At 41.4% G+C, this 288,358-nt stretch overlaps 10 protein-coding genes and 1 long non-coding RNA gene across 19 annotated transcripts; 10 read left to right on the top strand and 1 right to left on the bottom strand.

Annotated features, from left to right (window-relative positions):
• Window positions 1-4,750: 4,750 nt before the first annotated feature.
• On the bottom strand, window positions 4,751-10,477 carry LOC114570215 (homeobox even-skipped homolog protein 1). Its single transcript, XM_075447452.1, is given in 4 exon segments — window positions 4,751-5,236; window positions 8,582-8,799; window positions 8,802-8,823; window positions 10,268-10,477. Coding segments are annotated over 4 exon segments (936 nt in total).
• Window positions 10,478-51,150: 40,673 nt separating this feature from the next.
• hoxb13a (homeobox B13a) lies at window positions 51,151-53,216 on the top strand. The gene is made up of 2 exons (XM_028600170.1): window positions 51,151-51,865; window positions 52,857-53,216. The coding sequence occupies exons 1-2, from the start codon at window positions 51,151-51,153 to the stop codon at window positions 53,102-53,104; spliced, it is 963 nt and encodes a 320-aa protein (XP_028455971.1). The 3' UTR covers window positions 53,105-53,216.
• A 41,395-nt stretch (window positions 53,217-94,611) lies between these two features.
• Window positions 94,612-99,014, top strand: LOC114570010 (uncharacterized). Its single transcript, XR_003694449.1, has 3 exons — window positions 94,612-94,912; window positions 95,230-95,262; window positions 98,635-99,014. It is a non-coding gene; the product is annotated as an uncharacterized LOC114570010 (long non-coding RNA).
• Window positions 99,015-115,796: 16,782 nt separating this feature from the next.
• hoxb9a (homeobox B9a) lies at window positions 115,797-128,888 on the top strand. The gene is made up of 2 exons (XM_028599973.1): window positions 115,797-116,698; window positions 127,276-128,888. Exons 1-2 carry the CDS (start codon window positions 116,089-116,091, stop codon window positions 127,509-127,511), a joined length of 846 nt encoding a protein of 281 aa, XP_028455774.1. The 5' UTR covers window positions 115,797-116,088; the 3' UTR covers window positions 127,512-128,888.
• A 12,120-nt stretch (window positions 128,889-141,008) lies between these two features.
• Window positions 141,009-147,996, top strand: hoxb8a (homeobox B8a). Its single transcript, XM_028598643.1, has 2 exons — window positions 141,009-141,992; window positions 147,574-147,996. The coding sequence occupies exons 1-2, from the start codon at window positions 141,560-141,562 to the stop codon at window positions 147,978-147,980; spliced, it is 840 nt and encodes a 279-aa protein (XP_028454444.1). The 5' UTR covers window positions 141,009-141,559; the 3' UTR covers window positions 147,981-147,996.
• Window positions 147,997-150,932: 2,936 nt separating this feature from the next.
• On the top strand, window positions 150,933-161,370 carry hoxb7a (homeobox B7a). 3 transcript variants are annotated; one of them, XM_028598646.1, is made up of 4 exons: window positions 150,933-151,148; window positions 151,283-151,416; window positions 152,696-152,952; window positions 159,869-161,370. In XM_028598646.1, the coding sequence occupies exons 2-4, from the start codon at window positions 151,292-151,294 to the stop codon at window positions 160,138-160,140; spliced, it is 654 nt and encodes a 217-aa protein (XP_028454447.1). In that variant the 5' UTR covers window positions 150,933-151,148; window positions 151,283-151,291; the 3' UTR covers window positions 160,141-161,370. The 3 variants fall into 3 exon arrangements, with proteins under 3 accessions (XP_028454447.1, XP_028454446.1, XP_028454445.1); XM_028598645.1 differs by lacking the exon at window positions 150,933-151,148 and having other exon boundaries at window positions 151,163-151,416; XM_028598644.1 differs by lacking the exons at window positions 150,933-151,148; window positions 151,283-151,416 and having other exon boundaries at window positions 152,127-152,952.
• Window positions 161,371-166,174: 4,804 nt separating this feature from the next.
• On the top strand, window positions 166,175-260,556 carry hoxb3a (homeobox B3a). 7 transcript variants are annotated; one of them, XM_028598635.1, is made up of 5 exons: window positions 166,175-166,237; window positions 214,280-214,666; window positions 242,746-242,812; window positions 250,692-251,401; window positions 257,345-260,556. In XM_028598635.1, the coding sequence occupies exons 4-5, from the start codon at window positions 250,813-250,815 to the stop codon at window positions 258,214-258,216; spliced, it is 1,461 nt and encodes a 486-aa protein (XP_028454436.1). In that variant the 5' UTR covers window positions 166,175-166,237; window positions 214,280-214,666; window positions 242,746-242,812; window positions 250,692-250,812; the 3' UTR covers window positions 258,217-260,556. The 7 variants fall into 7 exon arrangements, with proteins under 7 accessions (XP_028454436.1, XP_028454435.1, XP_028454434.1 ...); XM_028598634.1 differs by lacking the exon at window positions 166,175-166,237 and adding an exon at window positions 190,415-190,474; XM_028598633.1 differs by lacking the exon at window positions 166,175-166,237 and adding an exon at window positions 200,529-200,598.
• Window positions 177,115-180,357, top strand: hoxb6a (homeobox B6a). The gene is made up of 2 exons (XM_028598641.1): window positions 177,115-177,673; window positions 179,681-180,357. The coding sequence occupies exons 1-2, from the start codon at window positions 177,115-177,117 to the stop codon at window positions 179,959-179,961; spliced, it is 840 nt and encodes a 279-aa protein (XP_028454442.1). The 3' UTR covers window positions 179,962-180,357.
• hoxb5a (homeobox B5a) lies at window positions 185,268-188,861 on the top strand. Its single transcript, XM_028598640.1, has 2 exons — window positions 185,268-186,109; window positions 187,509-188,861. Exons 1-2 carry the CDS (start codon window positions 185,422-185,424, stop codon window positions 187,754-187,756), a joined length of 936 nt encoding a protein of 311 aa, XP_028454441.1. The 5' UTR covers window positions 185,268-185,421; the 3' UTR covers window positions 187,757-188,861.
• On the top strand, window positions 205,789-212,336 carry hoxb4a (homeobox B4a). The gene is made up of 2 exons (XM_028598647.1): window positions 205,789-208,443; window positions 210,165-212,336. The coding sequence occupies exons 1-2, from the start codon at window positions 207,990-207,992 to the stop codon at window positions 210,461-210,463; spliced, it is 753 nt and encodes a 250-aa protein (XP_028454448.1). The 5' UTR covers window positions 205,789-207,989; the 3' UTR covers window positions 210,464-212,336.
• Window positions 260,557-266,576: 6,020 nt separating the features above from the next.
• Window positions 266,577-270,199, top strand: hoxb2a (homeobox B2a). The gene is made up of 2 exons (XM_028599513.1): window positions 266,577-267,134; window positions 268,725-270,199. Exons 1-2 carry the CDS (start codon window positions 266,651-266,653, stop codon window positions 269,561-269,563), a joined length of 1,323 nt encoding a protein of 440 aa, XP_028455314.1. The 5' UTR covers window positions 266,577-266,650; the 3' UTR covers window positions 269,564-270,199.
• The last annotated feature ends 18,159 nt before the right edge of the window (window positions 270,200-288,358 follow it).

Raw genomic sequence — 288,358 nt, 5'->3', positions numbered from 1 at the left:
GTGGAGACCGTGTCTGAATGCCGTTATGAGGGCAGTCTCGTTCCAACCACTAGCAGCCGCTAAAGTACAAAACTGGAGAGCATATGTACTCACAGACAATCCTCCCTGGCAAAGCCGGTAAAGTTGATCATGCACGGTAAGGTCTGCCGCCACCTGCCCGAAAACTTCCTTGAAGTGTTGAATGAAAGCCGACAAAGATGTCACCAACCGGGAGTTAGAGTTCCATAACAACTGGGCCCACTGGAGAGCACGGCCTGACAGCAGGGAGATCACAAAGGCCACTCCGGCCGTGTCATTGTTAAACAGGTGGGCTTGCATCTGGAAATACAGCGACACCTGGAGCAGAAATCCACTGCAGTCCTCCGCCTCTCCAGTGAATGTCGCTGGTTGGGCGATGGGACTCGAAGCTGCGGCAGCAGCTGTAGCCGAAGAAGCCGGTGTTTGCGGAAGCAAATGTCTCTGTGCTGAGCGGAGGATCTCTTCAGGCACGGTGGGCGGATTAACAGGCGGAGAAGGCAGGAGAGATTGACGAACCGCCTGTACGAGCTCCGTGAATGGATCGTGATCAGAATCCACCACGGGCTCTGTTGGATCTCGCATCTTGGTCTAGTCTTCTGTCACGGACGACCAGGAGACAGACTGGAGTAGTGAAGGAGATCTTTATTTAACAATGAGCCAACAAAGAGCAGGAAGCAACAGGCAGGAATCTGGTAGCCGAGTAGGCAGGTTCAGAGCAGCAGCAGACAACAGGATACAAAGTACTGGTAAGGTAAACTTGGATCGACTAGGCTTAACGTGAGTGAGTCAGAGCGTTGTGTGGAAACGAGACTAGACAAGGAGTGTGTGTGTCTGTGCTGCTTATGTAGGTGGTAGTTGATTAGCTGCAGGTGGTGAACTGAGGATGTGGCTTGATGAGGTGCAGGTGTGTGTAATTAGTACTAAGGGGACTGGGAGCGTCTGATCGGCGTGAGTGACGAGGAGTATGAATCAGTGGGAGGAGTGAGTGCTGGAGAATGAGAGGGAGGAGTGAATGCAGGTGACGGTGGGACCCTGACAGTGACATAAAATGGCCATTGCAGTCGACAATTTCTTACATATGGACAACTGCTTTAGATGCAAGGTATTTATTGTACCTCGGAAAGAAATGTGACTTTCGGAAGAAAATCATTTTAAAGACCATTTTGGAATAAAACCCTTCAATTCAAACATCAATCGACCAAATCACTGTCAGGTCGGTTTAAATTGCGGAGATGTGAATCGGCAAAGTTGTATATTTCTGTTTTAATTTTCAGCCGTAACTGTAACTTTTAAAGTTATACGAACACCGTGGTCCAACCTATCTGAAGTTTCTGCTGTGCTTGTTTTATAAAAGCGACATCTCACCGCTTGTCGGACTGACTGCTACTTTGGGTAGTGTCATTTTCTTTAGTCTGTGGCCCAACACATAAATTAGGTTTCTAACCTGATATTAGTGAATGTGTTGACATATGAAAGCATCAAACATGTATTTTAAATTAAAGACATGAGAGTATATCCAGTTTCTCCTTGTCCCCATTTGCTTAGATAAATTGTATGTACGGGACGCAGGAGTTTTTTACCCGGACGTTATTGTAAACAAACATTGGGATTGGTTCTATTAGATAGCTATATAGACGTGAAAACCATCTAATGTTTTAAATAGCCATGTGTCCTTTCAACACAATGTTATCTTTTTTTGCATTGTCTCCGTGGTGCAACCTGGCAAAACATACAAGTTCTGTGTTTGTATCTGTGGCTCTGGCAAGATAAAACCTGTCTTTGTTCTGAAGTTCTATGGCTGTGTAACTTCACCAGGGATCCATTAATATCAGAGTAAAGGTCAGACATTTTTTATTTTTTCATACCTTCTAGTAATTGTTCTTAAAAATGGTCACATATCAGGATTATTTTAAAATACAAGCAATGACACAGAGTCAAGAGACATCAGGGGCATTTCCCTATGATACAGAACATCTTCCATTTCATTATCTCTAATTAAGAACCAGAGAGTGTACAGGGAAACATTTAGGGACATTTTATCCACTACAATTCTGTGAGTGCGATGAAAAGATAAATCTCATGTCTTTGTGTTAAGTACAGAGCTGGAGTCAGGATGTGGTTAGCCTAGCTTAGCATAATGACTGGAAACAGGGGGGCATAGCTAGCCTGCCTCCGTCCAAAGTTCAAAAATATTCTCACCAGCAACTGGTTCAATCCAAAGATGAACAGAAATGTAACATATGTCATTTGTGGATTTAGGAGGAGTTATGTGCTGGGAAGACTAAAACCAAAACCTGTGCTTTATGATATAGCTGGAAAGGATATCCTGTGGAGTGGATGGATAAACGTATTTTCTTCTAAAATTTTAGTTTTTACATTTCTGATAGTATACATATTAAACAAACGAGAGCTTAAGAAAGCAGCTGTTTCACCCTGCTTCCAGTCTTTATGCTAAGATAAGCTAACCACATCCTGCCTTCAGCTCTGTACTGTCCACACACACCTTATTTATATGAAGGATCTCACTCTCACAGGGATAAATAAGCATACCTCTACAGTTACACATCTCCATAGGATTGTATGATAATATATTTAACCCTGATGTTGTCCTTGGGTCAAATTTGACCAATTTCAAAGTTTTTTTTATATCAGAAATATAGGTTTCTTTCAACCAACTTGCCAAAAAATAACAATGATGCATGGATGTACATTGTATGTTTGCCATACATTCTTCCCAGATAAAATTAATGATTCCTTCCATTGAATTTTGGGTGTTTTATTCTATTTAATAGCATTTACATTTTATTTTAAATGGTTTTAAAACAGTATCCTGACTAAACTTTGACATAAACCCTTCTGTGATTCACTCAACATCCTCCTATCTTAACTATTAGTCACAATAATTTTTGAGTTTAAACAAAGCAGATATTATATCTGCTTTGTTTAAACTCAAAAATTATTAGGTTTATTGACCATGGTCGGCGGGAAGACAACACAAGGGTTAAATACACTCTGTGCACTCAGTTCTGTCAATAAATGCATTCTATCATGATCATACAATGCCTGAAACTCTGATGCTCACAACCACTCAGCCTCTAGTTTCCTAGGAATTGAATTAGTTGTCTCTACTTGCCATGAAGTTGCCAAATGTGTCAGTTGTACAAATAAATAAAAGCAGTAGTCATTAAGTGTTACAGCAGTGAAAATAATGAAAACCAACTCCAACACCATATTATGTACATTAAGGTCTTCACTCGGTGCAATTGTGCTTTTAGAGACATTGACTTCAAAATGTCCCGTTGAGTTTCTTTTTTCTTCATCTTCTTTCTTCTTCACCTAATCTGAATCCAGTCAAACAGACACACTGCCACAGACTGCTATGTGCACACTTATTATGGCTATGCACAATTTGTGTCTTTGCACTCCATGCCAGTGGAAAACATTACTGGTTGGTCAACAAATGTCAGAAAACAACAATGCCTGTAGAGAAAAGTGACAAATCTGAGGATTTAGAAGGTGTTTGGTTTACATTAAAGTGCAGAAATGCTCTAACAGCCCATCATTCTAAAGAGCTGACCACCAGGTGTCAGTATGGAAATGGAATCAAAGGCAGTGAGTCAGAAGATGAATGGAAGACAGTTTTCCTTCAAGGCAACACTACTACACCACTAAATGGTAACAATTTGCAGACAGTTGAAAGATCCTGGGATTTACCGGCATTTCTCACTAACATCTACTCCCTTTTCTTGGATAAATAACTGCAGGAATGTTTGCATGTTCTGAAGACTATCAAATTTACTGAAACAAAGCTATCTTCTCCAAGTGGTAACATACGTGGTGAGAGCATATGCCAAAACAGAAGCTCAAACAAAAAATTCTACAGAAAAAGAGTATTTTTAAATCATGGAAAAACCTTTAACCATAGTTTACAATGAATGCTTTTGTACAACGCTGATTATATTGATGTTTGCAGTTAAGTATACTGTAGGCTAAAATTGTAACCTAACACGAGTAAATAGTTTGCAGCAAGGTGAGAAGTTAAACCATTGGAGGTCAGCAAAAACAAGATTTTTAGTATTAAGGAGTGGTCAGACTGATGCACAGCTTTTCAATGGAAAAGGCGACACAAACTGAATTAAAGTGGCGTCCATGGGAGTTGAAAACATTTCAACTGGAGTGAAAACTTTGCTCTTGAAACCTAGGTTGTCTCCCTGTATGAATACACACAAAAGTCTGAGCTGCTAACATTTGCACAGTTGATAAGATTTGTTGTTTGGGGTAAATAAACACGGACTGTAGCTACAGTCTAGTGGTCAAAGTCTTCAAAATAAAGCAAGACACACATTTGCTCGGTGTTGAATCTGAATGCATCCTTGGGCTGCCGTGTGCTTAAAATTAAATTGAATTTGGCATGCTGGGCATGCTTCTGAAAAAGCTTGTTTTCAGGCTGACCAACTGAATTTGTTGAAATAATTGCACAGCAATTTTGTGTCACCTAATAAACATTTGGTTAATACAGTTAATCAGCAGTGTGACTGGCATGTTTAAGATAAGACTTATGAATTCTGTTTCTAGTGTGTGAAACTCTTTAGTGTATTGTTGTTGCGGCAAGCCATTGAAGTCACAGTGAGTATAAAGTTATTTGCTTGCAGCAGCCATGTGACAGCAGTTTGACAGCCTTGGAGAGTGTGAAAAACTAGATTTAGTTTGATTTATTTTCTGCCTGGTTTGTTTACACCATCTCTTCTCTCCGCTCCAGACCTGCAGGCGGTATGTTGCCCTTGGGACTAAGTGGCTGGCCCAGTCCCAGTGCCTGCCCCCTGGCTTTTAGCAGTTGTTCTGGTCCCCAGTGCAGGCAGAGGGGGCAGGGACATGAGGCGGGATGGTGCACAATGCTGGTGGAGGGGTAGAGGGCTGCTGTGGTTGGAGGTAGCCCCCCTGCTCTGTTGTGGTACTGGGAGAGGCGGAGTGCATCCAGGGTCCTCATGGGTGCACTGTAGCAGCGGTGAGCTGAGGATGCGGGTGAGGAGAGAGCCAGGGGGTAGTGGTGGTGGAGGGGGAGGTGTGGAAGGTGCGGCGGGATGAAGGTGTACGGCAGGGTGGAGGAAGGAGGCGCCCGGCCCATCAGGAGCGCTCCCAGGGGGTCTACAAGAGGGTGAGGCCACGGCAAGGAGTGTCTCTGTCGTTTGTCCTTCATCCTCCTGTTCTGGAACCACACCTGGAGAGAGGGAAGGAAGAAAGCAAGGAAGAAGGAAAGTAACAGAAAAAGGAGCAGAATAAGGAAAGAAGGAATGAGGGTAACAAAGTTGAGCAAATTTGGACAAAAGCAGAAAAAAGAAGGTCAGGATAAGGTGCGAGAAGACAGGATTGGTTGAAACAAGAAAATATAAAACGTAAGAGAGAGTGGTAAAGAGATGCAGTAGAAAAAGACATGGAAGGAAGAGAAAATAAAAACAAGACAAGATTAGATTAGGTGGAGTCCCAATAGGCCTTCAATAGGTATTTAAGCATACACAGCCTCACACCGCCATCTCTGGATTAACCGCTTCAGGTATAGTTGTTTTTATTAGGACAATATGACCTTAAATTTATACCATAAAAGTTGAAAGCAATGACATTAACATGCTAATATCTACTAATTAGCACCCAACACAAAGTACAGCTGAGGCTGATGGGAATGTCAATCATTTTCCAGGTAGTTGGTCATGAAAAAAGAATCGGACAAATGTAGACCTGACGATGGTGCATAGATGCAAAGTCTGGGCATCGTCAATGTTATTTTGCTTCATCCCACGTATACTGCAGCAAATTTAACAACAATCCAGTTGTTGAGATACTGCAAATCAAGCAATCTGATTGGTTGCTGGGATATAATAACCATGTATAACGGCTATGATCCCTAATTACTTTGCACAAAAAGTATCACTCTGGGTCTGAGAAAAAAAAAAATCACCCTAACTGACAGCTGGTGCCACGGACGTTCATCTGCACACACTGCCATGACACAGAGCTGGTTTAAATTCTTTAGGTGGCCGCTATATGTAGAATATTTTCACCGCTTTACCTTGCTGTCAGACAGCCCTTCGACAGGGAACTAAAGCTGTTGTCTCTTAAAGCCACCAGGCCCCTTTGCCAAAAACAAAAATGTTACCTTGCAGAACAGGGGAGTTGCTGTTCTTTCGCTGCCTCGATCGGTTAGTTTGTTTGTGTTATTGTGCTTTCTTTAGTGTTAAGCAAAATAAATAATCTGTGCTAGCTGCTAGTGTAGGCTAACATTACCTGTGCTGCGTTCCTTAGTAACTACCTCGATTTGTGCAGGTAGCCAGCCCAGGAGGGCCCTATTTTATTGTGAACATAATGATTTATTAATAAAAATCTATTTAAAATTAAATGTGACCAAAACTTTACAGTGCCATACTTGATGACCACTTTATAAAAGCAATAACTCACTTCAGTCTGTCGGGCCAAATAACGCCCCTTAGCTGTGTACCACAGACTGAAGTGAGCCATGGCTTAAATATAAGGGATCTGACTGCAGATGTACAAACTATTCTAATAATTGTACTAAATGCATATAACTATTTTAATTGCAATGCTCTCCACCATATTACATTGCCTACATGTTTCACTTGATTTTTTTCTCTAGTTAACTAGAGCACATCTCCATCTTCTTAAAGCTTTAAACCTGAGACCGACAAGTTGTCTGTGTGTCCATCTGTCTAGTCCTCAACTATTTTACCAGCTCATAGAATCTCGTTGGAAGACTGTGCTTCTAAAACGTCAGGTGGCTGCGTTTACAAGGCCTTGCCTCACATTCCTGCTCTTTCATAAAAGACCCTGCAATAGTTGGCAGAAAGGTGGGTGCATTTACTGCACATTAAAGCTGCTGCACTGGGCCAGTGGGCCTCTGCGTCAAATGTTAGACATTGCAAACCTGTCAGTACTCAATCTACCATGCTGATTGAAATGACAAGTTAGATGATTAAAACCTCACATTCATGGGAAATGTCAAAGAGGTGTTGTCGTTTAGTTGTCGCAGATTTTCTGCTTCCTGTTTCTTTTGACCTACTTGGTTTTATTTTTTGGTTGTGTCTATAAGCAGAGACTGAGAACAGATGAGGTAAATCAGTGAAGGGGGAATATTATTGACCAAAGAAACTGTTGTTCTTAAAGCTCAGTGTCAGTGCGCTAAGCACTTAGCTTAGCTCAAAATAAAAACTAGAAGCAGAAAAAAATACACCTTCCAACCCCTCTCAGGCTCATTGATTAACACGTCCTTGACAGTACAGTCAAGAACCTGTTCCAGCACATAACGTCCCCTAAAATTACAGACTGCTGTTTTTCACTGTTCTATTTGATACAACATATTTAAAGAATAGTTGGACATTTTGAAAAATATGCTTATTCGCTTTCTGGCTGAGAGTTAGATGAGAAGATGATACCACTCTCACGTCTGTATGCTAAGGATGTAGCTGGAGCCAGCAGCTGGTTAGCTTAGCTTAGCACAATGATTAGAAACAGGGGGAAATAGCTAGCCTGCCTCTGTCCAAAAGAAGGAAAGCCCAACTACCAATAGACTACATTTAAAACTCATGATATATCTTGTTTGTTCATCTGTCCAAACTCTATATGTAAAATGACAATTAGCAGATTTACGGGCCATTATGACTATTTTATTTATTTATGATAAGCTTACTGGTTAGCCGGACTTGCTATATCAATGATGTAATATTGCTTGACAATATTTGTATCTGAAGGGGTGCCCTTCAGAAAAGGTTTGGGAAGCATATGTCTATATTCCATCTTGCGAATGGCTCATTGCAAAAATAATCCAGGGCACACTGTAGGGTTTGTGAAAAAACATTAAATTGCCTTTATTTTACATGGCAATACGCATTTAAAATGACCAAAGAGTTGCGACCACACAGGTCTTCGATGTCTAATTGGAATAATTTCTAGTAAATCTCAGTGAAGTTACACTATTTAAGGGACCACAATGGAAATAAGCCTCAGGGCTTTATTGTGTTATCCTGACTTTGTTTTGTTTTTAATGTATGGTGCATAGTTGTATGTATTTTATAATGAAATGTGCAAATAAAATCAATCAATCAATCAATATTTCTTAGTCAAGCCTTGATTAACTTGCATAGGGTCTTGGGGCAAACATGAGCTGCTGGGCCCCTATTGACCCCCCAGTTCCTCTCACTCTCTGTGCACATGTAGCTAGAATATTAGCTAAACGGAGCCTAGATAGGTTTTCTGTTTGGTGGGGGCTAACACACTGGTAGTCAGTTGCAAACATCTCCATGTTGTTGCATGATAAAAACAGCTTCCTGTTTCTATGAAAACATGTCCTGTAAGTGCTTTCTCATAGGCTGATCAGATAGGTCTGAATGCTCTTAACTGGATTTCACTTAGCCTACTTGGTGGCGCTTTAGATCCATCTATGAAATAATTAAGCCTAGCCCAACTGTAGCCTTTAATATAGGTTATGCTATATAAAATGTGACCGGACCTTTCCCTCATAGACTGCAGGGTTGGTTAAGGCACAGCGGTAGCCTACCTTGATCGTTGTCTCCGGTAAGTTTAGAGCTGTGGCCAGTTCGCAGCGCCGGGGTCTAGAGACGTAGCTCTCCTTGCCATATTCCTGCTCCAACCGGGACAGCTGCTCGCGCGTGAACGCTGTCCGATGCCGCCGGCTTTGGTCGAGCAGAGCGCTGCGCGGGCACGGCTCCGTCTGCTCCTGTCCGCCGGAACCGTGTTCAACGGCGGCGGCCGCCACAGGCGCCTGTCTGCCCTCCGCCACTGAAATGACGCAAATAGAAGAACGAGCTTTCAGTGAGCACTCGGCACTAAATAAGGTTCTACCTGGAAATGGATGCGCTGTTATTAATTCTGCCCAAATGTGTCAGAGCAGGAAAACAGACTACAGATAGGTTTTTATTTGAGAAGTATCACAAGCGATAACAGTGCTGTAGCTAATACACACTGTAAATGCAATATTGTCACAAAGTTGATCAAGTAAAGGCCTAGTGTTTGGGGTCCTGGAGACCCTCTTTAATATTGTCTGCTCAACATTGTTTTATCAGCATGATACTTAATAACTTCCTAATGTTATGAGAGTGACTTGTAACTTGATTTTGAATTGATGACATGTTGATGTTTCAGTTCCTTCTGTTTGGGGTGTAAGAGACTCCAGCTGTAAAATCTGGTTAGGGTTTCATAATGCTCTATATCATTGCTGTTGACAGTACTGTTTAAACAGCAGTCCTACTACTCCTCCAAAATCCCAAATAATCAGATTAAGACTTTTAGAACAGTTTGTTCAGGAGCTTTAACAGGGGTTTCCACCTCTCTGGGATCTAATGGACCCAAACATAAGTAACTGTGTTATATACTGTAGGCTACATCTTCGTGAAGGACTTTTTGGGAAACAAAAGGAACACATATTTTTCATGTAAAACTAACATATACAACACTTCCTTATTTTGTGTATTATGCTCATTTCTGTACCCTATTTGTCACTTCATCAAATGTCGAAGTCCAGTTTGTGACAAAGGGTAGAGTTACCCAGCCAATACTTTAGACATAGCCTACTGGGTTTTAATAACTTTAGTAAAGTAAACTATTAAAAGGAACCTTTGGTTGATTTCGCAGTTATTAGCCTATAGTAATAGGCTACATTACATATGTAATGTTGACATAACACAAATTGTTTAACCATATGGACATTTTGTGTTCAGGACATTAGTTAGGCTACTTTTATTTTGGAATGAATTCTTTGTAAATGTGTCTGTAAAAGAAACGCAGACGGTGATTTTTCAGCAATTTCTGTTCCTGTTTGTAACTTTTTGGAAGCACTTTAAAAAGAAACAAGAACTAGGGTGGTCGTGATGAAGAAAAGATTGCTCAAAAGAAAGTTTAACATGTAGGCTACTTACGCATCAGGCTGTTTCTTTATTAGACGTGTAAAAATGAAGAAGAAGAAAAAATCCCTCCTTTGTGTGTTTTCTCGGTAGTTCTGTAGGTTGAATAAGCTGCTCCGCTTCAGTAAGGCCGGTGAAGATGATGGCTGCTGTCTGACAAAAACTTATCTCCCTGACACTCACACACACTTCATCCAGGTCTGTTCAGACAGTCAGGGAGAAGATGAGGTGTTTTTGTCCCAACACCCCCCTCCTCCTCCCCCTCCTCCACTACTGTCTGTGTTCCCCGGGGCTGCTCTCCTCTCCTCTGCTGCCCCTATCACAGGCGCTCCAGACGGGCCGTCGTATGCGCGTCGGCCCGGCGCGGCGCCGCGGCCCGGAGAGGTGTTAAGGTGTTTAGGGATAAAGCCTTTGGTCTCCGTCTCGGCCTTTGTACTTTTGTTATGGAGAATTAAAGACGCACAGGCAGAGACAGCATCCAGACTCGCATTGTTCTCCGCCGTTTGATGTTTGCGGGGTTGGAAGTAAATCATTACAGGCCTAATGGCTCCAAAGTGGCCGAGGTGAAGCACGGGGGAGAGTAATTAATAATTAGAATGATAGTTGTCGGCTTTATAGCCAATACGTATTTTTTAATAATGTATTAGGCTATATCAGTCTAACACCGACTTTTACAGATTTTCTAACAACATTTTCTTCTTTTCCGCTTCAATATTCTAAGTCCTTTTTGAGTTTTAAATTGTGTTCTGTTCCAAGGTGATGGTACGACGAATATAATTACTTGATGTATTTTCATCTTAAAACAATTAGGCTACTTTCCATTTTTTTGTCTGGGATATAGGCCTAATTTAAGTAGGCTAAACTAAATATGTTATACTTTTAAACTAATACTTGCAACAGATTTTTTTCCCTAGGTGATTTAAGGAACTTTGTTCGGATCACGCGTTTGAATAATAACCGGTTATGACAGTAAGACATGACAGGGCATATTAATTGAGCTTCATATCGCGTAATAGCAGGGCAGTATCAATCAAAACGCGATCCTTTAAGTGTATAGCCTCGCCTCCAGTGTAGAGGCTGACCCTTGAACCTGTGTTTTGGAGTTTATTATGGCTATAATCTGCGTTGATTGTTAATCCAGCGGCCAAATGATGATAAAGAGGACAGGCAGAGGGCAGAGACAGACAGACGCCAGGTAGGGTGGAGTCACTTACATGCAGGACATTTATTATTATAAAAACACTCAGGTAGATAGAAGAAGAGTCATTGACATTACTTCTTCAATGTTGGGAGTGCAGGGCTCAACATTGCGTATGTGTAAAAATGATAATCATAAAATTGTATTTTTCTTTCCTTTTTTCTTTTATTAAAATCCAACATATAGACAAGTATTATGGGGTAATCCTGCACAAATTGGGCTGCACATTTGAAGGTGACAAAATATCAAATATGACGTAAAGAAATATGAAAATACAAAAATGAATATGAAATGACCATAAATCATTATTACACCATATAAGGAAATATTTCATGTTTTATATGGTCTGTGCATGGCCATATACGTGTGTCAAAACGTCATTTCACAGGTAGAACTGTAAGTGAACCTGACGTTAATGTTTGCAAGGCTAAACTGTTAGACCTCTTATGAAAAAGCTTTTTGTAAAAGTCCACTAATAGAAATCCAGAACCAACGTTTTTTGGAATTTGCTATTGTGTGTAATAAGTCCTGTCAACATAATCACAGATATACAGCAAATGTAGTTAGCCAGGTTTTACAGCTGAGGAGCTGGCTACAGGGCACTGCCAGGGGCAGGGCTAGAAGGGAGGCACGGGGTGCCCCCCACATCCATTGGACTAGAGTGCTGAAAATTCTGATACCATGGAACCAGCACTGGAATTGTTTTCTAAAAAATTGGCAGTCTGAGCCTACAGAAAATGTGTGTTGTATTCTGATATACATTTTTTTCAAAATGAAAACAAGTGAAACTAATAAAGAATGTTATATGTTTTATTTAGCAAAATTACATTGTGTTGTTCCCACCCCCCCTGTCTAATTATTGGTCACCCCCTGTGACATCCCACTTAAAAAGATCCTGGAATCACCCCTGGGCATTGCGAAATGACGGTCACGTTAGAGGCGCCGTGGCAGTTGAGTTTAGCTGACAAAATACCCAAATTCCAAATATTAGAATGTGAAAATTAGAAAAATGCTCTGACCTCAGTTTGAGGTCATGGGAATAAAGGTTGGGAGGCGATCATTTAGAGTGATGAAGTGTCCTGTTCTGTGTGAGAGATCAAACACTCACACTGTTTCTTCTTCACTGTATCCACATTTGAGGAACAATGCACATGTTGCATTACTTCTCTATGCAACATGTGTTAAACATATGTAACTGCACATGGTGCTGAATGTTTTGAAAACTTAAGGAAAAAAGTGTGTTGTCCCTATGAACACCCACATACTGAATTTGTTAAAACGAAGCGTCAACTTCCGGGCCTGAAAAGTGAAGCCAAAACTGAAGTGCCTTAAACCTGCAATTCTAGGGGCGGCCTCTAGCTCACCCAGTGGGGGCGTTCACCCCATGTTACAGGTTCGAATCCGAACTGTTGCCCTTTGCTGTGTGTCGTCCTCCTTTCCAGTCTATCCACTGTCACTGTATATTAAAGGGAAAATATACCCCAAAAAATAATCTTTAAAACCTGCAATTCTATCTAATTTCCAACAGGGGGTGACTCCCCCAGTTTATGATGGTCTGTAATTAACTGACAATAGTGGCAAAAAGAAGTCAATTTCTATAGAAGTCTATGTCTACCCTACTTCTCACTTGATGTCTTACCCTAGTAAACATTTTCATAACAACTTTATGGTATCAATCGCTAGTTTCAAGTCTTCCTCAATACAGCATGGTGTTCATTTTGTAAATTATGGTCCCATTTATTTTAAAATTGACGATAAAGCAGGAGATGCCTAAGGGGGAGTGGCTATCAGGACAGAAGCTTAGCAATGCTTATCCGTGGCACTGTGTGCATTAAAATAGCTGTGGACTTGTGTTTGGGTGTTGTCCATGTATTTTTCTTAAACTTTGACCCTTTCACTGTGTTTTTACTTCATCAACGATTATTTGAACATTTGCGTTGCCTTAATATGTCTTTTTAGCATTCTGCCAACCATAGCCCTTTTGTCCAAATATGGTCAAATGCAAACTCCCTGTTTCAAAATGGCAGTCCACAATGGGTGACGTCAGTGATGCTACATCCATAGTTAAAGTTATAGTCTATAGGTAAAACAAAGAGGTTGTAATAATAAGAGGCAACACATGGTTTTTTGCGCAACCGCCACAAGAGGAGCCATGCGGAGCATTCAGTCCAAAATGTGACTCACAGTCAATATAAAATACTGTAAAAAACTGACTGGCTCAGATTATTATTCTAAGTGTCTGACAAGATTATGGAAAGGATCCCTACAGAGATAAACCTTTTTGTTAAAGAGTAAAATCTTTGTTTAAGCAGAAACAGCTCCGAGATCGCTGTCACTAAACCCACCAGACTGCATTTTAATAATCAATACTTTTAGCGTGTACAGAGCCAACATATTTTCACGTGTAAATTGGTAAATTAGTAAGTAATGCGTGATGACTGGCATCCTTTAGTAGCAGTGACAATTTGATTTTTTGACATTTTGAATGTTAATGTTGGATGATTCTGCAAAAGCCCAGATCACGATTCATGACAAGGCAATTCAAGACAAATATCTGTGCATGGAAACTACAGTATGGTTAAGATTAGGCAAATAAACTATGGTTTAGGCATGGTTAAGGTTAGGCGACTAAAACACAGGTGACATGTATATACTACAGGAATTTAACAACCTATAACCTGGAGCTTCTCATAACCTGAACTTTCACCTTTCATTCAGATTTGCATTTTTAAGGCAAAACCAGGACATACATGATCATTTCAATACACTGTATGGCAGACACATGCATCCGTGGAATAGACAACAACAACGACAAACAACAAAATTTGACAGAATGGAGCAGAGGTTGAACAAAACCAGCCAGCTTCTGCTCCTACATTGCTGACCAGCTCCAGAGAGCCGTAAGCTTTGTTGAGCAACCATTTACCTAGACCTCTGTCCTTCCCCGAAAAACACTTGTGTAGTTTGTTTGTTCAAGCAGCAATTATGACTCATATTTACATTTATAGTGGCGGCATTTATAGTATAAAAGCGGCAAGGAGGGCTGGATCAAACACAGGACTAATCCATTTGTACTCGGAACTCGGATTTTCCGAGGTCGAAGTCAGAAACACGCCCCAAAATCAAGTTCAAAAGCCAACATGCCTGCCCCCTGTATCAACAGTTGTGAAAGCTGTAGTAACATAAAGTTATAAGCACTTCTGTCTTATTTGTGTCTCACTAAATCAGTGTTTCACACAGGCATGTTTAACTTCTATCTGTGGACATGTTACGCTGTTTGTATGCACAAAAAACGTAATACATTGTTATTAACTAGTATTGCTAACAATGGCTAACCGTAACTACTTTTGGTACCTAAACATAACCAAACTGCAAACATTTCACAATGTTAACAACATGTTTAAAACAACGACCGTTACGTTCAAAACCGCAACGTTTACGTACTCTTGTTAAGATATGAGGACCGAAAATGCTCATGTGGGTCATATTAGAGGATATAAACAACCTATATTGTCATATGGTTTGGAGGTCTTGTCGCCCTAAAGTCCCATTGCGGTGTTGAACACTGTTAGCTACCTACACCCTTCATTCTGACAGCCATGAGCAACTACAGGTCCTGGTGAGGTAAACATAAGTGGTTTTAGGCCAATGACAAATACCTGACCTGCATTTGTAGTTCTCCAGGCTTGACTGGGTATAAAATAGTAGATGGAAAGTTGACTTGCTTGGGGCAGTTGGGGACCACTTTGTTTCTCATTGACATTGATCATCCATATTTCATCCAGATCAGATCCCCACCAGCTGTTTTAGTTTCAGCAGCCATAAGCTAACACCTCGCCCCAAAATCAAAGTTTATGATGGTCTGTAATTAACTGACAATAGTGGCAAGTATTCTTTTTGCAAATGTGACAGATCTATTGAGCACACATTTCTACCAAATGAAGAATTAACTTCATTTGTGACTGTGCATACTGATGAGATTTCCTTCCTGGCTTTGATTTCGGCCTCAGCAACAGGACATTTTAGAGCTGTAATGCTTTCCATTGTTTGCTCACTCACTCTGCCAAACCCTGTTATTCCAAAGGATTGTCAGTTTTGATCAAAGTACGTATCTGTATAACATATGGCTGTTGAATTTGCTGCATCACCACACTCTGATATTTTACCCTCCACACTTGTGCTGAGTAACCCAGATTTTGTTCTGTCGCAGTTTTGCCTTGGTGTTGTAAAAGTGTGCACTTTCTATCCTACAGCTCTGTCTGCTTTTCCTAAATGATTGATATCCTTTATTGAAGAGAATGTTCTTCCACAACCCCTAACGTGAGGCATACTTAGAATTTTAACTTTAACTTCAACTTAAATGACATCCCATGGCAAAAAAAAGGCACATGAATGTGTTGGTGTGTTGCTACATGCATAGATGTAACTTTCGGGGGGGACGCAGGGGACATGTCAAAATCAATGGTTGCAATCTTCCATAAAACAGAAAGACGAAGCAGAGAGCGCAGGGAGAGCTTCTGTTGCTGCAGATTTGGGGAATTAGTTCATAATATCAAAAGAAAAAGGCTGTGATATTTTGAGAATTAAGTCATAATAAAATACGTTGCTTTGAGACATATCTGCATGTTTTAGCATTTCTGTCTGCTGTAGCCTACAGTTATTTTGACTTTCTTGTGAACGGTAGTTCTGTGTCGCTGTCTCTTCGTCCCCCTTGCTTATAGACACCTTTGCTCTTTTTGGGACTGTCTACCTACTCCATGATTCTTCCAGCAAGTCCTACAAACCTTAAAACCACATTGGCTATTTGTTACTCTAATAAGACCAAGCGGCAACTTCCTGTGCCTGAAAAGTGAAGCCAATGCAGAAGTGCCTTAAACCTGCATTCTATCTCATTTCTAGCAGTGGGCGACTCTGGCTCCAGAAATAAGTCTGTTTCTACAGAAGTATATGTCTATGGTATCAATCGCTAGATTCAAATTTTCTTCAATACAGCACGATGTTCATTTCTGTAAATTCTGGTCCCATTTATTTTAAAATAGACAATAAAGCAGGGGATGCTTTAGGGGCGTGACTACACTCCAATGTGTCAGTTATGATAGAGGCTTAGAAATGCATACCATGGCACTGTGTACATTAAAATAGCCGTGAACTTGTTTTTGGGTGTTGTCCATGTTTTCAATTTAAACTTTGACCCTCTCACTTTTAGTCGCTGGCTGACAGTGCAGGACCTTTAAAACCATACATAACACTTAGTAATTCTCCCCAGCTCCGCCCTTTTGTCCAAATATGGTCTCTTCTGGCTCCAAAATACCAAGATGGCGGATAAAATGCAAACTCCTGGCTTTAAAACAGCAGCGCACAAACCAATGGGTGAAGTCACTGATGCTACGCCAATTCTTTATATACAGTCTATTAATACAACCCATAGGAGCGTTTCATATATTAGCAATATATTAGATCATCGTTTGGGGTAAAATGTACATTTGCTACGTTACTTTCCAGTTACCCACATGGGACATCACGTGACATAGTTCCATGATGTATAGTTCCGTGATGTAGTTCCATGACATTGTTTTGTGACAAAGATCCGTGGCAAAGTTCAATTTGTTCCGTTAAGTTAAAAAATGTACTGTTTCCTTTTATTTTCAGGACACAAAACCCGGTCTCCTGGGTGAAAGTCCTGTTTCTTTGTAGATTTTTTCATGAAATATTATGACTTTATTCTCATTAAATTACAACTTTTTTTCTCAAAATATTCTGACTTTATTCTCAAAATCTCAGAAAACACAGATATACAGGACATGTGTTGAATGTACAGAGTTTTTAACATGAGCAGAAATCTTGCTGAAACACATATGAGCTCAGTCCAGGGATTTATAAATGAATAAAAATGAATTGATATGTTTGCCACAAACAAAAGACCTAAAAGAAGAGGAAGAGTAAATAATGCCGACTCAGTAGAACTAACATTAAATGAGAAAAGTTCATCAGCACCTTACGGAAGAGGATTAGGGCCACCGGTGAAAAAAATATTTGAGTTATGACTTTATTCTCAGAATTCTGACTTTATTCTCAGAATTCTGACTTTAATCTCAGAATTCTGACTTTATTCTCAGAATTCTGACTTTATTCTCAGAATTCTTGAGTTCTGACTTTATTCTCAGCATTCTGACTTTAATCTCAGAATTCTGACTTTAATCTCAGAATTCTGACTTTATTCTCAGAATTCTGACTTTAATCTCAGAATTCTGACTTTATTCTCAGAATTCTGACTTTAATCTCAGAATTCTGACTTTAATCTCAGAATTCTGACTTTATTCTCAGAATTCTGACTTTAATCTCAGAATTCTGACTTTATTCTCAGAATTCTGACTTTATTCTCAGAATTCTTGAGTTCTGACTTTATTCTCAGAATTCTGACTTTATTCTCAGAATTCTGACTTTAATCTCAGAATTCTGACTTTAATCTCAGAATTCTGATTTTATTCTCAGAATTCTGACTTTAATCTCAGAATTCTGACTTTATTCTCAGAATTCTGACTTTAATCTCAGAATTCTGACTTTATTCTCAGAATTCTGACTTTAATCTCAGAATTCTGACTTTATTCTCAGAATTCTGACTTTATTCTCAGAAATCTGACTTTATTCTCAGAATTCTGACTTTAATCTCAGAATTCTGACTTTATTCTCAGAATTCTGACTTTAATCTCAGAATTCTGACTTTATTCTCAGAATTCTGACTTTATTCTCAGAATTATTGAGTTCTGACTTTATTCTCAGAATTCTGAGAATAAAGTCAGAATTCTGAGAATAAAGTCAGAATTCTTGAGTTCTGACTTTATTCTCAGAATTCTGAGAATAAAGTCAGAATTCTGAGAATAAAGTCAGAATTCTGAGATTAAAGTCAGAATTCTGAGATTAAAGTCAGAACTCAAGAATTCTGAGATTAAAGTCAGAATTCTGAGAATAAAGTCAGAATTCTGAGATTAAAGTCAGAATTCTGAGAATAAAGTCAGAATTCTGAGAATAAAGTCAGAACTCAAGAATTCTGAGAATAAAGTCAGAATTCTGAGATTAAAGTCAGAATTCTGAGAATAAAGTCAGATTTCTGAGAATAAAGTCATAATTCTGACTTTAATCTCAGAATTCTGACTTTAATCTCAGAATTCTGACTTTATTCTCAGAATTCTGACTTTATTCTCAGAATTCTTGAGTTCTGACTTTATTCTCAGAATTTGAGAATAAAGTCAGAATTTGAGAATAAAGTCAGAATTCTGAGATTAAAGTCAGAATTTGAGATTAAAGTCAGAACTCAAGAATTCTGAGATTAAAGTCAGAATTCTGAGAATAAAGTCAGAATTCTGAGATTAAAGTCAGAATTCTGAGAATAAAGTCAGAATTCTGAGAATAAAGTCAGAACTCAAATATTTTTTTCACCAGTGGCCCTAATCCTCTTCCGTAGCACCTGGCTAAACATTTGCCAGTACAATTCTTTCTTGTGCGTTTTCAGCCTGCTAAGTGTAGACAGTCTCTGCATCTCTAGCTGAAAGAATGGTGTCTGTTTTCAGGCTGTTCTCATTAACCATTCATACATATCTCTACGAAAAGTAATGAGTGGATGGATGAGTCATAAAGCACAGGGCTTTCAAATGGGTGAGTGGAGACTTTTACCCAGTCTTGTGTTTTATTCCGTGGTGTTTTAGTTCTTTTTTTTGCTAGTGCAAATGTAATTCGCTGTATTACGACTACAAATGAGACTAACATGCAACTTAAATTGCATTCAATCAGCTTTCGTGTTATTTGTGCAAGTTTCTTCTGGATTGGAGCCTAAACGGATTTTATTCTTCAGGTATGTGGACATTTTTTCAATCTCATGCGGCTCCAGTCCTGGCAGTACCTCCACACTGCCTAGGTGAGACAGCTTGCAACTCCATAAGCGACCTCCATGTTTGGAACAGAGCGGAGGTGCTCTGGGTTGGGTACCGAAACCCATATATGTATCTACCAGGCTGAATAGCAATACGGATTTTGGATCCTCAGAAATACCTGCTCTGAAACAGACATCAGAGGCAACAGAAAGTGTGGCAGTATTTCACTGGAAATGATTCCAACACTGGAACATCCAACAGTCTGCAGTTAAAGACTGGAGAAACAACACACACACACACAACTTGATGGTATGTTCAATTACATTTGGTAAGTTGGTGGTGCATTCAATGTTTTTGTAAAATACCCCTTTGTCATCTAGTGGTTCTTCTTTTTGTCGTATAACTACAATTGACTGGTAGAATAAGTTGTTAAAAATAATATGTTGTATAGTAATTGTTATTACATTCTAAATAAAAAAAAAACGTGACCATATGGCCTTAGCAATACACAAGCCAAACGCTTCTTTATTTTAAAGTATCAATTCATTCACCCTTTAGGCACCGACATTTTAAAAGTATTGTTTTAAGACCGGTATCAGAAAAAACCCAAACGATACCCAACCCTACTCTGGGTCCTCTACAGGATGACTGGACACCAGTCCTATAATGCGAATGAGGAAATCAGAGAATTGTTTCAGGTGATGTTTCTTAACTCTGACGTTTATTGTTTTGTTTTGTTTGTTATTAATGTCGTGATATAGGTCTTAAGTTTCATTCATAATGGTCTTAAAAAGGTCTTACAAAGTCTTAAGTTTGACTTAGTAAACCGTTAACCGTTAACACCAAAGGGAATGCAGTTAACAGCCTGCTTGCATAGCAGTTCTAGCTGTTGCTTTTCTTTTGCTAAAGCTATCATGGAATTGTAATCCATCAAGAACATGTTATGACACAGATGACTGTGAGTAACCCCTTAACCCATCCTCACTGATCTGCTCCAGTATTTACAGAAGAAAAGATAAGGTGCCTGATTAGGCCTTTAATGCTAATTACATCAGTCAAATCACTGCAGTAACACTGGCTAAATTCAATACAACAATGGAACTCATGACCTCTCTCAAGTTGTCTCGTAGAAAACGATCTTCACACAGAAGTGAAGATAGCAGCTGCCTCTCACTCAACACTGTGCTTCTCATTGCACGCATCAGTAAAGATGAGAAGCTGTTCATCTTTCATCTGCTACAGCTGGCTGCTGCAGAATAAACTGCTGCCCAGATGTTATGTACTGTTTGCTCAATAAATCTCTGGGCTTTGTGTTAAGAGTCAGTGAAAGCAGCTGCTGCTAAGAACAACAGCAGGGAATACAGAACTCATTATCTCTCAAAAATGTGAGACTATCACGTAGCAGCATTTTACAACATGTTGGAAATATTTATATCATCACCACCACAACTTTGCTCTGCTCAGCAGGTTGAAAGATGTAGATGTTTAGAGAGGTTCTAACAAAAGACGCTATTAATTGTTGCATTATGGAAAATTTGCTTTGAAACATTAAGGCTATCTTTTCACAGAGATACAAAGCAGTATGCAGCCTCTCTTAAATATGTAGCTCTGTGTGTCAGAATGGACATTTAAGTTTTGCAATGGCCACCGTAATACTCAGAGGACATTTGCATAAAGTTGAGCTTTTTTTCTTAACTTTTACATGTTGTGTCGCTGGACGCCTTTCAAATATCTTTAGCTCTGCAAGCGGTGCGGGCTGCAACACCAGGCAGGGACAGACTGGTGATGAAAAATGGCCCCAGACGTTTTGACTCAGACTGGACCACCTAAAATACTTAAATAACAACAACCAAGAGCAGTTTTTTCTCCTATCCTGGAATTCATGTGTGGAGGGGCCAGACCTTACTCTGCAGCACTGTGGAGATAGGTCTGACAATGCAATACCAATTGGTATATAACCCAAGGAATCATGAGAGGGATGTGCAGGGCTGCCTCTAAGGAGGAAGTTAGGCAATGTAGTATAAAGATCGACAAAGTCTGCGTAGGGAGGAGGTTGGGTTGGATTGATGGGTAAAAAAACACAGGACTTTCACCCAGGGGAACGCTATTTGTGTCCATAAATTTATGTAAGATATACAAACTATTGTAGGAGAATACATTGCCCCTTCTAGCCAGCGTCCTCCTTAGAGCAACAGGTTTCTCTTATTCTATTTTACTTAAACCAATCACAATCGTCTTGGGCGATGCTAAGCCCGGGATACAGCAACAGTGGTTCGGCAAAAGTCTCGGGAAGGAACATTTGCACCTTGCAAAAGGAAACGCCACATACAAAATTAAATGAAGCTAAATGTTCACACAATACAGTAACGTGAGCTATTTATATTAGCCGAGTACATGGTTATACGTAATTTGCTCTTACCAGTGTATCACCGTGTGTACTTTATCCACAGCAATCCCACTAATTGGTCACAAAACGTCTCAGACAGAGAGTTAATGCCGTAAACATATTCTTTGTAAATCTTTACAATCATTCCCCGAAAGAACCAAGCAGGCCTGCTTCGTCGCATGATCCAAATTGTCTTCAAAATTTGCTAGCTCGAAGTTTGTTGTTGTTTCCCAAAATGAATGGAGTTTGAGAACGCAACACACAGAGAGCGAAAGGTGAAATTAAATGGTGTATTACTTTTTGTATAAGTACGAATAGTGAATAAGAACAGCCTGGGAGCACATATGGGCACAGTGGCACTGGCAGCAGTCTCTAGAACCAGCTAACCTGTAAAATAAATAATACTAGAAGCAATTTGTTGGTGTTGGTGGTATTTTCTACCTCAATAAATTAGCAATTTCTGCAGAAGCTTACTTCTCTCAGCATTGCCATCTACAACCAGGGCCATTAAAACAACTTTCTCAATTAGTTATTAGTATAATATTATAACATTAAATAAAATGTATAATGTCAAAGTAGCTACGGAGAACTTTTAAATGTTTGTGAAACTGTGTAATTTTCCATCTGATGATCATAAATGACCTGTAGCAGCAACCGAGACTAACAGTGAAAAGAACGCCATTTTTAAATAGTTTTTATAAATGCCTTTGCCCGGGTCCGATTTTTCCGGAGAAGTCACAGAATGACTTTACGGCAGGCAGACATCCTCTACAGTAACACATTCTGATGGGTCACAGATTTCGGTAACACCGGAAAAGCCTGTGTTTGACTATCCAGCCAGGTTAGCAGGAGATTTCTTTATATAGGCCTAATTGTATTTTTATTTTATTTTAAAAGGTATCTGTTGTAGTTATGGCTGATACTGGGGCAGGGCCATCACAGAAAAAAGGAAATTAAACGAAAAACAACTAAAAGCTAGAAGGGAGAGTGACAGATATCGGTAAAGCTGTCAACAGATGAAGACAATTACGGGATTGGAAAGGATTCGAAACTGACCCTGAATTGGCTCTCTTCCTCCAAGACTGGTATGTAATTCATGAAATAACTTTACAATGCGAGACATGGTTGTACGTCAGTAGCCTAACGTTACATGAAATTACGTCACCCTTCGTTTAGAGCCCAGTTTTTTTTTTCTTTTCAGTCCGTGTTTGTGTTAGCCTACTATTTTCAACATTCCAACCAGTTCTCACTTAGAACTAGTAAAATACGGACACTTGGGCAGTGGATGTCAGCGTCAGATACAACGCAAAAAGCACCCTTCAGCTTGTGTGTAGAATGCACCAGGCTGAGCAGCAGCTACACAGTGCTTTAAGATGACGTAGTCCCCGTGTCACTTTTCCTAAACCCAACTGTGGCTTTCTTCTTTTCCTAAACCTGATATCGGGTGATGATTCAGAAATGATGTTGGGAGACCTCAAAGATGACCAGTCTGATGATTACAAATCAAGTGCAGCTTTATTCAAACAGTGAACAAACTTTCATGACACTGGAACAACCATGAGCATACAGACACGTCTGCCCAAGGATGAACCACATGTACATCATAGTGAATACCTTTTAAACACTTTCTGTGCTTACACAGCATGAGACATCTATTTCGGATGGAACAATTTACTCTTAAACTACACCTTTTATGGCACGTGCTCCTAATAGATTCCCACATTCCTGGCTCCAATTCCTCTGTGTGAAAGTTGTGCCCATTCTAAGCTAGGTTTTACTGTGAGACCATATCATCTTAAACTGACTGGTCTCTAGAAAGTCCTTAGAATAGATAAGATACATTCAAAAGTCTGCATGCACCCATACCAAACCTATCAAAACCAAACTGTGGCTTTCTTCTTTTCCTAAACCCAACCGTCCCATTCTTATTTTCTTAACCCCAACTGTCCCGTTCTTGTACCGCGTGTCACAGAAACGTGCCGTTGATAAGCCCACCCGCGACCTTTTCCTTAACCTAACTGCGTTAAAAGTGACGCCAATACTCCCAACCAAGCTGTTGAACATTCTGATGTTTTAGGGATGTTGTTGAGGTAACAGATTATAGAATGTTATTTTATAAAACATTTCCACAATGTTACATAATGACAAAGGAAGAACATTGTCAATAAAATATTCAAAAAATGTTTTGAGGATGTTATTGAGGCCTTAGGACCGAACATTAATTATAAAACTTTACTGTAATGTGACATGTTAACAAAAGGTAGAACGTTCTACCTGCAACATTCTGATTATGTTTTGGGGCTGATTGTTGAGGTAACAGATTACAAAATTTTCTTTTATAAAACATTCTTACAATTTTATATGAATACAAAGGAAGAACATATTCAATGAAACATTCTGAAATGGTTTAAGCATGTCATTGAGGCCTTAGGACCGAACGCTTTTCATAAAAACATTCCTTTAATGTGACATGTTAACAAAGGTAGAACATTCTACCTGCAACATTCTGCAATCCCTAGAAAATCAGTGTTGGAGAGGCAACAGATCATTTTGTGAAAGACAATAGAATTCTATTTCAAATACTGCCATCAAGCCATATCTTCTGGCCACAGGGACTTTAAATTTGTTTTTATTATGAAATATGGCATTAACATTTTAAGAAGGTTATCACCAAACATGCACCTACCCCTGGAGTCGCGCACCGCTTGGATTTGTTGCTTTGCGCTGTGCTCAAAGTTCAAATTATTTTGACATAGTTGCCACTGACCTTTCAAAAGAGCAACCAATGAGATTACAGCTGTACGTGATGTAGCCAGAAGCGACACATATTTGACCGGCAAAACAGTGAAAGAAAAGCTCATCCTCTGTGTCTTGGAGTTCCCTGAACTGTACAACACCTTTTTCAAGACGTATCACGATCTCGGCAGGACAACTGATGCATGGTGTAATGTCAGCAGTCAGATGGGATTACCAGACTTGTGAATAGGCATAACGTATATTAACAAACTTGTCGTTACCTAGCAACGAGAAATAGCTTCCTTGCCACTCTATATGACGTATACCTGTACTGCACTTTGCTCTGCACCCTACCTAGCGGTGCGCAGAGAGCAAATCTCTTATCATGTATAGGTGGCTTTACGTTAAATGCACCCATGCAGGAGAGGAGACAATATATGTTATCGGTTAGGCCGGTTAGCCTTTAGTAGCTATGTCCATATTAATTAAATAATGTCAGTATATTCATATATACAATAGTATATACTATATCACTAGTATAATATTATTTCCATTTGGACAATACAGCAGTTTAGGAAATACACAACCAACATTTAAAATTTGTGTAGATTTTGTTCCTTCATTAAATCCTTGTGCAAGAAAAACGCTTTACATTGGGAATTAGACTCTAATTTGCTAATGCTAAGTACTAATTTATCAATAATCATAAACTCACGCATAACAAATAGTTCAACATTTCTAAGGTTTGCTGTATCAATGTTTTATTAAAATCCCATTTCTCACAGTCTTTTTGAATATGTGACATCAACAAAGAAGTACTAATTTGATAAAGCTGAAAAAGAAATTGAGGCATTGTAACACATTCATATTGTCCTAGAAAACCCAGGATTTTTTTTATAACAGGTCTAATATGATGAAATTATATATTTGTTACAATGCATTCTTTAGGATTTTTTTATTTTGGGATGGGTATTATAGTGGATTTTTTCCACTATGTAGGTATCTGTCCACTATCTGCACACATTTGAAATAAAGTTGAGAAGACCTTACTGAGCTGATCAGCACCGTTTTGTAACGTATGTCCAGAAATGACATTAGGGCAGCAGCCTTGCCTATTTTTAATGTCTTAGAGTACCATTCTCGAAAGGTACCCTGAACGAGCCTTTTCTCTTAGCTAAACTCTGCACCAGGCTTTTGTGACTGTTGTGATTCTGTCTCGTCTGCATCAGCACCGTTGCACGGTTAGCCACGTAGCGTTAGCATTCACTCTAACCAATGTGACACAAACATCCTGCTAGCCACTGAGGCAGAATCTGATATAAACTTAGCTGATGAAGTGGAGGCTGAGGAAGAGCGGACAGCACGCACTACTTTCCCCTTATTCACCTCACCCTGGGAGGAAAGGGCCGAACTTCCCGTACGACCCGAGTGCGGCATCTCATATTGCTAAAAAAACATGGCTAACAATGCTAACATCTAAACCAACCTGAGCAGTTGTTAGCAAGATGGAAAATGGAAAACTTGATAAGGACATACTGTATATAGTCAACCATATGAAAAACAATGAATTATTTACAATATGGCTTCATATCTGGACAGTTCAGCTACTCACAGTTCTTGATAAATGGTCACAAGCTTTGGATAGAGCAGTCAGTTGACTGCGTCTATATGGACTTTCAAAAAGCCTTTGATAGAGTTCCTCATAGAAGACTGCTATCAAAGTTAAAATCCTATTGTTTAAGCCCAGTTCAGACCAAGGATTCACGACGGGACAAAACCGTTTTAGAATGTTGCAGGGAAAAGTTGCAGCGATTCAAGCCAGCTGATGGTTTCGCTGCGACTCAGCTGTTCTAGTCGCAGAGGCTGGTTTTAGAACATAAGGGACGTTACCTGTTTCAACAGCCAATAGAAAAAAAAAAAAGTAAGCTACAAACTATAGAAATAAAATTATCCATAATACATTTTATTTTTATGTTACAAACAGCTGGTCGAAATGGCAGAGTTTTAGATGGACCCCGAAAGCACGGTAATCACTGGAAATGCAACTGTAGCAGCATCTCAATACTACTAACGTTATCCACATTCATATTTACACAAAACAAATGATATATCCAGCTACAAAAAAAGCCTAAAAGTTGGAACTTCGGACGGAAGTGCAACTTCCGCTTGCTATGGAGACGATACACCGTTTCGCCTCATTGGTGTGAAATGACGCTGCAGACCACTCGTTGCAAGAAGTTGCAAGTTTCAACTTGTGTAGTCGCAAATCTTTGGTCTGAACTGGGCTTTGGACAACAGAGTTATTTGTTAAAAACCAGATTTTTTGCACCACAGGAAACGGTAGGTGGTGGTGAATGGTGTCACCTCAGATTGGAAGCAGGTGATGTCAGGAGTCCCACAAGTATCAGTTTTGGGCCCTGTTCTCTTTGTTATGATCTGCCAGGTATGATGCAGTCTGACGTATACCTTTTTGCTGACAACACTAAATTGGTTAGAATAATAACCAGCAACACAGACCGACATTAGCATGAGCAAATGGTGTGGTCAGTGGCTATTAACGTTAAATCCCGAAAAGTGTAAACATTTACATATTGGTAGAAACAATGACATTATAGTTAATTATGCAGTTGGTGATTTTGTGGTTCAGCAAGTACAAGAGGAAAAGGATATAGGTGTTGTGGTGGATGGTTCACTTTAATTCACTTGAAGCAATAGGTATGATTTACGAGGGAATTTTTTAAAACTTTACCCCAGAACATGCATATCTGAAAAGAGAAAGAATTTCTTCACACTTTGTGCGGTAAAAGCATGGAACGCCGGTCCAAGTCCCCGTACAGACAAAAGTACGGAGTGTGGACTGGTAGCTGAAAAGGTGCCAGTTGACCTACTGGGCACTGCCAAGGTGCTCTTGAGCAAGGCACCATGTAACTAGTGTAAATTGTAATTTCCCCACTGGGATCACTAAAAAGTATAAAATATTATTATTAGAACAAACATCAGAGATTTGCCCACAATGTAGATTAAGCTCCCTGCGTGGGAGCAGAGCTGCAACATAATTAAACTCAATATCCGATCTCCTGGAAAATATCAAGGGGAACACCCCCAACACCTGCTGTGAGTGACTTGGCTTTTTTGGAGTTAACTTTAAATTCTGGACGCATTGAGCAACATTAACCAGAGCCTCTGAGCAACGTTAGCTAAAAAATAGAAAGTTTCAAGGAAAATTTGGATTGTGCAATAAGGCAGGCCTGCTTGCTTCGTTCAGGGAATGATTGTTAAGATTTACAAAGAATATGTTTACACTGTAACTGGGACGTTTTGGGACCTATTGGCGGGGATTTGTTTTGCAGTATGGTAAAAACATAAATTAAGTAACCTAAAATATGGCACATGACAGCCTTGAGTCCTTTGTTGTACAGTATGAAGGCATTCTGAGTCTTTGGTGGCTTTTTTAACATTTCCTTCTACTCCCCCATCTTGCTGATGTACTTCTCCACGTCTGCGGGTGTATTGTAGACAGCTATGCGCTCCCCGAAGAGAATTTTTGGTGTTTTAGGAGTCCTCTGTCACACAGTTTTTTTCTCACGCCACAATAAACATCTGCTAATAAGTCCAGGAGAAATCTCAGATCTGGATATGCGCCTCTCAGCCTCAGCAATGCGGCCGCTGCATTCTTTAACATTGGTTTGAACATTTTGAATTGCTGTCAGTACACTCTCCATCTCAGAGTGAACATCTTGTTTAAGCCTTTATGATGTCCATTGTGGACGGGTTGTCCACGACTTCATTGTTGCCGACACCCTACTCCACATCGCGTGCAGCCCGTTCCTCGCCAGAGTCAGGTCCCGCCGGCTTGCCCTTTTCATTAGCGAGACCTCCAGCTGTTTAATGTTGGTCACTTTTCTCAGCATATTAACTTGTATTAGAACCACTGTCTCAAGTTGTGATATTTTTACTCCAATTGGGAGAGCTGCGTTCGCTCAGCACGCCGCCATAACTGAAATTCAAACAGTGATACAGTGGTAAGAGCAAATTATGATTAACCATGTATCAAGCTAATTTATATAGCTCACATTACTGTGTGTGAACAGTTAACTTCATTTAGTATTGTATGTGGCGTTGTCTTTTGTTAGGTGCAAATGTTCCACCTAAACAAGTTCCTTGCCGAGACTATTTTGCAGAGCCGCGCTTAGCTCTGCCCGGAGCTTAGCTCCGCCCAAGACGATTGTAATTGGTTTCAAGAAATGCAAACAACCCCTGACCGTTTATTCTCCTATCCAGGAATGTTGTGTGGACTAGCCAGACCTTCCTTTGCAGTGCTGTGGAGATAGGTCTAGCAATGCGAAACTAGCCATGGGGTGACAGTGGTCATTATTATGTTAAACAGATGGCCCCCATTCTCTGGACATTTATTCCACATAAACAAAAATTGGCTTAATGTAAAGTACTAATATGTACCAAAATGATACAACTCAAAACAAACATTCGCTTTACTCTCATACCTACAGTCACTCCCATAATAACACAAACAGTCCTGCTAACACTCAGCATAATATACACAAAACCTTTCTACAACATTTGGACAAACCTACTCTCTCACAAACTTGCAGGGCTCAACAGTATAGTACAGGAAATGTTAAACTTGTTTGAATATGGTATCTTTCTCATCACCATTTACTAACTGCCTGAGCTGCCCATTAACAATATTTAGAACACATTTTCTTATTCTACAGAATGCTGATGTCAGTTACAAAACTGTTGTGTAAAACTTAAGTTTGTGGAAAGATGATGTGTGAGATTTTCAATGTTAATTAATTTGATCTGATAAGTATAAATGTTTGTTTATTAACTGGCCTTCTGTCATTTTGCAAAAGTCGGCAAAGCTAGTTGAGTATCCCTGCTATGACAACCCAGTCTCACGTCAGCTCGTGATGGCATTACGAAATTAAATCTATTAGAACGTGATACCATTACGTAATTGTGAAGATTTACGTGTTGGGGTCACGTTTTTTATACTAATGTATTTCAATGAGAAGCATCCTTTCTGCAACTCGGCTGCAGCAGAGAAGCTGGATACAGCTTTGATATTATTGGTATTTTTAGCCCAATAACCGCTGTTTGAATCAACATTTATTCACCAGATCTTATCACGGTTTATATGTATTTCTTTTAATGTTATTATTTCGGTCTATTTCGGCCAGGGAAGCTGGATTGCTTTGTTGTTTATTGATATTTTTAAAACTATAACGCTTTCAACATGTATTTAGCTGTTATCATGGTATGCATTTCTTTATTTTGATAATATTATTTTTTTTTTTTCTAACGTTGTATTTGAGGAGTTAAACAATAAAGATAGCATCAATAATAAAATACAGTTTAATGTATGTGTCTCATGTATTGTGTGCTCGGCCGGCCGGCGGGCGGCATCAATCTGAAACGGAATGAAGCCCAGTCACGGCAGACAGCAGAAAGAGGAGCCGAACACATCCTCCCACCCACCCCGGAAGAACTACAAGTGCTCAAGCTTTGTAACAGATTCTGGGACGTGTCTATAGTGGCAGTTGTTGTTTTTAAATATATTGGTATATTTCTCATAAGTAGAAGTTGGAAGTGTAGAATTTTGGATACACCCTGGGGTTATTCTGGGATGGGGAACACACTGGTGTCATCAGATTTTAAAAATAGAATCGTTAAATAGGTGAAAATAGCTTATTACCATATTTGACAGTGCTTACAGTGGATAAACTTTGGTGACCATATCTACATGATAGCTGAGGTCCAGAGCTTTTCATAACAGCTGGTTTTATGTGTGTAGCACCTTCTGTTGCTAAATGACAAGCCTTCAAACATGTACTGGGTTCAAGGTTCAGAGGTCAATATTTCAAAGCAGGAGTAATGTATGCTCTCCAGACTGACATATGTTACTCTCCAGGTTGAGACCTTTCCAACGATGTGTTTGCTATAGTCCTATGACAAGGTTTTAATTTTCACATAGGGACCATTTTGCAAGCTATACTTTATTCTCCCCAGAGGGATATTTGCCTTGAGTTCAAATGCTTCACAAATAATACTTGACATATTGTTTTATCATACAGATGACATACTTACGATAAAACAAATAAACAAAGTGATATGTAGTCAGATTGAAGCACATCACACAGCCACAATCTATTGCTCATCTTTCACAAACAGTGAGCACACAACCCTATATGCATCATATCATGAAGCTATTCCCTGCGGCCTCAAGCAACATTATTTAAAGTTTTAATTGAGTTAGGTCCAAATTAGGGCTATAGTTTAGAATTATTTAGTTTACATTAGGATACCCATTTCTTCTGCCAGAGGATAAGAGCTTGGCATGGAGAATAAAGATTGATCAGAGCATATTATCTGTGCTCCCTGAATAGTAAGCTTTAAATGAGATGTTTTTAGATATTGCTGACATATTAAAATGCTCTGTAATGCAGCCTTGTATAACATAAACCCTCTGATTCACTGTGAGTGTCTGCTCTAAATGATAAGACACACTTTCAACACGGGCCTTCCAGCCAAAGGTGTTGTATATACACACCAAGCTGCCTGTAGGAGCAGAGCCGATTGATTGGTTCATCATTTATGACGTCTGATACCCTCTGACCCATGTCACGACCAACTCCACGAGCAACTATAATCTGTCCCAGCCACGCTCGCGTCAAGAGGAGACCGTGCCTTCGCTGTTGTTGGTCCTAGGCTGTGGAATAGCCTCCCCGTCTCCTTGAGATCGCTGTCCTCTTTATATGAGTTTAAACTCAAACTAAAGTTTTATCTCTTGGAGCATGCATTTCTCTAAATTCTTATTTTTATTTATGTTTTCTGCTGTCTGAAGGATGTTTTATTCTATTATCTTTCCTGACTCTTATGTGAAGCACAGTGGTCAACTTCTGTTGTGTTTACTTGTGCTATACAAATAAATGAAATGAATGAATGAATAAATGAAACTCCTCATTTTGTGAAATGGTTGAATGAGATTGTTGGTATGGCACCACATTCTGATCTCTATGTTAGCTGAATATGCAAAAGTACTTGTGTCTGTGTGCAGTAGGCTGAGGTAGAAGTGTACCAAAAATGCCAAAACACATGTTTATGTACACATACCCATACAAAGCTATACATCTCTGTGAACAAAAACCTCATCAAAAATCTGCTTAAAAGTATGTCATCTGCAACTTTACATCAGAAATGTTTGAAGACTCTATTTGTCCGTTGTTTAGTTCCAAAGAAACACGACAATGTATAAAAGGCTTCATTACCTTGTACCTCACGTTATGGCTCCGTAGCAGACGATTTTGTAAATATAAGCTAACGATTGTGTCATAACCAAGTGACTTACTGTCGCATAGTAGAGGAATTACCGTGTAGTACAGGAGAAGCTCGCAGGCAGTTTCGACTTACATGAGCTGTTTAGGTTTAATTACTAATGTTAACTAGCATGTTAGTTAGCAATAATTAGCCTGTGCCCATGTTATCTCCTTACATCCACCTACAGTCTCCGTCTCTGTAAGATTGGGAATGATTGATTTCTCTTGGCACAGCTACCAGAAGAGTTCCAACTTTCAGACACGTTGCTCACGTCACATTCTCTCAGTAAGAGGCTGCGCAGTAAAGCTGGCCATCACCGGAAAAGTGCTTCTAATAGCCTTCACTGGTCTCCGTCCAGAGCAACGGGGTCTATTGGTCCATTGTATATATGTCAATGTTGAGAATACGATCTCGTATTTTACAAAAATAGTTCACCGAAATGTGTTTCTGAAAACATTTTAAGCGAGAAATAGGCCATGCAGTTGCTGAATGTCTTCATTTCAGATCAACAAAGGTCAGTTTGAAAGATTTTCGTCTACTTCTACTGGATAGTCGCGTCGCGTTCAACGCAATTCATTTGCATAAAGCTGGGCATCAGCCAGCTTCTTGACGCGCAGCATTTTTTCAAATGTAGCGCTTCCCGGAATGCTTTGCAGGAGCGTTGAAGTCGCTTGACGTCACCCATAGGAATAGAGCGGGGTGCGATGCGACAGAAGCGTCTCACGGACAAGTGGATCTGCACCGTAACATGTTAACATGGGAGCCGAAATATAAACGGACACGCCACGCGGCTGACACGCTCGCGCGACTGGTGCAGTGTGTAACCGGCCTGAAGCAGGGTGCCAGGGGGGGCAGGGTGCCAGGGGGGGCGGGTTCCGTGCGGGGAAGCCAGCTGACTGGAGATGAAGGTGCACTTTATATATTGCCCTTAGTAAATGACTTCATTTAAAACACATTTGGCAACTTTATCAGCCTTTTCTAATTATCTCAACAACTGCCGTAATACACCAAACTTCTAACAATATGAACAGCAGTCTTTATAGTAAGTAATATAACAGTAGCAATGACAACAAAAAATCACAACTTTAAATAACAGTAATTAAATGAACGGCAATGCGCATGTTGTATTTGAATGCAGGTTGATAACAATAAGGTAATAACCAGTGCTGAGTGAACAGAAAAGGCTCCAGGATTAGACCAGGTTAGCTGTACAGAATAAATCTCCATGGTAACTTAGGTGCCTCTGCTTTTGTGAAACCGAGTCAAGACTAAACTTAGCCACGATAACTGGGAAATCCCGGCTTAATCCCTTATCTTGGTTTTGTGAAATAGCCCTCTGAAACTATTTCTGCTTCCCCTGTGAAGCAGTGTAAATATGATTCAATTCAATTTTATTTATAGTATCAAATCATAACAAGAGTTATCTGAGGACACTTTACAGATAGAGTAAGTCTAGACCACACTCTATAAAGACCCAACAATTTCAGTAATTCCCACAAGAGAGAAAAACTCCTTTTAGGAAGAAACCTCAGTGATGAGGAAAAACGTCCTTTTAGGGAAAAACCTTGGACAGACCCTGGCTCTTGGTAGGCGGCATCTGACGGGGCCGGTTGGGGGTGTGATGAACAGTGGTAATAATAGTCACAATAAAGATAATGGAACTATGACTAGAAATAGTTGTAGTTCATGGCTAGCAGGGCTACAGGACGTAGCAGGGCACTGCAAAGCGTAGCAGAGTGTAACCGGGCATACCAGGGCGTGGAGCCGGACCACCGGGACAGCTGCAACCATTAAGTGCCACCCTAATCCAAGGAAACATGCTGGGTGCGAAAAAAACAAAAACATAAGGACTCCAGGGAATAAGCTCCCCAGAGCTAGGTTAGTAACAAGCATTTCTGGGACAAGGATGCACACAGAAGCTCAGTGTGTCACAGGACGTCCCCCGGCAGTCTAAAACTAACTTTCATCTTTTCTTAGACATAAGTAGGAGGGGTGCCAAGGAAAAAAGTTTGGGAACCACTGTATTAAAACACGACATTGAGTTAAATGCTATTGGAATATCTTCCTTAAATTTAGCTATAGCACTGTCAGATAGGCATCTAGTGTAGAAGCTTTTATCTAATTTCGTATAGTTGGGTAGTAAGAATTCAAAAGTTATTAAAAAATGTTCTGATAATAAAGGATTCTGCGGAAATACTACTAAATCTTCAATTTCCAATTGAATCTAGTAGTGAGTTGAAAGCAATACTAAAGCTATCGTTGTCAACGTCCACATGGATATTAAAATCGCCTACAATAAGTACTTTGTCTGATTTAAGGACTAAACATAGGATTAATTAACAGACTTGAATCAAAGATGGCTGCAACTCCCCCTCCTCGGCCTGAGCCTCAAGGAATTTGAGTATTAATATGACTGGGAGGAGTGGATTCATTTAGACATAACACATTCTTCATGGCAGAGCTATGTTTTGGTGAGACAGAATAGATCAATTTGATTATCTGATGTCAAATTGTTTACTAATACTGCTTTAGAAGACAGAAATCTAATATTTAATAGTCCACATCTAATTCTGAAAGTCTGACGGTCTCCGACTGAACCTGCTCAGGTTGAATCATTTCCATGTGACATTTTTATTATTGGTTGAACCGACGAGGACAAAATAAGCATTTGGGGGGCTATTGCCCCTGCCTAGAACCAGGGCTGCCAACACCACCTGCCTCTATATTTCAACTAAATGTAGTTTTGTACTTTTTTTAAAAAGTTACATGACCATATATTTATGCTGGCCATTTGGACATGCCAACTTAATGTCTCCTCTATTCAAATAACCTACACTTTTAGAAGAGATTCTGTCACTTTTAAACATATTCAAACGTGATTCAAAAAGTGCCACGTGTGCGTTTTGTTCGTGCATTGCTGAATAAAAATGAAAGTCAATCACATTATATTATTTTTGATTGTTTATTTTTTTATAATCAACCATATTTCTAGAATGTGGAAGGAAACCAGATCACCCAGAGTACACCCAAACATGGCAAGAACATGGAATGCCACACAGAAAGGTCTGGATCAACCAGAACCTGGCTGTTAGGCATCAGTGCTCACCACTAATGAAAGAAAAAATAGAAAAGAATAAGAAGACATTTAAATGAAGAGAGAGGAAAGAGGAAAAGGAGGAAATGTAGAGGATTGATTTGTGAAACAAGAATGTTGTAGCTGGCCATTTAAGGCCTCCTGGGCAGTAGATTATTGCGCTCCTGGCGTTGTTTAATGTACCTAATTTGCGCAGTGGCATATCTGGGCAATGATTCACCCGTCTCAATACATACCGTATTGAGACGGGTGAATCACCTCTTCTCACCCCTAGGGAGACAGTGTTTCTCTGCAGGTGTTTTGTAGAAATAGGTGGGAAGCGGGTCTGCTGCAGGTCAACCATACTGTCCTCTTTGTAAATTAGCTGCAGCTTGTATACCGTTATATTATTTTTTATTGTTTATTTTTTAATAATCAACCATATTTCTAGAATGGGGAAGGAAACCTAATCACCCAGAGTACACCCTCCAGTCTCCGTCCAGAGCAACGGGGTCTATTGGTCCATTATATACTGTCTATGAGTATAACACACCGTTGCCATGCATAGCAGAGCGTTGCCATGGACGCAGTTCTGTTCCCTCCAGAGGAGAGCTATCAATAAATCCGCTAGATGAAGATTGGCGTCGGGGTCCTGATCACCCCGTCGTTGTTGTATTAGCTATATCAACGCTCTACATTACGTACATTGAAGCGATACTGGCGTTATAGACCCGCTGATCGCCGTCTGATTATCTGAGAATGAATGCCCGCATTGCATCGTGGGACATCGGCTTTGAATGCGCCCAGCTCGGCTCATATCGTAGCTTACTGTTCTGTCTTATTTACTGTAATATTTCACCGGTAATAAGACCGAAATAATATTATTAAAATAAAGAAATGCATACCATGATAATAGCTAAATACATGTTGAAAGATGTAGCGTTATAGTTTTAAAAATATCAATAAACAATAAAGCAATCCAGCTTCCCTGTCCGAAATAGACCGAAATAATAACATTAAAAGAAATACATACAAACCGTGATAAGATCTGTTGAATAAATGTTGATTAAAACAGCGATTGTTGGGCTAAAAATACCAATAATATCAAAGCTGTATCCAGCTTCTCTGCTGCAGCCGAGTTGCAGAAAGGATGCTTCTCATTGAAATACATTAGTATAAAAAACGTGACCCCAACACGTAAATCTTCACAATTACGTAATGGTATCACGTTCTAATAGATTTAATTTCGTAATGCCATCACGAACTGAAGTGAGAGTGGGTTGGCTATTATTATTAGGGCGCACTGTTGCTTAGAAGGTCGTTGGTTCGATCCCTGGCCCCTGAAGTCTACATGTCCAAGTGTCCTTGGGCAAGATACTGAACCCCAACTTTCTGAGTGTAAGTGTGAATGTTTATCAATCCTGATGAGCAGGTGGTACCTTGTTAAGTGTTTTGAGTGGTTCCTAAGACTAGAAAAGCGCTATATACATGCATTCCATTTTACCATTTCAAATAGTTCAATCATAGTTAAAAAAATGTCTGTTTAAATAAAAAATAAAAATATAGCAAGTCCAACCTACATGTGCATGTGTAGTCTCCCAGGTGAAAAAGAATTCTATTAAAAATATACTTTAATAAAGTGTACTAAGTATATTTTCTACATTTTGTACTATTTTCGTCAAATCCAAGTATAGTTATCTATTTGACTACACTTCAAGTGTAAATAGTATACTAAAATGGAACAACTTTTTTTAAACTTCAAGTGCACTAAAATACACTAATGAAAAATAATTTGATTACTGTCAAATTAGTATACTTACTTTTTGGACTCTGAAGTTGAACTTAATTACATCTATTTTGAATTATACTTTTAAAAAGTACATGTTAAATACTCTTTAAATAAAGCACAACAAGTTGAAGTATACTTGTTTTATACTTCATGTACTTCATTCATATTTCTAATACACTAAAGTATACTACTTTTTTAACAAGCCGTTCTCAATCGGAACGAGTAAAATATGGATGCTTGGGCAGCGGCTCTCAGCGTCAGATACGACGCAAAAAGCACCCTTCAGCGTGTGTGTAGAACACACCGGGCAGAGCAGCAGCTACGTGGCGCGTGAAGATGACGTAGTATTAAGAGCTACAACAGTAGTGAGTAGTATGAACGGCCAAAATTAGGGTCTCAAACAACGCAGGATTTTCACCCCGGAAACCGGGGTTCGTGTCCTGCGTGTCACGTTTCCTAAACCCGACTTTCGCATTCTTCTCTTTCTAAAACCAACTGTCCCATTCTTGTTCCGCATGTCACGGAAACATAGCTTTTATAAGCCCAGCCACAATCTTTTCCTTAAAGAGTATTTAACATGTACTTTTTAAAAGTATACTTCAAAATAATAATAAAAAAATAATTAAGTTCAACTTCAGAGTCCAAAAAGTAAGTATACTAATTTGACAGTAATCAAATTATTTTTCATTAGTGTATTTTAGTGCACTTGAAGTTTGAAAAAAGTTGTTCCATTTTAGTATACTATTTACACTTGAAGTGTAGTCAAATAGATAACTATACTTGGATTTGACTAAAATAGTACAAAATGTAGAAAATATACTTAGTACACTTTATTAACCTAACTATGTCAAAAATGACGGCAATAATCCCGACTGAGATAGTTACATAAAGCGTGTTTAGATATGGCACTAAAAGAGACTTTTAGCGTCAATAACAACGCCAAAGGCACCCGACCAAGCGATGGGAGTGAGAATATGTTGGCTGTAAACAACCTACACACTAATCAATTAAACAAACTTACATCTCTATTTTATATATTTCCAGGCTTTCCAGGTAATATGGTCATTTAGTTTCTCCATATTGTAACTTTAATGTTATTTCTGCCCACTCTACACAATGCCCTTATTACATGACAGTCCACCCTCTGTTGATCTTCCAGAAGTTTCATCCTTTTTATTACCCTTCAAAGTTTAATTTAATTATTTTGTTATTATATTAATTGAATTGGTGTCTGAAGCCTCCTCAAAGAAAGAGTGGAGATTTCAACAGTCTAGTGTCGCATTGCCAGATCTATCTCCACACAGTGCTGTGGAATAAGTTCTGGCTACACCACAGATACATTCTGGGACAGGAGAAAAAACGCTCTGGGTTGTTTGCACGTCTTCAAACCGATCACAATCGTCTTGGGCGACGTTGCCTCTGCAAAATAGTCTCGCGAAGGAACTTGTTTTGGAGGAGCATTTGTATCCTGAAAAGAAAACACCACACTATTAAATGAAGTTACTGTTCACTCAATAAAGTTAACACTATTTAAATTAGCTGGATACATGGTTAAACGTAATGTGTTCTTACCAGTGGATAGCCATGTGTACTTCTTCCACAGCAATCCCACCAATCAGTCCCAAAACATCCCAGTTAGTAAATGCCGTAAACATAATCTTTGTGCTTTACAAGCATCCCCCGAAAGAACCAAGCAGGCCTGCCTTGTTGCTCGATTGAAAACTTACCATTTTCAGCGTGTATCTTTCTAGCTCGAAGTTTATTGTTGTTTCCTGAAGCAATGTATAGTTTGAGAACGCCAACACACAGAGAGCAGAAGGTGAGGGACATTCGCCGTGTGAGCCACGTGCGGGTTGTCAGGCAATTATCATGGAAATGTACTTCCATTGATCCAGACCATCAGCAGTGAAATAACTTAAGTAAGTTAGTTAAACAAAAATAGTGCATTACAATGTTGGTTGTTTTAGGTGTTTTAGGTCAATCAAACATATTGTGCTCTCAGAATCCACCACAACTGCTGCAAATTAGTAGGTATTCACAGTAAGAAAAAACATATATGTACACCAGACTTCCTAATGGAGACAGATATGCAATCTCTGACAGTTTTTTCATGACAGTGGGTGAATATTTGCATTCTCATGTACAGCATGTCTGTGTTATATCTGTGTAATATCTCAGTGTCTTTGTCCAAACCAGCAGTGAAAGATGCCACCAACAAAGAGCCTGGGTCTGTCTGAGGTTTCTGCCTAAAAGGAAGTTTTTCCCCCACTGTTACACCAAATGCTTGCTCATGGGAACTTTTTGGGTCTTTATAAATTATAGAGTGGGGTCTAGACCTACTGTATCTGTAAAGTGTCTTGAGATAACTCTTCTTAGGATTTGATACTATGAATAAACTTGAATTTAATTGAATAGAATGTCTACACATACAAAGGGTATTCTGATACCTCCATTGGAGTTCTTACATGTGTTTGTGTGATCACCTGAGTTGCAGACTGAGGTACAAGGCTCCCTCCTATTGGCCGCTGAGGGAACAGAACATCACACAGAGAGACCTGCCATCCCAGTCCTCATGAACATCATGTCCATCCTGTCAGCAGAAAAAGCTGTCTCTTACAATGTTAGTGTCCTCACAATAACTGGATCCTGATTGGCTGACAGCAGCAGCTCTTAATTTAATTGCAAGAGTGGAGGCTTAATGCTGCAAACTGACCTGCTAGTAGGGTTTATTGTTAATTTGTAGGAAAGGGAGCAAAACCGATGTATAACTAAAATGATGTTATTTCTGAGCATCTAAAAACCTGTGTGGGAAAAAGGGTAAACATTTTTAATATATGTTGTATCAGAAACAACAGAATTTTAAACGTTGATAAAAACGTGTTTCTTTTGAGATGTGAGCCAAATAAACAAGTGAAATGTGAGTATTTTGTCCTCAACTGGGAAATTTGAGATGTGCTTCACCTTTTTTTGGAACATGCTCAATATAATTTAAGAATAATGGGAATTCTTAAACTTTGGTAGGCTGTAGCCTAATTTCATATCTTCCCAGCTGATCTCTCTTCCTGCACTCCAAATCAAACAGCATAATGTAGCTATTAATGAATTCTGTACATTTAAACTTACTGTTGAACCATGGGAAGAAAATAAACAGTCTACAGACAGACTACTATCTCATTTGCATTAGAAAAGCTCACTGAGCTCATGTAAATCAGTTGTGTAGTTGCTGAAACATTTGCCTCTGCTAGTTATAACGTTGATTTAAAATTTTAATTAAATTAAATTAAAAATACTAACATAAAAATATAGGTTTGGATGAACTCTGCTTTACTGTTCAGTTTCTGCTGCCCTGTGACAGGGACTGTCGAGAGTCTGTACAAAGTCTTAATCAGCCTATGTTATGTGGACAGTGCATAGCGTGTAGGCTGCTGTGTCTGAGAAACAAAAGACAATATACTATGACTATCTGTATAATAAAGACCAATTTCTATAGAAAACATAGGAACAAGATAGCCTATAATGCGCCTTGTAGGCTACAGTAGGGTGTAAGCTACACATTACAGGGCTAAAGTAACGCGCAAACATTGGTTTCTAAATATAAAAACTGGTTTCGGTCTGGACTTTCATAAAGTCACACCGAGTCTGATCATTTCGGTCATACAGTCAGCAACGTGATGGCCTAGCTTTATTTCTATATAGGCCTACACTATATAGGTTGCTTGCAAGACCACTCTATCAAAACTGGACACTCTTTACCACTCCGCTATCCGGTTTGCAACAAATACCGCCTTCAATAAACACCACTGCACCCTGTATCCCTTCACATTCGCCGTAAGCTTCACTGGTTCACTTTCATTTACAAGACCCTTACTTATGTCACCTGCTGCAGCCAAAGTCTGTCACATACAATACCCGGTCCTCACTTCATCTTCAATTAAGCATTCCCCAAACCAAGTCTGCCTCTGGTCTCGCATCTTTTCAATCTGCGCCGCTCGCGAGTGGAATGCTCTGCAAAAGATTCTCAAACTGGACAAATTAATTTCCATTTCATCCTTCAAAACCATCATATCATCCTTGTTCACTTCTCTACATCATAATTTTCCAGCTAAATATTCTTATGGTTTCTCCCTCTCTTACTCACCCATGTACCTGTGCACTTATCTCGTTATAAGTATTTACTGTTGTCCGTGTAGTATTTCAAATTGTATTTTAGGTCATTTCTAAACTGCATGTTTTTCTAATGTATTTATTGTATAGCCCTCTTTCCCTTTTCCTAAGTGGCTTTGCCCCACTAGCCTGTAAAAATAAAGGTGAAATTAAAAAATTTAAATTCGCTGTGAACATCTTCCAGCAAACGGACAGTGGTAGCCTGTTTCATACATTTCTTTGAGTGTTGATTCGGTAAACTGTGGAATCTGTTTCCTATTAGTTATTCCATTTCCAGCTACATCCATCAATTCATCCATCCATTCTACGGCGCTCAGGCCTATACAATTTTTTTTTCATAATTCTACGTCCTTCTCCAAAATTACTAATTCCTAAATAAGATTGAAAAAAAAATATAGGTCTCGAAAAAAATTCATTTTGTGAATTTGGTCTTGCCTCATTAGCTGTGTAATTTCCACCTTGCCATAACGAGCGCAGTCGGCTCAAATCGATCAGATCGTTTCATCTTCACATTAAGGCGATCCACATATTCTGATACTGATCTGTCATTTGAATCTACATGATGACCGGCCAGAGGTCTTTACTTTACTTTACTGTAATAACTCCTCACACTGATCTGAAAGCATTTTAGCAGATTAGTTCATTCAAGTCATTAAGAGTTCATTGCCTGGATCTATATTTCTGTTATCAACATGTTCTCTATTTCAGTTGAACTCTGTTGTATTTCTCAACACATTTATCATTTCACTATTTCATCTCTGCTATCAACTAGGGCTGCCACAAACAATTATTTTAATTATCGATCAATTAATCATTTGTCAAGTCAATTTAATTTAGTCCAAAATCACAAATTTGCCTCAAAGGGCTTTACAATCGAAGAATATGACACCTTCTTTCCTCTGACTAGAAAAGAAAAAATAAGAAGACATCTCAGCAAAATCTTCCTATGTCTTATTTTTTTTTACAGTCCAAAACCCAAAGATATTCAGTTTCCTAGAAGTCGAGGAAAACCAGGACACTGGAGGAGCTGGAAAAAGTGAATATTTGACTTTTTTTTTTTTTTTTTTTTTTAAATACTCAAACTGTTAAGCAATTATCAAAATTGCTGCAGATTAATTTCCTGTCTATTGACCACTTGATTGATTAATTGACTAATCGGTTCACGGCGTTGAGGACATTACTATTGTGGCTCTCACTATTGATCTTGGATCACTACTGCTCTATTTTTGCTGAATTAATAATCAGCACTTTCATATTTTGCAGCAGCAGGACAATAAATATATAATAATAAATATTCTTCAACAGCCCAGCAGACTCTGGCTCACTGTGGGCGAACAGCTGAGTTTTTACATGATGAAATGGTGTATCAGTATTTTGAACAACAGCAGGGACAAATTTTATTTTAATATCAGAGCCATAAGCAAAATCCTAAATGAGGACACTGCCGTAGGACGCAACGTGACAAATAATTTGATTGATTGATAATAACAAATATTTTAAAATAATTATAATAACAACGTCCAACTGTGAACTAATAATTGGTTCAGTTAAATACAAGTTAGTTCAAATAGGCTTAATAGTTAGTGACTTTACTCTTTATTAGAAGGGACACACACATGCGCGCATGCGCATGCACACACACACACTCACACACACACACACACACCGCTCTCCTCTTGTTAAATGCTGCAACTCGGTCAAGTTCAAGGACACAAGACACAATGAATGCTGGGTAAAAGCCTGCCCTCTAACCATAACAATTGCCTATATTTGAGTAAGAGCCGGGTGATTTGGTTGAAATGAATGTTGATATAGACTATACTGTTTCATGGTATGACAAAAATGTGGAACAGGATTATTTTCCCCTGCAGTGGCCAACATCAAACAAAAGTTCATAAAGAAAAAAAAACTGTAGTTCATAATTACAGTTTAAATGATCATTCTGTGTGGATGTATCGTGTGTCTTTAAAGGCTGCATTAACAAATGTGATTTAGTCAGCGGATTTTTTGCTGTTGAACCTGTGAAGTTCTGTCCTCATGCTGCGGGTGTCCTCTAAGGCTCATTTACTGAGTCTCCACAGAGAAAGACTCACAAAACAGAAGCTAACTATTCAGTGTTCAGCTGTTATATCATCATCAGAGGCAGCCACCAGTGGTGTAGTGGAGTGTATATGAGGGTATATGGTGTATCCCTATCAGCCAAAAAAAGAATTGGAATATATAACCTACTCCTAGTGCACTTCATCAACTACCACTGGTCCACTGACAACAACCGTCCACATGCACAAAACTGTCGGCGCGGGCTGAGTCAGACTTTCTTCTTTAAAGAGGCATACTGTCCTGGAAAAATGCACATTTATCTGTTGCCCTGGCCCATTGAGATGTCTTAAAGCTGGTCTTCATGTACACCGCCATCAAACACAGAACATGTAGACTGGTCATGTTCTGATTTACAGTATATGAGTCTAACAATGTCTGTGCTGTTAAGCATATGGCACATATTGTATATTATGTGTTCTGTCTCTGCTCGGTTAAAAGATGTTGTATGGGGGTAATGGTGTCAGTGATGATGATGGTGATGACGTTTTTTAATTTTGTGTCATACATCCAAAGCTTAGAAGGCCCCATAGCCCAAGTATAGCCCAGGGATCCTGGCCCCAAAAGCCCCAGAATCACTTTGTGTCCGTGGATTTGGATGTTTGTTCTCCAAATTTTGCAATATGCACCACTAAACTGCAATATCAACTGAGACTCTGTTATTATTATTATTATTATTATTATTATTATTATTATTATTATTATTATTAGTAGTAGTAGTATTATTAGTAGTATTATTATACAGTAAACAGTATTAATTAAGGAGGTATGGGTGTCAATATGGAGGCAGCAGACAGTTGTCTTAATCCTGCCATACTGCCCTTGTCTCTACTGGTGAACATCAAGGAGACCAGAAACAAACAGGCTGCCAAGCTTCAATTTCTTCAGTTTCATGACCTGATTTCACACAGGCGTCAGGTACGGCTGCAAGAAGTTTAATGAGCCGCAGTAATAATAAAGTATGGAGCTGGATGAGAGGCTGGAAGGCTGCTGTGTGCTGCATGGAGGCGGAGCGACAACCATGCTTGCACAATGGCTGCAGGCACAACACACAGGTTTACATGGTGGCGTTTTTACCCATATGTTCCCTCAAAGCTGAGCAAGGTTCAAACGTTATACTGGAACTTGCAAAAGAAACTTAAGTACAGATAAAGCTGAAAAACCCCTGCGACTGAATACACTTCTTTCCTATATGGAGCTCAGGTCTGTGGAGAACACTGAAGTGAAACCACACACATGTTAAAACTCAATATATTATATGTTTATTACATTTTTACGTAGTGTTGTGTGTTGAATGTTATAAATTGTGTAAAAAACTGTGGAACCTTTCAACAAAAAGACTTAATTCAAGGTCCGCTTGCTAGCCGTTTCGGGTTCTTTCAATCACAGCTCATTGTCTTCCTAAGTGGATGGAGTTTGCTCAGTTGTTATGGAGATGTCTCAGTCATCATCACATGACCTAAGTATGAGGAAAAAAACAGACTGTTGCTGGGATAATATGCTATGGAAGACCATGACATGCTGTTGAAGGCTTGAGAAAAAGCTAGGGAGAGGACCTTAGATTTAATTGTATTCAATTGTATATTGTTTCTAAAGATGAAAATATTCTGCACATGAGGCTTAGGTTTGGGGGAAATGTGTGTAAATGACCCATTCAGAAAGCTAGAAGAGTTCACTTTTAAGTAAAAACAGCAGCTTAAATTCATCAGACTAATGGGGTCAAAGGTCACTTTAGCCTCAGCTCAGTCTGATCAGCACGTACACAGAGACCAATTACAGTTATTGAAAAACGTGTTTAAATACTGTCTTAATGTTTGACATGATCAATGTTTCATACCAATATAATTTTATTAATTTTTGTAACATTAAAGGAAAATTCACTGCTTAACTTTCACCTCAGCCATCTGAAAGATGAAGAAGAAGCTGTAAAAAAAGACTGAGGATTAAAGGAGAAACCTGGAGTTTGTCTAAAATAGAAATGCTGGAAATCTGGGAAGTTCACATCCAACATGACAAAATAAAATACCTCTGCCTCATTTGCTGTGTTTGCACATCATAACTATTTCACAACAAATTACAAAAATTTATTTTCTTAATTTTATTTTCATATGAACGTTCCCGCTCCAAATTAGTAGTGAAAGGTCCCCGCTGAAGTACAAGGGTAAGACCTTCAGTCAGATAACAATGTTTTGTAAATGTTTGGTGAGGTGACAACGAATTGCTATGTTCGTCCAATAACTGTGTCGTTAACACAGCTCCTCTATTTGGTTTAGTGCATTTGGTTGAGGTGAGGTGAAAGTTTTGGTCAATGTTTTCCTAAAAAAGGATGCACAGTTTTTCACAACTGGCATTGCTTTTCATTAAATTAAGTATAATTTCCCCTTTTGCTAACTCTTGTAAGTGAAAGACGTTGTTACAAAACACCCTTGTGGGCCTTTAGCTTTCTCCCTTTCACTAATATACCACTGGTTTACACTTTGAAATAATTCAGATCACACTAGGGAAAGAAGATGCTCTCTAATGTTCCTTTGCAAGTCTTTACAAAGAAAGCATTCTCTAAAATATTAAACAGTTATTTGACCACATAGCCCTTGAATAATTTTGTTTCCCACCTTGTTAAGTCATTGTTGATAGTCATTGTGACAAATCATTAACTTGATCAGTGTCTTTTGAGCATATTTGTTAGGCTATTTCAGAAGAGTGTGTCAAACTGGTAGCCCTTCATATGACTCAATACCCATGAAGTAGCTCTCAGTTTCAAAAAGGTTGGTGACCCCTGCTCTAAAATATTAAACAGTTATTTGTCACATCTTGTAATTTGTTAATTTTTAAGTAGTTAGATAACTTCCAGCAGTTCCAATGGTGTTTGCTTAGAGAACACTTTTCAGTAAGGTTTTGACATCAGTCCCTCAGAAATCAATCAAGTAGGCACAGAGGCAAATGTCAAGACCTACAGTATGCAGGAAATAGACCAGAATGCAATGCGGTGGCAGGATGAGTTCGAAACAAGAATAAAGAAGTATATACAAGCTAAATGTTGACAAAGCCTGACAGATTGACAGAACAAAAAGGACAGTTGCTGCACTTCACTTACTGAACGTCATACCACATAGTTCTGGAGCGATGGGGAGCACGGCTCTGCTGCTGAGCCAGCATTTCACCTGTGCTGATGTGTTCAGTGTTGCTGTTTAAAATACCCCCAGCACACAAGACGCTCCCGATAGACTGCAACCTCTGACAGGATCCCCCATAACAAATCTTGAGATTGTGATGATGACGTTAACTTCACACAGAATACTGACTGTAGTTTTAAGAAAGACACACATCTATTTAGGAAGTGAAATTATGTTGGAGTTAGGAGGTAAACCCTGGAAATGTATTAAATCTGGTGGTAACATTTGATGTTTAGGAATGAATTGAAATGGCAGAACATTGTAAATACAGCTGATACATTCATAGGAAAGTAGATGCAACCAGACGAGAAATGTTCTTTAAAGGAAACATTTTCCTTTGAACAGCAGTGATGAGTGGCATTTTATGGAAGAATGGATGGATAAGAATAATATTAATAACCCAGACAAGTCAAACTAAAGCAAGGCAGAGGATGAGATGAAGCCTGAACTCATACTTTAATTAATTAATGCATAATGCATATTAATATGAATATGCGGGAAGATATTTTATTTTAAGTGTGCAGCACTTGCTGAAATTTCCACACATTACAGTTTTTTTTCTAGCCCTGGAATGCATTTTTATTCATTTATTGGAGTCAGATTTTCTTGTTATCCGGCTGGTTTATTTAAAACAAGTCTATGTTAACTTATGAAATAAAATCGCATACAATTCTCGTCTTTTAATTATTTCCGTCGGCTTTCTGGTCCTGGTACAGTACGCGCGTATAGCACCCGCGTGCCGCTGGCATATTGCCGCTTTTTCAGCCACATTAAGCAGGTTAACCTGTAACGTGCTGCCTCGGTATTTTGTTAACGCTGTCGATGAAAAGAGGCCGTCTATCCCCAAAGCTTCCTGCCACAGCACCTCCCACCTGACACTCTCCACAAATATTATGCTGAATATTACAGGACTAAATGCTGAGGTGCAGGTTATATTCCTTATAGTCTAAGGCCTATATTTAATATGCTTCACTGATTTACTATGCCTATAATAAAATAACATATCAGATCAGACTTTGTATGGGCAGATGCTCAATATCAAAGGATAAGTGACTTTCCAACAATAAATGTTAAAAACAGTTACATCAGAGGTTTTGGTGGTATAGGGCCCGGATCGTGGGGCCCCTGGGCCCGGTAGGTCCGGTACTGGGATTAATCACTTAATCACCAGGACTGTGTAGCTATCTTGTGTCTTGGTGTCTCAACATTAGGGTTTAAAAAAAAAGAAGAAGAAAAAAACAGCTTTTCAGTGGACACGTTCTTGGGTTTTGTAACGCTCATTCGTGGTCGTATTTGCATTGCCTCTTTCATTGAGCCTTTCATCATTTTGCTTTTAGATTGTGTTGATGTGTGTGAATGAATTGTGTGTATTTGTGTTTGCCCTGTATTTGCCCTGGAATTTTGAATTGAATTGGACGTGCGATACTTAATAATAATAGAAATACAATCAACCTAAATCATTAAAAATAAATATGTGCAAATGGCTGCACGAGCGTCAGTGTTAGCTGATTCTGATCAGGGGTAGATATTTATTTAAACATGTCAGAACGGCTGCGACAAGTTTGTAAGAATAAAATGATAAGCCGGAATTATTTTAATGCAAAGTGCTGTCAGAATTATAGGCCACAGATACAAAGTAGACTAAGTAAAAATGAGGTCAAACGAATAAGGGAACAATATTACCAGCACTGCGGTTTAACATTGCGATATTCAATCAGTGCGGTTATTATGATACTGCATGTATGAGCAGTTATTATTATATTAATCATTTGTCTCGATTGGTAACCACGGGTTTTGTAGATAGCCAACTTATAATACTCTTCTTCTATAAACACATTGGTGGGCTACTATTAGGCGATATGTGTAGCCTACATCTCGGCCTGTAATGTAATTAACGGGCCACTAGTGCTTAAACCAATGTAAAACTATGGGAGAAAATGCCCAAATATTGCTTTTTAATTATCAGTGAGATGACGTGAGGTAAAACACATAATCGCGGCTCATTACTATTCTTATGTGAAGGCGGGAATGAAGTGTTTTTGGACCGTGGTTCAGTTCCCGTAAATCTGTACTGAGGCGGATATCTTTTGGTTAATGATTTATGGAGTGGGCAGCAGAGTGAGTCGGGGTGTTTGTCTTTATGCCGGTTAGACTGGTTATATTGGACTGTCCTGGTGCCCATCACTGAGACAGCATGGCGTCTTCCGTGTCATCTGCGCAGTAGCACGCACGTACTCTCTCTCTCTCGCGCGCACACACACACACACACACACACACACACACGCGCGCGCACAGAAAGAGAAGAAGCTTCAAGGTGTGCGGTGGCCTTGAACTTGAGATCATTACATCTGTCTCTCTTTCTGTCTGCCCCCCCCACCTTTCCCTCTCCCTCTTCCCGTGTTAAACTTGACCTTGACCTCCAGGGGCCAGTCTGCCCCCCCCACCACACACACCCAACCGACCACACTATGGGAGAGAGAGACTGACTGTCTGGGTGGTTTGTGTGTGCGCGATGTTTGTCCACTGTCGCCCACGCTGCAGGCCCACAGAACACTGCAGAGACAATCAATGCAAAGCTTCTTAAACCAGTCAGTTTGGTCTTCAGTGGACGTATGTCCAGGTGGGATTGGGATGGGATGAAGGAATAGAACACACGGACAGTCACAGCCTGCAATTCCCATGTGGAACTCTTCCGTAGCTTCACAGTATGGCCACTGTTCATGTGTATCTGTTATCAACAAAGGGACTCCATGTGGCTACGAAGCTATTAAGCCTAATATTATTTCATTTGTATTTTACTTGGATTTAAAAATGAATGATTGACAGAACAGTAAGCTAGTTTGACAAAAACAAATCAAGACCAAAACATCCCGTGAGGGTTGCAGCTTTCAAGCGCATCTTGCGGTGCTCATCAGCGAGTTGAGTCAGCAAAGGTTATTTCAAAAAGTGGAGATTCAGGTTAAGTTTTTTTTTTTTTTTTTTACTACTATATGTCTTATGTTTTTCTTTAATTTCTTTTTAAACGCTTACATGTGTCCTTAATTGTCAAACGTTAGACCGGAAAAATAGCCTATAAAAGAAGTTCAAATTAATTTATCATTACAGTTATAGTGTATCCTAACTTAAAACTTTAAATTAAAGTTGTGCTGCTTTTTCTGAATGCCAAAGTATTTCGGGTATAGGGTACGTTGTACAATTATTAATTCAGTGTCCACTGATCTCAAACAAGCAGTGCATTTAATTCCTGCTGTATGCTCCGGATTGACAAGCTAAATGCGCAGAGGAAGCAACACGGGCGAAAAGATCCCCATCTGTGTGTTTACTGTGCCGCTCTCATCCTCAGCAGCTTCCGCCTCCGTCACCTGGAGGACTTCACACCTGCTCCTGTCCTCTGCCTCTGCTGCCTGCCATAGCACAGGGGGCTAAGCTGGGCCTGCTTTGTAAAATGAGATCTAATGCAAAAATGCATTTATTTTACGGAATCAATTCTACACAAAGCAGCATGGACTTCATTAGTCCCCTGATCCCTGAAAAGGAACATAAAGTAGGGTAGTCACTGCAATAGTTAGTTGCGGATTCCAACCAAAATAAAATAGGCTAAAGAAAAAGTAAAACAAGAGAAAATACTTGCCCACCTTTGGTAGTCATAAGCTCAGCTCTGCTGCACTCACTTTACCGTACGTTTCAGCATTAAGCTCACGATGCTGTGCGATTACTGGAGATCTCATGGTTTCCACCGATACCACGTAACGTGTAGGCCTATATCTAAAAATAATAAAATAAAGTAGCATGCTTCCATTTAAAGCAAAATGCAACAACATGACGACATATACGCATCACAGACGCTCAATGGAGACTTTCTTTTCCTTAGCCTATTGAAGGGATAGGCTATTTGATGAAATCATGGTTCAATAGTTGCCAACACTAACATAATACTATTACGACAACACTGAGTCATGTTACTTATCTGAAAACTCGGTTATTCTTTCCATAATTTTTTCTTCATATAGAAAATGACACTTGTCGTTGTAATAGGCTTCATGTAGAAAGTGACAGTGAGTCCATGAAGGCGAGTGTGGGTGCACGAAGAGGTTCGTTCACCTTAAAGCTCTTTGTGCAAGAAAAGCGTCAGAAGAATTCCTTCCAAACAGCACCAGGCGCAGTTAGTGACCCCGTCTCACATAAATTCAAACCAGTAAGCAGCCAGTGAAATGATTGCGCAAATAACGCGGCTCAGAAGTGCCATGAAAACCTTTCTGAAGCGCTTTGAACCAAAGCCATATTTCTCAAATCTTAAAACCTCCAAATCCCTTCCATAAATCCCCTTTACGCTTCCTTCAGTGAGATGGTGTGAGAGCGGACGGACTAAAAGCATCATAAATCCAGGCTGAGAAATATCCAAGCGGGTACAATTATTTTAATAATTAAATGTTTCTTTTGAAACTCTGGAAATACTCCTGCTATGTTATTATTTTTTAATAATTTTATGACAACGATAAACTTGTTTCATGCATTTGGCACCGCCGGTTATAAGTCTTTAAATGTGTGTTGGAATATCTATAGGTAATATCCGGCACAATTAGCATTAATCAAATTTTTTTTTCAATGTCAGAAGACTTTTACTTTACTTAATATTTTCATCATTGTGTCTACTGCACACGTACTGTCAACTAAAGACAATATTTACCTAACATGAAAACATGAAATTTCAGGTTCTGGCAATTCCGTTAGTTTAAGCGCGCGCTCCCCATGCGTCTTTACTCACGACACTAAACACGTCTGTTCAAAGTGATTTATTTTTCTGTCACAATGATAATATCACTCTTCCTGGCAGCCGCAGATCAGAGACTTGAGTTTGACATGATGCAGCTGCACGAGAAGCGGCACATTCGGGGAGCTGAACCGCTTCACAAAGCTCATGGTCTTCTCGTGCCACAGCTCGAGCCTCATAAAAATATTTTCTTTGACTGACAATCCCCAACAAGTCTCTTCTTCTCCTTTTTTTTCTATTGCCCCATCACGTGATCATCTGGTCTCATCCAATGGACACGCGCCCTCCCTCATTTCCTAGTCCCGGGGGCTTGTTGCGTCAAGGCTGCGGCTGGGATGTAACCGGAGGTCCGGCCGGTTACCGGGACTCTTTGCCTCCGAGCGAGCACCATCACTAACCGGTGCAAGGCAGCGCACGCGTGCTATGACAGTGCGCGTGACGGTACATGTGTATTACCTGAGCTGTGTGTCAGCAGGATAGCCAGCAATCAGAGAAGAATAACTGTGCACCAGTTCACCTCATTCAGCCAATGTAGCAGCTTAGCGCACCGGACCGGACAGAGTCTGAGAGGAAACGGCGACGAGCGGAGGCCAGACCGGGAAAAGGAGCGCCTATGACAGCCTCCTTGGTTCTAAACCCTCGCTGGCCAGCGGAAACGGTAATGTTTGTGTATGACAACAACCTGGACGACCTGAACAAGAACATGGAGGGGCTGGTGGGCAGCGGCAACTTCGCTGCAAGCCAGTGCCGCAACATTATGGCGCACTCGGCGGCCGCCGCTGCACTGGGCGGCCACCCGTCCAGCCTGGTGCACTCTTCGGCTGGCTACTCCACAGTGGACGTGTCCGCTTCAGGCTCCAGCGAAACCGGTGCGTCTTCAGGGAAGCAGTGCACTGCCGGGCCGTGCCCGGCGGCCGCAGTGCCGCACCAGAGCTCCTCGGCCGCCACCGCGTTACCATACGGCTACTTTGGTAACGGCTACTATCCGTGCAGGATGGGGCGGGGTTCTCTGAAGTCGTGCACCCAGGCGGCGGGAGCCGCGCTCAGCTCGCAGTATATGGACACGACGGTGAACTCTGACGAATACCCGAACCACCGGGCCAAAGAGTTCGCCTTTTACCACGGCTACCCGAGCCCCTACCAGTCCATGGCCAGCTACCTGGACGTGTCTGTGGTCCAAACGCTGGGCACCGGGGAACCGCGCCATGACACCCTGCTCCCCATGGACAGCTACCAGCCCTGGGCTCTAACCAATGGCTGGGGGGGACAGATGTACTGCTCCAAGGACCAGGGACAGGCCGGACACCTCTGGAAGTCTGCTCTGGCGGGTAATGCACTTTTTTTATTCTCATTTAAAATATGATGTGTGACATGTCATTATGAAGGAAATTGTAGATTTTCAGCCAATTTGGTGACATTGTTAATATGCTCTGATAATCAATCATATGCGTTATGTCTACAATATATATATATATATATATATATATATATATATATATATATATATATATATATATATATATATATATTTATATATATATGAAGCATGCTTCAAGCAGAGACATGTGGCTGTTAATCAAAGCTCTAACAATCCCATCTGGTCTGACAGCGTTTTGTGGTTTTGTGCAACTGATGCGCACTTGTCCATTGACTTGTCAGAGGTGAATTGTGTCTAATTATCTATTACTGTAGAGGACAGTAGCAATATTTAGATTTCGTCTGCCTCATCATGCTCTTTAAGGAAAAGACATTTATGAATCAAAAGGTCATGTGTTGCCTTGTACTGGAGAGTGATCTGTTAACCTGATAACTAGCCAATTATTGGTTGATTGATGCTCACATTGTGGACATACATAACATTAAGCATAATAACAATTCGATAGAACGATCTGCACAATAATTGATTAATGGAAAATAAGCTCTCTTCAGATATAGCTTTTACTTATATTTCACAAAGGAAACTGAAAGTATGCAATGAAATAAAAGCCAATAAAAATAAAGCAATGCAACACACACATGCACACTATATTTGAGGACAGTAGTTGCAGCATGTCAGCTTGAACCTGCAGCCGCATGGTCGTGCTGATGTAGAGAGCAGACATCCACCATGTTGTCTGTCTGTGTGGTAGGTTGGATGTCCAATCAGCTCCAGGCATAACGTCGCTGTCCTCATTTAAACCGCAATCTAAATGCTACAGCACACATTTGCCTGTATTTTTTGTATGTATCCTGTATCACAATTTGCTAGAAACCGAAAAGTGTATCCCGGTGTGTAGCCTACAGCCTCAGACAGCCTTCTCTTTGTCCGCTTTTTAACAGATGTGGTGGCGCACCAGCACGACGGCTCGCCTTTCCGCCGGGGTAGGAAGAAGCGGATACCGTACACCAAGCTCCAGCTCAAAGAACTGGAGAAAGAGTACGCCGCTAACAAATTCATTACCAAGGACAAGAGGAGGAAGATCTCAGCCGCGACCAACCTGTCGGAGCGGCAGATCACCATCTGGTTCCAGAACAGGAGGGTGAAGGAGAAGAAGTTTGTCGCCAAAGTGAAAACCAGCGCTCCGTAACATGCAGGTTCCGGCGCTTTTGGACGATGTAGTGAAGGAACGTGGTGTATTTGCGTGTTATACTTTACAAATGAACTGAGAGAAATTGCAAAAAAAATGTGGAAAATAACGACGTGGTACTCCTGACGGACTTTGCGTACTCGTGTGCGTCAACAAATTGAAGAAAAATACGAATAAAAAGGACATAAAGGACAAAATAAGATTAAAGAAAAGAACCAAAGCCCTCTGATAAACCTTCTCCTCAGAGGCATTCTGTAAATACAGCACCTTCCTGCCTGCTTTGATGTAACTGTCCTGTCTACTGTCTGTGTTTTACTATTTGTCGGTGTTGTCTGTGCCCTGTAGCCTATAGCCCCAAAATACACTATTATTCTGCCCATATTGTTTATAACGCCTGTAAACCAGTAATCAAAGTGTAGTGCAAACACGTAATAAACCCTTTTAATCCTGATGCAGTTCTTCACATCTTCAAATTCATCAAGAAGTTAACTGGCAACTTTGGATTCGTGCGCGTAATTTGTTTCTGGATGTCTCTCAGCCAGACTATGCCCGTAAAATGTGCAAACAAATCCGCATGTAGGTCATATCAAAGGCGGAAAGTTGATACCCGCAAACTTGACAAACAGGAGGATTCAGACTTGTCATGCAGATTAGACGTGTTTATGAGACTGTGAATTCATATGTGGATCAGGCCACCCTCTGGAACATCACCACAGCAATGCTATATATTTCCTTCCATCATTTCACAGGCATGTATAGACCCGTGTGAGCAAACCCTCCAACTAACTAAATTGGACAAAGTATTAAACCTTTTATTCTTTGAGTATTTTACTCAAAAGTGTTTCCATGCATTTGAAGTATACTATAAGGCATCACAGCATGAGCATTAAATTGTATTTCAGTATGAGCCGGGGGGATTACTTTTTCTTCCTCAGGTTTACTTTATATATATATATCGTTATAGTATCTTCCTCCAGCTGCTTAGCCTCCATACCTCAGAATAATTCAGGACATTGTTCTGTATTGCGATCATGATGCAAGACACCGCAGAAAAGTAGACTTTAAAAGTTAGTTTTGGAAGGCCGTGGAGTACAATTTAACACCATGAAATTAATTCCACTTGTTATACTAATTGTACGTATTACGTAGTTGCTGTCCGTTCGTACTAATTCCAGGGTTTAATTTATGCGAAAAAGGCGGACAGGATTTTAATGTTTTTGTTTGAAGCTGCATTGAATTAGAGTATGCCAAATTGATCGTGGATTTGTTCTTGAAAATGTATTGTCAAAAACACAAAATACAATCAAAGCCAAATATTTCAGAAGGAAAATTGAGAAGAATAATTTTATACACGCGAAATGGGAAAGTGACAAAGAGCAGGGACTTAACGGGGAAATAGAATAATTGCATTGAAACTATAGTTTTAAATGTCTCCATAAGGACGTGCTCATCTTTAAACAATTTAAACAGTAGTAGGCACAATCGGGAATAGAATAGATACTTTCATTTGCGCTATTGTGTGTCTTATGTGCATATTCTTGTAGCCTGCATTGTGTGTCTGTCTGTGTGTTTGTGTGTGTGTCTGTGTTTGAGAGAGTGAAGCCCTTGACCTTGAGAATCACGTGACCATCTAAGGGCTGCGAACATTTTACGACAACAGAGCGTGTTGTCTGGTCTGATAGACACCCCCTCCCCTTCACCACACACACACACACACACACACACACACACACACACACACACACACACACACACACACACACACACACGCACACATACACTGCGGCAGCTTTAGGCATGAACACTCCTCATCGATCCGCTCCTGCGGCGCGTTCACGGCGACAAGAGAGTGACGGTGAGCAGCGGGTACACAATTTGTGTGTCTGCATCAGCTTTGTTGAGTGATGGTAGGTCTAGGTCATCGGCAGCAGCAGCAGACAGCCTTATAAATATTATGTTGACGTCCAAACACAAAGTGAATGTAACAGAAAGCCGTGCGTAATGTTTGGCGCATCACGGTTTTTATAGAATCCTGAGGTTTTAAGCCCGTGTGCTGGCGTTATAGAACTAGTTTATTAATTGTAATAATTCCTTGCATGTGGGTGATGTCCAAGTCATGGAGCTCATGCTCGTCATAAGGTCTCCCTGGGTCCCGGCTTGTGTTCACTGATTCTGGTGTCATGTGGAACACTTGTCAGCTGAACAAAAATGCGTCCATCTAACTCCTCCGTCAGCTCTAACACCAGAGCAGATTCAAAGTTTGGGTTAAATGCAAAATTATTAAAAACGCTCAGAACTTTGTGTAGCTTCAGCTGAATTCTGGTGTCCACATTCGGCCAACACAGCATTCATAGTGGGGATCACTCCCCTAAAAAAAAAAAAAGCAGTTTCCTTTTCGTTGTTTGGATACATCCACTAGTGACGTCGTTCAAATGGTAACAAATCAGAACCTTGTTTCCGCTCTGACAGAATCTTACATGTTCAGCACTGCATCACGAAGTCAAATGATTTCTAATTTGAACTGTGTATTAAACCTCTCATTACAAGTTGTTTTGATGCAGTTTTAGGCTTCCTTCTTATTTCTATTTCGCATTAGTGAATGCAAATATTTTAAAAATGTGTCTAATAATTAAATAAATGGTGCATTGAGTGCTATTTGGACCCATGGTACAGGCCGTCCGCTTTCTCTCCAAAAGGGACAAACAGACCTGAAAGGCTGCGCCAAAGCAATGCGCAAACTGACATACTGTAGCCTACATTTTACTGTTCATGCTACGGTTTACTTCAAATAGGCTACTTTATAATCAGGAAATGATCAGTTAAGTAAACCACTGTAAGACTTCATTAGCAGTGTCGTGGTGATATTTCCCAGGGCTAACCCAAATATGAATGTATAGTGTCAGGGGACATTTTGCTCTGCATAAGGCTAAATTATCACGTTTGTCCAAAAATGAAAATAAAATTTAAAAGTGCAAATTTTTTTAACACTGAATGTCTTCATAGCCCTGCTTTAAGGTCGTTGGTTTTCAGATGAGAACACAGTTCGGTTTCCAAACGTTGCTTGCCTTTTTGCGCATGCATGTTACTTTGTTTACCTTTGGTGTTACATTTTCCCAGACGTCGGCACACGGCAAATTTGATCTTTGTCATTTTATGTTGTTCCCGGCCTTCTGAACTTTGATGGAAACAGTAAAATGCCCTTTGGAAACAGTAAATAAGACGGTACATGCATGTATGAGAGACAGAAGAGAGAGAGAGAGAGAGAGAGAGAGAGAGAGAGAGAGAGAGAGAGAGAGAGAGAGAGAGAGAGAGAGAGGAGACTTACTGTAAATGTTCAGTTAGTAGGCTACTCATTTATGTGGCTGAGAATATAATTTGCTGAAAATATAAATGTAGTCTGTTGGCCGTGCTGCGCTGGTTAAAAGGCGTTGACTAAGTAACGTTCAGGTCCTTTTTAGAAGTGAAATCAAACGTTTAAACAGACGCTGGGTAGCAGTTGCTTCAAGCAGGCCGGGCGGAGCAACCAGAACACATGAACACACCACTACAGATAAATGGAATAGAGGAGCTGCATAAATGACAAAACTGATTTATTGTTTCCATCAGAGAAATATTAATTTAATTTGAACCGATATATAATTCAAAAAAGAAGCTGGGTTCTGCTAATTTCAAAATCGACTTTCATTTCCTCTGTGTGTGTGTGTGTGTGTGTGTGTGTGTGTGTGTGTGTGTGTGTGAGAGAGAGTCGGACGTTAAACATTAACATTGAACTTGACAAACGGCGGTGTGCTCTGCTGGCTTGTTGACTTTCTTTACTGCTCCGATTCTGTCCTCCTTTAAAACCAACAATACTGACGGAAGCCCTGAAGCTCATAAAGCTCTTTCTCCCCTTTAGTCCAAATACCAGAGAGAGGAGGAGGAGGAGGAGGAGGAGGAAGAAGAAGAAGAGGACCACCCGACTAATGATTTACTTTATTCTAACACAACTCAACAAAACCATACGCCAATTCAATCCACAAATATAATTCTGTCATCCTATATGTTTACTTAATATAATATAATATACATTTACATTACTAAAGGAAAAACTGATTAATTTGATTTATAATAATATTTTTGTTTTTACACATTAGGTTTTGTCACGCTTATATTATATATATTTTTTTCCGAATAGAAATGAACACATTTACATGTGAAAATAAAGTGTCCATGAAACACTTCACTTTGAAATGATTTAAATAAATTGGCATGTAGGTTATTACATGCTACAGGAGGTAAATCATGGGGAAAATATCTATAATCAAGCTTCTCATCGCACTATTAAATACAAACAAAATTATAAAATGTATTTTAGTATAAATAATAAAAAAAAACTATAGTAACTAAATAAATAAATTGTAGCCTACTTGTTTAAAGTATATTTTAAAATTTGAATTTCTAGGCTTTGGGCAGTGGTAGAGTGCAAGTACATACAGTATACTCAAGTACTGTACTTTAGTACAACTTTGAGGTAGGCCTATTTGTAGCCTATAATACTTAGTGTTTCTGTTATACTTTTACTCCAATTCTGAAATATTAAAAATACGTTGTACTGCAATACATTTATCCAACATGTAGGTGTTTTGTTTTAAGATTTTAAATACAAAATATATGACCGGCAAAAAAAAAAAAAAAAAAAAGATACATTGTTATTGATAAAAACAAATATATGAAGACCTTAAATGATCTTTGGCCATCTACAACATACACAATGCTGCATACACATAAAGGCATCAGTAATAATGATCCAATATTATATTACATAGGCTAATTTAATCTCAAAGGGGTCATTCACCATGAGGAATACTTTTGATAATTTTGTCCTGGAAATATGTAATTTTATTGAAGTATACATTCTGAATACTTCTTCCAGCAGTTAAAATATCAACAATTTCAAGATAATTTTAGCATCCACAGCTACTATTATATTGTAGTCACAATGTGCAAAAAAGGTAAAAATGCTACAAATTGTAGCATTTTTACCTTTTTTTTACCATTGCCACCAAATTGGTGGCAATGAAGAGGTTTATTGGGTGTCAGAGAGGAAATCAGAGAGAAATATAAAAGAGGTTTTATAATTAGAATCCAGTTATAGAAAGACAACGTTTTTGAGTTGTTCATCAGAGACACTAATAAACATATGCTTAAGTATGATATTATATTTAAAGAACATTTTGTTCATGAGTGAAATGAGTCCCATACAGACTCTACTGAGGACAGCTGCAGCACAATCAGCTACCAATTGCAGTTAGGCTGCACAGACAGCACCAAGCTACACTAAAAAGGATCAAAGAGGGCCAAAGGTCAGGCCTCACTGCGCCCTGATAATCCATGGGACAGATATTCACATGACACTGAATATAAGATGGTAGAGAAAGGAAATAATGATAAAAAAAAAATCAATCAGTAGATGTTTCTTTTTTCCCTCTTCAAATGTTGAGTTATTTTTTCACTGTTGAAAAAAAAGACCATTCCCAGATTTGTCTTTTATTTCAGTAGAATGGAGCAGAAATGTTGGTGTAAGTGATGCATGGTCTGACCTGCTGTGGTAGTAAAAATGAAATGAATAGACACAGAGCACTTTACATTCCTGCCTCCAGACAGCTGCACTCTCAGAGGGGAACTGTGGAGAGTCAGTTGAGCTGGAAGAGTGAGATCTAATGTCACATTTTAGGTAAGTTTGTGGTTTTTGCAGTAACCTGTAGTGGAGAAAGTTTTCAGATCCTTTAGCGAAGTAGACGTATCAACATTTCATTGTATTAAAATGTTTCATCAATTCACAGTAAGTAGTCAAATTCACAGAAATGGTCCTTGTGAGTGTTATACTACATGATATCGTTGGATTATTATGACGCTATGATGCGTTAATGTGTAAGCAGAATTTTACTGTTGCAGTTGGTCAAGGTGTGGCTAGTTTGAACTATTATATATACTGTGTGATCTACAACAGTGCATCATATTTTATAAGCTCATGTGCTTTGTATGTAAAATATTATTATATTTGCAGCTGTCATATAAATGTAGTGTAGTAAAAAGTGGAATATATAGAAGTATAAAATAGGACATGAGTAAATGTATCACTGACTGAAATACACAATGCTTTCTCAAGGAAAAGGACAGGAACTTTATGTTCCAGTCCCTCATATATTTCTTTAATGTCATGATGAAGTTAAGGAAGACTGGTCGTAGGAAAAGGGACATCAGCCTATTTGGATGCAGCCCTTGTTTTCCCTGAAGCAGCCAGTGCTTCCTGTCTGTCAAAGCTGCAGGGTCTGCCCAGCCAGGAGCAGCTGGGAGGCGTTCACGCTCTTTGGGATCAGGGTCACAATAATGACCATCATGACGTTTTGCAGGTAAATGTAGTTAAAAGTTGAATAAATATGCAGCACACATGCTCACGCAGGGCAGTGATTGGCTGACATCTCAGTTGGATGGTTTTCAGTCATCCACCCAGCTGAGATGACAGTTAGCATGAAAGTGCCTGGAAAAAGGACGGAGTTTGGAAAACAATACAAGTACAATCATTTTATACCATCGTTGAAGTATTTTGAGCATTTTATTATTTATTTTTTTGACATGTTGTGACTGTAGTTATACAAGGCAAAAATGAATTATTCACATACAACTATTCTGTTCTTTTTAGTTTTCCTTTATATATTTAAATCAAATCTTATATCTGTCCCCAACATCATTCTTTAATAAGGTTCCATTTGCAAAGCACCAATCAGTGTTCAGAATATACACAGGAGAACCAATCAAGTTCTGCCCCTGTGTTGCCTTGCTGCTCCTTGACTGGGGTTAAAGGAGCTAAAAAGATCATGAAATTGTGAAGTTGGAAGTTTTGAAATCTACAAATGATTTGGAAGATATTGTGAACGACACATTACAAACGATTGATGAAAATTATGATAAAAAGTAACTTTTTTAGCTTGTTTGAACTGGGTGAAAAGCTGATTTTCATGCTATGTATGAATCTGAGATACAGGTTTCACGTTGGCTTCCTGAGGTTTTGGTTTTGTTTTAGCCATCTGATGCTAACTGAAAGTATATGTGTTTTATGCAGCAGACATGCCGTAATGGCAGTGAAGGCAGTCCAGGCTCTACACTAATGTAATGACCTGGTTGAACTTGTCCAGTTAAAATAAAAGCAAATTTGGATGCAGAAAAGAGACCGGAACTCTGAAAAAAAACAGCAGACAGAGGGATACAACCAGAAAAATGAAAGGAAGTACAATCATAAACTCGTTGAAAAACAGCATTGTTGTTTGTTTTTTTGCATTGTTTTGAATTGCATTGAAAATAAAACCATATCTTCGTCAGTAAAATATGTGATATGACTATAGCATGTTGCTAAATTGCTCACACATCTCCCTTTAATTATGAACACATGCATTCTATTGGAGCAAACTATTTCTGTTCTGTCATGCTTTAGCAGATCAAACCTTATAATTCCAAACAGAACATGAGTTCTCACAGTCAGAAGGTTCCATCAAAAAATCCACCTGTTATACAAAACCCCATTTAACTTGATAGGATTTGGATTTTATATTTAGAGAACTTGTTGACTTTAAAAACTTGGTCCCCAGTTTTTCTAAACCATATAATTTCAAGGTGACAATATATGAAGGAAAGCTTTATTCCCAGAGTAGACAACTTTGCATGATATCTGTTTTTAGGAACTGTAATAGGGCAGAAAGCCTGTCTCCTCCATGTTGGTGTAAAACATAAAAGAGGATCCGGCTGTCATCTGTCAGTGAACAGATAGACAGAGGGCTGCAGTGATAGTTCCACCTTAAATCCTATTTCCCTCCTGTCCAACATTATCACTATTCTATCCTTTGTTTTAACACTGTTATGTTCTATAGTTGATCTATTCTATACTATACTATTCAATTCTATTCTATTCTACATTGGTTTATGGGTCAGCGGGAGAGGAGTTGAGGACCCACCCCCTGACACACACACACACACACACACACACACACACACACACACACACACACACACACACACACACACACACACACACACACACACACACACACACACACACACACACACACACACACAACTCCCAAGAGTATACTTTATGCTTAAGACCAGGAATGCAGGACTAAGGCTCGTTTTTCTTCCTCAAGTTCATGTCCAACAGACCCCCCTCACACACACACACACACACACACACACACACACACACACACACACACACACACACACACGCACGCACGCACGCACGCACGCACGCACGCACGCACACACACACACACACACACATTTCCTTCCCACCTTCTCTCTCTACCCCTCCACCTCCTCCTCTGTCTGCGTTGGGGATTGTCTTTTTGTTTCCCAGGTTGGACTTTGCAGTTGAACTTGAGACAGACAGACAGCTTGTAAACAGTTAGTAGTCTGGCCCCTGTCTGGTCTGGAATGGCCTGGAATGGCCTGGGGGGGGGGGTGGGGGGGGGGGGGGGGCAGAGAAATGGACACAAGACTGAACAATCTTGTTTCAACACAAACACCTTCAAATGAATTTCAGAGAGATCTTTGCATCTTTAAACACGTCCAATTAAACAATTGGAACGACGTGCTGACGTTTACGGTAAGTGTATTGTCTCACTTCCGGTGCTCCTGTGTCACGGACGCTAGTTTGCTGCTCCAGCAAAAACCTACTCAACTCTGCGCTATTGTTTAATTTAGCGGCTAATTACCTGGATTGCATTTAAACTACACTAGTTATACTCAAGAATTTATAGTTCTCATCTCTTACAGTGACTGCCTCACTGATCTCACAATTGTTAAAACGCTGTTAGCTACTTTTGCTTAGCCATTAGCAATGGCTAATTCCTCTCCCTCTCCTGCTCTCCCTTGCTCGGTGTGTCAAATGTTTACCTATTCCTCTTCCTCCTTTAGTGATAAAGATACATGTAATAAATGTAGATTATTCGCTGCTCTGGAGGTGAGAGTTAGTGAGTTTGAGGCAAGGATTCGCATGTCGGCCTCAGTAGATTTCTCTGGACCCCTGCCATCCTGTGGGCTACGTGGATAACTGGAGGGCGTTCTGGGGAAAGCCTGGTCTGATTAGGAGAGACGGCATTCATCCCACTTTGGACGGAGCCGCTCTCATATCAAGACATCTGACCGAAACAATTATCTGTCATAAACCATGACAATCCAAGGTTGAAATCAGTAATCAGAGGTGCAGTGCTACACGCTTCTCTGTGCTTCCGTTGGAGCAGCTACCCACTCATAGTTCCATAACCACGGTGTCTGTCCCCCAACTCAGATCAGTTAAATCAAAGGTAAACAAAAGAGGAGCTATACTTAAGAACCTAATTGGAATTAAAACTACCACTGCAAAGATAGAACAGAATAGGAAAATGAGATGTCTTCTAAAGGAGTAGTTACACGGTTTGATATCAGATAATCAAATTGATCTATTCTGTCTTACCGAAACATGGCTGTGCCATGAAGAATGTGTTAGTCTAAATGAATCCACTCCTCCCAGTCATATTAATACTCAAATTCCTTGAGGCTCAGGCCGAGGAGGGGGAGTTGCAGCCATCTTTGATTCAAGCCTCTTAATTAATCCTAAACCTAAACTAAATTATAACTTGTTTGAAAGCCTTGTTCTTAGTCTTATACATCCAACATGGAAAACATTACAGCCAATTATATTTGTTGTTGTTTACTGAGCTCCCGGACCATTTTCTGAATTTTTTTGTCATGTGTAGTCCTTAAATCAGACAAAGTACTTATTGTAGGGGATTTTAATATCCATGTGGACGTTGACAACGATAGCTATAGTATTGCTTTCAAGTCACTACTAGATTCAATTGGTTTCAGTCAGTGTGCATAAGGCCACTCACTGTTTTAACCACACCCTCGACCTTGTGCTGGTATATGGCATCAAAATTGAAGATTTAATAGTATTTCCACAGAATCCTTTATTATCAGACCATTCTTTAATAACTTTCAAATTCCTACTACATGATTATACAAAATTAGATAAAAGCTATATATATATATATATATATATATATATATATATATATATAGCTTTTATCTAATATATATATATATATATATATATATATATATATATATATATATATATATATATATATATAGCTACATTTAAGGAAGATTTTCCAACAGCATTTAATTCAATGGCGTGCCTTAATATAACAGAGGACTCTTATGTTATGCTTTAGTCCCTCCCAAATTGATAATTATGTAGACTGTGCTACAGCCACGACTTTAGACTCTGTTGCTCCTCAAACTCCCAAACTCGCCAATTAAAACAAACCTCGCGAAAACTTGAAAGTGAATGGCGTTCCACCAATCTGGAAGAATCTCGTTTAGATTGGCAAGACAGTCTGAAAACATATATGAAGGCCATCAGAAATGCCAGATCAGACTATTACTCATCACTAATAGAAGAAAATAAGAAAAACCCAAGGTTTCTTTTCAGCACTGACAGAGAGTCACAGCTCTATTGAGCCATCTATTCCTATAGCTCTGAGTAGTGATGACTTTATGAGCTTCTTTAATGATAAAATTATAACAATTAGAGATAAAATTCATTACCTTTTGACCTCAACTTCTAACAGTTCACCTTTAAACGCAGGACCGCTAGAAAGAACGACAAGACCTGACATATACTTACTCTTATCCTATAGACCTTCAAAAATTAATGATAAAGGTCTCTTCAGCTAAGCCATCTACCTCTTAGACCCCATCCCAACGAGGCTAATTAAAGAAGCGTTACCCGTGGTTAACACTTCATTACTAGATATGATCAATATGTCAGGTTATGTACCAAAGTCATTTAAAGTAGCTGTGATAAAACCTCTTTTTAAAAAAAACATCCTTGATCCTGAGGTCTAGCCAACTATAGACTTATATCTACTCTCTCCTTGCTCTCCAAGATCCTTGAGAAGGTAGTCGCTAATAAGTTATGTGATTTTCTACATAGCAATAGTTTATTTGAGGACTTTCAGTCAGGATTTAGAATGCACAGACGGCACTGGTGAAAATTACGACCTTCTAACTGCTTCAGACAAAGGACTTGTCTCCGTACTTGTCTTACTAGATCTTAGTGCTGCATTCGACACTATTGACGAACCATCTTGTTACAGAGACTGGGACATTTAGTTGGCATTAAAGGAATCTCACTAAGCTGGTTTAAGACCTATTTATCTGATCAATCTCAATTTGTTGATGTTAACAATGAATCCTCCAGGCCTGCGAAAGTTAGCCATGGCGTTCCAGAAGGCTGAGTGTTTGGACCAATTCTATTCACCTTATATATCCTTCCGCTAGGCCATATCACTAGGAAACACTCAATTAATTTGTACTGTTACGCAGATGACACCCAATTATACCTATCGATCAAGCCAGAGGAAACCAGTCAGTTAGCTAAACTTTAAGCATGCATTAAAGATATAAAATCATGGATGACCTTCAATTTTAGTTGTTATTTTGCTGGGCCCTAAACACCTCCAAACCTCATTATCTAAAGAATAGCTACTCTGGATGGCATTGTCCTGGCGTCCTGCACTACTGCCAGAAAGCTTATAGTACCTTATTGTCCCATTAGAGCACTGCGCTCCCAGAATGCAGTTACTTGTGGTTTCTAGAGTAGAATGGGAGCCAGAGCCTTCAGCTATCAGGCTCCTCTCCTGTGGAACCAGCTACCAGTCTGGGTTTGGGAGGAAGACACTGTCACCACATTTAAGAGTAAACTTAAATCTCTCCTCTTTGATAAAGCTTATAGTTAGGGAGTGAAGAGTTGCAGCGTTCACCTAGACTGGCGGGGGAGAGTGTATTGCTCGAGACACGGCACCCTTTCTCTTCTCTGCTTCTCTTCATAGTCATCAGATTCATCTACCAACCCTTATAGAACTGGCTCAGGTTTGCCTCGCACCAGCTCTTAATTATGCTGTTATAGTTTTATACCTGGGGAGCTTATTCCCCGGAGTCCTTATGTTTTTTCGCCCAGAAGTTTTCTTTGGATTAGGGTGGCACCTAAATCATGGTTGCAGCTGTCGCCGTGGTCCTGCTCCGTGCCCTGCTACGCCCTGCTACACCCTGCTACACTCTGCAGTGCTCTGCTACACCCTGCTACGTCCTGCTACGCCCTGCTACACCCTGCTACACTCTGCAGTGCCCTGCTACACCCTGCTACGTCCTGCTACGCCCTGCAGTGCCCTGCTACGTCCTGCTATGCCCTGCAGTGCCCTGCTACGCCATGAACTACTACAACTTCTATTTCTGGTCATAGTTCCATTATCTTTATTGTGGCTATTATTGCCACTGTTCATCACACCCCCAACCGGCACCGTCAGACACCGCCTACCAAGAGCCTGGGTCTGTCCGAGGTTTTCTTCACCACCCGAGGTTTCTTCGTTAAAGGGAGTTTTTCCTCACCACTAAATGCTTGCTCATGGTGGAATTACTGGAATTATTGGTCTTTGTAAATTATAGAGTGTGGTCTTGACCTACTCCATCTGTCAAGTTTCTTGAGATAACTCTTGTTCTGATTTGATACTATAAATCAAATTGAATTGAATTGAAACTCAGAATGAGATACTTCACATTTTGTTTCCATGCACTTTAAAGGAAAGATAAACTAATGATAAATAATAATAATAAAAATAATTGCTGGGAATGGCAAGGGGATGCTGGACACACTGATAAGGAACTTCCTAAGTTTGACATTTCTCACTGAGACAGTTACTGTATTTACATATCATAAACCTAGATTGTAAATGAAAATAAAAGTTTCAGCCTCCATTGCTAATTGAACAAAGTCTACACAAAGTGACACAAGCTGTTGTTACTGTACTGCAATTGTGTCATTTTGCAAAATTTAATTGAATTTAAACAGAGATATGCATTAAAATAAAAACACCCCAACCACAGATCAGCAGGCTGTGTGTTTCTGTGTGTGTGTGTGTGTGTGTGTGTGTGTGTGTGTGTGTGTGTGTGTGTGTGTGTGTGTGTGTGTGTGTGTGTGTGTGTTTGTATGTGTGCATTTTTACAGCTCAGGAAGAAAAGGAAATGACTGTAAACACACTATACAGCCGGACAGGCCTCCAACAAAGCCTGTGTGTGGTTATTGAGAGGGTGTGTGTGTGTGTGTGTGTTTGTGTGTATGTGGGGGGGCACTGCAGTGCTAGGCAGGCTCCAAATGCATCAAATACTACTGGAACAAGAACGCTCCATTCTTGAGAAACATATAGAAGGCATGCTTTTGATTACTTACACACCTGAAACTGCATGTAACCTATATTTCATTAGTTGAAGAGAGTTGACAAGGCAGATGAGTAGTCAAGTCATTTTACATAAGCCCGAAACCGGTGCAGCACGTTGGAGGGAAGCATATTTGCTTTTATTGAAAAGATTTGGTGAATACTTCCTGTTTCCAATGAGCATCTTCTTCTTTTTAGTCATCAAACACAAACACAAGAGTTCATATTTCTAAGAGGAGTGAGAGCTTTAGCTGGATGTGTCCACACTCTGAAATACAAAACCTCTTCAGTGACGATACTTGGATACATCTCTGCACTGACATGGCGATAATCCACAAGGCTCAGATCCTGCTGGGTGTCTTTTATTTTTTTTTTAGTTAAGATTGAAGAAAGAGAAAATCCCGCACACTGCTCTTGATAGCATCACCATTTAAGAAAACTCACGTTTCGGTCCCTCGGGACCTTCTTCAAGAGTATTTAAGATAAAAAAAAACATGTATATACTTTTTTAACCTTTAAATCCCCTTTAAAATGTAGTCTAAATGTAGGTCTCAATTATACAAGAAAATAATACAGATCTGTCATTAGGTGTTAGATTTTCAGAGGACACGCGTCAGACACGCAAGTACATCTTAACATTTTATCGGCTTCAGTGCAGCTGCTGTTAATAGTTGAACAGAGGAACAATGGAGACGATGCAGGAGGCTTTCCTAAACAAAGGGCCATGTTTGGATAAATGGATTGGAAATGGGCTGCACAGCAATCTGTATCCAAAACATATTATAGGCATTATTAGACTATAACTGTCTACACTAAGTAGTTTCTTTCCACGGTATGCAGGTGGTAGTTAACAGCAGCAACTGTGAGCCTGAATTTGAGCATGACACTGGTAGCACCAGCAGACCATTGTGCACAGCCATGTTGACAATGATTTGGGATTACAGTACACTGTGGTGACTACTTTTCGTTATTGAGCAGTTACAGTAGTGTGTAACTGTGTGTGTAACACAGTACAACATGCATCTAAAAATATTAATTGCTCTAAAAAAAAACAATTAAAGATGGGGGAGAGACAGCAACCAGCATTTGGCAACAAGACTGTCATCATCAACACTAGGAAGCAGATCCCCAGCTGCCTCTACATCCTCCATTACCCAACAGCCTCTAATCAGAGGCAAGACGTACAGCTCTACAACCACAGTATACAGTTGTACTACATTTTCTTATGAAACAAATGTTACATAGAGTATCATGTGAGGCATTATTTACTCATTTGTTAAAAAACTCAGACAATTGTTTTAAAAATGCTGGTATAGTTCTGATTTCAATGCTTAATGAATAAAAACTTTGAAATACAACATATGCAGAAGAAAAAGTGTGAGCATGGATTGGAAGGATATTTTTAGGATATTTTTGGACTGCACTCAGAAACCTTTGGGCGAAGGACTAGAACTTCTGAAATGATAAATCATATAAATTAAATTGATCAAATCATCACACATGAAGCACAGACTTTGCAAAATAATTATTATGAACCAAATTAACTTTCCATGAGATATTCCCACATAAATCATAAAATAAATTATGCAGGAGTAATTATTTATATAGAGAACCAAATGTTTATTTAATTAGCCAAAAGAGGGGAAACCTCATATCTGGAAGAACCGTATTAGATGACTTCTTAATAACTCCAGAGAATGGGGATGTGGGGGATAGAAAGTAAGAACTGGCAAAGATTAGATCAGACACAATAATTATGTATTTCAGTATTGCCATCTGTATTACACACGTCAATATCAAAGTTATGGTAATATAATAAATACAGCATTCAACATTTGGACAGTCCTGTTACTGTACTTTCAAAGAACTTATTTAGACAAACAATACTTTAAATATGTCATAAATAATAAAAAAGCAGTGTCAAGTACTGCAACATTAAAAAAGGAGACAGCTAAGATGATGATGACTATTGAGGAGAAACAAGACAAATCTTATACAGAACTATATATAGATATATCTTTTATATATATAATTTTTTTGAGGTAATGTCTGTGTGATTTGTAATATTTGGACAAAAACAGAACAGCATTCTGGTTATAAAGCAGTGGACTCAACAAACCAACCAACCCTCTTGTGTAATATTGCTTAATACCTGTCTTCCTCCACAGATCAAGAAAACTAGAATGAATTAAAAAAAAAAGACATCTTCATCAATCATTAGACCTTCTCAATATCTCTGAATATCCCAACACAACATTTAAAATACAATACTATATTTCTATGGAGTACGTTTGGTCATAATGGTTTCCTTTCTGCCATCCTAAAGGTTTTAGCAATGTGTTCCTGGTCCTCTTCCGTGTTCCTTTTGGCAGAGATCTGTGTGCAAGATGGCGTAGCAAGAGCAGTACTACATGATAAGAGAAAGGCTCTGTCCAGCCAGGTGTTCTGGTATCCAAAAACTCTGCCTCTTTGGCTTTACCTCATGTGTGACATCAAACACATTCTGATTCTCATTTTCATTAATTGCTAAGGACAAAGCAACCCTATAACCAAAAAAAACGACAATTCTGCAAAACCACAGATTGTGATGAAAAGATGTAATGACATTTTTTGTTGTTGACATACATTTTTGCTTCCTACTTTACCTGTGCACAGCAACTACAGCAAGGTTTAGGGTAAGAGATGATGGTTAGGATTAGAGTTTGGTTAGGCTGGATTTTAATGTATTTCCTAAAATACTGGGAATGCAGGATTAGAGTTAGATTAGTTAGATGTTGAATATACACATGCAAACATAAACACTCACAGACACACACTGACATCTTTAATGAGCTGCAGTCCAACATGCAGCGGGCAACAGAAAAGAGAGTTTTCCTCGTCGATCGAAGCCGTGGTAAGTTTAAGACTGCATGCAGCTGTTAAACAACCAAATGTACTGTCAGACAATGCACTACTCATCTGTGGAATTGTACAGCCATCTACAATGATTTTGACCTTATGAATGTGTAGCCTGTGTGTTTAGCTGAGATGTGAATGTTTAGCAGCATGTTGCTTTTTGAGGTGTTTCGCTGTGAGATCCGCTCCAGGCTGATTTTTTCCCTCATTTACTTTGACTCATGTTGGACATAATTAGTTTTATCATGAAACAAGTGAGCCGGTAATTATTACCAAGCAAGCCTTAATTACGATGAACAAAGTATTTTTAGTCAGTCAATTTGCACAGAACCACAACATAAAAAACAATTATACAAAACAGCTGCGCAGAAACACAGGTGGGCTTAGTTCGAGTGTCCTCCCCAAACAGCACTGAAAGCCAAAAGCTAGCAAGAAAGCAGAAACCAAACTGACAAAACAGGAAATTAAAGGAAATGAATGTGTAATGAATGTTAGTATGGTGGGGAAGAGAGTAGGATAAGAGACACTGTAAACTCCCTCAGACACTTCACTATAGTGAGTATATGCTCTTTATACTGTATGCTCAAACCTGAAAAGTGCCATTGCCTACTGGTAGATTAGATTTATAATTATTCCAAAACTAAATGTTTCTGTGCATAAGTCAAAACTCACATTGGGGAGTGGAAAATATTAGGATGATGTCAGATCTGTTGTCATATGAATGAGCAAACAACGAATGTCACTAAAAGTGTTGGAGATAATGCAATCACTAAACATATATATGTATATTTGTGTGAACATAGATTTTATATTTATCAAGGGGAATTAGTCACTTCAAACTCTTTCCTCCAAATATTAGGTATATATATACCAATTTATTACGCTAAAAACATTTGGACATTTTTAGACTTTTAGGCTGTTTTGTTTGTTTCACTGATAAAGGAAAATACATGCATGAGTGGCCATATTAAATTTGTAACATTTGCTAAGAAAATTAGGTATTGAGTTACGTAACAACAATATGATTTATACAGTATAAATAAGAAATAAGACTGTACCTAGAATGGAGCCTTGTGGAACTTGTGGATTTTAGAGAAAATAAATGAGTTTCACAGCAGATAGCTGTATGACTTATCCACATCCCCATATTCTACTGTGAAGGGAGTTCTAATAACATCTGTTAATAACTGTTAATAATTAATATTGACCTGTGGTTGCCCACATTCTAGTGCAACAGAAGAATCATTCACTAATTTAATTTCTTTATTATATAACTTAATTTTCTACAACAGACACTCACCGTTAAACAATTAACATATTTAAACAGCCTAACAGCTTTATAATAATATAGGCTTTATTATAATATAAATGGGCAAAAATACAAATTTCAATCAATGAATATCCATATTACTTCCTGGATTTATGATATTACCATTTGCTAATCTACTCCCCTTGACATATTCACCATTCCCTCTACAGACTAACATAACTCACAAAGACTATCACCATGTTTTGTACTGTAGGTAACCTTCAGAATATCTTTTAGACAATGTAAGAGGTGTGGAACATGTACAACAATGAAACAACTGTAGACTACATGGTCTTCAAATCCTTGCACATAGCTACATCTTTATTTCACAAACTTCTTATTAAATTCATTATAAAGGCTACATATTTTAGAAGTACATTGTATATACAACATACAGGTCAGAGATTTAAACTTTCCAGATATAGATAGAGTCATAACCCACAGTATATCAATATAACAGTGTTAATATTGTTTTGGCTTTTTTAGGTAGAGGTCATTTTTACTCTCCTGCACATTATCCTCCATTCTTATTACGTCTATGTCTTTTTTATTTTTAACATAAGTAAATAAATAAACTGAATCTCGGTGTTCTTGTTAAATGTTGAACGTTTTACTGTACGATACCCATTTGCCTTTTCTTTAAACTAGTATTCTTTTTCCACAGTCTTGTGTATGTCAAGCATTTACCTGTGTGGAATATTTATGCATAATGGTGAACACAGCCCTACATATATAAACCTATACTCTATCAGATAGTTAACAGAGAAGACTGTCACAAGTATTTTAACTGTATAATAATAAGTCACACTCACACTGTTATAAGTTCATGTCCAACAGACTGTGCTACCTGACACACACACACACACACACACACACACACACACACACACACACACACACACACTTGGCATGGTGATAAGAACCAGATGTGTGTGGGATCAGCTGACCTCTGAGAGTCACTTCCTGCTCTGACCGCCATGTTGTTGCTCCTGTAAAACTGCGCTAAAGGAAGAGAGATTTCCACCTGGGTGGTTTATCAACACCTGAACAGACGTGTGTGTGTGTGTGTGTGTGTGTGTGTGTGTGTGTGTGTGTGTGTGTGTGTGTGTGTGCGCGTGTGTCAGAGAGTCTTTTTACAGCTCCTGTCTGACTCTCTTTCTACGTCCATCGGTAGCTTTTGAAAGATGTTGTTTCAAAACGTTGGTGAACACATTTAAAGAAATGAAAATGTAAGAATTGAAGCAATCTCATGTTATCATTTGATAAAGGTTTTATTTGGAGGGAAGTACCTTTCAGCCAAGGCCTCCTACCACATGTACACATAAAGGTTTCTTTGTAGAATAACTACTAGATTAACTTCAGCATCTTTGAATGAGAACAAATAATAACTTTGAACTATAGGCCTTCCTATTTTCTTCTCTTTGTCTTCCAAAATACAATATTACTGTATATATATTAGTAAGTTATGTAGTCCATAATGTAGGCCCATTTCAGTTCATTTTGTCTTGGTTTCTTTAGGATACAAAATGCTCAGCACAGTGTAGTCATTATTTAAAGTATAACCAATAAAGAGAAACCCAAGATCCAAAATAGATCAGCCCTCACCTATGTATGTACTAAAGTATTCATATTTATGTTAAATTGTGAGACAATAAAAAAGTTGTAAAGAAGTTGAGTATCATTTGCAGTCGGAATATTGATTGTTGTCTCTCAGAAGCAAGAGACAGAGTTAGTGGGACGTTGTCACAGCACTGCCAACCCTCTGCTGTGAGCGTGAATGGCTGGGCGTACAAAGGGCCGACTTTGACACAGTGGAGAGGGGTGTTCATTCTTCCAACAGTCAAAGTTGTTTTCTTTTAATCACAAACATAATCCTTCCCAAACTACCAAGTAACGGTAGTTTTGGTTGTCTACAGAGGATCAAATGCAAGCGTTCTGACTGGCCACATTGTAAACTGGCATAGAGTGTGCATGGCCCAGTATTTGAAGGCTCTGAATTAACTTCACTGGTACCCATCTACCCGGCATCAATGACATGTGGTGGTGATGCTACGGAAGGACGGCACCCTGCTGACACGGTATCTGCTGCTTTGAGACCACTCAACTCCACCTCGTCCTCCTCACACTCCTCTCACCTGCCTCTACATGTTATTATTGCGCTACAGATATCACATCTGTAAATTCTATTTTTGTTTGTTTCTTCTACACACCAACATGTTACCCCCTTTTTGCACTACCTACCCCACTCTTCCCACTACTACTACTACCTCATTTTTTCTCTTTATCAAAAAGCATTTATTAATAATAAATTACGGTACAGTGAATTATATATATATATATATATATATATATATAATAAATTCAGATAATAGAACAAAAATGAATCAACCTTTGTGAAGAATATCCAGCTATTTGTATACTATGTGCAATCAAATGTGTATTACGAATTACCTGTCAACATTCCACTATGACGACTAGCTAAAGAATCCCACAGCCCCATACATAATACACTTTGTAAGGTTATTAAGTATTGATGGTATAATACAATGTAGTCATTAATAGCTCAAGTTGTGCTGTGCGTTTCTGGAGGTTATGAGCCTCTCTGTGTGGTAGCTTTAGCACACCATTAGTTGGCTAACATATTTGTCTATGTGGTTTAATCTGTAGAAATTTGCATTGTGTCACTAAGCAGCCAAATCTATCTATCTAAATTTGTAAGTAAATTTGCCTATGGCCATAATCTATAATGATCTGAGTTTTTGATTAATACATATTATCGTCACCTGACTTATTCTTTTTATTAGTAAAATAATTCTCAGTTCATCCTTTTTAGCAGTATTGGTATCAATATCGAAGGTCTTAGCATTGTGTCAATAGATGTAACACCTGAGAAAGAAATGGTTTATTTTTAATACTGAAGGATTAGAGACAATGAATGTTAATATTACAGAGGGTATTTCTTTAAGAAATATATTAGACGAACACAGGATTTTATCTGATTTAACAGATTTTTATTTATTAATTTATATGTGCAATGTCTCTATCCAATTTACAGAGAACATTTTCTGTTGTAGTGCAGAAGGACATCTGTATAAGTTAATTATTTGTAAAAGAAGTGCATCAATGAATAGGACTGGTGCAACACTTATATAATATAAAATAAATTAAATATGACAAGATTCTCTACTGGGAGGCAGGAATTCAATAGAACAAAAGTTTTAACACCACAAATAACATGAAGAACATGTTCATCAATCTCAGTGTTAAAAACCAATCGTTGTGTCTATCAGCCTATCGGTACTATAACTGAATGACATACTACTCTGCTATACATTTGACTGAAACGGCAGGCTGTACTGGAGAACAAGGCAGGGCACAGTTTGTTAAAATATGAGTCTGATTGATATGGATTCATATTCACTGTCGGGAAGAAAGAGAGAGAATTTGAGTTTTTAGCTCTCTTTCTCCATCTAGTGTTCTTTTCATGAACTGCATTTCAAAGAGACATGAAAAAGAACAGCAGAAAGGTTTCTCTCATTTTGTCTGGGGAATGTACAGAGAGTGGAGGCACCAACATGAACACCAGTACAATCAAACACAATATATTACAACAGCAACCTGCAATAAAATATTACCATGTGAAGATAAAAATTATCGCTTTCATTTTGCCATGTACAGAAACATACAGTAAAGGGGTGGCAATGCCAGTCTGTCTCTCGGTTGGTCGGTGTACCACTTTGGTCCAGACTGAAATATCTCAACTATCTTTGATCATGAAATATGGTTTAGGCATTCATGGTCCCCAGAGAATGAGTCCTAGTAACTTTGGTGATCCTCTGACTTTGCATCTTGTGTTAACCAGCAGCTGATGTATCCAGTGAAATACGGATTGGCTCAAACCTTGGCAGAGACATTTGTTCATGGACAGACTTGTCCCCCTCAGGATAAATTATAGACCAAGAATACTTTTCTTTCTCTTGCATCTGTTATGTTTAAGCGTAAGGGTGACACAAATCTTTGTGGGAAACATTAAAGTATAAGGCTGAAAAACATCCCATGAAAAGACCAAAACCAACAATGTGTTAGTCCATCTCTCAATACTTTCTGACTTCTCCACCCTGTCTGTGGCTCTCAGTCCCAATCATATTGGTTCCTATGAAGTAAGTAGTGAGTAAATCTTTGAAAATTGCTCATGGATTTATTGTTTAATGTTTTAAAAAGCCAAATAATGTCCTCAAACAGCTGGTCACTTGCTAGTCACTTGCTAGTTTCTAGCAAACTTTACTTAAACAGGACAAAATAGTGTATTTGTTGGGGAGTATTTTCAACAGTGGATTTATCCACATTTGGTGCTCTATTTGTGGCAGCAGGACGCTGTATTTGGGATTGAGTCAAAATAAACTACAATTCAATTCAATTTTCAATTCAATTTTATTATCTCGAGACACTTTACAGATAGAGTAGGTCTAGACCACACTCTATAATTTACAAAGCCCCAACAATTACAGTAATTCCCTCAAGAGCAAGCAGTGCGACAGTGGCGAGGAAAAACTCCCTCTTGGGAAGAAACCTCGGACAGACCCAGGCTCTTGGTAGGCGGTGTCTGACGGGCCGGTTGGGGGTGTGATGAACAGTGGCAATAATAGTCACATTAATAATGGAACAGTGACTGGATGTAGCGGGAAGCTGCAGGGTTCAGCAGGAAGCAGCATGACATTGCAGGGCACCGCTGAGCTCAGCAGGGTGTGCAGCAGGACCACGGCGACAGCTGGAACCAGGATCTTGGTGTCAACGTTCTCCAAGGAAATACGCTGGGGGAAAAAAAACATAAGGACTCCGGGGAGTAAACTCCCTAGAAGCTAGGATTAGTAACAAGCATTTCTGGGACGGGATACACACAAATAGTAATAGTAATAGTAATAGAAAGGGAGAGGAGAGAGCAGCTCAGTGTGTCAAAGGAAGGAAGGAAGTCCCCCGGCAGTCTAGAACTATAACAGCGTAACTATAACAGCGTAACTAAGAGAGACAGGTCATAAGGAGAGGTAGCTTTTTCGGGCTTAGAACTCTCCCCCTGCCGGATCGGGCTTGGCTGGCCTGCCTCCCTCTACTTTGTTATGTATTATTAATCTAACAATTATGAAGAGAAGCAGGTGGGCCAGTTAGGTGGACACTGCAACTCCTCACTCCCTAACTATAAGCTTTATCAAATAGAAGAGTTTTAAGTTCATTCTTGAAAGCGATTACAGTTTCTGCCCCCCGAACCCAGATCGGGAGCTGGTTCCATAGGAGAGGAGCCTGATAACTGAAGGCTCTTGCTCCCATTCTACTTTTAGAGACTCTAGGTACCACCAGTAACTCTGCATTCTGGGAGCGAAGCGCCCTAGTGGGACAATAGGGTATTAGGAGCTCTTCTAGATATGATGGTGCTAGACCATTTAGAGCTTTGTAGGTCAAGAGAAGGATTTTAAACTCAATCCTGGATTCAACAGGAAGCCAGTGCAGAGAAGCTAATACAGGAGAAATATGATCTCTTTTCTTAGTTCTTGTGAGAACAAGCGCTGCAGCATTCTGGATCAGCTGGAGAGTCTTAAGGGACTTATTTGAGCAACCTGACAGTAGGGAATTACAATAGTCCAGCCTGGACGTAACAAATGCATGGACTAGTTTTTCAGCGTCGTTTTGAGACAGGATATTCCTAATTTTGGCAATGTTACGAAGATGAAAAAAGGCTGTTCTTGAGGTTTGTTTTAGATTGGCATTAAAGGATATATCCTGATCAAAAATAACTCCTACATTTCTGACAGTAGTGCTGGAGGCCAGGGCAATACCATCCAGAGTAGCTATGTCTTTAGATAATGAGGTTCGGAGGTGTGCACTACAATGTGTGTGTTCAAGGTAATTGAAGGAACATGCCACCCAATGTGGCTCATTTGTGTGTTTTTATAGCACCGATGAAAAAGATATAACAGGCTGTGGTACACACACTACTTATTAGTCGATACATTCAATTTGGTAGTAAGAAAAGTATAGAACATCATCATGCTAATCCTTTTAACTGAACCAAAGAGTCCTGTAGCATCTAAAGGCAGCACCCAACATGGTCCTGTGTACACACATAGGACAAAACAAAAAAAGACTGAAGGCAACACTAAATAGAATGATAACTGTAATACACTCAGCACCAAAAGCAGCATTATGTCATAAACATATGCTGATACTATATGTAGGATGTAACACTAGTGCTGCTCCAGGTTCAGCTTTCTGTATAGGCTCTAAAGTACAAAGTACATTGCATACAACATGAGATATAGTAAACAATGTTGTGGCTTTAAGATATAATGCTGAACAGTATTTTCCAGCAAAAGCAGCATCACCAAGACTGGTACGAGTACATGTACACCATGAGTAAGAATACTGCATCTCTTAAATGCAGTGGCTGATGATAGAATAACATAGATAGACAGATAGATAGATAGATAGATAGATAGATAGATAGATAGATAGATAGATAGATAGATAGATAGATAGATAACTTTGTTTTCTGTCCTAAAGCAGTGACAGAAATTCTCCTTCAACTCATTAAACGCAAATATTTAAAGATAGAAAAGAGCAGCTGTACAGTGGCTATTCATGCACCAAGAGCAACAGCATCTGCTATAATAATGTAGGCTTACATGTAGAGACATTTTTAATTATTTCCTAACAATGATGGAACAGTAACATACACTTTAGTTCACTCATTTAATTCTTACATTGAAGTGTCACAACAGCAGAAGTATGCATAGTACCATTTAAGTACCCTTTAGAAAAGAGTGTAATATATACAGCATGAACATCTACAAACTATAATGTGTACTGAAACACATATCATCACAAATAACAGAGGGAAGGAAGATGTGGCAATTAATGATTACATATAAAAAATGGAGTCTTATGGGTAACTGAAGTGTAGTGTAGTACTGCATCTTCTGAGCATGCTGAGCAGAGGTTGGGTTCCATTCCCACACTACTAATATAAGGACACATTGGGTATTTCAGTGGCTATATCTTTATACTTGTATAAAGTGATATTCAGCCATGCTAGCAGCAGGACTCTCAGGATACTGATGGTCAGCTGGTCCACCAGTTTGGTCCAGACTGAAATATCTCAACAACTGTAGAATGGATGTAATCTGGTGCAGATACAGGGGAGATTCTAGGATCAGACCTTTAGGGGGGCTCAGCCCCTAATGAGAATGTGACACAGATACAGTGCCTTGCAAAAGTGTTATCACAGATTAGCAAAAGCCAAAGGCTTAGTCTCTATCTATGTTTCTGTTAATGGTAATTGTTTGCCCTCTGTCACTAACAGACAAGTTCAAAAACTCTCACTTAAGCTCTAAAATTGATTAAAAATAAATAAATAAAAACAAATATATATATATATATATATATATATATATATATATATATATATATATATATATATATATATATATAATTATAATTTTAAGGGGGGCTGAGATGAAATTTAGGGGTAGATGCAGCTTATTACACAGGCCAAGAAAAAGAAAGACAAAAAAATTGCTGCTTTTCAGTTCTCCATTGTATACAGATCACACGAAACAGGAATTGGCAACGAAAGATGGGGTAAAGATGGTTAGAGCAAATTAGGTTGAACCATGTTTCCAGCTAATGCTAACCAAAACAAGTTCCCCCCCAAGACTATTTTGCAGAGCCAATGTCGCTACATCCGGAGCTTAGCCCAAGGTGATTGTGATTGGTTTAAATGAATGCAAACACCCTTGAGCCTTTTTTTTTTTCTTCTATCTCAGAACCTATGTGTGGTGTAGCCAGACCTTACTACAACGCTGACAGTGCTGAGGAGTAAGGCCTGGCAATGTGAGACTGGGATTCTTTCTGACCTTTGGTGATCCTTATAGCACCACCATTGAGACAAAATTGAAATACAGTATGTCTATAATACTCAAAATGACTTACATTCCAGCAACATTCAAATCCCTCTCTGTTTGCCACAGGCTGGAAACTATCCTCTCCGGATGGATTTTGGTGAATTTCTTTCCTTGAGAGCATATTTTAGGGGAAATCACATTCTAGCGCAACTCCTCCACTGGCTGTCATGGTGTCTCAGCTCAGGTGTGATGCAGGAGAAAACAACAAAGACAGAAGCGCCAGGCTGCACTTTGGTTCAGCCTCAAGGTCAAATGAGACCTATTTGGGTTGGGGTGCTGTGTTGTCCATGTTTTTTTATAGAGCTGAGAATTAAACCCTGATTGCTGTGGGTTTTCTATCTGCTTCCACTTTCACTCCCTGTGAAGGCACGGATGCTCGTCTTTCACAGAAAGACGCTTTTATGGAGCTGCAGCCTGCTGACGGGCAGCAAGCGTGTGTTCAGCAGACTTTAATTGTCTGTCGGTGGCAATAAAAGAGCCGGTGAAATACACAACCGTAAAAGAGATGCAGGCCGGAGCCCGGTGCATCCTGGGAGACGGAAATGAAGAAAACACCAGAGTAGGGGCTGATAGAGATGAGATCAGACAAAGAGCCTTTCACCTTTAAATTTAAATTACCGGATGCATTTCAGTTTGGAAATGACTCTACGTGAAACCCATCAATCAGTTTGGGGATGCCATCGTCATAACGCCCTTATACACATTAATACATTTATAAAAAAAATGGCCTGAGTAGGTTAAAACGTAATGAAATCTGCCACCTTATTACATTTTTAAATGAACTGGTAATGATGACTTCAATGCACATGAAACATGATCTTAAATATGCATTCAAAATAACGTTCAACATTGATTACTGTAACAGTTTGACTCATTATATTATCATTGCATCAGTAGTTATATTACACTGCATGAAGTTTTCCAACTGTTGTAAATTGTCATATTTCATGTCTTTGTACCACAGTGCCACCTCCTGGTCCTAATCAGGCACTACAGGAGCATTTCATTACAGACAGCAAAAATTAGATTACACAAAAGAAGTAAGTATATGTAACTGAAGTAACTGAAGTGCACAGTGAGTTTCAGATCAGTAACACATTAATGTCTGCAGCTGCATTTAAAAATGAATCAGAGTGCACCCTGTGGCTCAGAAGTGCTGAAACAACAAACCCCTTGTCTGAACCCACTGTGTGGGGGACGCCTTTATAGAGCTGTTGACTGATGCAGAACTTTTCCTCCTCACGTTTCTTAAAGTGTTTAAATAATCGAAGACGACAAATATTTGGCAGTGCAGCAAATATCTCTGCTGTTGTGACTCTGCTATTTCAGACAAGCCAGATGTCCAGAAGCAGACATCTGGCTTTGGTAGAAAAAGGCTTTGAACAGCTTCCCAACATGTGATGAAGAAAGGAGGAACAGGATGAACTTTGTTTTCTGAAGAAGAATGTTGCATGGTTTTCTATGTTCTCATTAAACATCTGGAACTGGAGATTAATAAGATAATGGATAGTATTTAAGTACTTTTACTTAAGTAACAATTGATTTAATAGATTTTTGATCTCATAACTTAAGTTTTCCCATTTTATGTTAATTTAGGTACATTTTTTACTTGACTACGTTCATTTCACATCTCACAGATTGAGTTCACATGCAAAGGGAATGATGCATTCTCATCTAGAGTTAAAATGATCTCCATCTGTAGTGCTGCTTATTACATGAATGCATCAGTTATGATACATAAAACAACACATCTATATAGGACTTACATGTGGAGCTCAGAACATATGTGGCATTTTTTGCATGAAAAATGTAAAATGTTCCCCTTTACCTGAAAGCACTGTCTTTTGCTACCACAAAGTTTTGCAAAAACAAAGCATTCAAGAATAATATAGACGATAATAGACTTGTTGCTTGTTACTAACTTAGCCCTTATGTTTTCTCATCCCGCAGTTTTCCCTGGATTAGGGTGGCACCTAAATCATGGTTGTAGCTGTTGCCGTGGTCCTGCTAGGCACCCTGCTACACCCTGCTATGCCCTGCAGTGCCTTGCTACACCCGGCTATGCCCTGCTACACCCTGCCACGCCCTGCAGAGCCCTGCTACGCCCTGCTACACCCTGCCACGCCGTGTAGTGCCATGCTGCACCATGAACTACTACAACTACTATTTCTAGTCACTGTTCCATTATCTTTATTGTGACTATAATTGCCACTGTTCATCACACCCCCAACCGGCACCGTCAGACACCGCCTACCAAGAGCCTGGGTCTGTCCCAGGTTTCTCCCTAAAAGGGAGTTTTCCTCACCACTGTCGCACTAAATGCTTGCTCTTGGGGGAATTTCTGGAATTGTTGGGTCTTTGTAAATTATAGAGTGTGGTCTGGACCTACTCTATGTTAAGTGTCTTGAGATAACTCTTGTTATGATTTGATATTATAAATAAAATTGAATTGAAATTGAATTCTTATTTTGAACTGTAATGAAAGACTCTGTGGCTTAATCAATGTCAGCAATAGCGTGTACCTTACGTGTTTTAAGGTTCAATTTATTTGCCATTCCACTTTCCCTGGGGACATGCAATAACAGTCTCTCTTCGAATTTCAACCATGCGCACAACTATAAGGTAACATAAATATAAATAACATGGCTTCTGCCCAATCAAAAAGCAAAACAAGATTGACTGATGAGTGATTAGGGTACTGTAAATGTACAAAGAGAAAGTACAAATATACAATAGGTTCATCAAACAATACACAAAATCAATGCTGCAGACTGAGGAAAATATAATTTATTTCTCTCCATATACCCAAATCAGTCAACATGTCAACATGGAGAATCAACAACAAAACAAGTCCCAGTTTTCATGCTACTACAGTAGTGTGCATAACACTGTTAGCACCGCAAACAACAGACAAACATAATATACTGTATCCAGTACAGGTTACAATCACAGAAAAAACAACAACAAACACAAAAATGATCTGAAAAAGTACAGAAAATACTAGACATTATCTCTTTGCCTAGCTGGATCTGGCCAGAAAATGTCATCAACATCACGGGCAATATCCTCACTGGCAAGACAGCCGTCTTGAATGTCAAACCCATCCTTGCGCAGCTGGGGCATCGACTTGGTCACAGGCGTCCTCCATGGCCTCAATGAGGGGTACCTGAGCCTGGGGCCGGAGATCGTAAACCCTTGCATGAATATGGGCCCCCTTCCTCCTTGTCCTTCTCGACCCTCAATCCTCAAATGTCACAGGGATGGGTTTCAAAAGTGCTGATATGGTGCATGCAATGAGCAGCTGATTACTGTAACTGTAGACAGATTTTCCTTTACCTGTTTCCTTGTCGAAATATCCTTACGACAGATGCCACTGTATATCTACTAAGATTTGTCTGAACTCTTAGTCCAGCCTCCCTCAGTGTCAATCCGTGGTTCACAACATGGTCCACTAGTGTTGCGCGACTTTCATTTGATAAATTTGGTCCTCTTCTTCTTTGAGCATATTTTCCGTCTTCAGGGCTCCCTCTCCCTCTCCCTCTCCCTCTCCCTCTACCTCCGCCTCGGCCTCTTCCTCTTCCTCTTCCTCTTCCTCTACCTCTACCTCTACCTCCTTCTCCTCCTGACTCCTTCCATTTTGGTTGAAGGCAGGTGAACTTACCTGCTGCATTTTATATAGTGCCTAAACCTGATTGGTGTGTCTACAATTAAGCAATCATGTGTTTGCATACCTGGTGGCTGTGTTTAACCAATTGGTTCAGGGGTGTGTTCATTTGAAAGCCTTTGCTTTGAAATTGCAAGGAAATTACATCATGATTAATGTCTGTGTCAAATGCATACAAGTTTGTTTAGTGTTTTGCAAATCACTTTGTGTAATGTTTAGCAAAACGTGTGAAGCTGACAATGTGCAAATCTAGGCCAGTGTTTTGCTCCTTGAGTGTAAGGTTTTGCTAACTGTGGGAAAGTTTTAATTTTAGTGTGTAAGCAATTGAAAAAAAAAAAAAACGTTACGTTATAGTGCCTGTCTCTTTAAGCCCTCTTCATGACAAAGCCCGGTCTGCTCTGATTGGTCAACCTTTCTTCTGCATTGGCACTCTCAGAGTCTCTGCACCATCATTGCAGCCGGGGAATGACTGCAACGGCACTGTAGCAGTACTTTCTACATATATATATATATATATATATATATATATATATATATATATATATATATATATATATATATATATATATGTATATATATATATATATATATATATATATATATATATATATATATATATATATATATATATATATATATATATATATACAATCTATATAATAAAGTGGACAGTAGACATCACAACCAGAAGTCCTGACGGCTCATTTAATGGCACAGTTTCTTTCATACTGCCTGTGTCCATTTGGATTGAGCATTTTGATACTTTCACAGTATTTATATAGCACCTTGACCAGTATGTATGAACTAATTATTGGCAAATGTGTCTCGTAACTCACCACTAGTCCTTAATTCAAATTTAGTGTACCATATTGTCAAGTGTTACCAATAATGATTCCATCAGTGTCATACAGAGGCGCTAAAGGAGACTTTTTGCATCAGTAACCAGCTTCGCTTTTTGATGTGCTGGGAGTGAGAATGTGTTTTATTATGTGGCTCCCTTTAGTGACCATAGTAATTATTTGTTTGTTTGATTCATTTATTTGATGATTCAAAAATTACATAACAGCACATAGGCCATTAAAAATCCATGAGGATAAAAGACGTGCTTGGTCGGGACTCTTGGCGGCAATTTTTGATTCTCTGGGGCGAGAGGTATGTTTAACTGACATGAGGCACAAGAAAGGGACAGGTTTAGGAAAAGATGGTGGGTGGGATTACAAAATGTATGTTTCAGTGACACGCAGGACAAGAACAGGACATGAACCCCGTTCCCCTTGGTGAAAGTCCTGTGTTTGTTTCAGATTCGTGGGCAGATTATTCCACTGTACCGCTGCGCTGTATACAAATGTTTTTGTGCCCATTAGACTTTTGAATCGAAAAGGAAAAAAACTGCCAAGCTACCTCTTGTAAAGCGGCTATGATTTTCTCTTCGCAGTGAAAAATAGTTGAGATCATGTTTTGATGATGGGAGCAAAGCAGGAATTCATGTAACGTAATATTACTGTAAGACATACGGATAAAGTCCATTAAGGGTGGGTGGATCAAACAAACACAGGACTTTCACCCAGGAGACTGGTGTTCGTGTCCCGTTTGAAAAGAAAAGTAAACGCTGAGTCATTTAAATTTGACGTTGCAAAACGGAACTACGTCAAAGTCTCGATCACATGCGTAATTATGTCATGTAGGCTACATATGCACGGTAATGGAGTAAAATAACAAATGTAAAGATTTGAACCCAAACCACAATGTTTTTGTAAACCTAAGTTCATAGTTTTGTTGCCTAAACTTAATCAAGTAGTTTTTGTTTAGATTAGTCTCGCTTTGCCAGATCCTTCCTCCAGAACGCGCTGGAGGAGAGTCTGGCTACCCCCACATAGCATTGGGGATGGGAGGAAAAAGTGCTCTGGTTTATTGGCATTTCTTTAAACCAATCACAATCTCTGGTGGTACTAATGGTGCGTTCTTTTTGTCCACCGAAGTCGATTTACGAGTTGTTTTCCGGAGTTACGAACCGGAAGTTGCAAAAAGAACGCCACCGAGGTCGTATATACAACTTGTCAAGTCGTCTGAACTCAGAGGACCCCGAGTTCACTTTCAAAGATGGCTACGTCGTGCATCACACGTAGTAAACATTGTGGTTTTCTACCATTTTAAGCACTTTTGTCTTTGTTGTAACCAAATGAAGAAGTGGTACACGTAGCACTGTATACTGCTACCTATAGGCATGTTGCTACAGTCTTATTAGGAGTTAAATACCGCCTAATTAGTTATTTTGTAACTTGTGCAGCTGAAATTGGCTAGAGACGCTCGGTTGCTATATGACAACAACGGCTTAAGCCGAGCCTTGAGCAGAAAGCAGAGCAGTAGCCGAACGTTAACATTAATCAAAACGTAATTTTCATGTATCAAACTGTGAAATATATGTGTGTAATATGTCAATAACTGGGTGAATAGAATCCTAAATGTCACTAAAAATGTTTAAAAAATCCATCTTTTCTCTGACTCGTAGTATTGTGTGGCAAAAAGAACGCTACAACCCAAGGTTACTCGTTTTTCGACATGGATGTGACGTCACACTCGAGCTACTAGTCGCGATTACAAGACAAAAAGAACGCACCATAAGCACCGAGAAAAAAAAAATAAAAAAAAGGCTATATAAAAAAATAGCCTCGGGAAGGAACTTGTTTTGGTGGAACATGTGTACGTTTAAAAGTTGTTTTTAGTCATCTATCAGAAAACTCAGATAGGACAGATAGTCTAGCTAGCTGTCTGGATTTACACTGCAGAGATCTGAGAAAAGGTTAACCATACTCCTCATAAATCGACCAGAGTTTAAAATGCCAACACAAAGGAAGCCCAAGTCAATGGATATCTGGCCTAAATGAGTCTAATACGGAGCAATCCCTGAAGTGGAACGTCAAGGATATAGACTATATTTAGATAAAAGGATGGAAAACGCTCCTGTGGGGAGTATTTCCTGCTACCGCTAAGGGGCGTTAATTTATAAAATGCTTCTATGGGCGTATTAGAGGGTAGGAACAAACGGCCGATGTAGTTGTATGATTTGGAGGACTTACTGAATTATTTATAAGACATTGGTTGAAATGAGGCTAAATGGGGGTTGATTGTGCGACAATGTGTTTCAGGAATTCTGGGTTTGACCAGTATGGAGTGTCACTGTCACTAATCAGGCTGTTAGATGCATGAAGAGCAGGTTCTTTTTTTCTTTTCCTTCATTTTGTGCACAATACAAATACAAAGAGAGCATTAGATCTTTCACTGTGACATTTGCAGCACCAGTGTGTGGCTGTGGAGACCCTGCAGCTGGAGCAGGTCACACTATTGATGTGCTCGGTGAAACACGGGGAACAGTGAAACTACATTAATCCAAATCGACCTCGACCTTCAGATATGCAAGGTCACCGAGGGCCGCGTGCGTCTGCGCCTGTAAGAAATGCATATCCAGCTCCATAAATATGTTTTAATTTTCCTAATGTGCTCACTGGACCGATTTAATGAAAAATGCCTCAATTCCCCCGTGACTCATTTTATGGAAAACAACTCCTGAAGGCATGACAGAGAGAGAAAGAGAGGGATTACAATCTGTTTTGACATAGATTCCGTTTCTTCTTTACCAATCCTCCCAGTGACACACATACACACACACACACACACACACACACACACACACACACACACACACACACACACACAAAGGAAAAGAAAGGCAGAGTGGGAGTTTTGGGCCTCTTTCTGTGCTGTAAAACTTTATAGTGATCTGGGGCCCAGTTGTCATGGTACCCAGTTATACGAGCTTGACAGTGGATATGGGGGGGCACCATTTGCAGAACTGTGTGTGTGTGTGTGTGTGTGTGTGTGTGTGTGTGTGTGTGTGTGTGTGTGTGTGTGTGTGTGTGTGTGTGTGTGTGTGTGTGTGTGTGTGTGTGTGTGCGCGTGTGTGTTGGCAAGTCTTCTGTTTATAATTATGGAGAAAGTGGGAAGAGAGAGAATGTGTGTGAGAGAGATCATTGGAATGTCATTTTTGAAAGCAGAAGGCTCCTCACACACACACACACACACACACACACACACACACACACACACACACACACACACACACGCGCGCGCGTGCAGTTTTACAGCAGGGGCCAGTAAACCAGGGCCCTCAATCCAGGAACTTCAACGTAAAAACTGGCCAAGAAAACCGGCACAGGCCGACTAACACGGAGAAACAGTACAACCACACCGTGGGGGAGACAGAAAGAAAATGTGAAAAATCACTCTCCATCCCGGAATTTGATCATCGCCGTGCGTCCTGCGTCATCCCGCCGTCAAGCATGGTGAGTCTCTGCTGACAGCAGGCACCAGGGGATCTCCTGTTGAACCAAAGATTACTATCCCATCCTATTCGACGTGTAGCGGACCTGCTAACTTATCAGTGAGGCAGTGTAAAGTGGTCGTTTACAGACAGATTTGACTCATTATCGTGAGGTTACAGCGGTAGACCAGCCATGCTGACAGAGATATGAGATTAGTATTTTAAAGGCCTATCTGGACACCATGTGCGCTCTCATCATCCACAGAGCGCAGATCTGTACAGCCTATTTTTACCCAACATCAATCTGGGCTTAATATGCACCTAAAACCTCACTTAGCTGTATCATCCCAAAACATGTTGGTTATTTTGGCAAAACATCAAATAAAGTAAAGTTTGATCACGGACTCTATAAATGTAATAATCAGTTACCGTTTAAATAATCACATTGATAAGAGACAGGAAACTGTCATTGTAGAACTAACTTAACGCTGATGTGACTTTTGTCATATTAATTAGACTTTCTTATGATTGATGACACATTTCAGAAGCACAACAGAAAGTGACACATTGCACTGTAAATGCATGGTTATATTCAATGGATTTCCATTTGCTCTGGTCTGTGATTGGTGTTGACAGAACTTTTTACACAGCATTAACCCTCCTAACTCCTGTTATCCTGATATCTGATTCGGAAATTCAATTTATTATTATATCTGTTATGGGAGCATTACACATTGTTTATAAGAGTTCTAATGTATGCAGGGTTTAATAAGGTTTAAATGGAAATCATAAAAAATATATGAAGGAAAACATATTTACTTTGCAATTATCATTATGAGTATATAATTATTTGCAATTATCATTATACAGTATATCAAATTACCATCTTTCTAAATTAGCATTGTATGGAACCCTTATTGCGAACTTGGTATCAAGTTTTGTAGATTTATAGTAGTTAGAGCAGCAATATAAATTATGATTGCATTTTTCCTTCCAACTAGAGACCATATTTCCCTTTATTTCTCTCCAAAGCCTTCGGTCCCACTTTTAAGCCAGCTGAAAGTGAATATTGGTTAAACTTCTCAGTAATAATCATACACAGCACATGCTTAAGCAGTGCGTAATAATTCAATTCAATTTTATTTATAGTGTCAAATCATCACAGAAGTTATTTCAGGACACTTTACAGATAGGTCTAGACCCCACTATATTTTATGAAGACCCAGCAATTCCCTCCAAGAGCGAGCATTTGGTGCAACAGTGGTGAGGAAAAACGTCCTTTAAACAGACAGAAACCACAGACAGACCCAGGCTCTTGGTGGGCGGCCATCTGCCGCTGCTGGTTGGGACACAGAGACACTGATACAGATGTACAGAAATCTGATTCATAATAATTATAGCAGTTGGTATGATGAAAAGTGGCAATTATAGTAACAATAAGGATAATGGAACATAAGAAGGCATGTTTTATTTACTCCTTTAAATGCAGGATGTATCATGAATTCATGTTGCGCACTGCTAAGAAAGATCAAGACACTAACACTTAATGGCTCAGCAATGAATAGCCTACATGTTAACTCATATGCATTACGCCACCAAATTAGTTGGAATCCAGTTACGCATCATAGTGATCAGCCTCTCTGAAAGCAGAACAGTTCTATAGAAATATGTATACTATTTTATTTATCTTTTTAAATCCCTCAGTCAGATGCAAATGTGGCTGCACGACTCCAATGGTTCTTGTTTATGTCACATTTACAAGCGAAGGGGGTGGAACAAATGTGGAACAAATATTTATTTTGATATTCCTGTGGTTTTTGTTGAAACATTAGAGTGTAGCATGGAATGGACAATGGTGCACTAAAAGCTAAACATCTGGCAGGTGCCGGCTGACAAATGTTTGACATCAACAGTTTACATTGTAAGGAAGCGAGCAAGAATAACTGGGTATTAATGTTGTGACAGGAATCTGATTATGACTTGTCCTTACAAGAGGTTGTTTCCACTTTGAGAAATGGTTCTGTTCTGCTTTCAGAGGCTGATCCGAGGCCAAGTTGGTGGCATATAAATGAATGTATTGAGTGTGATTTAATCTTTTCCTTCATGATCCATTAAGCGATAACTAATCACATGATAGCTAGAATATTATTTTTTAACAGAACGCAGCAATTTATGACATCCTGCAGTCATTCATGCATAAAATCCTCATGGGTCATGCATTAGTTATGCATTACTTGTGTAATGTACCCTTATTATAAACTATTTTCAGCTTTTCTACTGTGGAGCTCATGCGTTTTTTGGGAGCGTACAGACACTCCAAATCCATTTCTCATCACACACATATGTTCTGTCCATGTCTCGTTTTGGTTTCACACTGATTCAGCCACGGACATGGAGCAGCGGTTTACATCGACGCCACATCTTTAATTCTGCACTTGTTGACAACTGATGCTGCTTCTGTGTTTAGAGTTGAATGGGGAGGTGTGTCAGAGAAAAACAGCGACACATGGAGGCAATGTGATGCTCTGCATCCGGCCAATAACATTCCCAGTCCAGTCAGTGAGCAACACAAGTCTTTATAAGGTCATCCTTCTCTTTCTCTTTTCCTTCTATACTATTTTAAATGCAACTACGCAGTTCCACTGCAGGCCCGCACAACAACCTGCATGTGTTAATTTAATCTTTATGACAGACAGCTTAGATCAATGGTGGGATAAATAGGCCTATATTCAAATACCGTATGAAATCTCATTCTGTAATTCTCGTGTTAGTATTTCAGTGGGACACGTATTATTATAACAACCAGTAGAGCAGAGCTCTGTTAGAGGAAACACGACATAGGCCTATTCCTCTTTTTGTGCTTATACATTTTCCGATTTTGAACAATAAGTCCTCAGTGATATTCAACTTATGTTAATGTGAATGTTTCTGCAAACTAATGTGTATTGATACTTTCATATAGCCCATAAGGCTATAAGGATAATGCTAAAAATACCATCCTTTCATATTGGCTAAAATGTCAGTATGTAAAAGCAAACAGTAGCCTACATTTTGCACTCCGTTTCTTTGTGCTACTATTATTTTCACAATTTTGAAAGAGTGACCTAAATAGTTAATTAATGAATAATTTATGAGTTATTGTGTACAATTAATTAATTTAATGTTTATTTAATAGGTACAAATACAGTAGACTATACATATACTTGCAACAATTATCCAATGCAATGTAGGTACAGCATGTATACTGCTTACTTCCAATGCCCATCCCTACTGTAAGGGCCTTTAAAATAGCCAATATGATATGCGCATCGTTTGTTCATATCCAGAATTAAATATTCATATAGGCTACATTTGTATTTTATTTTCTTCTATGGTAATGTTTTAGGCATGAGAGGCTGCATGCGCTTTCAACCTGGGGACTAAACACAAGCAGCCGTTTGTTCAAACACACAATTTGAGTAAAAACTGAATGTAAACCCATAATTTGCTCAGATTTTAATACATTTAAATGTGTGAAAAATATGCAAACAGCCTTGTCAAATTTCTAATGCTCGAGAGTGTGAGTGCAAGCAATTCACAAATGCGCTTTTGGTCAGTAACAAAACTTGGGGGGAAATTTAGCATATTTTCATGCTAATTCAATTTTAGCAGCTATGTTTAAATCAGTTTCTCATGTTTCCTTCTGTGATCAGTGTGTCAACGTTTCCACATGCATTCCCCGAAACATTAGAGTAGCCTACTTGATAAAGCAGCCGCTATCTTAGAGCGATGTAAAGGCCTAATTTGAGGGGAAATTCCACAGTGGGCTGCTGCATTGAACTGGACTGTAATTGGATGCAGCATGGAAGTCAGGCCGCCTCTGTCTCAGCTTCGGCTTCCTGCCCGCTTTCAGGCTCTGAAGCAGCGTGGTTCTCATTAGAAACTGCGGTGAAATATGGACGGAGCGCGTTCTAATGGCGCCTGTAGTCGATTTCCCGTTATAAATAAAAGAAGAAAAGAAGAAAGAAAGAAAAAATGAAAGAAAGAAAGCAACCGTCAGAGCCCGGGGCGTGGCCTGCCCGTGAACCTCAGACTGTCATTGGCCGCCCAACAGGAAGCGTTTCCAGCCAAAGTCTGTCTCCGCCAGCATCAGCCCAAACTGTGGCCCCCTGCTCCTCGCAAATGTTTCCACAACAATGTCAGAGCGCAACACACACACACACACACACACACACACACACACACACACACACACACACACACACACACACACACACACACACACACACACACACACAGTGAAGGTGCATCTCCATTAACTCCTTCGCCCCACGCATCCTCCCTGCGACTCAAAAATAACGGGGTTAATATCTCAGAGGTGTACGCACAAGGATGCACCAGGAGCAGCAGCACGAGCCATATCCCCCGATGTCAGTGACAGCCACCGTCAGGCATCAGCACCGAATGGAGCAAGGCGCACCAAAACACGTTCCCGGTTGTGAATGAACGTATACGCACGTTTTTATGCTACTGTTCGCAGCATTCCAACAAGAAGGACTCTCTCTCTCCCTGGCCACATCCTCCTCCTTCTCTAACCACGTCACTCAGAGACCGAACCGGCAGCTCGGGTCCAGACAGCCGCCTGTTAGCAGCCTGACCGCCGTGCCACACGCGTCATCATCACAACGGTCGTCATGGATGCTTCTCCCTGCAGGATGAGTCCTGTCCGGGCTCGGATTCGTGACTGGAGTCAGCTCTCCGTCACATCTGAGACGAACCTCCTCCGTTTAAAGTCCACGAGGGCGGCTTAGCGCATCTGTGGCGGCAGAGATAATAGCCAAGGAAGTCCTCGTCTCACGCATTGGGCACCTCGCGCCAGCTGCAGACCTCACATAAGCTACTTTGAGCTTCCTCGTGGATGAGAGCGACCCGTGACAGGAGGCAAGAGGAAATAACGGGAGCAACGAAGAATGTCATTCGGTTCCGGTCCAGTTCCAACAGTCGCAGGTACAGCTGCAGCAGCTTCGGCAGCACGGAGGAGGGCGGCATGAGCGGCGGAGAGCGGACAGTAGGCTACCGGGGCCACACAAAAAAAAACACAAGGTAGGCTATGGAAGAGAGAACGAGGAGAAGTAGAGAGAATGAGAGGATAGGCTTCCCAGAGAAGGAAAACAAATTCAAAGAAAGGGAACATTTAAAGAAGAAGAGTGAGGAGGGGAAATAAATGATTAAGGCTGATCAAAGCAGAGGGGAAGATAAGAAAACACAGTAAGAAAAGGTGGATGAAAGACAGAAAGCGGTGGATGTGTGTGAGGAGATATAGCCTAGGCGGGGTAGCTGGGTAGAAGAAGAAAGGATTGAAGAAAACAAAGGGGAGGAGACTCATAAAACAACAGATGGAGATGGACTGTGTAGCATATACAGGAAAGAAGAAGAAGAAGAAGAAGAGTAGACAGAGGGAAGTTAGGCCTATCAGAGAGCTCTGCCAAGGCAGTAACGCGTGCGTGTGTGTGTGTGTGTGTGTGTGGGGGGTCTGATGGCAAGACAAGGTGACTCCCATGTCTCTCCATCCTGTCTGACTTCTCTTTATTTCGTTTTATGGCGGGCTCTTAAAGACAAAGAGAGTCATTTTTTCACCTCTCTCTGAAATGAATTTATTGCTCCAGGAGGGTTCAATTGCCCTCTTCCCGTGTCCCGCTGCCGGACAGGAAAGGCCGAGCAAGACAAACTTAAGTATCCCCTCTGGACATAGACCAAACTCTTATTCTCGCCTGTTTGGCATGCAAAGTGAAGGGAAAACTGCATGTAGGCTTTCAGGACGCTTCTTCTTCAAAATGCGCTGAAACTCAAGTACTATTTAGTAGCAAGTATGTAAATAAATAAAGGTGTATTTCATCATATAGGACTGGACAAATGAATAAAATGCAGTTAAACCAATCGCAGCTACTTCCGATTGCATCTAAATCCACAACCATGAACTGTAAAAAAATTACGCTATAGGCCTACACATATGTCCACACAATATATGTCCACTACAAAACAAAGACCAACGCGCGCGCACACACACACACGGACGCACACACACACACACACACACTTTTATTTATTCCCAATATATCGTTTTAGACGAAAAATAAACATATGTTTCTAACTGAAAAAAGAAGCATGTTTTACTAAGTATTACTTGTATTCTATTTTTTGTAGTGTAAAACAAATAAAAATAAATATGTATATAAATATATATATATATATATATATATATATATATATATATATATATATATATATATATATATATATATATATATATATATATATATATATTTAATACCCACATAGGGAACCATGTTGAAATCATATCTACTTAAATCCATTTTAAACCATAGCTTTCGGCCCCAAAACACCAGTTTGTCAAAATACAAAGACACGTACATTGAGCTTTAATATTGGAATTTTAGCTGTGTGCTTGCTGCTCCTCTCAGCTGCGAGCCTGCTCGGCCCTGTAGGAGTATTTTTGTGGAAGAAAAAGAGGCCGAGCGACTTACTGGCTATAAATAGGGAGACGCGTTGTTGCTTTTCGAGGCAAAGTGATTCAGATAAAGAGTGAAGCATCTCTCTGCTCAATAGAGACAACACCGCAGAGACAAACAGTAACAGTTTAAGAATGATTAGTGTGTGGAAATATCTTAGTGGATGACGTCACAAAAAAAGCAGTGGGGCTGTTTTCTGATGCAAAGTTTTAATATTATCACAACGTGAATTTTACCCCCTACTAGTTGACTTTCAAGATGCCCAAATTACAAGATGTGGGCCTACAACATTTATCTCGCTTCTTCCGTGTGCTCTTCCTCTTCAACTGTCTGAAATGAGACACTTTATTCATTATTCCACGACTTCGATATTTTGTGCGTTTGTTGCAAGTGCTGCTATCTATATTGAAATGTATAAATATTCCACCGGAGTAAGTTATTGATCTGCCAGATCGGATTGGAGAGCAGCCGTGACGGCCTAGCTGCAACCGCATACAATAATAGGCATAAACAAATAAAATGAAAATGAATAATATAAACGCAGGATTAACACATTTAGCGTCAACGCTGCTTTTAAATATTGTTAATTAGTTAGATAGGCATAAACAAATAAAATGAAAATGAATAATATAAACGCAGGATTAACACATTTAGCGTCAACGCTGCTTTTAAATATTGTTAATTAGTTAGATAGGCTAGTGGTAATTCATTCTACAAGATAATAATCAAAATAGCATTAGCTGATTTACAGTAAAAATGAAGCCTGATCGTTTTTTCAGTGTGAACTGAGATAGGTAGGCCTACTCTAAAAAAACTCTGTCTATGTCTTCCAGTGTTGTTTCTTAGTCTTTACTATTTTCATCTATTATGCTGATGCGTCAGTTTGAAGAAGCAGTGTTGTGTGCATGTATGCTTTACCCGCCCCCAACTTGTACAGTTCAAAATGAAGAAGTAATTTCCGAAATAACAATAGGATGAATAAAATGTAACTATAACAGCCTACATAATATAGGCTATGTAGTCTAATATACGTTTAAAATACAACACACACACACACACGGATAAATTATAGTAAATAGCCTACTTAAGCGGAGATAACAATAATAACAACCACAATAATAATAATAATAGTAATAAAGTGTAATAATAAAACAATAATAATATTTTATTATTACTACGGCATATTTCCTCTCTTACTGTGTGTGTGTGTGTGTGTGTGTGTGTGTGAGATAACAACAAACAAAGTTGAGATTTCATGATTTTACTTAAATGTTGTAATTCTGTTGTTATTTAAACGGATTTTGGTCTTATATATTACTTTTTATTTATATATATAATTTTTTTTGCTACAATTCTTGAAAAAGTTGAATGCATGATTTTGTTTGGTCAGCGATGTTAATAGCGTTGCAGGAGACAGTTTACTTTACACATTGTTTATTTTCTTTTTAAACCCTTCATTTTCATTAGGCCTGGTTGTTAGGCTACATGGCATATGGATACATGTATCAAATGTGACCGTTGTCTGTTTGCCTTTCATCCTCTCTAGATGAGCCCGTAAGAGGCGCCCGGTCCCGGCTGCGCACTTTCCGGCCGTCGGGGCCTGCTTGTCGGCCAGAGCCGACAGGAAGAAGCGCCAAGCCGCAGACCCTGGAGCTGGAGCTCCTCCTCAGCCTGCACCAGAGCCGACAGCGCCACCTGGAGACCAGCAGGAGCGTAGACCTTACTGACCGGCAGGTAAAGATTTGAAGATGAAAAAGCGGCTGCAACCAACCAGAGTTACCTCAACAATAAATGGACTAATGAAGAAGAAGAGGACGTTCCGGTGGCTCGGACTATATGGAGCTGGAACACAGAGAGGGAAAGCAGGGTGTGAGTTGCTGCCCTTTGCTGCAGTTTAACATTTCACACACACACACACACACACACACACACACACACACACACACACACACACACACACACACACACACACACACACATGTGCTTGGTGGATTTTTCTCTTTTTATTATGAAGATAAAACAGAGTTAAGTCCGAGCAAGCGAACCGCACACAGGAAGAGGAGACGACAGGATGCAGCCATATAGGCTGATATGTTAGGGCTGACGCAAAATTTAATATAAATCTGAAGCGCTGTATAGCTACTTAATTAGGCCTAAATTTGATTTTATTTTCATTTCCCATCCAGGCAACTTGGACTCAGTCTGCCTGTCTTCGTCTGGTGAGTGTGTGTCTTTTTCTGTGCATAATGACAGGAGGTTGTTGAGTGAAAGGTCACAGACTATGTAAACATAGAAATTTCAGAAAAGTTGTAATACAAAAATACTTAAAGTGCTCATATTATGCTTTTTTTTGGCTTTTTCCCTTTCCTTTATTGTGTTATATATCTTTTTTGTGCATGTTATAGGTTTACAAAGTGAAAAAGCCCAAAGTCCACCCCAAAGGGACTTACCATCTCCAACAGAAAACATTGTTCACAAACTGCTCCAAACAGCTCTATTGTAGTCAGAGACGAACGTGGTCACTTTGTAACACACGTTATAATGCTCGCCTAGCTGCTAGCGTGGCATGCCCTCATACTCTGCTTCTGACTGGCTAGTAGTCCTTACCTAGGTACTGTACACGTGCGACTCCCAACAAAGATGAAACAGAAGTGAGATGCCTCACTCTGTAGCTAAAACATAGAGCTCAACACACAGAGTGAAAAGAGGAGCTGCATCAATGTGCAGGATGACAAAAATATGGTGTTTTTTGAAAATTAAACGTAAACCTAATTAAATAAAGTAAATGTAAACCTATTCTGATATAACTTCTAAATACAATTATGAACCTGAAAATGAGCATAATATGAACACTTTAATGCAAGTAATCACCTGGGGAAGTTTCATGTTGACATCTGTTAGTTAAAAGTGTTTACCCTATTCATCTGTAATGTCTTGCAAAATGTATTTAATATCTTTAAAGGCTGTTTTCTCAAAATGGGTTTTGCTCAGATTCTGAGCCAGAAATCTCCACTTCAGTATCACTTACATATACCACACTTTCATTTCATTCCACAGTTTTCATTCCTATCTATATTCTGAAGGTTGTACAGAGGCATTTGTTCAGATATAATTCATAGCTGGATTTATGTAACATTTTATTCCTAAAAACATGGCAAAAAAGGATTTTTAATGGCTGTTGACACCATGGTCTTAATTTATGAAGTGATAAAAAGAGATATCCAAAATTCCGTCTGTAAAAAATGTTTGTCCCTAATATGTCAACAAAATAATAGATAATGCACAATTTGCATATCTAGACATACAGTAACATTTCAGAAAACTTGTCTTAATGTCAGTAATCAACTGGGGAAGTTTCATGGTGATATCTATTAGTTAATCCACCCCCCCACCTTATTCACCTGGGGAGTCAACATATATTGGAATCAGCTTTTAAAACACCCACCATGTGTAAGTTTTTAATTGTAGAATGTAGAGTCCCCCTGTTGCTAAAACTCACACATTCCCAAACAAAGGACATACTCTCAGCATCCTCAGCGATAGAATTATCTTCGCTTTTAAGTGAAGATCTTAAGTGTCGGTATTTGTAATTATTGTTTGCAACAAACACTTCCTTTTGTGTACACTCTGTGAGGCTGCTATCCTGTCTGCATGACTGACACGTCTACTTGCTTTTTTACCATGACCCATTCACTTAATAAAGTGCTTTAATTTCTCCTGCTGTAGAAGCCTGTGTTTGAAACAGCAAGTTTAAGAAAAAGTTCCATAAATGATGATAATTTAATTTTTGGTGGTGCTGAATTCTTTTTTTTTTTCAAATACAACATGGGCTGTTTGACAGTGAAAGCAGAAAGTGTTTCCTTTTCTAAACAGTGGAATTCCATGAGTACCTATGATTATGCATTTCGTTTGCCTTCATGTTTTCCATCTCCTCTCTTTCCTAAGTCAAAATCAGCAGCTGTAATTTTACCTGAAATCAACCAGTCTGCATGTCAGGGATGGTCCAACTGTGATACACAAGCAGACTAAACAGTACATTTAGGTTTAGATTTCATCAGATACTTTGTACTGTTTTTTTTAATTTACATACTGTAAATAATACATGAAATATGTAGAATAATAAGCTGCATATGTTTACCTTCTCTGCTAAAGGAATCAATAAATATACAACAAACAGAAATGACATTGCAGTACGTACTGTAAACTTTCACATTAGTACTGCCACTGTTGTTGTGGTAATACCAGTGGTCAGTAGTATTCATCACAGTGGAACTAGTATCTTGTTGAACCAGTAGTATAATTAGCAGTAGCTACCAGCTGAAGAATAGCATCCTTTCATATCATATTCATGCCAATGGGAATCACAACTCTTAAAGGAACACGCCGACTTATTGGGAATTTAGCTTATTCACCGTAACCCCCAGAGTAAGACAAGTCCATACATACCCTTCTCATCTCCGTGTGTGCTGTAATGCTGTCTGACGGCTCCAGCGGCATCAGGCCAGCACAGAACATGCAGGTGAATGGTTCCAGTAATCCTACTGCTCCGAATAAGTGACAAAATAACACCAACATGTTCCTATTTACATGTTGAGATTTATACAGTCACAGCGTGTACAAAAAACAACGTAACATGAGACATAGCCGTCTTCTAACTGTAAACAAACCAGGAACTATATTCTCAGGCGGAAGAATATAGTACTTGGGCGGAGTGATATGCTCGCAGCAAGCCTGTCTGAGAATATAGTTCCCGGTTTGTTTACTGTTAGAAGATGGCTGTGTCTCATGTTACGTGGTTTTTTGTACACGCTGTGACTATACAAATCACAAAATGTAAATAGGAACATGTTGGCATTATTTTGTCACTTTTGTCACAATTGGGAGCAGTAGGCTAGTTGGAACCAGTTACCTGCAGGATCTGTGCTGGGCTAAGCTAATGCTGGAGCCGTCAGGCAGCGTTACTGCACGCACAGAGATGAGAAGGGTATGCATCGACTTGTCTTACTCTGGGGGTTACGGTGAATAAGCTAAATTCCCAATAAGTCGGCGTGTTCCTTTAACACTTCAGCTGTTCTAGTTGGTTCCAGTCTGTGGGAAATATGTTGGTTCTCCTGATGTAATGTTTCCCGTGAGAGCTTTCTAACTTCTATTTCTGAACTTTGACGAGTTCCACTTCCTGTTAATTTAAGTGAAAAGGCAAGAGATACAGATGGTGCTAGGCACATGATTTATACAAAGAAAGGCAGTGATAAAATACTAATATATTCCATTGTCTTTTAATTAGTAATGCATATATGGACCTACAGTATGTTTTTACCCAATCATTTTTTAAAGAACTATTCTTGAAGAGATCGCAGAAGTAGTAATCATTGCAATAGTACTAGACTGTAGTATTTATAATGTCAGTAGTATTTATAATGTAAAAAAACTGCTTGGTTGCATCTATCAGTCTGCATTTAAGTCCTGCCTAAACATACCTGGGTGTAGTAAAAATCCACCATGACATCAAGCTCTCTCAGTATCATCAGTAACACATACACTGATAGAGCTGCAATAAATGACCCCTGTTGTCTCTGTATTTCTCTTTACAGATACAAGTTGCACACTAAAGCTCCTTTCAGGAATGCACTGCAAACCTGAACTTATCCAGACATTACCTGGCAGAGCTGTATGTGAGAATACAAATGTCTGAATCAGTTGGAACGGACATTAAACGGTCTTTACCCTGAATGCGCCCTTATACAAAGTCTGTGTAATCTCTGATTGCACCGAAAGTGTGAGAATTCACAGAAAGCGAGTGGGTGTGTTGCTGACGTTTGATGCCGCTTGTGCAAAACCAGCAGAAAAAAAAACAACTTCTGGGGGTGATGAAAGATGGTGATTTACATGAAGAGGAAAACAACAATGTCTAACTGGACAGACAACGAGATTCGGGAACTTTTGTTGGTAAGGGCCAACGCAAAAATCAAAAGACTTGATGGTTTATGATCAAATTATGAACAACTCAGTGACGCAGTGTAATCTGAAACATATCCGGTCTGCTGCACGCTCAGCGTCAGCCAAAATTAAACCAAACTGCAACTCCCAGGCCTGAAATTGAAGCCAATGCGAAAGGGCCTTAAACCTGCATTCTATCTAATTTCCAGCATGTGGCAACTCCACTGGTTGCAAAAAGAAGTCTCTTTCTATAGAAGTCCACGGGAAAATGAGTCTGACCTTACTTCTCACTTGATTTATTACCTCAGTAAACATTTTCATAATGACATTATGGCCTCAATCGCTAGTTTCAAGTCTTCATCAATACATCATGTTTCATTTTGTAAATCCTGTTCCCATTTATTTTAAAATTGACAATCTAGGGCGTGGCTACACACCGACCTGTCAATCAGGATAGAGGCTTAGCAATACAAACTCCCGGCTTCAGAAAAGTAGTCCACAAACCAATGGGTGACGTCACTAATGCTACGTCCATTATTTTTACCTATAATGGCGGACCTAATTCCTTGGACATTGTCAGACGTAGGCCTATCTAGTTTTCTGTTACCTGCAGCTTAGCTAAGTTGCGATGGTTTATTGGGTTCACACGTGCATATGATAGGGTAAGGTTATAAAATTGTGCTGCAGTTGGAAATCTCGGACAGGATACAACAATAGACCCATGTGGAGCTTTGATCAGGAACATATGGCTGAACTTCCTCTGCTGCTGCACTAGCCAGCTGCTGTCCGTTTGTTAAGAGAAGAGAGGAGGAAAAGAAACTGAAGTAAAGGAAACAATGCTGACTGTAATTCAGTGGAGAGAATGCTGAGTGGGGCACGCAGGAGAAAACAGAAGGAAATAAACAAGGAGAGGAAATGAAAGAAGAGAAAGATAGAGAGAATACTTATAAAGGAAGGAGGACAGCCTCAGTTTCCGGGCTGCAGGTCTAAAGGCGCCATGTTGAGACAGCAACATTTGTGCAGCGCCACACTGTCTCCTGCCTCATCTCTGTCCTGTCTGCCTCCATGTCCGTCTGAATGCTTCTTTCCTTATCCCATCTGTCTCTCTCTCCCACCTTTACTTTTTACCACAGGGGTAATTGACCAATTAGTTTATTGGTGGTTGGAGGAAGTGGAGGAGGCAGTTGTGCCAGTGGTGGATGTTACTGTATAGTGTGGTTTTACGGCTGCCTTATTGCCCCTTATTGCCTATTGGTGGTCAACAAAAGACACTCCAAAGGACGTTTTTTGCCTCCTGGAAAGTCCGCTTTCATTGACATCTTTCCTTAGCCTGACAAGCCAGACCCACATCAGGATGATGGGTCTGGGAACTCACCACTGGCAGGGCTCAATCCAAGGGCGTGATAAACGGTTGTCTTTCAAATTTCCTCTGCACTCACAGCCAACCAGAGCAACGCTAGTTGATAGATTAAACTCCGAACACATCTTCCTTTTTTAAGAATGACTTCAGTCTTAACTCCAAATCTTCCAAAGAAGACCAAAGCCAAAGCCGATTCGAAAGACCGCTGTTTGCCAGCAGCAGCAGCCATCTTCTTTGGTTTTATTTAGCAGGGAATTCACACGGAACCGTCGCAACTCTGCCGTCATTATGTTAAACCCGCACACCAACTCTATACACGATGTGATTGGCCTGACCAGAATTAGTTTTTTCCAGCTCACAAGCTAACGGAGAGTTGCTAGACTGACCCTGGCTGCAAATTACATTTGCTGCCGCTATGGTGCGTCTAGATTTCTAAGCTAGTCTGTCTCATTCTCTTTTTGTGATCAGCTTTGTCTCTCATATGCACATTCTAAATACACGCTGATTCTCAGAGTCTGAAAAGATATTACTGTTGTCTCCATCCCCATCCACTGACATGATTCCTAAATGCAATTCTTGTATTTACTGACCCATATGCTCTGTTAACTCGTTGCGTTGATTATCTGCTTCAGATGATGGCATGACAGCTCCAGAGGTTTTCCAAACTTCTTTTCACATCAGGGTCACACAGTTGTATATTCATTAAGCCAAGCAGAAACCTGGTGCTGAAGGGATTTTACTTGTTAGATATGATTTACTGCAGCAGTCTGACCTTCTACTGCTGCATTCAGTCACATTTGATTATAACCAGAGCAAAGCAATACTGCAAGTCTGAGTTATTGTACTTGCATGACCATTCAACTGTAATTCACTTTAACATTGATTTGCATTTGTCAATCTTTCAGATGACTCTTGGCATACATAAAACACAGCCAGCTTTCTTTAGGTGTTTTGATTCTGTGCCACAAATGTGAACTTCAGATGCGAAACAATAGAGCAATAGAGTTTGTGTTAATGTGTTATGTAAAGTCATAAACATAGAAACAATAAAAAAAGCAACTACATTCATTCCTTCCCTTCGCCATGATCTTGTGTTCTGTAGTCTGAAGACTGCACACCCTTAGAAATATTAAAGGGCAAACTCTGGTTTAGCACAACTTGGATTTTTTTGTTACATAAGTACATCACTAAACAGAAATTCTCTATGATCTGTGTCAGTGGTTGGGTGCACAAAGCATGTTAATTTAGGAGATCACTGTTGGTGTCCCGTTTCATACTAACGTCAACGTTAGTGTATTTTAATCATGACTACAATCTTTCCCTAAACTTACAAGAATAGTTCAACATTTTGGGAAAGATGCTCATTTGCTTTCTTGGTGAGAGTTGAAACGATCAGTACCACTCTCATATCTTTGTGGTAAATATGAAGCCAGTGCCAGGAGCTGCTAATTCAACAGAAAGCCTGGAAGCAGCTAGCTAGTTTCCAAAGTTATTCAAATCTGCCTACCAGCACCTCTGAAGCTCACTAATTAACATATATCGTTATCGTTAATTTATTCTGTACAAAAACTGATAGCTTAAAATTCCGTCAACTCCGTTCATTTCTGTAAAAAACTAAAACGGAAATGATTTTAGCTCATTTTTTATTAGTGTTTTAACCTGGCAATATACATTTAATTTTTCTTGAAGGTTTTACTTTCAGTTTTCAAAAAATATTTTTCACTGCTTATATCCCCTGGTCTGGGGTAGAAATAGTCCGGCAGTCCCTTATATATTTACCAGATACGAGAGTGCTATCGATCATCTTATCTAACTCTCAGCAGCAAAGTAAATTGAGATTTTCTGTTCCTGTAACCAAGTAGTGATTTTCCCTAAACTTCCAAATGTTAACCATAACGGACAGGAACGTAATTTGTAAATGAAAGACACTGACAATCTCATCATGACCCAGCCGCCAGTTTTACGTATCACTTTCTACAAAACAATTAATAGTACGGAAGATTGTAGTTATGTAAAACAAAGGATTGTTAACAATTAAGGTTAGGCAACTAAAACAAAGATTGTTGTTATGGTTAGTAAAAAGGAGAAAATTAATTGAAAGTCGGGCACGGAAGTCTCCTGCACAAAGGTCAAATGTGCTGAATTTACTTTCACACTTCACTTCACTTTTAACCTGACTCCGCCAGATGGATTGCTTCGCATTTGCTCTGGAGCTCGCGAGATCAGGATGGTCTCACGAGGCTACTTCACTTTTACATACATACACATTTCTTCCTGCATTGGCAATTAATGCTGATATTGGATGTGAATCAAGAGGTGCAATCAAGAATCGTGAATCAATAGGTTAATCATCCAAGTCATCCAATAGGGATGCTAGTTAGTCCTAGACATACTGGGCTGTGATCATAGTGGTGTCTGATCAGAAATCACTCACATATATCCTCTGGGAAGGAAAATGACATACAATGTATTTTGAAGCCCCATTGGTTTCAATATAACATCTAAACCTACTGTAATCTATTTCCTAACCGTTTTAATGGAGATTGTTGTCCTGTGCTCTTGTGTGAAATTTCCAAAACCAGCCGTGTGTAGAGTCCCTGGATTCATACAGGAGCTGTGTGATGTAGGTAGTTTCAAGTTGTTGGGCTGGATGCTTAAGATCACAGGAACTTGAAACTGCCTGAATCACACCTGCCTCAACTGCACACAGCTGCAAGCCAACAGACAGCAGAGGAGGAAACCAGGCATCAGCGGGAAGCATGGTGGCCCAATGGTTAGCACTGTGGCCTCACAGCAAGAAGGTTCTGGGTTTGAATCCAGGTCGTTACAGGGCCTTTCTGTGTGGAGTTTGCATGTTCTCCCCATGTTTGTGTGGGTTTCCCCCACCATCAAAAAATATATACTAGGTTCTAGGTTCTCCAGTCAGTGCCCTGCCCTTGATCAAGGCACTGGCTCAGATCTGAAGTTGGTCCCTGGGTGCTGTGATTGGCTGCCCACTGCTCCCTTGAGGGATGGGTTAAATGCAGAGAATTAATTTTGCTGTATGTGACAATAAAGTACTTTTACCTTTGACTCGACCCTAACCCTCACATGCCAAACACATGTTTTTTGAAAATGAAAATGGATACATGTTGGTTTTAACATGTGATGATGCATCAGAAACCACAATTAATATATAATTTCTTTGTCTACAGCAAGGTGCTTCCAAATGTCTTTATATTGTTCTCTCTGGTGTCTGTGGAAGCTCTTATCACTGGCTGTATTTGACATGGATCTCATGTAAACTTTATATCTTTTATGTGTGTTGTCAAAATGTCAAATGTGGAAACATGATTGCTATTCAGAAAGGACAGGTAAAAATGTAGACAAGCAATATAACATGAAATAGACAAAGTCATGTCTAAACAAATCATTTAAGCTGAAATTATTAAAATTTAAGTTTTTAAAAAAGACATCAGTAAGCTATACTGTATATCCTTGGTGTTTGTTTTCACATGTGTACTTATTTGGTCAATGCTAGCAAGCTAGGTTAACTAGCTTCCACTTTTTTGAGTGCTTCAACTTTTTTAGTAAAACAAACTTAAGAGCATGTTGGGTCCTCCCAAATGTTGCATGTTGTAAAGGGACAGCTGTCAAAAAAGCGCTTGACGTAGGTGGTGTTTTTCAGAAAAGTTTTTTCAACTTCAAAAAGAGCGGCAGAAAAAGAAGTCGGTGGTGGCGTTTAAATAAGCGCTCAGGACTTTTTTGAAAACACAGTTTACTCCATTGAATTATCACGTAAAACCGACACTGGCAGCTTAAATAAAGATGCCAAATGTGAACATATATCCTTAACAGTACATAACCAATGTTATGTGGACTTTTTGAAAAAGAGAAAACAAAAAAGCCTTGTATCAGAGTCCAGTCAGAAGCGCACCACAGAAGTTAACAGCGCTTCTCCTAGCAATGGCAACCCCCAAAGATCCACTGCGGCAATGGCAAAATATGCACAATAGCTGCAGCATAACTGAAGTGTACATTTCTTTATACCCAAAGTGAGGACAATTATAATTCCAAAAGTTTGACTTCAATGACAACACTGTCTGCTACTCCAGCATTTGAAGACTGTGTCCACCCACCCAGGTGTTTTCAGTTATTCTGGCTGATTAAGCCTCTGCTCAGGTTAAAGTGAGCCATGGCTCTGCTGAGTCTTTCTATTCTCATAGCATTAACAGGCAACACAACTAACAGGAGAGTTAGGGGGATGTCAATCAAGCACAGTCCTGAGTCAAATAAGTAAAAACATCTGTGTACATGTGCAGAGCCTGGACTTACACACAATAGGGTGCATACCATTTGTTTGTAGAATAGTCAAATGAAAATTATTTTTAGCTATTTCTTATAATGAATTGCTGTGCATATTTCTCTTCAATTGATCTGTGCCACTGTTTAACAGATATTTACTCTTACATTTTGAAGTGTGTGGCCTGGATTTATTATTGTCTATGAGAACAGACTTTTGATAGTCCACTTCCACATAAATGCCTATTGAAAAGGTGATTTGAAAGGAATAGTTCCACATTTTGGAAATGCACTTATTTGCATTCATTCTGAAGGTGAGATGACAAGATCAGTATCAGTTTCATGTCAGCATAAAGACTACATTTCTGTTTATTTACGGTTTAAACAAACTAGATGTGTGTGTGTGTGTGTGTGTGTGTGTGTGTGTGTGTGTGTGTGTGTGTGTGTGTGTGAGTGAGTGAGTGAGTGAGCGTGTCAGAAGGGGCCAGAGGTCTCATGGAATTGGCCTTCCCTGTTCCACCTCGTGCGCCCTCTGTAGTGCTGTGATGATGAACGCTGGCTGTGTTCATTTTAAAACATGTTTTATGAAGTTCAGCGTGCCGCCATGAAGCTATAAATATGTTCCCTCTCTTCCCCTCCTGTGTCAGTGGCGCAGGGTTTCTGTATAATTTGCAGCGCGTTTAATAGCACATTAACATTTTGCTGCTACACTCTGGCTGCGTTCTGGCGCCCGTACAGCACGCTGTACAAGTGCCCCATTCTCTCAACATTACATCAAAGATTGTTGTTGACACGGATTGTAAATGAAGCAGTTCACTGTAAAAACTCATGGTGCATTTTATTAAAATCCACTTATGTTTAATCATTACTTTAGAACTTATTAACTTATTAACATTTAGAAATATTGTAAGCTCATTAGCATACATCCTAGGGTTATGGATTAGTTTTATTTTCGAAAGTTTAGTTTAGTTGCATACATAGGAAAAAAGAGTATAGCACAATGGCATAGGAAATGATTCATATTATACACATTGGATGTAGCAGTAAATATGACCTGGGGGATTATTGTTTGAGGATGCAGTGATTTTCAGCTTTAATTCAATTACATCGACACGTTATGCAATGATTGTAGCCCTTTCTGTACATAGTTCAATACAGTAGGGGGCAGAGATTGGACATAAGCTTTCAGGGACACTCCGACAATCTTGTGTAGAGTCACACTCAGCCTGTCACAAGACTATAATATCTTCTGTGGCTCTGGAGGAGCTTTCTAAAGTCTGAGAAAGTAACCCAGATGATGTCACGGTGATGTCATTAGGGTTGTACATCATACCTGCATTAGGTCATCGCTAGAGCCGCACCCATTTTTGGGGGAAAGTAACATACATATGGAGAGAAATGGGAAAATACACTGAAATCTGAAGCTCCTAAGATGTGTGAATATTTTCTGTCAGTGTGGTAAATTACTAAATGATGCTGGTGACAGTTACTACTGATGGATGGCTAATGTTAGCTTGAGTGGGAGGCTGCTGCAGTCCAGTCATAAAGACTGTCGTCTCCAACTAAACCTAAGCATAAAAATCAAACAGCTGGCTATTACCAGACAACACTTAGCCTAATGATACCTGGGGATTCTTTCAAATGTGTGGAGATGCCCGGATAAGAACTATCCGGCCATTGTGTTGGGTCATTGATCCACTTAGATGGAGGAAGACTGAAGGGACATGAAGGCGATCTACCTTAATTATGGTATAGTATAATATAAAAACATAAAAAACAAAACGTTGGTTCAACAAGAAATAAATCCATATAAACTTGTCAAAATTATGATCCAAACTAAAGCTCACCAAATGTATTGTATGCCAAAACTGAATATGTAGAGTAAGTGTGGCTCCAGCGGAACCAGAACACAGAAATACTTAAGTTAACTACAAATACCTCTAAATTGTACTTAAATTCTGCAGGTAAATGCACTTAGTAACATCACAACACTCAGAGGATACCTGAACTCTATGACCGACAGACCTCAGGACACTTGGTCTGGTCTTCAGCGAACATGTGATCAGTCAATGCATTCTCCTCATAAGAAAACGTATGAACAACAATTCGTATGATATTCTATGAAATTACGGCAACTGCTGGCCCATAACGTGATGACCGGTCACATGACGGTTAAATTTAATGGTCTTTACAGTTAAATTTAGCAGAGAAAATGTTAATATGAGCCGGGTGCAGGGTAAGTTATGGTCGTTTCAATTCAATTCAATTCAATTTTTATTTATAGTATCAAATCATAACAAGAGTTATCTCGAGACACTTTACAGATAGAGTAGGTCTAGACCACACTATATAATTTACAAAGCCCCAACAATTCCAACAATTACAGTAATTCCTTCAAGAGCAAGCAGTGCTACAGTGGCGAGGAAAAACTCCTTCTTGGGAAGAAACCTCGGACAGACCCAGGCTCTTGTTTCAGAGGCCGTTGCAGTTAAGTTTAGCTGACAAAAGGTGACTGTCTTGCAGCGATGACAATTAAAGGAGAATTACAGCCAATTTGTATGTTAATCTTGATCGCTATAAATATGCGAGTACAGTCGATAGAAAAAAAAAATGACCCAAAATGATGCGGTCAACACGGAGTAGCTGCAGCTACATCTACAAGCTTCCACTTAGCTAAAACGGCAGTTGTTGGGGCAAGTTTTAGAGTGCCTTTGTGCCTCTTAACAGACACAAAATGCAATTGAAATGTCTGTGCAACATGAACAGGGCCCTTAAGTCACAACAAGATGCCTTTTCAACTCAAAATAAAGTTGAAAGTTGAAGTCAACCTTCCCATCCTTGTTGTACTATCGGCCTCGTGGCAACCATTAAAGCTTTGCTCAGTAGTAGATAGGTGTATAAAACATTCACAACCCATCTCGCATCATATCACTGACAATAGTACGCAACCATGACAAGGATGTTTCTCTAACATTAAGCACATGGTTTTTGTTGTTATCACAAACAGGCTAACATATTTTCTTATTCCTTTTTTAACAATAGCTTTATACAGTATCTCAAATATACTGTACAAGTGATGTATTGTGTGTAGAAACCATGTTGTGTTTTTGAGCTACTGAGATAACCAGAGAGATATCAGGAGATTGACTAAAAAATACCCTGTATATGTAAATTGTACTTTGTGAAATTTTAAGGATTATTAGCTGTGAAAACTGGAAACGTTCCTTGAAATCCAAAACCTTCCTTATTGCTTCCATACCAAAAGTCGAGGTTCATTGCATGTCAGTAGGTTTGGGTAATTTAAGTAATTGGACATTTGTTTTGGAATTTGCACCACTAATGTACTATATGAACTGAGGGGATCCTGCACTTCTAACTAATATTGTTGCCATGTCTTGTTGAGGGGCCTTTTCCTAAAATCTAGTTCCAGGAGATTTATTATTTCAGTTTATATTGTGCTCACATGGTGCATATTCCTAAATATATTGTGTTTTTTTTTAATCAAATTAAGAACTACATAACAGACAGAAACCTTCAGCCCAGATAATGTTTTCTCAGCATGAGAATATTGTTTGGTTTCTGCGTCTGTCTCCACAGAATGAAGCTGCTGTATAGTCTGTGTGCACTCGTCTTAATGGGAATTAGAGACAACAGAGTACACAGACAACAACGCACATGGAGAGATGAAAGCTTTGCCTCAGCCTCCCTAAATGGCTCGCCCAGCCATGGCTTTGATACATTTGCCTAATCTACTGCGTGGTGCATGAGGCAGAAACTGAAGAGACAGTAGACATAGCCAGTCTCTTCGTTACTAACATTAAGTTAAGTATTTAGACCCTATATTTTGAAAAACATGGGGAGGAGGGAAATATGTTAGGCGCTCTCCTGGTCTGATACAAGTTTGAAAATCATCTGCAGTTCTGCAAATAAGGAAATGTAGGGGATTACAGTCACAGTGAGTGTTTATAATGCAGAATATAAATAGGCATTTCACACACACACACACACACACACACACACACACACACACACACACACACACACACACACACACACACACACTACATAATATAAACCACACATTCCCTAAATTACTACATTTATTTTCTGAATTTCTCCAATGGGAAAAAAAAGCTTCTCACAGAAGTAAGATGTGTTGAGACAGCAAATTAGGTCGTAGATTTTAAGTGACCAAATGTTTCATTTGCAGTGAAGACTGGAATGAGGATGGAAGCTCAAACTAGGCAGCCGGCTATTATGGTCCAAGCTTTTACCGCTTGAAATGAACCCAACCTGAATAAGAAGGACAATACTACAAAATTAGAACCATTAAGTCAGCAAAAGTCTGATTTTCTCCTTGCTTATTTATCTTTTGGACAATTTGGTAGAGGCTAACATGCCAACAAATTTGTAGACAAACATTCAACAAAGGCTTTTGGCGACATAATGATAGGAAACATATAAATTAAATCACAAAACCAAGTATTTCACATATCACAGAGATTTGGTGCTGAATGCTATCATATTAAAATGAGGCAGTCCCCCCCCCCCCCCCCACACACACACACACACCCTCACCACAAGGCCAGGTGTTATGACATGTCTGTAAACTACCCCATGAGGTGTGTGTATGCTGTGACAAATGTTAGCCATATGCAAGCTAAGTATTACAGGATATTAGCCTACAAGCTACGTTTATATGGCACCTTAATTAAATGTAGGACAGCTTACTGTTCTGATGCAAAATAAAGAACAACTGTGGGGACAAATGAAGTGCTATCAGCTGGAGATAAAGTCCAGTCATAACTTAATTAGCTCCACATGTACAGTAATATGTTCCTCAAAACAGAATTCTTGTTCCTTGTATGGCTACTTGTGTGGTTGTGATGTGGAGAATGAAGCCCTGATACAGAGACAGGGTTGGTCTTACGATGCATGGCTAAATACTGCTTTGTGATCAATATAACAATTCGATCACCTTTTTTAATATATCTTACAAGGGTAAGCTTCAAACACAATATAAATATAAATGACTACTTGTCAATACTTGTGAAAAATAAAATGTAGTTGTAAAGGGGTGGACTGGTGGGTTACACAAGTTCATTTCAGCAAAAAAGAGATTTTCAATATTTGATACTTTTGCTTTTTTGTTACTTTATGCTTTCATTTAGTCTCTGTAGCAGTGACAAATACTGTTATATATAATTATGGATCAGAAGCAAAAAAAATGCTTGTGTTTCAAGAGCATCTCTTTCTTTAACACACACACACACACACACACACACACACACAAAAACACACACACACACACACACACACTATAAGTCACAAGTAACAGAGATGAGGATGATTTAGACTCTAACGCACACATGACTTTGGTCTTTTGCATGTCTGTGTTTTGTGGCTTTATAGGGATGGCAGCAATAACATAACTGTAACAAATGTTACATTACTAAACGTCTAGCTATGTATTCTCTTCATATTTTCTTGCACAAGCATTTCATCAACATTCAACATAATAATAATAATAATAATAATAATAATAATAATAATAATAATAATAATAATAATAATAATAATAATAAAGCATGATAATAAAGCAAGTGATTTTATTGTCATTGTAGCAAGACGATGCAAAACGTTTGAGAGGGTTTTTAAGAAGGTAATGCAAAACACACACACACACACACACACACACACACACACACACATACACACACACACACCTTTCTCTCCTTGTAAGATGTGTGTCAGAGCATTTCTTGCCGCCGTCGAGAGACCGCCCCACATCATGATACATTTCTACTTTCCCCTGCTGTCGTAGACAGTCAGTTAATAACTCTCTACTGACTTCATTTACAAAGGCAACTTTACCATCTGAGCTGTAAAGAGGCTCAGGGAGATGCCTGCAGCCTCCTCAGGCTTTTCAGCTGAGAAATACGATGCTGTTCATGATCTATGAGGCCCAGGCATGGGCTGTTATTAAAATATATAGCTCGTATCAATCAAATAGCGTATCATGCTCAATTGCCATTATTGTAACCACTGATGCTTTTTCATCAAAATAGAAAGAAAGCCTGATCAGTCATTACACATCATTTTGTTAAGTGAATGTGTATCATCCAGAATCTGTTTTGTTTTTTTTATTATTAAAGAAATGTTCATGTTTGATGTGGTAAATGTGTGGCTACATTACACAGGAATGCATATCCTAAAAAAACTGGGAATTGTTTTATGTATTAATAACCCATATTTACCACATCAAGCCATATTTACCAGATTCATTAATCAATCATAATGAGATTATCTTAGTTAGTATCTTATTTATATGACACCACGTATGGAAGATGTCTACATACAGCAGTATCTATACAGATACATCTTGAATAGCATTTATAACGCATTCCCAAATACTTATAGGTCAAAATAGCCTACAAAGGCTATGCCCACGTGTGTGTGTTAAATTCCAGAACAAAACGTTTATTAATTTTTTTACTACAACTATTTATCTCAACACACTATTAAAAGACATGTTTCTGCATTGTGTTATATGTATAGCTTCCATTTTATTGGCCAACTGAGTTGGACAGTATACATCAATTTTATTGCTACTGTAAAATATATTTCGACCCAGCTCAGGAGCTGTTGTCCTGCTTGTTCCCAGCCCTGAAGCGATTGAATGTTTTGTAAAAGAAAAAGAACAAAAAAAAACTGTGGTGAAACTAATTATCTAGTTGTAACTATATAGATGCATCTGTTTTTTTCCCTCAGTTTTACCCGCTACAATCCAATATCTGAAAGAAGCAGATAGCTTTGATTTGACCCCGACCCGCTGTCTTGAGTCTTGAGCCAAAAAGGATTATTTCGACTGTGTTCCTAAAATATTCGGTAGGCCTATGTACATTGTATAAATAGCCTACAAAAAACAACGTTTTGGCTATTGTGCGATATTTCATGAATCCTTAAATGAATGCGTAAAGATATTTCGGCAACAAAACACTTAATACAATAGCCTGAATTCTGAAATATGAGTCAATGGCCTTCAATACTTTAGGCTACTTACAGCAATAAAGCGGCCTGGGTCTAACTGACTGCGTGTTAATTAGCCTTGGACACACACACACACACACACACACACACACACACACACACACACACACACACACACACACACACACACACACACACACAGGCAGCCAACCCCATTCCACGTCGCCAACATTCATCATAAAACAAGGGCAGGTAGGTTGTGATAAATAATAAATATATTGCTTAATAAAAATATAATATTGCACCGATCAGTTAAATGAATACAAGAACTATAATAACGTGAAAATATGTCGTTTTTGAGATGTTCGATCGAAGGAAGTGTGTTCTCCCCTGCCTGTGTTAGGTGCTGGATTCTTTACGCATGTGTATATTTTTTTTAAGGTGAAGTCTGCTTCACACTGTGTTTGCCTTATGCAACAAAACCGGTTCAGTAATAAACTGCCAAAAGACATTTAAGCTAAAATCAGATTTCTAGCTGATTACAAGCAGTGTCTGCATCCCAAAACTTTTAGACAACATTTCACTTTCAAAACCCGTGAATGTGCGTAAGGTGTAATTAGAAATACGGTCTAAATGTATGCCTTCTAAATCGAGATCCGTCGGTGGAAATGAAGGCTTTCGCTCCAGGAAAAGCAAATCACAGCCTGGACTTCACATGTCAGTATTTCAAATCAGCAGAGACGATCGCGGCCTCAGTTGAACTGTTTGTACCTCGGTTATTTAAAATCTGTTATGGAAACAAAGACAGTAAGTGTGCAATGCTGAAGCTCAGTCGCGTTTCTCAAGTTGATTAAATGTTTTTGATGACTAGGCTGGTTTTATGGCCGTTCAATGACGTGTTCATAGGGATGCTAGAAAAAAGAAAGGGGATACAATAAATTCAATTTGCTGTAAATACTTTTATTGGTAGCTTTTAAACCTAAAATGTCCTCAGTTGGTTGATTTGGTCACAGCTTTAGTTAGGCTGAACATCGTTCACATGTAATGGATTTATATGAGAACCTCTCAGTTTCATATCAGCTGAGAACATGAATTTCCCAATGGCTTTAATTGGTTCAAAAATGTTGATCAACTTGGCATTCTGACGAGATATTAAACAGTGACCGAGGCTGAAATGAAGCAGTGGTGGAATATAAGTAAGCACATTTACTTAAGTACTGTACTTAAGTAACAAATTCGAGGTACTTGTACTTTACTTGAGTCTTTTCCTTTCATGCCACTTTCTGCTTCCACTCCGCTACATTTCAGAGAGAAATATCCTACTTTTTACTCCGCTACATTCATCTGACAGCTTTGGTTACTAGTTACTTTACACATTAAGCTGTTTGCACACACAACACATGCAGTTTATGAAATCTGATGTTTTATTATAAATTAAACTACCCAACAATATAACGGCCTGCAAGTCCAGCTGAAATGGTTCGACCATTAAACACACAACTGTTTGGATCCTTTACACTTTCTACAATGGGAGGATTTTTCTGCTTTTACTTTTAATAGCCTACTTTAAGTACATTTTCCTGATGATAGCCTAATTTTACTTAAGTAACATTTTCAATGCAGGACTTATACTTGTAACAGAGTATTTTTACAGTGTGGTATCAGTACTTTTACTTAAGTAAAGGATCTGAATACTTCTTCACCACTCCACTGTAGTAGGCTACTAAAGTATCGTTTTCGGCCTACATGACCTCATAGTCCGATTCCTCTGCGTCAACCTGTGTAAAGCCTGCTGGAAGATTATTTCAACTTCACGATATTTTAAGTACACATATGTGGCTAATGTTACGTTTCACAAGAACACAAGAGTCATAGCTTCCCGTATGCATTTAGGTTATTTTTTGCTATTTAAATATGCATTCCTTTTATCGTTAGCGCACTTCTAACGTGTGAACATGTGTGTTGAGGGGTCATTTTGTCCAAGTTAATTCCTTCATTGCACTCAGGCAACGTGTAGAAAATAAAGGTGGTTTGCAGATAATGTCTTCAATCTTTTTCAGCGCCACTGTCTCCAATTAACGCGCTGTCTGGTTGGCAGCCCGGCCTGCAGGGCGGAGGCCCTCCGAAAATTAAAATTCCCACAGCCTGCGGTCTGAGGAGAGGCCATTTTGACTGAAAAATATCCCGAGCATCTAGGACTGGAAAACAAAGTCGCCTAAAGTGCAGGGCTTAGGATATTGAAAAAAACAAAATGCTGTTTGAACTGACACATGTATATGTTGCGCCCCTTCAGTAAAAGGAGGCCCTTCTATAACACAGCACTGTAACTATTATTAGGCTAGTCTACTTATGGATGTTGTAGCTCATTTTTCTAAAAATACCAGCTGGATTCAGAACCCCTCTTTATAAGCTCAGGTCATGCATCTCATCAACCTTAAACAAACACGTTTCAGCCTGGTCCTACTGGGTCGCTGGCACCCAAAGGAAGCTGTCCAGATGAGCTGGGACTTGGTCCTTTAGGACGGAAGGGTAGAGGGATGTGGTGAATTCAAGCTCAAAGGCCAAAGCTGGGCGCCAGAGTCGCGACTGATGTTTAAAGGATTCTTGGTTTGGGTTTTTGTTGCTGCTACTGAAATGAAAGTCGCACCAGTCGCTCAGTGTGTCTCCAGTCTCATCATTTGTCCTCAGCAGATCTGAAAGCAGCGCTGTAGCCTATACCTTCATCCTCGTAAATAACCGCGTTAGCCCTGCGTAGTTCATATCGTCGTAAATAACGGTGTTAGCTGTATATGCGACGCACAGATCGGATTTATAGCCCCGACTAAAGCAGCCTGCCATCCACAAAGAGTCCAAGACTCCACGTCTGTGATAATTATAAAGAAATAAAGACTTACAATCCCTGGACTTTGATAAAGGTCAGCAGGAAGTCAGGTGTCTGGACTCACCGGCAGTCCGGTCTGCTGCTGCTCTTCAGTCTCCTCATTAAAAAGCGAAATGACGGATTGCATCCCTCAAACGCTGCAGACTCGGAGGCTGTGAGCACAAGAGGACACCATCGGCAGCTCCAACTTAGACCAGCAGAGCCAAGGTGGCCCACTATTCCGTTGCAGAAGGAAGCTACACCCGGCATCCAGCCTCAGTCCCCCGGTCCCTCCGCCGAGCTCCAGTCCGAGTTGTGTTTACTCATGGCAGCCCGGCCGCTGAGTGAGAAGCGCCCTTCACCCGACCGGGGGAGAGGCTGCAGCAGCTTCATTCGCCTTTACGGTCCGCACCACCACAGGCCATATATCAGCCCTATAAAACCAAAGCAGCCGCCCTGATGTAGGATTTTATTATGGTATTAAAAGGACCCCAAAAAAAGTGGTTGAAGTAGTTTGCGCTGTAAAGACAAGGGGCATAACCACGCAGGGCCCGATTTAATGGCGGTCGTTAACAAAAATGACTGTTAATCTGCCAATAAAACAGTGTCAGGCGGCTTTGCAGCTCACAGAAAACCTTCCAAGTATGTTCAGAAAGGGGGTAAATAATTAACCGCACATAGGTGTGAATTTTACTATCTATCTTGTCTTGGATAGAAAATATCTGTGCTGTTGACTCGAACTCAAGTGCAGGACTATATCGGCGCGTACTAATGGTGTTTTAAATGCACACTCCCTGATGTTGAGATTGATTTAAGTGATTGCTTGCGCACAATTCAGCAAGAGTGGATGTCCTCCCGGTAATAGCCCACATTGGCGCGCGCTTCACACGGAAATGTACGCAAGTCTATTTTGATAAGGTACAAATAAATAAATAAATAAATAAACAAACAAATACATACAAATAATGGCGCCACTTATTTGTCAGCTATTGTCTCCCCTCTGCATTTCATGCATACTGTCGAGACGAAGCATAATTTAACGGCTGGATATAATTCTGACTTGACAGCCGCCATAGATACACAGACTAGATATACGGACGGACTGTTCATTTTGCATATTGCATATAAACAAGACAATTTATTTAGGAGTGCAATATATTAGAGAGAGAGAAAAGAGAAAAGAGAGAGAGAGAGAGAGAGAGAGAAGAGAGAGAGAGAGAGAGAGAGAGGGAGAGGGAGGCCCGCGTGCAGGATTGATTTACGCTCCATTGACGCTTTATCATGCTCGAAGAAAAAGTCCGGCCAATCAGTTTGCGCCTCGCGCACAGACCCGACAAACCCCCGCGCACAGTTCGAGGCTGTAGGCTGTAGCACTTTGTTTCGCTATAGTGAGCAAGTTGTTTGGAAGGAAAGGGGACTAGTGGAGGAGCGCGCGCGCGAGAGAGAGAGAGACACACACACCCACAGAGAGAGAGAGACAGAGGAAGGGAGGGGGCGAGCTAGCAAAGGACAGAAGAGAGAAAGAAAGAGAGAGAGGGAAAGAGAACCATCTCGTAATGTCTCTCTTCTTGTTCTCCATTTAGTGAACTAGCGGCGTTTCGCAGATAATGTCCGAGAATGTCCATTTCTGGGACTTTGAGCAACTATTACGTGGACTCCATCATAAGTCACGAGAGCGATGAACTCTCAACCCCGGCTCGCTTTCCCAGCGTCCAGTATTCCAGCTCGAGCTCCGCCGCCGCCGCCGCCGCGGGCGGGAGGCAGCCCGGCGGCGCGGAGCATCCCCTTCCCGAGTCGTACCCATCATGCAGCTTCCAGCCGAAGCCTCCGGTCTTCTCGTCGTCCTGGAGCCCGTTCAGTCCACACCACGGTGCCAGTGGCCTCCCCACTGTCTACCACCCTTACATCCCAGCCCAGCACGTGCCCGCCGCGGACACACGGTACCTACGCTCATGGCTGGACTGTGCACCGCGCGGCTCCGAATCTGTCCTGGGGCAGAGCCAGACGGGGCAGGTCAAGCTGGAGCCTCAGCTCGGCCATCTCGGCGGAGAGATCCCACCCAAAATCGGCGGACATCACCAGCACGAGACCACCACGTACATTTTGGAGTCGACGTCCACGGCGGCGCACGAGCTAAGCCACCATCAGGCCGCCATCCCGAGAGCAGGGTTCGAAGAAAATAAGGACATTTGTGAAGTGAGTGAGGACAAAGACGGCCTGGATCAAAGTAAGTTGTTAAAGCAGGAAATAGCGCGTGGGAGAGAGAGAGAGAGAGAGAGAGAGAGAGAGAGAGAGAGAGAGAGAGAGAGAGAGAGAGAGAGAGAGAGAGATTGTAAATGTTTTAATGCCGCCATAAAACAAGAACAAAGAGCCGGAGAGCCAAAGTGCCTCCACCTTCTGCTCTCTAAGTTTACTGTGATATTTAGCCAGGATCATCGCTGTGTAATCAGCCGGCTCCTGCAGTAACGGATTACTCGGTATAAGCTAATGACGTTCCTTAAACCAACGTCTGAGTATAGTTTTCTAATGTGGCACATACTTCAAATAACCTGCAAGCGGTGGACAAAATAACATGAACATGTTGCAATGTAAATTAAAAGGTATACAAGAACAAAAACACGGCTTTACAATAGAATAAACACCCAACACAGTCTTGGCAAAAACTCTATATATGTTCAAAAGGGCTTTTGCATTATATTTATTTCTCTGTATTGAGGTGATGCTGTTATTGCATCCATATGACAGTTTGAAAATAACTTGTATGTGTATTCAGGATGGTAAGGTGATTTTCTGACTTAACCTATGCTGTATTATAGCTTGACATGCGTGAGCTAAAAAGCATACATATTTCTTTTTATCACGGATGATTGTTTTTGCACGAATAGGGCCCTTTTATAACCTAAGTAATAGAAATACATAAGCAAAGCAACAGTAAAGGAGGATTATTTAAGCAGTGGCAGACGCTCTAAATCAGAGGACAACCAGAAATATAAAGCGGAGAAAAAAAACTCAGAAACCTCACAGTCAGATTTTGAGAGAGCGTTGCTGATTTTAGGAAACAACTACATTGTTTTACGTTAGTAATTGCTCAGGGCATGCGCACTGCAGTCCTGTTTGAAAAGGGCCAAGGGCCAAATGGTTGGTGCTTTGGGTTTGTCTTTTTTAATTATTTTTTTTTTTTACTGCAGGTGGATTTTTGGTCGTGGGGCTCTCTTCCGTTACTTTGTGTCTTTCTTTCACACAGGGGCGCGCGCGCACAGGGGCTTGTGTCCGCGCTCCATTGCGTTTTAAAGCTCCTCATGTCAGTCTGTAACAAGCCGGGCTGATCGGCCAATCCAAACTGTTAAAAAAAAAAAATCCCTCTGGAGCAAACAAGTTAGACTTGTAGACAAAGCTGTAGGCCTCCTGGTCCTACCGCTCATGAAGAGCTAACCAATACGCACTAACCAAGAGTCAGTAGGCCTACCGATCTCCAGTATGGAGGCACTGGACAGGCTAGATTATCTTTAGGGTAACCACTCGTATAAGTGACCCCCTCCAATACCATTACTTCTGGGAGGCAGTCAGACATTGTTTATTGCTTTGCTTTGCCATTCATTCTGCAATCAATTGCTTTCCATCATTTTCCATTGAGACACATGCGTGCTTCTTGAGGGGAGGGGCCGCTCGGCTTATTGCCATATTTCTGTTCCAGCATTCCTATGTCACGACACTTTTCTGGAGCACCAAGTTGCAAACTAATAATAAGGATACAGCTTCTTGTTTTCACTCTCACCCACTCATTTGCGTTTCTCTGTCTTTCAGTTGAAACTATCGAATGTAGCCTATGCCAGGCATAGACATGGCCTGTCTTCTTCTAAAAAGCATTAAAAATCATAAAAGGAGTCAGGCCCTCCATCATTGACACGAGCCGAAGAGCGGGCGATTAGTTCTAAATAGAACGGAGGCCTCATAACTCAGCCAGCCGCGTTGACTCACTCCGCCGTACGGAACTCACCGCCGATCACACCTGAAGGGGACAGTCAGCACGAGCTCTCTGGACTCCCACAGCATGCATAGGCCTACATTTACACGATCACGTAACTCACACAGCGGCTTCTGATGCGCTTTCAATCTGTAGTTGAGCGAGGAGATGGGTGAAAGACAAAATAATTAAACTTCCCTGCTTTGACAAGTCATACAATTATCGCCTTATACTCTTTTGTGAGTTTGTATCTGGAGAACTGTGGCGTTTATTTTTAGCATTATTATTATTATTTTAACAATGAATGAATGGATTCACTGTTAAAAAAATGCATTGCGACCTTCAAAGTTCAGACATCATGCATGCCGATCATTTATTTAAACGTTGTGTAAATGCAGCTGATTGCATAATTAGGCTATACTTCAATCAAATAATGCACAATATTTCCCACCAGGCACAACTGTTGTAAATTATTATAGTCTGTTGGCTGCCGGTCATACAGTCGCATGTGTGTGGCTGTTTTATTCATCTGCTCACTCTGTAATAATACTAATATTTCACCTGTCATGAAATCGCAATCATCTTGAAATAAAGCTGGACGGTTTGGCAAGTACAACACGGCTTTCTTCTGTTTTTCTATCATCACTCGCACTAACAACAACATTTAATCCATCATGTGCTGGCGTGGTTGGCTCAGTTTGAATCTCTATTCCTTAGCTTCTTGACTTATTTTGGGTGGGAGAGACAAACGCTCCCTGCATGGAAAGAAATTCATTTTTTTCTTCTTAATTTCATATATATTTCTTAACCGAGGCTGATGTGATGTGAACGGGCTCTGTTTCCCTCCTCTAATCCCGCCGGATAAATCTAGTTTCTGCCAGAGGAGTCTGATCCCTGCGTCTGAGCGCGTGGCCGTTTGATACTTGCACTGTGTGTGTGTGTGTGTGTGTGTGTGTGTGTGTGTGTGTGTGTGTGTGTGTGTGTGTGTGTGTGTGTGTGTGTGTGCGTGTGTGTTTGTGTGCCTGTGAGCATGAGAGAAGAATGGAGGCCTCCGCAATGGCCTTTTCAGAGGAAGAAATACAAATCACAAATAGGCCAACACACACACACACACACACACACACACACACACACACACACAGAGACCCACCTTATTACAGCATCTGAGCATGCTATCCATCAGAGGGGAGCTGGTTAAGAGCTGGAAGGAGCCCAGCAGCCTCCAGTCTGAATTATTAGACTTTCCACCAGTGACACTGTGTGTCCCAGTCTGGCTTGGTGGGAGTGAAGACTTGTCTGTAATGGGTTCTAGTGCTCAAACAGGCCAACAACTGAGAGTCTCCTCAGTTAGAGAAAGTTTCTCTTTGACCTGTTTCAGAGCCAGCAGTTTTTCTTGTCGTTTGTTCTGTGATGTGCAGTGTGTCAGTGTGGCAGGTAGTGGGCGCTGCACGGAGCAGCAAGTGAAGGCTGTTGCTATTGTTCACATGGCAGCCATTTTAAACACTATGGGTGCAAATTATATTTTTCTATGCTGGCTAAACACTACTTTAACCCAACCCAACTCAGGTTCACTGATAAACTGAATGGTTACTGATTTAGCAAGCAACTCCCAGAGAAAATGCTTGGATTTAAAAGGCACGTTGGTTAGTGCAACCTCAGGTTAGTAAGCTGCTGACATAAACAGACTCTTTGCACTTCTCTCCTGTGTAAATATGAATTGTCACCTTTAAGGGAATTAAGTTGGAAATGTCAACACATTATGCTTCATAGCTAAGGCAGATTTGTATTGGCTGTGTTGGGATACATTACTTTGTGTAGCAATGGCAGAATGGTACCAGCTTTTCTATGGAAAGTTGGCTCTTTTTTTTTAAGATAATTTTTTGGCATTTTAAGCCTTTATTTTGACAGGACAGATGAAAGAGGAGACAGATGAAAGAGGAGAGAGAAGGGGAACAACATTCAGCAAAGGGCCACAGGCTGGAGTTGAACCTGGGCCTGCTGTGTTGAGGAGTAACCCCCTATATATGGATGCCTGCTCTACCAACTGAGCTATCTGGGCGCCCAAGTTGGCCTTTTTGATATTACAAGTGACAGCAATATTTCATCCTGACACATCTACAACTGTGTAGCAATATATTGTTTTGGAATGACGGTTAAAGTGGCCTCATAGCTTTCTGTGTAACTTGTTCTGGGTTAAAGGAATAGTTTGACACTTTGCGTGGTACGCTTGTTCACTTTCTTGCTAAGAGTTAGATGAGAAGATTTTACAGTAAATATGAAGCTAACCACCACGAGCAGCCTGTTAGCTTAGCTAAGATTGTTAACAGGAAACAGCTAGCCTGGCCTGTCCCAAAGTGTCAAAATCCACTTAAACCTCTAAAGACCACTAATTAACATGTTATATTGTGTTTGTCTTATACGTACAATAACGTAAGAGTAAAAATGACGCGGTGTCTAACGCTTATATAATAGTTTTTCCAAAAAACGATTCTGGTATGCAACTTCCGTTGGTTTTGGTTTTGCGTAGATTAAAATACATTATACTAACTAATCTTTACTTTCACACAAATATGTGTAAAGTTACTGTGATGTCAGCCATGCGTCTAATATCTGTGATGACTAATACATGACAATTATTTAAATACAGATTGAGAACAGCAACAGAACGACACCAGTTATCAGGGATGGGACAAAATAACGATACAGCCATATATCGTTGTCCTTCGTGAGATACAATAATCGATACGCTGGTGCCAAATATCGATATTTTAATTAACAGAATAAGGCGCTCTAAATCGATTTCCCTGTTACCAGCATCGCTACTTAACACAAGAATGAGGGAAACTTGAACATAGGTTAACTAGCCCGGGGCTCAACTCTAACTTTTTAAAGTGGTTGCTGGCTTGGCAACCAGGCATCAGCTTTTGGTTGCCGAAAATTGACAGTGTTTTAAACTGCCTGTATTTGGAGCAATTCATTTCATATGTAACTATACCACACATTTTAATAATGAAACAATGAGAGAATGGCTTGCAATACAATTTCTTCAAATAATGGTGCAACGGACCACAAACTCACACACTCTTGTGTAGTGCATGAACGTAGCTAGTGTTTAAACTTTACGGAGACAACCAAATAACATATTGACTTCTTTTGAAATAATATTTTTCAGTTAAGTAGGTTTTGATTTGTTTTTATATGTTAAAAAAAGACAAATATTGAACAGGTGGTTGCCAAAGGGGGCAACCAGAGGCCATGAAACGGCTGCCAATTGATTCAATCTGGTTGCCAAGGGCAACCAGGCAACCGTTACTGTCGAGCTCTGTAGCCGAAGAGGTTTTCAACGGGAGGGTGGACAGCAGTTTGAGGAAAATAACAGATGCCCCAGCCACGTTTAAGTCCAAAAGTCTGGACCCATAGTTGCTCTATAATTGTGTCATTTTGATTTACAAACTGAAAAAATTGTACTGCTGAATTGTGCTGTTTTCTAACAGTTTGGACTTGCAGTGAATAAAGAGAGAAAACCTGCACTTAACTTTCACAGGCATGTTGTATTCATAGTTAGACCAATATCATGATGCATCACTATAGGATTGTCTAGCAATATATTGCTTATCGCAGAACTTCTGTATCGTGATTTTATCGATATCGCAAACCATGTATTGTGTATCGTGACGTACCCTGTGATTCCCGCTGCTAGTTATTGACTAGCAATAACGGAAAATGTGAGTTGTATCATTGTTGATGGGTCCTGTTAGCACACAGTCATATTTTGTACTCTGTGTCCACTACATGTGTTCACATAAGTTGGTGTTTCAGAAGTTCTTAAGGCAAATGAGTTGGTACCCTGTATGTGTTGGCAAAAAGGGACAGATTCCTAACAGAATACAGCTTTTATCCCCAGAAAAATGTCATGCTTCCAAACTTTTTAAATTGATGAGGATACTGTGAAGGCTGAATTTGAAGATCACCAATTTGTAATAATGAAATTGTTAACCTGGACTCTTTGAATGCAGTTGTATCTGTACCAGTGGTAGTGTCAGCATCTTGGCACATAATAGCAGGACAAATGTAGGCAGAGTTTCCCTCCCCAGGTATTCAAAATGGCGGCTGTATGAAAAACATCACCTTTCAAAACATCACATCCAAAGCCGGCATCCAGCTACAGATTCTCTTTGTGTTACTGGTGCTGGGCGGCCATCCAGTATAAACTACAGGATTACACTTCAGTCTTTGTGCTGCTGCTGCTGCTGCCGGGCAGTGCAAGAAAGTTATTACCCCCGAAGTTTATTAACTTATAACCCGGGTGAACAACCCCATTAATTGGCGTGTTGCTGTTGGTGGCTGGGTGAGATGGGGTGTAAGGGTGGGGGAATAAAATACGACTCCTTGAAATGTAATAACGTGCCTTTGGGATATATGAGAGGTCAATTTCTGGAACTATTAGGGTGAAATTGCTAAGGGAGGGAGAAAGAGACAGGATGTGATATTAGTCTTCTAGCCGTTTCGTTCACAGTTTCTATGCAAGCAGCATTCATCATGGTGGACACACGCACACACACACACACACACACACACACACACACACACACACACACACACACACACACACACACACACACACAAACACACATAGTCAAAGACACACATTGGCCTACAATTGAACAAAACATGCCGCAGGGCCATAGCTTTACGGGATTATCAATTTTTTCGTCCATCTGCCTGTCTAAGCAACACCACAAATACACGGATGTAGCCTAATGAAAAAAATTCAACTGTAAGTTACAACTGTAAAAGCTATACACACATAACCCCCCACCTATTCTTTAGTTGTATCAGTCATCATCTTTACTGTCGTCCCACCCCTTGGAGAAAAAAAGTCTATACCTTCCACCATCACCACTAGCACCCCAACTCACCACCCTCCTCCACCGCTCCAACCCTCAACCGTTTGTCATCCTGGGTGACAGCCACGGTCGCGGCACAGCTCCGAGGGTAATGGATGGTCCTGGAGGTGATTATACACCCGGGGAATGCAAAGCACCCACTTTACAGTGTGACAAAAGCAACGCACACCCCCACCCAACTGTCCATCCTCTTCGCACCTCTTTACCAGGCATTATTTTGCTCTGAGATGAAATCGATCCCGTACATGCTGGCCATGTTGGAGGGAATTGATTCCAGAGGGTATTAAGGACATATTTACCAGATGATGGCCGCTAACTAACTTGGCTGGGGTGAATAACACAGGAAGGCTATAGGCAGGGGTGTACAACACTGGCAGCCATCTTGGCTTTGTAATCTTGTTCTGAACCCAATGGCCCTGACTCTAATGTGCTGAATTACACTGCAAAAACCTTGACATTTTAAGTCAAAATCATGAGAATTGTGACATAGCATACATGCCATCTGAACATTATGACTTAATTTCTTAAACCTAAAATGTCAAAATGTGATCTTCAAGTCCAAATGTTGACCAAGTATCCCAGAATTTTAACTTATTATCAATATTTCTTCTTTTCATCCCATTTTTTCTGTCCTTGCGTGAATCTTGCATGTCAGCCATTTAAATGTAGATGCATCTGATCAAACCACGCTGCTCATGGCGCCACACAAAACAGCTCTTTGTCCACAGCTGGGAGTTAAAAGAAGCATTGTCATGAATGTCATAGGCAATTTTGTGAATTGTCTTGGCATTATAGCAAGTAGGATCGTCATGGCAGTAAAACATTACCAGTGAAATTGACAGACGAAAGCCTCCGCCCAGTGAAAGTTAAGAAAAAGACAGACTCCTTAGGGAGAGAGACACAAATTTTAAATCTCCTCGCTTGGTGTCAAAAGGCGCGGCAGCTCAGGCTTTCCCCATGGCTTGTGAGTGATAAGATCATCCCTTCTGCCATTTTAGGCCAGAGGACTGTGCCTGCATTTTACATAGGGAGAGAAAATCTCCTTTAAAACCTCTTGCCCGTGCAGATCTGCTCCTGGCTGCAAGGATAAATCTCATGTTTCTTTGCAGTTTGCCAGAAACAATGAGAAGCTGTTTGGCCCTAACATTGCCCAAACTGATTTAGATGGAGCTTATTTCCCCAAATTCAGCCTCATGGTTAGACTGCATGTGTGCTGTGTTTCATTCAGCCTGACTTAGACTACCTCTGGAAGGCTTTAGTATAACAAAAACAGCCAGTGACTCTAAATAAACCAGGTTTCATACCAATATATCCAGAGTGGAATCCTCTCTTTGAGTCACATTTGGGTTGAGCACCGGCCTGCACTGCTGACTGATAAAATGCAATGAAGAAACAGTAGCTTTAAAGAAAATGCTTCCAGTGTGGTCTGCTTCCTGCTTTGCACGCTGCCCCTTACTGTTCATCATCGGAGATGATAAGCTTTTGTAAAACGTTTTATTTTTCCCAGCTGTTCGGACAAAAATTTAAGAAATAGATCACATTTTTCTGACATTTTAACCTTCTTGGGCCAATCTTGGGCTGTTTGCGTTGGATTTCTTTTTGTTGTATCAGACTCTAGCTGGAAAACTCTGTTTGTTGGCTTGACTGTTGTGATTGAGTGGAGGAAGAGCCTGACCTAACCACAGGAAATGATTGCTCGTGGTTAACGGTTTTATTTAGAAGATGTAAAAGTAGAAATGAATCTGAATCAGCTTTGGACTCTCACAATGATACTGAATGGGTTTTCCTAGTTGTTTCAAAACGGAAGTGATTTATGTGAGATTGCAGGTGCTGAGAGATTTTTCTAAACTGATAAAACTAATATTTGCATATAACGTGTTAAAGGGATGAAAATGGTCAAAATGAGAAAGGAGCTTCCTTTTTGTCATGGTGGAGTTGTATTTTTAAGAGCCTCTGTAGCGTGAGAGTGCCTGCATGCTGCCTCATAGTTGAGATGCTTTGGTGCTTTGCAGATAGCTTTCAGCCCTAAACTAGACCCATGCGTCTCAAACAAGAAGTGTCTGCTAATTACATCGGTCTGAAAGCCATAAAGAGGGGTGGGGTGGTGGAGGAGTCAGGGTGGCCTGGCAAACAAGACATATGGAGAAAAAGAAAGAGATGAAAAAAATCAAGACAATATTTCATAACTTTCTCTCCGCCGGAGAACATTCAATTTAGAATTTAGGAGCCTACATTTATGCATTACAACGTTGTCATTTCCATCTCAAAACACAAGTTTCAACAATCTCAAGCACATTGGAGCTTGTCGCATTTCTGATGTGGCAAAATGAGCCAAGGGTCATCATGTAAATGGACTGTTCTTATATAGCGCTTTTCTAGTCTCAACGACTACTCCAAGCGCTTTAACATTGTACCATTCACACACATTCATACACTGTGGCCAAGGATGCCGTACAAGGTGCCACCTGCTCATCATATAATCATTTACACACATTTACACTCCGATGCACAGCATCGGGGGCAACTCGGGATTCAGTGTCTTGCCCAAGGACACTTTGACATGGGACTGCAGGGCCAAGGATCGAACCACCAACCTTCCAATTGCCAGGCAACCACTTTACCACTCAGTCACAGCCGTATCATAAATCCTTATTTCCATTACCTTTAATTTCAATGATGTTGACAGCGGAGCGAGGCAGACAATGCACACAAAAAGGTATTTCCTCTAATCCCATCAGGGCCATACATGTCCCGCCATGTATTATTTTTTGTTTGTCCCGCTATGGACAAACCATTTAGGAGCAGAAGTGACGCAGTAACGGTGTGCTGAGCTACAATGTGATCATCATTCTCACGCAAAAAAAGTAGTATGAGGCCTGCAAAACATCTTCCACGATGTGTTTTTGTGTGTTTGCTCTCATCATGCCGAGGCAGGGGCGTAGCACAAAATTCTGGGCCTTTTCTATGGGCCCCTCCCTGCATCCACAGCTATTCATTCTAGGATCTTTTTAGGCCCTCCTCACATGAGGGCCCTGGGTACTCAGTCCCCCCCCCCCCAGTCCGACGCCCCTGTGCGGAGGCTAATTAGACTTCTTTTGTGACAAAATGTGATATCGCAAGAAACACACAACGCTGCCTGTTATCATTTGTGTATTGTCTCCGTGATTAAAGCATCTTCTATTCATATATATAGTCATTCGGTCACCTTCTAACAGGAGCCTCCAGAAAGCAGTCACATATCTCCCCGCATGCAGTTACTATATATAGGTAGACTATATGTAATTAACTGTGGCAGTGACTTATGTCAGCTAACTCATTGGCTAATTTAAAATTACCCATTGCCTTATTAATGCTTTTCCTTAAATTGTCAATGCAATTGGTTCAATTTTGTGAAGGTCTGACCAGGTTCTCAAAGCTGATTCCGCTAAGAAGCACCATGGAATTACTAGCAATAATGAGTAAACTAATAAATCCGCAGTTTTCCATTTTCTTTCGCTCTACTTCATACAAAATCTCCAATATTGAGGGGTTCTTTTCATATTTGTCCGTCGTGCTTTCCTCCTCGTGCATGGAAGCTGCATGTTGGATGGAGCGGGCCGTCTGTCTTCCACGTAGTGTCAAATAAAACAGCCATGAAGCTACTTGTGCAAATCTGCGCCCCTGTTGACACCATGAGCTTAGTTTACGCACCAAAGTGTCAATTGCACAGTCCGTTGTTTTCGAGCAAAACATTTACGCACAAGGTTCTGCGACTTTTACGCACGGAGAGATGATTTTTTTTTTTTTTATCATTAAGGAGTGTTTTGATGCTTCGTCTTTTTAATGTTCTGCAACTCTCTAAAGACAGGGCTGGAAAGAGTTCGCTACACAGGAGTTTATTTGTAATGTTATCATTAATTGATTGCCTTCTTTCCTTTCTTTCTCTTCTTCCAGATGACCCTTCGGCCAACTGGCTGCATGCGCGCTCCTCCAGGAAGAAGCGGTGCCCGTACACCAAATACCAGACGCTTGAGCTGGAGAAGGAGTTCCTGTTCAACATGTACCTCACGCGGGACCGGCGGCATGAGGTGGCGCGCGCGCTCAACCTGACGGAGCGGCAGGTGAAGATCTGGTTCCAGAACCGGAGGATGAAAATGAAGAAACAGAGCAAGGATCAACCCAAGGACTAGCGGGAATCTCACTCGAGGACGCACATACACATCCAGACACACACGCACGCACGCTCATACCATGTATCCAATTTGAAGTCCCATATTACTTATGTCTCGAACACGAAATGGCCTTCCCAATAACTGAAAAACACACACACACACACACACACACACACACACACACACACACACACATACCTGCAATTTCCAATTTGTTTTAATTTCCAGGCACTACCACGTAAGCTTTAGTCCTACACCAATCTATACATCTGATCAATTGATCACTAACAGACTCTGAGGACGCCGCCATGTTAACACTGAAGTCTTAAGAAGCTCGGAAACGCTATGTCTGGTGTTAGAAGGAGGCAACTTTTGAACTTTGGAATAATTTAAGTTTGCAGTCATGGAGGATGAAAAAACTCACACACCAACAGCAATTCCTCCTGGACCTCCTCTCCTTTAAATGGGTCGGACTCCATGTAAAACTGCAGATTGGACTGTTTGTTTGATTAACTGATAGCTCTTCATAGTTGTATACGCTATTATTTAGGCTCTGGTATTAGGCTGCATTATGGAAACGAAGAACGCAGCAAACCGACTGGTGATGCTACAACAGATGGGGGGGGGGCAGACTGAGAGAGGGATGTTTTACTTTTTCTCAAGCACTACTCTTCCTTTTATTACTAGTTATTTATTGTTCCGTCGCTGACATCGGAGGCGCGTGGAGGTGCTGAAACCGAGGTTTCACATGACCAATAAACACGGAGCCGAGTGGGATGAAGACACACACACACACACACACTCTCTCACACAGGTTCATCCTTCTTTTTCTTCTCCTTTTTTCTTGTTTCTCTCGTTGCTGGCAGAATTTGATTAGAAAGCGCCTGATGCTCGGCGTTGATACAAGCAGCAAGCCGCCGTTTGTTTCCCGGTTGTCGACCTAAGTAATGAGCAGATACCGGAGGGGGAGGAGAAGTGATGGGGTGCCGAGGGTGTTAACCCGACTCAGCAACCGGGGATCCGCTAAGGCTGCTGTCGATATCGTTGATCTCCACCCTTCAGCTTGCTCTCCAGATGCTTTATGCGCTGCGGCTCATCTGATTCCTTTAATGACTGTCGATAGTCGTCCCCTCCGCTTCGTGGGCAGAGCTTCAGTGAGCAGAGTTGAGCTGAGAGGAGAGTGCAGCCCAAAGCACCAGATTGTTTTAATCATATCCGTCCTTATTTAAATTAGGCCTCAAGCATCAGGACTCAAGTTTTCTTCTCGAATTCTGTGCCTATATGCTTTCGCACCACGCACTCTCAAACAGCGTTAAACACAGGTGACACAGGCGCTTCTTCAATTCAATTCAATTTTATTTACAGTATCAAATCATAACAATAGTTATCTCAAGGCACTTTACAGATAGAGGAGGTCTAGACCACACTCTATAATTTACAAAGACCCAACAATTCCAGTAATTCCCCCAAGAGCAAGCATTTAGTGCGACAGTGGCGAGGAAAAACTCCCTTTAGGAAGACACCTCGGTGGTGAGAACAACTTCCTGTTTAGGGAGAAACCTCGGACAGACCCAGGCTCTTGGTCGGCGGTGTCTAAAGGTGTCTTGATTAGACCGACCAGTACAAAGCATCTATGGCTCCTAATTCTCTTAGTTTACCTGCTATTTGCAGTGAAGGTGTAACCATGCTAATTTCAGATTCTAGTGCGCAAAGTCACATGCATATGTACATGAAGCACTGGTCTACAATCTGACTTCTCCTCAGTCACCATCCTTAAATCTTCATTCAACATGGTCATTGCATCTTCAAAAATACTCAGCTCTATTTTTATACATACATTAAGTATATTGTGTATCGTGCTATGCAAGGCGTGTTTCTCTCTCGTTACAGAAACAAATACGGACAGTGTGCGCAAGGGCGGTTTGCAAACGCAACCTAGGACTGAAGAAAGAGGGAAATACCCCGATGTGCTACTTACAATTTTTAAATAGCCTTTTTTTCTGGAAATATTGCTAGAGGTTCTATAACAAGTTTATATTAAAAGACATAACAGAACACTGCACCGCGCGAAATTATTTAGCAATAGTGTAGATTTACATTTAACAGCTCGGGGTATTATGTATATCAGGACAGACTTCGGTTTATACAGACTTTTTATTGATCTGAAAGTTAAAATATGAAGAGGCCATGTCGGATGGCCAGCTACGGCCCGTTATTTGAAGTGTCGACGTAGTTAAATGGCGTCCGATGGCAGTTTTATGGACGGATCATAAACAACACATTGGTTTTACAACGGTGTGTGTGTGTGTGTGTGTGTGCCATGTGTTTGTGTGCATGCGTGCGTTTGTGAGTGAATGCGTGTGTGCGTGTGTGCGTGTGTGTGTTTGTGTGTGTTGTAGCCTATTGCAGACCACAAAGGCTGCTTTTGCTTCACCATTGTAAACATTTGACACACAGGTAACGACACACACACATAGTTTACGCACAGTTGCGCGGACATTGCCTCCAGTTTAGTTGATGTCATTTGTCATTTGTAGTTTACACGCAGCAATGGACAAGGAGCCTTTTTTTTTTTTTGCGGTTTGCGCATGCCTCAAGTCACTTGTCATTTGAAGACGTTATTTCGTCGTTTAGCTCTTTGTGTGTTACATCTGTCGGATGGGAATGCTTCCTGAAAAATTAAAACATACGTTTCTTGACAGGACATATTTCTAATTTATTGTATATAAAGTGAGTAACCTTGTCTTTCGTATTGGAATGAGTTAAATATGCTGAATATTGTTTTTGTCTTACTGGGACATGACATCTTACTGTAATATAGATGATTTCTTTCTTTTTGTCTGTCATGTTCTTTAGATTCTGTTTTCCATGTTGTTGTGCCGACTGTCTCAATGATCTGTTCTGATGTCAGTCCGATGAGCTCTTTGTGTCTATTTGTTTCATGGTGAACAGTAATGAGTTGGACTCTGCCGCTAAGTATTGGGACACAGAGGACGGAAATGTTTGATTAAAATGAAGCAAAGCATCTATATAAATGATACTTCTTATTTGAAATACCTGACTCTGTTACTTTCCGCAAATGCTATGACTTAGTCCCGCTTCCTGTCCCAGTATGTAGCCTACTCTCCTGACTGGAGGAACAAAGTTTCTGGAGTTTTTTGTATTTTCTTTTTCTGATGATAAATATGGACAGAGCTCCACAAGCCATTTTATGTTCCCTTCGCGTTTTTTTTTTTTAAATCTTGGCAAATCTAAGCCATGTGGCCACAGTAAAGATATTATTAACGAGCAGGCAAACTCCAGTCACTCTGATCCTCTCCTCTCTGTGAAATGTTCCAGTCCTTCTTGTATGTTTTCCTCTCTTCTATGTGTTGTTGTCTTTTTTTGTGCGATGGCACTGCTGATGCTGGATTCCTATTAAAGAAGAGACTTTACAGTACGACCATGTATCGTGTCGTTGCATTGCTGCTTCTCACTGCTAATTTAATACAAGTTTGAAATATAGATATGTAATAATAGTGAATAAAGATCAGTTAGACATGTATAACTAATATAAAGAAAGCTATTAGGTATTTGTCTTGTCTTTTCTCCAGATATAATGTGTGAAGAGAGAAAGAGACATAGACAAACAGGGGGCTAGGAGAGAATGAAGCGGATGAGCCAGCATGTGTTAAAAATATGTGTCTCTTCAATTGTACACTGAAGCTTAAAGCAGAGGGGCGTCTGTTTGGCTGCAACACCAAAAGACTGTCATAAACCCATAAACACCCCCCACCCACACAGATGAGTGCATTCATTAGAAGCGTCGCCGTCCATTAGGAGCATGTGAAGCCTCTGCGGTTCCTGTGTTTGTCTCCGCACCAAATGACTGGTAGACACAGAGTCTGATGAGGGCTGCTGCACAGAGATCCTGCAGTTTCCTCTCTTGCTTCTGGCATTCTGTCGAAGCAGTTGTATTGAGGCTTGGAGTTGAAGTAGTGCAAGTAGCAAGAGTTGCCATTTGTTGCTGTCCATGCAAAAGAAGCAGAAGCAAACTATGACATACAATAGCAATGGTAAGAGAACAGTAACATAAGCAGAGGGACATTCAGTAACCCTTTCAGCTCCATGGGTTTTAGCACCAGAGTAGTGCTGGTAACACTTATGGTACATATTCTGATAATTATACCAATTGTGAAAGGAACATTTGCAAAGTGATGCCAGTGTTACTACCCTTTTAGAACTATGTCAGGTCATGGGTCTAAATTCCCCAGTGCAACTCCACCTTCCTTAAAAGTTTGGGACTATAGTCAACAAAAAAGTCGTTTTCTGTTAAACATTTTTTATATATGTTAATATTTAGGCTTGTCTCTATATGTCTTAATTAAAATATCTACCTAAAACAACTATTTTAAGAAACGGAGTCTAGAATATACCCCTGCTATGTGTAATAGCAGAATGTACCATTTCCAGAATCCCTGAGGGCATGACCCCAGTTTCCAGTGGGAGCTCTAGCCCTAGTTGCAGCAGGACTAATACCTTTCATGCCTAAACCTACAATTTTCATGTTGCAATCTGATTGTAGCTGCTGCCAAATATCAGTAGTAGAGCAGTAGTACTAACAGAGTAGTAACAGTGGATTTAGCTGCCGTTGTCTTGGCAACACTTCATCTTAAGCATGTATAAGCACATATAAACACTAATTGAAATGGTTTATAACACACGTTAACACACTATACTGAAGTTAGTTTTTCTCAACAGTTAAAACTCTTCAAATGAAGCATAACACGGTCTAACAAATGATTGTGCACCTGAATAAGTCCTTACCTTGTGTTATATTATGAATGGACTGTTTATACACATGCTCAAGACTACTAACTGTTTATACACCAGTTATGACTACACTAGGAGGACATAAAGGAGGAATTATAGCTGTTTTAACATCTGCATTGATACACACAAAGACATGTTCTTGTATGTGATTGGTTACATAATAGTGTGTTGTATTGTGTAATAAACCATTTATTTAACGTATTATATAGTGCTCATCAATGCTAAAATGGGGTCTTGAAATCAAGTGTTAGCATTATCTGTATCTACTAACAGACAAACAGTGCTGGCAGTAAAAGCAGTGTAAACAGCCCTGGTGTAAAGAGGTACAAAGTCTCTCCGCTTCACCCTGCATTGCTGTACCCAACCAATGAGGCCTCAGGGTTTAAGGAGATTTAGGTTTGGGCCCCAACAAAGCCATCCCATAAACCATCTGCGGACTCGACGGCGGATGATTGTGATACTTCTCTAAGGTCTAGCGGGGTCGGAGCTTCATTAAATCCAGAAGCCCTGCACTCTGCTGCAGGCCTCCCTCCAGACTCAGCTCCACGTCCCAGGGAAGGGCTGCAACTGCAAGCTGCTTCACCCAACTGTGTGTGTGTGTGTGTGTGAGAGAGAGAGAGAGAGAGAGATGGGGGCAATCTGTGACACATGGCACAGTAAATCTAAGAGAATGCCGCTAGCAGGAGCCTCACACAACAAAACATATTCACATCAGGTTAAAGCAAGGATGAGTTTCGGTTATGGAGGCAGAGAAACACCAGGGAGACCCCATGGTCACATCTGAAGGACGGCATCAGAAGCAGCACTGCTGTTATTATGGGTAAAATGAGAAGTAGCAGATACAAGCAGCAAGAGTGTGCTGACCAAAGAAAAGGAGACATTTGATACCAGTCTTGCATAGGGATTTATTAAGTTAATAAGAGTAAGTAGAAGCAACATTGGTGACAAATTATCACTTGTATTGCCAAAGTACTTTTTACAACAGTAGAAAAGTAGTCCCTCAGTTTCCACCAGCTCTGGAAACAGGCTGGAGTTTGTTGCTTAGATAGTCCATATTGCTAAGCTACATAAACAAAATAATCTAGCGTTACTGTCTGTTTAATCACTGTGTATGATAATGCCTGTGTGCATCACTGGTCTGAAGTCAGTTGTTGGAGTTGTGCTGAAATTGTCACCCATACACCAACACCCACTGTACCCCCAATCCCCCTTTCTCTGTAACCTATCCAAACTGTGAAGCAATGGAAAACTCCAAATTGGCTCAATGTGCAGTAATTTAGCTGTGCAGCTACACTGGAAAACGTAAATTTACAGTAATATACTGCCAGTAAACTATTGTTTATTTTCAGTACGCATACTGTTTTGAAAGTTTAAAGTATTTTACTGTAAATAGACAGTTTCTTACCATATTATGTGAATTCACAGTAATACACTGCTGCAGTGTGATCCTGCCTTTTCCTTAATTTTAACAGTAAATACCTGTAATCTGTACATTTTGCAGATAGTGGTGTTATAGTATTATTTTCTCCCAGAATGCAATGCCATTTACAGCATGATCATGTATAACAGTATAACAGTAAGACAGATTTTAGCTGTAAATTTACGTCAAAGGTTTACAGTGTAAATAGGTGCAGGCATCATCATTTTAGTGACGATTTCAGAAAGTAGTTGGGCCGCACAAGAAAAACCACGTGCTGCTGCTGGCAAAATTCATATTTCAACCCAAGCCAGACGTGTCCAATCCAATATGTCTTCACTTTATCCTCTCATATTAAAACAGAGTCTACAGATAATAAGCGGCATCGCTGACACTCTGGGTGGATGTTAGAGCGCAGGAGGCCCAGAGCAGCTCTCCCCTGCCCCTCACACTGAATGAGCTGTTATACGCAGCACAGCTTCTATAATTCCTCAAGCAGCTGAGAATATCACTCATATTCATAAATTTTCTCATGGTTATGAGTTATGATCCCGCCGATACAAACGGCTGTGTGGATCAGATCACGTCAGCCATTCTGGACTCATTAACAGTTAGATGGCAGCCAAATGCTGCTGGCGTCTCTGCACATGTTACAGCTGTCTCGGACTGAGAAGACAACATATAATAATAACATAAAATATAGTAAGAATAATAACAATATACATGTTACAGCTGCCTCGGACTGAGAAGACTAAATATAATAATAACATCAAATATAGTAATAATAATAACAATATACATGTTACAGCTGCCTCTGACTGGGAAGACTAAATATAATAATAACATCAAATATAGTAATAATAATAACAATATACATGTTACAGCTGCCTATGACTGGGAAGACTAAATATAATAATAACATCAAATACAGCAGTAATAATAATAATAACAATGACAGTATACATGTTACAGCTGCCTATGACTGGGCAGGAAAAAAAGTGACCTCAAATATAAAAGTATGTGCACAAAAAGCCTAATAACACAAGTAAGCATGTGTTACTTCACTCTCTGTAATAACACCCTAAAATATAATTATTATTCCAATGTGCATGGTCCAACCTTTCTCGCCTGCTCACGACATACAAAAGATAATACAACAATAGAAGCAATAGAAATGAAAGAAAATTAAAAAAAAGTCCACTTACTAGCTTGTTATGGAGATTACATTACATGGTGCTCTCAGGTAAACAGCTTGGGAGAGACTGTGAAGTGTGGGTGAAAGCTCTAGGAAAAAAAAAAAAACCTTGTGAATGTATTTCTTTGTTTAACTATTTCCAAAACACACACAAATAAAACAATAGAGATATATCAATCAATTAACGTTCTGTCAAAATATGCACATGCTTTATAAGGCTACATTACATGAAAACATAAATAAATATAATCTAAAGGCCTATATCTATAGCCTATATACAAATCATATTATATATACTGTGTGTGTGTGTGTATATATATATATATAATTCGGGGTATTTTTTTGTAATACTGACAGACAAAATAAACAGTTCAATAGGTTGTGATTTTACAACACCTAATAAAAAAAAACTATTTAAAAGAAACATAAAATGTCTCCAAATCCCATATAATAATAATAATAATAACGGAAATGAAAACGTGTTGCAGATGCTTCAAAAAATTTAAAGTAAATCAATAACTATCTCTATTTCCCCACTAAGGTTTCGAATTAAGAATCCAACTTGCAGCAGACAGTCTGATATTATTTGTTCGGCACGAAGTTCGCCCCTGCTGGCCCATTACTTAAGACAGCAGCACACACACAGTCCATCGCCCCGGTTCTTCCAAATGATTCCCATCCATCTGCATTCACAGGAGTTGTGTTTCAAAGCCACAAATCTCTGACCAGTTTGATTTCTCGCCCAGTGGAGCTTCACAGGAAAGATGAGGCTTCCTGCATCTATTTCTTCTGTAATTGTAAAACCACAAGTGGACTCCGCCGATCACAACACCCGTCAGGGTTTGTTTCATATGTTCTATTTTACTTTGCTTTAAAAAAAAAAAAAAAAAAAACGAAATCCGATAATATTTCTCCCTTTGGGCCAATAAAGCTCCAGCAGCCTCCTTCTCCTGCTCTTCCTCTCCGTTCTCACGTCAGTTGTTTTGCACACTTCCTATTTTCAAACATTGAAACAAACAGCACGAGAGGAGCAGGATGTGCTGCACGCACCGGGGGTCTCGAGCTCACGGGTGAAAAAAATAAAAAATATAAAATACAAAAAAAAAGGAGGAGGGGGTGGGTGGGTGATGAGGGATGCGGGAGCGGATGCGTGCGGGATAGAAGAAGCCGCCGCCGACTGTCGTAAAAAGAGCAAAGAGGAAGACAGAAAAGGAGAGGTGAGGAGAGAAAGAGGATTCAACGCGGTGCGGCGCAATAAAAGAATATGACGGCAATAAAAGTTTATAGCGTATAAATTTCTGAAGGTTACGAACTAAACGGCTGTAAAGCAAACACGCCGAAAGAAAGAGAAGGGGGGGGGGGAGACACACAGAGAGTGGAAATATTAGAGGAAAAGTTTCAAATCCCCCAGCATGATAATTTATTTGGTGGTTAGAGTGGGAATGATAGGCGCCGAAGACAGAAGACGAGAGCAAATATTAGTGTTATGCTTCTCCTTGAGATATGAGAATTGAGAGAGGCAGTGGGGAAAGGCCCGGCCATGCAGGGGAAATTCATGTTTGGGATTCTCCTCGTTTGGTGTTGAGCTAGAGTAGTGTAGCAGCGTGGAATGGGGACGAGTCTCCTCTCTCTTCTTTCTTTTCAGCTTTGGGAGTTTTATGGTTTTGCAGCCGTTTGGCCTTACTGGGGTATGTTTTGCAGCATGAATGTGTATGTGTGTGTGTGTGTGTGTGTGTGTGTGTGTGTGTGTGTGTGTGTGTGTTGAGGGGCCTTACAGGCTGAAAGGATGCATCTGAGAGAGACAAAGACAAAGGAGATTGGACAGGAGACACGCTCACACGCACGCACACACACACACACACACACACACACACACACACACACACACACACACACACACACACACACACACACACACACACAGACACACGCACACACAGACACACACGCACACAAAAACAACAACACCAAAAACATAGCTAGCAGACCCCGACGTACAGGGTGTGTTGTGGCCGGCTCCATGCTTCTTTTCCGGGCTAGGTGCACGGCGGGGCCCGGGCTGAGGCAGAGAAATGTCTGCGTGAGGTTGGACCATGTGTGGAAACACGGAGGAACCTTCGAGAGGGGTTTTGCCTCCAGAACTGCTGTCTGAAGGTTTAAAAGGGGATTACATGTGTTGTCATTATAGGCTACTATTTTTATTTTTATTTTTTTAAATCTCGCGCTATGTCCTTTATCTGTGCTTACACCGTTATAGGGGTTCATATTTCCACAGGGGTGAAACTGAGGATCTGGGCTACAGTCTCTTCAGATTGGTAACAACCGCTTTTACAGTCTGTTTACAGCCTGTAATTTAGCAATCTGCGCGCACACACACACACACACACACACACACACACACACACACACACACACACACACACACACACACAGGTCCCTCAAACATAAAAGCAACGATCATCTGCGGTAATAAAACGGGTTTGTCTGGGTTGAACTGGACGCTTCTATATGCGCTTTTTGTTTTCTTTAGTTGTTTTACAGTTTATAGTAGCAGCGATGATGTCTAAAACGAAATATATATTAGAAATAATAATAGAATCAAAGATACAATCAATACAAAACTGTAAATATAATCTTAAACACGTTTATTGTTAGGTGTGTAATTTCATCATTTTTAGTCTTATTTTGTTTAATTTTGTTGCATTAATTAGTATTCTGTATTTTATATACAAACAGGCCTGTATAGAAACCGCAAAAAATGTAACTAATTAGTTATTTAAATGTATAGCCTTATATAACAGTCCAACATATATAGGCTATATGTAAGCCAGTATATACACCAGTAATACGCGCACATATCCCCTGTGTTAAAATGCTACAATTGTCAATAACATATAGGCAGTTTAACACATTTAGTCAAAAAATAGTGCAACGTGCGTTTATACAGTATAGATACAGAGTTGTAGCTTCATACAGACTTAGCAGTGTCAGCTTAATGTATTTATCTACAATTACAAGGAAAAGCGCTATGAGATAATATAAGAAAGAAAGTATTAGCCTATAGAAGGTAGGTGATTCAATATTTACGCTTATTAAAGTATAAAGTAAGCTATACAGCTCAGACCTGACTGCCTAACAATCGGAATAAAATAAAGCCTATAGTTCACACAATATTGCGTCAGTGCTATATTGACCCACGCTGTGAGTCAGTGTTTTTCAGTTATAACAACTCATTAATTGTATCTGCAAGACAATATTTGGTTTGGATTAGTTTCCTTTACATTTCCATGTGACAGGTCTGTCTTCATCTAGCAAATCCCAAATCAGCCCTCACATCTGGCCTCCAATTACAACTGTTATATTTTAAATCAGATTATATAGGCTTTATGTGCAGACTTAATAGAACTATAAAGATGCATTAAAGACCGACGTTCTCCCTGTGGCCTTACTGCAACCCGCCGCTTGATGGCACTCTTGCTCCACCGATAAAACAGGCCTCGCCTGATGCTTTGCTTGCGTTCATGGAAGACTCACACATGCATGGGCCCTTTAAGGGGGTGAAACTTGTCGTATTTCTTTCCTTAGTGTATTTAAAGAGGCTATTTTTAAGGAGAAGTGAGGTGATTAGGCCACTTTTTGACTTTGCTTTAGAACATTCTGACATCCGAAGCAGTTTCAGGTCATGTTCACATCGTACAGGGATGAAGAGGAAGGGTTGGGGCCTTGGAAAATAGGCGTGCAGGATACGTATGGGCTGCCAGGAAACGGTTATTTTCCTACTGAAAAATTTACACCAAGGACGTTCGCACCTTATCCACTTTCTGGCTCTGCTCATGTAGAAGGTGGTTGTGGGGGTGCCAGAAACATGTTTCCTCAAAATATGAGGGATGTCTTAGGATGAATAACTTGCAGCGCATATAAGAAGTCACGTAGGTGTTTATGTGCACTGCTGTGGTGGCCAAATCCATTCTTTCCAGATGTTTTAGTCAGTGAAGATTTGACGCAGAGGACGTGACGCAAAAGACGCGAGGGGTGAAATCTAGTTTTGATGTTTCTTCCTCCGAATGCATTGCGGTGAGTGTGGAGCCAGTTATTTAAAGCGTCCCTGATGTTCATTTAGGCCGCTTGTTGTTTTGCCCAAGTGTGTGTATTCTGCTGGAATGACCCAAAGACATTGCTTCCACGGTCTGGCTTTGACAGCGGGGATGTGTGGGAAGTTCTCCAGGCGCGTGGAAACGACATTCACATCACACCATGCACACAACAGCTCTCATAAGCAAACACTTTATTGGAAGTGTAAAACACGGCGCAATGAAGTTTCAACAAGATCATATTCTGGGCAATAAATAGGAAAAATACTGCGGCAATTACTCCTCGGAAAGTCGGGCGTACAATCAGCTGATTTACCACAACCCAGTCTGTAATTCAGGCGGATGCTGGCAACATTTGGGCCTCTTGTGTCAGCGCGGTATAATCTAAATAAATAAAATTCGGGAAATGACTTTTTTATTTGTCTGATGTGAGCCGCAATGGACGCGATAACATCCATGTTGGAGAAATAAACTGATAGCTCCAAAACAAAATAATCAAAAGGAGAAATTCTAATTTAGGTCTCACACAGGCTGCTGTAGCTGCAGAAACCTCCATCACCGAGTCCTCATATCTGATTAATCAGCATTTTTCAGGCCTGTAGAGGGCACAGATTTTTGGAAAATAATTCTTGATCTAAGTAGTTAAATAACTCCACAGTTGAGTCTGTTGGGCTAATCGCTGCACTTTAGGCCATCTTACTTTTTTACAAGGCAAAGCCTAACCTTCCCACAACTCATCCCTCGTTAGAAAAGCCCTCCTTCTACCTCAGCTTACACTCCAACAAGAAGGACCACAGCCTTGTGGAAAACATGACGAAAATGACAATTAAATACCGGGCTGGGACGAGGCGTTTACGGCCCCCGGTCGCGCAAAGTGCGCGTCGTAAAAAAACTCCTTTTTTGTTTCTCTGCTGCAAGGACGTAAATAAGCAAACACTGCCCCTCCGCTTTATGGAGCTTTATAGTTTGTAAACGCGTTTACAGCCACTTTCTCCTAGCCTATTACCCTCCCCAGCCCTCCTTACATGTTTATGGAGATCATATTTATAAAAGTATACGATGATCAGAAAGCATGCGTGCCGGAGCTCGTCTATTTTCTGACCAGCAGCAGTCGGATTGGAATGGAGGACAAGAAAGGCTCTGACAACTGGTTTTAAAACCTCAATTACATTTATAGGCTGGTACTTGTTAAAACCAATACCAATTAGAAAGCAATACCCGTCTCATCTCTCTCTCTCCTCTCTCTCTCTCTCTCTCTCTCTCCTCAGCCTGTGGTGACCTCTCTCGCAGGCTCCCTGACATTTTCGGGCCTCATTCGCTTCGCTCCCTCCTTTAAGGATTCAAGGAGAGATATGAGAAAAGGCAATTAATGAGAGGAGAAAGATGCTCTCAACGATGCAATGCAATACTGTTACCCCCAACCAGCATCACCGCCCAACCTCTATCTCAGCTTTAAGTAAAAAAAATCCATCTCCGCTTCTCTTGGTTGGCTGGCTGGACTAGTTGGTGTGTGTGTGTGTGTGTGTGCACTTGATCAGATGCAAAGCGGCAGAATTCTCATTACCCCCCTCCACACATACACACACACACACAGACTCTGATACCCCCGCCCTCCTCTCTTCTCTTATCCTCTTTTTCTTCAATCTCTCACTCCCTTTGCATTATCACAGGCGCACGGAACTCCTCGAGCCGACGCCGGGAGAATATCATCTAGTCTTACATGCGCGTGCACGTACAAGAGCAAAAACAAGAAGAAAAAAAGTGTAATAGACCCTATATGGGTTTTGTGTGTGCGCGCGCACACGCTCGTGGACGTTTGCCTGTGTGCGTGGAAAAGCCAATGGGATGAAGAGCTGATAATAGATGCAAATTATCCCTGAAACCGACACACACATACACACACAAGGGCCAGGAGGAGAGAAAGAGTGCGCGCTTGAGAGAGCCGGAGAGAGAGAGAGAGAGAGAGAGAGAGAGAGAGAGAGAGAGAGAGAGAGAGAGAGAAGAGAGAGAGGGAGAGAGAGAGAGAGAGAAAATATGAAACAACTCATTTGCAGAGGAGTAAATCACGGAATACCCGTTTGAGAGCGCGACAGGGCTCCTGCTTACAGCGCTAACACCGGAATTGTGATGCGCACGAGCCCTTCCTCCTCCTCTACTTCTCCCTCTTCTTCTCCTTCACCTTCTTTTTCTTCTTCTTCGCTGGAGAGTTTATGGAATCGGTGTGATTGTTGTTATTGTCGTTGCGGTGGTTGTGGCTGTTTGTGCTCTGGCTGGCTGCCGTTACCGTTACTCACACCGCTCGTCTGTTGTGGCCGTGAAGTGAAACGCCACAACAACGGTCACCGACACCGGCGGCAGACCTGCCTCACTCTCTGTCTCTCCCTCCCCTTCGCCTCTGTGTGTGTGTCGGTGTTTCTCTGCCTCAAACCGCACGACAGAAGCCGAAAAAAAAGAAAAAACAATTGAAAGCCGCGGCTCGCTTCCTTCAGTCCCGCTCTGACTCTCCTGAGCCGTACACACACTGAAACAACAATAAACACCAACACAAAAGATGAGTTCATATTTCGTCAACTCGCTCTTCTCCAAATATAAAAGCGGGGACTCGTTACGTCCGAACTACTACGAGTGCGGTTTCGCGCAGGACCTGGCCGGCAGCCGGCCCACCGTGGTGTACGGCCCGGGCTCCGGCGCCACCTTCCAGCACGCTCCGCAGATCCAGGACTTCTACCACCACAGCGCTTCCACGCTGCCCAGCAACCCGTACCAGCAGAGCCCCTGCGCGGTCACATGCCACGGCGAGCCGGGCAACTTCTACGGATACGACGCCCTGCAGCGGCAGACGCTTTTCGGGGCCCAGGACGCGGATCTGGTCCAGTACAGCGACTGCAAACTGGGAAGCGCGCCGGGGCTCGGCAGCGAGGACGCAGAGGGAACCGAGCAGAGCCCCTCACCGACGCAGCTGTTCCCCTGGATGAGGCCGCAAGGTGAGGAAATGGATAGACTGGCTGCAATGATTATTATTATTATTCAATTTTTTTTTATAGCTTACGTTGTTTAACGCATATCGTGCCGAATCCTCTTTCCCTGAAGGTGAGTGACCATGTTAGGAGCAAAGCTGCTGCTCCCCCAGGAAGGGAAGGCAGAGAATGTAGACACACAGTAGGAAACAGTGGAAGAAAGTTGGGAAAGTGGTTTTAAAAGAAACAATTTGAGCAGGGTAATTAGAGCTTCCTGCGTTCAAAGCACGTTTATGGTTTTATTGGCAGCACCAAAACTTGTGAATGACTTTAGGGTTTAATTACCCCGGCCATATACTGAGAGAAAGGACGGGAGGAGCCGGGATAGAGAGAGGGAAAGAAAGCAGTCAAAATAGGCGAGAGATTGTTGGGAGGGAGGGGGGTTGTTCCTGAAAAAAACCCTCCAAAAACCGAGAAACCCCTGCTTACAGCAGATGGGAAAGAGTTGGTGGATATAGTTGTTTCCATCCGCACAGACCCGTTTTAGACATGGAGCTCTGACCCGGGTTAAACTTTTACTGCCTTTTTTTGTTGTTGCTTTTACGACTTGCCTGTGGTCTTCGGGATTATCTGACTACACGGTGGCCAGTTCCCACAGGGTTAAAGCAGGGAGGAGTGCATGTGTGTAGGCTATGCGTGGATATAGAGGATAAAGAGGAAATAGAGGACTCTTTCTCTGATGTAGCACCTTCGCAGCGTGTGTGATCTCGAAACACGCTGGCTTGTCTGATCCGCTGACCCAAATATCAAATCATCCCATGTTGTCCGTGTGGTTCAAATTTCAGCTGGCTTGCTTTTGTGTCCTGTGTGTGTGTGTGTGTGTGTGTGTGTGTGTGTGTGTGTGTGTGTGTGTGTGTGTGTGTGTGTGTGTGTGTTTGTGGCTTTGTGTGTTTGTGTCTCGCACAGTCTGTGAATATGGATCAGGCCCGATTGCTCCAACACGATCAGATTATAAATCTTACTGGAATGTGATTTCTAAATAACATATTTGCATTACAGGGAAGCCAAGATAATAATTGATGGCTTAAACCAACACCACAATAAGACTGATTATGCAAGGAGGCAATTCTGTGTTAGAGAGGCATAGACTTAAAGGAAGAGAAAGAGAGATAAAGAGAGAGAGAGGGAGAGAGAGAGAGAAAGATCAGTGAATGGATTGACATGTATAGTAGCCTATTTTGTTTGAGCCCATATTTCTTGCTGTGTGTGTGTGTGTGTTTGTCAGTGTGTTTGTGTGAAAGAGAGAGAGAGAGAGAGAGAGAGAGAGAGAGAGAGAGAGAGAGAGAGAGAGAGAGAGTTTATTGCTTATGTTCTCGGTTGTATTTTTTAAAGTGGGACAGCAGACGGGTTATAGCCTGTGCAGGACTTTTGTGGCTTCATGATTATGATCATAAAATAGAAAATAATAAATAAAAAAAAAACACAGGTCTGTATTCAGCTCGAGCTGCATTCTCCTGATCCATATAAGACTTAAACCTGCTGTAACAGTAGTAATAATAATAGCTAATTCACATTTACTCTTCAGTGCCTCCCAGCAGTGTGTGTGCGTGTGTATGTGTGCGTGTGTGTGTGTGTGTGTGTGTGTGTGTGTGCGCGCGCGCTTGCGTTGCTCCATGTGTATTGTAGTGTATGCATTGGAAGCTTCCTGTTTGTGCGGCCTGTAAATTGTCATAATTTACACCTTTGAAGCCTCTTATATTTTTCCAGCACTTGCCCGCCCCTGCTCCGCTGTGTGCGTAACGACTTGTCAAATCATTCCCAGTTTCAAATCCTACTGGCCACACTCATGCGCGGGGCAACAACAAAAACGACATCTGAAGAGGTTTAGTCCTTCTTTACCAACGATGACAGTGATTAGTCCCAAGATTAATAGTTTCCAAACAGTATACTTGTGCATAACAGCGTGTCGGTCCGGGTGCAGGCAGCTCCGATCATCCTGGGGCCGAAAAGTCAAAACAGGAAACCAGGCGTTTTAAGCCGCTGAAGTCCGAGAATGCTGTATTCGCACGCAGTTAGAGCCCGTGCACGGCTTGATGGGATATTATCGTTGCTCAGCGTGAAGATTTATTAGTTATAATAGTAGAAAAAAGACGGACGGTCTTGTGTGGGTGAAACGGGAGGACAGAGCGCAGCGGTTATCCTCCCCGTTTACCTCGGAAATCCCCCTTTAACGAGGGGGAACATTTCATAATTTGTACTATAAAGAGGGATATCGCCTCCTCCACCTTTTATGTTATAACCAGCACCAGAGGAGGCTCCTACTCATTGAATATGTCTTGAAATGCTCTTGAGCCCCCAAGCTGGAGGTTTAATATCCGAGTTTGATTTTCAACTCGTGGATATGAGCAGTTTTACGACTGTTACCGCTGAGGTTAGAAATGTTGATGAATCATAGTCTCTTTACTTTCTCTTTGAAAATAAAAATAGAATTAAGTCTGATTAGGCCGAAGAATGCACGTTGTGTCCTTTGCCTCGGCTCTCATTGGCATCTGTTGTCGAGTGGAAACCTCGTTTCTGCTTCCTCCAAAATGTCAGCTGCAGACTGCCATGCATTTCTTTACGGCTTATCTAATTGGCTTTGTAAAGGTTTCATAGGTCTTAAAAATGTTTCACTATCCCAAGACATTTTCCCAGACCGCCCAAGACCATGTAATCCTCCAGCTGACTCAAAAAACAGAAACATGCCAAAGAAATGATACAAACGATACAGATTTGGAGGATTTATTCCTCCAAAAGCTGTTTGATCCATCTCAGTTGTGTATGGACTGTGGGTGGTGGATTTGTGCAGTGCACTGACGCAGCCAGGGTTGGGGGTTAAATTCTCGATGCATGTTGCACCGTCAAAAACCCCTCCGGATCAAAGCGTCCGTGCTGTCATTTTATCCAGGAAAGTGTTTCACATTTCCCTTAATTCATGGCTGGTGACAGCAGCGAATGTGGCGCCTACTTCCCTTTGGTCCCTATAGCACGAGATCACGGCGCCAGCCCTGTGACAGATAACACATACAAGACATTTACATCACTACAAGTTCATCCATTTCCATAAAGAGTCCCTTGTCTGCTTCTCGTGGCTGTTTTACCATAAAAAGCAGCTCCGTGCCCATAGACGGACACTATGTTGAAATCCAATGAGAGCATGAGAGTCGCAGTACTTACAAGCAGGAAGCATCCTGCTGGACTTAACTTTGTGGTAGATAGCCTATATAATGGACATTGAAGATACTTTTCACCCCGTACCTGCAGGCTTTGTATAATGTGATCAGTAGATAGACTGATTATAGCAGTAAATATACTTCCTTGGAAGACATTACCCTCTCCCTTAATTTAACCTAGAAACGTTACTGCTCTGGAAGAAATATATACGCGCGCGCGCGTGTGTGTGTGTGTGTGTGTGGTGGGAGGTGTGTTCAGACCAGATAGTGACCAAGAAAATGTTACTTTCCAAAAACAGTTTTTTCTTTAATTTATCAGAAATATTTCAATTCTGGAGGTTGTGGTGCGTTCTGTTCTTCTCAGTAACATTAGTTATGAACAATAATGCTTAACTTGCCAGTTTTGCAGAATCTGAATCAGATCAGTCAATTAGAAGCAGCATTTTTTTTTTTTTTTTTTTTTTACTTCAAATCTTAATGATCATAGGCATTTTTATGATGCAGTAATCAAAGAGGAACACAAACAGTTGTATGGAAATATATACATATAATAAATGTCCTGTATGTGTAAGCTATCGGGAGTTTGCTGCTCACGTTTAATTGTGCCAGTTTTATTCGCCCTTTTGGTACTGACATAACATGCAGTTTATTTTGAATAATTTAAACGATAATTCAAGTTTCAGGTTATGCATATATCACGTGTAATAATAATTTATTCATAAATGTGTTTATATTTTTCAGTAGGCTTACCTAAGTTGGAAAATGGGGCAACTTTAAGCATTTATATGAATTAATTATCATATATTAATCATTATAGTATCGTCCAGTTGGCTGGAATACGCCTGTAGGAAATATTTAATAAGCTTGCAAGGACATCATGTCTGTCCTCTTTTGGGTTCATGAAATGCAGATGATACTATTTCACAGGTTATGAATTAAAACAAAGTCATACACCTTTTAGTCCAATGATTGTCCAACGTGTGTGCAGTAAACACAACATCTGACCTTGCGCGTGTATTATGTATTTATGAGTTGTAGCCCAGACTGTCTGGGTACTGGCTTCTCTGCCGCAGCTCAAATACACGAAAAGAGAAACCAAAAACAGCAGAGTGAATGATAACCTGCTGGTTCGGAAATACTATGACTACACCTTCACTTTGCATTGTTAGCACCATTTCTAATTAAAAGTCTTGTTCGTCATTAGAGGCACGTTCTTTCTTCTCTGTCTCTGATCATTTTTCCCTTTGAAAAGTGTTCATGATGTATTTATAGCATCAAATATTCAGGTGTATCATCACTTGTCATCACTTCTGTAAGTGCTCAGTAGATTATATTTATGTAACTGTTGCAGAATTTGTGTTTTTGTTCTTGGACTCATGTGTAAAGAGTAGCAGGCTAGCAAGATAAGTGTGTGTGTGTGTGTGTGTGTGTGTGTGTGTGTGTGTGTGTGTGTGTGTGTGTGTGTGTGTGTGTGTGTGTGTGTGTGTGTGTGTGTGTGTGTGTGTAGACAGAGAGAGCATCCTTTCTATAGGACCCCTGTACATTAACGTCATTTTAGGATCACTCTAACAACATATATATATATATATATATATATATATATATATATATATATATATATATATATATATATATATATATATATATATATATATATGTTGTTTTTTTTTTCCACATCTATCACGTCGCATTCTAACATTAAGGACATCACCAATTTGACATGAAAATATCTCTTATATTATGAACTCAATGTGAATTTCAATTCAATAGCAAAAGTAATTTCTGAATCCAACAAAACCTAACCAACAAGTTCTACATTTTCAAGTTGTCTGACTTTGAAACCTGGCGCCAGCAATCAGTTAATTCACAACGTGTTGATTGTCGTCAATCGATTGATGAAGTCTGACGATTGATTTGGTATCAATGAATTGTTCATTATTTTTCAAAAGACACGCCAAACAATATTTTCTTTCGCATTTGATCTTTTTTTAGGCTATATCATTGTTACTCTGGGTTTGGGACTCTCGACTGGACCAAAACATTGTTGTATGAAGATGTCCCGTTGGGTTTTTGGGACTTGTTAGGGACATTTTTCTTTTAAAATAATCAATCAATAGATTGACAATGGCGCCCTCACTACATAGGCTACATAAGCAAAAGTTGTGATTTTTGTTTATTTTTTTTGTCTTGTTATTTGACATGTCAATGTTTAGATAAAAATCCGAACATGAATAGTCCATAGCCTTTTGAATCACCAACCTACCAGGCCTATATGTTAGTTTGGTTTTCATGTAAGGGGCCATGACAGTGTAGTTTTGACACTGATAATGTCCCCCCTCCACCCCCTCCCCATTCTCCCTTCCCCCCCTCCCCTCACCCCACCTTCGCACCAGTAGCTGCGGGCAGGAGGCGGGGCCGCCAGACCTACAGCCGCTACCAGACCCTGGAGCTGGAGAAGGAGTTCCTGTTCAACCCCTACCTGACCCGGAAGCGCCGCATCGAGGTGTCGCACGCGCTGGCGCTGACGGAGCGGCAGGTGAAGATCTGGTTCCAGAACCGGAGGATGAAGTGGAAGAAGGAGAACAACAAGGACAAGTTCCCGAGCAGCAAGAGCGAACAGGAGGCGGTGGAGAGGGAGAGGAGGGAGAAGGAGCTGCGGGACGGCAGCGGAAGCGGAGAAGGGGAAGGTGGTGAAGGAGGAGCAGGAGGAGGCTCGGCGGTGGCGGTGGCGGTGGCGGGCACGGCGGGGTCACAAGCCTCCGGTAACGAGGATTGCTGCGAGAAAACCCACAAGCAAATGTAGGGAGGTGGGCGGTGAAATTATGAGGAAGAAGGGGGGGTTGAAGGGCGAGAGATGGAGGACGAGTAGGGTGTAAGTGTTGGACCGGAAGGGGTGAGGGTGTGGGGGGAGGGGGTGTTTTTTGTCTTAATTGAGGCCATTTGGACTGCTCCGCTTTCTCCACAATTGAATTGATGGAAAGGAACTTGACTCTCCAAAATGGCGATTGGTGAGCCGGACGGACTGGAGGGGCCTCGCGCCTCTGTCTGCTGACTGTAAAAAAAAATGAAGCAATGAAGCAAGAAAGTGAACTTTAAAAAAAAAAAAAGAAGAAGAAAAAAAACATGAGGCGGGGTGGATCCATCCAAGTCAAACAAACATAGTCTACTCTAGTGTTTAAAAAGAAGAAGAAAAAAAAAAAGAAAGTAAAATGATAGCTTCCTTTCTTTGTGGAACAATTATCGTGGAAACATTTCTATATTGTTAGAAGTTTATCATTAACAATTTTATCTTTGGCAGCTGTATAGTTTTTAAGTTAAAAAATGATGATGGTGCACTTTTTACTGTACTTCTCACTTCTATGTTGTTGTTGTTGTTGTTGTTATGGCAATGATTGATTGATTGATTTATGATTATGATGATGACGATAATGACGACGTAGCAATTAATGAAATTTCCAACAACATGAAACTGCCTATTTATGCCGTTTTAGTAGGTCGGGTCTCTTTTTTACACACTCTAATTGTCGTTTTAGTTCGTTTTTTGATCGGTGGTGTTTGTTTTATGTTGTCTTCCTTTTCTCTTTTTGGGTAAAAAGCATGCGCACAGTGCAGATTAAAAAAAAGAGAACATTCATAAAAATAAAACCGAGGAAAAATGTAATAAACATGATCGCGTTCTGCATTTAATGTGAAGTGTCTGTTATGAGTCGATGAGGGTGGATTTTATGGTCACTCAATTATTTATTAAGAAGAAGATACAAGTCCGAGGTATTATGACCACTCTATAATCAAAAACATTGGACAAAAGAAAAGAAATGCTATAGGAGTTGCTTCCCTCTTTCCATTTCTATTCTATTTTATTAACCCTTTCTCCTCTTCCTTTCTTCCCTCGCCTCCTCTCCGTTCATCGCTCTCATTCCCTTCCTCCCTCTCTCTCCTCTCTGTTCACTCTGTCAGCACCCAGACTGATAAAACCGTTCAGTTCACGAGGCCAAACATTTAAGCCACGACTCGGAAATCTCCTCTTAAAACAACACACACACACACACACACAACCCACAACCTATCCAAACATCCCTTTATTTATGGCCTGGTCCTCCACCTCCACTTACATTATTCCAGGCCTCTAGATTCACTATTACACAGCCTTCCATCATCATCACAATGACTAGTTGAGCTCGGATTGTTTCCATCTGGGAAGATCAAACACACTGAGCATGCGTATTTAACCATGCGTATTTATCTTCAGACGTTGAACTTCAGCTTGTTATTCAGACGGTAGGGGGAATCCCCGGTGTCATCAGAGAACTAAATATTGGTCTGATCATCTTTCCAGGAAACAGACGTATTGTTTTTCATTGAAAGCTATAGGAAGTCGAACACAGCCCTGTGTATTTTTTGCATGTTAGGGCCTTTCAGACACACAGAGGCTGCAGACGTTACAGAGGCTATACACACCGAGCTGTCTCCACCAACAGTAAGCTAAGAGGCCACATGAATGCAGTCCGGTTTCATTTTTGACATTGCTCTTGAAGGCCTTCCCCACTTGTTGTCGTTATATTGAGCAATTATGTAGTTTTGCACTTCCATAAAGCTTAAGGACTGATCATAGATTTTAAAAATGATCAAAATATTAGCAATAAAGCCCAAGATATCCTAAAGTTGGCCCATAGTATGGGTCAAGTTCCAAAAACACTGGAAGTCTGATCTACAGTCCAAGCCCAGATGCTAGATGATGTTATTATAGACTGTTTTCACAGGATGGGTCTTAGTAATGAGTAAACAAGTGCCCATTTAAGTTGTCCAATTGACACCTTATGGCTTGGTTTGGTGCAATGACAACATTGTAACATATGGATAAAATATAACATATGCTTTGTCAGGGATATAGAACGAGGAAGTCCTGGATGTATTTCCGTTGCTGTCCACCAACCTTTATCAGGAGGGAGACAGGCATTCAATGTCTGACATTGAAACTCCAACTTGTCAAATCTGCGCATGGCCAAAAGAAATGTCAACCACAGGGTAGCTTCATTATGTGCATATACAGTATATATGTCCCTAAACGGACTAGTGTTCATATGTTGGAACCACACCTGACCCCAGGTTATCTGCACAAATTTGACTACACAGCTTGAATTTTCACCATGTGAGCACAACATGATAATTAATTAGTCGATTACTCGATTCAGCATATTCTCACAAATGTCATTCAATCAAATGACCAAAAGCCAATTGACACAAATGGACCTGGAGGGGTGCTGGTCGGTAACTTTAAATCTACTGTATGTCTCCAGAGGTGACAAACTTACTTACAGCTTACAGTATATTGTTCTTTATTCTCTGCTGCATATTGATCAACGTGTTTCTTAACGACTTCATGTATTCTGTCTAAAATCTGTTCTATGTCAAAGCAAAAACAGGGACACGTTTTTTTTTTTTTTTATTCAAATCACATCTGCTCAGTCGGATGAGAACAAACTGTCTGATTCTAGTTGAGTGGACATGTGATGTGAGTCCAACGTCCTTTGTTCCAATGAGTCAACAACAGGGACATGGCACTTGCCCTTATGGAAAAGTAAATGACTTTGTGGCCCCGTGAGGACAAGATGTCTTACACACATCCAAGCGTTACGTTTCCGGTGTGCAACAAACATAGGCTATATTTAAAAGACCTTGATGAGAAAAGCAGAAAAGTGGAGTTTACGCAAAATTACGCACATATATTAAAACTGTTTCTTTAGCGTGTGCGCGCGTGTGTGTGTGGCTTAAACTACTAACTTTTTCTTTCTAATCCTTTAATTGTCTCACATCTTCCCCGTTCAGGACAAATCAAGATTTTTACGCACGTGTAACTTTGGCCTGTTAAACATTACACTCAGTACAGAGATTGCACCCTGCTGAACTATGTGCTACGCGGCGGGGAAAGGTTAAAATCACGGTATAATGATCTAAGGATCTAGCACGCCAGGTGAGTTCCCTCTGTCGGCAGTGCCAAATCAGAAAGGCGGGTGCGATTTATCTTGAATGGCCTGGAGTATGGAGACACGCCGGCAGCATCAGTCATTAGAAAATGTTCTTCTTCCTGTTCTTCTTCTCTTGCAGGACATTATAATGGGTTCAGCAATATGTTTCTTCTCTTTAACATCCAACACCATCCTTCGCTTGCTTCTAACACAGGCTTCTAGTTTTGTTTGCCTAGCTTGCAGCTGCAATATTTCAAGAACGACGACTCACTGGTAAGAAATATGAACCTGTAATTCTTATGTTTGGATAATGAGTTGAATTAAAGTGGAGTGCGGCCTCTCGTAGCCGCAGCAGTTGCAATATTTCATTGTGAGCCTTATTGCAGAATGATTACCAAAGTGACGTTTGACTGCTTCTATAAACGTCCCTCTCTTCTGTAATGCTGCGTATCCATGTTTTCATCCATTACTCTGCCTGCAGTGACCAGTCAGCTGCGACACACTGTACAGTGGGAGCAAAACAACAGCCCGATTTGTTCTGCTTGCGTGGGACCTTTTCCCCTGCATGTGTGGTCTCTCTACAAGGTATGCAGGGATAGGACGACGTTTGTGGAAAACAGGGGAAAATCCATCTCCTCTTTTAGTCATGTCTGCGACTTTTGCACGTGCCTCGAGTCAATCCCTTCCAAGTCCAATCAATATCACATCTAATGGTGTTTTCCGCTTTTTGCGCACGACTTAACCCGCTCCCAACCCAGCAAGCAGGACAGTAAAGATTTAAGTGCGAGCTGGATGTTTGTCAGCCTCAGCCGTTTTGTTTTCCAGCTCTACATGCGCTCAGTGATTAGTGGACACGTTCCGAGCTGCTGAGTATTGATTGTATAATGTAGATTGTATGGTGTGCTCTCTCTGTGTGTGTGTGTGTGTGTGTGTGTGTGTGTGTGTGTGTGTGTGTGGGGGGTAATAGGTGGCAGCGGTCACTCTCTGTGTGTTGCATTCTAACCATTATAGCCTAATATTGCATCCAGGGGGAAACCCCGGCGGCCATTGGGCATCTTGACATCACATGGACCCGAGGTCACGTGGTCCGCGAGGCTGAGGGAGGCGAGGGGGAGGAGAAAAGTGGGGTGGGATGATTTTTGTATGTGTAAATCTAGACAGTAATGCCCCGCCGATAATTCACGGTGCCTCGTATAAAGTCGACATTAAATCGCCCCGGGCCTACAAATCACCGGCGCCAAATTATGAGTTCACTTGACTTCGCCAACGCGCTGTTTTCCAAATACCAGCAAGCCGCTGCGAGCTGCTCCGCTCTGCTCTTCACAGATTCTCCAAATTCTCCCTTCCCGACTTCCTCTGCTGCTCCTGCCGTGTCTTCTTCGTGCGCCCTCGTGTCCAGCGGATATCACCTCCATGTCTCCAGTGGGAGAGGCGGCGGAGAGCTCCCTCTCCCTCCCTCCTCCTTTTCTTCATCTCATTCCTCCTCCTCGTTCCCCCCCTCCCCTTCTTCCTCATCGTTCTGTGTGTCTCTTTCGGGACTGAACCGGAGCAGCGGGAGTGTGGAGCCCAGCGCTCAGCCTTTTATTCCCGCTGAAGTGCGCACAAGAGGGGCTTTTAGCGCGCCAGGAGCCGGGCCGCTGAGGTCCTCCCTGCAGGGATGCGCCGCAGAGCGGTTCCCCGATCGGCCTCAGCTGCTGAGCAGGCTCCCTGAGCCGGCCTGCAGGAGGCAGACTTGCCCGGAACAGCAGCAGCAGCGGCGGCAGTTAAACGAAGAGGAGCTGCGGATTTACCCCTGGATGAAAAGCTCAGGTGAGGAGAGAGATGAGGTGGTAGTGGGGATGGTAAAGTTATGAGGGGTGGTGAGGAAGGCTAATTTGTGAGGCCTCACAGGTGAGAGAGAGAGAGAGAGAGAGAGAGAGAGAGAGAGAGAGAGAGAGAGAGAGAGAGAGAGAGAGGAGGGGAGGTGAGGTAAGGGGGATGACGATGTTTATACTAATAAGAGTTGGGAAAAGAGGGATGAGGGCCGGGATGGGAGGTGATGGTGTGTGCATCAGAGAGAAGGAGAGGGGGTGTATTAGTTCGACCCAATAATTATGTTAAACGCTCTTTAAACTGTTGGCCCGGTTGCGCAGCGGCCACTGCCGGTAGCTGAACTATGCCTGTCTGTTTCTTTCTCGCAGACACTTTTTTTACAACCTCTCTCTCTCTCTATCTCTCCCTCTGTCTCTCTCTTTGCAGATCTTTTATGGCTCTGCGACCTCCATAAAAGCATAATTTAAGACTTGGTGAATATTCATTAGGTGATATTGTGTTTCAGGAGGGGACAGGGGAACGCGGGGGTGGCTGGAGTATTATACCAAATTGTTTGAAAGTGAAGAAATCATCCAGAAAAAAAAACTCTTCTTCCTCCTTCCTTCCTCCCGGTTCTGATGGTTATCGCTCATATTCAGTGTTTGGCTCAGCTCTGCTCAGCCTCTCCGTCCTGATAGTCTTGTGTTTTCTGTCTTGTGTTTCAGCATTGACTGGCCCACTGAAAGCCCATTGTGCTATTGTACTGTCACCACAATCCGCTAATACTACACTATAAATAAGCAGATGGGTTTGATCTCTGAATGCCTGCCCTTTCCCCCGATTGTAAAGCGGCTTTGTGCGGCAGCAGCGGCTTGGTGCTGAATGGATGCGGGGCCTCGGAGCCTCGAACCACAATAACCACACACACACACACACACACACTCCACAAAGAACATTTTGTATGCGTTAAAATACTGAATGGTAGCGCGTAAAACTGTGAAAATGGTGAGAGTGTTTGTTAGTGGTCCAAAATGGAGGAAAGGTGAAGGATATGTTGCATTCAAAAACAGCAATTTGGAACGAGGAAGGATACACGAAAGACAAAAATATATATATATATAGTTTTCATGGCGTTTTATATTAGATATTTTTGCGTAAATCTGGTTCATCACACGTTTTTTTCCTTTCAATTCAATGATGATCTTTGTTTCTACTCAGCAGACCTCCCACACACAGAGAGACTACAGAGCTCAGTCTAGTTCACTCTGAAATGATTTTTGGAGAAATCGGGTCCCTCATTAGCAGGAGCCTCCTGGCAGCTACTGGACAGCTTTTCGCGGTCGCCGCTGCAGGCTTCCTCATTAATTTCCATCACCTTACCATGCTCCAGTCCCACTGAGTGTGTGTGGGTGTGTGTGCGCGTGTGTGTGTGATAGAAAGTGCATTTTATGCCAAGACTGTGTGATAAAGATGGAGAAAAAAAAATGAAAATTCCTTCGTGAAATTATAAGTAGTTTGTGTTTCAGGCTCATGTCGAACTAATTCGTTGGGACGTTTGCTTTGAAAACCAGAGCTGAACATTATTATGAACTATTATAAAAATGTTACAAGGGGAAATAAAATGAATGCTACATTTTCATGACCTTGATATGAGGAAATCCATTTTAAAGTTATGAAAAGATAGTCATATATATTGACAATGTTCAGATTGATTTCATCACACGAAATAAAATGAAATCAAATAAAATAAAATACACAGTCAAAGGATAACAAATTATCTTTATTACAGGAACATAGAAAATAAAACATACACACACACACACACACACTCTGGAGGGAGAGTGAAACGTGTGTGTGGAGGGCCAGCCAGCCATAATGAATTTATAGATTTTAATTTAGATCCGATTCCAGTCGAAGGCTTGGAAGAGAAAAAAGTCCCGGATGTTCCCGTTAACAGCGATGAATGAGACAAACGCATGAGCGCTTATTAAAGCAGGCGCTGCTGTCACATGGACGCGCATGTGTACGGCTAGATAGCGTATATATACCCATATAACATACACATGTGTGCGTGTGTGTGTGTGTGTGTGTGTGTTAAAGAGATAGAGAGATAGATAGAGCACAATCAAGTCACACAACTCGAGCTCGAGCACCAACAAATTACCGCCGATAGACACACACACACACTCACACACACACGCACACACACGGGCACACACACACACACACACACACACACACATACACTGCATAGAATCACCTCGCTATGCAGCATAAAGGAAATGGCACACAGATAAGCACACAAACTTACACGTACTCAATCGCGCACACTCCCACGCTGCTGACACTCAGTCACCCACACATACTGACCGCTGCCTTCAATAAAAAATAGTCAAACGCAGACGCAAGCGGAGGCGTTGCAGAATCACACGAGGAGGAAATAAATGTAAAATCGCAGCAGCTGATGAGAGTTGTGTTTGAGTTCACTTATTTCAGAGGATTGTGGGCTTTGTAAAGATATTTCATCATAAACCATGCCAATGTTGAAGAGAGCCACAAATACAGTAGCCTAACAGAGAATTATATGTTTTGTAAATCTTTATTTTTATTGTTACTATATATATTTGTATTTTACTTCCCCTCTCTCTAAAATCAGTAGCCTGTATTGTCAGGGACGAAAACAACTCTTCGAAAATATGTTTTCATCACATATGAATATGAAATGGATTCAATAAAACAAAAGAAACATGCAATGGAAAGTAGGGGTCAGTGGAAATGTCTCAAAATAAATAAGTAACACAATACATAAAAAAGACGTGTCTCTGATATGTATTTTTTGCGATAAAAATAAATTTTATTAAATGTGACATGCAGGGATTCAGAAAATAAAAGTAGATCTGCAGCGAGAAAATACATCAATAGGCTACTGTATTTTTGTGTGTATGCAAGAGAGTAACAGTAAAATGAAAAGCGTTTGTCGTACAGGACCATAGCCAGAATTTTAGAAAGTCCCCTCATCCACCTCCCCCTCCCCATTTTAAATTAATATATCTAAAGTTATATTATATACCCTCAATTATATTTTATTATATTATTTCCCGACATGAGGGTTTAGATGCTGTTTCAAAGCCATCCCTTGTAGACCTTTTTTGATCAGATATTTTCTGTTATGAATCAGAACTACATATCTATATTGTAAACCTAATATGTTTTGTAATAAAAAAAATCGAAATATATTCCCAAAAAGAAGGTCTTCAATACTCAATTCTCAGCCCTTTCTTTTATTGTTTAATACATATATTGATTTGGGGGACTACACGTAAGCTATAGGTTGTCATCCTGTAAAATACCCAACATATGTGTATAAACATGAGTTTATAGCTTTCTAAAATCCCCAACTCTTGCAGAAAATACAAAGGACGTGCCTTCAGTATCCTCCGTAGTAATTCCAGCAGTCCTGCACTGAATGTAATAAAGCTTTTGCCTGCAGTGCCATTTTACAGCCGGGTCAGTGTGTGCATGGAAAGCTTGAAAATCAATATCAAAGTAAATCCAATTTTCTTTCTTCAACTCATTTACACCCAGAAAACAGACAGTTGGAGGCTCAGGATTTATTTTTACCAAAGATTTATGCCAGACATTGGGAAACGTATGTGTGCTGCGAAAATGTGCTGGTCCATGTGAAAAGAAATCATGTTTTTTTTTGTCTCATAGTCTTCTCCTAAACAGAGCTCAGCTGCAGTGGCCTGCGCTTATTGAAGAAGTTAAAACATTTAGACTGAAAGGTGTCCATCACTCTGTATTTCCTGTGTTTCTATCCTTGTTGCTCCTCTCCTCTCTTCACTGTCTGGTCTGCTGAGGATTCCAACAGAAATTCTTCCATCACACATTTATGAGCCTTCACTAAACACCAGCTTAATGCTGTTAAAGTACGCGCAAACAGCCACGAAGGCCAGGGTGATTTCTTTACAGGCTGGTCATTTTTTTTTTTTTTTGCTGCAGTGTGAGCCTGAGTGTGTTTAAAGGTTCCATGGTAGAAATGCACAAACCAGAAACCTAAAGGTGTATTGTATCTGTTTTTTGTTTTTTTTGTGAAGAGTCTGAGAGTTCCTAATGTTAAAAAGAAAAGACGTTCAAAACATGCCAGGCCTGAACAGTTCAACGGTAGCAGCCAATACTCCAACCCCTGTCCCCACAGTGACACCTCAACCGACTTATGAGAATCCCAGAGATTGAGCCAAGGAGTTTTCTTTGGCAGAGAGAGGGAGTGTGGACGTTTGTGTGGCCGCCAGCCGACCTCTGAGCTGTGAAACTGTGACCCAGTTTCTCCTTAACCTTCAGGCGCTGCATGACCTGTGAAGACAGAAGGTCAGCGCGGCAGATTCCGTGCTGTTACTCAGCACTGACGCATGCACATATCACATGAGGGGCAATGCATTTCTTTCTTTTTCTTTCAATCAAATTAGTGATGCTCTTACACAGTGATTCCCAACCAGGGGTAGGCCTACATATACCCTAGGGGCTACTTGCCAGGGGGTACATGAAAAGATTGCATTTATAATTTGAAAAAAGTTGAAATTATGATTTGATCGAAAGAATATATATCCACATTTTAACATGAATTAGCAAGCACAGAATTTTAGTTAAAAGTAATGACTAAATGGTAAAAAAATAACTACCATAATGACTGAACAGGACCGGTTATAATAGCTAGAAGTTGACAACAGTTAGCTAAAAGTAATGGCTTAAAGTAAGGTTAATGGCTATATGGTTGAAATGTTCAGCTTGTAGCCTAGAACGCTAGCAGTAGTACGATTACTGACCAAACCAATCTAAATATTGACAGTTCAATTGTATGAAATGATTACCAGTACACATTTTTATATAATAAATAGTGTTATACATTTGGAACATACATTGTGAATTAATGAAAGGGTACACAAGTTAATCTGACAGGGCCGACGGGGTACCTCAGAACCAAAAAGGTTGGGAAGCACTGCTCTAGCATGCCTGCTGCAGCAGCCTGACTCTCAGCCTGTTCTGATGGGTCTATTTCGGCTCACTTTATTTATTCAGGGGAACTGCTACTGGAAGCCCCTTCCGGAGTCACATCGTGCACTCTTTTCCACCTTGAATTCCCCTTTTAATTATGTAGTTGACTCAAACCTGTGTACACCTCCTTTAAGTCTGTGAAGTAAATATTGAACACGGGCCCAGACAGACAGCAGCTGGACCAACAGTGTGTAACCACATCTTTAAGGTGTTTACAAAGCCACAAGTCAAATGGGTTTGCCAGGAAATGGAGGTGGCAACGCGTGGCTAGCAGGTTTGGATTGATAACACCAAGGTACAAACAGGCAGTAGGCTCAGAGGTCATTCATGGAAATCTTTGCTAAAAAACAAACAAATGCTATGAGGCTTTTATACACTGTGATAAAACTGAGAGAGACAAATAGTTTTCTTCTCTCTTTTTTATTTTTTCTTTATTTATTTTGTTTGGAAATGTAATGAAAACTGATATTAGTGAGTAGCAATGCATCCAAATATTTCTAATAGTTCAGTAGTTTGTGGCAGCCAGTGGCACAGGGACACTTTACAGTTACTGATGTTGCATCGCCCGATAAAGGTCCCATTTTCCAAAATGTTCTCCCAAATGTCGTCCCAGCTCACTGTTGATATGTTGGCGAACTTTCAAACTTCCTTTGACATCCTTTCATCAAATTGGGGATGCAAACAAGCAAAACAGAGAGGAATGTTAGAAGTAAAAATACTAGTTGTAAATCACAACTGTAACACTGAATTTTTAGATGACAATTATAGGATGATAAGTTCAAAACATCAAATAAAAGACTGATTATTGTAAGTGGAATCTTTGAGAGTGCAAACAGGCTGCAAATTGAATGAATCAGTGTGCTACAGTCTCTTTTGTCCCCTTGGAAGTTTGTTGTTCTGGGAGCTGCCTGATTCAGCTGCATACTGCCAAAGATGTAGCCAAAAGCCTTTATTTCATTTTCCCAATATTCTGACTTAATGAGACACACTTTTAACTCCTTCTATCATAATTTTGACTTAATACTTCAATGAAATTTTTTTTGCTACTCCTACTATTTCATCTTCTATTTTTTGCTAGAACAAAAAGGGAAAGAAAGTATCTTGAAACAAAATATTGAACACTGAAGCCAAGTCAAGTCAAAATGATGACCTAGGATTACGAGTGTAAACTGAAAAGCTTGACTGTGCTGGTAAATAGACTATTCTTGGAGCAAAATAGTTCACATTACCTTAACCCTCTTGTTGTCCTCAGGGTCAAATTCTACCCGTTTTTTTTTTTTTTTTTTTTTTTTTAAAGATTCTAAATCAGAAATGTGGGTTTCTTTCAACCAAATTTCTCAAAAATAACACGGATGGTTCCATACAACGCTTGTTGCAAGTCAAATGAAGGATCATTTCACTACATTCATTGATTTGGGGTGTTTTATTACATTTTAAAGCATTTGGAGAAAAAAAAAAAAATATTGAATTGGTTTTAAAATAGTATCCTGACTAAACTTGAAAATGCGTTCCTATGATCTTAACTATTGGTCAAAATAATTCAGAATTTCAGCCTTATATCTCAAAAGTTATATATATAATTTCATATTAATGAAGTTCATTGACCATTAGTTCCACACAAAAAAAAGTGTAAAACTGCTGCTAAGAAGTTGGTGTTAGTGGTGGGAAAAAAAGCAACAAAAACGTTGTAAAAAAAATCGCCCCAAAAGTATTCATTTTTGATCCGGGAGGACAGCAAGTTGCATGGTCGACTGTAAGCCATAATTGCTGGAAATTCTTTATAATTTCACCAAAACAGGAATGCATAGTTACAATATGCATGATTAATCTGCGACTTACTTTGAACCGGGTGACTAACTTAGACACATATGTGTTCTTGCAGGTGCCGAGAGAAGGCGCGGGCGGCAGACGTACACGCGCCACCAGACGCTCGAGCTGGAGAAGGAGTTCCACTACAACCGGTACCTCACGCGGCGGCGGCGGGTAGAGGTAGCGCATGCGCTCTGCCTCACGGAGCGGCAGATCAAGATCTGGTTCCAGAACCGGAGGATGAAGTGGAAAAAGGACAACAGGCTGACTGAGAGCGGCTCCCCAACAGCACCGCTACCGCCCGCGGAGGAGGAGGAGGAGGAAGAAGAGGAGGAGGAGGAGTGATAACAATGACTACTGGACACTTTAACATATCCTAACACTTTTTTTTTTAACTCTTATTTCTCGAATTAAATCTCTAACTATTAAGGTGACGAAATAAAAAAAAGGTGATATTTTCTGTTTGATGAGCAATTTATGCGTAGGGGAGACCGGGGAAAGTTGTAACATTTTTGACATTTCTGTGTGTATCTTGGAGCTCTTTTAAGCCAGTGCGTTCAAAATGTGATACAAACTAATTACATATGTCAGCTATTAAATGGCGTAGCTGTTATCTCTCCTACCCAAACTCAAAACGCAAGGTTTGCTTTACAGTTACTAAAATATATTGAAACATATTGCTCCTGATATAACGTGTGGAGTTCTTCTCAAAGGTCCCATACTGTTGCACCACAGGAGAAGCTTCTGTCGTAGATGAGGGCTGGAGATCCATATACTGTAGCATGTCTTATGTTATGGGGACGCTTCACTTATCTGATCTGCAGCAAAAAAAGGGACAACATACTTGATGGTGAGTGAACCAGCAGAACTTATGATTTCTGTGAATACAAAGCCGAGCATTAGTGTTAGAAATGGCTCCAGTGTAGCAGATGGAAGTGGCGTCATTCAGTTATTAGAATATCATACTCAGCCTGCTCCATTCATCACTGTCACTACAGAGCTGTGGCCAGAAATGCAGCAGAACCCACCCACCAACAAAACTCAGCACAAAAGCATTCACAAAATATGTTCTTTGTATTATTTACTGATTGAATTATATATTTTATGTAAATCTCATCTATTAGTGATTAGTGTTTCTAAATGGTATGTAATTCTGGTGACAAGTTTCAAATGTTCCCTTTTCCTTTATTTTGTTTTATTCTTAGCCCTATTATTGAAGAGATGACCTGCTCTGACTGTCACCAGTTTGCACCTGTGTTTTTGTGTGGCTTTGATTCTGTCCCTATTTGGTTATATTCAGTTATAAGGCTGCTTACCCATGGATACACTGGGTACACTGAAAGTCCACTGAGTTCAATAGAGGGATACAGTTGAACCAATAAGGTCCTGTCTGTTATGTGTTTGCTTGTACATGAAGTCTAGATGTCTTGGAATAATGATGTGCTCTTTTTTTTTTTAAATAACTATTGGTTGTGTTTTTCTGTATTTGCACCTGTGTTTTCATGTTGCCTGAGACATACCGTACATGTTCAGACTATACAATGTACTTGTAAAAAATAAAAACGTCAACTGCAATGAGTGTTGTCATATATTTTAGATACGTCTCCCTTTCATCTGGAAGTATAGGTAGATTGTAATGTTGTGGTCCTATTGGAATATGAAACTACAGTATGGCATGCACCTACAAAGACTATACAATCACTGTTACACTGTCAAGAAGAATAATAAAGACAATAATAAGTCTTCACACACATAAGTCATCAATAACAATAACTTCAACACGTCGTTCACTAAATCTGGAACATGGAGCCATGTGGGCTTCGGCTGCACTTATTTCTTCCAGCCATGCTTTACTTTTGGTTGAGTTTCTATTATCCAGCCAATGTTGGAATGAGTAGCTAAGTTGGAAGAGAAAATCCTGCCTGCCTCACAAAATACCTAAATTAATAGAGAATTTTTGTGTAAAAACAGTCTATAGAGACAAATAAAACCTGATGTAAAAATACAAATGTGATTACATTTGGGACAAATGTTTGATTTTCACATGTGAAAGTATTTGATTTACAAAGGCCTTCCTCAAACATGTTGTGTGTTTTACACAAAAGGATATTTGTGTTACAAATTTACGCAGTAAAGGTCGGAGAAACACTATAACTGGCATGTCCACGTACTTTTGATATATGCCATCTTTAACTTCAATAATTTCAGTTCACAAATGAAAAATACTGTTTATTTATATGCCAGCAGCATCTGTTGAAGTACTCTCCCATGAGAACGTGGTATTGCGCACACATACACCGCAGCAGCAGAAGCTTTATTAAGTTCCAGCAGGTTTCACATTGAGTTGAGAGTGTAATAATGACTTTCACAGATTATAAACCGCAGTAATGAGCGCCAACGCGCTTTTAAAAATACCCTCACCTTGTTTACAGGTGTCAATATATTAAAGGGCTGTTACACTGTTATAGCTAATAGCTAAATAGCATTCAAAGTTTCAGTATTTACACTCTCATCCATATATATGTATATATATAAACGAGATCACATCTGTGAGTTTCTTTTACAGTCTAACAACTACGCCGTTTAACGTAGGCCTATATCACACATCTGGTGTCTAAACCCTTAACACTGGAACATGAAATGGATGTATTAGGTTATAGGCCTATTTCTAAATATATTTAGGCCCTTCCTGATACTAAAATCAAGAAGAATTTTGATACTTACAACATATTATTTTAAATATATAGCCTATATATATAGCTCAATTCGCTGATGAGGACCGTGATATGCGGTTGAAAGCACCAGAAATGTTGTTTTATTGGAATAATAACATAAGCCTATTACTTTTCTTAAAATGTATGCAGAATTGTATTTATTTAGTCAGTTAGTCAGATAAATAGCGCATTGTGAAATACCTAACGCTTAACACGTTGTAACGAAGACAGAAAACATAAAATGCTGTAATTGGGCTTCACTGTCTGAATATGTTACACACATTTCACTGCTATGAACTGTACCAACGCATGACACCGAAAAGCCGGTGGACATTTTGTTCTCCATCACCAGTCCGATGCAGAAAAATGTAAATCCATATAGAGATGATATGACCACATGAAGATGAGATAGTGCCCAGATATTTTCTTCCAAAGAAAAATAGGAGCTGATGTTTTGCATTAATAACAGAACGAAGTCACATTTCAAACACAAATTATAATAATACAACTCCTCTATGGAAATATCCTTGTGTTTGTTTTTAAATAAAGGTGATCTGACTTCTTCTGAAGTACATCTTAATAATTCAGGCATTCGTTATATTGGAAGATTTCTTGATGTCTGTGTGGTTTAAAACAAGACCAAGGGATTGGTTTTAAAGCTAGTCCTCCTTTCAGACGGACAGACACCCGTACTCCATCTCACTGCAAAACCTGCTGATCTGAGGGCAGTTTCTCACATATTACCTCATACTTCGCAGCTTTGCGTGCCAAAAATATCCAAGTCTGCTCCACTCAAGCTGCACAAAGTCTCACCAAATCCAAACGAAATTTCTAGGGGGTATGGTTGCCTCTGGAAGTCCTCGGCTGTCTGTAAGACAACATAAACTGGTCGAGGGTGGTGGTGTGTGTGGGGGGATGTTCGAGCAGGTCCTGATGTCTTTATTGCGTCCATGAAAAGGCCGGAAACCCCAATAAAAGTAACAAACACAAAGTAGCCTAACCAACAAAACAGTGGACCTCGCGGCCTGTGTGTGCATCCTGCTCTGTGTTGCTGCCTTATTTTCTGTTAATGTTTTAACTCGAGACATTTACATAAAGGAAGCATTGGATCCGCTCCTGCAAAGCAGACGCGCAGTTTTGGAAAGGTCACACGTGGGTCAATGAAGGTCTAAAATCAAGAGTTGGGTTTTTAAATAGGATACGAACTAAGGATAGGAACTTAGAAAGGATAGGAACGCTGTCTGGACTGGAAACTGATATGCTATGACCACTAGGTGTTAGTTCAGACATGGAGTTTGCCAGTATAGGTAGTCCTCTTAATAGCAGTTTGGAAAGATTATTTTAACGCGGGGAAAAAAAAACTGAACAAAACCTGGATTTTCGTAAATTTGTAACTGCAATGGCATACTTTATTATACTGACAGAAAGAAGAAAACAATTGACCAGGTAACAGTTGACTGTGCAGTCGCATGTGGGTCGCTGCGGGGCCTATAAATGGAATCTTTTTTTTTTGGTTGCGGCACTTTATCTTGTCCGAGATCTTGTCTGGATTTCAGAGCTTCTGGAAATGTAGTGCTGAAAATATGACTTTGGACAAATTCTGTACCTGGACCGTGCGGTCTCATTGAAGGAGAAATAGGAATTGTTTGTGTCATAGTGCTGCAAAGGTGGCAGGCATCGAGCTTATTCAGGATTCAGGAGGGACAGGAACAATATCAATAATAAGTAGGCTAGTCAAATAGTTAACTCGTGAATCAAGCGGAGGAAACCAATCCTCCGTCCAAACATGAGCCGTTAAAAATTCAGCTTCCGGTTATTCAGGTGTGTTTTCATATCTTTCTTTTGAGGCAAAGCCGTCCTCTAACCGCACCGGGCTGGTTTTAACTGCTGCTGAGCAATATTTTGTATAAAAAGAAGAAGAAGAAGAAAAAAATCCCCGCAGCATCTCTGAGCATCCTGCGGCTCTAGGCCTGCAGGCCGTAAAAATGGTGACGCGTTGCCGCATTGCGAAACAGCTTTTACGCACGGCTTTTTCAGGCCCACGCCAGCTCTCAGGTGATGTCGTAGCTGTGGCTGATCGAGCCACATTACACCTACTGCAATTCAAACTGTGTACAGCACTTCACCCCCCTGCATGCTTGGTAGAAAGCCTACTACACACAATGGACGACCCCCCACCACAGATGTGGTTGATAATAAGAAGAATGCCATCTTTCCATGAAATTTAATATTTTGCCAACACGGCAGTCATCACAGTTGTTGTTTTTTCTTGGCCGCACAGCTTCACCTCAGAGCGACACCATTTTGCTGGATCTCCATCCATTTTATGATGAGACACTGAGGTTTACACACACACACACACACACACACACACACACACACACACACACACACTGTTATATAAAGATGATGACTATAATAGATGTAGTGCTTTGTGTGTTCTGAATTAACCCTGCCACATTTTGGCACCACGTATTTATATTTGACTTTGTGTCTTTTAATCACATGTGAGCTATTTTCTTTGAACCTTTTGGGTTTTAACTTTGATTGAAACAAAAAAAACACTTTTCCACCCTAAACAAATCTTTAATTTGGTTCATTCAAGTCCAACATCAGCAGATAAATACAGCAGCCTGTAGCTCACCGTGTGGCAAACCAACCACAGACACAGATAGTGGTTTTTTTTAGGAAAAGACGAGAAGAAAACAAAAGATACATCCTCAATTTTCTTGTCTGTGCTGTGCGAGCTGCTGGCTTGCGGTTCTTAAGAGGGGCAGAAGAAGAAGAAAATGGCGGCGGAAAGAATGGGAGAAATGGAAGGAGCAGCTCCCCTCTAACTGCACTCCGCGGAGAAATGCAATAAATTCCTTGTTGTTTTATGAAAATTTACAACTTTGTGATACAAGTTTATGAGTGGCCGCGCGCGGGGATTGGCCGACGGGCTGGTCATGTGGAAGCGCTTAACGTGAACATGAACTTTTTATGATTTCCCAAGTGACTATATTGCTGCTGCACTCCGCTCCGGCCCGAGCAGCCGCCTCTCCTCCCTCGCTCTGCCCGGGGCTCGCGAGGCGCCGCGCGGAGCCGGGCAACCGCCGAGGAAATGAACGCCTCGGCTCTAATTAAACGGACTAGTTAATGAGAATACTAGTTGCGACTGAGGAAACCGGCACGAGGAGACGTTGACAACAACCCGCCCCCTCCCTCTCCCCCCTCCTTCTCCTGCTCTTCCTACTCTGCCATGGCTCCGCGCTCCGTCTGGTCTCGTGCTGCTGTCTACGCTAAATCGGCGGACCGAGATACGGACAGTTCCGCTGTGATGAGGCGAAGACGGGGCGAGCCCCGAGATCAAAACTGGGGGGGGGGCATCCCAGAGATGACCGTATCATGTGTTTTTCTAATTGCAATTTGACATTTTATTTATTTAATTCCTCACTTGTCACCGCGAGGATGATGATGTTGATGATGATCGGGGCGGTGATGAAGATGACGGCGGTGTTTTGGCGACTGGGTGACAACGGGGACCCCCCCTCCAGTTCCTCGTCCTCCTCATCCTCACCTCCTCGCGCTGCCACCCCTCCATCCAATTAGGCTATCATCCATCCATCCATCCGGTCTACAAACGGTAGGACTGTCTCGAGCCTTTCCGGGGGTGCCTGGCTGCCCGCACGCGGGACGCCGAAGTGAGCTGCAGGTGTGTGGGTCTCGTGACGGATTGTCAACAAACGGTAAGAGCCATTCATGCACGTTTCTTCTCCGGCAGCCCTGCGCGCGCTGCTGCATGCGCATTGTTAAAGGAGCAAAACAAAGTCCGACTGCAGTGCTCTCCGTGATTCTGCTGCTTGTGGTCTGCACACTAACGTTATAAATGAGGTGCTATGCTTTCCCATCTCAGATTAAAGCCTTTCCTGGCTGGATTAGGCTCCATGATGAACTATCCAGATGAATTGGCTCTCTAAGTGGTGGGATTAGCTGCGGAAGAGCTACCCATCGGTTAAAACTCGGCTGTTTGAGATCCGCTAGATTAGCTCATGTATTTTTGCCCCAAAGCCGTTCCCGGTGAACGGAGGGAGGGGGGGTAGATATATTCACCAGAGTGAGGCTGGCTTTCATGTGAGGGCAGGTGTGCTGGATTTGTCAAAACATTATTTAAAATCACTTATTTTATTTGTATTTTTAAAGAAAAGGCATCTTAGCGGATATGTCTTATGTTATGTCTTCACCAGGTTGCAGGTAATTGTAGCCCTTCTGTCTTTCTAGTTCTGTGTTTCAAAATGGCCTTTGGTGCTCTTGGTGTGTTTTATAATTGTTTCACTTCCAGATCTCAGTGGAAGAACTTCCAGGTTTCAGCTGCAATTGCTGACTCTTTGTGTGTGTGTGTGTGTGTGTGTGTGTGTGTGTGTGTGTGTGTGTGTGTGTACAGACACAGGAATGTTTTTTCTGTCTCCGTCCGAACAGGCCACTTTTACGACTTTGTTTCCCTTCTCATTTCCTCCCTGCGGCGGGCGGGCTGTTTTTTTTTATTGTCTACACCTAACCGGCCAGGACACCGCCCAGCAACCCCCCACCAACCTCCACACACACACACACACACACACACACATCTGCAGCTCTGTCTGTCTGTCTGTCTGTCTGTCTGTCTTCTCTTTGGTCTCCAATTTGTTGCTGTCTCAAATATCAAACACCTTGAAGGGTGTTTGATATTTGAAGTGAATTCCTTCATCCCAAACACACACACATACACACACTCTCAGATTTCTTTTCCCCATCTCTCACACTTTATATGTATTATAGGCTACATTTCCACGCTCAGCATGTTTATTTTCTAACTAGTGAATGTCAGTGTGGTGTAATGGATCTCCAAATTCATGGAGAGAGCGAGTTTAGGGCCAACAACCCAAGGCTATTTAGCAGCTAGGCTAATAAGCACAACTTGTTGTCTTACAGAAATAAAGTAGTTACAACTTAATAGTTAAAATTATAGTAATAATAATAATATGACTCTTATTAGCATACTATTAATATGATTACGGTGTATTATTTGCTATGAGACTAGTATCGACTAATACACTAAATGAACTGTGTAGACATTGACCATCTGTAGATGTGATGAGAAATGATTATCTATAACCAGAATATATACTGTGGGTGGTGGCATGCCTCTGAAAAAAGCGGCGCACAGTGTGGACATAGACGGCAAACAAGAGGAGTTCTCAGGTATAGCTTTATTAATGGCTTCATTTTTCAAAGGCATTGACACACTGATAGACATTTCTACAAAATATACATCAAACTTGAACATTTTGTAGCTTTGAATATCCGCTGGCCGCCGCCACTCCTCCTTCACTCTGTATAGGTTAACACTGTTCATACTTACACTGATTATCACTGCAAAGACGGCTTTCATTTCTGGTGAAATATATATTATTGGTATATTCTTATTATGGCACACTGCAGATCGCTTTCTAGGGAAGTCTACTTGCATTGGAAAGCAATGCAGCCACTTTTCTTCATCTTTGAACCAGTAAATAAACAACAGCGTCTTCACCAGTTATCACAAATATAAGCTGTATAGGCAGAAAAATGTAGGCTAATTTATAATGATAGATACAGTCTGAGTAGCAGTTTTAGGCTGCTTTAGCTGTAGCCCTGTCAGCACCAAATTAGTAGTAGGCACATTTCCCATAATGTGTATTATTGGTTTAGTATTTTTTATTTATTTTTCATTTATGGTGTGGTATCCTATTCATGCTGCGATTCTTTCACTTGCACGAATGTCTACTGTAAAATTCAGCAAAACTCCGGATCAAGTGAACTTTTCGTTTTACGTCCAATGCCAATGTTTATATAAAATCTGCGTAAAGAAAAACGGGTAGCTGTAATACCAAAAGGCGCTAGGCTTTAAGAAATCCGGAAAGTCGTTGTATTAAGTAGCATATAGTTTATGAACTTTATGTTCATAAATCAGTTCCTTCTTCATTACAACAGCGCACACATTTCTCCGTTAAATTGGCTCATATTTAAAACACGCTGCGTGAAGAGGAAGGGGGAGAAGACTAATAATGCCTGCCCAGCTCAGGCACAGATTTATGCTATTAATATCAGCTTACATATGTTTTTATATTATTATTAAATATAAATAGGCCTACTTAGGTTATAAGTATGAATCTAATTTCAGAAGATCTACTTAGTTGTCCTAGTCTACCACAATAAGGAAACCAATCTAAAGTTGAGTCTTTGCAATTCAGTCATTTACTATTGCAGCGGCGGTATATCTGTTTACAGTAGAAGTGATTATACTGTAATTCTTATAATGTATATGTATATATGTATATATTTATACATATACTGCGTATTTTAGTCATAATTTATAATCATACTGTCATTATTTTCTGGTTCATCGGCAATTCTGTCTAATTATAAGCTATTGTCTGTAGTAGCAGCAGTTTTAGTATTAACAGTCACGGGGCACAAGTCAAGTTTATAAGTTTATTTTATAAACGTGTATAAAAATGCATTTGTACAAATATATAATATTCATATACAAATATATATTATCCATAAACATGTATACATTCACATTCTCAGTACAATAATATATATAATAATACCAACTTGCATCACCAGCAGACTATGTAGGCTATGTGTCACATTTCATGGCAAATATGACATAGGCCTATCTGGCACCAAATACTGATGTCTATATAGGAAATTAAAATACAAATGTCGATAAAAAACAATGTGTGATATACATATTGTAATATCTTTATTCATGATTTATGTTGTATCAGGGAATGCTTTTGTTGTTTGATCTGTGGAGGAAACCAGGTTCACGCATGAGGAACATAGCTCACCGTGCAGCTCCAGGAGCTACGGAGCGGTGGTCACACTGACTCAGCCGGGACAGCGCTGCGGTTCGGTCTGCTGGAGCCCAGTTGCTCCTGCACGCTCCCACATAACGCTCTGGTGCCATCTAGCGTCATGTTGAAGACAGTACCAAACATTCACACACAGACACACACACACACACACACACACACCTTATCCTACTAAGACTAAAAAAAGACTAAAGTATCTCAGTTGTCCTGCGAAGGTGTGATGTGCTGATAGCAACATGTGCGTGTGACTGTGTGTGTGTGTGTGTATGGTCCGTATGGTCTGTTGTGTGGCCGTTGACAAACAGATGATGACTTTACTTTTTTGGTCTTGTTTGGAATGAAACCAGACCAGACATGACGAGAGGCAGGGAGCGCGAGCATGCGCCCGTGTGGCTATGTGTGTGGGGCGTACTTTTAGTCTTTTGTCTCGCTGTTTGTTGGCTTCTTTCCTTCTTTGATGTAATCGCAGAGAGAGAGAGAGAGAGAGAGAGAGAGAGAGAGAGATTTGTGGCATGGAGGGAGAAGCTGTTGCACTCTGGGGAATGAGGTGAGGAGAAATCCGTGCGCGCACAAGAAGGCATTTGCGCGCATTGTGCCCAAGAAAGTGCTGATTGGTCAGGGTAGCTGTTTCGATGAACAAAGGCAACCAGATTCATTGTGCGCCTGCGTATGCTATAGTGTTCGTGTGTGTGTGTGTGTGTGTGTGTGTGTGTGTGTGTGTAAACATAATAACTCCTCCTTGCTCCGTGATTTTATTATTTATACTGGCTCGCTAATCTGCGGATCTGCTGTGAAACCTCCCGAATATATGCATCCAGGTGTGTGTGTGTGTGTGTGTGTGTGTTCAAGTGTGATCATTTGAATCCACAGCGCTGTAGGCCTATTTGATTTATGACTCCAGCTATATCTGACTTTAATCTGGTATTCAAAATCAACTTCGGCGCATTAAATCAGCATTTCCCCCCCTGTTCTCGACATCCAAACACCTCGATTGAATTTTCTGTGTATTATAATCATCAGGACGGTAGTATCAGAGGGGAATTCAGCGTTATTATTCAGCTGCATATAAACGATTGAAATGCAAAGTTAAATGTCTATTTCGGTCCATACTATTAAAAGTGAATTAGAAAACTGTGCAGCCTTTAATAAGTGAAAGTTATTATTGCATTTGGGTAGATCCATTAACAAAATTAAAACTAAATTAACAATGATAATGAAAATAAAAATAAAAATAATAAATACCAATAGTAACAACACTAATAGTAGCCTACTCCATTACAATAATAATCTAATCATTTGAGATGCATTTCTTTTTTAAATTGTATTTAAAATGCTAACTGCAATAATATGTTGTTGTATGTATGTGCGTTTTTATAGCATACCGTAATACGTTTCCGAATAGCAATAATGAAATGAAATAGTTGTGTATAGTCTATGTGTGAACAAGTGCACCTGCATGTGCGCGTGTCCGCTTCTGCTAAATAAGGATATTTAGCAGAGACTTGGAGAAAAACCAGCAGCCCTCCCCGTGATGCTGCATTCATGCGTCCGTTAATCTTTAACTCGTCCCGGGGCCCTATGTGGCCGAGAGCTCGCGTGCACTGGTAACAGTTCGATGAACTGACCCTTAGCACGAGCTCACGGTGCCGTGAAGAACGCGGCCAGTCGGTTCGAGCTGCCTGGAAACCATTATTACATTAAAACACAAAAAAGCACTATGAGGCAGTCTATTTCAGTTTGTCATTAACGCGTGGAGGTCGGTCAGCGCGCGCACACACAAACGAAATCCAGTATACCGAGCATTAGCCTTCTCTACATTGCTGTAGTTAGGTAAAACAGAAACATTATAGGCGCAGTCTCCATTTTTTTTTTCCTCACATGATTAAACAAATGGTTACTTGCTGTAACTTTAACATGGCACAGACTATTTCAATGTATCCAACTTTGGAACGGAAATCACTTTTTAAGATACTAGAGATGTTTAAGCCTTATTATGTAAAAAAAAATACTTTCATAATTTCCTTCCATCACCTGGTGTTAAGAATATTTCTGATTTTCTTTTTATTCTGGTACTGTGGAGGTTTTAAATGGGTTTGAACGATTCCACAGAATGTAGGCTAATATACTACATGTAGGAAATATAAGTTTTAAATTAAGAAATGAAGTATACAGTAGCAATAGCAATCTTGCATTCGGTGAAGAAATCTTTAAAAATATTTTCGAGTGTAGTTATCTCTCTGCAAAGCTTGAAATCAAATCCTGGGTAAAAAAAAAAAAAAAAAAAAAGAAGTGTAAGTCAATAAAATAAATCGCGAATGTTTAATTTCATAGACCGTTAATTATTCCACAATGCTTTTTACTGAGTAAAATGCGGCGGTTTGAGCATTGTCAGGCTGAAATGAACCGCAGATGAACTGTACAGTGCTCGTGTGTGTGTGTGTGTGTGTGTGTGTGTGTGTGTGTGTGTGTTCACGCGCGTTCCTTATGTGCAGCACAGCACATGTGTTCATCTGCTGTTTGCTGCGGGCCTGTTTTTCACTTCGTCGCCATTCCTCGGACTTTACAAGGAGTCATAAACGGTCATAAAGCCATAAAAGTCCCGAGGTCACACACACACACACACACACACACACACACACACACACACACACACACACACACAGAGAGAGAGAGAGCGAGAGCCATAAAGCCATAAAGCAGCAGTCTGACTTCTACAGCTTTAATTGGCGATAATCTCTGAAGTTTCTCAGATTCCTGGAGTTCCTTCAGCAGCCCTTAACTGTTTACACCGCAGCTCAATCACAGCCACACCGGCTGATTTACTGCCACTGGTAGTCTGCTAGTCTGATAACATGTTTAACACGTTATTAAAAAGCTGCCATTCGTATTATCACCCTGTCGCAATTAAAAACCGCAATACTATGTTGAATTTACACATAATGCACTTATTATTACGGTTTCCTAACTGGAAACACATCCCAGAATATCATCCTTTTTCTGACTGTTCCCATGTAGGCTAGACCATTCTTATTATTATTGCTAATAAGATATTATTATTATTATTATTATTATTATTATTATTATTATTATTATTATTTTTATTATTATTATTATTATTAATATATTATAGTAGTAGCCTAGTAGTAGTAGTATTTTCGTTGTTGTTTTTGTTAGCCGTTGCAGTTGATAGCCTAGTGTAGTAGTAAAAGCAAAATTGTTGATGAAGCCTATTTTATTTGTTTTCATTTTCGTATTTCTCCCAAAAATTTGAATGATATGCATGTGAGCAAAAGGTCCTAAATTTGAGTCCTATATGGTAACATGTTGGCTGCCTTGTCTCACACAAGTCGTCCAAACCTTCTGAAGGATCGCACCCGGTAGCATATGTAACAGGTTAGAAAGTTCCAACTGTACAACAACATGTGGGCCTATTCTTTTTCAACAGCTGAGCTATAAAACAGTAAGTGTGCGCTATGCTGATCTATAGGAAGAGCAAAAACACAACACACTGACAGTTAGGGCGCGTGAGAGAAAGCGTGACTGTCTCCCTTTTATAGCTTATGTCTTTACTATCCATTGATGTGTCTCTCCTGCATACTCTCTCTCTCTCTCTCTCTCTCTCTCTCTCTCTCTCATAAACTGCTGCTTCCAGCCGGACAGGATCCCCGTCTCCCATTTAGCAAACCGTTTCCAGTCTCCCTTTCCCGACACCGAGTCTTCCTCTCTGTCTGCCGTTTGGTGCCGATCGCCGCCCCGCTTCTCCCAAACTGCAACACACCTGCACAGACAAACAACCTACCCGCTCAGATAGCTAGCATGTAGGCTAGGCTACAGTACCAATATCTCCCATGTCGCATAGGGTCGATGCAATGAGCTCACACTGTTGAATGGAGCAGTCACATGAGCCTTATTACTCAGTGTTAGTGGCTCATACTGCTGCTCATGTTTAGGTCTGTAGACTATCTTTGGCTATTAGCCTACTAGCTTATTGATAGGCCTATGTATAATATTTATATTAATTTGACTGAGATGTGAGACTTATTATTAAATAATTGTCATGTTATAAAGATTTATTCCAGGCTTTGGTAAAAAGCTTGATTAATATAGCCTGCTTTATGAACCTATAATGTAACATAATGCATTAGGCTATTATGTCCAAATAGGCTCATAGCAGGCTATATTCTTATTGATATCACAACAGTGAATACCATTCATGTTGTAACACTTAATATTAATAGCATTTAGGCTATATATCCCCACCTGTATCAGTAAATGTGTCGGTCATGTAGGATTTTCAAAAGGTGGGGGTAACATCCATAACAGCTTAGTCTTCATAGTTAATATAGTCTACTTATGAAGTGTTATAAAACTTCACAATGCAGCATTTGTTAGAGGCACTTGAACCTCACCTGCTGGGACCTGCATGCAGTTCATTTACGCTGCTTGCCAATACATGTATATTTAATTCAACATCTCATGATATCAATCCAGTGTCGTTGTTTTAGACAGCTCTATAGACTATAGTTTTTTGCTATACTCAACTGCTACATTGGATTAATGTGTCAAAAAAAGTAATATTTACCCTCCAGGCTGCTTAACAGGTGCCGCTAGTCTAGCCTATCTTATTCCTTGTGCCAAAGACATAATTACTTTAAAACCTTGCTAATGCATATGTGTGTGTGTGTGTGTGTGTGTGTGTGTGTGTGTGATAGTATTACCGTCCTGTGTGTGTCCCAGGCTGTAGGCCATGCCTGTCCTGCCCCGACTGTTAGTGCTCATTAATGATTAAACCACAGTCAGCTCCAACACAATGCGGCTGCTTCCCGTTCCCACAAAGCGGAGAGGAAGCGGTGCGTCCTGCCCGAGAGAGACAGAGAGAGAGAGAGAGAGAGAGAGAGAGAGAGAGAGAGGGGTCAAAATGAAAGTTAAAAAGAGAGATTCAACAACTCTGTGTGAGCCTTCGCAGACAGAAAGCGAGAGTCGAGCATTAAACGCATTATCTCTCCCTGCTCTGAACAGTGTTACTTTAGAAAAGAGAGAAGACATGGAGGAATGGACGGGGTGGGAGGGTAAAGTAAAAGTAAAAATAGAGTCTTTGTCTCTATTTGTCAGTCGGACTGTCTGCAGTTTGGCCATGCAGACAAGTCAGAGCCTGTAGGGGAAACACAGAGAAAGACCCGGAGAGAGATTTATTTATGGCTGCGGTTATTTTACGACCTCAGCGACACATATTCCGTTTGTAAGTGCAAAGCAGGCCGACTTTTTAGCTTCCTTAAATGTCCTTCTTTCTTTCTTTCTTTTTTTTCTTTCTTTCTTTATTTATTTATTTTGTATATAGCCTAATAAGAAAAAGCAGTTTCGCGGTAAATAGTTTTATAGAAAAATGATAGTTGGAAGATGGAAGGAGATTACTTTCATAATTGTGTAAGTCAAAAGTAGCCTGTAGTTTAGTAGAATAGAGGGTGTGTGTGTGTGTGTGTGTGTGTGTGTGTGTGTGTGTGTGTGTGTGTGTGTGTGTGTGTGTGTTCTTCACATTTTGGTTCTATTTACTAGGCTACTTTCAAAAATCACAATTTAGAAAAGTCTAAAGCTAGGCCTAATGCTAAGAGTAGCCACAATGATGTCATAATAATATATTAATAACGGGTTTGTGATTAGATGTGACCCCTTAAGAACAACTTTAAATATGAATTATTTTTGGCAAAAGCTTTAAGTGTATCATATCATGTACAAAATTAGTTAAACATGGTTTAATTATGAACATAAAAACATAATATTTCAATGACAAATTGATGCCAAATTAAATCATAATCACATGATTTTTCAGACTACATATTTCTTTATATATATTGGCTATAGTATATTTAGTTTAAATTTTTTTTATTTCTGTTTATCTCTGCAATTGCCTAAACATTAGTATTTTAATATGTATTAAATAGGAGATGTATCGGCTTAGTGCTTTTTTTGTCTCAAAGCTTTAGTATGTATGTTTAGGCTTGCTGTAGATTATTTGTAGGAATATATTTCACTTAGATATATATATGGCCCCATGGAAAAACTTTCGGGCGCGAGGCTATAATCAGTGTCAAGAAAACGGGAAAAATTGGGAAACTTCGAGACTGTTTTCTGTCTTCTCCTTTTACATTTCAGCCTAATCAGTGTCACAGGGGAAGGACATAATAATTCATTGCACACATTGATCAGTCCGAAGCCACTCCTGCAGAATACAACTGGGGCGCTTGAGTTTTAATTTTCTGCAGACAGCACAGCTCGGAACTAACACGGCATATCATTGGTTCAACAGAAGGACATATAGGCCTAGAGCAGCGTCATCCGGGGTATCTTTAGTCAATAAAACATTGACAGATATCAGATTATGATCAGAAAATCCCTACCAAATAATCAATTACTCGTCCGATAGAGAAAATAATCCCGATGAAAGAAGAGGACACACACACACACACACACACACACACACACACACACACACACAAACCGGCGTGGGGGGCATAAATCTACCCACCATCATACCCAAATATACCAATTACAAATGCACAAACACCTCAATTACAGCCTAGACGTGGCGTGGATATCCCACATCATATTGTGGGATAACTCACATCCCCGCCGCACACACATACACACACACACACACACACACGCGGGACCACACATGACTCTTGCGCGCTCCCGGCTGTGATTTACGCTTGCCAAATTCATTTTAATACGGTCGGTATTATCTGCAAAGCGCCGGGAATATGTTTTATTATTCGGTTGCCTCTGGTGGTGCAGCAGCACACCCTCCCCGCGTGCGCGCGTGCGTGCGTGCTTGTGAGCTGCTGGGTTTTATGGGTCCAACAACAGACGGAGGAGTACACACTGGGATCGAAAGAATCAATTTAACGCACGGAGGATTCCGGTGTGATTGCGCAATCTCACCGGGAACCGGAGGAAGATTAGAAAGAGACATTGAATTAGAATTGGAAAGAGAGAAACGGAGTGGGAGATTGAAGAAGGGAAATAGGAAAGGAGAGAGGTGGTTGGGGGGTGAGGGGTGTGTGTGTGTGGGGGTGGGGGTTCGCGGTAGTTCCCTGCCACCCTTCTTCTTCCTCCTCTTCTTCCTCTTCTCCAACGAAAGGAAAAGGGGCGAACGAATGCTAGGCACGGAAGCTTCCCATTGGTCAGTCTGGGGTCAGCTGGTCTCTGCCTTCCTCCTCATACCCCTCCTCACCCTATCCCGTCTTCTCCACACGCGCGCACACACACACGCACACACACACACACACACACACACACACACACACACTCTCTCTCTCTCTCTCTCTCTCTCTGTCTCTCTCTATATCCCATACTAGCACTCAGCCACCCAGATCCCCCCACCCCCCTTCCCCTTCCCCTCTTCTCCCCCTCACCCCACTCCTCCCAATCTGCGATAAACTAAGTGATAGCAGCAGCCCGTCGGACTGTCGGCTATAAAACACAACAAATCATAAAGTGCGGGCAGGGGAAGGCTGAGGAAGGAGGACGGGAGGGAGAACCGTTAGCCGTTAGCCGTTAGCATCCTTCTACTCCTCCTCCTTCTTCTTCTTCTTCTTCTTCATCGTGTGAGCGTTGTTGTTGTGTTTGTTCGTGCCCTCCTGTCCTCCCCTCTCCTCTTCTTCTCCTCTCCTCTCTCTTCTGTCTTCTCTCTTCTCCTCCTTCTTCTTCTCCTCTCCTACTTTCTCCCGATGAGTTCCTATTTTGTCAACTCCACTTTCCCGGTGACGCTACCGGGAACGGGTGCTGGCGGGCAGGCGGCGGAGTCGTTCCTGGGTCAGATCCCGCTCTACTCGTCGGGATACGCCGCCGACCACCCGCTCAGGCACTACTCGGGGGCAGCAGCCGTTTCCGCGGCAGCGGCCGTGGCGTACGGCGCCAGCGGCGGCGTGCACCAGGACAAACCGTACCCGGCGTCCACCTACTACCAGCAGGCGGCGAACGGAGCGTACGGCGGGCACCGGGCGGCGCCAGGCGTCGGCGTAGGGGGCGCAACCGGAGCCGGTGCCTGCGACTACGCCACGGCAGCTGCGGCAGCTGCGGCAGCGGCGGCGGCCACGAGCTTTTACCGGGACAAGGAGCACCCGTGCAGCCTGGAAGAGCACCAGCTCGCGTTGAGCCAGGACGGCATGCGTAAAGCGGAGTGCGCTGGGCTGAGTGGAAAAGGGATGTTCGGTGAGACGATGGACGACAAGCTGCAGTCCTCAGCCCCCATTTATCCGTGGATGCAGCGGATGAACTCGTGCAACGGTGAGTGTCTCCTTCTTCTTCCTTTTCCCCCCTCTTTCTTGCATATTTTATGATCCCCGTCATAAAACTGACGTTTGCTTCCTCTGCTCTCTTTCCTTTCTCTTTTCCCTCCTCCTCCTCTCCCAGTAGCTGCTTTATGATCCCCGTTTGTTGGCCTGTCAGTCAGTCATGTGCTCGGTATTTTATTGTCCGTCATAAAGCGGGTTTGTTTGGGTTGGAGCTCCTGATACTGTATGTGACCTGCTGACCGACGCTGCCATCGAGCAGGGGGAAGAAAGTTAGAGAGGAAAAGGCTGTCAGAGAGTGTTGTGGGTGAAAACAATGAAGAGATAGAAAGATGGATGGACAGAGAGGAACCTAAAAGCATGCAGTCTTTAGTTTCTATTCAACTTGTGTCCGTCTCCATTCTTTTATTTCAGGGTTTAAACATTCTTCCTCTGTCGGGTTGACTTTAAACAGGAACAAATAAGTCAAATTAAAAAAAAGATTCTCAACAGCTTGCATTTAAAGAGAAGACGTGTTATTTAATTTCTTTTTTTTTCTTTTTTACTTTTTGATATACCGCTATTTATGCAGGAAGAATGGTATCACAGCTCCTGTTATTATTACTAATTTCTTTTATCACTACTTCCTTTGTGTTATCTTAAATGGAGCGTGTTCAACTTAGCGCAGACAGTGTTATGCGCTGTTTATTCATAACCGAACAGATTAGATATTAGACTTATAATCAGGCCTGCCAGTGCTACCAAATTCGGAGTGAACGTGAGACATTCAGGGTCAGCTATTTGATGTATGCGACTGCCCGAAAGAAGCATATAGTCTGTCCTGTTTTCCACTGTTGTGTGAATGAAACCATAATTATGGCATTATCTTCGTGGGCCACTGTACTGCAAACCCGAGTGTCTTTGTTTAGAGGAGAAAAGCGGCCTGTTGAGAGTGTAGTGAGTAATGGAGGATGATGCAGCAAGGGCTACTGTTGTACAAAGCCCTGCAGGACTCTCGGAGTTATGACAGATGAGGTGGAAACAGGCTCCGCTGCAAAAAAAATAAAAATAAAAAAATATATATATTTGAGGAATAAAACACAACGCGGGTTATACATGACAGTTGAAGATGTAAATGGCAGCTGGAGAGAGAACAGAGTGGCACAGAAACTCTGAGTGCTCCTTCATAATCCGGTTTGGCTGAGTTTTTATTTATGGATGTTTAGATTTAGATACGTGCCCTGAGCCGCGTGCGGTTTTCCATCCGTGCTCTGCCTTTGAGATCGATACCGAATCTGAAGCTGCTAAACTGACAACATGGCGATTTGTTTACCACCGGGGGCCAAAATACTGTTAGTAAGGATCAGAGGAGACTAAGCCATGGAAGATCATCCTCTCCAGGGGGAATACAATCTGAAATACTGTACTGCCCTTACTTTTAATACTATTATTATTATTAGGCCTATAATTAGTATTATTGTCATTATTACTGTTATTATTATTATAAAGTGTGAGGTCGAAATTTAAAACACTGCGTTTCTTTCTTCTCTGCTGAATGCTGCTATTCACCAGTAGAGACATTAAAACAGACATTTCAAAGTGAAATAAATAAATGAATGGGTGGGTTGTTCATGTTTTTATACGGCGTTTTATTTTGGTTCCCAAAAAAAGAATAAAAAAAAATATTAATTCCAGCCTTCAGCAAGGAGAACGTTTCTCAAATGAGGCCTGCTGGTCTAAAGAGTCAGGTTAACAGAAGAGATGACATCTTAAAAATCTGTAAAGCCGCTTCATGGAAGAAAATGTGCACTAAGCAGGACACCAAAGCACTTGGGGACTGATTAACTTCTGGATTACATTCTAACTTTATAGGACCCAAATTGCTAGGTGGGGAGAAGCATAAATTGTATCAACGGGCATCTAATCAGCAACACCCCCCCCCTCCCCCCCTGTCACCAGTCAGTCTATGTGTTATTAGTTTGGTTAAAATGTAACTTTCTCTCTGTCTTCCATTATCTCTCAGGGACCTTCAGCAGCCCCGGGAGGCGCGGGCGGCAGACGTACACGCGCTACCAGACGCTCGAGCTGGAGAAGGAGTTCCACTTCAACCGGTACCTCACGCGGCGGCGGCGGATCGAGATCGCGCACGCGCTCTGCCTCACGGAGCGGCAGATCAAGATCTGGTTCCAGAACCGGAGGATGAAGTGGAAGAAGGAGAACAAGCTGATCAACTCCTCTTCTTCCTCGTCGTCCTCTTCCTCCACGGTGAACGGTGCAGAGGAAGAGGAGAAACGGACGGAGTGACAGGAGGTGGAGGAAAAACAGACAGATGTAAGACGCAAGAGGAGGATGGAGAAAAAGACACAATGCTGGTGAAACCCTTCCTCTTCCCTTCTCAAAGTTGGTCCTGGCGTTTGGTCTGATGTGAAAACTCTGGGAAAAGTAGCCTACATTTGATTTGATTTTTATTTAATTTCTTTTACCTGAGCAGGGGTGAAACATGTACAAAAGAAGGAAGGGGGGGATTCCTTTTTTGGATCCCTCAAAAAATGTATCCAACTGCCTCTCTGTGTGGTCTGAACAATGGGAAACAATTCGTAACAGACTCTTGAGAAGGAACCGTGTGACTGTGTAAAGAGCAGATAGCCTACAATTAAGAAATGAGGAAAAATAGAAACAAGAACATAAAACGAGAGAGGGGGGGTCAGGCTATGGGATCCGAAGTGTATTTAAAAATACAATAAATAAGTAACAGACCGCCCAACGGTGACAAAGTGTGTTAAGACACAACTTCTTGTTGCATTCCAAGAAAACCACCTAACTGCTTATTCTACTTATTTTTTATTTTTGTCAAATGTGCTTACTGTCTGCCCAGCACTTGTTTTGAAGCTTTAGAACTTTATAAACGTGATATGTGTATATATATATATATATACCTTCGTGCAAACACGCTCACAACAGTGTGGGGAGGAAAAACTATTTGAGAAGTGTATAGGCTGTCATATGGTGTTCATATTTAAACTGTATAGAAATAAGCACGGGGGGGGGGGGAAGAAAAAAACACCTTGCACGGTGAAAGTCATGTAATTGCGGGTAGGGGTGGGGGTAATTTAACCTTTCCAGGTGTTTTACTTTTCCAATATAGAAGGGTGCGAGTGGGGGAGGTGGGGTGGGGTGGGGGTTGTTAACCTACTGATGTTATTCTCCAAACTACCTAAAAAAACGTTCAGGAAAGTGTATATTTTATGGATTTTTACTTTGTTTGTTTATGTTATACTGTTTTGTCAAGTAATTACGTATACTACCTATGAGAAATGTTCAATAAAATGTAAAGTAGTCTATGTACTGGGAGAGATTCTTCTTGGGAGGGGGAGGGGAGGGGGGGGGGTATCTATCAGGCTTCTAAAACATTATTGAACAGCAACGTTTTAGTTTCTTGTGAAAGGTGACCACTGAGGAGTAGAACCAGTTTGGTTTTATGATTTAGTGGCCTAAAGACACCCTCAACCTTTTACCCTCTTTACTTGAACCATGCTCGCACATATTTACGGCGCGCGAGGCGAGACCGCGGGGGCCGAGGCCGAGGCTGCGCACGCGGTTTGTCCGGAGGGGGAAGTGAGCTAGTGCTGATTGCGGGCTGGACTAATTGATGACCAGACCGGGGGAGAGAAAGTTGACCTGTCCTCGAGCCGACCGGCCAGACACGTCACACACACACACACACACTTCATCCAGACAAAGTGGACAATGTCCTCGCGACCCTTTGAACTCTGCTTGTCCCCTGAGTGACCGGCGCGCGGGTTCCATCTCTCGGCAGCGGCGACTTGGGTTTCAGTGATGCACGCGCCATAAACACAAAAAAACCACCCGCCTTTTTCTAGCTTATCTCTTGCAAATTCATTGTTGACATGAATTGATAACACGAAGAGGCACAGTAAACTGCATCAACATCAACGCAGGAAACTCGCCATTGCTTGGTAGGACCACCACGCTGTACTGAGTATCTATTCTCATAGTCAACTGACATAGACATTTTATTTTAATGAAATCGATTCATAAAAAATATATTAAAAGAAAAGCTGTTTTGATGTTAAAACATCCACTTACAACACTCATACAGACACATTTAGTTACCGTAATGCTATTTAGTTTGCATGAGTAGTTCATCAATAGCATACATATTAATAACTCCCACTACCAGGCATGTGTTCTTAGTTTCGCAAAGAAAATGATTCTAATTCTCAAGCTGATTGAATGCTATCCCAATTGTTGTCCTGACTATATTGAGTTGGAGTAAGTGTGCTAATAAAAGCCCATCCAGTTGTACAGCATGCTGCCAAGGTTATCTAGACTATGGCATGGTTTTTTAGTAAATAATTAATACCACACGGAGACAATGAAATATTTTCCGCAGTCTGTGTGTGAGAGAAGCAAGTAAGTTTAGATTTAATATCATTTAATTCAGTTTAATAAGCTGTTGTTTTGCAGTCTTCAGAATATAAAGTTAATGTCTTGTAACAGGCTGACAACCTGTTCTGGCTTGGTGTGTTATTCTACGGCCTTTTTTTGTTTGGCTCTGACCATGCCAGCCAGTGTCGGTGGTTCGATTCCCACAGTGAGAATGTCTGCTGTCAGGAGAAGTGCACGCTGGCAGATGTTCCATGTTAACACAGTGGAAATGGTTTCACTGTGACCCAGAGGGCTCATTTGACAAGCCAACACATACTAACTGCGCACATGTTTTTTTTCTTCATATTTTTGATAAAGAATGGTATGGATCTTTATTTTGTCTACGCTTTGTATCCTCCCTCATTTTTAGAAGGTTTAAAAAAATGAGGTTCTGAGGTGGTTCAGCAAGAGTTTGAAACGGTTTCATTAGACCATAAACTATTCAAAATCGGTGACATTTCAACTTCAGTTAAAATAGGAAAATTCTCCAAAACAGAGGCGTCTTAACAACATCTTAACATCCGTGCACAGCTTGAAATGAAGATTTAAGTAGTGCTCACATTTGTGCAATGGATGAAAAAAAAACTTTGCTATTTAGTGGATGATTTTATCCATAAACAATCTGAGCAGAAGCACAATTCAGAAAGTCTTGATCTACTAACAGGAATCCTGACCGTCCTCACAGCTATTGGGCAAACTGGAGAGCTAGCAAAACAGCATTATAACACCAGAAAAATGCAGGAGTGGCACAGAGGTAAGTCAAATCCAGTTTGCAAATGGTGTGTTCTATGCTAAAATCCAAAATCCAAAATCCACCAGTGTAGAACTCTTATCTGAAACTGTGGAATTAGTTTGGACCAAAGTGGTCAGCGAGCTGTTTCACGGTACAAATATTCAGTGTGGTGGAAATCTATATATAACAAGGGGAGTGTGTTCAGAAGTGTGTGCCAACTGGGTCAGTGCCTCCCCCTCTTTGGGTTCTGTGCTTTTAAGCCCCTCGGCCTGCTTTCAAGTCAACAGATGGCTGATTTAATACGGGCTATTGATATCAGAACTCTAGTGAGTAAAATAATAAATATATCTGTTTTGTGCATGTGTCCACCCCTGTTGCTGGCTGCTGCAGTTGTTTTATTCCCACCACATACTTCTGAATATTCAAGATCATTTCCATTCCAGCTGCTTGGTTCTTTTGCCGACACTCAGTGTGAGAGCAGCTGAGTGTCTGAAATGTGGCCTGCAACTACACACACATGCAGGAGCACATTTATGTACACACAGTCCCCCACAGAGCGCATCCATTTGTATCATTTCACACAAAAAAGTCTGGAATTCTTCATGCCCTGTGTTCCAGCCTGTGTGCATATATGTGTGTGTGTCAGAAACATGCACAACCGAGTGCACGTTGAGGCCTAATAACACACACACACACACACGCACGCACACGCACACACACTTACACAGACACACACACACAGAGGCACCCTGGCTGAAATGCATCCCAACCCTGGAATCAACAAATCATAAATCAGCAGATTTCCATCCAGTGTGGACGTCACAGATCAGGTTTAACATTCCTCGTCTGCAGCTGGAAGGGAGGCTGCAGGGGGAGAGAAGAAATAAAGGACAGAAAGAAAGAAAGAAAGAAAGAAAGAAAGAAAGAAAGAAAGAAAGAAAGAAAGAAAGAAAGAAGCAGTATAGTCCAAATCTGACTTTCCTTCTCAGTCATGACTTGGTGGCTTCAGACAGTGTGACTTTGGTGGGGATGGCTAAGTTACTTTGGTTAAAGGTAGTGTTAGACTTTGGTCATTTTCACAGTTTATTGTCAACATACTTCCTGGTTGACTAGAGCCAGACAGAAGCCTGCCCAGGGACTGCAGTTGAAAAGTAGTAAATATGGCTCATTTGTAGAAATGGCTATTAATGTGCACTGCCCCTGTAACTTTAAATTGCAGGCCTATGAAGTCAATACATTTTTTTAAATGAATCTACCGTATTTTTGCTACAGTGGAGAGGATGTATGCTTAGTACAGTAAATATGACTGAGACAACAGCAAAGAGGGAACACTATACAACATCATGTAAATAGAAAAAAATAAGAGTTAAAAGTTTTTGTATTGAACTCGGTTGATGAGGCCACTATGTGTGTTTAAGGTGGATGATTGAGGTAAATATCGATGATACTCTTAGAGACATTTCAAGAAAAAAAGTAAAGTAAAGACGTGAAATTGTTTTTACCGGCCCTGAATGCATCACTATCTTAACACAGCTGTTATGGTCCTAGGTGCACAGCGACTAATGGGCCTGTGCGGCATTTATGTCGCAGTAAATATCAGTTCCTATTTGTGACGTCCCGCACGTCATTGATGTTGTAATTTTAATTGTTTCAGTCTATGTTTTGTTGCTGTTATTAGACTATTATTATGATTTATGCTGTTCAATTTTTCAACGTAGGTCTGATTGTGGAAAACTCTCAAATGAAGGCGTATGGCAGCGTTGGTTGACTGATATTACGGGTCTGTCTGCTGTGTTAGATATTCCATTATTAACAGGTTATTTTATGGTTTATGGTCACTGGCTCCTAATTCCCAGCCTAAGCAAAGGTCAATTAACAGGCCTGAGCGATGAGAGACACATTCACGCAGAAAGAGAGAGAGAGAGAGAATATTTTATACCAGCTCTCTCATACTCCTTTTCGAGGGTCTACTCTCTCCCTCTCCCTTCTATTTGTCTTTTTAATAAGTGCAATACATTATGTCTGCAGTAGGTGGCGCTCTGAGCTCACCCCCGGCACCTCCAACAGCAGAATAAAGGATGTGTGAGAGACAGGGAGAGAGAGAGAGAGAGAGAGAGAGAGAGAGAGAGAGAGAGAGAGAGAGAGAGAGAGAGAGAGAGAGAGAGAGAGAGAGAGAGAGAGAGAGAGAGAGAGCTTCCCCCGCCCATCCCTTCATCATTAGAAACCTCAGAGCATGAATTACCTCCAAAGTCATCGGCGAGAATTTACGACTGGTCAACAAAAGCACGTGACCGCCTCCCCCCTCTTCTCTCTGTCTCTCCTCCCTCACCTCACCCCTCACCTCCCCCATCACACACACACACACACACCCCTCAATCCAGCACACTGACACACACACCACCCCACCCCCATATTTGGACGGCGCATACATAGCTAAAAACGAAGTACAGTGCAACGCCATAATTCACTAATACATCATAAATCGTTGAAAGTACCCGCGTTATAACGACCAAGAGAAATCTAACAAATCAAGCGCCCCTTAGTACTCAGCTGTAAGCCTGCAACTCTCTAAAACAACCTAAATGAGCTCTTACTTTGTAAACTCGTTCTCGGGGCGCTACCCAAATGGCCCCGACTATCAACTGCTAAATTATGGAGCCGGCAACGGCGCAATGAACGGCGGGACGTACAGGGACTCTTCCTCCGCCAACATGCACCATGCGACGGGCTCTTACGGCTACAACTACAATGGCATGGACCTGACCGTCACCAACCGGGGAGGGGGGAGCGGCAGCGCCTCCAACACCGGAGGACACTTCGGGGGCGGCTCGGTCGTTGGGGACTCCAGGGGCTTCGGCTCCCCAGCACCGGAGACGGGCTTCAGACAGCCGTCCAGCTGCTCTCTCGCCTCTGCGGCAGACTCCCTCCTGTCACCCGGTATTGGAGAACCCAAACTGGGCGCCCAGAGCTCGTCTCCCCGCTCGGAGCAACCAGGAAGCGGTAATCTCAGCTCTCCAAATCTGTCCTCCACCTCCTCCGGCGGCAGCGGCACGGCGCAGCGCTTCACGGAGCTGGACGACTCGTCACCAGAGACCGAGGAGTTGCAGCACAAAAGGGACGCCGGCCACGGCAGCAACCCGCCGCCCAGGACCGGGCACCCGCAGAGGCAAGAGGGCGGCCCGGCGGGATCAGCCGCTGGCAGCACGACGGGCAGCGATACTCAGCCACCACAGATATTCCCCTGGATGAGAAAGCTGCACATTAGCCATGGTACATGCTGTTCTTGTGTTTACAGCTTATTAGCTCTGTATCATAGGGCGATAATATTCATAATGCCGACTCAATAGATTCTAGCCAATATGTTTGGACACATGGGGTTGGTGACAGTTTAGGGCTTGTACAAACTACACGGGGAGCCATGGTGCTCTGCGCCTCTTTGCATGTACACTAAAGATTCAGCAGACTTATTGCTGTTTTGATTTGAGTCGAGTAAACTGACTGTTGAGAACACACACACATTTAGCCACGGTTCTTCATTTTGTGTGTGCACCCCACGCAGCCTTTTCCACTGCGCCAATTTAATATTGTCATGTAAGTGTCAGAAATCAGTAAGCGAGGCGTTTGAACCTCCCAGTAGAGCACAAAATGTCTGTTGTATTTTTGCGTCTGGCTTTCCTGCAGATACAGAGCAAATATTGCCGTGTGTGTGTTGTACTTATTTGGAAATCAGAAAGTCAGTAATCAGGACAGCTGGCCAGCCTCTGGTTAACCAGCTGCAGTTGTGTATTAGCGTGTTTTCTTATTGCATCAGGGTGCAATTCGTTTTGCATTTCCCTCCTGTAGAAGCTAGGGACGCCGGGTGGTTGCTCCTCTGTATTTTCTCCCTCTTTTTTTATTTAGCAAATTCCACAAAAGCGTCATAAATCTGTCACGGGAGAGGCAAGCCGGGCAGCAAAGCCCAACAGGCTGAGTAGCGCAGACAGATCCGGGTGGGAAAAGAAAAAAGAAATAGAGGCCAGGAAGGCTTTTGAGGCTCTTGCTCCTTTGAAAAGTGAAGCTTTATTACGTGTGGGAACTTTATTAGGGAGGTGAGGCAGAGGACGGGGCAATTAAATCCCGAAGGGAGCCAAAGGGAGTCAAAAGGGGGGAATAGAGAGGGTGATGGTGAAGAGGGGTGGTTAAAAAAGAAAACAGTAATGTGACAAATAAAAGCAGATCTTTTAGCACAGGCTGTGGAGTGGAAATGGCAGAAATAAAATGTGTGAAGAAAGACTGCTGTCAGAATAAGGCAACATTTCTACACACTATTGTTGGGCCATTACGCACGTTCATTCTGATGAAACTAAGGGTGAAATCAACCTTCTGTATCGTGTGCATGTGTGTGGGGTTATAGAGGGGGTGGACACAATAATAGCAACACCTGTAGCTACAATATACCAGAATGCAAAGCAACAAACCTGTAGAATCCCTTTGTAACGGGACGTGCTGATCCAATAGTATTTTAGTTGGTTATTTTATACTAGGGTCCACCCGCTGTAGGTGTGCAAATCTAAATGATAACCCTTTTATGTCACATGTTGGTGCATCCAACAACCCCCAACCACACACACACACACACACACACACACACACACACCTTAACAGCCTTTTGTTCGCTCCAAACCCTCAGATATGACAGGCCCGGACGGGAAACGGGCGCGGACGGCGTACACCCGCTACCAGACTCTGGAGCTGGAGAAGGAGTTCCACTTCAACCGGTACCTCACCAGGCGGCGACGTATTGAAATCGCGCACGCGCTCTGCCTCACGGAGCGGCAGATCAAGATCTGGTTCCAGAACCGGAGGATGAAGTGGAAGAAGGACAACAAACTGAAAAGCATGAGCCTGGCCACCGCCGGCAGCGCCTTCCAACCCTAGAAATGAACCCAAAAAAAAAAAAAAATCCATACCTCCATTTCTGTGGAAAAGTTACTCCCATGTACAGGCTTCCCGGGAGGGAATAGAGAGACAAAACAGGAAAGAAAACTTGAAGAAAACATAAAAACGCCAGAAGAAGCCGGCAGAAAATGGAGAAAAAGAAGACGGTGATGCAGAAACATTTGTACAGTGTCAGATTCCAAACCCAGATTTTAAAAACACTTCCTATTGTCAACGGAGTACTGTACAGCAGCGCAGCACTTTTTATTTGTTCAGCATGTTGGTCTTTGGTGTTTTAGGGCAATGTACAAAAAAATGACTGTGGTACTTGCTCTTGTAAAAACAAAAAAAAACTTAGTGTTCCTCTATGTTGTTGTCGTTTTTTGTTTTTTTTTAAATCTGTCCCGATCAGAGGAGTCGAGATAAGGAAAGGATGAGTAATGCTACCTAACTACGCTTCTATTTACGTCCTCCCTGACAACCTTGCTACCTACCTGTTGATGTCTATATATCGCTTTATGTGTCAAGTGCGATGTTTTATATTTGACCAAGTGCTTTCTAGAGATGTCAGCATGTGAGCTCTTATTCTAAGTTGTTTACAGCCAATAATATGTGTATAGCCTCCAGTTTGAGTCCCTTTCTCTTTTCTCTTTCTCTCTCTCTCTCTCTCTCTCTCTTTCTCTCTCTCTCTCTCTCTGGCAGACATTTGCCATTCAAATCTGCTCTTATTTTTATTTAGGAAGCAGGAAAATGTGTGTGTGTGTGTGTTTGTGTGTGTGTGTGTGTGTGTGCGTGCGTGTGTGTGTCTAAAAACAAAGCCCCGCTTACCTCCTTAATGTTGTGTAGCTCTATTATTCAAAAAGTGTAACTGTACATTATTGTTATTATTATTGTAATTATTGGATTCATGTTTCAGAAAGGATGTATATAGATATATATTAACATTTTTAAATGTGACCAGTTGGCTATTTGTAGTTGCAGATTGTGTATGTGTGTGTGTGTGAGAGAGAGAGAGTGCGTGAATGCTCGCCCGTGAGTGGTGTGTAAAAGTATGCGTGTGAACGCACGTAAGATAGATGGCTACTGTACTGTAGAAACATTTACGCTTTCTGCCAATGAGCTTTTTGTATTTGTTTGTAACTTACAGTAAAAAAACAACAACAATAAAGTTCCCCGCATACTCATCAAAAGCAGACAGACTCAACCAACTGCTCCTGTACCAAACTGCCGCACAAATGGCTTATCTGGGGGTTGAAGAGCATGACATTTACACAAGCCAAAGGTTTTAGAAGTCGTGAGGTCCTGCTGGGGCAACGTCCTCGGCCGAAAACTAGTTTGGACAAATGAAAGGGGAATCTTTGCGCCGGTATGAATTTAATGTGAATAATTTAAATAATATGAAAAAGTGTGTCGCGAGATGACATCAGCCGTCGGCTGCCAAACTCAGGCTGTGGTTGGTGTTTCATTTTATAACGTCTACCTTGCTGAGAAATAGCCCGGGATAGTGTGGTTGGTCCGGATAATGCCCAATGTGGGTCTGGACTAATTGCCTTACCAAGCTGAGTCCAGTTCTTGCAGATGAGAAAATGTACTTTCTTCTTCTGTGCGTTTTCGTCTTCCACCACTTTCTCCATACTCTTGTGCGTATTTCGGAGCCTTGTCTCATGAAAATAGCTTTAATAACTGCCAGGGTTTAATTCTACCAAATGATTCAAGCTGGACAACCGAAGTGCTTCAAACATCCGTCCAGAGGCCTGCGGTCTGTTTTCCAGGCCACATATTAACCCTGGACGCCAGATTTCCAAGGCGACAACTCTACTGGACCTCAGCAGCATCACAGCGTCAGGATCACCACTCACGAAACAAGTTGCATAAAACACACACATAGCCTACACACACAGAACAGACGCACAGGCCAATTTCCATCCCTGCTGACCAATTCTGACAAGACAACAAACTACCCGCGGTGGACAAATTGGTCACTTTTCTCTAAACGGCCTCCCTTTTTCCGTCCTAACGGAGGCCACTCCCGGCCAAATTAGGTTACCTTTTCCCGATTTCCAACTGTAAACAACCAAATTAACTTTTAAACTCACCGACTGATACTGCCTCAGCTTCCCTGCTCATACACGGCTCTATTTGCGAGCTGGTGAAGGGAGGAGGAGGGGGGACGAGGTCCAGCTCCGAGCCTCATCTGGACACAGCCGCTATCTCCTGCCTCATCTGTGTGCGTATGTGTGTTGAGATATTTTTTTTTAAAGCTAACCTCCTTCTGCTTTGGGCCAAACTATAAAAAGAGGAGGCAGCTTTGACATTTACATGTCAAACGGATGAGGGTTTTTATCTCCAAGTTGGATCGTAAAGATCAGGCCTGGCCTCAGACTGATACCTCTCACTGGCTCTCCTCTGGTCACGTGGGGTCCATAAAGTTAGTTTTATGGTTTTGGGGAGTTGACAATGTACTATATATTTCACATTCTAGAAAGCAAGTGACGGTTTAACGGCTTCGCGGGGATCCTAAAGGGGTCAGTAAAGTAGAGACAGAGCGCGAGGGAGGGTGGTGTGAGTGTGTGTGTGTGTTTGTGTGAGAGAGAGAGAGAGCAGGCCACTACCGGCCGCTGCTCCAGCTCCGGTTCACTCGCGGAGCCCGGCGAGCTCCACTCTGTGCCGCTCTGGAAGCTAAGAACAGCCGGTGGATAGAAAGAGCCAGGACGCGCAGTAAGTAGTGTTTAAAGGCTGTCTGTAAGTAGGAGCTCTAGAGAGGGGAGGGGTGGGAGGTGGCAAAGGAAGAGAGAGCTGTGTAATTACCATGTCACTCACTCACTGTAGTGCTGCTGTATTAACGCGCTCGCTGAGTGCCACGAAGCTCTGGTATATTTGAGAGGTTGTTGTGGCTGGTCCGGACCGCGCGACGGTTGTGGCGTCACAGATGGACTGAAATGGTGTGTGTGAACACTCGCGCAGTTTTGGGTAGCCCCCAAAATACGCGTTTTAGTGCGTGCGTAATGATGGCACGCATTGCACACAGGAGACTGGCTCAGTGTGGAGAGGCGGCTGGCAGCAGAGAGAGTGGTTTACATCACTACAGTCTTTGTGTATCCGTGGGTGTCAGTATGTGAGTGTGTTGGACACTGAACTTTTACGAAAATAAAATGAAGAGGAAAACGTCGGTGCGGTTATAATGAATATGGTGTGTTTGATCCCTTAATAATACATTTAATGTACAGACCCAGAACAGTTTTTTTTGTTATGTTGGGGTGGGGGGGGGGGGGGGGGGGGTGAAGGTGCGGAACTAGTCTGACTGATATGTTCTCTCTCTTTTGGATAACAGAAAAATATGAGATTCATTTTATGAAGTTAATTCACATTCCCTCCCTGATTGATATTACTGCCCTTCCAACAACTATTTATTAGAACGTATTGTATTATTAGCCTTTGTATTGTTGTGTAAGGAGACTGTCAAAGTAAGCTTTTTTATTACATCTTTACATATAGCAATAAACGTCTTAAATGCTGAATCTTGCAGCAATTTTGGAGAGGAGCGTTTCATTGTACGTTTGTTTTGTCGCTTTTACGCACGGCCTTTGTGTGCGTAAAAATGCTTTCAATGAATTATTAAGAGTTGGAGAAATGCCCGCGTGTGCCAACATTAACCAAGACGTAAATGGACACACACACACACACACACACACACACACACACACACACATACACATACACATACACATACACATACACATACACACACACAGTTGTGACATGCGTCCTTGGGTACAAGAAAATCTTTGTCCGTCCTTCGCCCTTGTATTTTCCAGGCAGGATGGGTGTGAGTGAAAAAGCGTCGTGGATACAAACATTCCCAAGGCTCGCCATCAGGGTCCTTCCAGGTTGTTTTACACCAGAGCTATGGCCTGTTGTTCGCCTGTTGTAGAAGTACTTAACTTAAGCGGTTTTTGTTGGAGAGAAGCTTGTAAATCAAATCAAACTGTAACCAGACGCTTGGGCTTTCGAATTAACCTCATCCAGATAAAACTTCCATGAAATTATTGAAACATAGGGCACAAAACACTCAATCCAAACCAACTCTAATAGAGGATTTAAAATTACAGTAGATGTAAACTATTATCAGCTGTCTTAAAAAGCTTTTAGATCATGTACTGACATGTTTCTGCAAAGAAAAGGGGCATCAAAACTCTCCACTGAACCAAATATTAGTAAAATTAGGACACCCATGTAATGCATTGAAACGTGATGACAAGCCAAACACTGCACCAGAATTTATGAAACAAGCGTGAAACCAAAACTTACTAACTTAAATCCAACAGTCACACCGGAACTCTTCACTGATAGCACTGGAGTCCTTCAGCCTGTCGAATAGACTGATGGAAATACACATCTCAATAATATGAGTGACACCAGCCTGATTGAACAACATAAAATGTTAATGGGAGTACTAATGAGGCCACGTGACACAAAACCTCTTTACTGAAACAACCTGATGGACTTCTACATGCAACATCTCAACAAAACACATCCGTTTTACAACCAGGAATGACACACCGCCAGTTAGAAGGCCAGTGTCTCTAATATTGAAGAACAAACATTTACACCTCATGTATCCGTTGAAATCAACGGTAATGCAACGCAATTGTTTTAATTCTTGCATCCACAAGTACTTCGCATATATTGGTCGAAAACGCCAAAGCCGCCAAGCAAACACCTTCATGTGGCGTTATGACATGATAATGAAATAACGGTGTTGTGAATAAAAGGGGAGAAGGGGGAGGTGTTTACAGTAGGCTGTAGTCTCTCACCGCTCCCACCGTGCCCTGGATCTTCAATAGTTCTCCACACTGCTTCCCTCTGATGTCTGAAGCGGGACTCGAGCTGTCAGACAGCCCGGCTACCAGTCACGGGGCGTCGTGCTCTCCCCGCGCACGCCCGCTCCTTATTGCTTAGATCCATCATGTAAATTGTTTAATGTCTCGTGTCACGGCGGACGCTCATATTTCGGCATGCACCGAGCGGAGTTTCAAACTTTTTTTTTGTTTTTTTGGAACAGTCAGTCAGTGCGGCGTCACAGCTCCCGGTAGATAACTTTAATTATCAGCCAATCCCCTGTGGTCAAACTGGCGGTGAAACAAGCTTGGTCACAATAAGTTAGTTCAATTAATAGTTCTCCTAGTTTGTGTTAAGGCCGACCTCAACATGGCGCCCTGAAGAGGCCGACAAATACTAAGTATGGAGAGGGGGATGCTTCCCATCATTCACATACAACGCAATATAGTTATTATTGTTTACTAAAATCAGACAAAGTGTATATTGAAGTTAATTTGGATTAATTTGGCAGCAACAATTTAATTTCAGGAAATGCAGCCTAATATAAAGTAGGACAGACTCCATCCGCTAAGGAAGGCCTTGAGATCCGGTTAAAAGCTCCGGTGAAAGGTTGTTTTTCTTCGTCAAAATGTAGGTTTAGTTTTAGAAGGGTTTCCTTATCACAATAGGGGTATTTTATTTTATTTCAAGAAATTTACCCCATGGCGTATGCCCATGTCCAATATATTTTTTAATTAAGTATAATTTTTTTCTATCAACTTTCTTTAACTCTCTCAAATGAAGTTTTTTTTTTTAATACAAAGAATGATTTTTAACCAAACCCGTTCTTACAGTATTTATGTAGAGCGGACTACTTCACGGATGAGTGTATTTCTTCTCTCCACGACCACACCGTTAATCCGGTGTCCTCTGCACCCCGCTAATAAGAGAGGAGGCTTCTGCTCTCGGAAGTGCTCTCTGCTCTCAAACTCTCATTTATTATGTTCACTTTACATATGAAGCGAGCCTGCCCCAATGCATTTTGGGTCTGGGGATTCCTGGCGCTGCCCTCCGCCTTTACGATTGTTTTTTACAAACTTCACACGAATGTTTTTCAGAGTCATGCTCGGGATACCACAAAATATTCAGACTGGAGGAAAAATATCAAAAGTCTTCTCTGCCAAATTATGGTTAAAAAAAGAAGAAGAATTACAACATATGCCATTAAAAATCGGACTTTTTCAATTTTAATTTGTTCTTCTAAAATTAGAAATACTGAGAAAAACGTATATTTCTTTTCAGGCTGTATTTATAATAGGGCATTAACCCTATGTGGTTATTATATCCTATATTATCCCATTATATCAGTCAGATATGATTTCCGCTGTACACTAGGTTTATCTGGGTTTTAAGGAGATGTTTATTTTCCCCTTTTTTATTATGTTACAAAGAATAAAATAAATAATTATTATTCTCCCGTTTGACCTCTTGGCTCGTGAACCGTAGACTAAGTATTACCAAACCAAATACCAAACAAATAGGCCTACCAAATAAAACAAACCAATTGCCCTAATAATAATAGTAATCATAAATCTTGCACGTTAGCTGAGGCCGGCACGTTTTATGTATGTTTGTATGTTGTACAACCAGCCTCTTTTCCATCACGACAAAAATGAATTTTGTAGCCTACATCCGGTGTGAGATAACGGTTCCCTGTCCTACCCCCTATAGACTAGTGTGTGAGACTGTGTGTCTGTGTGTATGTGTGTGTATGTGTGTGTTGGGAGCGGCCTGGGTCCTTGAGGAAGTTTCAGTTCAGTAAACAGGAAGGCGAAAAAACTCCACAATTCATTTTTCATCAACTTCCTCGTTTTAATGATGATACAGGAACACCCCCAACAACACACGGACCCTACCCACCCCTTCCAAAAATAAAAAAAGACCCACACACAGACATGACACGCGTGACACAAATGTAGTTCCTATTCTTTACGGGTAAAGTGAGAGAGGCTGTGGCATGAGAAGGTGCAGCAGCGGCTCTGTATGGCCTCCTTTGTTTTTGCTGTGTGTGTCATCTGTTTCCCGTTTATGTACACAGGGCAGCTCCAGCATGCAGAGCCGCTTCTCCTCGCCATTATGCGTATTATGTGTATTATGTGTACGGGCTTGCTGCTCCTTTGAACCTGTCGAGGCTGTCAGAAGGCGCTGAGTTTGGCTTTACAGTCTGTGTGTTGGTGATGATGAGTGGGGTGAGTAACTAATGCGACTGGCCCTTTTTCTTCATTGCATTGCAAAGGTGTGTGTGTTTGTCCATATTTGTCTGTGTGTGAGAGAGTCGCGGGCTTTGTGTGGGAGTCAGTGGGGTGTGTTTTGTTGTATTTGGTGGGTTTATTGGCAGGGCATGAGAGAGAGAGAGAGGGGGGAGGATGACCCGGGTATGGGAAGGTCTTGCGTGTGTTTTCCTGCACTGTATCGTAGGCTTGGCACTTTCGGTGCTTTTTGCTCTATTTGATAATTTGAGGCGATTTCGTTCAATTTCAACTATTTTCTGCGTATTTATATTCACCCAGAAGTCCATTCTGTGGATTGGAGCTATAGGTGGGGATATTCCTTGTCCTCTGCAATCACACGAACACTCTGAACTACTTTCCTTTTTCCCCCTCGCAGCATCTCATGTGATTGCTTTACGTTTAAATCGGTATTTGCGAGGCCTTAATGTCTTCTGCATACTGATAGGGGTGAACCACGCGGCCACGCTCCATGAATAATGCACGAGTAGGAGTCACCGCGAGGTCAGCAGACAGGCTCGAGCCACGCAGGCGCGCAAGGGAGTGAAGATGGCATACTGCGCCACACTACCTCCCCCCCCAATCCCTATGCGTGTGTGTGTTCGTGCGTTTACTTCCACAACATAGGGGAGAGGAATTAACTGGCCGCTTTTATTTGCCTGTCTGTGTTCCCCATTTCCGGGTCAGAAGGGAAGGATGTTTACCTCAGACAAACCAAACATTTCCACAATTTAAATCAGGTTGGCCGAATAGCGGTAACACGTGGTTCAGCCAAGCACCAAAAAATCATGGTATTATGCACACGATTACAGTAATTATTATAGAACATACCATAATGTAATTTGTGGAGAGAAAAAGAGGTCCAAATAGGCTACCACAGATTTCAGTAAAGAGGGGTGACAAACATGTCTGCATGAATTACATTGCACCGTTGAATGCTGGAAATGAAGCTTTGACTGGGTTGTTATTTTAAACGTGTTTGCAGTCAATAAAAACCTCTATCAATGCCGCTTGAGACTGGGAATATAGCTGCAGTAGGTTTTGTTTGCCTTGGCGAAGGGTAATGACAGGCCGATAACCTTTCAAATATTTAAAGTTAACCATGGTCATTTCTGGGTATTAAACTAGGTTTAATTTTAGGTTATGCCGTGTTCAATGTAGCTACGCCTCAGGGAACAAACTCTAACTGAATGACTGTTGGTTTGAGACTGATCTTGAAAAAGTTATTTAAATGTGAGCCTTCTACTTGTGACTTTGTGACAGAAAAGGTACAGATGTGCAGTCAAATAAAGGATATTATCAATGCAACATGTGCATTTAGTCAGTGTTATTGTCAATTTAAAAACAGCCATTTCTAGCATATCAAGGCAGGTAGGTTGGGCAAATAAACTAGGCTACTAGTTACTAACAATAATAATAATAATAATAATAATAATAATTTAATAGTTGTATTATTATTGTTAGGCTACTATTAGCCTATTGTAACGAAATTTAGCCTGGGTCTTTTGTCGTTGCTGCTGTAATATCAGTAGTAGGCCTATAGCCTTGTAGCCTACTGTAAGGAGCCGAGGATTTATGCTTGTGTTATAGCAGCAGCATTTCAAATTGAGCTTGTTTCTGTCCTGAAAGTCGCCACTTCCCGGGCCTTTTCCGTCACAAACAAGAAGGAATGAAAAGTAGCCACATTCCAGGTCAATTTAGCCTACTCCATGGTTTCGATGTGTGCCAGAAGATGATATTTTCCCAGAGAATGCAGCTCCCTCGCGCCGCCACCAGAGCCCGCTTCAGACCAGGACAGCGAGGAGCACGAGCCCCACTCTGTACAGGCCTCCCTCCCAGCACGCGCCCCCGTCCTTTTGAATACCACCCGACGATAACCCGCAACAACCCCGCGTCTCTCCCTCGCTGTTTAAATACACAACTGTCAGAACTGTCGCCATCTTTTGCAGTTGATGAATGGTGAGTGTTAAGTCCTTAGGTGTAAGGTGCAGAAAGAAAGATAAAAAAATACCATATAAAGTAGGCGCTGTCATTTAATTTCTGCCTCTTTTTGAGAGGCTGCCTATGTATTTTCTCATTGCTGTTGTTAGCCGGAAAGAGGACAACAAACACTACTCAAGCTAAGTAGCAACATGCTAGGTTCGAAGCACAACACAGGCTAATTTTCAAGCTAGCAAGTGAATTAAGACCTAGTAGAGGCTACTGTAGCTGGTTTTTTTTTCTTCTCTTTCCTATGTCCTTCTGTCTTCCTGCCCGAAGCATGAGAACAGCCTGGCTGGATGTCCAAGCTAATAGTCAGCCTACAGCAGAAAGTTCACGGAGTTGAAGGGTCAAAAGTTCACCGTCGTGCTTGAGTTCCGCCCTCGCCTCTCCTCACTCACTCGACTCCAGACCAATTGCTGTATGTCAAAGGCAAAAAAAGTGGGAGGGAGGGAGTAAGAGGAGCAGAGGTAGGGAGAGGGTACAGATGAGAGAAATGATAGCAGGAGGCAAAGGAGAGGTGAAGGCCTGACCTCCCCTTCCCTTCCCCGGTAACAAAAGCAAAGCTCCTCCTGCCGCCGCAATGTTACAGAGAGAGAGGGAGAGAGAGATGAAGGGAGAAGAAAGACAGGAAAAATGGAGGGGTTGAAGGTGGTGGTGGGAGGGCAGAAGGTATTCGGTGACATGGAGGTGGGTGGGGTGGGTGGATGTCTGGGGGGGTGCAGGTGTTTGGCTACACATTTTGTTCACACCAGCTAACATTTGTATTTCATATTGAGTCACTTTGTTTGGCCATGGGCAAAGACCTTATGTTAAGGAAAGGGGGAACCAAAATGAAACATAGCGAAAATAACAATAGGCTATTTCCTTTATTATTAAATCAACCTTCAAAATCCGCTGAAACTAGGCCTGGTCCAAATAATAATACAAAAAATAGGTAGGCCTACACAAGAAGGCCCAGATAAAATAAAACAACACTTTTATTAGCAGCAACCATTCAAACAAAAGTGCTGCCTCTATAATACAATTAATATATTGACAGAGACGGTCTATTTTTATGTTGATGAAATAATAATCAATATTTATCAATTATAGCCTAAATCTTATAGGAAACAATAGTGCCACGCTAGTGGTGTGTCTGTCTCTGTGTGTGTGCGTGTATGTATGTGTGTGTGTCTGTGTGTGTGTGCGCGCGTGTGTGCGAGCTGCACAGCCAGATATTAGGGGATGTAAAGTGGTGTTTTATGCTTGGAGCCAACAGCTATTTATAAATCCCCAAACCATTTTGGAGAGGGAGTTTAGCAAAGCAGAGCTCTTCCTCTCCTCAGCATTATCAGCACCATCCTGTCAAAATAAACTCTTATCTCGCGCACCATCCACAAAATATTACTCTCCTTATCTGATTTTTCCACTGCAAGATTAATGTCTGGCCCTGTTTACTTTACTAGCTGAGAAGAATGAGTCCCATTTTTCTTCTGCTTTCTGTCTTTCTCGTTTTTATTTCTGTCTGCCTAAAGTTAAGCAGCAGTAGCCTAGTATATATTGCTGTTGAGTTGTAAGACATTATTATTATTCGATTTGTTTTGTTGGGATTGCTATTGAATGTTCTGTGGAAAAGAAACTTAGCCCTGTATATCAAGGAGTATTCACACAAACTTAGCCAGATGTGGAGAAAACAATCATACAATAAGTAATCTGAAAATAGTACCCAATTTAGGGTTAATACATGTTTGTTTTATTATCGCCGAATAACCGAGCCTGTCGTAGCTGACCCAGTTTGATCTGGCAAACAGTTTTGACTTCAATCAACGAGACAAACAAGCTGAACTCGTTTAATCTCAGCTTCGGTTGAGTAGCAACGTCTGGACACATATTGTTGGAGCTATGCTTTATGGTTAAAATAGTGGGACAGGCAGAGGGGAGGGGAAATGAGTCGCCACAGATGAGCAAAATGATAATTCAGTAAATAAATAATCCGTTTATTGACGTAAACGCGCTGGCCCTGGCTGGCACGGCTCCCCCCCACACACACACACACTAAAAAGGTAGACTAATGGGTGAATAACTACGTTACAGATTCCGTCCTTCTCCAAAGGTTCATCCCGAGTTCACCAAATTAACTCGATTTAAAATGTAGCGCGCGTGCGCGCCTGTAGGTTTGTCAAACGTGCCGTGTGCGCGTCCACGGCACTTCTAAAACGTCACGAATGAAGGTAAATAAAACCTATAGGCAATTATTCACAAAAACCCATAATATAAAACGAAATGGAACATAAGCAACAATAATGCACATCTGTTTTCAGTAACCGACACGGTGATAAAAATGTGTAAATACAAGGAAAGTAATAGTAGTGAAATGAGCAGGGATAAGTGTGGACATATGGCTGCAGTTAACTCGATAAAAATCCATCGGCGGGTTGCAGAGTCGAATAACATCAATATAAATCCACCTGATACCTCCGTGTCTGATCTCCGCGCGGCTCAAAGCACTAAAGAAGGTTTACACGAACTGAGCTCCAATACAACGCATTACCAAATATTCGTGTTTAAGACTCTGAAGTGATGGTGCGGTTATTCACATGTCAGCGTGCACGGTGGTGTCATTTATATGTAGGCCCTATGCAACAAAGGGAAAGGGAGAAATGATCCTGGAAGAAAAGAAAATCTGTGTGTGAGAGAGAAAGAAAAAGACCCCCCCTCCTTCTTTCACATCTACTGACCATTTTTCTTCAAAGTAATGACTCCGACTCAATGTGGTATGACGGAGAGAGAGAGAGGAGGGAGAGAGGGACGGGTAAAGAACAGAATGACAGAAAGAGGGGATGAAGGAGAGAAGGGAGTTGGGAGAGAGAGAGGTGGAAATGGCTGAAAGAAAGGGTGTGGAAAAGGGTGGGGGGACGAGGAAGGGGGGGAGAGAGAGAGAGAGGGGCTTGGTTGTTCTCGGGGTGAACGGGAGGTCAGCGCGTCTCACCAATATTAAAATGTGTACCGGGGACGCGGAGTGACACGCCTCGCCCGTTAAACAAAGAGTGTGCCAAACTGGCAGATTAATTTGAAAACTTGAGTCCATGCACACACACACAACACTTAATGCCTTAAAGAGCCCACAGTCTCCACAGCAGCCCTGCTCGGTCTCCTCCAGCCCCAAACTGCTCGCTGTAACACCGGGAAACACTTGGAACGGCCACCGGTGATGGGGGTTTCCTTTATCATTTAACGCCAATTTTGTCGGGGTTTACGCACGGAGCGCACCGTGCTGATGTCGCAACGTTACGGTGACGTGTTTTCTTTTTTTTGGCTGGATTATCACCGTTAAAGTGGTTCTAACTATAAACTATTATTGCGGTTGTTTAAACGCGGATTCTGAGCGATGCGGTTTGGATACAGTCATGTTTACACTTTACCGGAGACCGGAGTGTGTCCGTCTCTGCGCGTGTGCGTGCGTGCATGCATGTGAGCTAGGGTGTCCACGGAAATGACAGCGATTTTTTTATTTTTTTATTTAAGATACCACGAAGGATCCGAAGAGGTCAAAAAAAACCTGTGGCGTCGGCAGAAGAGAGAGGACAACTGAGGTGTCAATGCTTCTCTGTATGGAGAAAGAAGGGAATGGAACACAGCTGCCGATGTGTTGGAGAGAAGCAGAAGAAGGAAAATGAAAAGCAAAATTTCATAATCATAACAAGGTGAAAAATGGTTGAAGCTGATGTGACGATGACACCAGAAAGGAGAGGCGGATCCGCGAGCTACAGAGGAGTGAGTACACAAAAAATAGAAATCGACTTGTATAAGAGGAAGCTGGCTCATTTGCATATCGTTGTGTGTGTACGTACGCTTTCTTGCTGTACCGTGTGTGTGTGTGTGTGTGTGTGTGTGTGTGTGTGTGTGTGTGTGTGTGTGTGTGTGTGTGTGTGTGTGTGCGTGTGTGTGTGTGTGTGTGTGTGTGTGTGTGTATGTGTGGCAGGTGTTTTGCCCATGCTGGGAGGAAGGGGAAGACCACGTGTTGCAGGAGCTGCCGCAGCACCCCCTCCTCCTCCTCTTCCTCCTCTTCCTCCTGTTTCCAATACACTAGTTTATAATGACTTTATTATGGTTATTATTCTAAAACAGTTATATTAAACATATGTCTTAGGTTACACTGTCTTTTACATATTTTGCAAGTGTAATATTTCTAAGTTGTACATATTTGTTTTTGTCTGTTGTACTTTGTTTTTTGTGTATTTCCTTTCGGTAGGTTTATTGTATGCACCAAACACCAACGCTAGTGCCTTGTAAGCGAAAACGTAATTACGTCGTACAGCAAAACGGACTTACGCCATACAGCTTTTTCTGACTCTGATTCTTCAACCGTTTATATTTTTGAAGCCCCATGTCCTTCACTGTACCTTCACCATCATGCTGGTTAATTAGTGACTTACTAAGCCACCTGGGGCTGTGTGACTACAGGGGGAACTATTTTGGCAATCATTTAGGTTTTGCTGTACCTCCTCTGGTCTAGCTTATAATAAGGCCTACGTGATAAGTTCAAATTCCAAAGAACATCATCAGATAGATAGATAGATAGATAGGACTCAGGCCGAAATGCACCCCTGGACCCCCCCACACACACACACACACACACACTATCATATGGTTACTGAGGGTGAAGGTGAGGTCGTGGCCAGTGGAAGGTTAAAGGTCATGGACAACTTTCTCCCTCTATAGTCTTAAATTCAATTCGAAACATATTCATATAGCTGATTTAATACATATTACAGATTGGTCCATTACTAAAGATTGTTTTTGTCCTACAATAGCCTATGTTGATTTTCTGCTTTTGTCACAATTCCTGAAATAGTAGCGTTGCTGAAATTCGTTGCTAATGTTAGACATGTGGCATAAATAGTTCTAAGAAAAAAATCCCTTGAGCTTGAATGAACTGAGAATGTTTGCAGTTGTTTCTCAGCATGAGCATTGCTGCGGTTTTATCAGTTAGCATCCAGATGTGTGTTTTTTTTTTTATTATTATTTTGCCGATAGTAGGACATGGTGTATCAAGCATTTTGCCAGTAGGAGCCTGCAGAAAGCGCCAGTGGTTTCAGCTGTTTATTATCCTCTGCTGATTGCTAATGTGCTGTTTCTTTGATTAGAAGCTGGCTGTGGAATAAAACGCTCCCAGTCTACGGGGAGCATTTGTTTCTTTTCATCGTTTGTGCTCCTCCATCAATACAAATGCTGCGCTCCTGCTGTAGATACACCCGGTCTGTGTTCTCCAACCACTTGAAATATGCTAGCTCATTTTTAGAAGGCTGTTTGGATGTTTTTAAGCGTCTATTTAGCACCAACAACGATTATGCGGGAGCTTTGAGTAGAGCTGTTTTAATGTAATTATGTTTTGTATTTTTCAGTCATGAAGAAAAGGAGGAGGACACGTTTAACTTGCACCAGGGAAATAGTTTGGTTGGAGTTATAGTTGCAGTGTGACTCAAAATAAGGGAGGACCTTTTGGAGATGTGAACGGTAGAACCGACTTTTATTGGATGCTATTCAACACAGATAAAGCCATGTTGCAGTCAGCTCTTGTATTAGTCTGTATTTCTTTCCGTGCCACAGTTTTACCTGACGCGCTGCGCGCCGCTGGTCCGAGCTTCCACACAATAGATATATCATAAAACACCTTTAGATTAATACTTGCCATAGGGAGGGACAGGCCTCTGCACCACTTCATTTTTTCTCTCTCTCTCTCTCTGTCCGATACTTTGCATGACAATAACCAGGGGAATGGACCTCGATTTATTTTTCAAACTGCACAAAGGAGCAAAAAAACATTTCTCTTCTTGGTCTCTTCTTGTCCCCAAAGCTTTTCACCTCGGTAATATTTCAGAACATTGACAGGTGGTCGTTGCACATAATGAGACTGTTTAACCCTTCTGTATATGTTCATTTTAATTTTCTCATTGTGGCTTTATACCAGTTAAGGCCCGCCATTGAACAAAAAAACACATGTGTGCTTTTAAATGTAATGTCTCACACTAGGCTTAAAAACAGATAAACACTAAAAGCTAACTTGATTCTATAAGCGTATTATTTGTTACGCAGCTGACAAAATGACAAGTTTATTCTTCTAGAACAAGCTGTTTACGGATTGAGTTGCCGTCACTTTTAAATCTCACTCTATATTTCTTGAATATGAAAAGACCCCGGGGCTATACAAACAACAACAAAAATCTTACCTTCACGCTCGTTAAAATGAATCCATTTTAGAACACTTTTTAATCACATTTGTGGTAGGAGTATAGAAGCAGAGAGCGACAGCTTTTTTCAGCAGCTAAACAACAACAACTGAGTTTGTGAGCCGCTTATGGGGCAAACTTGTTAAAAAGGTCGTAAATTGTGAGTGGGACTTAGGAGTTATTTATTCACCCGGCTCTCTTCCGCTCCCTGAATATTTTATTGCTTTTTATTTCACAACCTTCCTCCAAAACCTTTTAACCTCCGGGAAGTTACCGTTTGAGCGTGTTTTGTGTTTGAGCTGTAAACGTTGTTGACCCGCAGTAAAAGGCAAATGTTTAAATCCAGATCCGCTGACCTTTTCCACTCACTGTATCCCGCTGCACGTCAGCCTCTCTCAGTCGCTTGCGCTGTGAAACGCGCTGATATTACATGTCGAAATGTTACAGCACAGATAAACCCCTATAGGCCTATGGTTTATGCTTCCCTATTGACGCTGGATCCAGTACTCTAATCAAGCACCTGTGTGTGTGTGTGTGTGTGTGTGTGTGTGTGTGTGTGTGTGTGTGTGTGTGTGTGCGTGCGTGCTGGGGTTGAAAACAGGACATTGGTTTTTCAGGTGGAGTTCCACTATGGTGAAGTGGTCCTTAGCTCGCTGACAGGTTTATAATATTTATAATATTTAAATCGACTAAACGGCAAAGTAAAGCAGTCTGTTTGACTTTATTCGTTTTGAACCGACTAATTGCAGGCTATTTAATGGGAAAGCGAACAGCTGCATGTGGTGTCATAAGAGATCCCGGTCTTACTTTGTTGGTGTCAGGCTTCAATACACTGTGTCTGGGTCATATAACGCTATTTGGTGACAAACCCAGTTTGTTTTTCTTTCCGTATCTAACATCTAAATATCTCCGAGTATCTGTGGATCTTAGGTGAGCACGTTGGCCTTTACCTGTAGCCGGAAACAATGCCCCCCCGCCCTCCCCCGTTCAGCTGAATGGCTACTGCTGACAAACTTGACAGAGAGAAGGGAAGTGCCGCAGTCAGACTCAACACACCTTGATCGATACCTGAGATGCCCCGCGGCAAAGCGGGAGGTCAAGGTGACAGAAATAGGCCCACCCCTGCGCAGATTAAAATAGAGACTACACTGGGTTGTATTGGTAAATAAAAAAGAATGGAAAAATAAAAAATAAATTAAAAAAAACGATACTGAGTAGAAAGATAAAGGATGCAAACTAGAGGCGGATTAGAAGCAGGTTGACGGTGCCTCTCCCTCCAGTCTGAAGAGGCTTCGTGCTCTTGGCTTTTGTTGTCCGTTCTGGTGATGTATGAGCAACTTTTTTTCAGGAAACAGAGAACAGCAATATTGCCTGCAGCAGGGAGGGAGTGTCAGTGTCACAAAATCGATGTGGGAGCAGCACAGGAGCAGATAGAAATTGTATGGGAAATATAGAGCCGAAAGAAAATAATTCTAAATTCATCAGTAGCAGCACATTCTCATTTATAATTTGTATTTCGTTTTTGCCCTTAACTTGTCTATCAATGTGATATGATGTGGACTAAATTAAAATGTGAGTTTGTAGTTAGATACACTGATTTTTTTGTTTTAATCGTGATTTATTTTATTTATTTACATAGATAGATAGTTAGAGCAGGCCCTTGTGTGTAAGCAGATTCCTTTTTAATTCAGTTGAATCAGAGTTTTAGAGACAGACTGCAGTTCATTTAGCATAGTGAAGGGGCATTTATTCATTTATTCATTGGTCCATCCATTCTTCAGTCGAATCATTTCGAACCATTTTTGATAGGACAGTGTTTCCCCGTGCCAAGCGATCTGTCTCTTCTTTCATTAAATTGGGTTCATTCTGTTAGAACGGTGCACGGTTAGAGCTGCCAAGTTTTTTTCTTATCTTTTCTTCTTCTTCTTTTTGGATAATTACAACAGTAGGCTACTTTTTAATTCAATTGTGTGCGTGTGTGTATTTGCGAGGATGGCAATCTTTAGGAATAGGCCTATTATTATTTTGAATAAAACATTCGTTCAAATAGAGTAGTGAGAAACTAAATTTTCCAAGGACATATTAAATTTGTATAGAAAAAAAGGGAGATGCAAAAAAATCTTTGTCAGTGACAGAGGCCTAATTTCCCCTTCACGGTGAGATAGTAATATTTGTGAGATACAAATAATATTTTATAATAATACATAATATTTCACAATTCCCTGGACATAAAATTACTGCGTATGTAATATTACTATATGCATTTTACTCCCATTCGTCATTGTAATAGCTTAACATGACCAATGCGCCATTAATAATTAAATGCACATATTAGAAAGAGAAGAATATGTTGTTGTTTTTTTAATTAAAATTTCCTTTGCTGTTTTCAATTTAAAGCTGCATTTGGAAAAATGAATTAACGGGACTATAATGCAGCTTCGAGCGCACCTGTCCCCCCCTTCTCTCCTTCACACTGTCTACAAGAAAAAAATCCAAAGCAAAAAATTGTTGTATTTTTTTTATTTTCTTTTTATTTGCGAGTTAGCTGGCGTCGCCCTCGGCTTGCCGGAAGTGTCACAGCATTACAACTTCATTTCCCAGATCCCCACCAGCAGTGAGCGGGTCAGGGGGTCACAAACTGTACAGATGGATGGAAATCTTCCTTTGTGGCTATGACAGGAAGTTTATGAAAGCAATAAAAGTCTATCGACGGTGTAACCTTGTGCCTCCAGAGAGCCGCTGTCTTCTATATCTACCCTGTAGATCCGGATTTGTGTAAAAATCATTAAAACAATCACAAATTCGTTTCTAGGGGAGTATATAGTGGATTTATACACGACGTCAGCGATGGATCCGACACAGGGAGGCGAGGCCATCAGCTGCTATTATTGGGTTGTAAGGCCTTATGGATCGCTGCTTGGTATTTACATTTGTAAAAGTGGAACCGTGAAGTTTAATAATGTCTTCTCTACGAATTTATATTTCCTATCAGCATTGACATCCGCCAATGTATTTATTTCAGGACTGTGTTGGTGTTATTTAATGTGTATTATGTAGCCTAGCTGTTCTCCTCCCCAGTGCGGAAAACTCAATCCAAGTTCTGTACTTCTCTTTTTTTTTGGATCATCAAACCGCCTCGCAGTTTTAAAGGCCAATTCCAGGTTGAATTGGACTTTTTATTTATTTATTATTTGTCTTGTTGAAAAATGATGCGGTCGACTTTACTGTTCATCTTGGAAGGCGTATTGGGGGGCTGGGTGTGTGAGTGGGTGAGGTGAGGGGGGGTGGGCTAAGGTTTCGATTTAGAGACGGTCAATTTTCTCGAAACAAAGGACTTGGATATCTTCATCATCTTGCGTGTTTGTGTGTGTCTGTGTGTGTGCGCGCGTGATAACTATTCACCGCAGTGCTCCGTGTTAGTACATTGTATGTGTCTGTGTTTTCTTTCTATGTTGAACTTATGCAGAAATTGCTGCAAGCTGAATTATTGGACTCAATGGCATTTACTATAAAACTTGTTGGGGGGGGGGGGATGCTGGAAAAAGAGTTTGATTCGTTATAATGCTGTCTAAAATCTGTGCGTCTTCAAACATGGTGTTTTTCAGCCCGTTTTACAGCGGTATAGCAACTGACAGCAGTAGAGAGTTAGATTGTGTTACATGGTATGTGTCAGTGTTTGAAATGGGTAAACAAAGAGATTGTAGCAGCTAGTGTAAGCAGGTCACGGTTAGGGGGACGGCATTTCCTTTCGGAGGAAAAACAAAGGGCTGAATCTGTGTTCAGTAATGCACAGCTCAAGGGCAAAAGCAGCCGCGCAGTCTGAATTGGGCACATGCTCTGCCAGTGATGTTAATATCGGAAAGCGGAGGGGAATATATCCTGTTTATAATGCAAGGCAAAAGGCCACCCTGGCTGAGGCTGAATTACCATGCAAGGGGAGTGAAATGTGGAATGGGCGCCTGTTGGAGTAACAGGGGGTTTTAAAAAAAAAGAAGAACAAAAAAAAAAAGAGGGAGCATTCTCGTTCCTAATGCTAAGGTCTGCCAGTGATTTAGAAGGCCGTGTAACCTGAATTAGTTGATGAATTTTCTATCGATCCTAAACAAGCCAGATTTATCTCTGACACGGTGCTGCTGCTGGGTGGCGGCGCAGCAGCCGGCCAGGCCACTCACCCACTCCCCGTTATTAGTGATTTAAAAAGAAGAGAGAGAAAAAAGAAAAAGCTTTGGCAAGCACGTCCCTACACACACACACACACACACACACACACACACACACACACACCTACATATATACACAGAGGGTGGTGCAGGCGCCACTTTAAATCCCCCCAAGCACTTTCTTTCTGCTGCTTCTTTTTTTCTGTTTGCTTTATTTTTTCTTCTTTTTGAAGTTCCAGCCAGACGCGTAACAGGGGGAAGGGGTTCGTTTGCAATAAGGGAGGACTTATCATCTCTACTGTACTCTGTTGCTCGTGTGTGTCCTTGCGCGCGCCTTCCTCAGTGCGGCTTCAGCTCAGGCGGAATGTATGCTACTTTGTGCGTGTCAGACGCGCTTTGTTATTGTTGTGATTCTCTGGCTGCTTAGGACGGCATGCGTGCCGACGTGTGGTGGAGAGATACACAGAGAGCGAACGGGGCCAGGGGAGGGAGAGGGGGGACGTATTGTAGCACTGTGAATGCACACAAACTGAGGCCATATGATGATGCGCGTGCGGGGTCCGTGTATATGCTTAATCCCATTTCCTTATCCGGGGTTCGTCCTGGAGGCGCGCCATTGGCCGGCTGCCGTCACGTGGCTTCTTAACTTTGTTCACTTGACAGAAAAGTAGGAGGGTTCAACGGAACAGGAATAACCGAAGAGTAAAGGGATGAGATATAAATTTTAGTTATATATTTTCCGAGTAGGTGCAATTCCACAAAAAGACTGAAATTAATGGCCATGAGCTCCTATTTGATCAACTCCAACTATGTGGACCCGAAGTTCCCACCGTGCGAGGAATACTCACAGAGCGACTATCTGCCCAGCCACTCTCCGGACTATTACAGCGCCCAGAGGCAGGAGCCTGCTGCCTTTCAGCCGGACTCTCTCTACCACCATCAACACCACCCACAACACCAGAACCACCACCAGCAGCGAGGCGAGCCGCCGTACACGCCGTGCCAGCGTCCGGGGCAGCCAGCCTCGGTGGTGATGTCCCCTCGGGGTCACGTCCTCCCCCCGACCGGGCTGCAGACTCCCCCAGTCCCGGAGCTGAGCCACCGCTGCGACTCGGTGACACCCAGCCCGCCTCCGCCTGCGTCTTGCGGCCAAAGCACTTCGTCCCCCACGAGCAGTCGTAAGGACCCCGTAGTCTACCCGTGGATGAAGAAAGTCCATGTAAACATCGGTAAGTGCTGCATGCAAACTTCTTCCTCTCTCTCCCCCTCTCTCTCTCTCTCTCTCGCTGCGCCTTTGTGCCTGCAGTTGGCTGCCATGCAGTCAGCTAGGTGTCCACCGTCAAAATCTACGGCTTCCCCTCCTTGTTTTCTGTTAGAAGTAGAAGAGTAGCCCTTGGGTCAAGATTTACGATCGTCTGTTTGCAGGGCCAATATAATTACACCCACCATAAATTTTTATTACACCTCTCCGCAGAGGTGCCTTTTGAAGTCCGATCTCAGGCTCGTCTGCTCTAATTCCTCGCCTTATGACAACTCAGACCGAGCCCATAAGTTAGATTTTATGCTTTGGTAATTTGATTTTAAGTGGTCGGGTTGTATAAACGGTGTACTTTACTCTATCGAGCCTTCCTTCCCCACTCGTTGTTCCAGGGGAGGGAAAGTTTTATGGCAGCTGAAATATTCATGTTTATGGAGCCGGCCGTAAAACACTAATGTAAAACCGAGTAGCTCCAGTCTATTATGGCTTCTCTCTGTAATGTTCTAATAGACTTGCTGCCTATTGCGTATTGGGATAACCGGAGCGCATGTTGGCGGGGCGACAATATGCCCCTTTTGTAAAGTCGACGTAATGCATTCACTCCACCGGGCTGTTAACTCGGCAAGAAAACGCTTTCTTGCATTTGCTCTTTGCACAGTTATTTTTAGCTGTCACTTCTTTGGAGAAACCGGACTCCATGCAGCATGTTTGCTTGCTGCTGCCCCGTTGTAGGTTTTGGTATTTGTTGAATCATCACCCAGTCGGCCGTTCAGTGCCGTCGTGTAGCTGCTGCACCCGCACCACCTTTATTCTCAACCAGTTCATACACGCTGCCATCCTTGCGTAGTCCGTGAAATCCTTGCGTAAGATCGTTGCAAGAAAAAAGGTACCTGCTGCGAAATGCTTTTCTCGCCGCTGCTTTGGCACTCCTAGGCCTAGCCTAACTATATGTTTCGACAGTCCTGATCGTGCGTGCGCGGACGTGTCAGAACAGCGCGATTTTTCAAGCATTGGGAAATGCGGCCGTGCCCTCGATTTTGCTCTCAAATCCCAACATTTGGACACCAGCGTCAGGCTCGTTGCTGGGAAGATTCACACCGCCGCAGGGCCTAAAATGACACCTGACAACATGTGCTCACCGAAAACGCAACAAACTGCATTGTCAAATAAACGAGTTCTGCTGTAACAGCTGCTTTTGAAGGCACACACTACATATTTGTCGCAGGAGAAAAGAGGATTATAATCGGTAACGGCTCTGCGAGGTTACAGCCATTTTGTATTCTTTATTCAGTAGGTCCAACTGCGGTGGCCATGGCTTCATTTCCCTTCCTTCCATGCTCATAATGCACTGACATTTTCTTTCTCATGTGGCTACTGTGTTGCATCGTCTTTACACGAGCAGGGATTACAACGATTAGTCTATACAGCCAATATTATACTAACAACGCCTGTCTGTTTTTCGACAGTAATGTTACACTATTGTAAATCTGAAAGCAGTGATTCTGTTGTATGTTATAGTGCAGCCAGCGTATTAACTACTTTATTGTGAATATTGTTATTATTATTATTATTATTATTATTAGGCTATTAGCTATCTTCCTGTATTTTGGAGGTGATTATATTGTGCTTGTTGTATTTTTTCTTGAGTGGTAAATGTTGTGATGCTCATATATTGCCATTCTTGTCCCACAGTGAGTTCAAACTACACAGGTGGGGAGCCGAAGCGCTCGCGGACGGCCTACACGCGCCAGCAGGTCCTGGAGCTCGAGAAGGAGTTCCACTACAACCGGTACCTGACGCGCAGGCGCAGGGTGGAGATCGCGCACACGCTGTGCCTGTCAGAGCGGCAGATCAAGATCTGGTTCCAGAACCGGAGGATGAAGTGGAAGAAGGACCACAAGCTGCCCAACACCAAGGTCCGCTCCGGGACAAACAGCAACACAAACTCCCAGGCTCTAACTGGCTCCCAGAACCACACCGGGCCCCTATAGCCCGGTTATTTGGCTCGTTGTCTGATTTTTGCCCTCCCTGGTTCCTAAACTGAACGCCAAAGCGGCAGCCACGCTTGTAACCACCGGAGCCTGCACTTTGGACCGGAATAACGCCTTTACTCTGGAGGGAGGGAGGGATGCCATTGCCGCCTATTCGGTCCTGATGCTGTGCTGATGTTACAAACTAATATGACGTGATGATGTGGGAGGGGTTGAAGGGGGAGATTTCCCATTCATAAAAAATGAAATGAACAAAAGTAGGCGAAGAAGGAGACTGAACGAACTGAGAGAATGATGCGGCCGCTTTTTTTGCTTTTGTCCCCCATGCATTCTCTGCCCTTCTCCGTCTCTCCCTGCTTTTTATATTTCTGTGTTTTTATACTCCTCTCCCTCTCGCTTCCTCTCTATGACAGAGCATAAGATGGTATAGGCTGAGGATAATGTGCCCGCGTGCGTGTGGTTTATTTTTTTCCCCACTGAGACTAGTTTTTTGGTGTGTTGAAGATGGATCCTGGTTTTCATCTTTAATCATGCCAAACTCGGGCCCCATTTGTCATTGTTTACTCTGCGGGTACAAAGCAAAGGGGTGAACCGCGGCTCTGCCCATTACCCCTATCCCCCTTGCACCCCTCCCCAGACCGCTACCCCTCAACCTCCCACCCCAATCAAACACGCACGTGTAATAAATGGAACTCTCGTTCTGTCAAGAAAAGTATTCTTACAACCCGCCACACACACACACACACACACACACACACACACACACACACACACACTCACACTCTAAACACAAACAAAAAACACATGCTCATACCCTTCTGTCCGTCCTTATAGTACTTAACATAAAATATAACCTCCGGTATGATCCAAAACGACAGCAGGCAGGTTTCTGTCTTGCTGTTATAATAATAATAACTGTTGGTATTTCTGTTTTGTTTAATGACAAAATATAGCTTTTTACATTTTAATTATTTTTGAATTCAGTGTTGATTGTAAATTGCTGAGAATGGCAAGGAGCGTCTATGTGGTCCGTTGATTGTTCATGTTGTAATGTTGTACGCAGGGAAGCGGAAGCAGGCTGACAGGGTGATGCGAGTGAACTCCAGTTAAAGTTAAATTATGGCATTTTCCACTCTACGTACCAAACAGGGTTTATAAAGCTGCCTGAACAAAGGACACTAATATTCAAACCAAAATCCTGGTACGCAGCTCAAAAACACATTATAAACGCAGCACTATACAATGTACTACCTATTACCTCAGTTGTACTTATATATATTTTTTATTTTTTTGGTCATCTTATTTTCTCTTGCTAGGTCAATGAAGTGACAGCTTTTCAAGCTTTTATATTTTTGAAATTGTTATTATAATAATTATTATTAGCCTACCTGCAATACAAAAGGCGCTGTTCATTTAAATGTATGTGGAGATTTAAAAATGTAATTTAATTATAAGCGATTGTTAGCCAGGGACATTCAGAAAAACAAGGAGCCTTTTATTGCATGTCGTAATGGTGTTGATTTATTTTTCTATGTCTTCCTCTCTGTCCCTCCTTTCTCCGCCCATTAAATGCGCGCACATTTCCTTTTCTCCTTTTCTCTCTCTCTCTCTGTTCTGTCCCCTTGTGCCACTTTTTAGATATTTTATTCTGCAAGTGTTCTTTAATTGTTGTTATTTTATTTACATTCCAAAGATCAGCTCCTATCGTTATTGACGATGATGATAATAATAATAACAATGGTGGTATTGTTGAACATGTGTTACCTCCTCCGATATGTAAGTTGCTCATTTCTCTGCTTATGCCTCCTCAGTGTCTACCCTCCTATTATTTGTAAATAGTTCATAGAAATTTAAATAAATGGCTAAAATGTTATTTCTCTTATCCTCTTCTCTTTTATTTCCTCTCTCCAAATCATGATTTGTTGAGTTTCTTCTAAATGTTCTCGCATAGCATTAAATATTGCTAAATACAAGAGGCGTGGAGTTCTGTCTACGCTAATGAAATCGCCCAGTTTGAATTCATAATCATGTTAAATATACGCAGGTATATGCTTAAGTTTGTTTAATTTCCATTTCGCCCCCACAGCAGATCACAAATACCAAAAGCTCTTCCTCCTCTCTCCTACATTTAACAGTGAAGGATGTATTTAAAGCATATATACACACAGGCTCCCACATGCGCACACAATAAATAATTTCGTTTAATTTCAGTGTTGGTTTTGCGTACAAACACGCAGAGACCTGTCTTGAGAAATCAGCAGCCTGCGATGATTAATCTGTCCCGGCCATGAGTGATCTTGGTACATTACGTCCTGTAATCTCGTTTTAAATCACAAACCCTCCCTCCGTTTCACTCCCGTTCTCCCGTTAATTTAACGGCTGCTCAGACGCGCTTGCACCGGTCCGACACAGAGTATGAGACCCCCTCCACCCCCCTCCTCCTCCTTCCTCTTCTGATTCTGAAGAGAGAGAAAAAAAACATTAAATAGTTTCTCGGTTCGTGGTCTTTTAATGCTTTAATGAGTGCAATTTTTGCACAACAGTTTTTTTTTTCTTCCCTATCGGTGTTTTCTGGACCGGTGCTGTGCACGCATGTGTGTTTTATTTTTTATATATTACAAAAAGGGAGCGGGCCGGCGCCATAGCTCAAACCCTGACAACCAAATAGATAATCAACAAGACGAATGGCTTCTTTTGTAAGGCGCGGCTCCCGTATTAATTTTCATTTTCTTTTCTTAGAGCAGGTATCGAAAAATATAGAGCAAGAGGGGGGGAGAACGAGAAAATAGCATTCCTCTCGATGAACTTTAAACAAAAAAAGTGTGCCCCCCAAATTGGTCCGCTCGTATTCCTCGGCCCAGAGAAGATTCCCTATTACTTGTTGGTTGATTTCTCCCTGGGCCTCTTGCCACAGAGACTCCCTCTGCCCATTTATCTGTTTTCTTCCTGTTTATGAAAGGCTGCTCCAGCGCAAACACCGCCCTCCTATCAAACTGTACACCTAGATGTGCTCAAACACACACACGCGCGCGCGCCCACGCACACACACACTGCGCCAAAATATTACAGTAAATCCTTACACTCGGAGCATGCAAACCTGCATTTTCAAACATTTCACTGTTTCATTACTGCAAAAATCAATTTCACTGTTCTGTTTCCACTCGGTTTCAAAGTGACTACAGTGCGTTTTCACTCCAGTTTAATGCTTTTCCAGAAGGTGCATTCATTTCAGAATATATATATATATATATATATATATATATATATATATATATATATATATATATATATATATATATATATATATATATATTCTTCTTCTTATGGTGAGCGCTTTAATGTTTAAAACCCCTTCTCCACACACACAACACAAGATCATATTTGTGTCCTGTTGTATTTTTTGCTATACACCAATTATTCTATATTGATGCATCTAAACAGACCCCCTCCTCAATGTTCACACACATATGTGCCTCCACAATAACCCCTAAAGCCCCTGAGCGCTTGCAGCCCGTTGAAATAAATGAATTTGCGCGCAGGGTGACACCGTGCACAATAAAATCCACCAAGGAATCCTTATTCTTTTTTAGCCTCCATTATCAGCCGGGGCCTTCTGCTGCTTCTGTGAATGGGAGCAGATTTTGTGAGGTTGCCCCCCCCCCCTCTACCCTTCTGAAAAAGTTCACCGCCATTATTTTCTGGACAGGGCAGAAGGGAAGACACCTCAAGAAAAATGCGAGAATTATACAAGGAATAATCATTAATCACTTGTTCTTCTTTAAACACTTCTTCTCCTTCTCTATTGTCATCCGGCAGCCACACACAAGACCCCTTCTGCCAGGGGAGAGAGAGAGAGAGGCCAAGGAACAGAGAGACGGACAGAGGAGAAGAAAAAGAAGACGTCTTGGAAGACACCCCCCTCATACACGCACGCACACACACACACACACACACACACACACACACACACACACACACACACACACACACATAAACAGTCATACATACACACCTCCCCTTTCCCAGCCATCAGCAAGCTATTTTTTTTACACCCCACAAGTACCCTACCATAGAAAAAAAACTTTTTTCTTCCTCATTGGAAAAAAGAAAATCCCTCCTAAGAAACTCCAACAAATCAGTCAGAGAGCCCTCACGACGCAGAAGAAGATGGCCCAGAAGTCGCCGAAAGTGGTGGCGTCTAAGGTAAGAGGCCTGGGAACTTCATTTTCTCTCCCCTTTTCTGTCTTTGGCTCTCTTGCTCCTCTGTGTCTGACGGCTCGGTGGCGTTTTTATGGTTTTATTGCCCCCTGCGCATTTGGCGAGGTCAGGCGAAGGGGGCATTTATGGTCGTGGGGGTCTTTGATTTTAGCGCAGGGACTTTTGGAGATGCGTGTTTATGTTGGAAGGTGTGTGTGTGTGTCTGTGAGTGTCTGTGTGTTTGCCTGCAGCATCAGCTACAAGTGACAAGCTTGTGTTGTGCCTGAGTTTGTGTAAATGTTGCCGTCCCCCTTTGCTGCGGTGGTGTCACTTCTGCGTCTGTTTGTCACTCGCGAGGCCTGCCGCCTCTCGAGCATCTATTGTGCGTAAATTGTGCTACTGTCCGTCTTTTAGGCGCAGGATTTGGATGGGTGGTTATCATGAAACAGTTCATTTTTAAGTTTTGTTTTTCACATGAAGGTGTATTTTAATTTATATGGGTTCATATGAAGCAAATGGACACCAAATGTAAGACAGTCGCCTATGCAGAAAATTCAGAAAAGTCTCGCGCTAATGTATGACAGAATGGCCCACGTGAATAATTCCTGGTTCACCCGGAGCTTATTATGCATTTTGTCTTGGCTGTGTTTCTGTGGTTATAAAGTGTTGCTATGGCCTATAGCTTTTAATGAGATACTGTGTGTGTGTGTGTGTGTGTGTGTGTGTGTGTGTGTGTGTGTGTGTGTGTGTATGTATGTGTGTGTGCGTGTGTTTTGTCGGCCAGGTGCAAACAGGCTATGGAGACTGCGGTGGGAATATGAATAATACGGTGCTCAATTGGAGAGAGGGATGCAGGGGGAGGAGGTATGGGTGAAAAAGAAAAATTAAAAGAACGTGTGTGGGGGGGTGCTGTTTAATGGATACTCTCTCGGTTGCTCTCCAAAACAATTTACCTCGAAAACAAACGATCTGCGAGGTTTTCCAAATGAACTGCGAACGATTGCCGGTTGCCGTGCGCGCTCAGGACTCCGGTATCTGCTGAGCCGACAGTAGCGGCCTCAGGAAGCGCACTCACTCCTGTTTGACCCCTTCAGAAATCAATCTAGCCCGGGATTAAAAATAAAGGGGCAGCGGTTCTGGTGGAGGGGCTCTGGCCTCTCAGGGGGATGCAGGCCATGGCGTGATGCGATGCGTGGAGAAGTAAGAGAAACAAATGAGAGAAATATAAGCGGCGGGTATCGAAGGGAAGGCAGAGAGAGGTGGAGGAGGGAAGAAAAATCGATGGTCATGCAGGGCAGCGGAATGGCCAAGCTGCGGCCACAAAGGGTTCAACTAGGGGACACGTTTTTTTCTGACCGATGAGGTCCACTGGCTCTGAAGCCAGAGGCTGACCCGTGTTTACCCCCCACACACACACACACTCCTCCCCGCACACTACACCCCTACCCCCACCACTCCTGGTCCCCCTTGACCTCGCAATGCTGCTGGTCCCTCCACTCCCTCGGACATTCCCAGACCTCCGGAGCCCTCGGGCCCCTTAGTCATAACAGACCGAGTTCAGGGCACTGTACCCCGGGGGCACGGCGGCCAGATCTCCATCCCCAGATAGACAGACAAGTAAGCTAACCACCTGGGCAGGGGTCAGCGGCAGGCCACTGCTGACGCTCAGTTAAATTAGGGTTTCGTTGAGACTGGCTGACATTCCCACTCATAAGAACCCTTTGGAAAATATTGCACAGCTTAACATAATGACTTTCATATTATTTGCCCTTTTACTTGACCAGGATACTATTTTTGCAAATTTTGCAAAGCAGCGGTCTCAAGTTTTGTGTCTTCTGTCTGGAAAGCCTTGAGCACTTTAATACACGGTCCAGTGAGTCATTCTAACTGTATGATTTGGTATGAACGGGTCAGCCAGGCTAGGCCTGCTAGACAGGCTGAAACAGAGAGAATGTGCAGCCTGATGCTGGACAGTATTTGGACAGACTGGGACCTCAGTGTAAACAGAGCCTGCCCCTCCTGATTGCCTTGCTGAAAAGCTGTTGAGCAGCCCGTTTTAACTTCCAGGCTAGTTGCAGCCATGTTTGCATGTTGTATTCAGAGGAGAATTGTATACTATGTTTGGTCAAATTGAGGACATGGCACTCGTTTTGAAAAGCCAATTCACAGTAGACAATAAATAGAAATCAATAAAATAGAATGTTGATATTTTTACTGTAAAACTGATTGTCAGCAATTCAGTGAGCTGTAGTCACTGTTATTTACCGACATTGGGCTGATGGCTGCTGGTCATTTTCCAGCCTGGTAATCTGACCTGTAGCTGGGAGGAGTGCTGTGTGTGTGTGTGTGTGTGTGTGTGTGTGTGTGTGCACTGGGGAGTACTGATTAATCACAGAGACAATGGCATATGGGGAAAATGCTGCTGGTCAGTTTGGTTCCAACATGCCCTCATTGCCAATACATATTTCTCATACAGTGTTGGTATGCCCCTTCATTTTCAATTTTACATTTCAGCAGGATCTCATAAGACATGCAACATATAATAACATTGCCTATGCAATCTCTAGCACCTTGTAAGACCCACTGATGGCTTCTCTTATCTGGTGCAAGCAGGATGTGGTTCAATGTTGCTTTTAGGTTTTTTTCAGAGGGACTCATGACTATACATGGGATCAGACCTTTGACTTGTTGTTTACCTGACCATCTTCTTAAACTGCCGTCCCTATATTTGACATATTATAGTTGGCCATGTTTAAACATTACACAGACAACCCCTAACAGCTCGGCATCACCGTCAGCTGGATGTTTGTCCTTTGGACTAATTGTTGATCATTTCTACAACATTTGTTGCCTAGAGAAGAGCAAATGAGATGCTACTGTGCTTCAAAATCCTCATTTACCAACAGCAGAAGAGATAAAAGGTCAGAGGTCACAGCACCTTGCAGACTGGTAGAAAGGTTTTGCGTAAATATGATACCTCTACACATCCAAAAAATAATCATTTTGATATCTTAAGTGGCTGAGCATGTTTTTTTAATTTTTTTATTTAATATAAGCGAAAATGTTTAAAATTGCATAGCCTTCTATTGACTCAAGACTAAAAGTCTTAAAGGTACAATATGTAACATTTCTGCTTTAAAATGTCTAAAAATGACCGTACCTATGTTATATATTTTTATGAGTTGTGTTCTTACACAATCCTAAATGTTTCCACCAAATGTCAAACCCAGAGAAATCTGTTATTTTATTTTCAGACACGGCACGTTTCCTTTAGTCGCCAGTCATATAACCTTTCACCCTCCAGTTACTCTAACTTCCGTCAGAACACTGGCACCAAGATGATACGTTCAGGAGTAATTGTAAATCATACAATGTCACAGAAAAAAAATACTTGTAACCGTAATACTGCTTTTTTTTGCCATACAGCATCATTTTGTGATTAATTACATCCCACTTTTTATCACAGTAATACAACAGAGACCTTATCTATTTTGAAAGTTCAATATCGATACCAGCTTGACGTTACTACAATGTGCTAAGGTTGATGCTAAAGCTTTGTGGGTAAAATTGAGGTTACAAAATCGTTCAACACGCTAATTATTTTTAGTATGACTGTTTCAACCACAGCTAACAGGACTGAGCTAACCCACGAATAACTTCACTAGTAACGTTAACGTTAGCTGTATAGATAGACGATTAATCTAATGCTAATTTAGCCAAAGTAGCACACCCCGGTCTGTCTGCCTCACTCCCCCGGCGCAGAGAGACTCAGTCGGGATGACAGCTGACAACAGCCCCGGGACATATAGCTAGCTAGTTACCGTTAGCCCCCAGTCAGCTATCAGCCAGCTACTTCCATTACAGCAACCCCCGGCCAGAACTTATCTCCAGTGCCTGGTGTTTACGACGCTAACGGCAGTTTAATTAAACGTCGGGAAACAGACCATATCAGACCCAGCACCGAGTCACAACAGCGGCCATCCATAGCGGTAGCTACATGTCCGTAGCGCTACCGGTGTATGTGCCAAAAATCTCCTCCCTGCCGAATTTCTCCCCCCTTCGCGTTTAGCTGTCTTTACGGTTAGCTAAATTAACCCGACAAAAGATGGGTTAAGCACCAAAACGAAAAGTTAAAATTACAGAAAAGTGAAGGGGAGATAATTCCGGTCAGCTGGGAGATGTTCTGCTGCTGCACAACAGGCAACGAACGTCCTGGCTCGCTATCGCAGAGATTTCCCCGACAATCCCCACCCACACCCGTCTCTCAGCCTCGTTTAGTAGCTAGCTAGCGTTACAACAAACCCCGTCCGCCCCGGTGTTGAAACCATCCAAAAGGTGACATTGATATGTGAAATATTTTGTGTTTTAGCTGCTGGCTACTGTTAGCTTGCTGGCTCACTAGCTAACTGGTCAGCTACAAATAAAAATCGAATCAAGAAAAACGTAATTATGTTGGGGAAACTGCAGCTATTTTATTAGAATAACATAAATAAACGTAACGTGAATAAACTTGAATGGGTAAACTCGTCCGTGAACTGATGTATTCTAACCGGCAGTGAAGGTGTTTAACACTAAAAACTCCCATAATTCCACGCAACTTCACAACGTCATCAAAAGTCCAGTTTTACCGTCCATTGTTTTGGTTGAGAGACCCCTAGCGGCAGAAAGTTACATATTGTATGTTTAAATAAAAAAATACATTCAGACAGCAACAATAGAGTCAATTCTTCGGTAAAGTATTACCAGCTGGTTTGGGAATTTGACAGTCAAATCCAAAACTCAGATTTTCAATCTGGTTAAAACAGCAGGCACAATTATGGGAACACCTGCACTTCTCAACCCACAGTAGCTTTTTGATCAGGCAACAATCAGGCAGGCTAAGACCATTCTACTGTATATGATAACTCTCATGTGTTGTCTTCAGAGTTTGAACTATTGAACTCAGGAAAGAGGTACAGGGTTCCTCTGTGCAAATATAACAGGTAGAAGCACTCATTTATTTTTCTCGCAGTCAAGCTCATTAATGAGCAGCGATGAACATATAACTATGAATTCTTGAATGTATATCTGTGACTGAATGTATGTATGGATATGAATGGAGGAATGAGTGTTTGTAAGGCATGTATGCAGAACAGAAGAATGTAGGAAGGATGGCTTTTTTGCACAAGTATAGAAAATGGTAATTTGCAATTTGCATAGCTCTTTGAGCAGCCCATATGTTTACTGTACATTTGTCTTTTTATTGTTTTAGCCCTGTGCTTGTTGTGTGTCTCTGTTGTAACTCTTGCAGCAATTTTTTTCCCAGTGTCCAAAACTAATGAAGGAACAAGATTAAGAAATTCACCAGCCCTTTGGTGCCAACATTCAGTACTCACCAATGTTCAATACCATTGACATAGTTCTTCAAATACTAGGAGAACTGCAGGTTTGATAGCCAGCTCCACTCTGACGGTATGGATGGAGCAAATGGATCACAGCTGATCGAGCATGGGAACCAAGCAAATAAGAGATCTGGTTAAGTTCTGATCGACTAGTTGGATGTATATCCATTTGTTGCCCTCGTAACAGCTTCTTTCAGCCAGCATGCACACAAGCATGATGGTGACATAATACACACATGGCACTGTTTGTTTGCTCGGACACCTTTAACCATCCTGTTTAGTAGTACAGCTGGAAATACGGTGGCATGCTGTGCTCTGGGTGGTGGATGAGCATACAAAGTGTTTGGTGGAGACTGATAAACAACCTATTTTGTCATTTGGCCGTGAGGAGTTGTTTTACGATTCTGTTAACTGCAGTGAAAACTCATTGCTGTAATGCTTCGTGATAGGTTGTAATGCATGGATAAAAGAGAGGAATATGGTGCAGGCTTCAAAGCAAAAGAAAATACAACAAATGCATTCAATATAGTTGTGAGACTTTATACACAATGCATTTTGGTGATAAATGTTGCATTCAGCTGTCGTGTTATAAATATGTGGCATTGGAACTGAAATGTTAACCCATTGCAGCACTACGCCTATAGCTCTACTGCTCATTGATTTACAGAAATGTTGTGGATTAGTTTGTCAAGTTTCTCTGCACAAAAGCTTGAATAAAGTAAATCTAATTTCTGCCCTGAGCTCATTCATTAAAACCACGCTTGCCAAATTGAAAGTCCTGCTGCTCTGCTGCTACATAAATGCCCGCTGAGATCCTGTTTAGTGAAAGTAGTGATTATATGTCGGTGTCTGCGCCTGCATGTTGATTCCAGTTGTTGTGTTTTGCAGCTTTGTCACTTGTCCTGATGCTTCTTCCCATCTAAAAGGAGACTTGTTAATGTAATCTCAGTGGGATTAGCAGTTGAATAACTGTGAAGTCAAAGCACGAAACGAGTAAGAGTCAGGCAGGCAGATGTGAGCCGCTCTCACCCTGACTGGTAGTTTACAGAGAAGCTGAGATGTTGGAAGGCTTTGGACCAGCTGATGGAGATTTACACAGACACACACACACACACACACACACACACACACACACACACACACACACACACAGACAGACAGACAGACACACACACACACACACACACACACACACACACACACACACACACACACACACACAGACAGACAGACAGACAGACAGACACACACACACACACACACACACACACACACACACACACACACACACATTTCAACCAAACACCAACTTCTCCCTCTCTCTCTCTCTCACTGTCTCTCTCCCTGTCTCTGTCTCTCTCTCTGTCTCTCTCTCTGACCTGGGGAGTCTCGCGGTGGTTTACTAATTGCCAGACAAATCGCCCGCGCGTTTTTTCTTTCTCTCTCCTTGCGCTCGTTGCCCGAGAAATGTATTATTCTGGAGAGCGCGAGGAGAAGGGAGGTCATGTTGCAGGCGCGCGGGCTGCAGGAGGAGGTCGTCACGAGAGATATATTGCTGCCAGGCTTTTACTGCTGCACCGGCTGTGTGTGTGTGTGTGTGTGTGCGTGCGGGCGCGCGCGTGAGAGAGCGTGCGAGCCGTTTAAAAGTAGACATGTATTAAGTATTAAAAAGAGAGAGCCAAAGAATGGCTGCCAAGTTGCAGCACGCGCCTACACAATTGAGGCTATTTGAACAGGCCAGACCGGTGAAACATAATGCTGTGGTATTGTGGCTGTTATGGAGTGTAACGTAAGGTAAACGAATAACTAATTACTAATGAAAATAAATATGATATATATCCCGTTATCCTTTGTCAGCTTATACTTTTATCAATAAGGAAGAGGACCCTAAAGTGGACTCTTTGACTCCCCTCTCATTAGAAAAAGACCCCACATCTGAGCCGAAACCACGAATGACTTTCTAAATGTAACAGCAGTTAATGAAACAAACGCAACGTTCTTTTATTTTCATTTTTTTGTTTGACATCAAATCCGCAGTTGTGTCATAACCTGGCAACCCACAGGATTTAAGTATTAAAGCATCCTATCACTGACTATATAATACACATAGCCCTACATTATTATTGATTAAGAAGTCATACAAACATCAATGTTTAACCCTTATATTTAGTTTCCTTCATTTTAAAGTGATCCTGCAGTTTGACAATCTGTGATGCTGCGTTTAGTGAATGGAGACAGGCAGGCCTACAGTGTGATAACTCTACCATTGTTACAGCAGCGCTCATATCCGTTACATGTGAGTGATAAATAGGCTTGTGTGGCCTGTATGACGGCGGCTGTACAAGCCTATTGATACTAACGTATTAAACAGCCCCCCCACACCTTTTACTTATCAATATCCTAATGACAAAGACGCGCTGACTGCTTTTATATTATATAGGCTATAATAACATCACGTGGACAGCAAATCTGAACGAAGATTAGAATTTGAATTTGGAAAATCCAGCCTCTCACATTTGTCCACACAAACATTTAAGAAGCAACAAGAAAAAAACACTTCTACTCAGGACGAGACAATTCATTTTGACCATTACTTAACGTTACCTTGCTATTTATCCCCTGACCATTTTGATTGATATTACTACTTCAATATATTAAAAACCTTCACATAAGGAGGAAAAGGGAAATGCAAAATGACCTGCAATATTGCTACTTAGGCTATCAGGTATGCCCATCTTGCCATATATTCAAAATGTGTAGATATCTCTGTACACTGTGGGGATATGTAGCCGATATGCTTTATATGCATGCATTAAATAGCACATGTCAGTTAAGTCTACAGTTTGTATCAGCAGTAATCTAGAAGGGCATATCTGTTTGTAAAGGCTAACACTCCCCAAAGCATAGCATTGATTGTGTTAGGATATTCCTCTAGTTCTACTGCTGGCTGTAACCTGGCACAGAATATCCCTCAAGTCAAAGACCCACATAAGTAAGTGGAATTGTACACAATGTAAAACATATAAAGTGTATTTAATACATGCTGTAGCTCAGCTGGTTCACTCCCAGACTTTCTAAAGTTAACAATGAGACAGTTCCAACATTGTTCAAAAGCCATTGATACTGTGTGACAACACAACAGTTCACAGCGGCTGCATACTGGCGGCGTTCAGATAGGATTCCAGTATCAACTATGGATCCCGTTCCCTTCATCATAATAACAAAATGTAATTAGCGCGTTCACAGATGCATTCATAATGGTTGATGACTCAAATGTTATCGGTTATTGATTGTGATTGATTTTTTGATTAACATTGGGCCTAATAAGAATAGAGCAGCAATATGTAAGGCAGAGGGGTTATGCGGTTCCACCGGCCAGGTCACACGGCTCGTGAGACCGGCCGGGGATTTGTCTCTGGTGCAATCCCATAACCGGGGGAAGACCTCACGTCTCGCGCAGGAGAATATATTTCAAAATATGCTTGTGCGCGTGCTGCCGTTTGGAGACAGATTTACGAGCCGCAGTAAAAGGCGAGATGTCGGGGCTTGGTAAATCAATCTCTCTCTCTCCCTCTCTTTCTCTCTCTAAGCCTACTGTCTCTGCTGTCTTGCTCTCTCGGATCACTCTATGAATAATAATAATAATAATAATAATAATAATAATAATAATAATAATAATAATAATAATAATAATAATAATAATAATAATTACAATGGGTCTAATAATAAAATTAACAAGAATTAGCCAATCTTGTCTCTTGTGATCTAATATGCAACCACTTTAGCAGGCCTTGGACACTTTAACTTTACGGTCATTCTACATTTGAACAAAGAGACATTTTCAGTTTCTCTCTTTTTATTCAAAGCCTGGTTAATCATTAACGAGGAGGAAGAATCTACCTGTCGTAATCCATCACGGACCAAGACACCCAAGATCTCAAAGAACTCCAGCATCACTTCAATTATCGGCTTTCAGTATTATTCTGTCTCACCAATACACGTTAAAATAATATTTGAATAAGCCGTAAACCATGATTTCATGCCGATTTGAATCACACATTCTTTGCAAGTCTGCTTGTAATTTGCTGTAAATAAGCTATATGAATTCTTACAGATATAGGCTACTTTCAAGAATATAACTGACGTTTTTTTTTTCTTCTTTTTAAAATATTAAACTATAAAATAAGAGATATTTTTCTTTAGAAAAATAACCAAGTCCATCATCTTAAGACATTCCTTTGTGTTTTCTGTTGTCACGTGCACGGCAGTATATGAATGCTTGCAATGGTTAAGCTACAGCGCTACAGCACTATTGAAAGTATCTCCTTGACACGCAGCCATCATAATTCGGATGTTTAGGCTATTGGAATGGTTCTGTGTGTGTGTGTGTGTGTGTGTGTGTGTGTGTGTGTGTGTGTGTGTGTGTGTGTGTGTGTGTGTGTGTGTGTGTGTGTAATAGCTTTGCATGCGGCTGTGCCAGGTTTACGGAGCTGATTCGCATTGCTGTTGTCAGGCCGGCCCAGGTCTCTGCTGCTACTTATCTTGGCTGTTGTTTCACACTGTGATTGCCATAATTTATGGCCGTCATTACAGACGCCATCATCACCACCGCAAATGTTTGATTTCAATCTTGTTGTGGGTAAAATCTCAAGGAACCGCCGGAATACAAGTTTTAAGGACTGTGCATGTGCGTTTTTAGGGCTTCAAAAGCGACTACCAAATAAATTGCCACCCATCTGTCTTACTTATAATATGTTTACTACATGTGTTTCCTTCTTGCTATTTGTATCATGTTGTAGATTATATATATATATATATATATATATATATATATATATATATATATATATATATATATATATATATATATATATTTATTTTTTTTAGAAACTGCCCAATTGTATTTTGGCTCTGCTCTCACCACCAAGTAGTTCTGGCTGATTGCATTTGATATTACACATCTTGGTCTCTTCTTCTCTGGCTTCACAATTGTTTAAAAAAAGAAGGCTTTTTATGTATTAGGCATTCCTGATGAAGACAGTAGCACTTGACTGTGTAAGGCTGTGCTTTTGCATGTTTAGCAGCCGGTATACCTGCAGGCTGAGAGCCGCTCGCTGTGTTGCTGTTGCGGACCGTGATTTAGAAAGGCTCGGTGTCTTCAGGCTGCTGCGGACCATTGTCTGACCTTGAAGTCTTTCTTGTTAGCTGCATAGCAGCGAGGTTAGCATGTTAGCATCCCGGCCTCAACACTTTTTTTTTTTTTTTTTTTTTTTTTTTTTAAGACGCTCGAGCACCCATTGTTTCCGCTATAGAGGCGGCTCGCGCTCTGGAACCGGGAGACACCGCACCAAAAGGATTCCAGCGCCCTATTGTTGCTGCCCTTGCACGGCCTCGCGACGGGGGTTTGTCTCCGTTCTTTTTTCCGTCTGTCTCTCTCTCTCTCTCTCCGCCTCTCTCTCCTTCTTTCTTTAGTATAGGCTACAGGCTACTTATCTCCTCTCTATCTCTCTTTGTCTCCCTCTCTTTCTGTAACAGCTCTCTTCTCTGCTCGGCTCGGTCCGGCTTGCTTACCTGTCCGTTACTCTTTCTTCTAAATAGCCTAAATGTGTCTTATTTTTTTTTTTCTCTTTTTAAAAAAAAAAAACGAATTACAGTGCGCGCGGTAGCCAACCCACCAGAGAAACACGTTAATGGGATAAAATAATATATACGCGTTTGGCCAATTAAGTCCAAATAAAATATTAAATTCAGATTTAAGTAATCACACAGATGTGGAGGAATAGTGGGGGTCTGGTCTGTTTTAGGGATCAGACTTTTTCTCTTCGATTTACACAACGTGTAGTGGTTAGGCTATACATTTTGATGCGGAACATGCGTTTGTGATTATTAAATAAACAGTTGGGCGTAGCTTTGTTTCAACTGAAACAGTTAGTCTCCGAGCCTGTTAAATATTTGGTTCAGCTCCGGGATGCGCTAACATGACACCACGGAGGAGGAACAGTCTCCGCTGGGATGCACAATACTCAGATAAAAATGGGCTCGCGCTTGGCTCATGTCATCATCGAATATTTCCAAATGCTGGTAACATTGAAATATCAGACAGGACAATATAAGGAATCCCCCCCCCTTGTTCAGCCGACAAACGGCGAACCGAGAGAGAGATGACAGTGAGGAATAACGAAGAAAGAGCCCGAGACGTGCAGTCATTTTTTTTTAAAAAACGAACATAGTCGGTGACAATCATCTTTTATCGGCCTCTCCGTGCGTCTGTGAGGCCTTCCTCTGCTTTACCTTGCAGTTTTTAGCACACACACACACACACACACACACGCCACTCATTGCCTCCCACTGGAAAGGCTAAAAGGGTGAACAGTTTTATTTTTTATTTTATTTTTTATTTTTATTTTATTTTTAAGTCAGAGCCCTTCATCACACAACACTCCTGCATGCACTGGTCCGGATGGGTCCCACGAACGGAGAGGCGCACGGATACCCCCTGTCACCCCCACCCCCACCCCCCCGCCCCGTCCAACACACCACGTGATTCATTAAATAATAATGCAGAGGTTGCAGAATAGATATATATGTATATGTGTTCGTCAGGAATATAACGGTAATACGTGGTGCTGCTCCAGTGTGTGTCTCTGTGTGTGTGTGTGTGTGTGTGTGTCTGACGTCGAAAATTCAACTGTCCTTTCAAAAAAAAAAAAAAAAAATACAAGCCCCCCCTATAGCAGTGGAGAGAGGGGGAGAGAGAGAAAAAAAAGAGAGAGAGGGGGAGAAGAGGAGACACTAAGAAACGCCAACAGAGAGAGAGAGAGAGAGGAAGAGAAAAGAGAGAAGGAGGCTGCAATAAAACAAATTTGGACGGGTGTGCGTCTTGCGGGTCGCTGTGGACACCGTGAGTATTGCGGAAGGAAGGTGCCTGCATGGGGGGAAACCACAATTCTTCTTCCTCATCATATACGCCGCTGCGCCGCCTTCATCCTGCCCGCATCCCTCTCACTGAATCATAGGCTATTTTAACATCGTGGTAAATATGCCCCACAAATACCCATCTTTCGCCGTGTTTTCTCATCGTGCATGTTGCTGTCGTGTTGTTTACACATCACCCCCACCCATCATCATCAGCCATTGTTTATAGGTTGAAGCGGTGCAGCAAGGCAGCCTGCAAACCGGAGGGAGAGAGAGAGAGAGAGAGAGAGAGAGAGAAAGAGAGAGAGAGGGAGCAATGCAATGTTAGCCGATGGCTGTTTATATTTTAAGAAGCACTTGGATATTCTTCTCCATCTTTCTCCCATCGCCTCCTGTCTGCCTCTACATCTCTCTCTATCTGCCTGACTCTCTGTCCATCCCTCTCTCTCCCTCTCCCCTCTCTCCCTCTCTCTTCCTTTTTTTCCCCCCCCAGCCAGCTACTTCTCTTGATTTATAGTGAGGCAGGGTGTCAGCGTGCGGCCGGGGCTGCCATTGTGTGTTTGTGAGGGAGTGCTGTTGTTTATGGTGCTGCCCGCGATAAATCATGTTTTTCCTCCGCTGTGGGAAGACGGTGGGGCAAAAAATGACGGTCGATGGACCGATGATACACCGGAACGAGGAAGGAAAGGAGGAAGAGATCTCGCCACGGCAGCCATGGGCTCCTCTTTCTGATCCGGCTCTGTTTTCACTGCCGCGCTCTCTTTCTCCTCCTCTACATCTGCATGCCCTTGTGCACTTGATTATTACTCCGGGTGTTGCTCAGTGTGACAGTGGCTGGCCGTAGCTCCGGGTTGTGAATTACTGCGGCGACCAATTAACGGGAGATTTGTTTAAATTTGGCACACCGGGCACGCCTCGGCCGCAATGAAATCTCATTTAAAAAAAAGGACCTGCCGGCCAGGAAAATCTCATTTATCTAGCCAAGAAGTGTGAGTGAATCCAATAGCTGAGCCAGGGGAGCCAAGCTGAAGCTCTAAATGACGGCTTCTCAGGCACGATTAGCAAGGGCCCTGGTTTAAAGTGCAAAAATCATTCAAATGCGTTCTGGGTTGACAGAGGCTACCCAGGGAGAATCAACTTGGCTTGGGAATTTTTTTTATATTGACATAATGTCACCAAAGCTACCCGCATATCTTTTTTTGCATAGAGGCATAATGCATCTGCTGCTGATAATTGCACTGAGAGGAGAGCTGAGGTGTCTTTATGGTGTCCAGACTGTACTCTGACTCTGAGTTCATGTTTTTTAGAAGTTGTCTCCTTCTCTCCATGCAATTTATTTCAGTGTGTTTTCTTTGGATGCCAGATGGAATGGAGCTGGGCGCCATTATTCATGTCAGCACTCAGTGTTTCTGCCTTTGCTCAAATCCTTCACCGTGAATCAGACCTTCTTCTTCTTCTCTTTAAATGTGGCGAGGAAAATAAGATGCAGGACTGGAGGATTTTTTTTTCTCCTCTCTCCATTTTTTTTTCTCCATGTTTATATTCACATATATTTCATATCAAATTCTGTTGCACTTCTTGTACACATTCTTCCTATGGCTATGGCAAAGCAAACGCCTTGGCTCAATGAGACATCATGAATTGGTTGTGGTACCATGTGTAGCCCTTCCCATTGCGAGTAGCAAGTGGGGTGAGAAGGGTGGGATGAAGTAACGTTGCTCCATGGGCTAACCTCATAACTCACTGTAGTCAGCCTGCGTGGTGTTGTTTTGGTGTGAAGCCAGCTGCTAATATATGCAAATGTAAAAAAGTACAGGGGGCAGTCTATAATAATAAACAATGCATCATTTTATTACATCGCCTACATACAGAATATGCTTGCAAGGCAATTTCTATTGACATTGTAATAATAATCGCAATAATCATAATATTTTGTTGTGTATTGCAGAGTTATGAACAAATGTAGTGATGCATCGCATGCGGCTGGAATAGATGGATGGATGGATGGATGGATGGATGGATGGATGGATGGATGGATGGATGCATGGATGGATGAATGGATGTGCACCAGGAATCACTTTACAATTACATTTCCCAGGCTGAACTCCTCCGTATCCTCTCTTCTCCCCTCTCTGTGTGTCTCTCCCTCCTCTGCCATCACTACAGTGTCAACCTTAGTGTAACCAAATTAGAGCGTCTCCGCCGGCTTCCCATCCCATAATAATGGCAGTAGCAGCGAGAGGCAGCCTTTCTCAAAATGTGTATTCCTGCTGCCCGCCGCCGTGTCAAAAACAATATCCCGCCTCATTTCTGTGGACGAAGAGAGAGAGATGGAGGGTGGGGGGTACATTTCTGAACGCCATTCAGAACTGCTGGACACACACACACACACACACACACACACACACACACACACACACACACACACACACTGGGGTAAAAGTTAAGATGGAGCCACACTTGACGTTAAAAATTAGCCAAAGCGCGTGTTCCTGCCACTGGTGCATTAAAGCCGTCCTGAGTCCCACAGTGAAGGGAACACGGCAGCAGAAGGGGTTGCTTTCTCTTATCTTATCCCAGGCATGTGTCCACTGTTAAGTGTGTTTTGTCTGGCGAGATAGTTCCAGATCAAACCCAGCCGAAATAGTTCAAATATTTGAAACGGTGTTGAGAAATGATATCACTCCCTGTCTGACATCCATTATAGCGTGCTGCTATCGAAGCTGCAGGAGGGGGATTTCCACTCGTGTGAGGCCTCGCTGCAATTCGCAACTCTCCCGCTAAATACAGTTCTGCTGCCGCGCTATTATTCATAATCCAGATGTGGAAAAAAAGGCACGTTTGTTACCTCACTGTGAAAAAGACAGATAGGTGGCGTTAATGTGTTACCGCCGCTGTGTCTTCGGTAGTTCATTGTGACGCCACACACACTGGAGGCTGAAATTAATGTTTAAACACGGAGACCTGCTGCAGGACAATGGCAGCATTCTCAGCTCATAGTGACATCAGGGGAATAAAGGAGGCATCTGGAAGTGTTACGGGCCTTAATAAGACGGGTAGCTTGCGTTGTGTGTGTTGATAGCTGCATTATTGTGGCATTTTGTGGAAGCGTTAAATGTTAAATGGAAGCTACTGTGTGGAGTGTTTCCGTGAAGAGTTGGCTATTTAAAGAATAATGGCATTTTTTGTTTGTTATTTCTTTTACCGTAACAGCCCAGAGGATGCTTGTTTTAAATCTCGGCTTAACGGAACAGCAGTCAGCACTGGCTCTATGGTCTCGTGAGGCTTCACCGTTCGGAGGCGAAGGCTAAAATGCAAAGCAAATGAGGCTGAGACGCAGGGAAATGGGCATATTCTGTTTGTATTCCCCGTGATCGAGGCATCCTTTTATTGCATATGGTCAAAGACAAGGTCGGTGTAGACCCACGCGTCTGACAGACACGCGTGAAGGCCAGCGGACAAGCCTTAACACAAGGCGCATCTTCCCACTCTCTTCTGAGACCGGCAGCCATGTTGTCGTCTTCTCTGTCTAAATGCGCCGAGAGAAAGAAAAAACATGTCTTCGATTTAAAACGAAACAGGTAACAAACGCTACTGTTTCAACACGCCAATGTGAAATTAGAATGAAAGAAACCCCATCCATTCAACTGTAAGCTCTACAAGCGTCGCCCAATTTTAAATCGTGCCGAAAGAAAAGACACAAGAAGAAAAGAAATAAAATCACTTTGAATTTGAGCGTTCCACAAAATAATTTCACATACAATAAATAACACAAGCATTAGGGGCTGCATCGAAGACACAAAGTGAGCAAAAACAGCGCACAGGCGCTTTTAGGCCTATATGGCTTCATTTAAATCTCTACGTAAAGCCGTGTTGACCTCTAGCCTGTACAATTCAAATAGGCTATTTGTAGAAGAAATAAAATGTGTCTTGTTGTGTCCACCTTTTAAATGCCCAATATGTAGGCGGAAGCTGTTCTGTAAAGTTGCCGGACAATATATTCAGCCACGCGCTGTAAAAAAAAAAAAAAAGATCCTTTAAACAGCGAAAATAAATCCACCGCAGTCCAGATTTGAGCGGCACTGTAACCGTATTCCATATCCATAAAACCGGTGCTTATTACTCGAATCTGGCCTCAGCTATAAAACGCCGCGGAGTTAATTTAACTTAAAAGATTTACGCATAGCCTATAGACAAACCCGTTTATATTTCTCGCTGAAAATCCAAAAAGCCATGGGAGAAATAAAAGCAGTTCGCTTGGAGTGGAGCAGAGACTCTTCGAAAACAGTCCACCATAAATCAGAGGACCGCTCGGCCTCATAAATCTGCGGCCGCCGGACGTTAACGAGCGAAAGATTTAAGTGTGGGGAAAATAATGTTAACGAAACACGTTAACGTGTGTTTAAATCAACCTTAACAAGGAGGGCTTTTTAGGAACGCAATGCCATCATTTAGGTGATTATAAGAGAAATAATTGATTTGCTAAATAACAATGGGAGTTTATTAATATTAATAATAGATATAAATATTATTATTAATATTGTTTAACCTGTAGCCTAAATTGCCTTATCTTTTAGAGGCTGCAGATGTCCAGTCTCGTGCTCCAAAGCGCCAGGTACTTCCGGGGCTTTTCCTCGCGCGCGGAGATGATTACCCGTTCGAAAATAAATCAATAACAAGCCCCGCTCTAATTTATAATCGGCTGCGCGAGGGCAGTGATTCAAGGCACGTGAAAAATGAGCGGCTGAAACCGTATCCAGAGCCCGCGAGCTGCGCTTTTTTTCCTCCTTTAACCGGACCGGAGAGCAGCATGCACGAGAGCGATAAGAGAAGACCGAGCTGCTGAGCCGGAAATGTTTCCACGAGGAGCGAACCAGGCACGAGCGTTTTCCCCTCTCGGTTGTCTTTCTTTTATCACAGCGGGTACAAACCCAAAATAACGACTTTGCCTTCGTGTAATTGAACTTATCTCTCTCTCTTACTTCGTCCTCTTCCTCGCTTTGTCTCTCACCCTCTCATTGTGTGTGTGTGTGTGCGCGTGTGTGTGGCAGTAAAGGCATGTCTATACGCGTGGGCAGATAACACAAATACACACAGAAGAGAGGGGAGGGGAGGGAGAGGTAGAGAGAAAGAGGTAGAGAGAGCAAAGCCAAGTGCATCTGTTTGAGATGAATTTAATATCTACATTTTTATAACGACTAATACCGCCAAGACATGGGCGCTCAAAAAACTTCACAAACAGAATTACACTCCATGTCCAAAGTGTCCAAAAAATGTCCCAATATCATATCTCTATGAAAGGCTCACAATATGTATTTGGTTATTTTAATTATTTCAGTAAAAGCCACATATCATATCCTATCCCAAATAGATAGTATTTTTTTCTTTCCATTTGTGCTTCCTCCGAATGTGTGTGTGTGTGTGTGTGTGTGTGTGTGTGTGTGTGTGTGTGTGTGTGTGTGTGTGTGTGTGTGTGTGTGTGTATAGCCTATGGTTACGTTTCTGGTCGGAGTGGGAATGATTTTGGTTACAAAAATAGTTAGGTCTATTTCATTAATTCATCCATTTTTGAATTTAGATTTATATTCAATTGAAAGTGAAACCTCTTTGGGTTCATTTGCTTTCGTTTAGATTAGTGTAAGGTTTTGGTTTTTCGTTTGGAATAAACCGGGAATAACATTTAACGGTTGTGCCTGTGATTAGCCCCAGAACGGACCGGCATATAGCCTATGCTGTGGGCTGCTCGCTGAATGTGTAGCTAAATACGCCAACCACGGCGGAAACAGTTCCCTGTTGAGGACGCGCGGGTCAAAACCCAGCAGAACGTCTGCTCTTCCTCCCCGCTCTCTCAACTCTCAACCTCCTTCTCCCTCTTCCTCTCCTCTGATCACTCTCAGTTTGACGCCATGTAATAACCAACATCTGGCCCTCCGCTGGGGCAGGATGGACAGGCAGGTCACGCTGAACCGTGGCTAACCCCCTGGCGCACCTCAACCAGACTCCCCTATTGGACAGGAACAAGAACCAGAACCCCCCCACACACACACACACACACACACACACACACAGACTCCCCCTCCCCGACTCCCTAGGTTCGTGCGGCCTGTCCGGCTGTCAGCCCAAAGCCTTGGTTCGGTGTCAATCCACCTTAACCCGAGCCAGCAAAGCCGGGACGAAGTACCAAGCCAGAGGTCGGAGCAGGGTTAAGGGGGGAACCAGCGTATCTGGAATTGTCTCCCGTGTTCCGCAGATAACCAGTGAAGCAATTAAAATGCGCACGAAGGGGATATTATTGTTTTATTATTTCATAAACGATAGGAGATTTGGTTTAGCAAGGGCTACATGTTAGCAAGGAGGGCTAGCGGCAGAACAACAACAAAACAACAACAACAGTGTGCGTTTTAGTGGGTTAAGGGCTTGAACCAAAAGATAGCAGCCGTCAGGGAGGAAGGAGGGGAACGTGAAGAAGAAGGGACTGAAGGACTCTGCTCTTCTATTTCGGCGAACTGAGAGAGAAGGGATAAAGAAGAGGGGATTAATAGGTTGGGAGAGGTAGAGGCAGAGGACGGAGCCCGGGGAATACGGCGTCACCCTCAATCCAGGAAAGCTCTGGCGGAGGAAACGGCTCGCCCAGCATATACCGTGTGTACCGTCGGAGCTCGCGCTGGACCCCAACGTTCGCTCTCGTGCCGGTGGACAAAGATAAGTCTTTAGAAAAAATTAAAAAAAAAAAAAAGAAGCGCGAGCCCTAACCGTGGTGCTGGCCAGGCACGTACCGGCCTGCTATACAGGGAATTTTGAAGCACTGGCGGGGGGGGTGAGCGCGCGCACGGGGTGTGTTTTTTAGGGTAAAGTAGCACCGCGAGCCCCAGACCGAGCAGTCCCCGACAGCTTGTGTGCTGTAGGTAGGTTTTGATTGTTGGAGATTTATGGCGCAGGCGACTCAAGATTTATGACTTTTAACAAACCGGGCATGCAAACGCTTTAGGTTGTGTTATAGAGGCGTTCTAATGGACACACCGCTATATCAGCAAGCAACAGTGCCATACATGTTGTTTTAGTGCCATTTTTGGACTCGAGTAGCCTACACGTTATGTTAAAGCCAAACCGTCTGACTGCTCTTAATTACGCACAGGCAGTCAGTGAAAAGTAGCCTACGTCCAAGGTTTTCCAAGAAGGGATTCTCTGGTCTCCTTTACTCCATCCGGTGTCTCTCCGTCCGTGTCCAAAAACAAGACTGCATCCAGGGAAAAGCACAGCAGCCGGAGGACGGACACGCCGAGAGAGAGCAGGTAAGGTCTGCCGGGATGCTTCTCGCTCAGTGTCCCGGTGTGTGTTCCCGAGGCGTCCCCATCCCACGCGCTCCGCCGCTCGACATGCCATTAATTATCTGTTGTGTGACCGTGGTCTCTCTCGAACTCGCAGAGGCATCCGCGGGGTGTGCCCGCGTGCAAGCTCTATAGCTAGCCAAAAGCTTAGTTTCTGTGTGTGTGTGTGTGTGTGTGTGTGTGTGTGTGTGTGTGTGTGTGTGTTTGTTTGTGCGCGTGAGAGCGCCTGAAGGCAGCTAAAGACAGATGCCTCAGAAAAGGTAACAGAAAAGGGTGCCTCGCCATGCTCTTTCTCTCTCTCTCTCTCTCTCTCTCTCTCTCTCTCTCTCTCTCTCCATTGTAAGAAAAGAAGTTTCCTTGCAGCTTGAAGTGCAGTGTGGACATGGAGGTGTGTGTCTGGTAAGTGCGTGTGCGCGTGACACAGTGAGAATGAGTCGTAGTGAATAGGGACCTGACGGCTAGGTGTAAAGAAAGAAGATGCATGTAAGCCACGCTGTGATTTATGATAGTGTGAAAAGATTGCTTACTCAAGAAGCCGCCCCCACCCTTCTCTCTCTCTTTCTTCCCTTCTCTACTATCCACAAATTGTCACCCCCCCCCAACATATAACACATTCCACAAATGGTCTTAAAACAGATTAACAGATTTTTCCTCAGATCTAAGCAAACAGGAAAACCCGTTATAAATAAATGTATAATTACAAGTGCTATTATTTCAGTTTGAATGATTACAAACTGAAGTTTTTTTCCTTCATAATTGCCCTAATCCACCCTTATTCCGACTAATGTGGTGGGTTTCTCATTATTATTCCAGCCAGATGTAGCGTAAGGTCCATTTAATTGGAGAGGGATATGAAACCAACAGCAATATGGGAATCTAATCAAATTACACATGGAGGTATTTATGTCCATACCAATATGAACAATAAATGCACACAAATGTGATTTTACCAACGAGTCGCCAGGTCTTACTTCTCTTGATTCCTTTGTTGTGAGCGGACAAGATTTCAGCTTTTGAAAACTACTTAGCCCAAACCCCTTCTTTATATGCTGAACATGACTGTTTTCAGCTTAATCAGGTTATATTTTTCTCTCTCTATAGATATGGTCCTCATAGCAGCGAGTATTGTATTGTATCAGCATAGGAAAAACAGCATCAGCCAAAGAAAGTGCAACTGTTATGGCCTTCACATTAAACATATACAAGATCAAATTATACAGCATTAGGCCTCACAATCAATGAGTTGACTTGATTCCATTTGAAGGATATAACGGACATAATGCGTTGCATCCAAATCTAATATTAAATATAGTCCTAAATATAAGTTATTGTTTGTTATCCATTTGTGTTCCATGTGACCAGATCTCCATGCAGGGCTGTTTTTTAGAAATACTGAGGCCATAAATCCCGGCTAAAGCTATCACAGATAAGAAGTGGTTATATGTTTTCTGGTGTGGTGGGAAACATAAATAACCCGTAGCCTTCAGTATGTTATACATCATCATTTTCCTCATCTTCAGACATTCTAAAAAAGAGACCAAAGGTCTCATTTTGTAAGGGCTCATATAAAGTTTTCAATGACCATTGTATTGTATTAATCAGTGTGTGACATCTATGAGACTTTATTTAATCTACCACATCCGACACAAATTTGAATAAATCCTAATTCAATATTCATTGTAAATTTAAAAAAAAAAAAAAAAAAGTTTTAAATAAGTAAGCTCCAAATTCTAACTCTTTATCAGTGGTTCTCCACCTGTGGATGGGAAACCCCAAGATTAATCTAAGGGCTCACAAGATGAATGTGCTTGTAAGTTTTCTCTAACGCGCAAATTAGTCTTCTGGACATCTAAAACTCATTCAAATGAAATAATCTGTTTGAGCACAATATATGTCTGTACTTTAGGGGGTCACAAGCCAAAACGGTTGGGAGCAACAGCTCTATGTGTACGTCATATCAAGTAAAAGCCGGACAGCTCCTTTGGATGCTTGCTTGACCTCGGTGGTTTTTACTCACTTCCGGGCAGAGAGACTTTAAAGTCATAAAAAAAAACCACAGCAACTCCAACACAGCTGTGATTTAATTGATTTTTTCATACATCACTGACAAACTATGGGCAAAACACCGATCAAAGTAAAATAGTGGCGGCAAGCACGCCTAACAGTGTATAAAGGCTGACAGGTCTGGCCCAGATCCATACAGCCACTTTTTCCTGCTGTAACAGGTTTAATAGCAGACCTATCTGCTGCTGGGCCAAGTGGCCTGATTATATTACAATCACTGGCTTCTTTTTGTGATCCACATGTCATAAGAGAAGCATGTTGTTAGGAAATGGATCCAGGCCTGTTGTACTGGTGCAGGCTGTTCAACACTCAGAGCGTAATGAGGCCTCAAAGCTATATAATAACAGCTTAGGAAAATCAATTTTTAAGACAATGCCAAACCACAAATTACTACAGATATCACTGAGTGCTATGTGTCCCTGGATGGACTGAGACACCAATGCAGGGAGCGATCTTGTTTAACCAACAGGCAGCCACAGCGGCTGTATGTCCTGAAATTTAACATCCACACAACTGGATACCCGACTCCAAAACCCCCTGGAAAAGATGCTCAGTCATTGGACAAGCTGGCTTCCAGAGGACACCCAAAGCAACTTTAAAGCATACACAGAAGCTAGTTGAACTGTGCATAGGGCTGCAGCACAGCATGAGCAATTTCCCCCTATTCTTAAACCAATCTGTTTTGAAACATCCTCCTGAAGCTCTATGAGGGCCTTTCTGCTACTTTCTACGCAGACATTTTGTAAAATCAATCATCAGCTTTGACATCACACACTCAAACCCCAAAAGTAGTTTTAAGTCAGAATTCTGGAAACACTTCAGGATATAGTTGTCAGAACAAAACATGCAGACACTGTAAATACAGTTTAACTTTATTTTACTGTGACATCACAGCTCAGCCAGAAATGAAACTCGCCCTGAACAAGCCTTTCCTTTCATGATTTCTATCTTTACCACTCTGTGTGCTCACGCACACACACCCACACACACACACACACACACACACACACACACACACACACACACACACACACACACACACACACACACACACACACACACACACACACACACACACACACACACACACACACACACACACACACACACACACACAATCACATCCATCCCTGTTCTTTAATGCCTGACAGACTTGGTGAGCTTGGCACTTTTCATGGCCCAGGAGCAGAAAGGGCAAATTGACCCCCAAACACCAATGTCTCTCTCTCTCTCTCTCTCTCTCTCTCTCTCTCTCTCTCTCTGTCTCTCTCTCTCTTGCACTATCTCTCTCTCTCTCTCTGTCCCTCTCCTGGCGTCAGGGCTTTCTTTGAGTTTGAGGTTAAAGATTAGCATCTCTGATAAAGATTAACTCTCTGTCAAAGGAAGGCGCTGATGGCAAGAGTTTCTGGTTCAGGACTGTTAGTGACACAGGGGCAAGCTCTTCGGAGAGATGTGACCCTGCCTGCAGCAAGAGAGCAGGGTAGACACTGGGCTATAATGTTGGCTCAATGGGTAAGATATTGTATAGATAACATCCTTTTTGGGTAACTGATTTTGTTTAAAGTTGTTGTTTATGTTTCATTTGATGTAACATTGGCTTGGCTGAGCCCACAAAAAGTCTTTGTGCATGTAGAAAAAAGATTAATACAAATAAATAGAGAGATTTTTTGCTAATTACTAATTTCAAAGAGGAAGAAGCCAGCTCACAAGCCACCCTCATTCTACCTCCTAGACTTCAATAACTTGTTGAAGTCTAAGCTCAGCTCTGACTCTTGGTAAATGTGTGCAAAATCCCTGCAAACTATTCTAAAACCATGCATTTGGAACTGAATTCGTCAACTTCAGCAGAAGCCTGTGGCCCAAACAGGATTCAAATACGTCTTTTGTACACTGGATGTGCGTAATGCCTCAGTTATGTGTCTACAGCCAGGAGCCACATAGTTAATAAGGAGAAGATTTGTTCAGATTTCACAGGCTGAATGAAAAGCACATGTTCACCAAAATAAGAGGATGATGTCAATGTCATTTCCTCTATCAAGATTCAGTCCACACCCTGGTGTACTACACATGTAAAGCGTTTGGATGTAACTGAAAAACGCCAGTCTTTCGAAACATGGCTGTACACAACCACGAGGGTAACATCATTTAGACTGCTTGTGTAAATGAAGAGCCTACAATGTGTACTCTGAGTGCTTCTCATGAGTTCGTACCACAAACCTTTACAATGGAATGCCAGTAAAGAATTATAAATATAGGATTCTGTCGTGGCGGTTGATAAACAAAGTTACTAAACTGTCATAGAAGTTGTTAGGTTATAAACTCAGGTTTTTATGTCTATTGCATTGGATTGATTTGATTTGTACAAGCGTAAGAAGTGATAACTGAGTAACTGTGCAACAAACTGAAAACCCATGTACCCCTCCGAGACCCCCACTTTAATTAAACAAACTGGAAGCAGAGGAACATGTATGGTGCGTCTCTCCCTCTCAGTTCCTCTCGGCAGTGCATATTTGCTCTCTGAAAAACGGTGTTGAAACTTGTGTGTCATTGGCGGAGCCGGAGCGGAGGAGATGAAATGTGTTGCAGTATAGGTTTGTCGTCGCTTGCCCATTTGGTGTGGCCGCGTCGCTGGCGTTGGTGATGCTGCTGCACGGTCGTTCAACCTCATTACACTTCAAGAAAAGCTTCAAATGGACTTGTTGAAAAATGTATAGACGGATATTGACTGATCCTTGGGGAGGCAAATGGTGATGGCAATGGGTGCTCTGGTGGCCCCGAAATGTCAACATTTCTACACAGAAACTGAATTTTAAGTGGTGGAGAGGCAGCACATGTGCTTGTTTGAAGACAAGTTGTTTTTTCGACCTTTCAGTGTGAAAATAATCTTTCAATATTTGCTGTTTGCTAAGTGTTTATATAGGCCAAAGTAGTAATGCACTAGCTGAGTAAAAATCTGCAGGGGAAAAGAAAACTGACTGTGAATTTACCACCTGAGGTGTAACAACAAAAAATGAACCAGCATGTGTCTAAACAGCCCATGGCTTGATTCTTACGTGGCTTTTCTTTTCTTTTCTTTTTTGCCATTTAAGTGAGACCAAAACAGGGACTTCAGCTTCCGGGAAAAGAAACGTGCTATCTTAAACGTGTGGCAGTTCTAATATCATTTGAGCATAATGTGAAGGGCCATAAAGCCCACTGATGATGCAGTAAATTATGTCAAATCCAGAAATTGGACACACACGGATGGGATGTGTCCATATTATAAAGTTGCTGCCACTGTCGCCACTGCAACTTCGGAGGTTCAGCAGTCTAATAATTGTTCTCAGTTTAATAAGGCTGAACACATTCAAAAAGATTTACCATCCGCAAAGTTGGCCTACAGTTTTGTCTGCATTTGAACATGGCCCATGTTCTCCTGATTAAAATAGACTACCACTCTAAAGTCAAACTGAAAAAAGAAACGTTTTCATTACAGAAACAACCTTGATAAGCACCAATTGTTGCACGCGAGCATATTCTGGATGATAACCGTACACATAGTATGTGTAAGTATTTGTGTTGGACTTGGATTAGATGACTTTATTCTTCGTCTGTCCCGTTGTCAGCTGGCTGCAGTTTCACATTAACAGCAACACAAAGATGTAGATTGAAAGTTAACATTTCTCTCCTGTGAATCCTGCCTTAGCTCAAAGGTTACAGGTTTAAGGATTAAAGCATGAAATAGTGCATGCAAATGGGATTTCTGCAGCACTCTGCCAGTGGGTTGATCATTAAAGAACTAAGCTATTGCTCATACAGGTCAAAGGTCACTTTTGGAGAGCTGTGTGCCAATATATCACTGTGTGAGTGCAGCTTAGGTGGGGGCTCACAGCTCCTGTGTTATACCAGAATATACTACTACTACTCGTAGCAGCACTGATAGTATACTGAAAGGTCTGAACTTGGTGTGGATGTGTTATCCTTGGTGTTGCAGTTCTGTTTCAGGCGGTATAAGGTCAAAGAACTATAAGGACAAAAAAAAAGCTCAGCATAAAACTTTTAGATCAAGCTAACACCACAGCTGTTTATCCAGCACATAGACTTTGATAAACATAGTGTTTGTGTGTGTGTGTGTGTGTGTGTGTGTGTGTGTGTGTGTGAGGGCTGAGGCAGAGGCCGGTGACAGCACCACCAGACCAGGCAGAGATAAGAGCAGAGAGTAGCGATAACGTTTGTTCAGGTCATGTGCAACTTGAAAATGAAGCTACAGCAGCATAAATCCATCCGTTCATCAACATCTATGTGTTGAAGTCGAAATATAGCATCCCAAAAACTCTACACAACCAAGTTCCAGTATCACAAACTTGCTTTATTTGAGTAAATGTACTTTGATGCGTGTTTGTTCCATCCATCCATCCATGTCCCAGGAGTGTGAACCTGCTGTTCACTCACTTCATTTGCATTCTGTTCATCTATGCACCGACACTCTTTTGTTGCTTCCACTTATGTTGCCACCGTTTCTGCATTTGCTCCATCCTTAATTTAAAACTTTCACTTTATCCATCCTGAGATAAAAAAAAAACAAAAACAAAAAAAAAACACTCATCTACATTTGTTTTTTCCTGATCCAGGAGCACTGATTTCCTCTGAAAGTCCCCCCCTCTCTCTCTCTCTCTCTCTCTCCCTCTCCCTCAGCCTCCTCTTCCACTCAAAATTTGGCTCATCAGCTGTCCTGGGGCTGTGGAGGCGGCCTCCTCCCTTTGTCTCAACCTATAGGCTAGCTGGCTAAGCTAGTCGGCCCCTGCATCACTTTCTGGGCAACTTTAGACTAGTCCACTACTGCTCCGTATAGCTTCCAAAATTTCCGACTAACCCGCGGGGCTAAAAGGGGAAAAAAAAAAAAAAACACCGACTGGTGCTGCGATGGGGATGGACGGCAGCCAGAGCTGTGCGTGAGTGCATGGACAGAAACAATAAGTAACTTTCTAGTAGCCTAGTAGGAGTAGCGGTGGTGGAGGTGGTGATGCTGGTGTAGGCTGGTACGGGGAGGTCGGGGGATCCTTGCTTTTGATTTATGTGTTTGGGGGGAAGCTGTCAGGAGCAGAAACAGAGGCAGCGCGGGCCAGAGATTTGATTCCAGCACTTTAATAAAATATATCAGCCACTATGCAACAACACGGACAGCGCTTTTCATCCTGCGGTCGTGGATGCTATTATACAATTATACAATTCACTTTTAAACAATGTTTAGCACCGCACGCAGCAGTGGATGGATGGATGGATGGATGGATGTACATCTGTCCGGCCGGGATGCGTTCTCCTGCTCTGGGTGCTCAGACCCACATGAGCATAACCGGGCAATAAGCAGACTTTTGTCCGGGATTAGTGTTTTCTCTTTGAATCATGCTGCAAGTTATTCATGGGCTGCACGGATGCAGAGCCGCTGGGAAACAGCTGTACACCTTATGGGGCCGTTTCTCCTTTTCGCTTGCTTCCAATTTGTTTCCTCCCTTGTCGGCCCCGTTTGGTGTTTGGCAACATTTCGGACGTTTTTTTAGAAGTTCCGTTATGGATGTGTTCAGTAGCCTATTAATGCAGAGAGTTTACAGTACGTGTGTCAACTTGAAGGTTTTTACACTTGGCTTTGAATTGTATTCATCACTTCCATTGGAATCATTTGGAATCAGGATATAGACGCATCCCGTGCATGTTGTTCAATTGTAATTATTTTTTTTTTTTATTTGAGACATTGACTGTATTTTTGTCAAACCTGTTTATGGCGTATGCTGCACCGATTCGTGTGTTGACGTTTTCACAACATGTAGCTATGAGGCTATTTCTGTAATTAAGGTGTAGGTAAGCAGCCTATTTATTGTTTTAATTAAGCTGCTACTTTAATTTAAAAAAATTTTTAAGAGAGTAATGCTGGTGAACTTTTATTAGGCCTGCTTCATGAGCTGACATTTTGTTTCAAATTATTCATGGATTAGAACATTTTTGATTCTTCCTATCTCTCCATTCCGTCTTTTAGCTGCATTACTGATGCGAGCGCCATTTTTCCTCGTTTAATAGTAAAGACTTTCCCGACAGCAGGCACCCCAGATCGGATATTTCCACCGTTTTTAAAACGCAGGGAAAAAACATAGTGATTATGAAAGCATATGTTATATGATACCCGAATCAATAACATGTCAAATCACTCCCAGGCAGCCTTCATTCCTCTCTCTTTCTCTCTGCTCTTATTGCTTTTATTCCGGGATTTCACCGGGTAGAATTTAAGGTCAGGCTACCTGTCAGCGGCTGCTCCTGTCCCAGCCGTTCGATTACACTACAAGAGGTCTGTGCTCTGTATCGGATTTTAGCAAGACCTTTTGATTGCATATCTCACCTCCCGTTTTCTCCCCCCTTTATCCCGCAGTTCTTAGGAGCTTTCTGGAAGCCGTTTCCTTTCATCACAACACCAGACAATAAGAAGAAATCTTTCGGTGAGTCCTGCTGTTTTACTTTATTTATTTTTTGTGTGTGATGCTATGCAATATGAGAAGGGTGTGTGCATGTGCAGTGTGATCGCTATTGGAGCGTGGAGAATGTGACAATTTCCGTTTAAAACCCTAGGACTTGCACTCTGTCAATTTGCTGCATTCTCTAAATTCAGACTATTAAATCTGGTCCAAAAATTGCATATCTTCAACAAAAATATTGGCGCTGATCAGTTTTATTGTTTTAATTTTTAATTTTAAGACTGCCCGCAACTTAATGCACATAGGCTAATCTCTGCCATGCTACCCTTTTTCATACATTCAGGCCCTGTGTGACCAGCAGTATTATTATTAGGCTATTATTTTTAATATTATAAATTATTATGTAGCTTATAATTTACATTTCGACATTGTTTGAAATTTCCGTTTACAAAAACAGTGCAGACAAATGCAAACACAATATTAACGCAATATGTTGAATTATGGTAAATGTTTATTTTTCAATGATAGACGATTTACTTCATGGATTATTTTTTTTTTTTTAAACCCAGCTGAATTTTTAGAAAGTGCAGGTCGTGTGTGTGAGTGTGTGTGTGTGTGTGTGTGTGTGTGTGTGTGTAGGCCTATGTGTGCGTGTGTGTGTGTAATATCATGTAATGACACGTGCTAATGTAATATAAGCCAGAGGTGTGAAGGGCAGTGTGATGGCCGCGGGTTAGAGCCGCAGCAGGAGACATACCGGGGTCACTTCATCATTTGATAAGACAGTTATTAAAACAGCGCTGTAATAATGAGCCTATAATGCTAACACAAGCAGTAATAATAGTAGCCTAATAACAGTAATGAAACTATCACTAATCGCAGCATAAAACGAGGTCACAGTTGCAGAAATGCTCAATGTTATTTCCATTCAGACCACATACGGGAACAAACATTACAAATAAGTATACATCCTTAGTGTTGAACATTTTAGCATTGGCATTTACAGCAACACCACTGTTTCGACTCAGTAGCCCACAACTGTGTAAAATATGATTTTAAATCCCGTAATCGGAGGAAATTCCTGTGTGTCATCCTCCGTGGCCTACATGTCTGAAGTCCTGGGGGAGGGAAAAAAGAAAAGAAAAAATGGAAAGAGGATTTCCATGGCTCTGCAAGGCAGAGAGTTTCAGTTGTGAAACCCAATATCCGTGACTCAATCCGAAACACGGAGCCGTCGATGCGCGTCTGCCATCCAAGGAAAATAAAGAGCAGGAGCCATCGTTTACAAGCACCGGCGTGCTTTTACAAGTCAGTACATACATGTTATCCGCTCTGCTTATTTCTCCACATGCACGGCTCTTCCCACACTCTTGCTCAGTGGGGACAAAAAAAGAACAACAACAAAAAAAGCTGATTAGTGGCTTGGTTAATGAGTAATGAGGTTTTTCAGCAGCAGTTAGCAGATCCTTCAGTCCTTACAAAAGGTGGTTGGAAGGAAAAGTTGCAGACGGACACATTTCAGGCTCCCACCTTCCACCTACACGGAGCTCATCCTCTCTTTTCAGCAGCCCACAGCAAATGCTATCTGTTTTAAAGTTGGGCTGTTTACACACACACACGCGCGCGCACACACACACACACACACACACACACAGACACACGCACACATCCGCTGCTGGGTGCTAGAAAACTCATAAATCTTACGTAGCCATAAACGACAGGGGTAGCGTTCTGAATAATAAAAATAGAGGGAAGTGGGAGAGAGAGCTCTAGAGACACACAGAGAGTGTTGCAGTAGTGTGTGTGTGATATGAAAAGGTATTAGGCCTAAGACACCTTCACCTTCTTCTTCTTTTTATTTCCATTTTGGTCTCACCTCTCTCTGTTTCTCTTTCCTTCTGGGGTTTCTTGTCACTCCTGCTTTTTTAGCCTACTTCACCTCTTTTTTGAAATGTTGTTGCACTTTGCTCCTGTCTTCCTCCACTGTGTCAAAGCACAGAGAAGAACACGGACTATCGTGTTCTTCCTTTAAAAAGACCTGGAAGTGGAGAATTTAGGGGTTCCCTCGCAGCCATGCAGCGCCATTATATCTGCATATGTCATGGGCTACATTATATTTTTTTCTTTTTTTACCTTTTGTTGATTTGTTACATTTTTACTGTTTGCACCTTTATGTCAAACCTCCTCCCTTCCACTATGGCCTCCTTTCTGATTTTATTTACCATTTTCTGTGCATATGTAGCAGCAGGGGGAGACAAGGTGTTGAAATCCCAACAATACAGACTATGTATATATATATATATATATATTTATATTTCTACAGGGAGTGATGAGCTGCAGGAGGGGCCCTAAAATCACATTTTCTGGAAAAGTAGGGAGCGAGAGGGCAGAAAGAGAGCAACAGTCTTCTCATGTTGACTGTAAAAATGTCACCAAATATTATCAAATGAATTCACCAAATTGGCACAAACAGGTGTTTAATCGGTGATACTTCCCAAAAGATTAACATATATTCAACATATCTTCACTCACTTAACTCATGGATCTGATTAAGTTGTGGCAACACTTTCAAATAAATAGTAGCATATGTTTACGTTTCCAATGACAACTTCCAACTTGGTGTAAAGATATACCAAGTCATTTGAAAAATGTAATATCAGCTATTAAGACTATATTTGATGTACGCCTTAACATTTTCCATCCAACAGAGGAATATATAGGCTACTACAGTGAAGGCATATGAAATAAGAGCTGATCAACTGTTTGCTTTAGCCTCTTTAGTTTGGCAAAAACTTCAAGTGTTCTTACTGTAAAAATGTTCAAAGATTAGATCTACTAATACAGCTCCTGTGCTTCTTTATTTATTAGACTGTGCTATTGTATTTTTTGCTTTTGTCACGTGTTAAATTGTGAACCTATTGATTTAGACTGTAAAGTAGTTTGATCTTAGTAGGCTAGGCCCTACCTAATTTCTATTTAAATGGTTCTGAGTAAATAATCCACAGCCAAACTCAGTCTTATGTCTTTGGCATATAGACTACTAATTAGAAATGAAGGAGAAAGACAAAGATGGACTGTCCCATCCAAACTGGAAGCCCATGCTGCTTAAAGTCAGCGTTTTTAGGAAGGGGGAGAGAGAGAGAATTGTAAACAACCTGTATTGATATTAGGCTATACAAGTTACTCAAAAGTTTACCTGGTGAAAAAAGCCTATGTTAAAATTCCAATTTGAAAGAGTTAATTATGAGTTAATAGCAAAAGTATAGGTTACTAGGCTACCCTATGTCTGGTTGTAGGACTAACACTATAGTGCCTGCGTGTTTCACTTGCAGCCAGTGAAATTAGCATAATTTGTAAGTGACGCTGGGATGTATGATGGGGGAATCAATGCGTCCGCAAATCAAGCCCCGTTATTTCCTCCGTTACACCCCCGTGAGCGTTGCTGGTACCCGGACTTGTTGTCAACAACATAATGAGAATACCTACTGGGATACTAGCCTACCATCAGAATGATTCTACTCCTCTAGGCCTAGTATGGGCTATCGTTGCTGCCGCTAGCCGTGTGGAATAAGCCCCAACTGTGGTCTTCCAGAGACCGAAGCGAGGCGGGAGACCCAGACACGGCTGGAGAGAGGAGGAGACCCGGGAAGACTGAGAGAGGGGAGAAGGAGAAGGGGAATAAAAAAAAAGAAGGGGGCTCAACCCCCAACAATGCGATGGGGTGACATTTTGTGGCGGACCTGTTCCTCAGAAGCGGACTGACTCACTGACCGAGTGGCTGTGTGAGCGACAGAAGCTGAAAAAGAAAGAAATTTGAGGCCATTGTTATCAGGCAGCAGCGGTGCAGGCAGCGCTGGTGCTGGGGCGGAGGGTGGAGGGCGGGTGGGGGGTGGGGGGCGCGAGCAGGCAGCAGGCAGGCTCCCGGTAAGCTTGTTCAGCTCGTGCGCTAGCTTGCCTGCCTGTAGCCTATTAGCTTATGCCAAAAGCCCGTCCGTTATTTCTGCCCGTGTATCGAGCCCTTCATTGACGTCTTGAGTCCGCCAGCCGTTCATGCCACACGGTGTCCGGTTCGCCGCCCACGCGCAGCCCGGTCCGCCGCCGCTGCTGCTGTTGGCTCCAGGAGGTGTTGTGGTGGTGGTCGCGAGCAGCACTGCTAGTCTCGAGACAGCCCCGGAGGAGCAGCGGGTTTGCGGAGAGAAGAAGAAGAAGAAGAGGAGGAGGAGGAGGAGAGAAGAACGGACGAGAAAGCGAGCGGATTCGTTATTTATTTATTTAATTATTTATTTATTATTGTTATTGATTACCTAGTGGACGTGCGTGGGGACTAATCTGTGATGCGGTGTTGCTGGGTCCTTGCCGGACTGGACCGGGACCGCCGGTGCTAAAGAAGGTAAGGAGCATCACCGGCAGGCAAGGAAGGCCAGCCGGTAATACACGAGCTCAAACAACAAACCAGAAATACAGAGTGTTTGTTCGCTGTGTGGTTTGTGAAAGGCGGAGTGGCTGGCTCACTGATTTATGGCCCATATGACTTCAATCCCGGTTCAAGAAGAGTTCACAATGCTTTAAGCTGCCGTACTACCCGCCGCAAGCAGCCCCCCTTCTTCTTTCGGCCTTCCATCTCTGTCCTTTTTGTTTCTGTTCTTTAGCCTCTCATTTCTTATCCTATTCTGTCCATGCCTCTTACTCACTTAAAGCTATTTATTTACAAAGCAGTGGCCGAGCATTTTTCTCTTTTAGATGATCTCTTAGATGATACCTATTTTCTTTCCTCACTGGCCTCCGTTTTATTATTATTTTGCTATTATTAGCCTATCTGACATTTTATTTCACAGTAAAAAATGTTGATGCTGTAATTTTATTCACACATGGGGCTTCACTGTTTGTTCATTTCAGCCTATATCGGGGCCATGGACACACCAACAAAAGCTCTGATCTGGCCAATCTTTTATTGTTTATGGGCTCGGCTCCATATAATTGGCCCCTCTCTCTCTCTCTCTCTCTCTCTCTCTCTCTCTCTCTCTCTTCTCTCTCTCTCTCTCTCAGTGTGTGTGTGTGTGTGTGTGTGTGTGCGCGCGCGTGTGTTTGTGTGCGTCTGTTAATGGGATAAGGAATACGTGGATTATGTTAATGTATTCTCTCTATGTCTCCCTGCCTGCATTGCTCTTCTCATGGCAGGCGCCATTTGTAATTTTATATCCCAGGATAAAACACAGACACTGGACACCACTGGCCGACCTCTTCCCTCCCTCTCCATCTCTTTCTCTCTCTCTCTAGCTCTGTTGTTTTTGTTTGGGTGGCTGTTTCTCTGTCAGTATAAGTGGATTATTCAGGGAGGCGTCTAGTAAAGTTGGTGATTGTATTAAGCTGTAGCCCTACAAGCAAGGGGCAGAGACATTACGTGTCCCGTTTAATGGCGATACAGCGATATGATTTAATAACATATTCCTCCTACACTAACTGCTACGGTCTCTCTCTCTCTCTCTCTCTCTCTCTCTCTCTCTCTCTCTCTCCTTGGGACTATTCCTTAGAGTAAATAATTAGGATTCCAGCTTGTCTCCTAGAAAGATAAATGGCTGACATCTGTGACGTGCTGAGAGCTGGAGTATGGCTGGTCTCTCTAATCACAAAAACGAATAATAGTGGGCTAATGTATAGAAAACGAAATTATTAGGCTATAGGTCTTATTTATAAAGTATAAATCGGGCAATTTTAACCCATTCTGAAAACATTCACATCTGAAATATGACTTGTGCAGGCCTGTGTGTTGTTTTATGTCGGCAAAAACATCCCTGTTTTTATGGCTTTGATTCTCTCTGACTTTTGCTCTTTTTATTGCTATTTGTTCATTTAGGAAATGTAGCCCATAATCGGCGACTGGTGTTTACAACAATAATTGTATCCTACTGCAGTCTAAACCTTACTTAAATTGTAATTAACATTTATTTTAGGCTAGGTTATAGCCATACAAGCAGACAACATCATTTCAGATTTTATTTTTTTTATTTTTTTTCATTTCAGATTTTCTTTCAGGTTTGTTTTCGTAGCTTTTTGCGTAGACCTGATAGGCCTATCTAACGAAATAACTGTCACATTAGGCTATCTTCGCACACGCTTTAGCTTCTTTTTTTTTTTAAATGCATTTTTATTTGTTGGTTTTCTATAGGCTATTAGTCCACAATGAAACACAATTTTATAACAGTATTAAATAGACTTGATGGCTCTCTGTGTGGGCCAGTGTTCTACTATTAACCCAGAGAGTTAATGATTGGTAGCGTAACACTGACTGGATGAGCCTCAGTAGTTAGCTTTAGCGCTAGCCCCCACAGGCTCAGTATGGGTGTCAGATGGCAGAGCCAGCAGAGCCGCTTCTTCCCGTTAAACATTTTATCTCCAGAGGAGGAATGAATGCCAGGTGCTCTCTCGCGCCTGACAACTCGGCCTCTCGCGGCCAGAGGCCCACCCCAGCGCTGAGCGCGAGATAGGGAGCCTATGGGGGCTCCCACTGCCGTTTGCTTTTCTTCCTGTTTTTCCCGGGGCTCTGATAGAGCACTCGACCCTAATGAATCACTGACTCGTGAAGCTTCTTCCGGGCTTTCTTTCTTTACTCTATCTATCTATCTATCTATCTATCTATCTATCTATCTATCTATCTATCTATCTATCTATCTGTAAACCCGATTCCAAGTGTTTTGTTTATTTATTTATTTTTAATTCTTCTTTTAAACATATACCGTAGGCTGTATGACGACCATATTAACCAATACAACGCGTCTGAAATGATTTACCCTAATTCTAACCCCGATTTCCCATAACCACAAACATTTTCCCCAAGTTTTCTGAACCATTTCCTAGATCACTTTCTTCAGCAGAGGGATTTTCACGTCATTATGCCAGTTATACGCTTTTCTTTGTTACTCTGAACAATCTTAATAACGTGCAACAATAGGCCTATGTATAACTGCCATGTTTCTTCTGGCCTGTTAAAAAAAAAACTCCTCTGATGCAAGTGTAGCCCGTTATTCAGCAGCAGCGATTGTTTCCGGAGATATGAGTGAGGTAACAGCCGAGCAGACGGAATATAGTAAATCATATGTGGAAAGCAGAGGTTGACAGAAATAGGCTACCTACATCAGTCACGAAGGAAAATAGATACAGGCCACTTCACTGCCGCCATTACACAACAAAATGTCACGTTCAGCTCGAATAACAGCAGCCATGGTGGGATAGTGCTTTATTAGAAAAACATCATTCTAGGCTTTATGGAAATAACGTAGGCCATCGAATACGTCGAAAACTACGACATACAGCCATGCTTAAAACAACAGTAAACAGCGATTTTGTTGAATTTTATTCTTAAATTCAAAGGGGATGCATTGCCTTCAGACTTGAAATAAATGCTAAAAAATGAGAATAATTTGTCAATAACAATACTAATTACTTATTCTACAAATAGTACCATTATTAATAATATGAGTAGATGGACTAGTATTTTACCACTTAATAATAATAATTATAATAATAATAATTATAATAATAATAATTATAAAACTAATAATAATAATAATAATAATAAAATGTGTAATTACTAAATGGAAATTTAACATTTATAAGTGTATGTATGTTTTCTTGTAGCCTATGTGTTTGTGTGAGAGAGAGAGAGAGAGAGAGAGAGAGAGAGAGAGAGAGAGAGAGAGAGAGATGGAACACAGATTGCCCTCCTTGTGCCTCCTCCACTGGAGCATCTGCAGGCTGTGCACTGGGCTCATAAGGGAGGGGGAGGGTAGGGGGGGTGGGTGAGGAAAGAAAAGCAGTGGTTTCTATTCATGTCATGGCGCCTTTCATGAGAGGAAGATGGATTTATCTCTCTTATTTCTTCATTCTGCCTCTCCTAACCTTTTAGGTCAGATTGCAGCGGACCACTGGAGAGACACCGTCACGTGACCCCCGGTACCAAATGGTCTTCCGGCAGTGGCTCTCAACAAGGACCGGAGCACAAGAAGACGCCGCCACTTCTCTCAGAAATGCAGAAGACAACATACTACGACAACTCCTCTGCGCTTTTTGGTGGCTACTCGTCCTACCAGGTGCAGGGGGCGGCAGCGGCAGCAGCAGCTGCCAACGGCTTTGGGGGCTACGATGCACCGGTCCCAGTGTCCCACCATCAGCCGGCCTTCCAGTCAGCGACCCATCTGGATGTGGATTCGTACCAACGCTCGGCCTGCTCTTTACAGTCACTGGGCAGTAACAGTGGCCACCAGCAGCAGCAGCAGCTAGCCAAGACCAAGGAGCTGAATGGCAGCTGCATGCGGCCCAGTCTGCCGCCTGAGCACCACCCTGGCTCCCAGGTGTCCCCCCCACTGCCCCCAAACCCCAGCAACGGCAATACTGGGGCTCAGCAGCCGGGGGGCAGTGCTGGGGCCTCCTCAGCCTCTAAATCAGGCCCCAATAAGTTGTCTAATTCTTCCTCCTCCACATCGTCCTCCACATCGTCCTCCTCCTCCTCACTGCCCCCCAACCCGACGATGGCCAAGCAGATCTTTCCCTGGATGAAAGAGTGTCGACAGGCGACCAAGCAGAAAAACTGTTCCCCCAGCAACAACTCTGGCAACGGTGTGTTAGTCTACACCTGTCTCTATCCCTCTGTCTGTCTTTGCTTTCATTTGACCTCCATTGCACCACAGAAACAACATGGCTACTTAGTCCTCCTACACCTCTCTTTTTTTTTTCTCTCTCTCTCTCTCTCTGTCTCTGTTTTCCTGTCTTCTGTTCCTTCTGTCCTCGTTCCTTTTCTTTCTTCCTTCATTTTCCTTCCTCATTAGCGCCTTTTTTCCTATTATCCTGCCTCCTCCTTCCCATCACCACATCCCTCTTTCCTCACCTCTCTTATCAACATCCTCTTTCAAGCCCCAGATCCCCAGAGGATTTTTTTTTCAGACTATTATGGCATAACAGGTTTCCACAGTCAGTGGTTCAGACAGGCAACTAGTCAAGCTGGTTATCTGTAGCTGGTGAGTCAGTCTGCTAATATTGCTTTTAAATGAACTTAAGTAGCTGGATCCACTACAGCATTTATACTTCTCCCTGAGGAAGCATGTTAGGATGCTGAAAAGTATGAGCGTAAAATCAAAATCAATTCTGCTTTGCATCTTCACACTGAAGTTATTTGATTGAGTCTTTTGAATGACTAAAGCCATCAGTAGACTAACTGTCAAATCCCTAAATATGGCAAGCAGTGAATAGTAAAAGAGGTCAAAGGTCAGAGGCCTGGCAGCCTGACCAATATCCCTGCATCACCTAGAGTAGCAATCAAGTTAACGAGTAAAAACCCAGGAAAATTTATTTATTTTAATGGCAGAATGGAAGAAAATTTTAATACTTTTTTTTTGATAAGGAACGTTTTCCCAGATTTATTTATATGATGTGTATTAATAAAATATGGATGTTTGGTTCAAGATCTAAACACATCTTCACATCAGCTTTCCTTTTATTTTTTTAGATAATTATTTTGGCATTTAGGCCTTTACTAGTGACAGCTTAGGCCTGAAAGGGGAACAGAGGGGGAATGACATGCAGGAAAGTGCTGCAGGTCGGAATCAAACCCGCAATATCAGCGTCGAGCCTCTATTTATGGACGCTCGCTCTAGGCCACCCAGGCACCCTTGCGCTTTCTCTTTAAGCGTTAGATGAATTACTCTATTATGTCTGTGTGTTAAGTGCAGAGCTGGAGTCAGGAGCTTAGCATTAAGAAGGATCCAGCCAGGCTGGTTCTGTCTGAACTGAAATAATACACCTACTAACACCTCTAAAGCTCACAAATACCAACCAATTATCGCGTTTTCTTTTGTGGTTTTAGAGAGTTACATAATGAAACTATTTCTTGGCAAACAACAGCCAGTGCAGAGACTTCCTGGAGGCTTGTCATCACAACGATGTTGCCAGGTTTGGCTGCATCGTGCCTGTCCAGAGATCTAAAACCTGTGATCATGGACCGTATCTGGCAACTGGAGCTATAGTCGGAGACACTGCACTAGGGACCGCGCGGATGGATACAGTGGTGTTCATCCAGAAATAGTTCTAAAACCACCTGAAACTGAGGGGGAAAGAATAAGAGACAATCAAACATTTGAGAAAAGGTATATCTGGAATATTGTTGAAACAACTTAATCACAGTAAGGCTGCCCCCTCTAATCTATAAATCGACAAATCAGATGTTTTGATCTTAGTCGAAGATTTTTGTATGCTTTATCATGCTAAATGACTTATTTCAAAGAAACTTATGAGGTAGGAAAGCTTTTTTGCACACCTCTTTTGTCGGGCAGATGCGTAGGATATGATCAAAAGTAGCAGATCAAAAGCTTAGAGAAAGTCCTGCACACTGACCATTACGCAAGCAATAATTTATTTAGAAAAATACAACGTTTCGGTCTCAGACCTTCATCAGGTAGAATTCCCCTGATGAAGGTCTGAGACCAAAACCTTGTATTTTTCTAAATAAATTATTGCTTGCGTAATGGTCAGTGTGCAGGACTTTCTCTAAAGAAACTTATGAGCACATCTCTGGTAAACACAAGATTTAGAGTGGTGCTTTTGAGTGATTCAACATCATATACGTGTTAATGTTAATCGACTAATAATGTCATTATTCAAGGACAGCCCTAAATAGCAGGACCAGTTGAGAGGAGAAAGGTAGAACAGAGAGAGAGAGAGAGAGAGAGAGATTTGGTGTTCAGTCAGTATAAAATGACCGAAAGAAGCTGGACTGGATAAAGAATGAATCAATGTTGACTGAGCAGTCAGGGATTCATTACAGTTATAGGACAGTCAGGCTAACCGGCTGGCACAAACCAGCAGTCAATAGCCTGCACACCTTACTCGATTCATTTACTTCCTCCTCTTCACCCAGCAACTCCTTTCCTTGCTCTCCACCCTCCGGTGATTACTTGCCTTCCGATTGCTCTCCTTCCTCCCCTCCTCGCTCCTCCTCCTCTTCATCTCCTTTTTGCACTTTCTTGGAAAGCCACAGCAAGAAGGAAGATATTAACAGGGTGAATTTAAATGTCATGTACGATAACAGATGAATAGATTTTCAGAGAGAGGGAGAATGACATGCAGACATTTGAAATGGAAGATATTAACAAATGGGAAAAGAAATACAACAGGATGATGAATTTGAATATCTTCTGCATGTCTGATAACAGGCAAAGAAAACAACCGTCGAGGCAGACAGATATTAGAATTGGTAGTTATCAATGGGGAAAAATGTGCTCTGCCATAATGAATATGAGTCTCATATTTGCATTCAAAACACTTTCAATTGACTGGGCCGAGAGTTGAGAGGAGATTAGACTGTTTATTGATGAGAATTTGAAACAATCATTATGAGAATGTCCCAGCCGCAGTGAGACAGATGACGTGATGGTTACCTCTCCTACTTTTGTCTCCCATCAAAAGAAATAAACACTAGAGTCAACTGTTTATTCTGTTGAGAGAGAGAGACAGAATAATGGAGAGATAGGGTCTCAGTGCTTGCTTTGATCTCTCCTGCATCAGCTTATAAGTATGAACACATGGCAAGGAAGGAGCAACGTATTCATAACAGAGGCACAGTGGGCGTGTACTCACAGAGAGAGATGGAAGAGGCACTGAAGTTCAGCACTACTGTTTAGTACGGAATAAACACCAAGATGGAAACGACAAGCCAAGCCAGCCAAGTATCATCTGTTGCTATTTAAGCCCATACTTTAGCGCCCATTTGGTTCAGCAGCAAAACCAACCCTCGCAAGTCGCTGTGACAAATGGAACCTTCAGAATTGCTGGCTTTAAATGATGTAGTGGCTTGTGACATTTATGCTCATGGCACATGGTGGAAAAACATCTCAAGTCTTTTCACACCATGCATGACCACTCGGGAAAGACGAAAGAAAAACTTTTTTCCCCCAGTTTTTTTCCAGTATAGCTCTGGCCATTGCCTCTGTCATTATAATACACTTGTACACACCAAAGTTACTGCCAGGATCTTGAATCGCCGAGTGGGAATTATTCCCAAAGCTAAACATCCATCACAGTTTAGAGACCGGCTTCCTACTTCAACTTCAACCGACTGTACTTGCCTGGTTGTGCGCAGTCGAACAAGCGACTTCCGTTTTCCGTGCAACTGAAGGGTTATTCACAACATTACTCACCTTGGGTTTGATGCTACACTCAGTTGCCAGTTCATTAGGTACAACTAGCTAACTTCCTGGAGGTTATAATGTTCAGGTTTTGTTGAAACCGTTGTAGAGAGGATTGATTCAATTTTACTTATAGTGTGAAACCCTACAGAAGTTATCTCAGGACGCTTTACACATCGAGTTGGTGGGTGGCCATTTGACGCTGCCGGTTGGATGTAATTTGTGGTGCTGTTGAACTGTATTGCGTTATGCTGACAGGTGTTTTTATTATTTACTCTACAATCTTTGTCATGAATGGGTTGGAGATAATATTAGAAACACCCCTGCAACATAATTTAGCAGCACCAAAGGGCAGCCTCCAAAATAGCCGTGAAGTTGCATCAACACATCTCTAAAATAGTTTCAACAATAAGTCAACATCATAACCTTGATGAAGCACTGTTGCAGTACACTGCATTAGGTGTACCTAATGGCAACTGGGTGTATATATCTGGCTTAACTGTCAGCTTGTTTACAACCTGTCTGATCACATGAGGACTGGTGTTTGTTCACCTGTTGGACCTATTGTGACTGATGTTGCCGTGTTCCAAGATGGCAGCCGTGTGATGAACTCAATGTTATCATAAAGAATATGACTAAAGGCCAGATATAAGAACCTGCTCATTGTGGTGGCAGCACTGCTGAAGATTGGCACTGATTTGGAAAATGATGAAAAGAGCCTTTACATTAAGGCTGCTTTCAATTCTGAATTCTAAAACCTATTGTACATTTTATTAAGGCTGTCTTTGACTAAAGAAATTCTTAGTCATCTAACAGTAATACAATGTTTCGTCTGTAAAACATAGTTTCTCCACAAAGTATCATGCAAAAGCCCTACTTTAAATCTTGTGTTTACCAAAAATGTGCTTATATTTCTTGAAAATAAGACATTTAGCATTGAAAAAGCATAAAAAAAGGCTAATCAACTACAGAAATCTTAGTTAACTAAGACCAAAAAGATAACTTAGTCAACTATTTTACAGTTATCGTTATTTTCCATTTCTAATTGTTAGAGTAAATGGGAATGTGTGAAAGGGGCTTTAGAATCCTCTTATCTTCTGAACACCCAGGCTGTTTTTGTCTAAACATACATTTGACTGATAAAGAAGTGACGGAATCTGATTTGAGGTTTACCAGCTTTCATGGCGTGCAAACAAATGACGTGAAGCACACTGCAAACTTGTCTTTTTAACGTATTTTTTGACGGAACACTTTATTGACCAGCTATCACGTCGAGGTGTACTCACTTAAACACGCCCTATAAAGTAGCGACAGCAGCTGGTGGATGCGAGGTTTAGCAGACTCTCAGGCCTTTAGGGCTGCTCCTTCTTAGTCGATTAGTCGACTAATCGGTCATTTTGGTCTTAGTCAACTTAGATTTCTTTAGTCGATTAGTCATGTTTTATGCTTTTTTTCATGCTGAATGAATTTCCAAGAAACGTATGAACACATCTCTGTTAAACACAAGAATTAAAGTGGTGCTTTTGCATGACTCTTTGCGGAGAAACTCAGATTTACAGATCCGTCGATCAAATCAACTAATCGATTAGTCGATACAATTGAATGAGTGTTAGTTGACTAAGAATTTCTTCAATCGAGCACAGCCCTAGTGGCCTTAAGACAAAATGATTAGCTACCCGCTGACAGTAACATACACACTGCCTTTTTGAAATCATATTCACGTTTTACTTGCACTCACCAAGAGTGACTAACAATGCACCAGGAGCCATGACATAAACAACAGTGGCAACAGTTGAAGTGTCAAGTGTATGAGGAGTTAGTGTAACTTTAACATAAATGTGGTGAGAAGCTTGACTTTTCTTGGCGAGCCGGTTGAAGTGACTGCAGGTCAGCCTCAGTTCCTGCTCATAGTCCTTGTGCTGTGGCAGCTGTTGCTGTGGGGGGTTGGTCTTTCCAGCCAAGATGCAATTTAGCTGCCCTCGGCCAGCACCGGGCCCTCCGTCCCTTAATAACTGTCACTGTTATGAAGTGTTGACAACTAATATCAAGGGATAATTCAGCCAGCAAACCCGGACCCCCCTCTGCTTTATTAAGAACGTGAATGCTTTCAATTTCCTCCAGCATGCAGCCGGCAGAGTGTTTTCATCTCTCTTCCTCTCTGGCTCTCTCAATTTTTCATTCTTTTACCTGTTTCTTACTATATCCTCCTTTTTTTTACATTTCCAATCCTTTCTTCCTTTTTTGTACTGCTTTTACCCTCTTGTTTTTTTGTTTTTTTTGTGCCCCGGTTTCTTTTTTGGGGGGTATAGTCTTTCCTGTTTCACTATTCCTCTATCTTTCTCCCTTGCCTTTCTCTGTGTAATGGTTTCTCTTCTGTCCCCAGCGTCAGGAGGAGCTGAGAGTGGCAGCAGCGGGGAGAAGAGTCCTACGGGCGGGTCATCAGCGTCGTCCAAGCGGGCCCGTACGGCGTACACCAGCGCCCAGCTGGTGGAGCTGGAGAAGGAGTTCCACTTCAACAGGTACCTGTGCCGGCCGCGGCGCGTGGAGATGGCCAACCTGCTCAATCTGTCCGAACGCCAGATCAAGATCTGGTTCCAGAACCGACGCATGAAATACAAGAAGGACCAGAAGTCCAAGGGCCTGAGCTCCAGTTCTGGAGGGCCCTCACCGACCGGCTCCCCACCCCTGACCATGCAGTCCTCCGCCAGCTTCCTCAACTCAATGCACCCCATGGGAGGGGGAGGTGGGGGAGGTGGAGGAGGCTACGACGTCCCCTCTCCGCCATCCTTTGGCAAGCCCCACCAGGGAGTGTCTTACTCCATGTCCACTGCCTACTCCAATGTCCCCATGAAGGGCTGCCCCCCCCAACAGAAGTATGGCGCCCCAGACCAGGACTACGGCGACCCCCATCCTCACCACGGCCTTGTGCAGGCCAACAACGCTGGCTACGGGACTCCCACCAGTATGCAGGCCAGTCCAGTCTACGTGGGGGGTGGCAGCTATGTGGAACCCATGCCTGGCTCGGGGCCCTCCATGTACGGGCTAAACCACCTCGGCCCCACGCCAACCCACCATCAAACCATGGACTACAATGGCGCGGGGCCTATGTCGGCCACCAACCAGCACCACGTGGGCGGAGGGGGCCCCCCGGGTCCCTGTGACCCGCCCACCCACCCGACGTACACCGAGCTGTCGGCGCACCACACCTCGACTCAGGGCAGAATCCAGGAAGCACCCAAGCTCACTCACCTGTAGCAGGTTTGGAACAAAATGACAACGTAGGAAATAGCGAAGACAACACAGAACATGTAAGACGACGCGACTCACTAACAGACTAACTAACACGTGGGGACTCTACTGCTGCAGCGGGACGGCAGGAGAGACCAAAGGAGACAGACAGGAGCCATCCAGTCGTTTGTCCCGTGCTCTACGGCCACAAAGGGGAGCAATCAGCGTTTGGTTTTGCCCAACCCACCCCTGTTTCACTGCCTTCTGATTAGGGCTAGAGCTTTTACTGTTACCTTTAAAGTGCAGGTAATTTAATTTAAAAATGAGAAAGGTTGTGCCGATTATCAAGTAGCAGCGACGAACCATTCATGTTGCCAAAAGAGACAATTAAAGGCACATCTCTGCTAAGTAGTGAAATCAATGGTAGTTGCAAAAACATTTCCAAGGATTTTTTTTAAGCCGAGACCAAACTTACTAACTTACTCTCTGCTGCTGAAACCTTACATCATACAGGAAATGAGGAAACCAAACTTTTAAACCATTTATCAATGCATTATCATTTAGTTTTGACGAAAAAATTGTTAATTTAACTTACACATTTAAAAGTGCATAATGTTTTATTATACATTATCAGTGATTGAGTTTTCATTTTAGAACTCTTGGTTTCTTTTACCCATGTTTACACATTTAACATCGACCTTTTTAGAGCAATTTACACTCTTAAGAGTCCCGGGCCAGTGAAGCATATTGTAAGCGTGGGAGAAGAAGTGTCCAGTCAATTGTCTCCCATGTCCCCCTGGGGACAATAAATGTCAGGAAGCTCGTCTTGTGGCACTGGTGCAGAGACATATTGGCAGCTGTATGGCATAACAGGATCTATGGTGAGAGCGCCATTGTTTAGTCAGTATTCATTAGACTGGTAATCTACTTTACAATCAGAAAACTGCAATACCGACGACTGTACTCAAACAAAGCAGAAGTCAGTATATCATTAAAAAAAATTCTCAGAATGCCCCCCAAAAAAACCCTAATATGAAAGAACAATCTATAGGTTACTCAGCAAAATAATTTCAAAACAATTTTTGCGTGGGCGGAGCACATTGCAGCAGTAGCTCAGCTAGCATGGTGTTAGAGCTAGGACGGGGTGTAAAATTGTACTTTGAAAATAAAATATTCCCCCTTAAGACACACATATACAAACAGCTCTCCCGCCCGCTAAATGAAATTGTTGAGATTTGAATGGGCAGTTAACGAGGTGGTTAGATTTATGGCACTGAGCTCTCTCCCCCTCTAGGCAACACATGTTGTTGTCAGCCGAGCTGAGCTATGTGGAGGCCTCTGCCTCTCCATCAGCAGGAGAGAGAGAGAGAGAGAACACAAATATATGGCTCGAGCTGGCAGTACTCGTCCTTCCTCTGTTCCTCCTCTGTTCCACGAAGCACATAAAAACCACTGGATGCTCTCCCCTCCGCTGTCTCTTTTTGTCTCCTGCCGTACCCGTCTCTGTCGGTCCAGACTGAATCACTACTAACCCTCCGTCTCTTGTCTGTGGCAGCAGCACATGGCTTCTGAAGGAGGCAAAAATCCCCACAATCCGCCACAGACCCCCCCCCCCACCCCCCTCTCTATCTCACACACACACTCACATACACACGCACATATACATCCATCACCCCACTCACCACCCCTCCCATCAATCTAACAGGGTTTAAGAAGCTACAAGCTCAAAGGCTAAACTAGCTCCCATAGACATGCATCTGTGCTAAGCTACGCTAGTTCATCACAGCCTCCACACACACACACACACACACACACACACACACACACTCACTCACACAGCAATGCTAAGCTAGCTTCCTTTCGTTGACACATCCACAGCCAGGTTACGCCAGCTGTTGACATCTTTAAACAAACACAATGAGAGGACATGGAAGAGACATTTTAATGTTCTTATTTTTAGCACATCATCGACACAGGGTAAATAATGAGAGTGAAGAACACAATTTATTTATGTTTGGGTAAGTTATTACCCTCTTCTCTCTCTCTCTCTCTCTCTCTCTCTCTCTCTCTCTCTCTCTCTCTCTCTCTCTCTCTATCACTTTGGAAGGGTTCACTTGCATTAGCGGACACCAATGCGAAGAAGTCCACATTTTATATTGTTTTCTTTTGTTCTCACATATCTTGACTTTTAACGTGGATACAGGGTATATATTTGAACAAAAATGCATGTCCCAGAAATCGGAGAGGATGTGTATCACACATTTTTAAAACAACTAGATTGATTTGTTTAAACGGTCAGTGAGTGGAGTTTTGGGACAACACACACGTCAGGCTGCAGTGTTCAAGCTGTGTGGGGTTGACCCCCCCCCCCCCCACTACTCTCTCTCTGCCGTTCTGGAAATCAACCTTTGGTAATAGTTTTTTTAAAAGTGCAGATTTACACAAACGCTTTCCACATCTGGGCATCATTGTTGCACTTAGAGTTTACATTTTGATGGTTAAAAGGAAAAAATAATAATGATAAAATCTTATTTTGAAGACGGTAGGCCCTCCAATCAAAGCGTCTTTCGCCAATGTGTGTTCAAGTGAACATTCATATATAAATATTTATTTGTTATAGCCAGTTTAAAAAGACTTTCTGTTTTGTATTATTATTATTATTATTTATCCTTCATGTATTTATATCGAGAAAAAATACTGTACTTTTTTAGTATTTACCTGTTATGAAAGAAAAAAAAAAACATTGTGTTTCTTCTTGTCCCTTGTACTGAAGTTACATTTTTTAGTTCTTGTATTTTAGAAGAAAATAAGTAGTTTTTATGTTCCTATAATGACCCTTGTACATACATGTCTTGGCTTGTACAGGGAAAAAGGCATGGGTGGGGATCGGTGACCTATCCGTGCATAGTCTGAAAATTTAGACAAACTATTAGCTGGAAAAAAAGAACGAGTCTTTTTGGAGAAAAACAACTTCTTTCTTTGTCCTTTGTAGCTCCTTTTTCTTTCATTGTTGAGAGAGTTGTCTGTCGAACAATTCTTTAATAAAATGTTATGTTATTCAGAGATATCGTCAGTTTGTTTATGATCCTCAGGTGTTTTGGTAAATCATTATTAAAACATTATCATCTGAAAGGGCAATAGCACTTTGTTAGGCAGTGTTACTGTCACGTGGAAAACCCGCCAACTCAACTTGTTGTGTTGACTGCCATGGCAACATACAAACAACCCTATGCACAGCTGGGCTCCTATTGGCTGCCAGCTGTTGCAAAAATCACTAATTATGAATGTATTCAAACAATTGCACGCCAGGATTAGAACTCAAATTTCTTAAGTAAATCAAGTTCTGTTGATTATCAACTTTGAAGGATGAACATATTATTCTAAAACAAATATTCAATTTACTAAAATATGTTTTAGGCCAAGGACCCTCAGCTTAAAGAGAGCAAAGCAGGGACCCCCTACTAATCTTGTATTGAATGAAGTTGCATATTAAACTTAACATATAGGGCGGCCTAAAGCCTTTACACACACCTTTTTATGGCGCAAACAATACTAAGGTTTTAAAATAATAATTATTGACATATACAGTATTCATATCTTTATACATCATGTTTTAATGTTTAACATTCATGTAACACAGTCAATTCTTAGGCTTAACCATCTGTGGATGGCTACCTTAGTAGCCTGTCACCAATGTTGTGTAAATTTTCAGAAATAGGCCGATTTATCTTTGCTAATTATATGTTGGACTCATGTTCATGTATCAGACATATTTTAACTTTTGGAGTTTTTTTTTTTTTTAAATGATTCAACAATATCTTGGTGGACCACCTGCAGTAACTCTGAGGACCCCCCCCTCCCCCTCCTTAGGGTCCAGGACCCCCATGTTGAAGATCTCTGTACTAAACCTTTCAAAATCAGCTGATCTCAGTGATAGAAACCAAAACGGGACATTTCAAAGACATAAGACATTATGTTACCTCAATCCTTTCAAGGTACTGCCCAAATGGTTTTGTAAGCTGTTATGTGACGTGTTCAGCGGATGGTGTGTGTTCTATCCTGATGTGATGGTGGAGGATCTGGTGTAGGTGGGACTTCTTTCCAGCAGCATGTCTCTGGTTCAGGGATGACCTGACACTGATGCCAGTACTGGATACCTGGTCAATCCCTCAGGCTAAAGCATGGCATCACTGTCAGAAAACATTCCCGATAATTACATCTGAAGCCTGGAGCGACGTGTAACATGTCATAAGTTTAAAAAAAAAAAAATCTTTAACCCTTAGGAAAACTTCCAATCTGCTCTCCTTTATGACTTACACACTCGACAGAAAGAAGGAGGTTAAAGTGGCTGCTAGAGTCAGAGCTATTCTGCTACTGTTGCTGGTATTCATTTACTGTAGGCCTGCTGATTGCCAGCACCAATGACATGTCAGATACTGGGCTGCATCCCAGTGAAGGTCTAAGGTCGGATCCAACAACTATTCCTGAACTGAAACCTGATACCTGTTGCTGCTTGATTTTTTTTTTAGAGTCCTCTCTCTGAGAAGGGAACATTGACTTTAGCTCTGCTGTTTTGTCTGATAACTCCAAACTATTGTCACTAACTGTTAAAGCTCAAACTCACTCCGAACTAGTTTTTAGTGTCCAGTAGTGTAAAGTATTGCAGCTGCCGTGTTATATATTTAACTCTCATTGATTGTGGAGAAAACATTTAAGCTCTACGAAAAAGAAGAAAAAAAAGTTTAATTAATGCAGCTCATGATTTAAAATGGTGAAAAAAGGATTTGTTTTCACGTTTAAGTTATTTGGAAAAGCCTGGCCAGAACGATCTGTTCCTCTGCATAAACATTGCTCACGTTATTTCAAGAATCCCAGTTCAATGTAGTCGTGTTCTGGAGCCACTTCTGTGGAACATAAGTGGTCTGACTTGAAATGGGGAGCAAGGCTGTGAAGTGTGGTTGAAAGCTCTGGAATAAATCTAGTGAGTGAGCATGTTAGCTTATCAGACAGTCCAGCAGATGGTGGGAGTTATATACATATATATATATATATATATATATATATATATATATATATATATATATATATATATATGGCCATTTCTTCATTTCCTGTATGGCTGAGTTGCATCATGCAGAAACTCATAGAGCATTTAGACTTGTTTTCTACTATTCTATTAATATATAACTATTTATGTCACCATTTGAATTACTGACTTAGTCTAGTCATTGACTGTTGATTATTGACTACCTGGGTTGACCTTTTTTAACCGTTTACTCTTAATGAGAAAGTATATACAGTATATATATATATATATATATATATATATATATATATATATATATATATATATTCTTTTTTTTTCAACAGTTAGGAGACCCAAGATAAGTCACGTGACCCAGGGTGACTGGGAACCAAAAGCAGAGAGCTTTAAAACCAAGATAATGGCTCAAAAATTTTAGCTTAACATTTCCTCTCTTTTTCTCTTGTTATCTCTCTCTTTTTCTCTTCTCTTGTTCTCTGTTGCTGTTTATGACTAAAAAAAAGCCCTGAGGCCTGGTCACATGGTCTTAAACCCCCCACTCCACACACTCTCTCTCTCTCTCCCTCTCTCTCTCTCTCTCTCTCTCTCTCTCCCCATCTCTCTCTCTCTCTCTCTCTCTCTCTCTCTCTCTCTCCCTCTCTCTCTTTAGCACGCGCTTGTGCTGAGAGGCCTGAGAGCAGCATAAAACTTGGGACATAAATCAGGCTCCCATAAATAATGGCCGTACTTCCCTTTACAACTCCGTTGGACTAACAGACAATAAAAACACCAATAAGCAGAGATTGGATCTAATTTATTGCCTCATAAAAACAGACGGAGAGCTCGGCTCGGCTTCAGCAACGCGGTCGCTGCTGAACACAGCACAGCTATTACTATAGAACACGCTCTCAGCCAGGTACACACACTGATCTGGAGTCAGAAATTATTTTTAGGTAGCCTATATTAGGGAGGAGATTGGTCAAAAAGTTATCTGTCAGATGTGAACAGATGTTTTATCATGCAGTAGCTAATATAATAATAATAATAATAGTCCCTAATATTAAAATTAATAATAGAAAAACCCTAGTAATTTAAACACAAAAATACTCCATAGACTAAAGGGACAATTCACGAACTGTTAGTTCTGAAGCGTTTTCTTTTCTTCCTTTTAAAAAAAAAAAAAAAAGAAGCAGGGCTTTGGACTAATCAAAATCTCAATAATTAGTAATTATATTTAAATAAGGTCAAATTAAAACGCAGTTACTGGAATGAAAATAATTGGTTTACCATCGGTAGGCTAAATAAAAAAATAAAAAAAAGAACTGACTGGAAAATGAAATATAATAAAAGTCACATATCCCCATCTTGAATCGACCAATCCAATTTCAATAGCATGAAAAACAACAGCTTTCCATTCTCCAACAAAACTTCCAGAAACTTCGGAATTTCACAAAAATCGTGGAACGAGATATGAAGCAAGGGAAGGGAAAGTAAACGGCGCAGGGCACATTGTGGTGTTGCAGCCCGGTCAGCAGCTCGAGTCTCTGCAGGGTTCGGGCTCTGTGTCCATGCAGCCTCGGCCTCCTCGCTGCCTGCGCTTTCTGCTGCTCTCAATGGCCTTCACTCCCACACACTTTTCTACTTGTTCTGCCTGTCAGAGGGCATGGGAACGAGTGGGAGAATGGAGCAGAGAGCCAAATACCTTCTATCCATTTGTCCCTGGTATCTCGGTGGTTTTTATTTTTTTTAACTCAACAGATAAAATATGTCTACATGACGTGTATATATGAGCGTATTTGCTGCGCGTAAAAGCAGTGTACATATAACAAAACACAGCGAATAATGGGTCTAAAGGTGGTGGGGGGGGAGAGATTTTGACGCTGGAGCTTTTCTTGTTATTTAGGAGAGAGAGAGAGAGAGAGAGAGAGAGAGAGAGAGAGAGAGGGGCTGCTGTCAGGCTCTTTGCAGGGACTCAAAGATTGATCACCGCACTTTTTTTGTACTCCTCGAGCCCTCCCCAAAATATCCTCTGCTAAACTCCCGAGTTCCTGATCTTTATAAAAGAAAGGAGAGAAAAAAAATCTACATGTGCGTCCTGTTGCGTTTGAAGGCCGCTCAGCACACTCTCACTCAGTGTTAGTGTTCATATTATTGCTGCCGTGTTATTATTTGTACTATTAGCAGGAACGGGAGGCCTGCGCGCTCCCCTCCTCTCTCTACGGTTGCACGGAGCGACCTCGCTATGAACTCTCTCTCTCTCACTCTCTCTCTCTCCGCGTAAACACACGGGACATTTTTAACACCCATACATCACACTGGAGAGAGGGCGAGAGAGAACCATAGCTAGCAGGAAGATATTTGGAGACTGTGAACAGAGGCTATTTTGGTCAGATTATATTTAGACAATATTTAGGTTTCTCTCTCTCTCTCTCTCTCTCTCTCACACACACACACACACACACACACACACTGAGCTCCAACAACACTTCCCAAATACATTTAGAAATCGATTAAAAACAAAAAAGTATACACTTACACACCAACAGGCTCCCTGTCTCTGCCTCTCTTCAAATCTAAATGTCTCTCTGCTCTGTTAGAAGCCAATCTGCTTCATCTCCACTACCGCGGAGTAGAAATCTTCATCATCGTCTACTCCTGAGCTGCTGCGCCATCTAAAAACCCTCTCCAAGTTTTCTGTGCCTAAATTGGAGATTTTTTTTTTAGCCTCTGTCACAATGTATAAGATTAATGAGCTGAGTGCTGTAAACAGTAGGTTTTTTTCCCCCTTCTGAAGGAGCCATATTGTACACGGTGGTGGCCAGCTCCGTCCACCTAATGTTAACCGTCATTACATCACCCAGAGGACAGAAGAAATGTCCGAGATGCTCTATTGTTTGTGCGCAAAACCGGGCCGGGATGCGCCGACCCGCCGCCCACACGGCGCACATGGCGAGCGGCCGCCTTGTCGCTTGCCCCCCCTCCACTCCTCCCCAGACTTTACCCCCCGTTAAGACGAAACGATAGCAGCTATCCTGTCATATAGCCACAGCATTTGGTGGAAACATAAAAATGCTGCTTCCCACAACCATCGCCGCCGCCAGGCCCGGACCCCCGATTGGCTGTCTTGGGTCACATGACCAGGAATTGGCTGCAATTTCGCCCCATAGTTGTTCAGTTTAGCCTACCCAGGTCCCCATACGCTAGTAATATCACCAATATACACAATTATTATATATCCACCGCATTTACGCCATTGCGGTCGGGAGCCTACATGCTCGTGCGTTTTTTCATTTCGTTTTATTTTTTTAAGAAGCCATATTGTGTTGTGTGCGTGTGCGAGCGTGCGTGCGTGTATGTGTTTTGTTTTTTTTTTATTTTGGGGAAGGGATTGTTTCGGGGGTCTCGCCGTTTGAGGTTGAAGCCGGTTTTGAGGGAGCTATGAATTTTGAATTTGAGAGGGAGATCGGTTTTATAAACAGCCAGCCGTCCCTAGCAGAGTGCCTGACGTCTTTCCCCGCCGTCCTGGAGTCATTTCAAACTTCATCAATCAAGGAGTCGACAGTAATTCCGCCTCCCTTCGAGCACACCATCCCCAGCCTCAGCCCCTGCACAGCCAGCCAGCCGAGACCGACTGCAAGGAGCCAGCAGAACCGGAGAACCTCCGTCACTAATGGCCTCCAGACGCACCACCGAGCCGCACAGCAGCCCTGTCCGCCTGGCCAGGCCCCTGCCCCGGCCACGGCCACCCCGGCCGGTCCGCTGGCCCATGAGTTCCCCTGGATGAAGGAGAAGAAGTCATCAAAGAAGTGCCCAAAGCCGGGGAGCAGCGCCAGCGGTGGCGGATCCATCATCCCCCCTGCATCTTCCTCCCCATCGCCGACCGCCTCCGGGTACGCTTCGGCGGGCATCGAGTCACCCACAGGTCGGTATGCTGGGAAGAGGGAGCCAGAAGGCTATGTGTGTGTGGTGGGAGTGTGAGGGGTGTGCAGCCTGTGCTTTAATTTACTGTCTGCATCTTCATTTCATTTCCACTTCAGAAATAGCATGCCATTTATTACACACAGCATGGATTTGGCTAGATGACATTGTCTTTTTCTTCCTCAGTGTGTGTGTGTGTGTGTGTGTGTGTGTGTGTGTGTGTGTGTGTGTGTGTGTGTATTGTGCAGTGCTGTGATGCTGTGTCAAGAGGGAAGCCATATCTAGACCACTGCATTATGCTGCAGTGCTTTACACTCTATGTTCATGCACTTAAAAATGCACCCATTAACACATTATCTGTGTCATTTTTAGGATCAAATATGTATAATTCAGCTTCACGCTGAGGGAAAGCCTTTCACACCAGCATTCTGTTAATTCTGTAGCATCTATAGCCCAAATTTTCCATAATGCATTCTGTCCATATTTCATTCTTTTATCGTGCGTAAAGACGCGCAGACGGGGGATTGTTTCCTTAAGGCTGCAGATGATTGCTGCTGCAGCCTGTATCATTCTGTTCATTGGGTGGTGGGATTTCAGCGAGCAGCTGAAGCATCGCCCTGACATTATATATTCATAACACAACTGAGAAGGTAGCCATATTGGATGGAGGTAGGAAATATAATGGCGAGGCAAAGCAACCGGACAGAATATGTTGGGGTGGGGGGGGGGGGAGGGGTATAAACTACATCCACAGATACAGATTGCACACGATCTGATTTTCTTGGGTTTAGGTCATTTCCGTCTTTCACACTGGCCTCCACAATCACTGCATTTGTAAAAGTTTTTTTTTTTCCTCTATTTTTTTTTTTTTGCTCTTCCAAACACACACAATCCCAACCCATTCATTTTAATGGAATTTCTTGTTTTCTCGTGTTCCTTTCTCGCCCAATTTCCTGCTTTTTCTGATCTACTACACGAGGCACTTGATGGTTTTAGTTCTGTTTCTGACAGATACCGCCACATGGTTTCACATCGACATTCCCACATCTCCCTGCACATTTCCTCCCAATCCCATGATTTATTTATTTTCCTCTCTCTTTGCATTTCTCTGATCACATGCTGCAGCCTCTCACAGCGGGCTCGCTGCACTCTACAGAAAAAGAGAACCCCTCTTTGGCATTATCACCATCTGTCTTTATCTGCCTTTTCTTTTCTTTATTATTATTTTTCTTACCAGAATGAAATTGGTCCGCGTTAACAGTTATGGCTTGGGCTGCTACTGTAATTGGAAGGAGTATTTTTTTTTACGAGACTTTTTGTGTTTTATTACTGTTTTATTACAGACAGAAGAGCCGAGGGGATTTCCGCTCGATGCTGAAGCAGGTTATTTCTTGGCTGGAAATCTTGCACGCAATAAAAAAAAATGTAGAGGTTTTACAGGGCTCTCGTGAAATAGATAGATAATTTTAAGTTTAAACGAAATATAAAATACAAATAAAAAAAAAAGACACACGATAATAGCTTCACAAGATTTTACACAATAAATCCTCCACATAATTTCTCTCTCCCTTTATTTGTCTTTGTCTCCCTGAAGACCCGAGCCAGGCCTGTCTGGATAGTGGAGGAGCCGGGTCCCGCCGGCTGCGCACCGCCTACACCAACACACAGCTGCTGGAGCTGGAGAAGGAGTTCCACTTCAACAAGTACCTATGCCGGCCCAGGAGGGTGGAGATCGCCGCCCTCTTGGATCTGACCGAGCGGCAGGTCAAAGTTTGGTTCCAGAACCGGCGGATGAAACACAAGCGCCAGACTACGCACCACCGGGACGGCGGTGGAGGCCATGAATCCAGCGACCCGGGCGGCTTTGAGCCGCTTGAAGGCGCCGATGCCTCATCCCCGTACTCCAGCCAGCCGCTGGAAGCATCCGGCACCGGGGAGGCTACATCGGACGGCGAGCCAGGGAGCTGCAATCCATCTTCGGCCGCCGAACCCACCGCCTACGCTAATGACAGCGGGGATAATGCACAGCCCACGCCGGAGAAGGGAGGCCGATTGAGCCGTCCCGAACGCCCACCGCTGCCAGGGGCATCTGGCTGCTCTGAGGCTGCCGCGGCTCACCACTCCCCGCCGACGTTCACCGCCACGAACTCCTCTAATAACCCGGGCCTGATGCAGCTCAGCGAGGCCGGGCCCGCAGCAGCGTCCGATCCGTCATTCTCTGAGCAGCGGGACTCCTCTATCACCTCTACTGCTGCTGCTGCTCCTCCCGCCGCCTCCTCCGCGCTCCCCGACCTGGCCTTCTTTGCCGGGGACGCGTGCCTGTCGCCCAGCCTGCAGAGCTCGCTGGATAGTCCGGTGGATTTCTCCGAGGAGGACTTCGACCTGTTCACAAGCACACTGTGCGCCATAGACCTGCAGCACCTCAACTTCTGAGGGCCGGCTGCTACGTTTCAATATAAAAGAAAAGTACAAATATAAAAAAAAGGAGTGGACAGACAGGCCTGTGTGGATGAGCAATCGAGCGGAGGAGACGGCACTCGGCGAGGACTCTGCTGTTTAAATAGCATAAAAGCTTCTCGGCAACATTCCTGAAACATTTCTGACTGAAAATTATGTTCGTGTTTTTTTTTGTATATATATATTTTTTTGCATCTTCTTTCTGGTTTTATTTTGCGGCTGTATTGTAGTTAAAGAGAGATGCAATTCGTCTCATTCGTCATATTTTTTTTATTTTAAACACCGAAGGGAAATTGTTTTTTTTCACGGTCGAAACGTTGTGGATTTTATCTCTCCCCTTGTTCAGGTATTTATTGCCTTTCTTGTTTCTGATCGTTTTTGTTAAAAGTATTAACACTCATCAGTATGTGCGGATATGTTTCATCGAGTGCAATCTGGTGCAGCTTCATGGATCCTTAATAACTTCTCAGGAACTGCTCACGGAGTCTAGGTGCGGATAGCTGGACTGCTTTTAGAAAAATCTCCACTGGAGAATGAATTCGTTGTCTCTCTGAACGAGACAAGACGAGAGAGAAGCCCTGCTGACGACCCGAGTTTTAGACCCTAGTTTATTTATTGAGATTCTTTAATAGTGAAAATCCAAATTATTTATTGTACATATATTTTCATAGTGGAATAATAATAATAATAAAAACACAAACATTTACGATGTGGCCCATGTTGTTGTGTTATATGAATTCATACCTAAAGGGATACTAATTGAAGTTAAGTGAAGAAATATGGCATGAAGTACATATATTTTTTTATGCAGTTAACACTAATGCACTTTTATAATACCCTAAACATGAAACAAAGTGAGCATTCAACAGCATATTAGTGAACCTATTATATTTGTATTATTTTATATTATTTGGCTGCTGTTTCTTGTACTAGTGGACGCTAATTATTTATAATGTATTGAACATTTATTGTAGTAGGCTATAGGCCTAATTTCCATAATACATATATACAATGCAATTAAGCATAAGCCTATATTTTCCACAGGGTACAGTTTGTCAATATAATTAAATATTTGTCATTTTATTTATATATAATATATATTCTGATTTTGGTTCATAATTTGGACTGAATGCAAATTTCAAGTTTAAATGCATGACTTTGTCTAGTTTTCCGATACTATGCAACATATATGTTTAGCCTGATATAGCCTGGTATTGCCCAGTATATGGTTCACTTCATGTGTTTACACAGAGATAACCCTGAAGAAGGAGATATTTTCCAGAGCAGATACAAAGACGAGAAACAGTCTGAGGCCACAGCAGGGTCATTGTTTTCCTAGATTAGCATGGGTAGCCCTCTGCCTGAGAGTATAGAAGCCAATGGTTAGCTTAGCATGGCCCTCCACCAGCAGTAGCTTTCACCATGTAAGAATAGCAGCGAAACTATGTAGCCTTTTACTGACTGTGTGTGAGACACACCTTCTATATGAGCACTGAAGCTAACTGTAGCTTGGCATTATACATTCTCTCCCACTATAAAGCTGGTAGGGGGAAAATGGAGCAAACCCTGAACTCCCTGTCACAAGTGTATGTGTGTGTGTATGTGTGTGTCTGTGTGTGTGTGTGTGTGTGTGTGTGTGTGTGTGTCTTTGTGTGTGTGTGTGTGTGCATAATGCTAGCTGCTGCTCCTCCCACAGAGTCAAAATGGCGCTGAAGACAAAGCAGGATGTGAACAATGAGCAGTGGCAGCCATTACAGGATGACTGGCTCAGTGTGACATGCATGGTGTGTGTATGTGTGTGTGTGTGTGTGTGAGAGAGAGAGTGTAATAGGGAGAATAAATAGGCTATGCCTTGTTTTGTTTTTTTACACCACAGATTCAATATAGGTTTATGACTAGTTGTTTTATTTCTTGTGATAGCATATTAATAAAAGTAATAATAATAACAACTAAAATAATAATCATACTAATCCCATTTTTTGATGTAGGCTAAACCTTTTTAGACTAGGCTATAAAATTACCTAATACTGATTTTTGCAATGTGCAAACCTGAATCAGAGAAAATTGGAACATTGACTGTGGTTGATATTGTAAAACACAACCAGTTAACAACATAGGAAAGTGTTTTAATGCAGTTTTAGCCTATAACTAATCACTCCCTTTGTGTGGTTATGATAAAACAATAAGATAACAATCTGGTGTCCTCAATTCAAGAAACCCCTCCACCACTCTGTTAAATTCAAATTGAGCAGCAGATGTGATTTCACATAGTAAAATAATGCTGTAAATATCAAAAATATGCAACACAGAAGTAGCTTACACATGTAATGCTATTGGTAGTACTTCTTCTACAACAATTACTACTACTACTACTACTACTAATGGGCAATTGTGAAGTGCTTCAGATAAAATAAAAAATGTATAAATAAATCATCATCAAAAACAGCAAATACAGTAAAAGATAAAAATAAACATAGCTGGTCACTTCAAAGAAGATCCAGACAGGAGTGTGTCCAGAGAACGGCCTCGGATGGCACAAGCCACAACTGAAATCGGATTGGCCAGACCTCTAACTTAAACTATATCTGCTCAGTCAGAGGCTGGACCTTGAGCTTATTATTATTATTATTAATTTTTTTTTTATGAAGTATGGAAGCTTTATATTACATTTAGGCCATTTTCAAAGGGGGCCCCTGACCTATTCTAAAATGGTGTATTTGAATATTTCTACATACTGGGGTCCCTAAACAGTCTTGTTATTGCATGAATTGGGTATGATTGGAAAGTTGAGACTCATGTATGGATGTACATTTATGGATGTATGGCTTTCTTAGATATATTGGCAATAAGGGTGTTTCTGCAGTTTCCGGAACAAAAGGGTTCTCCATCCAATCTCCAAATATCAAAAGTTTTTTATACCAAATCACAGTATGGATTTTTCTATGGTGTTCCTTAAGGTTTTTATGTTTAAAATGTGATATTTTTATAAATTATTATAAATTAATAAATAAATTGTTATTTATCAGTGGAGACCGTTTTCAACACTTTTCATCCAGTCCTTCCAGTTGCAGAGTTCGCTGGTGCTAGGCTAGTGCAAATCAACAGTAACTGCTAGCCTGCCATTAAAAATTACTTACCCCACTCCACAGTACACCCGAGGCAAATAAATTATAATGCCAGACTATTGATGTAAATGTCTGTTGATAGAATAATGTTAGAAATAAAACTACCCTTGCATCTCAATGATCGCATTACATTTTGAGTGACTAGTTTCTCAGCAGTAGCGGAATTTTACTTTGCTCCAGTTACTTGTACTGCGCCGAAAAGTAAACAGAAAAGCGCACTCCAGTCGGGAAACCTAGTAGTAGCCTAGTACATTGGTATTGAAGCACTGGATTGGAAATTAAGGACTAGGCAACATGGTGTTTCAGTGTGCATTTAGAAATGGTAAAAATAAACAGATGGGCACCACAAAGTTTCCACAAATTTCCAATGGGAGATCCAGAAAGGAACCAACTGAGGCTTCTTCTGCTGACTTGGACATCAAGACAGTGGCCAAGACTCTACTCAAGTTACAAATTTGTAGTGATCATTTTCGACCAGACGACGTTGAAAAATCCCGCAATCTAAAGGTCCACAAGTCACTGACAATGAATGCGGTTCCATCCGTCTTTCCAGATGCACCAACAGCTACTGATGAACAGGTAATAACTTTTGGTAGGCTACTCTAGCTAATAAAGCTAGCCACGTTCATAATGTTAGCCTAGCTGCTACTGATAGATTGACAAAGTCAGAAACATTGGCATGGCTTTCAAACGTGGTACTATATCTTGTTGATTTCTTCGTGCAATGTACTCTGCTTCTGTAGTAATGAGTGACCGCCGCTGCTGTAGCCTATGCTACCAACTACAGGGAGCAAAGTATAACTACTGCAATGCCATGCAAGGGTAGTTTTATTTCTAACATTGTTCTATCGACATTTACATTGATAGTCTGGCGCTATCATTTATTTGCCTCGGGTGTACTGTGGAGTGGGTAAGACTGTTTTTAATGGCAGGCTAGCAGTTACTGTTGACTTGTGCTAGCCTAGCACCAGCGAACTCTGCAACTGGAAGGACTGGATGAAAAGGGTTGAAAACGGTCTACACTGATAAATAACACACTGGCTAACTTGGAAATGAGGTCCTGTGTCCAAAATTCTGAACCACCCCTTTAAAGTAGATAGAGACAGAAATGGTAAATTAATGTTATTCAGAAGTGTGTGTGTGTGTGTGTGTGTGTGTGTGTGTGTGTGTGTGTGTGTGTGTGTGTGTGTTGCACTGCACACATAAATTTTATGCCACCCCTGCATAAATCAGTGCAACACCAGTCAAATAAGTCTGGACATGCCATTGGATCTAGAGTATGGCTCTTGATGTGTGTGGTTCCAGAAGTTTTTGAGATACATTAAAATTAGCATAAAGACTATTTGCATTTTTTTATGCTAAGCTAAGATAACAAGCTACTGGCTCCAGCCACATATTTACTGTTAACTCAGACATCAGGGAGGCATCAATCTGCCCATCTAACTCTAGGTAAGAAAGCGAATAAGTGTAAATTACATCTGTACAAGTTGGCCACATTCTTAGGAAACAATACTGGTCATCAAGTGGAAAGGTTATCTAACTCTGTTTTCTCTCCAGCGATGCTAATGCTTTAGCACTCCGCATTAAATCCAATGTGAATTTTCCAACGTTACAAACTTCTACAAAATCTATTGTTTTCCCAAATAATGTTTTTTGCAGAGCCATGGCTAAGGAAGGCTTGTTGTTGTTTCCAGAACAAAAAACAACAGCAATACACCTTTGCACATCTCCTACGATGAAGTTACCCACTTGATTTGACAATTTCAGACTGCCAAAGCATTTTATCAGCTTCTTCTGAAGTTTAGAATCCATCTTTTCACAGAACAAGGATATCTCATATTTTACAGTGTAATCTGGTGAGGAAGGGATCACAGCCAGCATGGAGATGAGTATGATTAAGACAAATAGTAACTCTTGTCATGTACATACAGTATTGCAGGTGACAATGCAGGTGAAAGACTTGAAAGAAAATCCAAACTATCCTTTACAAAGTTTCAACCATATGAAATAGCTCATATAAAAAGTGTTTCAAATATGACACTGGGATTACCAGACTCAAGACTGGGATGTACGGCATACATTGCAACACACACACACACACACACACACACACACACACACACACACACACACACACACACACACACACACACACACACACACACACACACACACACACACACACACACACACACACACACTTTCTCTCCCGTAACCATCCATCTAAGTGTATCTTGTAGACAAAGAGATTACAGTAGAGTACATCTATATGCTGGGAGACATATCTCACCTTCTGAGTGCCTATATGTGTGTGTGTGAGGAAGAGATTGTGTGTGTGTGTGTGTGTGTGTGTGTGCTCCAGTAATCTCTCTCTCTCCTAGCTGTCACCGCCTGTCGGCCTGCTGCCATGCTGTAATACGTGGACCGCTCCTTTATCTCTTGCATCACCGTCACCATCACTGTTATGATTGCTGCTGCCTCTTCTGTGTGTGTGTGTTTGTGTGTGTGTGTGTGTGTGTGTGTGTGTGCATGTGTGTATGAGTGTGTATGATATTGCATAACTCAGGCGTGATAGATCACCCACTTAGCGGCACTGGTGAAATATGTGAGAAGTGGATTTTTATCATCCCGGGCGTCAAGAGGAAACTTTACCCTCCGACACACAGACACTCACTGCTACTGCACTAACTTTACACACAGACATTTGTTGCTGACACACGTTACAACCTGCAAGTTAAAGTGGTTGGATTAAAGAGAAAGGGAAGAACTGTCTGCCCTGCCTGAGGTTCAAAATGCTTTCCAAAAGACTGGAACAATGCAAACTATGGCTCCATGTTGTGGTAAGGCACCCCTTTAAGAGGTTGATTACTAATACGCCATAATAATTACAAATTTTGGATTGACCAATTGTTAATTTTTTTTTTTGACTCTTTAATTGGCTTAATTTGCTAACAATAACTTGATGAATTATTCAATAGAAAACCTTTAGTATTGACTTATTAACATTTTAATTGAATGCTTGTTGGAAAGTAAGAAATCCATGAGTATTTGTTAAGATTAACAACATTTTTAACTGCATTGTTACATTTTTCACAACCTAGCATCCCAAAAGTTATTTATGGCTTATAATTGATCTCTAAAGAAATATTAAAGGCCCCCTCCAGTCAAAAAAGTTTTGCTTATTTTTACCAAACTGTGATGTTTGAGCTTCACTGCAGAATGATATCTGTGCAGGTTGTTTTATCTGCTGAAGGAGAACAGTTTCTCCGTGCTCACTGTCATGTGACTGGTCATCATGTGACATGTGGCTGGTGTTGGCTATCATACGAACCTGTTCATGAGAATGCGTTTAACTAGAAATAAACAATATCTGCATATTCATAGATTCAGGATTAAATATCATTTTTAGAATTTCTAATGAGATAATTAAAGTAATTGAATTGAAATCAGAAAAGTTATTATTAAGAGCAGAGTATTTGTTTATGGAGGGGGCCTTCAAATATTTTTGAACCAGAAATTAGTAACAACTCATAAACCCTTTATAAAGGACATCTTATTAATTGTGCAACACATCCTCAAATGACTTTGTAGGTTGATTTCCAAAGACTACCAAGTTAGTATTCCAGAATTTCAGGTTTGGTTTTATATTATAAAGTACAACAATGTATGTAAAGAAATAAGGAAAATAAAATGAAATCAGCAAATGTTTTAAGAAACTGCACATTTCAAGTACAATGTAACATCCAACATGACCTGTGTTCCTGTTGTAAGACAATATTTTGGGGTCATATTATATCCGAGGACTAGACATTTACGTTGTCACAACGTCAGATATTTTGTGTGGAGATTCTCAGTGTCAGTATGTTATTGAAAGACAAGTTACAACAATGTGGGATTTACATTCTGCTTTTATGGAAGTATTTCATGTTTTAACTTTTTTACCACAAGAAGGATGATGAGGACTCTCTCAAGTCAAAAAGATTTGGATCAACATGTATTTTTTCAAAAACAGGTGTTAATAAAGAAGGGTTATCAGCTCATATTCAGCCAATTTGGTAATATTACGTCCTTGGAATAGCTACAAGATACCTGATATCTCATTACATTTTTACAAGGCCCTGACCTTTGACCTCATATAGCCTATAATGCTGATGGTTGAGATTCTGAAGTGTAGCTACAGTATGTAAGCGTCTCATTCAAGCATCAGATAAAAGCATTTATAACAATTAAAGCATGCAATTATCACATTTTACTAGATCTATTTCTTTCTGCCTTGTGACCAACCCACCCTCATCTGTTATTATTCAAAGATCTCAGGAATCCCTGACCTTTGACCCCAATGTTACTGTTTATGTTTAAAGTTGTGACCAGTACAATCTACAGGTATAGGGTTTACTGTAAATATCCACAACTAAAATACACACAATAAATGAATATGCTTTATTATCTAAAAGTGTAACTTGTTTCACTTGTTTTGGGACCTGAACAATTTTTCGAGGTGCCGACACCCACCCCTTGTCCTTTACTTTGAACCAAAATGGCCGCCTGTTGTGAGAGGGATCAGGTTTAAAGAGATGATATTGAAGATCAGGACAGGGTCATGGCTGAAATAACAGTTCAACCATGGTTCACACTTGTGCATTCCATGTGTGTGTCACATGCACAGAGAGGCAATCATTTTCATACCTCTCTGCTTTTTCTCTGTGTGTGAATGCTGTGTTTATTAGCATGCACTAAGCTAAGTAACCATCCGTTCTTTAGGTGAGTCAGAGGCAGAAGATCAATGCTTCAGCCTCTGAGGGCCCCATCAATTCACAGTTTAGGTGTGTGAGAGAGAGAGAAGGGTGGATGGTTGTCGTCCCCCCCTTCCACGCACACGCACACACACACACACACACACACACACACACACACACACAAAACTGTATATTGAGCTGTCAGCTCAATAACCCCTAACCCTTGGAGGAAACGCAACAAACACAAATCACAGTGTATGTGTGTGTTGGCGCATCCCCCTGCAGTCTCTCTCTCCTCTAATAGGTCAATAAAGAGCCATTCCACAGGATTTACTGGTATTTACCAAGGGGCCAACACAGACAATTGTCAGTCAATCCAACTGCACCAATTAACAGCCAGTAGATAGACTGCTGAGTGGTCAGCAGCCATGCTAACGACTGACATCACTAAAACTGTCCAATCAGTGAGTTACATGTAACAACCACAGGTATGACAGCGACCTTTAAAACACTTGACTGTAATAGAAAGGCAAATTAATGTTATTCCTGGGAATACTGGGCTGAATGATGTTAATTTAGGCAGCAGAAGCAAGCACTGACATCTATTCTGTTGCCAGCATGTTGGATGGGTATAGGGAATAGGCAGGGCAATCTCCCCTGAAGCTTCATTTGCAAAGCGATACACGCTTTGCAAATGTCAACATTCTCGCTCCAAGCACATACGCTACGAACGCTTGGTAATAACCACTTGGTGTCACTCTTAAACGCACTGGGTACCCTGTTTAGTGTTATTTTTTAAGGTGCAGGGTAGTTCGATAGAGTTGTGGTCAACGTTGTAAAATTAACACAAAAATACTTGGTTAGGTTAAGGAAAAGGTTAAAATAAGTATGTCTGTTATGTAACTTAAATTACGTAGCCTGCGTAAGTGAAATTAAGTTGACTTTTGGTGTTAGACAGTGCACGAACCGCGATCTTCGAGGTGGAAGTCCGGTGTTTGTTTGACCCATCCATCTACCCAACCTCCTCTCTTCATGGACTTTGTTGCTCTTTACACTACTTTGTCTGACTTCCTCCTTTACTAAAGTCATAATTACGATATGATTAATTAAGAGAGGCAGCCCTGCATGTGCAAAACTGAAGTTACAGAGGTACACGGAGTGTCATAGTTTGACGCAAAGGGCCACTGACCAAGGTACTGTATTTGAGGAGTTGAGAGTGAGAACGGGTTGTAAATATAACACCATTGAATTCTCACAAGGCTTAATTTCTGCTCTACAATGGCTATAGCTCCATTCCGGCACTTTAAAGATTTCAGAGAAAGCAGAGAATATTTTGAGGGTTTTACTTTTTATCTTGACATCATTTTTGTCACACTAGAACGAAAGGGGATTAGGGCCACATGTGAAACGATTTATTGAGTTCTGAGAATGAAGTCAGAATTCTGAGAAAAAAGTAAGAATTCTGACTTTTTAAAAAAATCCTCAGAAATCTGAGATGGAAGTCTGATATTAAAGTCAGAATTCGGAATTTTTTTCTCAGAATTCTGACTTTAAACTCAGAACTCAAATAACTTTTTCACATGCGGCCCTAATCCTCTTCCACAGACTAGCATACTCACTGCCCTCTCATGTATGTTTCACAGTACTAATATGTGAGTACTACTATAGTACTAGTGTGTGAAAGTTCTACATATCGGTGGTAAAAGTTTAGTTTGGTTTTTGACTTATGTGATGTTGGTGTTCCACTGCATGTAAATACAGATTATCTCAAGATATTGGACCGTTTTTGAAAACATACAGTATGTGACGCTTTAAAGAGCAAAAACACACTGGAACCATCAATATAACCTGATATTAATGCACACTAATTGCTTTCAAACAGTCAAAGGTGGACAAGAAGCATCAATCAGCTTCAAACCATCTGGAAGCCTCGACTTCAACTAAAACAGAGCATAGTAGCTGTTAGTTGTCTGGCTTCTGCAGTCGCAGGGACTGCTGACGTGTTTGCAGACAAAATGGGACTACTTATTGATGAAGGGACTAAATCTGAACCCAGTGTGGGCTCACTGTTTTCCAAATTAGTGTAGAAATGAGCTGAAACATTTTCAGTGGTGCTTTGACTGGCTGAAGAGATTGGCCTTTAAAAAGACCTGTTTTCACAGTTAAAAAAATATTGCAGTTCAGAAATAGTACGAGAGTTCAAAGGTCAGTGAAGTGTATGGTGTTTCTGTCACACAGTGTTCCAAATGTTGGATTGATCAAACTGCACCATGTCAAGGGCTGTAACTAATAACAGTCCCTCCAGAAAAACACAATTATGCGATTGCATAATTCAATGCATAAGTGCGGCGTATTTTTTGCCGCATGAATTGCAGATTTCTGCGCAAAATACGCAGGGCTTGCATGATTTCATAATCCCCGCATTTTCGTTGCAAAAAAGTCACATATATCTTAGCAGAAAGTTGAAAAATGTTGCGTTTACTTCACACAAGAGCAGCTATTTTCCCCTGTTGCCATGGGAACGCTATGAAGTGACGTAATTACGCGACGTGAACGTCATCGAAAAGCAGGGTGTTAGGGGAATCAAATTTTTTTCTCTTTTTCATCAAACTGCAGTTTTTGCAAGTTCCCGCAATTTCATCGCATAAAATTGCATAAATATCACGCATATTCCATTGCATTTTTTAAGAAAACGTGCCGCATAATCAAGAATTTTTGCCAGCAGCAATCACAAAAAATCTCAATTTGTTGATTATTATCTATATCAATCAATTAATAATTTGGTCTTAAAAATGTCAGATAAGTAAACAACAAAACAAATATTCAAAGTCTAAGAAAAGCAGCAACTATTCAAATTTGATGAGCTGGAAATAAGTGACATTTGGATTTCATTGATTCATTCATTCTGTTTCAGCTGTAGCCAGTCACAGCCACATCAAGATAATTCAGTAGTTAGACCGTAGTGCTGTCACAGTACACACTGGTTTTCAGTTAAGTAACAGCCATCATTGCTGGACACTTGAAACTAGTGTGTCCTAAGCTGCAGTTCTTCATACTCACCACTGGGTGTCAGCTCCAAGAAAACTCTACATGTGTTGAATGGGAAAAACGTTGGACTAGAAACACAAAGTCAATACATTTTCCCAATAAAATGGTATAGTTGCAGTGCCTACTTTCACAAGTGTAAAAAAGTAAAATGTTTTCACTGTATAATTTTGGAAATTAATCTTCCATTATAAAGATTTTAGATGGGGATCATTATTATGATGAGGTTTTTAGGAATTAGATGTAGACCTATTAGATTCTCAACAAATAAAGTATTTTCAGAATTAGAATCCGTTTTAATGGCCAATGTAAACACATACAGGGAATTTAAAGGGCAACTAGCGTTTCTTTTTCAAACTGGACCCTATTTTATTATGTTTTTCTGTCTAAGTGACTGATGGGAACAACAATCTCTGACACTGGTCCAGTATTAAGCGAGATCGCTGCAGTCGGCAGCGGCGAAACAACCTACAATGTAAGTTAATAGGGCAAATGTGCAGCTTGTAGTTACCTTCAGAAAACTGCTTGTTTTGCCACTGACAGGCTCAGAATAATATTCTAAGTGTCTGAAAACTCAGAGACAGACCTTTAAAACCTCTTTGAGACCTTTCTGTTTAACCACAAACAGCTCTGAAGTCACTAGCGCTAAACCCACCAGAATCCATTTAAAAAAGCAATACTATTAGCGTGTATAGAGCCAACATATTTTCACATAAATTATGTCTTTAATTCAACCAAAACTAGAGTTGTGATGGTTGGAAAAGTGGAAAGACGACCCAACACGTTTTATTTAGTTTCTGTCGACTTTGAATGAAGTGTATTTTACGATGCTAAAATTACTGTTTATTTACATGGAGTCTGGTCTTTTTAGCGAACGCAATTTCGCGGATGTTTTTATGTTTACATAAAGGATTTTACTCTTTAACAGAAAGGTCGACCTCCTTAGAAATCCTTTCCATAATGTTGTCAGACACTGTCAGAAAATTAATTTGAGCCTGTCAGTGGCAAAACGAGCACTTTTGTGAAGGTAAATACAAGCTGCACAATTGCCCTATTGCAGCTTGTTTTGCCCCTGCCGACTGCAGCGATCTCGCTTAATACTGGACCAATGTCAAAGATTGCTGTTCCCATCAGTCACTTAGACACAAACACAGAGGAAAAAAACGGTAGGTACCCTTTAAGTGTGGATGCATGAGGACTGTTGAATTATAAAAAAAGTGAATAAGGTATCTGTTTCCTAAATGATTGGTTTCTTAATCTAATCAGTTCATTGCGATGTTTAGGTCTCTTTGCTGTCATCTAGTTGATTACATTCCACTGAAAGGCAGCAGCTACATAAGGTTTGAGTTCTATTTTTTTGTTATTGTCATGAAATCCAATGAAAAGACCAAAACCAAGAATGTGTTAGTCCGTCTCTCAATACTTTCTGACTTTCCTAACCTGTATGGCTCTCAGACCCAAGTCCATTGGTTCCTACTGAAGATGTAAATCTTTAAAACAGCTCAGCAATTTTCTGAAAACAGCGGGTCACTGCAGTTTTGATCAAACATTACTTAAACAGGAGTAAATACTGCATATATAAGGTTGGTCAGATAAATATTGGTCAAAAGTTTGCACTATAGGCTACACATAGCTGTAATTGCCAGTAAACAGAGTAGAAGTAAAGATTGCTATGTCACGTTGGCCATCTAACCCATCCAACCGGATAATCTAACCCATCTACGAGAGTTCTTCAGAGATTGTGTTAAATTTTTCTGTCATGTCAGCTATAGGCTATTGGCCATGTTTTATGCTGTCTGGAGACAAAGACACATTATGGGAAACAGCTGATCTAACCCTAACCCTAAACCCTTAAACCTTTTTGCCAAAGGCAATTCCATATCTCATTCAGCTTCAATTGTTTTTCCACAAAGGAAAAAAACACATCAAACGCAACTGAGGAGGTTTTATCAAATTTTACCATTCAGCTTTTCTAATGCAATACTTTAAAATGTGCATCTAAAATTGCGAACGGAAACACGACCATGTTTGTCAATTGGCTGAGTCAATTATAATAAACTTTTACAGTCTTGATCCTATGCCTTACAGAAACACCGATTATCCATCTCCAGTTCTCAAAATACTTAATTTAGTAGTTAATATATTAATTATAATATTATTATAATATTACTATTCATGCACAAATGTAGAGATGTTGGAGTGATTGTCTTGCTCAAGAACACCTTGGCAGTGCACAGGAGGTGAACAGGCATCTCTCCAGCCACCAATCCACACTCTATACTTTGGTCCTTCCAACACAACTCCCTACAGACTGAGCTACTGCCACCCCCTGTTGTTTTTAAACATTAAATTCATTCAGTCCCATGCAGAAACGTGATGGGATATTGGCTGGAGGCAGCTGTTGTCCTTCGTGGCCCTTCTTCTCTGCCCTAGCCTGGGTGTAAATGTGTTGTGTAGATAAGAGCGGCTGAGCTGACAGCGCCTTATCAGATGGCTGATAGCAGCAAGCCGGCAGAAAAATCCCCTCAAGCCCTGATTTCTCTCTTCTGCTCTCTACTCTTCTCTCATAATGACAATATAATATGATTATAACAATTATAATATATAATATAATATGTATTTAAACAGCACCTTTCAAAACAAAGTGCTTTACATGGTTGAAACAGGAATAAAAAACATTTCAGGACAGTTACAACAACACAAGTTAAAATGGAAATAAAATACCATGAAAGTAATATGAAAACATAAGAGACCAATAACATTAAAAATAAAAAAGATATGTCAGAAATAAATGTGCTCGCATTAATAAAATGTTTTCTTTAAAGGATACGCTTTGAGAAGTGATTGAAAAGATGTCACGGATTCTGCAGCCTTTTTCAGGCAGGAGTTGGGGGTCCTAAGTAAGGGGACCTTACCGCAAAAGCCCGGTCATCTTTAGTTCGGAGCCGAGACTAAACTAAACACACCAACCCGATAATCAGCCGTTGGACAGTCTGGCGAGGTTGGTGACTCGAGTCTGTTTGGTGTGTTCCGTGCCGTTGTCCGTCCGAGGGGCCGACCTGACTTGCTGGGTCGGAGGGCGGGCAGTCGGACTCAATGACCAATCTGATTGGTGGAGTGCTAACCCGGAAATGGCGAGCGGGATGAGTGACAAACGCCTCTCAAAATCTGACGAAAATCTTTTAAACTGACCTTTGTCGATCTGAAATGAAAAACAGATTTAACAACTGTACGGCCTATTTCTCTCTTAAAATGTTTTCAGAAACACTTCAGTGAACTATTTTCGTAAAATAAGAGATCGTATTTCGAACAAGCCGCCATTATCTCTCAGCTGGAGAAGCCAGACCCTTGTGACGCGTTTGTCATTTCCAGTTTTCATTTTTTGTATTATGTCTCGCGCACGCGCAGAACGTAGCCTCAAGTCGGTGTCACTTCGGTGTGTTCCAAGGCATTTTTTGGACCTCGGGTCAGTCCGGTTGGTGTGTCAGGGCCTTTAGGCTTTATCTACACAAATACGTTTTGGTTTAAAAATGAATATCTTTTTCTACATTTATGCCTCGCGTCCACACTACTCTGGTATTTCGAGCAACTAAAACGAAGACATTTGGAAACTCTGCTGCCCTTGTTTTTGTTTGAAAACCCCAGAGTTGATTTGTAGTCTGGACGGGCAAAAATGGAGACCTATGGAAACGACGACGCACGTCAGTCAGTCTTATCGATTAGATAGGCTTACAGTACATACCTTTTAGTAAGAGTTCCACCTCGTCGCCGGTCCAAGAAAGTAAATCCCTGGTCTTACTTTTCACCATTGTTGTGAATGTCCAGTATATGCGAATGGTGATGTGTTATGCGTTGTCAGACGTGTTAATTTTGACGGAGAGTAGTTCTGCTACGGGAGCTAAAACTCTTTGAATGGACAGAGATCGTTTTTGTCTCAAAACGCCGCTTAAAGCAACACTATTTAACTTTTCACGCATCGGTCCCCCTACAGGTTGTCTCATTGGAACTACAGCTGCAGCTAAAAGTTACATAATGTTGCTGTAAAAATGAAAATATATTAATGTGGATGCAGGCTTAGGAACAGCCAGCAGAGCCCTGCTGGAGGATGTGAGGCTGCACTCTGGGTTAGAGGGGAGCAACAATTCAACACTGGGATCTGAACCATGAAGTACTTTAAAAGTAATCAGTCAAATCTTGAGACTGTGACTGATACATTAACCTCATTATGAAAATGTTTACTGAGGTAACAAATCAAGTTAGAAGTAGGGTCATTTTCCCGTAGACTTCTATAGAAACAGACTTCTTTTTGCAACCAGTGGAATCGCCCCCTGCTGGAAATTAGATGGATTCATGTTTAAGCCACTTGTTCATTGGCTTCACTTTTCAGACCCAGAAGCGTTGTCCTTTATTTTTACAGTCTATGGAAAATAATACATTGTTGATATTAAGTTATAACCATCATGATTAAAGTGATTAAAGTCGGTCCTAAAACCAGGGTAGGTGATCTACTGCCAACAACTAAACTGGTGCTGCACAGATGATGAATTGTGGGATACACATAGTGTGCTTCACATATGGGTTAGGTGGAATCCTAGTGCCTTCCAGGCAGCGCTGCCTGGAAGGAGACGTTGGGGGCTTAGAACACCGATAAACGGTTAAGTGAGGCATTTTATCAGACAAGGGGCAGACTGGAGGCATGTGAACTGACCCAGAGTCACTGCCATTGTCTACTAGAAAGAACCTCAAAACACAAGGTCTTATGGGTAGTAAGATATGGAGGTTAGGAAGTGAAGGCAGCACTTCCTAAAGCAGCTGGTAGTATTAGTGGGTGTTTAGACCGAAAGCAGTCCTTTACATGTTCAAACAATGCAAGGGCTGCATTTTTTTGGAGCAATGTTGCTTCAGGTACCAATGAGACAATGTAATCTGAGTCAGGAAGTCCAAGTGGAGTAACAGATTACTGCATTTAAAAGCTTATCAGACGTCCAAACACTACACAGCAGTTTATACTACTCAGGGACAGGATTTTACAACGCACAGAAATACATATCTGAATAGCCAATTCAATGTCTTGCCGGATGATGTTGCATTGAGCCTCTGTGTTGGCACCCCTGATATTTCAGCAACTATTTAGGTTACAACATTATCATAATTAATAGAACCAAGGGAAGAACTACAAAAATGAAACCCACGTTGTAAAAGTGTAGCTTTCTTCTACATCAGTGGACCTGTCTGCATTGCCTACTCTTATTTATGACGTACTTCAGCTGTCCCCTTGTCCGTGTTTCCCAAAGAAAGATAAAACACAGTGAATAAAATAGAAAATAAAATGATTCTAAGTCATGAAAATCCTTGCGAGGGGCCAAATAACTTTGGACTTTAGTAAAGCTGAATTAAATGAAATGTAAAACACTAGGCCCAACTGGAAGGTCTGCTTGTCCACCTACTTGTCATCACATACCACCTCAAAACTGATGAGAAGTATGCAGCAATATGACCGACCAAGCTGTCTGCATGCAGTTTAATTTAATTATCAGAATTATTCAATTAAACTGACACCATAAAAACACCATGAAGGAAAAATAAAAAAAGTTTAGTCTCTCCTAAACAATACTTTCTCTCTCTCTCTTTTGTGTGTGTATGTATGTGTGTGTGTATGAATGTTATTAATAATGGTTAATAAATGCTGTTATGTGTCTGCATCAGTGGTTCAGGTTTCACAGCTAATGCAACGACGTCAGCACTCTGGATGCACAACTTCTCTCTTTCTTCCACTCAGTCATGCCTCCCTTTCCCTCTGTCTCCTATATCATCTTTCATGCTTTTCAAAAAGCCCCTCATATCACACATACACACACACACACACACACATGGACATCAGCACTCTTTTCCAGGAATACTGGAGCATAACTTCCTGGTTCTGGAGTCATTTGACCTGTCTGATAGGACCGTTAGCGGAGACAGACAGACAGAGAAAGGACAGCATTGCTGCCTTTTTTCTGAAGCGATATGTCACAGGTTCAAACTGTGCACTATTCTTCCTCCGCTTCCCAATCATACTTCTTAAGTAACCAGTCCAGGACTGTGATAACCTGCAGACATCCCAAATATGCAGACCAAAAGTCAGAAACACTAATAGATAGCTTGAGCTGATTCTTAAATTCCACTCCTGACCTGAGACAAGACAGAAACCAGGCTGAGACAACCACTGACTGTGGGGTCATGACCCCATAGGAGCTATGAAGATCAGTTTGTCAAGAAGCAGAGTCCAGAAGAGTCCACAACTACAGAAACACTTTGCTACAAGACCTGTGGCTAGAAGCTGAAGTTGGAAGCTTCAGGATATTTTCTGACACATCAGCCACTTCAATCAGGAGATTCTTCATTTCAGAGAAAAATAAGTTTAAAAACATGCTGCATAATAGGTTCATATGTCAGAGTCTTTAGCGATGAGACTGAAATTATAATGGGTATAGAGGCCATGGGTATACAGGAATATACATATATATATATATATATATATATGATGAAGTAAGAGCCTGAAGATCTGGATGGATGTTTATGTTAGGCTTCTGATGACGAAGGAACCCTGGGCGCAGGGAATGATGGGAACTGGAGGGGAGTTGGGTGGATTTTGCCTGACATGACAACTGACAGCAGCAGAGAGGAGAACAGATTTAAAGTTTGAATGCATCAATGTGAAAGCTCCTCAGATCGGGGCAAAATCTGATTGTAGCAAAGTAGAATTCTTCCTTAGCTAAGCTTCATTTGGTAACATTTGTCAGTTGACTTTCTTTCATTTGATTTCTGTCAGTGGCAAACATGTACGCAAGCTTGAGTGTGTGGGCTAATTGCTGCACATTATACAGTAATAAATCTCTAGTCAGAGAGTCACTAGCCGAGTAGTCTGGATCAACAGAAGTACATTTCTAGGCTTGGTTCTTACAGGTAAGAATATGTTTACGGCATTAACTTTCTTACTGGGACATTTTGTGACAGATTGGTGAGGATTGGTGTGGACGATGTAGCTTAACGTTTCACACGGTGATAAACTGGTAAGAGCATATTATGTTTAACCATGTATCCAGCTAATTTAAATAGCTTACGTTACTGTATTGTGTGAACAGTTAATTTAATTTAATATTGTATGTGGCGTTTTTCTTTTGCAGGATGCAAATGTTCCACAAAAACAAGTTCCTTCCCAAGACCATTTTGCAAGGCCATCGTCACTGACGGTTATGATTGGTTTAAAGAAATGCAATTCCTATCCTGGAATGTGTATGTGGAGGAGCCAGACCTTACTTCACAGGGCTGTGGAGATAGGTCTGGCAATGTGAGATTACTAGCCAAGGCTCAGTAGCAACAACATAGCAAGCATCTTCATAACCACAATGCAACACTAAAAGCAACAGATCACTGTGTGCTCCCTGGCATCTGTAAATCAAGTAAAATGGTATTTTGAGTGGCATTATTACTAAGAAAATGTCCAACTTGGGGCCATAAGGTGGACAAGTTGAAATGATTTGATTACTCATTTAGCCTCAACACTATCTGCGTCCAACAAGAACTGGAGACTGAAGTGGAAGAACAAAGAACAGTCTTTGGACTAAAGTTGACTTATGTGATGTTGTGCTAGAAAATGATGTTCATAATATCCATGGATGTAAATTTTAATGTGTATGTGGTCTGAAAAGATGAATAAAACATTTGTTTAGAATCCTGTTGTCTAATTATAATTTATTGTTAAGATAATAATGAAGTAATGAGGGACTACTTTGAAACTATTCAGCATTATGTATCACTTTACTTAGGGAGGGGGGTGGCACAAAAAGGGTAAGTAATCATGAGATAACTAGAAGGGTATA

This window comes from Perca flavescens, chromosome 15, assembly GCF_004354835.1.
Source record: "Perca flavescens isolate YP-PL-M2 chromosome 15, PFLA_1.0, whole genome shotgun sequence".
NCBI classification, from domain to species: Eukaryota; Metazoa; Chordata; class Actinopteri; order Perciformes; family Percidae; genus Perca; species Perca flavescens.
Note: the sequence above shows the minus strand (reverse complement) of the source record. Positions and strands in the feature narration are given on the sequence as shown.

What these genes read in the sequence shown, in the direction of transcription:
- hoxb13a (XM_028600170.1), top strand. Translation starts at nt 51,151, where the DNA reads ATGACAGCCTCCTTGGTTCTAAACCCTCGCTGGCCAGCGGAAACGGTA. An exon ending in CTGGAAGTCTGCTCTGGCGG is followed by an intron (nt 51,866 to 52,856) that starts GTAATGCACTTT and finishes GCTTTTTAACAG; the next exon opens with ATGTGGTGGCGCACCAGCAC.
- hoxb3a (XM_028598635.1), top strand. Translation starts at nt 250,813, where the DNA reads ATGCAGAAGACAACATACTACGACAACTCCTCTGCGCTTTTTGGTGGC. An exon ending in CAGCAACAACTCTGGCAACG is followed by an intron (nt 251,402 to 257,344) that starts GTGTGTTAGTCT and finishes TTCTGTCCCCAG; the next exon opens with CGTCAGGAGGAGCTGAGAGT.
- hoxb4a (XM_028598647.1), top strand. Translation starts at nt 207,990, where the DNA reads ATGGCCATGAGCTCCTATTTGATCAACTCCAACTATGTGGACCCGAAG. An exon ending in GAAAGTCCATGTAAACATCG is followed by an intron (nt 208,444 to 210,164) that starts GTAAGTGCTGCA and finishes CTTGTCCCACAG; the next exon opens with TGAGTTCAAACTACACAGGT.
- hoxb8a (XM_028598643.1), top strand. Translation starts at nt 141,560, where the DNA reads ATGAGTTCATATTTCGTCAACTCGCTCTTCTCCAAATATAAAAGCGGG. An exon ending in CCCCTGGATGAGGCCGCAAG is followed by an intron (nt 141,993 to 147,573) that starts GTGAGGAAATGG and finishes TCGCACCAGTAG; the next exon opens with CTGCGGGCAGGAGGCGGGGC.
- hoxb5a (XM_028598640.1), top strand. Translation starts at nt 185,422, where the DNA reads ATGAGCTCTTACTTTGTAAACTCGTTCTCGGGGCGCTACCCAAATGGC. An exon ending in AAAGCTGCACATTAGCCATG is followed by an intron (nt 186,110 to 187,508) that starts GTACATGCTGTT and finishes CCAAACCCTCAG; the next exon opens with ATATGACAGGCCCGGACGGG.
- hoxb7a (XM_028598644.1), top strand. Translation starts at nt 152,388, where the DNA reads ATGAGTTCACTTGACTTCGCCAACGCGCTGTTTTCCAAATACCAGCAA. An exon ending in CCCCTGGATGAAAAGCTCAG is followed by an intron (nt 152,953 to 159,868) that starts GTGAGGAGAGAG and finishes GTGTTCTTGCAG; the next exon opens with GTGCCGAGAGAAGGCGCGGG.
- hoxb2a (XM_028599513.1), top strand. Translation starts at nt 266,651, where the DNA reads ATGAATTTTGAATTTGAGAGGGAGATCGGTTTTATAAACAGCCAGCCG. An exon ending in GGGCATCGAGTCACCCACAG is followed by an intron (nt 267,135 to 268,724) that starts GTCGGTATGCTG and finishes GTCTCCCTGAAG; the next exon opens with ACCCGAGCCAGGCCTGTCTG.
- hoxb9a (XM_028599973.1), top strand. Translation starts at nt 116,089, where the DNA reads ATGTCCATTTCTGGGACTTTGAGCAACTATTACGTGGACTCCATCATA. An exon ending in CAAAGACGGCCTGGATCAAA is followed by an intron (nt 116,699 to 127,275) that starts GTAAGTTGTTAA and finishes CTCTTCTTCCAG; the next exon opens with ATGACCCTTCGGCCAACTGG.
- hoxb6a (XM_028598641.1), top strand. Translation starts at nt 177,115, where the DNA reads ATGAGTTCCTATTTTGTCAACTCCACTTTCCCGGTGACGCTACCGGGA. An exon ending in GCGGATGAACTCGTGCAACG is followed by an intron (nt 177,674 to 179,680) that starts GTGAGTGTCTCC and finishes ATTATCTCTCAG; the next exon opens with GGACCTTCAGCAGCCCCGGG.